The sequence below is a fragment of the Mirounga leonina genome, unplaced genomic scaffold (genome assembly GCF_011800145.1).
Source record: "Mirounga leonina isolate KUSES-001 unplaced genomic scaffold, KU_Mleo_1.0 Mir_174, whole genome shotgun sequence".
NCBI classification, from domain to species: Eukaryota; Metazoa; Chordata; class Mammalia; order Carnivora; family Phocidae; genus Mirounga; species Mirounga leonina.
In genome coordinates this window covers 33,250,429-33,512,960 of record NW_023270451.1, presented here as the reverse complement: position 1 = coordinate 33,512,960, position 262,532 = coordinate 33,250,429, and the positions used below count along the sequence as shown (strand labels likewise).

The window sequence follows — 262,532 nt, the reverse complement described above, 5'->3', positions numbered from 1 at the left end:
AGGTCTTGGTGGATTACTGTTGAGTGTTATTCTAAAGCAGAGATCTGTCACACAAGATGTGATGTAGCTCATAGAACATGAGCTGCAGGGGAGGTGGGACAGTTAAGAATACCACTGGAGTCATCCGCTGACACCAGGGAGCAGGAGATTTCCAATCACTAACATCCTTCAGTGATTCCATCTCCTGGTCCAGCAACACCAACACGTCTCTTCTTGAGGAGCTATACAATCTAGAATCATCCTTACCTTCTACCACATGGACATTTCTAAAGTTCCTCCAGTATTATATTAGCTATTTAACTAGAGTTTCTATTCAGTAAGGATAGTCTAGTCATTTCTGTTTCACAGGCTACTCACAGAAATATAAAATGCTTCTGCCACTTTTATTCTGGCCCAAAGATATTAAAACAATCAAAGAGGAATCTATTCTTTTTTTGGCAATCATCCAATAATCTAATCACCAATGAAAAAACACTGTAGTTTTTTTATGGCAAACAGTAAGTGTAAAAAAAGGGGGGGTAAGCATGTAGTACCCAGAATTATGTAGGAAGATAGCATGGGCATAATTTCTAACCAATCCAGTTTCAGCCACTTGGCACGGGCACCATTAACTAGGCTCTAGAACTCACCAAGGAAACTTCTGGGACTTCTAAAATCATAACCCAGCAGAAGAATGCATAGCCTTCATCCTTCCAGGCATCTGATATCATGAGCTCAGTCATCTGCATGAGGAGCTGTACATTTCAATATATTGAGCACCTCCAGACAGCAAATAATGCACAGGAAGCAATCTTGGGGCAGTCAACCAATAGTCATCCGCAGCTTGGAAACCTATTTTCTAATCTCAGGAGAGCCATGGAGAATGAGACACATCATGAAACACCTGTAGACACCAAGGCCAACAGCCGTCCAGGCCTCCATGAGCAATCTGGGTCTCTCTGCTCTACTTTCTGGGTTATCCCTACTGATACACAGGTAAAAGTACAAAGGTGTACAGGTATAAAGAAAAAGAAAACATTATATATTTTTAAATTTATTGAGCATAGGGCACCTGGGTGGCTCAGTTGGTTAAGCGACTGCCTTCGGCTCAGGTCATGATCCTGGAGTCCTGGGATCGAGTCCCACGTCGGGCTCCCTGCTCACCAGGGAGTCTGCTTCTCTCTCTGACCCTCCCCCCTCTCATGCTCTCTATCTCATTCTCTCTCTCAAATAAATAAATAAAATCTAAAAAAAAATAATAATAATAAATTTATTGAGCATAGGCCAAAGATTTATTTCCCCCCTTTTTTTAACCATTCTTTTAACTATTATCAGTGTGTACATAATAATGACCCATTATTATAACATAAATCTCTTTATCCATTATTCAAAGATCTTGTTGCTATTATTAACAACTAATATGTAGTCAGTGCTTACTCTGTGCCTGACAATGTGCTAGGCATATTATATGCATTTTCTCATCTAATTGTGACTACAAGTTTGTAACAGGCTAAGTAATTTGCATAACTTTGTATATGAGATATTGTACTAGGAGATAACTTTCCTCTCATTCAGTTGCGACCCTGTGAGAAGTTAATAGACTTTTGTAATAGTGACTATAATAACATTAATAAAGGGAGGCTTGGGGGAACATTTGTGGGAAAGCAAAGTCAAGTCAAGGAAAATAAAGTCAGATTTCCATGACTTGTTTTCTGTAAAAATTTGGATAACTTAGCTTTCCTAAGCTGGTTCATCAGCTGTAAAGTCAGATTAATAATAGCTGCTTTGATATTAAAAGAGAACATCATTATTTGGCCTTAGGAAATTAAGTATAATTACTGAAATTAAAATTCTATTTGCCTAGTCACATTTATAGAAACCTTATTTGATTACTATAGGTTTTAATTTAGCAAATGTTTAAATTAGCTCTGGGTGACAGCATTCCCAATATTGAAGAATTTTGGAAAATGGTATGATACTGCGTATTTCATAGTATTTGTTATATTCATCTGTTTCTAAAAGCAATTTCTGACCAATTTTAGGATGCTTGAAAAGTTGACATTTCATAATTCTATCCAATACCTTAAAGGACTTTTTTAGGTAAACTTGGTTCCAGAGAGCCAACAGAGCTGCTGGTGCTTCATCCTCAGAGTTAAGTGTGGATTCCCTAATAGTATTAGTTGGGGTCTTAGTCAGCTCAGGCTTCTGTGACAAACTCCCATGGACTGGGTGGCTGACGTAACAGACACTGATTTCTTACATATCTGAGGAAGTCCACGATTGGGGTGCTAGCATGGTTGGGTTCTGATGAGAGCGCTCTTCTCGGCTTGCAAATGGCCACTTTGTCACTGTGTCTTCACAGGGCAGAGAGAGAGACTGCAAGCTCTCTGATGTCTCTGTTTCTAAGAACACTAATCCAATTATAGGGTCCCCACCCTCATGATCTCATCTAAACCTAATTACCTCCCAAAGGCCCCACTTCTAAATATCATCACACTGGGAGTTAGGACTTCAACAGTATGAATTTTGAGGGACACAAGCATTCAGTCTATAATATTTGGCTAGGGCTGCCATGATAAAGTGCCACAAACTGGGCAACTTCAACAGTAGAAATTTATTGTCTTCCAGGTGTAGAGGCGGAGAGTCTGAAATCAATGTCATAGGGCTGGTTCCTGCTCAGAGCCATGCAGGATAACCTATTCCATGCCTCTCTCTCAGCTGCTGGTAGTTTGTGGGCAGCCTCTGGCATTCTTTGGCTTCTGCTAGATCTTGTTCTCCCTCTCCAAATTTCCCCCATGCCGTAAGGACACCAGTCATTGGACTAGGAGCCTACCCTGCTCCAGAATGACCTCATCCTAACTAATTACATCTGCAGTGATCCTATTTCTGGAGAAGGTCACATTCTAAGGTATTAGGGGTTAGGACACCAACATTTGAATAGGGAGCACAGTTCAATCCCTAACACTTAGTTACCTTTAATATCTATAACACTTAGATAAGGTAATGAAACATCATTTAGGTCCCAGGTATTCATAGGCTATATTATTTTTTCACATTACCATAAAATATTATTTAATATATGATGTGGTCTATGTTTTCTCCCTTCATATCTTCTCTTTTGTGAGAAGTACAAGCAATTGAAAGAAAATTCTGAGCTTTGTGAACGAAAGGCAACACTCATTTACAAAAAGAAATTGAATCCAAAGTGTCATCTGAGAACACTTTGCCAAATCAAATTAGTAATTTGCTGAGTTTCCTGGTATGGTACCTCCAGTGTTTAAAAGTGATTTCTAAATTAGCTATTAAAAAGCATTTAATTTTGCATAAAGCAGCTTTCACTACAGAGCCTTAATTAAAAGTCACTATTCAATTATTTATATACCACTCGGTATTCAAATGATTTAGAAGGAACTAGCAAGTCACATTTTACAGATTTGGGCCCACTGACACACAACAACCCATGGCAAATTCAGAATACTATCATGACTTGCCTTCTTTGTGTTTGTCTTTATTAGCCTTTAGACAAAGCTGTCAGCTAATGCATTCTCTAATGAGATCAAAGCCAAGAAGATGGGGGATGTATTCTGAATACTCAAAAGTCTAGAGCAATTTGGATCTCAAAAGTTTTACCAGCTTGCAGGAGAACAATAACGTTGATAATACAAACAAAATTTTTTTTGAGTAGGCTCCATGCCCAACATGGGGCTCTAACTCAAGACCCCAAGACCAAGAGTTGCATCTTCTACCAACTGAGCTGGCTAGGTGCTCCAATACAAACACATTTTGAAGAGCGAAGTAATCATCACACTGATGAAAAGAAGAAGGCTCTGTTAGCTAATGCAACAAGGCATCTGCAGCTCTTTGGTGACCAGGGAGGCTCTGGGGCCATTGGAGGCCCCAGTCTGGGGGCTTCCAGCCCTGGTCAGTTGCCTTAGGGGCTCCTTAAGGGAGGAGAGTTTAAGCACATGCCATGGTCTCCCAAAACACTAAACAAAATGAATGACATGGGTACTCACCGCTCCTCTCTGATACCTTGATGATGTCTGAGAGGTGTTCTGCCACCTGGACGTCTACTGCAGGGGAGAGCTACCGAGGGTGATGCCGCCCACCATGGACAAGCAGCTCAGGCAGGAGCCATAGATATTATATTCCAGGTAGAACCAAGTCAAGTAGTTCCAGGTGTGGCTGTTTGGGACTGAGAAGCACGGAGATGCAGAGGGGGCTCTCACCAGCTACAGCTTCACATGGTAAGCCTGATTATCTCTTTTTATATACACAGTATCCTGAAAGTCTTAGTTCAGTTTTAAGTTTTACTACCTTCAGTAGTACAGATATTACAAACTTATAAAATGAGTATCATTTGGAAGACTAACTTCTCTACACTTACTTAGTTTTGAAATATTTGGAAAATTAATGGTTAATTTTTTTTAGTGGCAGACACTGACTAAAACAAAAGATTAAATTAAAAATATATTATTGGGGGGGCACCTGGTGGCTCAGTGGGTTAAGCATCTGTCTTCAGCTGGTCGTGATCCTGGGGTCCTGGGATCGAGCCCCGCATCGGGCTCCCTGCTCTCTCCTCTCCCTCTGCCCCTCCCCTGCTGGTGCTCTCTCTCACTCTCTCTCAAATAAGTAAATAATATATATATATATATATATATATATTATTTGGCCCAGACACATATGTAAAGATGCTCAACATCATTAATCATTAGGAAGATGCAAATCAGAACCACAATGGTATGACCCCTCACACCTGTTAGGATGGCTAGTATAAAAACAACCACAGCAAAGAAAAACAAAAAATAGCATGCGTTGACAAGGATGCGGAGAAATTAGAACCCTTGTGCGCTGCTGGTGGAAATGCAAAATGATGCCGCCGCTGTGCAAAGCAGAATGGCAGCTCCTCAAAAAAACTGAAGACGGAATCACACTTCTGGATATGGATCCAAAAGAATTGAAAGCTGGGTCTGGAGGAGATGCTTGCACAGCTACGCTCATGGCAGCACTATTCACGATGGCCAGGCGCAGCAACCCAAACGTCCGTCAGTGAAGGAAGGGACAAACAAAATGTGGAACACATATACAGGGGAATACTGTTCCGCCTTAAAAAGGAAGGAAGTTTTGGGCGCCTGGGTGGCTCGGTCGTTGTCGTTAAGCGTCTGCCTTCGGCTCAGGTCATGGTCCCAGGGTCCTGGGATCGAGCCCTGCATCGGGCTCCCTGCTCCACGGGAAGCCTGCTTCTCCCTCTTCCACTCCCTCTGCTTGTGTTCCCTCTCTCGCTGTGTCTCTCTCTCTCAAATAAATAAAATCTTAAAAAAAAAAAAAAAAGGAAGGAAGTTTTGACTCATGCTACAATGTGGATGAACTTCCAGGACATGATGTTAAGTGAAATAAGCCAGTCACAAAAAGACAAATACCATATGATCCCGCTACTCTGACGTATCTACAGTGGTCAAATTCATAGAAATAGAAAATGGAAGGGTGATTGCCAGGGGCTGGGGCAAGGGAGAAATGGGGAGTTGTTGTCTATTGGATACAGCGTCTGGGTTTTGCAAGATGTAAGAGTTCTGATGATCGGTTGCGCAACAACGTAAATATATTTAATACGACTTAACTGTACATTGACAAACACTGAAGAAGGTACATGTTATGAGCTTTTTACCACAACAAAAAATGTATCATTCAAACTTTCTCGGTGATGCATGAAAGTGTAATAAATGTGAATGATTCCATTTTCAAATGATTTTTTGTTTTTAAGATTTTGAAGCATTCATACTTCTCAGATGATCAAAACGTAAAATGTCACTGACTTTTGAGCTAACCTATGTTTTTGAGCTTCCCTGATTTTGTTTTTTGGCTGAGGGTGTGCACTAGTAAGTAGGTTTAGGTGAGCTGAAATGCCGCTGCTCTAAAATCCATGTGGTAAATAAAAGCTTCAATGTGATTTTGAAATACTCGATATTTTAGAAGTTTGTGTGGATTTGAAATGCACTTGCATTATCCCAGAAATTTCAAAATTATATTTGGCAATACTTCCCAGTAGAGTCTAAAATAAAATTTGAAGTGTATATTTTAGGATAGTTGTAAGAATAGCTTAATTTTTTCTCACTTTGAATTATGAAAAATTTCAAATATCTAAAAAAGGAAAAGACACGCTGGGACAACTGGATATCCATATTTAAGATTCACTTGCACACTATTGAAGTTGTTGATGGGTCAGAAGACTCACAAAAATACTGTGCTACTGAGGAATAAAGAATGTTATGTTTTGAAGACAACTCTTTTTAAAATCAACAAAAGTATTTACTTGCAAAACCAAATTTTACCAATAAGAAGGCTATGGGACACTCTCCTCATTTAAATGACTAAACTTATTTTTCTATTGGCTGAGTTGCTTCTAAAAGGATCAGTTAAGTTACAGTAATCATGAGGGCTGGTGAGTCAATTCAACCTCCGAAAACAAACATTGTTTACAACTTCAAGTGAACAAACACAATTCCCCAAAACACATATTTTCACAAACACTGCTTTCCATAAAACAAAATAGTTCTAAGGTCAACAGTGCTTAGAGCATATTTAATAAAACAATATTAAATATAAATACAAAAAAAATAAAAATCTGAAATGTTAGGGGAAGTTCCCTTCTTTTAGTAAACAGACTAAGATACTTTAGGATAATAAGGAATAGGCTGAATGTTGATTTAACTTACTTTTTATGGCAAATAAGGGCTAAGTATTCTTTATCTTTCTTCCTTATTTCTCTAAACATATAGTAATGACTGACCTGGTGCTTTGAGTTCTTGGAGTTAATTTGTTTCAGTACTGTTCCATTATTCGTCCTCAGGTTTCACTTTCGGAATCATTATCTACAGTAGCTTTTTTCCCTTTAACTTAATCAAGGCTGAATTAAAGTACCCTGGGCTAATCATTTCTTTTTCCTCTTATAACAGTTCATTGTGAGTGAGCATTATAACCAAGCTTCTTTATATCCTATTGGCATTTTGACCATTGCTGTATGTTGAATAATGCTACCCATCCCGCACCCCCACCCCCCAAAGATACCATGTCCTAAACTCCAGAACCTGTGAATATGTTTCTTAATGGGGCCAAGGAGCTTTGCAGATGTGATTAAAGTAAGGATTTTGAGATGGGAGAGCGTCCTGGAATATCCTGGTGTAAGGGAGTCACCAGAGTCCTGTAAGAGGGAGAGCAGGATGCACACAACAGAGGCTATGTTGCTGGCTTTGAAGAGGGAGGAAGGGACCACAAGCCAGGGAAGACAGGCAGCTTCTAGAAGCTGATAAAAGCAAGGACCTGGACTCTTCTCTAGAGCCCACACAAAGAGCACAGTTCTACTCCCTCCGTCTGTGGTGATTTGTTACAGCGCCAGGAGGAAATTAATACAAGAAGGGTCTGCAGGCAGCTTTCATTCTTCTCCTTTGTGGGATCCCCACATGTTGCCTGTGGTGTTGCTTTTAGGTGTGTTTGTGAGGCCAGTGCTGCTCACAAGTGCCTCTTGTTAGTGGCCTAAAACGTGGTTGAAACGTGAGGGCAATGGTGCCACGTAAGCTGCCTTCTAATAAATAGCTGGGTTTCTCCCACGTGTGATGACCTCGGATACAGATTAGAAAGCTGTTCACTATAATAAAAACACTAACAAATTAATTTGAAATAAGACAGACATTCTAGAGGACAATTCAAGGAAATGGCAATACCTAAACCCAATTAGTGACTCTAATCAGTAAGTTTCAACTGCTCTTCATCACCGCTTAATGTCATTTGAGTTTCCCGTAAATTTGAGTAGAATATACTCATCTTGAACCTTTATTGTTTCGAGATAAGTCTGGATCAGACCAAATTGATATGAAAAATGTTTCCCGACTGCAATACTTTTATTCTCCTTAATTAAATATCGATCTTTGATATAATTAAATATTTCTCTTTGATTATCCTCTTTCCTATTTGGTTCAGAGCCCAGATTGTCTATGGCTTACTTCTGCTTCCACGTAGAATTAAGACTATTATTCTGTTTCCTTTTATTCTTCTGGGCTGGATTCTGTGATTGCTTTTTCATCTCATCCCTCATTTGCCTTCCAAGATAATAACCTCAGAGCCGGGGTGTGTGTGTGTGTGTGCGTATGTATATGTGTGTGTGTGTGTCCTTGTCCTCCAGTTTTTTTCTGCTGAAATCCTGCTGAAAGATGGCCTGTAAGAGAAGAGATTTTTAATAAGGCAAGGCATGAAGTTATATTTAGTTCACTCTGGGTTTTACTATTCTAGATGCTAACACCACCTCCAAACATCCCCATCAAGTTTCGAAAATCAGATCTTTAGCACTATGTGTTTTAATTTAAATTTTTTTTCAGTGTGAATAAGGTCAAGAGAAAAAGAATCCAATTTATTCCAAGCAGACACTAGTACGTACAGCTTTGGTATAGTGGTGAGCAGAGCGGCCTTCCAAAACGGACACAAATAGGCTGTATTCCTTAGTTCACTATTGGTTTGAACAACTCAAGTTTATCAGCTGAGTTTTTAAAGTAAAAAATGTACCGTGAGTTACCTAACCTACTCCATATTTCTTAGAAAATGGGCTATGGCTTTTTTTTTTTTTTTTTTTTTTTGAAACAGTGCCTGTCGTGTTCTGAGGCCAACTCCTAACTGAGATGGACGGAAATCAGTGGATCACTAGAACAGGGGCTTCATTCCCTCAGCCCTGATTCTTCCTTTGCCCATCCCTTCAGTTCTCTCTACCCTGAGATCCCTTTGCTCTTCATTTTTCCCTTGTGAGACTATGTCAGAAGGAGGGAAGACTAGCACCCAGGACAAAAATATGTTGCGAATGGGGGCGATGACAATGCACACACATTTCATATGGGAGTTAGCCCGCCCAGCTGTAACTCTGCCAGGAGTTAACTTGCTACCGCTATTTGGCTGTTTTTGAATCTGCATATTCTTGCATGAGTTCTATGTACTTTTCCTGAACGTACACATTTCTAACATATTTTGTAGTCCAACCTTAGAAGCATCTACTGTATTCATTCAGTTATTTGCAAATCTTTCACTACTAGAATCGTTCTTTATTTTCAGCATGATTTCAAGAACCGGAATATTTTCCCCACATCTAAAACAATGCACACATCGTAAAAACCTCTGGGGAATTAATTTGTTTACTTGAAACTTTGTTGGTCATTGTCTATGGAAAATATTTTTTCTTTCAAACACAAGGCCAAGAAACAAACAAATCTTTGGACTCTATCTAAAGCAACTTCAGGAATTAACATTTGACTTAACTATTTTTAACCACAGGATGGTGGAGGAACGGGTCAGTGGCTTTTATGAATTCTATTGAGCATTTTAAAAAATTGTGGTTTGTGGCATTATTGAGTCTTTAAATCTTTCTATTATAACATTCTTTTGTGGTGTTCTGAGGGCATAGGGATGGGGCTCAGAGGGGTCAGAAAGAAGTTCTGGAGAATCTCCAAGTCTCAGGTCTTATGCTTGAAATTATGGAATCATACACACTTAGAAAGATAGGTACTTTTAGAGTTCATCATATCTAACCATCTGATTTTGCAAGAGAAGTAACTCAAGTCAAGAGAAGATAAGAGTGAAGAACAGACAGCACATGGTCTCTTTTTTTTTAATTAAAAAAATTTGGAGGGGGAGACCACAGTCTCTTAAATCACATATGATGCACCTGTCCCAAAAATGATGTTACTTCAGACTTTGAACATAAACAAACATAGTCCTCCAAAGCTATTATAAGAATAAATGAATGATATAGATCAATTGACCAATCTATCTATCAATCATCTATCTCCTAGTGGTTTTATTCTTCTGGTAGAATTCTGACCAACACAGATTTTGGTATCCTTATATCTTGATATCACATTACAATAAAAACAATTGAGTCATTGAATAAGTTCTGTAATGTAATGAAACCCACAGTCTATTTTTAAAGTTATCATCAGTCTATTTTTAGAGTAGATCAGTCTATTTTTAAAGTTACCAGTTTTCCTGGTAAAACTACCAGGAAATAAGGCATTATTTATAATTTTGTGTTTTTCCTATCAACTAGAACATAACAAGGTATAATAGCTTTTAAAGGTGCCTATCAGGATACAAAACAATCAGAGGCCTGATAACTGCCCCCATCTCCCATGGTGCGATACTGATGCTCATTCACTCTGTGATATTAACTCTGTTATATCAATTATGACCTCAAGGAATTCTCTCTTCTCCACAGTAGCATAAATTCCCAGTCCCTGATTCTCTCTCTCTTTTTTTTTTATAGAGTGAGCATAACCGCCTTCCTGGTTAAGTTTTAATAGAGATTTCTGTCCTATGGAACTTAAAAATGATTTTTATAAAACATCTGCTTTTCTTGCTTCTGCTAAGTAACTAATGCCCAATGGAGATGATATTTCAAGTAAAAAAGCGTTTCTAGAACCAGAGCCTTCTCCTTGGAGCTGTGAGCAATCAAGTGAACGTAAGTTAACTGACTTTCATGCATATCTCTGAGTAGGATCTAGGCATGGAATAGAATGTGAATTATTGTTTAAGTTTAGTAAAGTCAGATGCCAAGTTCATAGCAGACATAGGCTCTTCCTTGTTATCTCTTAGGTCTCTTGTGACTTTTGGGGTAAGCTGAACCCCACTTTAAGCCATTAACAATAACATGATAAATTGTTTCTCATATTAGCTCTCCAGATGTGGAAGCTACAGGTTTTTTTTTTTTTCTCCAGGTTTTTTAATGAGACAAATATAACAGAGTCAAAAAAAGTTTACATGTAGTAAATATATACATGAACAAGGATAGGTGTGGGTATTGTTATGTATAGAGCTGTAAGCTGGAATGGTGGGCTGTTCAATAGGATTCCTAAAAGAATTCATTGTTAAAGTTCCTGCTTCTGGTAACAGCCAAGTAGTGTCTATAAGACCAAACTCCCTATAGGTAACAACTCCAAACTCCAAACAAAGTAAGAAAAACAATTATTTGAAGGTACTAGAGAATGACCAAAAAATCAGGCAGATACGGTAGGGGGCAAACAATGGGAGGAGTTGACACTTAGAGGAAGACAAGAGCACTGGGTGTCTCCTCCATCCTTTTAAAAAAGTGTATGTGTGTGTGTGTGTGTAAAAGCTTTGAGTTTGGGGACAGTTGCAAAACATTGATTTGAATCTCCCCCCACCTCTCATCAAAAAAAAATGGAGGCCAGATTGCAGTGAAACAAGCTCTTTAACCAAAACGGTACATAAATGGATAGGTATATGACAAGTTTTTTTTAATTAAAAAAATACGCAAAACTGTTAAAACAAAAGGTAATAATACTTCTGGAGTGTTTACTGTTTGTAGACACAGTATATATGACAACTATTACAAGAAAGGATGCGAGAGAGGGTAAATAGACCTGTACAGTTATAAGGTACTTATATTTTAAGTAAAGTATTACAATATTAACTCTAAATAGACTGAAAATTTGTGTTTGTTCATTGTAATCCCCAGGGCAACCACTAAAAAGATAATATGAAGAGGTATAGCTAGAAGGCAACAAATTAAAATGGAATTCTAAAAAAAAATCAATTATAGAAGTAGGTAGGAAAGAAGGACAGAGGAGTAAAAACCAGAGGGCAGAAATAGGGAAAAAACTGTAAAATTGTACACTTAAATCTAAATATATCAGTAATGGACCAAATATGCCATTTAAAAAGGCACAGATTATCAGGATGGATTTTTTTTTTTCTTTTAAAGCAAGACTCAGTTTTATGCCATGCACAAGAGTCAACCTTTAAATACAAAGACCCAGATAGCATGGATGAAAAAAGATATGCCATACAAACAGTATCCTTAAAAAGGGTGGAGAGTCTATACTATCAGATAAAGTGGACTTCAAGATAAGGATTGTTACTAGAGATAAAGAGGGACATTTCATAATGAAAATTGGCCAATTCACAAGAAAGACATAACAATCATAAATGTGTATGCATCTAATAACAGAGCTTCTAGGTATGTGAAGCAAAATTGGTCAAATTAAACAGAGCCATGGACAATTTACAATCAGGGTTGATTTTAATACCCCTTTCTCAGCAATTAATAGAATTACTGGACAAAGAAATCATTGAAGACAGAATCTCTGAACAACTCCATTGACCACCATGACCTCATATATATTTATAGAACATTCCATCCAACAACTGCAGATTAAATATGATTTCCAAGTGCACATGGTACATTCACCAAGACAGACCTCGTGCTAGGCTATAAAACAAGTCTCAATAAATGTATAAGCTCTGAAATCATAATGTGTATGTTCTCTGACCACAATGAAATTACGGTAGAAAGCAACAACATGTTAAAAAAACAAGTATCTGGAAATTTTTTAAAATTATTTATTTTTAAAGATTTTATTTTTAAGCAATCTCCATACCCAACTTGGGGCTTGAACTCATAACCCTGAGATCAAGACTCACATGCTCCGAGGCAGCCAGGTTCCCCAGTATCTGGAAATTTTAAAATGCACTTGTAAATAGTCCCTGGGCCATTGCCATTGTTCATAATATTTCAGAAGCCACTGAGTATTCACATGCTATGATGTGAAACAGGTTTTGATGTGAACAAAAGACTAGAGGCCATATGGGCAAAGTAAACAAACCGCTTCTCTAAGCTCCATGGAAAACTTTAAGGTTTGGCCAAAAAGAAGATCAATGATCAGCCAGTTCATCTGTTATTTTATCCCCAGCAGTAATGCGGCATCAGAACTTCACAATTTTTTTTTTTTAAGATTTATTTATTTTAGAGAGAGAAGGGGGAGTGAATAAGCAAGCAGGGGGAGGGGCAAAGGAAGTGGGGGAGAGAGAATCCTCAAGCAGACTTCCCGGTGAGCGTGGAGCCCAATGTAGGAACCGATTCCAGGAGCCTGAGATGATGACCAGAGCTGAAACCAAGGGTTGGATGACCAACCGACTGAGCCACCAGGGCACCCCTTACCAATCTTTTGTTACAAGCTACTTTACCTAAATGTAATTCTCCTATCTATGCATGTACACATGGAATTCATCTTTCACTACTCTGTTGCCCTTATGTTCCTCTCCATTATCCAGAAGTCTAGTTTGAGATATGTTTGGGAATACTTATCTTCTAGATTCCATTGCATTTGGAAAAGCTGCTGCTTTTTACTGCAAAACCTGTGCTTGGTGATGAGCATACTGGAAAGAAGAAAAAATGAAATATATTTTCATTTCATTGCTCAATAAGAAGATAAAAAGAAAAAAATCAGTGTTCAGAAGAACTATTACTTTTCAGAAGTCATTCCCACGCACTTGGAAATGAGTTCATATCAGCTGCCAGGTACTTCCATGGCTTGATCTAGATCATATAGCTACAGGGCACTGACATCTTCTATCCTCTCTATAGCACTGAAGGATGCCAGGACATCTTGCCTCCAGAGATATTTTTCAGTCTCTGATCAGCCTCCAAAAAAGTGATGTTTTTCACCTCACTAACCTCTTATTTGTGCCAATGCCTGGTCCCGCCTCTGTTCTAATTGTCCTCCTACCCTATGTCTTTAGGAATGTGTGCCAAGGTGGTCTTCCACTTGAAGTTTAGGTCCAGCCAGTGGCTCTTAAAACTAAGCCTGCATCAGAATCGCCAGAGTGCTTAAAATAGATTGGAGGGTCTACCCCCAGAATTTCTGATTTAGCAGGTCCACAGTGGATTCCGACAATATCCATTTCTAGCTTCCAGGTGATGCTGATGCTGTTGGTTCTGGGGGTCCATGGATAGAAAACCACAGGGTGGGGCGCTTGGGTGGCTCAGTCGTTAAGTGTCTGCCTTCGGTTCAGGTCATGATCCCAAGGTCCTGGGATCGAGCCCCGCATCGGGCTCCCTGCTTGGTGGAGAGCCTGCTTCTCTCTCTCCCACTCCCCCTGCTTGTGTTCCCTCTCTCGCTGTTTCTCTCTCTCTGTCAAATAAATAAATAAAATCTTAAAAAAAAAAAGAAAACCACAGGGTTTTCCTGTTCAAAGAGAAAGAGACTGTGCTAAGAAAGGATCCAGTATTTACCTAACAGATTTTTTTCTCTTGTAAGAAGTGAAGACTGTCTGAATTGAGATGTTTCACATCCTTTCACACCTCTTAAGAATACTTGAGAATTTCAGAGGAGACAGGAGTTTGAGAGAGCTAGGGAAGAAATTATAGAAATTCAAAAGCTTTCAAGCTAGTCCAACTCAAGGTTCCATTCTATGGGACTGGGTTGCTTCAATATCCCAGTTACCAAGGGATTAGAAACTATCTATCCCAGTGGTTCTTTTTTTTTTTTTAAAGAATTTATTTATTTATTTGACAGAGAGAGACAACAGCGAGAGAGGGAACACAAGCAGGGGGAGTGGGAGAGGGAGAAGCAGGCTTCCCGTGGAGCAAGAAGCCTGATGCAGGGCTCGATCCCAGGACTCTGAGATCATGACCTGAGCCAAAGGCAGATGCTTAACGACTGAGCCACCCAGGTGCCCTATCCCAGTGGTTCTAAATGTGTGGTCACTGGACCAGCAGTAGCAGCAGGACCTGGGAACTTGTTCGAAATGCAAATCCCCAGGCCCCACCCCAGGTGTGCTAGCCAGAAGCTCTGGGGCTGTTGTCAGCAATCCGTAATTCACAAGCCCTCCAGGGGATTCGGATGCACACGCAAGTCTGAGAGCTAATGATCTAGCTCAGTGAGACTTTACCTTTCTTAGATCTGTTCTAGCATGGGGACGTGGGCTGAGGGGCTCACAGTTGTTCAACACTGTGTTGTCAACACTCACAATGCACTCTTATGGAGTCTGGCTAGACAGTACTCACAACAAAGTATTTTTGTTTCTTTTGGAAACAGGTAAGGGATGTTTCAGGATCATTTTGTATGTTATGGGCCCACATATTATTGGCTCTGTTTTAGAGAATGACACAATCAATAATGATGCATTTCTGTAGAGTGCAATAATCCAAATTCTTACTAACTAGCAGTCAGGCTGTGGTCCCAATGCCGAACTTTAAAAAAAAAAAAAGTATAGGAAAACATTAGAATGAATTTATGATCAACTCTTTTAAAAGGAAATTCTTAAGGCACATTTGCTCATTCATTCAAACATTTACTGAACACCAACTTCTTGCCAAGCTATGCAGCAAAGATACACAGCTGAGTAGAACACAACCCACCTCCTTTGCTGAAGACATCAGAGACTGCAGAAATCAGCATGGGAATGGGCCTTAGAAACCATCTGCCCGGGTGGTTCTCAGTACCGTCCTGACACCAGGAGGATCAGTGATTACCCGAAACTTGCCTGCAGATCTTGCCCCTTCTGACCAACCGAGTCAGAAACTCCCGGTGCAGGGGTGGGGGGAGGCACAGCCAGCAATCCAGGTTAAGCCCTTTAGGTGATCTGGATGCATGCTGAGGCCTGAGAACCATCAACCTAGCCTAATTATATATATATATTTTTTAAGATTTTATTTATTTATTTGATAGAGAGAGAGACAGCGAGAGAGGGAACACAAGCAGGGGGAGTGGGAGAGGGAGAAGCAGGCTTCCCGCTGAGGGGGCAGCCCGATGCGGGGCTCAATCCCAGGACCCTGGGATCAGACCCGAGCCAAAGACAGACGCTTAACGACTGAGCCACCCAGGCGCCCCTAGCCTAATTATATTTTACCTTTCTTAAGTCACAGACCACTCAGAGAAGCTGCTGAAAACAGTCTTGCATATAATATTGGGTGGTGTGTACTGTGAAGTCCCAGTTTAAGGCATGATCGTGTCCAGGCCCTTATTTTACAATTAAGCAAAGTAAATACCAAGAATTAGGTGACTCACTAATTAAACAGCTAATTAATGCAGAATGCTGCCTCCAAGCTCAAGCCAAACAATCCCAAATTCATCTCTATACTCCTCTGCCTACACAGCAGCAAAAGCAAGATGTGGGAGGCAGAACACATAACTGAAGCCACAGTAATCTATGATCTAATTTTTAAGGAATCGATCTTGCCCACATAAAAATGGGACTACTCCTTCAGAGAAGGCAGGCATGGTTTTCTTTTTTAATGGCTACCGTGAGGAAATGTGTGCATTCCAAAACTCTCTCTGAAAAACAGATAAAATAAAATAGTGCAACATTTTGGCTCATTAAAAAAATAATGTTCTCGGGGCACCTGGGTCTCTCAGTTGGTTAAGGGTCCGACTCTTGATTTCGGCTCAGGTCATGATCTCAGGGTTGTGGGATGGAGCCCCGCATCAGGTTTCACGGTAGGTGTGGAGCCTGCTTAAGATTCTCTCTCTCCTTCCTCTGCCCCTCCCTGCCTCCCTTTAAAAAAAAAAAAGTTCTCATGTTTCCCATGTTCTTGCTGAAAGAGCTGGGTATTACTGTTGGTAGACAGACTGTGTTCACTTAATTACATACCAGAAAGGAACTAAACACAAAGGACAACAACAAAATGGGTAAAGCAAAATTGAATGAAAGAAGAGATAAACAAAATAACCTTGTCTGCATCCACTTCAAAGACAGGCCAAGTGACTCTCTGCTATCAGAACGCAGGAGAATGATTTATGTTGAGGAGGTGAAGGTGGAGATCAGCAAAGGCATAGGGGCCCTTCTGGGACTCTGCTAATGTTCCCTGTCTCATATTCAAGCCATAAACTATGCATTTTTATTTATTTACCAATGAATAATTGAAACACACAAAACTAAGGTGTAGAGATTTTATTTATTTTTTAAAAGATATTATTTATTTATTTGACAGAGAGAGACACAGCGAGAGAGGGAACACAAGCAGGGGGAGTGGGAGAGGGAGAAGCAGGGGGAGTGGGAGAGGGAGAAGCAGGCTTCCCGTGGAGCAGGGAGCCCGATGCGGGGCTCGATCCCAGGACCCTGGGATCATGACCTGAGCCGAAGGCAGAGGCTTAAGGACTGAGCCTCTCAGGCGCCCCTTTGTTTTTGTTTTAGGATTTTATTTATTTATTTGAGAGAGAGAGAAACAGCATGAGAGGGGAGAGGGTCAGAGGGAGAAGCAGGCTTCCCGTGGAGCAGGGAGCCCGATGTGGGGCTCGATCCCAGGACCCTGGGATCATGACCTGAGCCGAAGGCAGACGCTTAACGACTGAGCCACCCAGGCGCCCAGGTGTAGAGATTTTAAATGTGCAAAGATTAGCTCTAAAAATGTGTTTTTCATGGAAGAAATGCTTTACTTACATCTATTTTACAAGAAGAGGGTCACAGCAGTGGAGAAGCATCTATCCGGAGGGACCTTGAAGCCTACCATCTTTCAAAAGTACAGCGTGGAGAGAAGTAATTGCCATTAGCTCAGAGAAGGTAAGGTCAGAGATGTTGAATCAGCTGAGCTGAGGACACCACAGCGGCTCAAATCAGACAATTCTATAGCCAGGCAAGACCTGAGGTGTTTCCAGACTGCTGGTTTTCTTGGCTTAAAAATGAAATATTTTACTTTCCCCTACTCTTACGATTTTATAAATCGGATCTGCTGAATTTCAGAAGCTTAAACTTCCAGATCTTTAGAGGCTAACGGTTTTAAGATTTCTGACTAAAATGATATTGCCTTGAACTATCTCAAGATGGGAGTAAAATGCATTCATATGTATAAATGCAAATTCAGAAAATAAGACCACTTTGTGTTAAAAATAGTCAAATTCTTTGACCCCAATTTTTCTAATAATCATAGATAAACAAAGACTTATGGGAAAATATTTTGAATGGTTATTTTTAAAAGCAAAAAGTTATAAAATATCTTATATTGAAACATAGAGTTATAAATATGTCCCATCCATAGCAAGAACAATTATATGTATTGTGAAATCATGTTTTTGAAGAGTTATTGATGTGGTAAAATGTTACAGAATAATATTTAATAAAGAGCGGGACATAAAATTGATGTAGAAAGGACTTACTGGTTAAAGAATTAAGCAAAACCGTATTTGTAAAAATATAAAAATATTGGAAGTGCTCATCTCTGTGGCAAAAAACTACGTAATAGTTTCTTCCAAAAGCTTTTTTATATTTTTCCAAAATAAACATCCATTAATTTTTTAAATTAACAAGGTATTGCATGTTCTTTCTAAAGAAATTCAAGTATACAGAGTAAAAAGAAAATTCTCCTCCTTCTTCCAGCTCTGCCCAAGACTAATGCAGAAATAACAAATATTAGAAAACATCATTCCCTTTCTATGTATTTGTAAAGGTACATTATATAAACACAGCTTTATATAATTTTCCCCTTAATGGGGAAAATATTCTTTTTAACTTGTATTTTCCTTTAATGATATATTATGGACAACTTTTTGAGTCTACCTCATTCCCTGATATGGATTTATCATAATTTACTCTACTAGTTCCTTTCTCAGACATTTTATTTTTTTAAGATTTATTTGAGAGAGAGAGAGAGAGAGAGAGCATGGGGGAAGGGGGAGAGGGAGATAATATGCAAACGGATTCCTGCTGAGCACGAGCCTAATGCAGGGTGGGTTTGATCCTACCACCCATGAGAGAAAGACCTGAGCTGAAACCAAGAGTCAGATGCTTAACCGACTGAGCCACCCAGGCGCCACCTCTCAGACATTTAGACACAGACATTTTAAGAATGTCTCAGTTCATTCCAGTTTCATTATTTTCTTTTTAAAAGATTTTATTTATTTATTTGACACAGAGAGACACAGCGAGAGAGAGAACACAAGCAGGGGGAGTGAGAGAGGGAGAAGCAAGCTTCCTGCAGAGCGGGGAGCCCGATGCAGGGCTCGATCCCAGGACCCTGGGATCATGACCTGAGCCGAAGGCAGACGCTTAATGACTGAGCCACCCAGGAGCCCCATTCCAGTTTCATTATTAATAGAATGATCACTGCACAAATGTCTGTGGGTACACCTATGGGATGGATTCCAGAGCGGGAGTGCCGAGTCAAAGAATATGCGTTTTTTTAAGTGTTAATATTTATTGCCAAATTTTAACTCTAAAGGCCATGTGCAAAAGGAAAGAACCCATTTTTTTTTTTTTTTCACACAGACCATTGCTGATTATTGGTTTTAGGAATTTTTTCCAACACAGTAAGTAAAATATTTTATCTTATTATTTTGCACATCTCTGATTAACAGTAGGATTGGGCATCTAGACTTTTCATACTTTGCACTTTCTCAATTTTTTATTGATTTATAGATGCTATTTATGCTGTATTGTTGTTAATTCTATTATTTTTATAAAAAAACATTTTCATCTAATCTTTTGAAACTCTACTGATCCCACATACATTTAGTGTTTTTTACTCATGTAACTGTTTCACTATGGAAAAAGTTTTGACATTTTATAATCAGATTTTTTGGGGGGCTTTGTGTTATGCTTTTTCCATGCCTGTTATAAAGGTATTTCCTACATTTTCTTTTAGTGCTTTCATTGTTTTGTTTTAACATTAAATGAAGATTTGTGATCTATCCAGAAACTTTTGTCAGTTTTAAAAATACTTAAGATGCTTTTTTATTTGAGTATAATTGACACATACACAATATTACATTAGTTTCAGGTGTACAGTATGATTCAACTCAATACATTATTATGCTATGCTCACCACAGCGTGCCTACCGTCTCACCATATGCTATTACGATACCACTGACTGTATTCCCTATGTTGTACCCTTTATTACCATGACTTATGCATTCCATAACTGGAAGCCTGTATCTCCCACTTCCCTTCACCCATCCCCCACCCACTGGCAACCATGTTTGTTCTTTGTATTTATGGGTCTGTTTCTTCTTTTTGTTGGTTCATTTGTTTTTTAGATTCCAGATATCAGTGAAATCATATGGTATTTGTCTTTGTTATTTTACTTAGCTTAATACTTTCTAGGTCCATCCATGTTGTCACAAATGGCAGGTGTATATATATATACCGTATCTTCTTTATCGATGCAGGAAATCTTTGCTATTTGAGCATTTCCCCCCTCCCTCCATGCTTGCTTACCTTAAAATCACTATCGCAAATTTTGTTAGTTCTGTTTGGGAAAAATATTCTGTGCTAAAAAGTGTTAGGTATTTAGTATCCTATCATTGTTACATTTTATAATTTAGAAAATTGATCTTCTGATGTCTCCAGATTTTATTCAATAAAAGTGTTAGTTTAAAAAAACACTTGCTTGAACTGTAATTCATTTTCATTAATTGGAAAGAAGAAAATGAAAATAATATTTTCATTAATTTGACAGCAGAACATAGGGGAGAAAGAGTATTGGGGGTGTGGGACTCAGAAGATGGGTCTTTAGTTCCATCTTGGACACTTAACTTCAAGGCTTTGGACAACTCTGTGCCTTTCTAGGTCTCAGTGTGGTTACCTTTGATACAGTGGGAACAAAGTCAAATATTCTCTAACATACTTTTTATTCGAGATCCCCTAAAATGAAAGGGGAAATTGTCTTACACATTGATGTATAAAATTAAACATGACATATATAAAATAAGACATAAAAATTGACAAAATTTTTATTACAAATTCCATTAATTTTCAAAATTTTACCTTTAATAAATCTATTTTGTCAAAATATCAGATACATATTTAACTTAATACACTTCTGAAATATGCCATGTATCCTAATTGGCAATCAGCACTTACCAATTAGATGGCCAAACTTATGTCCCAACTAAAATTTTTCATTTTTTTCCATTCAAATAAACACATTAGCATGAAGTCTAGGATGTGGCTACCACTTCATAATTCTAATTTTTAGCTAGATGAAAGGGTAGCTAGATAATGGAGGCTTGTCATGTATTGATGGCCTGGAAGGTATCAGACTTTTCTCCCTTCAGGTTCCTGCTTTCCCCTCACAGGACTATTCTAGAAGAACGACGCATTCTAGAATTGTCCGCTTTGTTTAGTTCCAGGTGGTTTTCATCCCAGGGTACCATAACAGGATGAGGAGTTAATATTTTCTTTTATAAAATAGCAGGGCAATTGTGAACAGACAGACTGGAAAAGAAATCTAGTCTGGAAGAGGGGCAGTGCTCAGCAGAATTTCAAGAAAGAACAAGACATATGTACATCCAGCGGTATTCTAATCACTTCAAGGTGCTGTAAAGCTCTTTATTCCTGGCTTAGTTATTCTGTCCTTACTATTTCCTCTGTAATGAAAATGACATTCTCACATACAGATGATTTTTCAAAAGGATCTATTCAAATTGATATTTCTCTCTCTGTTGTTGGGAGAGAGAACTTGAATGCTCTAATGGGAAGAAAGGAATTAATCAAAGGCTGATGAGTTTTTAAAGGAGTCCATCATGTTACAGATTTAAGTATGTGGTTAAGTCATAGGGAAAAGATTTCCTTTTCTTCCTGAGGACACCTAGGTAATTAGAAAACTGTCTTTTGATACAGGATGATGACATGACAATGATAAAGTTCTTTATATACTTGACTTGCTGAATGTTGTTTGCCATGCATCTTCCTTGTTTCAACTCTTACTCAGAGAAAATGTTTGTCTTGGAGATAACCATTGCCCTAATAGCAACAGGGGCAGTCCTCAAGTTTTTCAAGAGTTAAGAAAGAAGCATGTAATAAACTATGAGCTTTTGCAAGCAGTAAGATGCTTCACTGTTATTACTGAGAACAAGATAATTTAAAGACTAAACTCACCTAGTGATAAACATAAACAAAGATCTATTTACATATGTACATCAATTAGCTCTCCTCCAAACAGGGAAGAAATAGCGCTGAGGAAAACATGAGAAATGTGGAACTATAAATTTATATACCTAACAATTATCAATACTATCAATTCATGGTATTAGTGCTAATGTGCATGTATTTTGGGTCGATTTCTATTTCAGTATGAAGACAAGTGAAATGTGCTACTTAATGACGGTAAAAGGAACAGGGTTGTTCCTACAGATGACAAGAAACGTAAACATTCACAATGCTGGGTGGAGAAAAAAAGCATAACAATGAAAGGTCAACTGTGTAAGAAGTCATGTGCACTAAAGAAATAAAAGCTCTGAGAATATAAGCCCAGATTTTTAAAAAGCCATTTATTTTAAAAAACTGGTTTGTCAAATCACATACACGAGCAGATACACAACTACCAAAGTGGCCCTGTTATAGACACCAGTGGGGGCGTTCACCACACAGTACCTGAAAAATACAGCTAAAAAAGAGGAGTCTGTTGAGTATTTAATTTCAGATACCTACTTGACTCCTTGTTGAATGGCTTTAAGTTAGCATATAGTGAGTGAGAGGTAGAGTCCCAAGTGTAATAGCTGATGCCTCAGGGCTCCATTTAAAAACAAAACAAAAACAAAAACCATTTCCCCCTCTGCACAAGGGAAGCCTATCCTATTTTTTTTTCTCCTTTGTGAAAACAGAAGTCAAGTTTCTCTTCTCGAATGGTTCAGCATTCCCCGTAAAAGTGTTGTGTGGTAGCCTAGGTATTGTGCTTCTTGAGCCATCTAATTTTCTTCACCTTCCGATTCGGATTCTAGGGAGAGAGAAGAGAGAGAAAAGTCAGGGTTTTTATTCAGAGATTCCTTTAAAAAATTTTTTAAAAGATTTATTTATTTATTTTGAGAGAGAGAGAGAGAGCGCGCATCAATGAGGGGGGTAGGCAGAGGGAGAGAATCATCAAGCAGACTCCCCGCTGAGTGCGGAGCCTGATGTGGGGGCTCGGTCTCACAACCCATGAGATCATGACCTGAACCCAAACCACGAGCCAGAGGCTTAGCTGACTGAGTCACCCAGGCACCTGTCCTTCTAAAAAAATTTTTATTTAGTACATTCTATGCCCAACGTGGGACTCAAACTCATGACTCTGAGTCTCATGCTCTGCCAACTGAGCCAGCCAGGTGCCCCCAGAGATTCCTTTAAATAAAGTCATGAAAGAGTTTCTAATCTGCTACCCTACCCCAACCCCCAGAAGACATTTTTTTGTCATAGGCATGCATTTACTAGGGAAGACAGACATATAATATGTGAGGGCAGTAGCAACCTCTGGCTCCTTTTTGCTTTTCAATGAATTCTGCCTTTCTAAAAATGCAGCATGCTCATAAATATTATTAGAGACTGTAATTACTTTTACTCTTCTGGGTCATCTAAAATAAACTTTTCATGCTTAGTGGGATTCACTCTCATCCATTATTCTTCCACCTAGTGCTCCCATTTAAGTGCCAGTCAACTGGTTAAGGTGCTATAAAAATCTATATAATCCCACAATGTGTAAGCCAATTTTTTTTTCCTTTCACAACAGCTAATGATTTATTCCTTTGTCCCCCATTAGAGTGGATAATTTAACAGGCTTTGTTTTCGTTGTTGTTGTTTTTTGTTTTGTTTTGTTTTGTTTACCATGTAGAACTTTAATTGCTTTAATTTCAGAAAGGAAGGCTAAGTTTGCAGGCAAGATGTTTGATATGGAAAACACCCTAAGAACTTTAGTTTTAGGAAAGCATGAAAAATCTGTGGAAGAAGTAGATACCTTAAATTAGAATGAGAAAGTGTGTGCTAAACGGCCACCAAAGTTGTTAAATGGAATCATACCTTCTTCTGCGTTTTGTAGCCACTCAACAAATTTCTTCATCTGGTCAAGAAAAACACTTTTGCCTTTGGCAACGTGTGCTTCTTTGTACCATTTCAATATTGCTTCTTCACTCAGTACATCAGCTGCAATTTCAAATCAGAGATTTCAAAGTTACTACATAAATGTCATGTTTTAAAGCAACTTTATGTCTTCTAATTTAATAGAAAGCACTCACTTTAAATATCAAAAGCTGTTATCAAAGAAATCCATATCTGAAATTTATCAAGAAGACAGGAACCAAGCTCATTTCCATATAACACAGTGCTGTATTTTGGGAATTTGATCAGCAAATACTTTAGTGATGATGATGATGATGATGATGATGAAGATGATATACATCTCATCAGGCATGATATATTGCAAGCTTATCTGTGAATCACTACCGGGACTTGGAAATCCTTCCCAGTGCTAATGTGCTGGTAGGAAAGTGGGTTATTTTGTATTTGCAAATGAATCAGCAATTCCAGCAATTCAGAACACTCTGTGTTCTGCCAACTTCACACACGTCTTGATTAAGCAGCAACCTCAAATGACTGGTCTTTTAAGGGGATTACTCTCTTAGGAGAAAAAGAAAAGGCAAATAAAACCACATAAGTAGAATGTAATAATGCTATTAATAATTAAATGTGAAGATGAGCTATCTGGGTGTATCATAGAACCAATACACATATTACTCAAAATTCTACATTTATTCTACCACTAAGTCACATGCATTACCTATAACATAATTTCCCAAATCACAAGAGTAATATTTTCCTTGTACTCCATTAAGAGAAAAACAGAGGCATTAGGTAGACTTCTTACAGGTTTCTAGTAAAAAGCATTATCAATTAACTACCCATTACTTTAAATTCTAAATTTCACAGATGTGTTGAAACCCTCAAGTTACCATTAATTTAGACTATTTAATGTTAAGAATAGGAAGGGGAATATGAAAATAATTATCTACATATTTTGCCAATGTTCCAATGGGTTCTCTTTTGGGATTTCAGAGTGAGAAATGAGATGGGAAGCAATTAAAAAGGATTTATTATTGTCCCTAATGCCTGCCCAATCCATTATAAATGCTGATAAATCATGCTAATGATGTTTTTGCAGTTAAAATAGGATTGTAACTTACAAAAATGAGAGAAATAATTTGATAGTGTTTTCACTGTAATCATCACTGATGTTTTCATAACCAAAACCTGAAGTTTTTTCAAAATTAATAACTGGCTTGGATTCAGTGGAAAAGATTGAATTGACTAAAAGTGCCCACGATTGCTTTTAGAAAATATCAAGTTTGTTTTCTTTATTTTCATCATTATATACACTACATTTTGCAAAGGAAGAAAAAAGTCTGGATTTACTCATTCATAAGAACTGGGTGTAAAAATTAAAATCAGGAGCCCTATAGAATTACTCTTAGCTTCTGGTCTTTTAGCTTCCATTTCCAGCTCCCACTCTCCACTCACAGTGATGAAAGAACTTTCCTGCCACTTGCCATCAAAGCCCAGTGTTTGTAGAGGTGAGGAGCAGACACTTCACAGCCCGAGGAAGTGACTTGTTCTTGTGCAAGGCTGGTTTGCACAGATTTCTCAACAACACTTATTGGATCAAACATGGATTTTAAAAGTCCTTTTTATATAATTTGTCTTTATAACATTTTTAAGATGCTTGATTTATTTTAAGATTTATTTTTGATAAGATGTTATTTATTCATTTATTTGAGAGAGGGAGAGCACAAGAGGGAGAGGGAGAAACAGACTCTCCTGCTGAGCAGGGAGCCCGATGCAGGGCTCAACTCCAGGACCCTGGGGTCATGACCTGAGCTGAAGGCAGATGCTTAACCAACTGAGCCACCCAGGCGTCCCAAGATGCTTGTGATTTAGATCACTTAATTTCCAAACTGTTTTGGTCACCCTCCTTATCAGTAAGACAATTTTGAGCATGTACACCCAACATATGTCTTTTGGTTTATAAATTATATGCAAGTACTATAGAACTATTACTATTATAAAATAAATGGAATTTAAAATATAACAAACACGCAGAAAAATGCTATTTTATCTCCTCACTTTAATGAACTGTGTGTGATAAAATGCTCATGCTGGAAAGCTGAATTAGACTGCACGTGAAGGTGACTCTTTGTTTCAGGTTTTCCTTCTGAAGATTGAGAGCTCATTCATGTGCTTTATTGCCCCACAGAGGCTGAAAGAAGCCATGCAACTGCTAAAACGCTTGTCAACCACAGACCCTGAATCATTAGGTAACACTTATCAGATGCACTGTCCACAGAAAATGAGACAAACTGCAAAGATGAGTTCTTAGAAGAGCCCAACTTAGTAATGAATACTTGCTGCGAAACCAAATTTCTAGTACCAGGTAATAAACAATAAAAAAGAGACAAAAGCAACTACACGGGACAACTCTGGAGGCAAAGCACAAATATCAAAAAGTTTAAGAAGAAACTCAACTTTTGTTTAGTGAAAAGTCTAATCTAAAGAGGAGAGAACTTTCTGAGGTATAAAGAGAGAACTTCCCCCCCCCGCCAAGGAAAAGTGCGAGAGGAGTTCATTAACACTGAAAAACAACAGTGTTTGTTGGGATCTCCCAGAAATGCCTGATAGGAATATAGAATATCAGTAAAAATACAGTAAGAAAAACATTCTATAAGCGCATGTAGAATTCCCTCAGATTACAAAATATTTTTCTCCATTCTATCAGGCCGAATACTGTGCGCCCTTCCTCCAACATTCCATCACTTCTCATCACCCTCTGTGTGAATCTTATTTTAGAAATGAAATGGTGACTGTAAACCTTGGTTTTCTTCTACACTCTGAAATTTAGGAAGTCAGGATCTATTCTGTTTATCATCTCATTTCCAGCATTTAATGGAAGCCCTGCCATCTACTATGCATTTCATAGGACAAATTCATCAACTTGATGAGAAAAACTACATTATTTCTCAATTTGCAGAGTTACAATTTAAATGTTGGGTTTTCATGAAGATCAAAGAGAAAATATTGTACAAGTGGTTTAAGAATGGCAAAGCTATAGGGAACATTACTTAGATATTTAAGTTAAAAACCATGTCACTTGTGGGGTGCCTGGGTGGCTCAGTTGGTTAAGTATCCTACTCTTGGTTTGGCTCAGGTCATGATGTCAGGGTTGTGGGACTGAGCCCTGAGTCAGGCTCCTCACTCAGCATGAAGTCGGCCCAAGATTCTCCCTCTCCATCCGCCCCCCCACCAACTCACGCACTTGTACACATACGTGCACCCTCTCTCTCTCTAAAATAAATACATAAATACATAAGATCTTTAAAAAATATATTTAAAAAACCCCCAAAACCATGTCACTTGGAATTTAAGAGACTCATCTTATTAGGGATATCACAAAGGGACACAAGTCAAAAATAGTTTACCTTAAGAATGCTGAGAATATATGGTAAGAGGCTCACTCACTTTTTTTTAGGATGAGAAAAGAAAGTTTCTTTCAGAAAAATATGCATGAGGAACAGAACTTAACCTAAGAAATATCTGCAAATAATACAATCCATGATAGAGGTACTGACAGTACTTAAGAAGAGACTAATATTTTTCAGATCCACATGCTAAGAATATGATACTTAGCTTTAGGAAGAAAGGAAGAAAAATTATTTTAAGAAGTGAATAATGTGATGTCTGAAAATGAGTGATGGACTTAATATTATTCCTATTGCACAGACATATAAAAATCTAGGTTTAATACAGAAAGTGAATCTTTACTAAAGGACCAATCTCTACTTTTTTCTTTCATTTCTGAAAAGCACTATCATACAGTTTATTCACTTTTATTCCCTTGTTATTTACATGTTTAAAAAAATCTTTCAATAATGGCATTCATTTAAAATAGTCAGGTTTGTCAAGGAGACAGGGGGAATCATATCTCCAAGTTTCTGTTATCCTCAAGTTCTAGAAAGACAGGGAAGGTATGCGTGTACATAACAAACAGAGAGAGAGATTAAATGGGAAAGGAGAAATTATTTCTATTACATTTTAAAAAACCTGCTTTAAAGCAAAATGTTCCTTACAATAAATAAAAGGAACCCACATCACTACATAAAAGAAGCAAACAAGATACTGTTTGATATCTATTGAATGTGTATGTGTACATGGAATTAATGAGAAGTATAATCTTGGAATATGTTACTATAGTTCACAGAATTTTTCACTTCTGGCATTCAATAACCCTTTAGACCACTGGTCCTGACCAAGTCTTGGCATCATCTGGAAATTTGTTGAAATGCAAATTTGCGGGCCCAACCCTGGCCCTTCTGAACCAGAATCCCCAGGGAATCTGTGTTTTAACAAGCTCTCAGGTGATTCATATACGCAGCAGCATTGGGACGAGAGTGCATTAATACATACACACTGTTCAGCATGCCTTTTTAGGCAGATCAAATACAGAACAAGAACATCCAAATCTGGGGTGCCTGGATGGTTCAGTTGGTTAAGCGTCTGCCTTCGGCTCAGGTCATGATCCCGGGGTCCTGGGATCGAGCCCCGCGTCAGGCTCCCTGCTCAGAGGGAAGCCTGCTTCTCCCTCTCCCACTCCCCCTGCTTGTGTTCCCTCTCTCGCTGTGTCTCTCTCTGTCGAATAAATAAATCTTAAAAAAAAAAAAAAAGAACGTCCAAGTCCTTGTAAAAACAAAAAACATACATCTCCTGGTGCATAGGTGCTTGTCAGATGAAATTAGGTCAAAGAAAAAACTACTATCCAAAAAAGGTAAGAAGCTAAACACAATAATTATTTTAATAGTAGGATGGAAAAATCGTTCCTCGTGGATTCCATGTTTCCAAGAGAAAAAAATAGTGTAATTACTTCATTCAGAAAAACAGACTATATGTGTAATTTTGTGGGAAATTATGAAATTACCTAGAAAATAACATTTAGTTTTCACTTCTCAGTGATGTATTTTCAGCTGCCATTTTACAGTTCCCTGATTTCATCTGCAAAAATAACTAAGCCAGGATAAAACGGATGTTGTCACCTTCCTGTGTTCCCTTGAGTTTGCTCATACTTCCCACAGACCTGATTTTTGATTATTTTAAAACTGACCACCTAATAAATCAAAGGCCTAAGGAAAAGCTAATGCTTCTTCTTTTTACTTCTTGGTACCCACTTCTTGGTTACTTTATAATGTCAGGTCACTGTTCTTTAGCATTTGGGGCTGAAGAATAGGAAATAACTCAAAGCAACCAGTTCTGTTATCAGTAGTTGTTGTAAGGAGCACAATGGGGAAGATGTTGGCATTAATGGTTAAAATGAGAAATGTGAAAAAGGATCTTAATAGATGCCATTACTGACAAAAAGTTGTGTGTGAGTGAAGTAAATCCAATAATAAAATGAGGTGCTCCTGCAGATGCGTCTTAAACATGTATATCTCAATTACAAAAAGATTTGGTTACAGACACTGTTTAGTTGGGTTAGCTATTAAGTGACAAGAAAGTAAATTGTGTGCTTAGACTACTAGTTTATAAACAGTTTGCTTTTCTGTAGGGGAAAATGGCCACTCACAAAGTGAACGTGAAATCTGTCTCACAGGTCTCTCTACCAGTTTACAATGGAGTCAACTATGGCCAGTGTAGACAGAATGGCCACGGGCTGGCTGGGCTCAGCTTCTCCTTGGCTGCTGGGTACCACAGGTGGGTTGGCAATATGACCTGCAGGTTTTGTTCTGATGGGTCACCTTGGGCGTCCTTTAAGCCCTAGTTTTAGGAGGTTGATATCTCATGACCATGTCCAAGAGGACCTCATTTGGATCTGGCCAGAGAAAAACACCAATTATTGAACTTCAGATGGACTTGGCAGTCAGCACGTTCTCCTATTGACATAAAAACTGTGCTGAGTACCTTAATGCCGAGAGAGTAAAGTACCACCCAAACACCCGTGGGCAAGATCTATGAATCTGAAGAATCTGGACGGCCAATTAAAACTCTGTGAGACGTTCGAACATTGTAAAAATAGCTATTAATCAACAATGTAAAATTTTTTACACTCCACATGCCCAAATTATCATTCAAAAGAGACAAATTTAAGAACACATCAAAAAGAAAAAAAACATTTGGTGATGTTAATTTGTACTTTTTTTTTAAATATTAAGTTGCCATTTAAGATTGCAGTACCTTCTAATAAGCATTTTATAATGTCCAAAATGTATCATTTCTTCAGTGCACGTCCCTCCCCCATCCCCGCCCCCCATAAAACTGCATGAACTCAGACCAAAGAATAGTCCAGGATCATTTTCTATATACTACAGGTGTAGAGATTGAGAGCAGTTAAAATTCTAATAGCGTTCATTTATTAAAGGTAGTGTCAGTTGCCACGACAACCTAATCCTTACAAATACAATGAAAAGACAGTAAAGTGAAAAATCTAAAAATAGTAATTTCATTGAAAAACAGGAGAATGGTCGGGCCAAATAATTAAAATACAAAGTAAAAAGCTAATTATTTCAGTAATTTTAGTCAGCTTTATAGCACCTGAGAAGAATATACTATAGGCAGCCTTTGGTAGTCATTGTTATTAGAGCTAACCCTTACAATTCAAAGGCAGACCTAATTACTTTTTGTTACTACAGTATTTTTCACCATCCCTCCCCACCAAAAATAATAACCGGTTTATCACCAGTCTCCTGGCAATGTGCCCAGGGGCCTCATCACGTATATATGGCATTTGCACTTTCTCTCTTCACATAATATGGCTGCCTCACTCAAACTTGCAAAAATAGCATGGACCCCAATGTCCCCTTCTGCCTCACCCCCTGCGCTGGGCCTCAAAGAGTTTCAATAAAACATGGAAACATAGTGGTAAAGCAACATGGAGAGATACCTTTATAAAAGAGAACCACAATCTTCTGAAAAGCTTTCATGAAATGGATGTTGTCGTAACAATACTCTTGAACCTTCTGGAGAAGAATCAGCTCTGACTGGCCTTGAGAGCTGAACACAGCCAGCAATGGAGCATATTGCTGGAACAGAAGTGGGGAGTAAAATCAACCATTAATTTTCATGGGAGGTACAGGGCCAACAATACTTGAATCACAGCAGAAATCTGGAGATGTGCTTAGAAAGCATTCACTTTTAGGACTATCTTATTATTATTATAACATTGTGTCCAGTCAAAATTAATTTTTTATCCTAGCATCTTACCAGATTTCTCTCACTGTACCCGCTAAAAGAAGAGACCAAATATGAAATTCTGACTTTAAAGGTGGTGTTACTACGTCTGTCTAATGGGCACTATGAAAAGAAGGTAGAGGGGTGCTTGGTTGGCTCAGTTGTTAAGCGTCTTCCTTCAGCTCAGGTCATGATCCCAGGGTCCTGGGATTGAGCCCTGCGTTGGGCTCCTCGTTCAGCAGGAAGCCTACTTCTCCCTCTCCCTCTGCCATTTCCCCCTTGTGCTTTCTGGTTCTATTTCTCTGTCAAATAAATAAATAAAATTAAAAAAAAAAAAAAAAAAAAGAAGGTAGAGTGAGGCCTTGGAGTGGCCAGATTAGTATTGGTGGAGTGTGGGGTTCTCTTTCCCCAGACATCCCAGACCCGCCCCTGCCCCGCCCCAGGTCATCTTTGTGGTTTTGTTCCTATTATTCCCTTTGTCCCAACTGTCCTTTGTTTCTAGTCACTGATGTACAGCCACTGTTTTCTCTTAAGACTTAACACAGTTCAACACGAATCTCCTCCGAGGAGCCTTCCCAGATCAACTTGACCTGCAGATTTTACTCACTGCTGTGTTTCTTTCTTTCTTTTTTTAAAGATTTTCTTTGTCAGAGAGAGAGAGAGAGAGCACAAGCAGGAGGAGTGGCAGGCAGAGGGAGAGGGAGAGGGAGAAGCAGGCTGCTTGCTGAGCAGGGAACCCAATGCGGGACTCAATCCCAGGACCCTGGGATCATGACCTGAGCAGAAGGCAGACGCTTAACTGACTGAGCCACCCAGGCATCCCATCACTGCTCTGTTCTAAATGCTGAGAGTTATCTTTAATTTATATTCTACCTAGTTCCTACTAGGTAGTCTTTGACTTATCAGTTCAAATGTAAACTCTGTAGGAAGGATCTAAGTCTTTCACTCACCTTAATATAGTTTTATAGGGAGACAACAATAAGAGCAAAAAGATGTATCCATGCACAAAAACATGCAATTTACACAATGAATTGATTTCTTCCACCACTCAGATACTTTTCAAATTCTAATACCAATCTGTAGTGTACTTAAAAATATTACCAAGAATTTTTGTCATGTAGAATGAAAAAAAACCAAAAAACAATAGTTAGACCATATTTCTTTTTCACTTTAAATACTGAATATATGATTAGTCTGTGAATTTTTAGACATTGTGTTTATTTTTTTTTAAAGATGTTTTAATTTATTTATTTGAGAGACAGAGAGATACCATGAGCAGGGGAAAGGGCAGAGGGAGAAACAGACTCCCCGCTGAGCAAGGAGCCTGACTCGGGGCTCCATCCCAGGCCCTTGGATCATGACCCGAGCCGAGGGCAGACGCTTAAGCAACTGAGCCACCCAGGTGCCCGACGCTGTATTTAGTAAGAACTTACTCTACAATATATTTCATAGGCTCTTACATCTGAGACATTTTAGGTAGTGGCAAATTTGAAAAAACAAAAACAAAAAAACAAAAAAAAACTAACAACAAAAAAACCAAAACACCAGGAAATCTATCTTTGGCCTAAACCTGGGTGAACTGCAGCTAGAATGCACGTGTCATGCATACAGTTAAGAGCTGCAATTGATCTGCAGCCAAGACTGTTCCCTGTTGACCCTGTACCTTCAGGTGCTTAAGGGCCTGCTCTGCAACCAGTTCTTCCTTCTTGTTCCATTCAACGGCATTCATTATACAGGTCCACAGAAGTCCAATCACTGCTGTCTCCGGAAGATCATTCCTCTTCATTTCTTCTTTAACATAGAGCACCACCTACATTTCATGGAGAAGGGGGTCAGAGAGTAACAGGCAGATGGGAGTTTCCCTCTCACTGTGCCTGGTTAGTAAAAGGCTTTGGGTGGATAAATATTCAGCTCTGTCCCTCCTTTCCTGGTACCTATTCTCATATTACAAGAGGGAGGAAAAACACAATGATTTGTTCTCAAAGCACATTTATATTTAGTCCAAAAATTAATAGGTTCGGCTCTGGCCAGGAGATGCTAGGGAAGAGGAAATAAGAGGGAATCTTTGTTTCTGAGAAGGTAATTCTTTTACTTGCAGCAACCCCTCTGGGTCCCACAGAGCCGATTACTTGAGCCGGTTTGATTCCCTGGGCTTTCAACAAGGCAACGGAGCTGTGAATCTTTACCTCAGACTCTCAACTTTAAACCCCTTGATGAATAATGGCTTGGGTTTGTCCAAGTCCATTCACCACAATTTATTCCTTAATGATTACTTTTGATGACCCTCATGCCCCATGTGAATAAACTGTCAAGTGCAAAGGCAATGTTTTTTATATGATACATATCAATGCAGCAACTCTGGACAGGTTATTTTCCAATTTATCCTCAAATCTGATGGCATGGAATAAAAGGTCTGCCCAGCTTAATATATTTTATATCAAACTTGTTTGGAGAAATTTTTTTTCCTTTTGAAATACAATCACAAAGACAGGTTAGGTCCTCATAAGTGATTAAACACCATAATCTATGTCAAGGATACTATTACTTTGTGAATAGCACAACTCCTCCCCGCTCCTTGCTCGCTTGTGAAAAGACATCGTTTTCGTCCCCCCTGGCCTGGGATACAGAGGTGTCAGGAACGGGTTAAGTGACGTTCGAGAACAGAAGGAACTGGGAAGTCCCAGTGCCTGAGCTGGCTGAAGAAAGCTGCAAAGACAGGTGACACCTTTGTGTCCAGAAGCATCACAGTGTTTTTTGGTTTTGCTTTTTTTTTTCCCTCCATGGAAAATCATGTTCAAGTTCTTGCTTGGAAAATGTTACTCAATATATTGCTGACCTTACTGCCATGAGACTTAGAAATATTTTTTGTCCCAACACCTCCATCTGCTGGATAGCATCGGTCTGGAATTCTCCATTCAAACCACGTAAGGTGCCGTGTGGGGCTTAGAGCATGCAGAGTGCTAAGGGTTTGGGACTTGGAAGCAAATGGCAAAAGGAAAGGACTTGATTTAATTTTGGATTAGCATGTAAAAATGTTAAAGTTCAAATAGGAAGTTTTCTGTAGACAGGAGTTTTTTAAAAAATTAAAAAGATACAGTCATAGCTCTATGAACTACTGTTATAAAAAAATGTAGTATTTATATTTACAGGAATACCCAGCTACAGTGAATGTGATCCAACAAGCCACTGGTCCAACTGGTCTTTTCCCATGATATGAATTCAAAAACCATCAAAATTTGTCTTAAAATTAAAAAAAAAGAAAAAACTCTACATATTCATACACGGTGATCCATGAAATACCCAGTGTTGATTTCAAACACTAACCATATACTTAACCATATTATATTATCTGTGATAAAATGGAAAAACCACCATATAATGGTGTATACTGATAGTGGATGGCAACTCTATCTGGTAGATGAACTATTTTTTTTTTTTTTTAAGATTTTATTTATTTGAGAGAGAGAGAATGAGAGACAGACAGCATGAGAGGGAGGAGGGTCAGAGGGAGAAGCAGACTCCCTGCTGAGCTGGGAGCCCGATGTGGGACTCGATCCCGGGACTCCAGGATCATGACCTGAGCCGAAGGCAGTCATTTAACCAACTGAGCCACCCAGGCGCCCAGATGAACTATTTTTATTTTGCTCATCACAGTCACCAGATAAAATACATCAACTGTGTGGAAATGACCATTCATTTCTGGAACATGCTAGAGGATTCTCAATCAAAACTTTGACACTGAGCTAGTTTAAATGGTATACACAAGTACACAAAGTTCACATTAAGTAGACAAATGGAGGTCTCCTTTAGGAAGGTCAAGCCTGTGCGACACACACTATTCCTCTCATGCATGGGTTTTGTGGTGATGGAAGCTGATGGTTTCCCACCTCCTTGATTGGGCATTCCTGAGAAAGACGCTCCTGCAGCTCCTTCTGCAGTTCCTTCCTGGTGCCCAGGGACTGCTGGACGCGGAGGAAGTCAGAAAGCTCCTTCAGGCCTGCGTCGGTAAAGTATTTAGCAAAATGATCCACGCTCTGCCTATTAACTGGAAAGAGCTCCTGAAAGACAAAAGGAAGAAGACTGTTACACAAAAAAACCATTCAAATTTCAGCACGCCTAAAGGACAACATTTTCGTATTAAAACAGCACTTAGATGGGGCGCCTGGATGGCTCAGTCCTTAAACATCTGCCTTTGTTAAGCGTCTGCTTTCGGCTCAGGTCATGATCCTGCTGTCCTGGGATCAAGGCCCGCATCGGGCTCCCTGCTCCGCGGGAAGCCTGCTTCTCCCTCTCCCACTCCCCCTGCTTGTGTTCCCTCTCTCGCTGTGTCTCTCTCTGTCAAATAAATAAATAAAATCTTAAAAAAAACACAGAAAAACAAAAAGCAGCACTTAGAATATCTCGTATTTGGAACACGAGAACAGAGAATGATTGTCAAAAGAATAAATCTTGGGTATATTTTTTGAGCATTCGCTAAGCACCTTCTAAAATTAGGCAGTTTTACAGAGAAAGCGAAAAAAATGCTAAACAACTTACATAAACTGGCTTCACCCATTTTGAACCATTATTTATTTTTTTTCCACTTTAATCAGAGTGTAGCTGTATGAATACAAAAGTAATCTTGCTAAATTAAATGCAAATAACATGATAACTTATGAGTTAATAGACAAAAGTCAGTTTTAATAATGCTGAGATAACTTGAGATAACATTAGAGAAACAACATTGACTATTACCTCAAGAACCTCTATTCACATTCTGAGAAAATGCTATTATTCTAATACTAGCTTGGAGCTAAAGAGAATTTTTTCTTATCTGTTAATGATGGTGGCTCTAAATGAAGTCACAGTAAGATCTAATCTAAACCCACCTTACCAAACTCTTCAGTTCATTACATAATTCTGTTGGAAATTTTTAAAGAGAGCAATACAGCATGGCTGCTTGCATATTTTTTACCTCATTTCCATTTTACCTTACACAGCTTGGCAGAATCTCAGTAACACTTAGTCATGTTCTAATCCTGTGTAATTTCAACACCCAACTAAGATATTAAGACAGTTTTCAAAGCTCTCACATTTTTCAGACTGCTGCAGTCTAAAAAAATAGATCCAAACTTTTATGGTGGTTAGATTTGCACATGTATGTATGGTCAGTGTCTATATGGCTCCAGTAAAAAATCTCAGTAGAAAAATCTGTAATAGGTTTGCCACCACGTACAGGGACAGAGCCAAAGCCTTCTATGACAGGACTCAAATTTCAATATTCTCTATATCATCATCCCAAAACTTCCCTTGTTGAGTTATAAGTTTTAAAATGTCAGAAGAGTTGGTGGGACCAGCTATTAAACACACATTCATGTTAAAGCAAACATTTCATATCAGACTAAAATTCTGCCACGACATTTGTTCTCCCGTTCAAGAGGTCTTCCAAATTTGGGATGCAGGGAACAAATTTGAGTTTCCTCTGTGAATCAAAATGCAGTGGGCATTCTCCTCATAATTATGTAATGTAAAAATTTTTACAGAGGATGAATTGAGTCTCAACAGGCTAAGTAGCTTGAGCCAAATTATGCAGCCAGATATATTTAAGGACATAGCTGAGTACGCCCATGGCCGATAATTATTCTGTTACCCCATGCTGGCATTCAGTATTCGATTTAGGAAGAATGGGACTGCAAAGTTTGATCTAAAGTTATGTTCAGAGCAATATGGCATCAAATATATTACTGGTGGCTTATTTTATGAACTATATCCAAAGTCCTAATAAATGGCATTGTAGATTATTATTCAGATTAAACTGAAGTCAAGCCAGTCTGAATCCTATCATGACATTTACTGGCTTGGAACATGGTTTGTGTTTGCTAGAAAAACCCTACCCAGGTACAAACATCCATCAGATTAAGGTCTCCCTGCTTCTGCTCTTGCTTCTGAGTCTATTCCCAAAGCAAAGCCAAAGTGATCCCGTTTAGACCCTAAACACATTATGCACAGTTCTGCTGAGAATTTCCCGAAAGCTTTCCATCTGACTCAGAATAAAAGCCAAAGTTACTAGATGATATGGGACCTGCTACATCACTGAGCTGGTCTATACTTTTGCTCTTACCAAACACTCTTCCTCTTTCTGTCCCCAACATGCCATGCCCCAAAGCCTAGAGATATCTAGATAGCTCACTCCTTACCTCCTTCAAGTCTTTACACAAATGTTACCTTGTCAGAGAGATCTTCCCCTACCACTGAAAGCTGCATGCTTCTCTGACGCTCCTTAGAGCTTCCGTAGTTAATTTTTTCCTCATAGCACTTTTCATTTTTTATTAGTTAATGGTTGATTTCGTCTGTTGCCTTCCATCCCCTTTTCAGAGTTGCTATAAATTTTTATTGCCTCTGTATTACAGAAGTGAGTAACTGCTAACCTCTGAGATAACGTTTTTTTCCCTAAAATGTACTAGTACACAGCCAGAGAGAATTTTGTTGTGTTAAGGAAACAAAAATGTTCTCCTTGACGGTGAAACTGACCCTCTAGCTCCTCATTCATTTACTGAGTTAGCAAATATCAGGAAGCAGGGTCCACAGAGGATTACCCTCCCCTCCCCGAGCTTACAGTGTTTCTGGTAGAAACTTCTACCTGTGCTTCTCATACCCCAAATATATGCAGACACAGAAACCTAGTAGGAACAGTTAAATGATATATTTTTCAAAAAAGGAAAGACTTTTTTTTTTAAGGTAAGACATTTAAAAAGAATTTATGAAGTGACCTAATTAAGTTAACCAAGCTCTGCCTATTGGCATCTTTAAGGAAGCACGCATTAATAACAGTCTTCTGTGGCAAGTTGTAATAGACTGTATATTTGTTCCTAATCATTTGCCCCTCTCCTTTAAATAAGTATTGAGAGATGCCCCTCCTTGCTGTGTCTGTCTGCGGAAGTGGAATAGTAGGCTATGATTGAATGAGCTTTCCCACCCACCCCCCTGCCAGGCTTCACTATCACTTCTTGTGGCCAGTAGAAGATGAGCTTTTAATGCACTGGAGTGATTCACTTCTGTTTCCTGTCCTTCGCCATGAGGACAGAACGGCCCACGTGGGAGGTGCTCCTGCAGGCTGGGTCTCAGAATGAAAAGGTGTATGGATCACAGGGGGACCTGGCCCAGATACAGCTAATCTACAGACTCAGGGACAAGAATATGTTGCCTTCACGTAAGCTTCCACCCTGCTGAGCCCACCTAGTCACTTATGATTTCTCCTTCTGTATACAAGGATCTACCCTAAGTCCATGAGAAAGTGGGTTCTTGAAGGCAGGGAACTTTTCTATCCTGTTCTCTCCCGCCTCCTCAGCTTCTAGGGCCATGCCTGGCACAGAACAGACACTCAAACATATGCTGACTAAAAATTATTATCAGCGGCAGAAATTAACTAAATTCTACACTTTTTCATTCTTCTTCTTTATCGCATTCTAAAGACTTTAAAGACCCAAAAGGGCTATTTTAAGGTAAACTTCAAGAGACAAAGGAATTTTAAGTGATTGAAAGTAAAAGCATAAGCATTTACCGTTAAAATTATTCTTGGGTTTCCTGAGGGGAAGAGCCCATTTTTAGAATTACCCTACAGACTGACAGATACCCGTGCACACTAGAACACCTCAGAAGTGAAAAACAAAGGAGAGACCAGGTGAACAGAAGATGGCAAGGGTGTCTTTCAGTTTTAGACTTTGTTCTAGATTGTAAAAGCAATGTCACTTGGAGAAATCTCTGTCATCTGCATAGCTGTTGCTTCTAGCAGAAAGAAATTTCAGGGAGCAGATAGAAATGTAAGAAGAAGATATTTCTTTTGCTTTTTTTTTTGGAAAAACAAAGACAGAGAAATAAAAATATAATCAATCCGTGATCATCAGAGCTTCAAATCAACCATAATAAACTTACCCGCTTTCTTAAATACCTAAGTATTTCCAAGTATTTTGGTATAAACAAGGAATCCTCTTTAAACTCTTATTTAGTTAACAAATCAACAACTACATGAGATCAGTGTCATCCATCTCTAACCTAACACATAAATGTTTAATTAGGTAGGATTGATGGGACTTTTTAATATTACAACTTTAAATCTATATAGTTATAAAAGAAAGTGTTAATTCTGATAAATGTTAACAGTCTCAACAAACGACAAAATTTGAAAGTCTCATTGGTCTCTTTAATTTTATCATTCCATTTTTTTTTTAAATAAAGATGGAGATGGAATTCGTTTCAATCTGCCAAATATACAGAAATAAAAGGAACCATGTTCCAATTTAACACAGACCCAAGCATCTCAGTCATGCATCGTCAAAGCCACGACCGAAGCATGAAGCATACAAACCCTTGTCTAGACAACACTTACAAGCAGCCTCTTGTCTAAGTTGGCTTTTCTCAAAGAAGAGGTAACAGAGTTGGCATCTTTTTCTGCCATCCATGCTTTAAAAAGCTTGACAGCAAATGAGGCTGCAATGCCTGTTTAAAAAAAAAAAGGGGGGGGAAAGAAAAAAGTGAGTTTTCATTCCTTTCCTAAGCAAAACCACTTGTGATGATGGACAAGGCCACCCTGCCCACTCGGTGTCCTGAAGTGAGTTAACTGCTCAAAGACTTGATTTGGTAGAGGTAAAACAGACAGCTCTCTAGGTACAGTTCTATTCTCTTCATTAGGCACAGTTTATTTTCATTACTCAAAAGAGAGCATTTTCATGAGAAGGAAAAAGAGTCAAAATATTTTTCAAAGTGGGTCTCCCTGATTCTAACCTGGTATAATTGTAAATTTATTTATTTATTTTTACCTTGGTTCAAAACACATTTAAAACCCAGTATTTTCTAGTGTCTTTTGCCTCTACTTCACCCTGTGGCTCACCAAAATTTCATGTGTATAACAATGATCCTGAGGCACAACAAACAGATCTTGAGACATAAAATGAAATGGTAACATGTCAACTAATTTGCTGATAAATGATACCAGTTAAGAACCACTAATAGTGATGGATATAAATAAAGCTATACAAGAAAGTACACTATTTACCTTACAATTTTACTTTTGTAAAAAGCATTTGAAAATACTCATGACTTAAGCTATAAAAATATTGATGCTGTATCAAATTGAACTTTTTTCTTGGTATTTTTAAAGAGATGACTAAAAGAGCTATGTTAATCAGAAATCCACTCAATTACATATCCATACTGACATTAGGATTTATTTCCAAATATAAGTGACAATCGCTGGTAGACAGTTCTCCTGTGAACACTTCAAATTTCCAAGTTAATGTTACATTTACTGAATGAAGAGTTAAAATGTAGTTAAAATATTAAACTGATTTTTCTCAACTGAAGGCTTCACTATTATTGGTCTAAGAAGCTCTATTCCCCTTTCCTCTTTCCTAAGAGAATTCCAGTTTTGCTTAGGCCAGGTGGCTTCTAGTCCAAGTCCTGGTACCGCTCCTTCTGCAATGATTAGTTTAGAGACCTCACCAGAAGCCCATCTGCCCAGGGCATCTCCCTGGCAACTGCTACTTGGCCAAAACTAGTCATGCGGCCTACGGCAGCCAATCAGCTGAAGGCAAGATAAACTATCCTATGTTGAGCATTCCTCTCCCACTGAATCTGAACAAGAGAGCATGTGGCATTAACTGCACCAGCAGACATCTTACAGTGACCAGGGAAATCATCCCTGGGGTGAAGTTGATGCTATGAACGGTAGCGAGAAATAACGGGAGAAAATATCCAAGACTTGGATGACATTGTTGTTTCACCCTGAAGTCTACCCGACTTTTATATTTTTTTGTTACATGAGAAATAAATGTTCTTGTATGCCAACAAATGTTCTTATCCAACAATCTGAGTCTTGTCTTCGAGTTAGTTGCAAGTTAAAGCATCCAGTTGATATATCATTTATACAAGCACTAACTTTGTCCAATTTTCTTCATTTGAATAAGCAGAGGAACTAGTCAAAAAAGAAAAAAAAAAAAAAAAAAACCAACCAGAAACTATGGCTAGGACAATAACACAGGGGTTACAAGCTGGAGGATTTTATATTTGTTGACATGAGTTTTTAACACTCTCAGTTGACCAAGTGAGTGTAAAATTTAGTATATATTTATGTCATTAAATCAAAATAAAATTTAAAATGTGGTATGATCTGTATTTCACTAGAAATAAAGTAATGTTTTAAACTAGGAATCCAAATCTTGGCTTAAGCCTATCACTTTGCATTAACAGTGGTTCTTGTTGGAAAATTTGGGAAATTTCTCTCTGTACTCAAGATTTTCCTGAGTGGGATAATCCTATCCTCTGAAGCTATTTGTTGGGTGTGGGGTTGGGAAAAAGTGTAATTTATCAATATGTTCCTATTTAGGAAGCAAAAGCTTAAGCCTCTAGTTTCTAAAGATGGTGGAGTATAAGAAAAAACTATATGACACAGCACTATGTCACCTCCATAGCAAATGTACTTTTCTTCTCCCCCTTTCCTGAAATTTCAATATAAAAAATTTCAAATATGCAGAAAAATGGAATAAACTGAACTGTAAACACTCATATAGCCACTATCTAAATTTTATTTTATTTTTAAGATTTTATTTATTTGAAAGAGAGGAAGAGCACAAGTAGGAGCAGCAGCAGAGGGAGAGGGAGAAGCAGACCTCCAGTGAGCAAGGAGCCTGATGCGGGACGATCCCAGGACCCTGGGATCATGACCTGAGCCGAAGGCAGACGCTTAACCCACTGAGCCACCCAGGCACCCCCCCACTATCTAAGTTTTATACCTGTTAATATTTTATACTTGCTTAATCACTGTCTGTCTGTCTATATAATTATTTTTGATACACTGCAAAGGAACTTGTACATATCATGAAGGATTTTAATACAACCAGAAAGACAATTATTTTCTGTTATAAAGGCTAGGATAATGCAATATAATTAACATTTACTGTTTACATTTTACCTTGTTTTATCTAAGTGTAAAATGGCTCACAACATAAATAAGATGTGAAATATCACCAATTCTCTTCAGGAAAATACTTTAAAATGTCATAATATTAACAACACACTAATAACAATCACAGAATCTGAACTGTCATAAATCTAAACTATGTTAATTCAAAAACTCTAGAAAATCCCTAAATAAATAACATTGCTTGACTTTCAATTTACTAATCTTTTTTCAGCTACAAGAAAACTATAATCCATTTCACTGCAGGCATGAACGAGGCTGGGACTTCAACATTTGTAGGAGAAAAACTAAGTTCTAAGAAGAAACAGATGTTTTCACAAAAGCTCTTTTATTTTTAAGAAAAAAATAACTCTTTGTTTTGTGTTGCATTATAACTCGAATATCATTATCCTCCTCCAAGAGCCCACTTTTGTTGTATTCTATAACCAAGTGATTGTATACATGCCTATGAAACTCTTAATGCCTTAAAATTAAAGCAAGACTTTGATGCAACCATCTGGACTTTCTTTCTAAAACTGAGATAATGAATATCTTAAAATGTGATCAAAATGAACATCTGAACACAAGATTTTGAGAAGTAATGGTTTAGAAGAATGGTCCTAACCAGGGAAATAAACATTCGGGGCGGGGGAGAGGGGCATTTGGGAACATGAAGGGGCCTTTTTACGTTATACTAAATAGAGGTGGGTGCTACATGCTGGCATTTTGTGTCTGAGGGCAAAAAGGTTAAATGTCCCACAAAGCACAATGAAGCATTTTCCCAGCAAAATATGCCAGTACCAACTTAATTGAGAGAAAGAGCTTAGACTGAATCAACTTCAGGGTATTTGAACTAGGCATTAAGTCTTACACCATAAATTTCAGTTTATTATTAGTTTTTGTCTTTGTACAAGTGTATATTCTTTCTTCCAATTCCCTACAAGAAACACGTACAATTTGTATTGTTTAAAGATAAACACAAATTTTCTTACATGGAGGATGAGTGGGTAGCAGAACACAGTAAGAAGAGGTGCTGGTGTTTCTCTAACCATATGTGGCTTTACGTTTTACATCTGCCAGGCAAGAAAACATGAGAGCAATTACCTTCTTTGACTAAGCTGTCGGTGAACAGACTAGTGAGGATGGTGGCGGGAAGGGTGCCATTGCCCAGCAGGATCCCCGACAGCATTGCCAACTTTGTCTGCTCTGTTTCGGAAAAGGCTTTAAGGAAGAGGAGAAGCTGTGGGTCAAACAAAAGAAACCATGTCTATAAAGCAAAGGACTAAAGTAGGAAAATAACAAACAGAATACACATGCATGGCTAGATGGTGAAGAACTAGTCGATCAGATGCAGAGCACAGTTATTATTCATTAGAAACACATACATTTGTTCACTTAGAAACTGGATGCTAAGGAAAGTGACTTTCTCAGGCATGGTTCCTTTCTTCCAAGTTTACCTACACATAGCTATAGATAACATCCACGGGAACAAAAAGAGATATTTGGAGAACAGTGTGAATAGGTTACATAAAAAATTTACATCTGACTTTGTACAGAACAAAGGGTAAGTTTTACATGATGAGCATAACATTTACTGAAATAGATTATTGTCCTTCACATTTTTTATTTTTTTGGGGTCCCCCCACTACATCTACTCATTTTCTTTGGGTTTGTTATAGCACAATGAACAAAAAAACAGGAAAAAGTCAATAAGCTTTGACATCAGCATATGTTTTTCTGAATTCAGAGCATATAATATTCTTTAAAACAAGACTGTTGAGTGAGAAAGGGGTTTCCTAATGAGGAAAGTTCTTGATGCTCTTTTAAAAATAACAAGACTCAAATTGGTATTTCTTGGATCATGCAGCTTTACCAGCCCTGGTGATCAGGTAATGGAGGATCTGACCCAAGTTCTTAATGGAGAAAAGGCCACTGATACGAGCTGGAAAGAGCAATTTTGGAGGGGTAATTGAAAAAGTAGCAACCCCAGAATGGTTAAAGAAAAACCAAAGCAAAGGGGATTATACCCCACTTCCCATTTTTAATTCTAAGAGTATTGAGTCATGTGCAATGCCCTCCTCTTTCCTAAGGCTCCCCCACCTAGTGCTTTGACCCTATTCTATGACTATCTTCTCTGTTTCATAGTCCTTGGGCATGTTACCAAGATCACCAGGGCTCACTATCACTATTGGGGCCTTGCTGACTTTTTCATTACTTTGCACCAACAAAATGCCATTAACTCTGTGCATTGCGTAGGGTGATATTAATTTACTATCCCAGACAGTTAAAGGATTAGTACGTTACAGATAAGTTATGTGACTCTAGATATTTGAGTATGTGGCAGAGCTGGAATCAAACTAGTCCATTTAACTCCCAGGTTATGTCTCAATGAATTAAAGACAAAGTCACCTTCAATGTTCATAAGAAAACACCGAGGGAATGACAGCATCAATGGGTAAAGCTCCAGGGAACATCAGGAATGAGGCAGAGTAAAAGGACTGACAAAATCACAGACACTTCACATCAGTTTGGCCTTTTCCTCGGATTGTAAAGATGATTAAGACTCAAGTGAATAATGAAAAATGGCTTCCAAAATAAACTTTTAAACACTACTTTTTAAGCACATCAATATACCCACATTCATTAAAAATACTCCATTATAACAAAATAGGGCAAAAGTTAGATTTTTTAAATTAATATTCACATTGATCAATTATATTAATCAATGTTAAAATCAGATGCTGCGTATAGTCCAGAACATTCCCTGAAAAATGGATATACTGTGAAAAATAAATAGTTCTTGGAAGCATATTCATCACATGAATATAATAGCTAAGGAAGTTTTCAAGGTGCAAATGAGCTAAGAGAAGTAAAGCATGAATGGTATTATTAGACAAAAGTGGTAAAGTGTTTATTTAAATGCTTTACATATTTCCCCCCATTATTTCCATTCCCTTATTTAATCAAGTGCTTGTTTTTTTTGTAGGCACCCAGCAATGTAATGGATCACATTTTTTTCCCATTTAAATCTTTTCCTATTTAAAAAAGTTTTAATACACAATAGTAAGAGTAAAATCTACCACTACAGAATAATAAAAATGTGATCTCCTCTCTAATCCTGCTTCCTTAGAATTAACATTAGCTGTTTAATGGGTGTCCTTCCAGATTTTTAAATGCACTTATATAGGTCTACATACTATAAATAACTATATATATAAACATGTATTGTTTTAACTGAATTATACATTCCTAACAGCTAAAACTTGTCAAGGGTACCAGCTATTTTTCTGAATACTTTGTGTGTCAATACCTACAAAAGCCTTGATCCTCATTTCACAGAAAAGTAAACTGAGGCATTATAGAAATTTAAGTAATTTGCCTGAGGTTAAACCACCAAATGGCTGCTTTGCACCTTCTCCAATTTATCATGGACATTCTCCCTAATCAATTTAAGTGGCTACCCTTCATTGTTTCAAGATTTTACTATCACAATCTTCCATAATGTATGGATCCACTTTTTTTGGCGGGGGGTGGGGCGGGCGGTTAGGTATTCACTTTGAATAGGGGGAAGCAAGTACTTAAGTAGCAAAGTAGATGTTATGGTTACTTTACTCTCTTGGTTTATAATTTAGGCAGATATCTAAAATTGGAAACAATGAAAAAGCAACGTGCAAATCTGTAACAAGTTAATGCAGTGAGTGCTAAATATATACACACAAGAGTTAGAAATTGGAAGAGGGAACATGTTGCAATTACTGAAAGCAGGGCTTCTTTAATGAGGTGCTACTATTTCTTTCCCTACTTACTAGAGGCCACTTAACTCTATCAACCACCTTATATGTTATCTCATTTATTCCTACAAAACCATGAGGTATGTCATCTTATTGCAGCTATTTTACAGATGACAAACATCACTGAGATTGACATTCACATATTATCTCCCAAGAAATGCTTCTATTCCCTTTGCTAAACTGTATTTTTGGAAATTAAAGAATTTTGCTGGTTATTAGCTGCTGTCCATATATTATTTCACATGCTTGAACTGATTAAATCACATACCTCAACTCTTCGCTTGATATAATCATTTTTCTTGCATATTTGGAATCTCTAGTTTTTATTTTAAGCCCTGCGAGGTCAGGAATCAGATGCTATAAAACCATTCCTATGGAATAAAGCGTGCTGTCTTACATTAAACATGAATGAACAAAGTCTAGGCTAATCATGTATTTTACCCTATAGCTATTAGCTAATGATCTGTCACACTCATTCATTCAAGAAACATTTATTAAAAACTTACTATGTCCATGGTACGTCTGCACTATCATTCTATATGTAAAATTTTTCTCCCTCTCCATTTCATTACTTTATACAGATAAGGCATTACATTTGAATTTTTACCTTTTTCATTTCATCCTCAAATGCTTTTTCCAAATATTTATATCTCCTGATGAGTTTATTGAAGACCTAAATATAAAAGAGAACCATTCAATATTATGTAAACAATTTTAAAAGACAATAGGGGTAGAAAGTCACCATAACCACAACATGGGCCTCTAATAATAATAATAATAATAAATTGTAGTTAAATATGTGCATTCTGTGATACAAGAACTGGAAGCATTTCAAAGAAGTTATTACGACCCCTGTGGGAAAAAAAGGATGACTACATCCATGTAGAATAAAAGAAATTCAGTCAAGAGTAAAACAGGTAAGCAATCAAAACTAACTTTGATGAAAATACCATAATGTTAAAACTGTGAGAGGCAGAGATTAAAAACAACTGAAATGAAGGGGGTTGCATTTATCATCACAAAGACCATGGATATGATGGAGAGGAGAGCAGACTTCAGGGATATTCTACTCTTAGGCCGACACAAACATGTTTTTTGGCAGACAAGCAAAAATTGGTATAACTTAGTAATAAAAGATTACTGGCCCCCACAATCCAGTTAGAACATTCAAGCAGGGTTTGCAACTGTCTCGGTGGAATTCTGGGCTGTTTCTTTAAAGTGGAATGACGTTTGCTATGGACTGAATGTTTGTGTTCCTACTAAGTTCATATGTTGAAGCCCTAACCTCCAACGGGACTGTATTTGCAAGCAGGGACTGTAAGAGGTGGTTAAATAAGGGTGGGGCCCTAATCTGATAGGACTGATGACCTTATTAAGAGCCAGAAGAGAGTCTATACCAGGAACCAAACTGGCTGACACCTCCATCGGGCCTCCCCAGCCTTCCCAGCTGGGAATAATAAAGTTCTCCGTTCTTCATCCACTCTATGGTACTTTATTATGGTAGCCTGAATAAAATAATACAGTGTTCTTATTTAAATAGAGATTTTATAAATGTGGATTATTTTTATAACTGAAAATGATTTCTGAATCTAATTCCTTTCTCTTATATCCCACATGATAAGCTCTCATCTAAAACTTTTAGTATGCTTATCACTTAGTATGATCAAGACGGGGGAGCTCAAGGGTAAAAATGACACTGGTGCCCCATGAGGAAAGAATAATGACCCAGAATGCAATAAAAGAAAAAGAATAAATGGTATTAAAATCCAGCAAACTTGCTTTCCAGTTTGCACAGTCACTCGAGTCCTGGGACTTGCACTCCTAGTCTAGCTGAGAATAACACCCGACTGTTAAAAGCCAGTGACAACACAGGAATACACCAATCCCAAACCAGCTAGTCACGACGCAAGTATGTTCAGCTTTACAAGGTCACATTTACCAGGCTGTTCCATTTTACAGTCCCATCACTTCCTGACCTTCACTAGGGCCTAAAGACTTCTTATTTTTTTACCAATCCAATGAATGCAAAAGGGTATCTCACGATTTTCATTGAAATTTCCCTAATTACTAATAAGTTTGAAGATGTCTTCATCTGTTTCGGGGGAGACCTGTGTTTCCTCTCCTCTGAAATGCCTATACATCCCTTCCTAATAGGCTGCTTGTCCTTTTCTTACTGACTTGAAGTTCTTTATTTAATCTGGATGTGATTCCTTTACAGATTTTACATATTACAAATACCTTTTTGTCTCTTTCTTTTTAATAGCCACACGATAATCTACTAACATGAATTAGAAAACTTTAACAAGTACTCTACTGATAGACTTTTGTGCTGTTTCCACGCTGTGATGTTCTTACAAGTGACACAGATAACTCCCACTGTCTGTGTCATTCTACACACATGCAAGCTTATCTGCAAGATAAGGTCCTATAAGCGGAACTGCTGGGTCAAAGGGAGTGTGTAGTGTTAGTTTTAAAAGATAGTACCAAATTGCTCTCCCTAAGGATTGTACTAGTTTATACTCCCATAAGAATTTATGTTAGCATCTATGGGATGCCTGGGTGGCTCAGTCGGTTACCCATCTGCCTTCAGCTCAGGTCATGATCCCAGGGTCCTGGGATTGAGTCCCGCATCGGGCTCCCTGCTCAGCGTGGAGCCTGCTTCTCCCTCTCCCTCGACCTGACGCTCCCTCTGCTTCTGCTCTTTCTCTCTGATGAATAAATAAAATTAAAAAAAAAAAAAATTTATGTGAGCATCTGATTCTGTTCTGTGTACGTGAAAAGTAAAAAAAGTCTACCTTTGCAAAGTTTTAATACCCACTGCCTTACTATGAATGCAGTTGAGTATCCCTTCATAGGGTTAAGAGCAATCTAACATTCCTATTTAAAAAGTGGCCTGTAGAATTTCTGAACCCACTGTTTCCCTAAATCCTGCTCAAATGTTTCCCTTCTTACACAACAATCTCAGTGAGGGGTTCTACCTGAGCATAATTTCGGATGGTTTCATGATCTTCATTTGCTGAAAACACACAGTGGTTGGTCATCTTGGTCTTGTCACCATCATCTATGCGTGTTCCTCCAGGGGCTGAAAAGAGAAAGGTAATGATTAAGACAATACTGAAATGAGAGGAGCATTTGCAGAACACATCAATTCCTGCACATCGAGAACAGTAAAAGTAGATGTAAAAATCCAGAATCACATAAAAATTCATAGGATGGGGTGCATGTGTAGATGCATATGTTGTTACCTATTTGTGTATGTTTCTAATATAAAGCAAATTGGTTGTTCCATTTTATAGTACTGCCATAGTGTGTGAGATTAATGTTCTACCAGGATCCTATCACTATAAAATCTTATCACTCTAAGTCTGGACTCAATGATTCTCAATGTTGTTCCTGATGTGTGCAACATCAGGACATGGTTCACTTTTTCAGGCTTAATAGTATTTTGCGGGACTCCAGTTCACCAACTGGAGGTTGGCCAGACTTGGTTCTTGTAGCAGACCTTGCTAGTTTCTATGTGAGTAGGTTTTAAAACTGTTCCCTCCTCCACTAACGCCATTATCCATGCAGGGTTGATCAGTCCACATTCCGACTCCTCGCTATTTGTGTTGGAAGACCTGGCAGCTGTGTTGGCTAGGAAAGAGTGTATTTTATTCTCTCTCATCTTTTTTCCCCATGGCCTATACAATATCATGGAATAAATGGACTAGAACAAAAGAATGTCTTTTTTTCTATGACTCAAATTTGCATATTCAAAGGCTCCTCCTGGAAGTTTCAACAAACACCGGGTGATTAGAAGGATAGAATCAACAACAGGATTTTTTGTTTTTTGATTCTATTTCATTTTAATGGGGGGGGGGGGGCATTGAACAAGCCAAGTTAGACCAATGCCTTTCATACACTCTTCAAATATCTGAAGAACATACACTTGCACCAGCCACTTCTTTTATGGATTTATGTAACTGCCTTGATTTAACTTGTGATTTCAGATCTTTGGATGAAAGTGCTATACCTAGTCAACCTTTTTCAGACTCCAGCATACCATTTTATAAGTAAATTACTTTTCAGAAAAGTCAGCTCCTTCAGGAATCTATTTTCATGAAATTAATTTATGCCTAAGATTTAATTAGCTCTCTGTAATGAATACAACCACCTGGAACAAAATTTTATTAAGATGATAATCTTCTAAAAACTCTGGGCTAATGACTCCTATCTGACAGAAGTTACATAACTGAAAAGTCTGATTTTGAAACTATAGTGTTTTCTCTTAAGAGGTAAGTTTTAAAAAACTGCATTCTTTTACAAAAGATTTGTTACACATTGATAATACTGCTACAGCTTGCATTAATTTTTTTTTCCCCTGATACCTGAATCAAGTATTAATTGCCCTTTCTAAAATTTTGGTGAGCCTGCTGTTCTCCTCAAAATATAAGTAAAAGAAAAAATAGTTCTTATATCTACTGTAAAGAATACAACTGAAAAACCAAGATGACTATTGTTTTAAGAACAATGGAAGAAGGTAAATTTTTTTTTTTGGTGCGTATGAAGACAATTCCCATACTTACTAAGTAAACAAAGTGTTTATGTAAAAAGAATGTGCCTGGCTGGCTTTCTTCATTACATCATAGGTCTGGCCCTGGTAGATATCTGGGGGTTGTAACAACTGTGCTCCTAAGTCTTACCATATGCTTTGCCCTACCTTTTTGGACATATGGATGTAGAGTGAAGGAGCAAAATCTGGGTTGCAGATATAAATTTGCTGATCATCATTATACAGATGGTTAATGAAGATTTGAGATTATTAATGCAAAGTGTACAGATAATTTAATATATACATGGGGGCAGTAAGTATGGAGACCCAAGAATCATGTGAGAGGCATCCAGAGAAATACAAGTTGAAACGGTCTCGTGTAAGGGAAGAAAATAAAACATTTCAAGAATGACAGAGGGTCAGCAGTCGCTGCCAGGAGGGCACTAAGAACTGAAAAAGGTCTATAGGATTGACTATTAAAGTCATGAGTGACTTTGGCAAAAACCGAAACTCGCTGAAGACTATTCTTGTGTAGAATTTACCAGTATATCAATAAAAGTATGTCATAATTAATGAAATACAAAAAGCCAATCATCACATCAGAAGATGTTCAACTTCACTATTGATTTAAAAGTTTTTGAATGAAAACATCACTTACCTAATTGGCAAAATTTAAAAAAACTGACAAGCTTGAGAGTACCTAATATTATTGCTAAAGGTGTACATAAACATGTAGGAACACATGATTTTTGGTAAAATGTTAATTAGGATATTCCTTTTGAGGGCCAGTCTTCTCTCTCTGATAGGAAGACAAAGATAGATATAGATATCTCTATTCTTCAATTCATTAATCCCTTGTTAAATATATAAAGATATAATCAGATAAAAGTACAAATCTATGTGTATACAGACACTGATTACTTATAATAAAGGAAATGAGGAACAAGTTAAATATGCTTCAAAATCGGTATGATTTTGGTTCTTTTTGGAATCATCCAAGGTAACACCCCTGGGCATGAAAGGCAACAACCTACTGTTGAATAAGTACAAAACAGCCATGCAGAGTATCATACTTGTAAAATATCATCCCATTCTCACAAATTAGCATATGTAGGTAAAGAGACTGACAGAAGGGAATTAATCAAAATATTAACAAGTTATCTCTGGGTAAAGGGATTTGAACACACTACATATAGCTCTTATACTTGGACTTGAATTATCAGCAGTGAGAATGTGAGATCTTTAGATACAGTAATAGCAACAAAACTAACGTGGTACATAGTGAAAAGCAACAGTACAGATCAAAAGGGGGCCTGGTAGTTAAGTGGAGCATGTTGCCAAACGGAGAGATTTCTCAGAGGGAGGAATTTAAGTGTGGCTCTACCTCAATATGGATGAAAGTATGTACCTTGTCCTTAAGTAGGGTGGCTTAAACTGTGTTTCTCAATGAAAGGCACTGATATATCACACTGGACAGGGCCATTTTTCATTATTTTGAATATCCCCTGTATAGCAAAGTAGGAGGCCTACCGGTCTCCACTACCAAGTCTTTGTAGCAACCCAGACATTTCTACACACTTGCAAATGCCCCCTAGGCAGTTGAAATTCCCTAGCCTAGGGGTCTGACCACTCCTCGTGATTTATGGTTACCAAAGAAACTAATTATAAAAACTAAGTTCTAAGAATAACTATGAAAGAAACAATGGGTCATTATGACATCTCATCAACATTTAGACCAACATACCATGGCACTGAAATAGTATTCTAAAGCCTTCTTCCTAGATGCCTCTGCTCTCCAATTTTTATTTTGCTTTTAACCTATCTTTAATAATTTTAAAACTTCTATTCTTAATCCTTTTAGCTCTATACTCACAACTACGCATTTTTTAAAAACCAGATCTGAACTATATTTTTGACATTTTATTATTTACGGATTAAACAGCATTTAATGAAAAACAGAGAATTACTTTTAAATTTGTTGACACAGTTACATTTCACTGCATGAAAAAAGGCTGGGCGTCAAATGAAAAGGTGCTATGGCATTGGGGGTTGATTAAATATACTGGAAGGAACTAGCGGACACACACGAAGTCGTACTCTACTACATGAATTACTTACTCCTCCTCCTCTGTCTGCTTCAGAAACATTTAAGAATTAGAGACACATGGGAAGCTGGCCTTTAGCTATAAAGCAAAGTGGCCATGGGGTGACATCAACAACAACAACAAAAATCGATATTTTTATGCCCCCCCCCTTTTTTTTAAGATTTTATTTATTTATTTGACAGAGAGAGGCACAGCGAGAGAGGGAACACAAGCAGGAGGAGTGGGAGAGGGAGAAGCAGGCTTCCGGCCGAGCAGGGAGCCCGATGTGGGGCTCGATCCCAGGAGCCTGTGATCATGACCCGAGACGAAGGCAGACGCCCAACGACTGGGCCACCCAGGCGCCCCATTTCTATGCCTTTCTTAACCAGTAACTGTTTCTACAGCCACACTACTACCATCCCAACTTGTAAACGAGGTAAAAACTGTACAGACTGCCATTTGTATTTTTTATCAACTCTCATAAATGTAAATTTATAAAGATTCTACCTCATAAGGAAGTATTTCAATGGAATTTCAAGTACTACAAGAAGACTCTACAATGCGTGGCTTACCGAGCATACTGCCAGCCACCAGGATATCGAAGAGCGTGTCTGCATAGCGACGATAATCTAATCTTGAGCCTGTGGAATCCAGAAACTTGGCTACAGCTTCAAGGTCATCACCAGCTTCATTAAGCCCCTGGACAAGTGTATCCCTGAAGACTGTGGGTTCGAATTTCTCTTTTTCATCTAAAATAAGTAAGTTATAAAATTAATCCTTTTACTAACACATCCTATTCCCAAATGCAACCATACATTTCCTTTGTCCATCATTCTTTACTTGACAGTGTGATTATTTAAAAGTTGGAAGACAACTAAGTTTTTCTGCTAGATTTACATGTTCTGAAACTCCTTGTTTAAACATTTATTCAATCAAATTTTTTATTTCCTATTTAAAGGGGCCACAAAAATACGTTAACTCTATCTAATACATAATAAAATTGATAACTGATCATTTCTGTCATCCACAGGATAGGCCACTGTAATCTATTTACCCTAACGACCTGAGAAAAAATAAAGTATAACAATCAAAACTTAAAATTTTCTTTGATTTAGGATAAAGAAAATGACTCAGGGAGAACTGCCTAAGAATAAAGGAGAATATACAAATCAACAAAATAAAGATTAGGACGGAGGAAATAAAGAGGGACATCTCTTTATTATTTGCTATTATTACTCTTATTATTGACATATATTAGTTTCAATTATCAATGTATCAATTATATAATTGACATATTAGTTTCAGATGTGCAGCAAAATGATTACCAACCAGAGGAAGTATAGTTAACATCTACCACCATAGATAGTTATAATTCTTTTTTCTTGTGACGAGAACTTTTAAGACTTAGCCTCCCAGCAACTTTCTATTATACCACACAGTATCAGTAACTATAGTCACCAAACTGTACATCACATCCCTGGAACTTACTTATTTCATTACTGGAAGTTTGTTCCTTTTGACTACCTTCACCTATTCTGCCCGCCCCTCACTCCCTGCCTCTGGCAACCACCAGTCTGTTCTCTGTATCTATGATTGTGGGGGGTTTGTTTTGTTTTGTTTTGAAAGATTCCGCACATAAGTAAGATCATATGGTATCTGTCTTTCTGTCTGACTTATTTATCATAATGCCCTCAAGGTCTATCCATGTTGTCCCAAATGACAAGATTTCTTTCTCTTTATAGCTCAATAATATTCTGTTGCATATATGTATATACCACATTTTCTTTATCCATTCATCCATCAGTGGATACTTAGGTTGCTTTCATACCTTGGCTATTTGTGTAAATAATGCTGCAATGAACGCAGTGGTGCCTATAACTTTTCAAATTACTGTTCTCATTTTCTTCAGATAAATACCCAGTAGTAGAATTACTAGATCATATGGTAGTTCTATTTTAAAATTTTTTAAAAAGATTTATTTATTTATTTGAGACAGTGTGTGCATGAGGGGGAAGGGGGGAAAGGAGAGGAAGAAAAAATCCTCTAGCAGACTCCCTGCTGAGCGTGAAGTCCAATGCGGGGCTGGATCCTAGGACCCTGAGATCATGACCTGAGCCGAAATCAAGAGTTGGCCACATAACCAACTCAGCCACCCAGACGCCCCTTTAAATTTTTTTTTTTTAAGATTTTATTTATTTATTTGACAGAGAGAGACACAGTGAGAGAGGGAACACAGCAGAGGGAGTGGGAGAGGGAGAAGCAGGCTTCCCGCTGAGCAGGGAGCCCGATGCGGTGCTCGATCCCAGAAACCCGGGATCATGACCTGAGCTGAAGGCAGACGCTTAATGACTGAGCCACCCAGGTGCCCCTAAATTTTTTGAGGAACTTTCATCCCATTTTCCGTAGTGGCTATGCCACTCTATATTCCCACCAACATTTCATGAAGTTCTCCTTTTCTCCACATGTATATCAACATTTATTTCTTTTTACAAGATAAGTTATTCCAGGGCACTTAAATATTTAATATATACCATGAACTATATATGTATATTTATAGCTTCAGAGCAGATGTTCTCAGTCATTTTGGTCTCAAGACCCCCTGTCACCCTTAAAAAGTACTGAGGATTCCAAAGAGCTTTTTTGTGTAAGGAGGTTATATCTATGGATACTTACTTTATAGAAATTAAAACAAAATTTAAAAACTTTTTTTTTTTAAAGATTTTTTATTTATTTATTTGAGACTGAGAATGAGAGAGAGCACATGAGAGGGAGGAGGGTCAGAGGGAGAAGCAGACCCCCTGCCGAGCAGGGAGCCTGATGCAGGACTCGATCCCGGGACTCCAGGAGATCACGACCTGAGCCGAAGGCAGTCGCTTAACCAACTGAGCCAATTTAAAATTTAAAAATATTTATCAAATTAAAAAAATTAGTGTGAAGACAGGCTTTGTTTAATCTCTTTAATGCCTGGCTTAATAGCAGAGAGATGGATTCCCTTAAGCATTGTGTGCAATCTGTTGTGATATCACACATCATGTAGCCTCTGGGAAACCACCATACACCATGAGTGAATGTGTGAAAGAGGCAAATAAAATCTTAGTATTTTAATGGAAACAGTTTTGAATTTGTAGAAGCCCCAAAAGGGCTTCAGAGGATGTAGGGATATGGATATATGGAGTTTCCTACCCTCAGCAGACTCAAGAGAGACTTCTTGTGGAAGGTCAGTTTGGAGTCAGATCTTTTTTTTTTTAATTTTTATTTTTTTTTCATAATCTCTACGCCCAATGTGGGGCTTGAATATGAATGACCCCGAGATCAAGAGTCCCATGCCCCACCAACTAAACCAGCCGGGGGCCCCTGGAGCTAGATCCTAAACAAAGCAAGGATCATACACTGTTGAAAAGAAGTGAAGATGACAAACCAGAGGTCCGAAGAGGCAGGAAAAAAAAATGACTAAATTAAAGGTAAAGGTAGGATTCAATTCACAGGACTTCACCTTCATCTCCCCTTTTAGAGAATGAGTTTGGATGTGGAAAGGGAGGGGTAAAGGATGAACCAGAAACTTCACAAAAATCCCATCATAAATACCTTTAGAGAGATAAGTGGACACTGCAAATTTAAGAAACAAGAAGGAGGAGGAAGAAGAAAGGAAGAATAAAATGCTAAAAAAAGAAACATGTCATGAATAAAAGAGTTCTTGGAAGTGGAAAGTATGATAGAAAAAGTCATAAACTCAATAGAAGAGCTGAGAAAGAAAGCTGAGAATATCTCCTAGAAACTAGAAAAAAAAGTCAAGAAAAAAAGACCTAGAAAATAGGAGCAAAAAAATAAGAAAAAGGGCACACCAGTCAAATGTCCACATAGTAATTTTAATGAGAAATTTTTTTTTAAGATTTTCTATTTTTTTAAAGTAATCTCTACACCCAATGCAGGGCTCGACCTCACAACCAGAGATCAACAGTCACATATTCCACAGACTGAGCCAGCCAGGTGCCCTGAGAATTTTTTTTTTTTTTTTTAAGGAAAGAAATGATTTAAAAATTTCGAGAAAAGTTTTACAGAGTTGAAAGACATGAGTTTCTCAGTAAAGAGTTGTCTGCACACGAGGATTCAAAGTGGGCCCACGATAAGATGCCAACGTTATCGCATAATCTCAATGCTGGGAACAAAGCAGCTGTCAGCAGTTTCAGGGGCAAAAACCCAAATCACATATAAACTATCAAAAACAGAATCACATTACAGATTTTTATTCATTTATTTTTGACAGAGAGAGAGAGAGAGAGAGAACAAGCAATGGGGAGGGGCAGGCAGAGGGAGAAGCAGGCTCCCCGCTGAGCAGGGAGCCCGATGCGGGGCTCGATCCCAGGACCCCGGGATCATGACCTGAGCCGAAGGCAGACGCTTAACCGACTGAGCCACCCAGGCACCCCAGAATGACATTAAATTGCTCAACAGAAATACCAGAAACCAGAAGAAATTTCTTCAAAATTCTGATGGAAAATAGTTTCCAAACTCTAAGTCCGGAGTTCAGTCAAACTGTCAGCCAAGTGTAAAAGCTGAATAAATGCATTTTGAGGCATCTGAGGCCTCAAAAATGATGTTTCTCATACCCTCCTTTCTAAAAAGAAGGCTTGAAGCAGACACTCCACACCAAAATGAGAGAATAACTCATGATCACATGATCTTATTAAGTCATGAGATCCCAGGAAAAGAGAAAAAAATAGGAGGAGACAGGCAATAGGACTCTCCGGGACAGCGGTGAAAAGATATTGCAAACATCTCACATCGTGAGCTGTACTGCTGGCCTAGAGGGCAAGCCGCTGGGGAGGGTTTGTCACTATGCTAGCATTATACGACATATGATAAGAAGTCCTCAAGTTTCTGTATTAAAAGGTTTACATAACGAAGGGAAAGGTTGGTATTGCGTAGTGTTAAGGCACTGACAACAAGAGCAACAAAAAAGGATAAATTATGACATTTAAATTATGAAACATTAACTCCAAAGACCAAATGATGTTCAGAAAAAAGAGTAATCCAGTAACAGCTGAACTGTGAAGAGCTTGCACAAAGTCAAAGTAACAGAAACCCTATACAGCGGTCTAGCTAAACTGGGCTACAGTAAAAAGAAAGAAGAGGTCTGTAGGTGGATAGGGCAGTGAAGAGAGCTAAATCCTCATCTTCCGTAGTATCAAGTGCAGATATAATACCTCCCCCAGAAAAGTCAGGAAATAACCATGTAAGAATGTTACTTGGTTAAGTGAACGTAAAATTAAAAGAAGCATATAAAGAGCAGAAGGCATTCCTCTGGGGAATTTACCTGGTGTTGCTATAACATGTCTTGCAGGATGGTTTGACTATTTAAACCATGGGACCCGCATACATTTAAAAAACTACTTGGAGACCAGAATAGCACCTGTCTGTTTTGTACAGACTGACTGTTTATACTGGTCTAGTAGGAGGGGTGAGTTGTAAGGGGTTAACCCCACAGCATCAGAACCAAAGAACGGCATCCCCAGTACCAGTCAGAGTCACACAGCATAAGATGCCATAAAGACAGACGTAACTTGAACGCCATTTTTCACGAACAAGAGATAAAAGTCCTTGTGATGCCATAAGCAAAACATTACGCAGCCAAGAACATGCAAATGTTGACTGCAGGAAAAATATAGTTAAGGTCTTGTTTTGTGGAGGGGGAGGACGAGAACGGGAACTCCAGGGGAACAGAGGAGAAGCTGGAGGAGGGGGGAGCTGTGACTACGCAGGACGAACTCAATGGCAAGCGAAGGACACTTCACCCCCCACTCCGGGTCCAGCCAAAAGGTAATTCTCCTAACCCCTTTGGCAGTAAAAGATTTCTTTCCTGTTATATGAGAACATGAGAAGCAAAACCACCACAAGTTGTTTATTGTCTCGTAACCAGCTTTCAAAACCAACTGAGGCCATTCCGGCAACGGCACTACGACGCACTTGAACGTTGACTCGGGCGGTAGAACGGGCTTTGATGATTCGAAAATTGTAACTTTGAGGCATTGGAAAATGAAAGTTAGTAAACAGGTAAAAAATCTAGACCGTGCTAAGAATTCACGCAGAGGACTTTGTTTTGAATCGGAGAGACAACTCAAGAACTTGTGTTTGTATAAAGCCCTTCATTTCAGTTCTATCTTCCTAAGAGATCTGCCAAGGAAGAGGGAAGTAAGAGGATGAAGACAGCATGTCATGGCCGAAGATACTTCAACAGTGAGTGATAATGCATTAGGTCAAAATGATCGCTCGTAGCTTGGGCATCTTAAGAAGTTGTGATGGCATGCTAAGATTAATCATTCTTTTGCAGGCTGAAAAGAAGCGCCCATCTGCTAAGATAACATGTTCATCCAGAGGAATACGAAATTCCCCAACAAGAAAATGGCAAGAACACTGATGAAAATTTGGGGAAACATGACATATTTTACCCCAAAGTTCTTTTTTTATCTGAAACTAGACATTATATGTACTTTGTAGTTCACTTGAGGACAGTCTAGCAAAAATACTAACAAAATCTTAATGAAAATACGCTATTACTTCCTTGCGTTTCCATTTGACAGGTCTAACCTCCCTTGAAGCGGGAAGTATATAATTAGGGTCTCAAATTTATACTGTGTTGGTGAATCACAAGTGTGACACTAGAGAGTTAGTCATGCTGGCCCTTATACTGACATAGAGAAACAGGCTTATTTCTGATGCTCAAATATGCCTCTAAGTTATCTAAACACACTGCTTTCTCTGGGAATCATAGTATCTGGTTAATATAACACTTTTCCTACCACTGAGTCAGTGATAAATAACAAAACCTACATCCTTTTTTGACTGTCACTTAAGTATAGTAAATGAGTTTGAACAATCATGGGTTTTCTAACTATACACATACACATATATTTACATATATATATTTACAAACATACATATTTCAGCATTCGAAGGTTTACTAGATTAGTTGCTAACACTTATTATACATCTAAGAGTGATTTAAAACTGCCAAGACAGATGAAAAGTCTCAGGAAGAACCCAGGGTATGTGGGCACTCTGGATGCCTGTAGTCGGTCATTTTTTTTCTCTCCTATTTTCACTAATTTTAATCCAATTTCTCTACAAAATTTATAGGGAGGTGAGTTCAGTTATTAAATATTTCACTTAGCTAAGCATAACAATGGCACAGGGGAGAAATTTCTATTGTTTCAAATTCCCACAAGCCACACTAGAAAACATAATTTCTTTGAAGAAAATATCATAAATAGGATGTGTATATTTCATAAAGGAAAACAGTCTGAGTAGATTTCTAAATGATGTGTCCTATCATAATGTTTAATTTTGATGTTAAGCAATAGAAAATACATTTTTTTTTTACTAACTTGGCATGGAAGAGCATTATTAGCTTTGCTAGCAAACAGTTCCAAACTGAAGACAGATCCTCAGAAGACAGCCTATGAAAATGACCTTGAAATAACCTCACTAGATTTTTTGCCTCAGCTCTACAAAACTGCCAACCATTTATCTGAAGTCAGCCCTATCATAATTGCAAAAGAAAAGCCAAAGCACGATAAATCATCAGGAGGCAATTCACTATTATAAAGTGTAGAAAATGAGGCTGACTCCATTTTTCCCCCCAGCCAGCAGTCTGGCACAAAATAGCTCAAGTGCTGCTGAAATCCCCAACAGACCTGAGTTATATAAATCCCGATCAACTGACAAATAATATATATTTCTGGGTAGCTCTCTCTGAGTATTCCAGGAGCAGAAAGACATAGGCACAATCTTGCTCACTGAATGAATCAAGAGACAAACCAGCTCAGAATTTGAGAAAACCTTTCCAGTTCAAAACTGAAGACTGACTCTAAGAGCCAATTTACTTGTTGAGTCATGTCGGCTGTTGTGCAATCCTTGGGCCCTCTCTTGGCTTTTAAGCTCAGTTACCATGAATCAGCATCACACGGGTAAAGCTGTTCGAGTTGGGGATCCAGGTCTGAGATTAACACGTTCCCCCAGTGGGCAGGGGAAGGAGAACCTTTCTGCACCTCACAGGTGGGCATATATTAGATATTATCACATTACCAGGATCAACAATACCTTAACTACAATTAACTTTCTGAACTGTATCGTTCCTTCCTGATGAAGTCCTTTTAAAATCATCCACATAATTTTTTTCCCCCATGACTGCTTTTAAACCATGAGATAATGAAGGCACATTGACTGTAACGCCTTGTATTGATATCAACATCTGGATTTCAATGAGGAAATGTAGTGGGGACGTAATTTGTAAGACCAAGATAAGGACCCAGACGAGGACCAAGCAGAGGGAGATGGCTCAGGCCATGTGCCTTAGCTTATAGGGATGAGCCAGGGATGAAAAAAAAAAAAAATAGAAAAGGGGAAAGCACAAGACAAAAATACTGTACAAAATAACCACATTTTGCTTACTTTACAGTTTTTTAATTTTCTTTTTTTAGTAGGAATGTGAATTCCCAGCAAGCAGCATTTACAGTTTTAAATTCAGCCTCCACTGCTATCTAGTGACTCTCACGAACTCTTCTACTCCAAATGACTGATTGCATTCAGACTTCCTTTCCTTCTGCAAGGCTAGACTTGTTACTTATGCAGACACAGTACTTATGCAAGACAGCATAAGCTGCAGGGGCTACCTCAACACTGGAAATGCCAAAGCCATATACTATGGGCTATCAATTCAACAATTTAGCACTTGGTGACCATTACCTGCCATCAACCTTTGCAATCAGCAGTGAGGCTTCACAGAGATATCTAATTGTCATTCATGTTTCTGCACGATACTTTCTTAAATATGTTTCAGTTATTGTCCTCAGTGTTAGTCAACATAATTTCATATCATGTTTCCTTTTAAAAAAAGTTTCCTTGTCACGTTATGGCTCAACTATTTTTTTTTTTAAGTCCAAAAGGACTTCTTTATAATTATGCAAAACTGATTAAAAATTTACAACTATTCTTTACACAGAAAGGATGATAAGATGAACATAGTATAAAAAGAAGTCACTCACCCAAATAAATTTGTTACCAGTCATCAAATGGGGTCTATCACTACCTTTCCACAATAAAAGACATGTGAAAATATCCTGAGCTTTAAACATATTTAGGCTGTAAATTTAATTTGACTTATTAAATTTTCAAGTGTAAAAACTCATCAATACCTCCTTCCCTAATTTACTTTTCTCCTAAGTTTTACCACCTTTGCTCTCAACATTTCCTTAAAAACAACAAAGAAAGCAAAACTCAAATACAAATGCTGGATGTCAAAAACAGCAGAGTTTATCTATTGTCTTCATAGCCTCACAGGAGAGTGAGGAAACCTTGACCAGATAGAATCATCCTCCTTTAGTAGATAAAGACACAAAGTTCAGACGAGTTAAATGACTTGTCCAAAATCAAACACGTAAAGAACTATTCAAAGGCTTGAATGCAGAACTTCAGATTCTATATCCAGAGCTTAAAAGAATAGAACGAGGGCGGTTCCGTGGAAACAAGGATAATTCTAATCCTTCTGCAAATCTCCTAACTTGCTTAGAACTTCACCCGCTCTGCCAACGCCCATACGCACGCAAACGCACAGCACAACCTTACCCCTTTTCCGAGTTTTGAACCGCTGGCCTGTTAGCACTGGCTTCTGATGCTTATTCATAAAATTTCTGAAAACAAAGAAAATAAAGATTATTTCAAATAAGCAGTTCACATAAAAATGTATGGCTAATAAGCATACGTTCCACCTCACCTATACTGAATATACTTTTAAAAGCAAGGTGTAATTGTAACTGTTGAACTAGCAAAACTTTTAAAATTTAATAATATCTAGTGTTGACAAAAGACATAGGGAAAACGACCACAGACATAAACTTTGACAGAGGGAATAAACTCCATGCAGTACTTTGGAGAAGCAGTTGGTGAATATAAATATTTACACGTGCATAACCTGTAGTCCACAAATTCTTTTACTAGAAATTTACTTTGCCGTTTTACCCACACAAATATGCATAATTATGCCTGCGTGCACTCGTGTAAGTGCGTGTGTACAAAAGGACTGAGTCGCAGCACTGTTGAATAAAAACTTGCAAAGTTAAATGCCCATAAACAGTAGTCTGGTTAAGTAAGTTCTAAGAAGCCATCAAATGGAAAGTTATGAAGCTTTACAGAAGAATGAGATCTAAATGCAGTGCTACATTTCTTGCCCTGGCTCCCTCTCTGATCACGCTTCGGCCATCTGCATCCCTCCCCCTCGTTCACTGCGCCCCAGCCGTACTGTTCTCTTCTTCCAATGTGCCGGAGAAAGCTGCCTCTCCTCTGGGAAGGATCTTTCCCCACTCATTCACATGGCTCACTCTCTGCCCTCACTCAAGTGCCTCCTTTTCAGAGAAGCCTTCCCTGGTGACCCCCACGAATGGTGTCCCTTGTCCGTCTCTCCTTACCAAGCTTTATTTCTCTTCGCAGCCCTTAGTAGCACCTACCATTTCACCATGATGGGTTTGCCCATGGTTCATTTTCCCCATTAGAATGTAACCCCCACGTGAGTAGGGACTTTGTAGGTTTTACTCAAAGCAGTATCTTTAGTATCTAAAACAACACTAAGTAGAGTTCGCATTTAGTTAATAATTGTCAAATAAGCTATTGCACAGACATGGAAAGATGTTCAAGGCATACTGTTAATGGAAAAAAGCAAGCTGAATAAAAGTGTGAAGTGTAATTTTTTGGTTAAAAAGGGAATATACATAATATTTGCTTTTCTATGCAAAGAAAATTTAAGATTAAATTATCTTAAAAAAAAAAAGTAAAAAAGAACCTGCTCTGTAAGATCTCTTAGAAATTAAGAATAACCTTGTGGCATGAATATTATAATATGAAAATATATCCAGATTACCAAAATTATGAAGACCACACAATTAAGAAAATGTCAAGCAAATTATTTAATTACCTTTCAAAGTTCTTTTTAATTGTGATTTGAGAATGTCTAGATTTTTCCAATTAAGTCACCATTAAACAATCAAGAAAATCTGCTGTATCCGAGTAAACTATTTAATTATGTCTCAAAGTTTAAAAAGATCCTTAAGAACATATAAAAATGATTCTATTTATATACCCAAACTTTCCACACCATGAAAGAAGAAAATCTATTTTCATATGGAAAGTAATGTTTATCACTTAAACCTTTAATCATAATTTAAAAAGTGGAATGGATTAAAAAGAAAAGTAACACAAAAAGGATTTTCTGTTATGGCTTAAGTAGAGATAATTTTCATCAATCCCATAGAGTGAACTTAATGTATCATGCTTTGAGCTATAAAGGTGACTAAGCCAGATTCCACGCCCTCAAGGAGCAGAGGGCCTAGAGGAGATAAAACTCACAAACATTTACAGTACAATAGCAGTACAAATCTAGAACAAAGGGTAGAGAAAGTGATCACTACGTGGGGGGGGGGGGGGGGCAGCAGCTACACACGGAAATAGTTACAAAAGCAATAAACTTAATGAAATCTCATTTGATGGAAGTTGGAAATAGAGCTTCTAATGCATTATTTACAGTCACTACAAGACTCTTTCATTCAGAAATTTTCTTGTTGGCATTTTCAAAAGATTCACTCTGGATTAGCAAACATTTCATTGGGGTACTCATAATGGATGTGTGTGTTTCTTGTTTCTACACCTCCCCAAACACTACAAATATTATATAAAATATTTTCCTGTGCCAGCAAAGAAAAAATACCTGTTAAAGAGTTTAGGTCTCATACTGAGGTATTATAAAAACAAAAAAAGACTCCAAGTAGCCTGAAGCTTTTCTAGCAGGTGAACATGCTGCAGTTACTCTTTGCTAAAGATGTCTCTATTATGGAAATAATAAAAAATATTTTAAAAGTGTAAGCCTTCTCTAAAAGTTTTATTTTACAGTCCGGAATATAAACTCACCGAACTCTCTAACTCTAGCTTAGCATTTTGTTGCTGTTTTTCTGCTAATGAGGAATTGCCACAAAACACAGCCTACCGATCAGAGAATTACTCTATTTTAAAAATCTTTAGCTCCATTTATAATCTCTTCAGTTCTAAACACAAAAGTTTGTTTCTTCATGGTCTCGTTTTGTGACCTTATTTTGCACACCTTCTGTATACCGCAGGTGGAAAACAACATAGTAACATTTAAACAAAAAAAGCATACAAAGATTCTGACATACACAGCAGCAAAAATTAAAACAAACACCAACAGCAACTCACCTACTGCTATTGAAAGACTAAATGAAGACCTCTGTTCACCAAAAGTCTCTATCGCTTAGCTGTTACTATTTAGAGCAGAGGCTTGGCTTGTCTCTAAATTTAGCCCTCGGAGCTACATTATAATCTGCTTCATAAGGTACTCACTGAAGCCCTGGCGGGAGAGAAGCAAGGGCACTTTGAATGAGAAACTGTGCTAGTTTCAACCTGGGAAAGTAACGAAGAATAACAAAGACGGTTCTATTAGGCCAGAAGAATAACAAAGACGGTTCTATTAGGCCAATGTCAAATGCTTATTTTGATTAGATTGCACTACAATTCACAACTTGAAAACAACTAAAAATACATACACATAGGTATGTATAGATGCATATGTTAAATCAGTTTAACAGAATCCTCAGAGACAAAACTTATCTGGGGTACAGCCTATATATGCATTCAAAAAACTATCAGCCAGGGGCGCCTGGGTGGCTCAGTCGTTAAGCGTCTGCCTTCGGCTCAGGTCATGATCCCAGGGTCCTGGGATCGAGTCCCACGTCGGGCTCCCCGCTCCGCGGGAAGCCTGCTTCTCCCTCTCCCACTCCCCCTGCTTGTGTTCCTGCTCTCGCTATCTCTCTCTCTGTCAAATAAATAAATAAAATCTTTAAAAAAAAAAAAAACAATCAGCCAAACACACAGACAAAATAAAAATAAGCTCATGCCATCCCTCCATGGAAAAGCTCCATGGTTTAAAATAGTATTACAAGAAAATTGTATGCAAAATGGTAAAACACAACTGGATTTAAATATTTCCCATGTCACCTCAGAGACTAAATTTCTTGGCTATTCCACAAGAGAAAAGACAATAAAATATTAAAAAGATTCAATCAAAGTTCAAAACTAAGTACCCTATTAATGAAATAAACATTTTTTTGAATAAACTAAACTGAAAGGCCCAACTGAAAGATGTTTCAGTTTAAAATATAAGAAATAAAATTTCACCCACGTCCCTCTGTTACTATTCTTACTGTCCTGGGTCCTTTGTAGATTCTATCCCTTACTCCCAACTGACTCTGGGTCCAAGTGTGACAATGGGCCAGCAGCTCAGATGGGTTGGCCTCTTGGCAACTGTGTACTAATTCTGCCAGTTGCCCAACACACCTTGAGTAGATTGACACATTGTGTGTTGTCTTGCCTGGTATTTTTCTTCTTTAATTCCCTTCATTTTGGAAAGAATCTGATCTAGCAGAGAAGGACTGATTTTCTTGTTGTTCCTATAAGGGGATGACTGTTCTGGTCTGGATAATCTCTAAACTATGAAAATCTGCCTTATATCATATGTTATACTGCTAATATATACATATAACTAGGCTATTCAAACAACCTCAACTTTATGAATATGCATATGCTAAAGTGGGATCAGTCTTCTATAAAGGGATAAAAGAAAATAGTTAGGTGCTGTGAGCCACATGGTATCTGTTCCAACTCCTGAGTTTTGCTGTTAGAACCTGAAAGCAGCCATAGACAATATGTAAACAAGTTATTCCAATAAAACTTTATTTACAGAACAAGTGGTGGATCAGACTGGGCTCTCAGGCTGTGGTCTGCCATCTCCCATTCTAAAGCCATGTATTCAACAGAACTGTCTATGATGGTGGAAATGTTCTGTATCTGTACTGTCTAATATGGAAGCTACTAGACACATGTAGTCCTCGAGCCCTTGAAATGTGGCTAGTGTAACTGAGGAATTTAAATGTATTTAGTTTTCATTAATTAAAATGAAAATAGCCAGTATGGCTAGTGGTTACATTGGGCAACCCAGTTCTAAAGAATTCATTATGGCCCAACACATTTCATTTTGATAAAAGAGGTGAAAATACATCCAAAGAATAGAAAGTTTTTAAATCAATTTTTTAAATAAAGTAGCTCTGAGGAGCATTTTGCCCAAATTTCAAAACCAGGTGGCTATCGTGAGAAAGAAAAGAAATACCAGACTTCAAAGCAAAACTCATAATAAACAAACAAACAAACAAACAAATAAATAAATAAAACAATTGGATAAAAAGGTTGTTAGGAGAAAAGCATATTCACACGGTGCTGAAGAATCACTCCACAATTTACTTAGTAATTGCAAAAGGAAAACTGTACCTTAATGATATCTGGAGGTCACCACCTGAACCTAACAATCAAATGATTAATCATGGGATGATCTGACATTATATGCCTCTGTTATGGACTGAATGTTTGTGTCCCACCCCCAGCCCCCCTAACTCCCAAATTCATATGTTGAAATCCTAACCTCCAATGTGATAGTATTAGGAAGTAGGTAGGGCCTTTGGGAGGGGATTAGGTCATGAGGGTGAAGCTCTCCTGAACGGGATTAGTGCTTTTATAACAGAGACCTCAGAGAGCTCTCTGGCTCCTCCCCCATGTGAGGACACAGCAGGAAGATGGCCATCTATGAACTGGGAAGTGGGTTCTTACCAAACACTCAATCTGTATCATTCTTGATCTTAGACTTCCTAGCCTACAGAATTGTGAGGAATAAATGTTTGTTGTTTAAGCCAAACAAACAAAAAACAAAGCGAAACTCTGTGTGTAATAAATAATCCTGGAGGCAGCAAGAAGAAAAAAAGACTTTCAGCTCTAAGAAAATAAAAGTTATAGGGCACCAATATCATCTCCAAAGTATAAAGTATTTCATAAAGATACAGTAACACTAGCACACAAAACCAGTAATGTAACTGAGCCACTTCATTGCAACATTCTCAGGAAGTACTTTGTGTTTAGGAGTAACTTTCAAGAACTACCTTTTATTCTATGTTCCAAAAGAGCAAAATAATGTACCATAAAAACAACAAACTAGAAATTGCCCATAGCTATAAACTATTCTCCTTTTCATTAAAGCTAAAACTCCAAGAACATACAACATTAAAATCCTTTACAGAAAGTTGTCATGTCCAGGAGTTATTTGGGTTGATTACAATGATCTCAAAAGAAGCAAAAATAATTAAGTTGCACTCTGCAAGTGTAAATTATTAACATTCTAAAGCAATAGACCAGATAAATGCTTACAATAACACTACACTTTGTTGCCCAGAATAGCATAAGCTTGTTTAATGCCCTTATCATGATTTTGTACCAAACAGCCTCTCTATAATCAAAATCATCCAGCCTCTACAAAATGCTTTTGTATCTCCAAGCAAATTCTATGTAGGTTTTAGTTTTTATAATAATTGAAAAAAAAAATGAAATTTAAATAGTAGCCTACCTATATAAGAAAAATGTTTCTAAATGAAATCAGATATTCCCTTCTTTAATACAAAAATATTACTGTTATATTCATATCCCTTTACTCTTTCTTATCCTTACTAGTATAAAAGCACAAAAATAATCTTTCTTAAAGAGTACCAAACTTAATAATAGTTCATTCCTCAAAAATTTACAGCTGTGTATTTCCAGAGGGACATTAATGGTGGAAACTTAAATTGTGCTAAGCAACCACCTGACAAGGAAAGAATGACCAATGCCCAAAAGAATTACATTTTGAAAAAGAGTACTAAGACCTAACTGTTCATCTAAATCTTTTAAGATATAAAGGCATCGTGATAAAATTTCCATTATCACATTTCCCAAACAATTTCATACCTTAAACTTAGTAGTATACCTACCTTGCTTGTGAATGCTGATATTCTGCTTTCCTTTTAGCAAAAATAGAAATATTCTACAAATTACATTTTAAGTATCCCATACAACCTCTTCATAGAAATAAATGAAGATAATGTGTAATGTTATTTATTTCCTCTTAGTGAAGTTAATTTAGAAAACCGTCAAGAATTGAAAATAAAACCTTAAAATGCTTTCATCCTATCAATTCATACCCTCTGCTTATAGTCACTTCTACAAAGTACGCTGGGCATGTACATTCCCTTCTCTGGGCTTCCCTTTTCCCCAGAGGCAATCCTCCCAGAGCATTCCCTTCCCTTAATAACTGACCAGGCATATTCATTCAACTTTACAGATGGTCTAATCTTGCTGATGTGATTCTTAAGTCTCTCAACACTTGGAAAGATGCAAGCACACATACACAACAGACATTGTAGCACACTTCGGCTTTCAGAAAACCGGTCCCTCAAATATAATGTTTCAAAGTATTTTAATAGCAAAATGCCCCCAAACCTCTGTTCTAGGTAAGTTAAGACACTTAGAACTTTTGTCTACCAGACACCAGCAGTGTGATGACTGCATACCCACAATATTTCAAACCATAAATTTTGAGAACTTAGAGGAAATGGTGGTAGAAGACAAGGAAATGCCCAAAGATTAGGCAGCTGTGGTTTAAATATTTATTAATTTGTATTTTGGGGGTGCTTATGTGTTAAGGACAGCGGTCTCATTCTGGGGTCATTATGTCCCCCCCAGGGGACATGTGGCAATGTCTGCAGACCTCTATTTTGTCATGCTGGGGAAGTGGGGACACTACTGATGTCTAGTAGGTAGATGCTATGGATGCCACTAAGTAATGGACAATGCACAGGAGATCCCTCCACAACAAAGGGTTCTCTGGTCCAAGATTTTAATTGTGCCAAGGGTGGAAAATCCTACACCAAAAAGGAAAAAACTGTGACCAAAACCAGAGATGGTCTTTGCTCTCAAGAGTTAAAAATTGTGCACATACAGATCAACCACCAGGCAGATATTTCCTCAAGAGACTTATTTCTGTTTGCCAAACATTGATGTTAATTTTAGAGAAAACATATTTATCACTGAGTAGCTTGTCATAGCTAAAATCAAAAGTGCAATTAGTATACAAAATAAATGCTTCCCACAGTCTTTAATACTAATTGCCGTCTTTCAACATTGATAATTTTACACCCTCTGACAATCGGGGGGAAGATGGAGGGCAGGCAACAATACGGGACTGAAGAGGGAGGCAGAAAAAGAGGAGGATGAGCAAATAAATTTTTCCTACTTTTGGATATCACAGTAGTGAGAACAGAAAGACAACAAAGAAAAGATAAAATATATGACTGAAAACTGCCACTGTTTAATTTTTCAGACTTGGAGAAAATAGTGATATGTTAAGTAGAAACAGCAAAGAAAACAACCCAAAACACAAAACAAAACAAAACCCACTCAACAAGTTCTATATATATATGGTATGATCTAAGCTACATAAAGCACATTAGCACTCAGTGGTCAACATGAGCACTGAGTTCAAAGGGCATTTTATTTCTCTTACACTACTTTTCTATATTTTCTATAAGGATATATAACTTTTTAATTAGAAAAATTGTATGTGTTTAAATGGAAACACTCTAAACTCTTCTGAAGTTTAAACCAATCCCCAAGGGGTCACAAGTAATAACATTATCTGTGCATAAAGAGAAATATGACAAAGGATCTAAATATCATTTCCTACTAAAAGAAACAAAGGTCTCTTGGATAAAATGGCTGATTCCAAGGTTGGAGCACGGAAGATTCCATATGATCCTGACAGTCTTGTGTCAGAAAAGTGAACTGCTTTTAACAACAACAACAACAACAAAATAAAACAACATAGAAACCATCCCGAGGACAATCCACTGGCATCAGCTGAGACAATTTGGCCGTTAAAGTAATTGAAAACAGCATGGATCATAACTCACTCAATAAAGTAAGAATCTACAAGTCCATACTCATTTATTTTAGAGAAAGCAAATATACCAGTGCACAAGGGAAAGGAAAGTAATTGGGAAGAAATGAAAGTTTTCTTTTCAGTAGAATGCCAACTGATAAATAGAGAAGGAAACATGGAGTGGAAAAACATCATTTTGCAATCACTGTACCAAAAATTGATTCTTGCAAGAATCATCAAGCTATACTAACAGTGCCATGACACGTGTGCATGTGGGCAGGCGTGCTTGACGATCAACAGGATATTCAGATCGCCTCACCGCATCTTCGCAAAAATTACAAAAAGAAAAATGGTAACTCCACAGTGGAGAAACAAGGTAACACCTTAAACCCAGAGACAACAGACACCACAGGGCTCTGGATGCTTACAGTTAGAACAGGATATTATTTATGTGGCATTCCGAACAAAAATGCATGATCTCAATCTAATGACGAGGAAACAAAGGCAGATCTAGGGACATTCTCCCAAACAACTGGCCTGTATTTTTCAAAAATGTCACTGTCTTAAAAGTAAAAGTCAAAGAACTGTAGCAAATAAAAGGAGAATCAAAAGGACATTACTAAATGCAGCATGCAATCCTTGACTGGATGCTGTACTGCCCTGTAAAAATATTTTAATATACTTATGACATTAATGGGGTAATTGATGAAACTGGAGTATAGACTATGGAGATAAGTATGGTATCTATGTTAAATTCACTCAATTTTATTATTGTACTGTGGCTCTTTACGAGAAGTATCTTCTTCTAAGGAAATACGCTCTGATGTAATAAGGGACAAAGGGTATGCCACCCACTCTCAGACGGTTCAGAAATAAAGTGGATATATACGTATAGAACCAAGGAGCAAAGGCAAACATTGGAAGTCCTACAGACTTCAGTGAATGAGGCTGAGCAAGGAGAACAATTTGGGGAGCTGAAAAAGCCCAGCACTTAAACAACACAGGGATTCTTTATACTGTAACTTCCCAGATCCTACAGAATTTGGTCAGCTGGGAAGCAGGAAATAACCCTGCTGCATATGGACTGCACACCCCAGTAAAAAAGCAAATAAATAAAGCAAAAAATCAAATCTTGATTTGAAGATGCTTACAATATGTTACTCTGGTTAATACATCTCCTTGTATTTGACTGTCCCATGTGCAAGAAAATAGTCCCCCCAAACACCCTTACTGTAACATCAGAATGGGGATTTACACTGTTGCATACAGAGACTACACAAAATCCTTGGCATGAGCCAGCTATGACCTGCTTAACCATGCCCTGCACTATGGGTATTATTCCTGCCATGGAAATAGTCTTCTATGTTACAGGCTTAATTGAGGAGAGATTGAGAAGTATATAAAATGAAACTGAGTATTATTAAAGATTACCATCATAGAAAGAATAAAGTCAGCAGAAAAAAGAATGTGTATGTATGCATGCAAAATAAGATGTGAGGTTTTTAAAGAGAAGAAGTTCTAACTTTTACTATTTCAAAACAAATACCTAAAGGCAAAGTTATGGTTCCTGAACAGAAAAGGCTTTTAAAATTTTTAAATAAAACAGCCCATTATTTTTTCCTGTATATTTAAAAAAACATTCATCAAAGCAAAAAACATACAAGTATAAAATATTATATAGTAAGTGATTTAGAAAGATATATTCCAGAATTTACCTATCAAGTGACTTTCTTCCTTCAATACAGGGTAACTATACATTAAACTAATTATACTGTCATTAATCAAAATCCCTTTTAATTAATATTTTTATAAATTCCTTCTTTTATATAGTGTTCAAAGGCAATGAATATACTTAAAAAAAAAAAAAAGATTTTATTTATTTATTTATTAGAGAGAGAGAGAGAATCCCAAGCAGACTCCATGCTGAACATGTGGGCCTTGGGGCTGGATCTCACGACCTTGAGATCATGACCTGAGCTGTAACCAAGAGCTCAATGAACTTAATGAACATGAGATCACAAATGAAAGTTGGAAAGTAGTGGTCTTTATTTTTTCACTTTTATGCCCTTTTATGTTGTGCTAGTTTTTTTTTTTTTCCATCAGTGTTTTAGTAGTGCTTTACAGCTTAAAAGAGCTCAATAAAATAAAATGTTTCCAATTTTCCTAAAGTGATGCATTAGAACGCATGGCTTTTAAAATAAAGATCCCAGAGGATCATTGAATCAGATTTCATCACTGTGTGTTCTAATGCAATTTTGTTAAAGTTGTTCTTTGCTGTGATATTAGAAAAGACAATAGAATTGGATTTAAATGTTTTCTGCATGTATGCACTCCCCCAATGGAGAATTAAGCAGTATGTTAAAATGTATACAGTGGTCATTACTTAAAGTTAGAATTATAGATATTTTTTCTCCCTCTTTTTACCCTATTTTCCCTAAATGTGCAATAATGGATTTATGATGAGCTGATTTTATTATCAATTTTTAAGGGTATGCCACCCACTCTCAGACGGTCTGCATACATGCAGTGATGAAATCTAATTCAATGATCCTCTAGGATCTTTATTTTAAAAGCCATGTGTTCTAATGCATCACTTTAGGAAAACTGGAAACATTTTATTTTATTGAGCTCTTTTAAGCTGTAAAGCACTACTAAAACACTGATGGGAAAAAAAAAACAAAACTAGCACAGCATGAAAGGGCATAAAAGTGAAAAAATAAAGACCACTACTTTCCAACTTTCATTTGTGATCTCATGTTCATTAAGTGGAATCCCACTCCATAGAAAAAATAAGTACTTTAAGGTTGTCTTATGTATCCTTTCAGAAAATGCCTATGCATATATGTCAACAAGTACCCACACATGTGTATAGAAAATGGGTTGAGGGGGCCTGGGTGGCAAGCTGGCTGAACGTCAGATGCTTGGTTTCAGCTCACGTCACTTTCTTGGGGTCCGGAGCCTGCTTGAGACTTTTTCTCCCTCCCCCGTGTCCTTCCCCCTCGAACAAATAAATATTAAAAAAGAAAAGAAAATGACTTGAACATTTTCAGTGGGAACCCAAGATATGTCAGACCATGTGCTATCAGATGATCCATAAATTCATCAGCTGTACCGAATGTACTACTCTGGTGGGGCGATGATGATAATGGCAAAAGCTATGTGTGGAGGCAGAAGGTATTCAAGCAATCTCTGCACTTTCCTCTTAATTTTGCTATGAACCTAAAACTGCTCTAAAAAGGTAGTCTTTAAAAAAAAAAAGAATCAGCAGGGAGTGGTGCCAAATGCCAGAGAGTAAGTCAGTTTATTAAAGCCGATCTTGTATCAAAAGCAAAACTGATAAGAGTATATACGACTACTAGTTCAAGTGGAAAGTTAGAAGATGTTATTATGACAAGGAGGATTGAAGTGTATTTCATTTTTCTCAGGATTTTATTTTATTTTTTTTTAAAGATTTTATTTATTTATTCATGAGAGACAGAGGCAGAGGGAGAAGCAGGCTCCCCGTGGAGCAGGGAGCCCGATGCGGGACTCGATCCCAGGACCCTGGGGTCATGACCTGAGCCGAAGGCAGACGCTTAACCGACTGAGCCACCCAGGCGTCCCGTCATTTTTCTCAGGATTTTAATCAAGGAGAGGAAAATCGGATCCTCTAGAAAAAAAAATAACACCCCTGACAAATAACCAGTGGGAGAATTTAGCTTTGGAGCATTTGCTTAAAAAACATAATGGACCTTCAGGAAGCTCAAAGGTGGTGGTGGGCAGGCATCCAACTTTCCACATTTATGAGTTTTCTCAACCAAGCCACTCCTGCTCTCATCCTCCCAGGAGGGGACCTGCCCAAGCCTGTCTAGCAGATGAAGCCGTATTTGAAGGGCTGCACACAAAAAACACTTACCATACACACGAGTATTTCACAATGGGCAGAGCATGAACTGGATAGAAATGCCAAAGCCAAGCCTAGGACTTAATGATACACAGCACACTGATGATACAGGACTGTATTGCCCGACATAATTTTATAGCAGTGGACGACACAAACTCAAATTAAAAAAAAAAAAAAACACCAAAAACTAAACAAACAAAAAGAGAGCTATAAATTCTCAAGTACATTTTTTAAAAGTTTAAACATAAAGCGAATCATGTATTTGTATTTATTTATCAAGCGTATGACTGGTACTAGTCAACAGAAACTCAACAGGGGCCAGTCAAAAAAGTTGCATGGTGCTCACTTTCTAGCAGGTGGAGATTTGACCCCAAGCACTGCACAAAAGCCAGGCAGTGTGAGTTTTAACAAGAAGTAAGGGTCTCTAGCATGTTAAAGTGATCAAACGATCCATTTGAGCTGCAGTTGTGTCTGTTAATGCTTTAATAATTAAATGTTCCTTAATTGATATCCATGAAGAATGGAACACTTTGAAAACCAGGGACCTAACACTAGATCCTCATCTAACAATCCAAGAAGGCTCTGAGGTATCACACCACTTGCTTGAGGTCACGCATTCCATCCTAACATTGGTGATAAGGCAGAGATGAAAGCAAAAAATTCCTTCCATCAGGAGGCTTACATTCAGGGAATAGTCAGGGCCAGAACCTAATCAACCCAATCTCCACTTAGTGCACTTTCCAAAAAGCCAACCAAAATTGTTGCTGTGTCTTGGGCAATTATTTTTATGATACTCGAAGGCAGCTTTTTCATTATTTACCTCATAGATTTTATGGTTTAGAATTAGAAAGAGTAAAGCATAAATGTTAATTTTCAAGTCTAGTTCAGCACTTTTATAAATTGAATTGGCATACGCTACTTCCCAAATGCCAAATCGTTTTCCATGGAGTTCTATTAAGGAAAAAACATTTATCTTTAGTAAGAGGAATTAACAGAAGTCCTGCCCCTCAGGGACATGTAAATAATAGGAAATTTATGGCACCATGGCTTGTAGTATGACAGAAGCTGATTATCATATTGTTTCCTGTAGAGGCTCACCTCTAACAAAAACATAATCTTCACACTCCTGAATACTGATGCCAAGTCCCTTCCCCCTAGCCAGCAGTTTCCTCTGTCCCAGCAATGTGGGGTTCTCCTTCCTGTTTATAATAACCCAATTCTATTACCTTCTGTACTAAGAAAAACACATGTCATTTTTTTTTTCTTAGAAATGATCACATGGGACTTCATGAAGATAAAAAGCTTCTACAGAGCAAAGGAAACAATCAACAAAACTAAAAGGCAACCTACAGAATGGGAGAAGATATTTGCAAATGACATATCGGATAAAGGGCTAGTATCCAAAATCCATGAAGAACTTAGCAACTCAACACCCAAAACCCAAAAAATCCAGTCAAGAAATGGGCAGAAGACATGAACAGATGTCTTTCTCCAAAGAAGACATACAAATGGCAAACACACACGAAAAGATGCTCAAAATCACTCATCATCAGGGAAATACAAATCAAAACCACAATGAGATACCACACCACATGGGTCAGAATGGCTAAAGTTAACAACTCAGGAAATAACAGATGTTGGCAAGGATGAGGGGAAAGGGGAACCCTCCTACACTACTGGTGGGAATGCAAACTGGGGCAACCACTCTGGAAAACAGTATGGAGGGTCCTCAAAAAGTTCAATATAGAGCTACCCTATGACCCAGCAACTGTACTACTAGGTATTTATCCAAAGGATACAAACATAGTGATTCAAGGGTGCACATGCACCCCAATGTTTATAGCAGCAATGTCCACAATAGCCAAACTATGGAAAGAGCCCAGATGTCCATGGACTGATGAATGGATAAAGATGTGGTATATATATAGTGGTATATTGCTCGGCCATCAAAAAGGATGAAATCATGCCATTTGCAATGGTGTGGATGGAACTAGAGTGTATTATGCTAAGCAAAGTCAGTCAATCAGAGGAAGACAAATACCTTAAGATTTCACACATATGTGGAATTTAAGAAACAAACAGATGAACACTGGGGAAAGGAAGGAATAATAAAATAAAATAAAAACAGAGACGGAGGCAAACCATAAGAGACTCTTACCTACAGGGAACAAACTGAGGGTTGCTGGAGGGAAGGTGGGTGGGGGGATGGGATAACTATGTGATGGGCATTAAGAAGGGCCCTTGATGTAATGAGCACTGGGTGTTATATGCAACTGATGAATCACAAAATTCTACCCCTGAAGCTAATGATATACTGTATGTTAACTAACTTGATTTAAAAAAGATCTAAAAAAAAAAAAATCATAAATCCAGGAAGCGGTTGAAGTTAGTTTGAAAAGTAATAAGGTCCTTTGTGGAAATGTACAAGAACAGGATGACAGTAGAATATTCTTTTTTTTTTTTTTTTTATAATTTTTTAAGATTTATTTATTTGACAGAGAGAGAGAGACAGCGAGAGAGGGAACACAAGCAGGAGGAGTGGGAGAGGGAGAAGCAGGCTTCCCGCTGAGCAGGGAGCCCAATGCGGGGCTCGATCCCAGGACCCTGGGATCATGACCCGAGCCGAAGGCAGACGCTTAACGACTGAGCCACCCAGGCACCCCGACAGTAGAATATTCTAAAACTGCTCACCTCACAGTGGCTTATGATATATTCTCTGCAATGTTTAAGAGTTGGTATTCCTTCTTAATTATATACCCCTGCCTGGGGGTTTTATTATGATTTATTTAGAAGTCCTCAAAGATAACAGTACATCTAACAACTGTTTTTTGAAAGTCCTCATTTAACATAAAAATAAATTGAAATATGAATAGACAAAATATAATTCTACATCTTACACAGATTTAAGTTATTGCTTTCCTACTAAAATACTATTTGCATAATTAAGAAAATTAAAGGCAGCCCAAAATGACACTATATTTATGTATATATGTATGTATGTATTAAAGAACCCATTTATTTAAGAGAGAGAAAGAGAGAGCACTAGCACAAGTTGGGGGAGGGGCAGAGGGAGAGGGAGGAGTGGGCTCCCCGCTTAGCGCGGGGCTCAATCCTAGGACCCTGCAATCAGGAGCTGAGCCAAAGTCAGACACCTAACCGACTAAGCACCCAAGTGCCCCAAAACACTATCTTCAATATTAATGTGGGGCATTATGCTTTCTTATATGTTATCATTATATTTTCCTTTTTTGACATAAACAAAAGATACACCTGATATTAAAAATCAAGAAAGAATAACAAAGGCATTGTCTCTTTGGCATTTGCCAAAAGAATAGTTCATTCAGTAAGTTACCTAAACCTTATTTTCAAAATAGATGGTTTACAAATATGACAGAACATTTTTTGGCACTCTTCACTCAACACATGCCAAATTCAGAACAAGTCAAATCATTCCATTTGGCATTTAACTGCCCAAAAAAAACTTACTAAAGAGACCCATGACATCAATAGCAACATTAGAGTGAGCTAAGAATGAAAAGTATTCTTGTGTATATCCTGCTAATATTTGCACATTTTATATTAAAAATCCAAAAATTATTCTAAACCATCAAGTATTTTATTCCCTAATAGATACCAAGGGAAAATGCTGCTGAAACTCCTAATGACAACCACAATCCTGCATTAAAATGATTCACATTAATCTGATTATTAAATCCCTTGTCCTATCTCTTGGGTTTAACTGTTTCAGCATTCCACTGAGTAAAAGTAGGAAAAAAAAAAAATCAGAATAGTCTGATTGGAAAAAAAAGTCAAATCGAAAGAGTAAAAAAGTCCTAAAATTCCTTTAAGGTACAGATTTAAAAAATTCCATGGATCAGATATTCAGATAGATTTTATTTAAAAAATAAACCTCACAATTTCCTACTTATTTTCTAGCTATTTATATTCTAGTTATTTTGAATAATTTCAAATCACTGTGTAATTAAGGGCAAAATATTCTAATAGATGTATGATTTTCTCTTCCATTGTTTGTTTTAATGTCTATTATCAACTTCTTGCTAACACCAATGCTGAAGACAGTGGTTTGTGATTTTGAATTTAGTCTGAAACATGTGATATCACGTTTTATAAAGTACTTGCAAGAACACCATCAAAGTGTGCTTTAAAATATAATCTACTACTTTTATGATCTTAAAAAGTCGACACATTGAGGAAAACATGTTTTTGAGTGAAATCATTGCTAGTTCCAGTATGGTTGGCTGTGAAACTGTAGCCCATATTTATCTTATAAATATTTATAATGTTATAATATTTTTTATAATTGTTTTTCTAGGGGGTTGGTTCTCCCTGGAATGCTGTCCGTTCCCTGGCTTGCCAAATTCACCAGTCCTTCCAGACTCAGTTCAAAATCTCACTTTCTCCAGGAATTAGCCCTCCCACTGAGCTCCACCCATTCTGGAATTCATACTCATGTCTGTACAGCTCTGGTTGGAGACTGAAGGCTGTGTGGAGGAGGGGTCATTTGAGCTGAGGATTTGAGTAAAATTTGATATGCAGAAATGGGTGGAGGAGGGCATTCCAGGATCAGGAAGCCAGTGGGTGGGTAGAGGAGTAACAACATTGTTCCAATTAGAGCTAAAAGATGGCAGGCGCCAGGGAAGGCACTTGAACAAGCAAAGGGTTCTCAAAGGTATCTAACCTGTGGGCTGACATAAGCAGGACAGAGCTTTAGGAGGATTACTTCATTCAGTCCCTACTGGTTCACGGATTGGCCTGTCTCTTGAAGGATAGTATAAGCCTCTTGAAGACAAAGATCATGTCTTATTCTTTGGGATTTATTGATCATAACAGATGCACACCAAGATTTTTCTTATTAACATACCAATTCTGAGATATAATTTTATCTTTTATGACTCTCTCTTTAAAAATAATTTTTATCTTGGGGCGCCTGGGTGGCTCAGTCTGTTACGTGTCTGTCTTCGGCTCAGGTCATGATCTGGGATCATGATCCTGGGATCAAGCCACAGGTCCAGCTCCCTGCTCAGCCTCTGCTTCTCCCTACTGCTTCTGCTTGCTCTCTCTCACTCTCTCTCAAATAAATAGAATCTTTAAAAAAATAATTTTTATCTTCCCAAATCGAGGAAGATAGGTGTATACCAAATACTAATGTCAAGACAATTTTATATTGAAATGTTTTATCAACTGGCCTATAATTGTGTTTTTCCCAACTGTAAACAGACAGAATTGGCCCTAAAAATAACAACTTGCTTTAATATAACATTTTACAGTACAGGGTATCCTCAAGCATCCTCAAAGTCACCCTATAAGCTTGGTGAGCATCTCTGTTGTATATATATGAAGAAACTGAAAGTAAGGGAGATTGCTTTGGAAAATACATCTCATCCCAGAAGCTGGAGCCTTTTCTCCCTCCAATTCCCAGGGCTCTGGTTGTGCTTGGCTGTCTCCCAGAGACCATCCATAATCATTTCCTACCAGATCACAAGAGGCTACTTATTGGGCCTGCTTGACTCCACGATCAACAGACCAGGAAGAGATCCTGCTCAGAGGGTGATCAATGTAGTTTATTTATTTTTTTAAAGATTTTATTTATTTGAGAGATAGAGAATGAGAGAGAGAGAGCATGAGGGGGGGAGGGTCAGAGGGAGAAGCAGACTCCCTGCCGAGCAGGGAGCCCGATGTGGGACTCGATCCCGGGACTCCAGGATCATGACCTGAGCCGAAGGCAGTCGCTTAACCGACTGAGCCACCCAGGCGCCCGATCAATGTAGTTTAAAGGGCTGCTTTGTCTTCTGGGTTTAACACAATTGCACAATAGACAATCAAATGGCAAGAGACAAAACCACCAATTTTCTAGCCTAAATGTATTAATTGGGAATTAAAGGGAATACTTTTTCCTTCTGATGCAGAAATAGCTTTCTATTTTTAATTATTGGGACAGTTCTGCTACACTCAGATAAGAGGCACCAGCCTAGAGTTTTAAATTGCGCAGCAATATAGTTAATATAAATACGAGTTGAAGCTGGAGATATACTAATACGTGCTTCAACAATATCTGGCAGTGATAATGGATTGGCTACAGGGTCCTTAGACTACTTCACTTTGAAGCTTAAGTAAATCTTCAAAAATCCTTCAAAGTCTGGGAAGACATGTCAGAAAATGACACAAAAAAAGTCCATGTTGGCCTTGGGAAACATCAACATTTAAAAAGTCCAAAACGTAAGAAAAGAAACATAAATATCAGGAAACATTAAGTTATAAAGTTGTAAGAATCCAGGAAGTAAGTGTGAAAATAAGCATTTAGTTAAGCAAAACCTGAGTAAGAATCCTGCAGGCACAAGTTCTGAGTCTGGCCCTTCTATTCCTACATTAATATACTTGTCCTAACAATGCTGATACTGCCCACAACAGTTTTGGTACTTCTTTTTTGGGAAATGGCTTAGGAGACATAGAAGAAAACCAGTATCTCCATTCACATCTCGTTTTTTTCAGTTAAGTTAAATATTTCGTACCTTGTTCAGACTGTCTGCAAATTACTTTGTCATTTTTCAAAAAAGATGAAAATTAGCTTCCAGTGAGACATTCATAAGCCTCTGACACAAGCACTGAGCAATGCCACCTACCTTTTAGTTTTGTGGAGAAGCTAAAATGTGATATGAAAAGTTTATGGAAATGCACTGGTCACAATACAGTCCTTTGCAGACTGAGGTGTAACTGTTTTAACATTAAATGAATCATTGCATAAGCTAAACTCCAAGAGTTAGAAAGAACATTTGTATTCATATTATTTCTTCTGCTTTGTTAAACAACAATGACAATTTTTAGAGGCTGTAATACTTCCAAATTCTCCTTTCAAAAACTTCATTATGGAAAATTTCAAACATACCCAAAAGTAGAGAGAACAGTTTAATAAGTCAATCTACTCATCATCCAGCTTCAAGTGTTAACAAGTCAATTTCCTTATTCATACTCTTACTCAGTGTCTGTCCTCCATGGTCACAGAATTATACTGAAGCAAATCTCAGATGTCATATAATTCCCTCCTTAAATAATACCGTACATATCTCTAAAAGACAAGGAATCTTTTAAAAATATATCTACAATAGTTTTTTTCAAACGTAAAAGAAAATTCCATAATAGCATCAAATACTCTCTCAGTCAAAAAATGTACCTAAGAAAAGAAAATCAAATGTCAAGGAAACATTACCCAGAAAGATATAATGCTCAAAAACGAGCTATTGCCCTGCAGAAAAAGGAAAAAGCAATCTCTAAAAGCAGAGAATTGGAGGTCTGGGGGATTTAATGGGGGAAATCCAGGAATGGTATGTGAAATCTGTAACATGTACAAATCGACAATTTTTTTTTCTTGGTTGACAGCATTCATCAATCAGTGTGTCAAGAAGCTTGAGAATGAAACATTTAAAGACCTTCTGCCCTTAGTTATGGCTGTGTGTGCTCGGTGCCACATCATCTCACATGGCCAGGAAGGATTAGTCAAGTAGGGAAACAAATCCACGTAAAATAAGTTAGAGATCAAACTAAATTCAAATCAGCAAGCACGGAGTATACACTAGGTGCCAGACACTGGGATACGATTTTGAGAAACAAGGATAAATTAGTGCTAGCTAATTCAGAGTTGAGAAGGAGACGGGGTCAAACAGATTCATAAGAACTATACCAGAATGTCATGAAAAGGTACCTGCTTCGGGTATTTTCATGGGGAGCCAGAGGAAGAAGCAATGATTGGGGTGGGGAGGCACTAGGGCTCCTAAGAAGGTAGGAGAGGCTTAGAGCATGCCAATAATGCTACCAGCGACTCCTGTGTAAAGATTTTTACTTATCCCCCTCAAACACAAGAAGAAATGTGTTTCCTAGCATCTGTGATGCCCTCACTGGATAAGGTGGGAGAGGTGATCATGAAAAAAAGTGGTATTTTGAAAGTTGAGCAGTCCATCAGATCTGAGGAGGAGGCAAGAGACTTAGTGGTGAAGGAAGGGAGGGCATTCCAGGAAGAGAAAAACAGGAACAAAGGGGTGGAAATTACTGGCATGTGAGGGAACCAGCAGTGAGTGTGGTGACCTTAGAGTGTGTGGGAGGGGCTGGCTGACTGGAAATGCAGGCTGGGACCAGAAGATGGAGCCTTCCAAGCAAGAACTGGACCTCTGTTCTGTAGCCAGTGGAAAGCTATTGACATGTTTTAAGTAACTCAATTCTGTCTTTACAGAGTATGTCTCATTCTTGGGGGGTCATGGGTGCTCAAGGTTTACTGAACTGGTAGCACCTTGAATTAGCTGCATGGGCTTGAGGTGAGAGAGAAGCAGGCTACTTAGGAATCCATGGCAATGGGCCAGAAGAGGTCTAGGGTGGCAGTAATAGAAAAGAGAGGAGACACAAAAATGTCAGACATTTCAGAAAACATTATTTTTAAAAAGGTGACAAAAGAAACAGAAGAGAGACCAAAGCATCATGCAAATATTATTATGCAGTGTGGAAGTGTGTTTCTATGTTCCAATTTCTGTCCTAAAGTGGGAATATACATATAAGCCATAAACACATAAAATATCTCAGGAAGGATATGAGAGAAACAGATACCAATGGTTGCAGGGCATGGAGAAAAGACTGGTAAAGGGGGTAGGAAGGAGGCTTTTGTACCTGTGACATGCTGAACCACATGAATGTATTATCTATTGGTTAGTGGAAAGAATATATAATTTCCCCCTTATTGCCAGCCACATAGGCAGAAAATCGTAGAAAGAGAAAAGGTTTTGGAGACAGATCTGGGTTCCAATTCTGGCTCTGACACTTCCTAACTGGTGGGCAAATTTATTAAGTTCTTTTAGTTTCTGTCCTCTTATTTGCCGAAAGAGAGATTACTATAATTCAGGTCACTCTAACAATGGTTAAATTTAATCCCATAGAAAGCATCTGCTAGAATATCTGGCACAAATTAAATACTCCATAAGTGGGTGGTAGTTTTTTATTACCAATAAAACTTCTAATACATTCTTAGTACAAGAAAAGTTCCTTGATCAAGTTTAAGGTATGCTTATCAGCTAGTCTTAGTCCTACATTAAATATTTACTCTGTACAAAATGATTAATGTAATCCATCTGATGAATGCTATCCATTACACATCTGTTTCTAGGAATTTAAACAACATATTATTTATCTGCATTTCTTTGTAGATGTTAGTTTTTGTCTTTAAATGGCATTGACTAAATTTACTGAAGTCATGTATTCAGAGGACTAAATACCAACCAGATGCCAATAAGCACCAAGAAAATAGGTAACAAGTTGCTATCCTCGAGGAACTAACAACTTCAGTGAGACAAACAGGTGTGACCTTCAAGTAACCATGGCCCCAATTTGGCAAAAGATATGGAAATACTGGCAATGAAGTACCCAAATCTGGACACACATCCACCATAAAATGTTCAGTCACTTGTTAGAGGAGGTTACTCTGCAAGCATTTTCTTAGGTTCCTGGGTTTCTTCTGCATAATACTGTGTTTTAAATCAATTGTAACTGTGGCAGTAACAGCATTTTAAGTGTTACAAAATATTGGTCACTCTCAAAAGCCTTACTACTTGTTGTCTGAACAAGCCACGTCATTATTAAAGCATCATCAAACAACAGTTTCTTTGTTATACATTGAGATGAATAATTACAAAGTATTTTCATGTGAGATGTTCTGGCTCAGATCTGCCCCAGCCTGTAAAGATGAAGCCTTAAAAAGAAAACAGCTGGAGTTTAGAAAAGATTTTGTTAAATGCAGGAAATAATGATGAACATCTTCCAGGATTTCAGAAGTGTTATGAATGCCAAAAAAAAAAAGGAAAGAAAGAAAGAAAAAGAAAGAAAGATCGAAGGCATAAGGCGAGAAGAAAATGCATTTCATTTCATATATGGCACTGTGGGGAGAAAGAGGGTGGTGGGGATGCTTAACAAAAAAGTCTAGATGATTATTCAAGTATTTCTCTTTGAAGTACATGAGTCTAGGAAGAAAAATCAATACTAGTCCATACAGAAACAACAGTGACACATAAACACTTATTTCTAAAGAAGCTTTCATTGAGGCTGTAAATATGTTACGGATGCGCGCCCTGGAGGAATGACTGACTTCGTATTAGCCAGCAAGTCTTGCTTCTGAGCCACAAGAGGGTACACACTTGCATTTACCACCTAGGTACCTATGGTGGAAGCTCAAAGCTCGAGGCAACATATTACAGTTGAATGAAGGTTGGATTAAGAGGCTAATCTAAGGCTATATATAGACAGCAACGCCAATTTAATCTCCGCCCCCTTCCCCTCCCCTCCCTATTTCCATAAATCTCAAGATCGGAGTTACAAAGAGACTAGGAACTCTAGCAGAGCAGAGGCCCTCCTTTCCCCCTTCCCCCCCAAGCCATCTCTCATAAACGAAGTATTAGTTTAAGTGTAAATTGCTTTCAAACATCCTTAACAGGCACCATAGGGCGATCAGATCCGGTTTTCTTCTGTAGCTTCCACAGAGGCCAGAGATGACAAGTAGTGTGTGTGTTTTGGACAGCGCGGGTAGGGGGTAAGGGGGTGGCGGTCGAGGCTTGCCAAAAGAGAACTACCTTCTTCAGAGACTATTCTCATGATGCGTCCACCTCGCTCGCACTGGGGAGCGCTCCTCCCCATCCCACCCCTAGCCCCAAGCCCCAGTCCCGGCCTCTGGGAAGCCGCATCTGGCGATGCCACGCACGAGACGATATGCACCCGCCGCTTCCCACCGCGTGGCCCGCCCCCGCCGGCTCTGTCCCAGGGTCTCCCCGGGCGGCCAATCGTGGCAAGTGGCGAATCTTCAATCTGGGGTACTGATACGCGGTATACGCCATGGTACTGGGGTAGAGGGCAGGCTTCCCCCCCGGGGTACAGGAAGCCGCCCCAGCAGGCACATGCTTCCTGCCCGCCAGCTCCCGCCCGGATGGAAGCCCCCGGCGGGGCGGCGGCCGCGGTTCCCGCAGCCTTCCAGGCTTCCCCTGTCCCACCTGGGTTGCTTCTCACCTGTCGGAGGAGGTAGCGGCGACGCGCGAGGCTGCAGGCTGCGGCGATTCCGGCAGCGGCGGTGGCACCCGCGGCAGTGGCGGCGGCAGACAATGGAGGAGTGAAGGACAGACACATTGACATCGACCCACAGAGCCCGGCGCGGCCCCGCCTCCCGCCCCGCCCCGCCTCCCAGCCCGCCCCCGTCCCGGGCTGCGCCACTCCTGGGAAAACGGTGGGGGCTTGTGGAGACAGCCAGGGACCTCTGCGCGCCCCGAGCAGCCGTGGGCGGACCCGGAACTTCTGAAAAGAGAATTCAAATATTGCGTGTGCCTAAATGTCTGAACAGAGCGCAGGAAGGGGGTGGGGAAGGTGGAAGAGGAATTTGATTCCCCCCTCTGATTTTCTCCATTGGGTTTTTCCTTGCCAGGCTGCGCCAATAGGAGTCTCTCGCTGCCACCTCCTGTAGCTCCTCCTCCCGGCCTGGCCAATGACGCGCGGGCGGGCGGTGACTGTCGCTGGGCTTGCCGCGACAGACCTCCCGGCTCGCTGGAGCTCGCCAGCTGCTCGCCAGCCCGCGGGAGGGAGGAGAGAATTCGAACGCTTCCGCGGTTGGCTACTCAGCGTCTGGTCTCGAGTTGCCCCATTGCGGTTGGCATTCCTAACACACACACACACAGTTTCTTTTTAATACCTCCAAAGAAACAGAATCATCTTCAAGCTGGCGGGAGCAATGGTTCATATAACGAAAGGCGAGCTGACCCAGGAAGAAAAGGAGCTGCTGGAAGTCATCGGGAAAGGTACGGGTGCTGGGCTGCGACGGGCCGCTGCCTGCCTGGTCTGGGGGCGTGGCGGAGCCCCGGGGGCGCCCCTGGCCGGGCTGACCCTCCGCTGCGGTTCTGCGAGGTTCGTGGCCTCGCACCGGGAAATAGCGTTTCTCCCAGTGGCCTGGGACCGGTTGCGGGGGCGGAGAGGAGGGGGACGAGACGCTGGGACAAGAACGGAGGCTGCAGGGGTTCGTCTCCCAAGCCAGCTTTGGAAAGACACACATTTCCAGGTCCCAGCTTAGATTATAATGAGAGACCTCTGTGTGTGGGTCCCATGATGCGCATGCTTTGAAACTCTCCAGGTGATTTTGACCACCGTCTGTCTTGGCGACAGTGGCCTCAGGTTCTTAGAAGGGTGTCTAAAGGGCCGTTTCGACTTCCGGAGGCCGAAAGATCTGGATCCCATAGCTGTCCCCGCCCCCGCCTGGGGGTGGAGGGAACTCCTAAGGAGAAGGGTTCTTTATAAGGGCACAGAACTAGGTCTGTAATTCGCTACATTGAGGGTTCTGCGTCCGGGCCTCCCCGGCTTCCTTCCAGAAGCCCCCGGCCCCCGCAGGAACCCGCAGGGAAGCGAAGAGGCAGGCTAGGCGTCCCCAGCCCTCGGCGCACTTAGCAGAGCTTCGATCTTCTCCCCGCGCTCTTCTGCGCCTTCCCTTACACTCTCCCAACGCCTGTCCCACTTCCGCCGCTTCGGGCGCTGGGGAGGGAGATGTAGGCCGCCGGGACGAGCCAGAAGCCATGTTTCTCCTTCAGTCCCCGAGTGGATGTCCCGGAGGAGTTCCCTGCTGAGTCCCGTTACCTGGCAGGTGCCAAGAGCGTGACTACGTGGCTTCTCCTGCACAGTCACAGCTCGGGGATGGGCATGGGTGGGGCTGCGGACAGAGTTAAGGTGGTTGGTTTAGGCTCAAGAGTGAGATAGCCACATCTGCCCTGGAATGGCAGAGAGGCCAGTTATCGCAGCATAAAGGCTTCCCAGTTTCCAGTCTTCTTTCTCTTAAGCAGCCAGGCTCAAATCTGGACCCCCCAGAGAGTAAGGCAAATTTATTCTTCATACTGACAAGGGAAGTCTAAATGTAAAAGAGAAAAAAAAATCAGATTTGAACCCAGCAGGTGCTGATGAGCTGAGCCCACCTCATCTGATCTCAACAATTTTAAGTCAGTCACATCTACATTCATCACAAGTCTTCTTTGCCTAGAACTATGGGATATGGAGTTGGTGCTTTTATTGTTTGTTCTGCACAGTTCTGGCCGACCTTTTTAGCACTGCAGTCTTTTGTTCCTCCTGTCTCTGGGTAATTTCTCCCTTCCCTCAGTGGCTCTGGGATTCAGTTCAGAAATCATGGGAGCCCCCACTGTGTGCCAGGTACTGTGCTGGGCAAAAGGAAACAGGATCCACTCAAAATCCACCCACATTCTGCTTTTAAACAGTCCAGAGCTATCAGTTTTTCAGAGTATAAACAAGTGAGCAGTTTTATAAAGTGGGTTTCTGGAAGGGATGGGGGGGGGATCCTTGGATATTTTCTTAGGTGTACACCAGTTTTTATTTTAAAGATGGTGTAAAAGAGAATTAATGTCAAGTTTAGTCTGGTTAGTGCTGTGATGTTTCTGGGTCCACACTGTACATCAAGTTGCATTCGAGCAGAGACAACGTGGTTCACCAATTTCATTGGCCCAAGCCATGAGAAAATAACTGAGACGGACTTAGTCTGTGATACATTCTTGTCAAGTGAAGGTCCTTGGGACATCACTGTACTCTCAAAGAAAAATAATGGGAGATATGAGAAAATAACAACTATAGTCAGCCTTTATTGAATGTTGGTATGAGCCAGGCATAATTCTTAGCACTTTACATATGTTGATACATTTGATTTTGATGAGCTAGGAATTATTTTTAAGCAACAGCATGATGAGAGACTATATGGGGTGTTGGTTCACCATGCAGGTCTGATTTGGAATCCTACCACAATCATTTGCTGGTGATGTGGCCTTGGGCAAGTTACTCTTTCTGAGCTTCCGGTTCTCCTTGGTTAACATTGTTGGGAGGATCAAATGAGTTAGTGTCTGTAAAGCATTTAAAGTGCTGTTTGTCTTGTCTGTTATTATGGTAAAGACAGTGATCTCCAATTTATAGACACAGAAACTGAGGAACTGAGAAGTTAGATAACTTGTCCAGTGTCACACAGGAAATAAGTGGCAAAGCAGAGATAGCATTTGGCCTATAGTCCTAGAAATACACTGGACTTGAAAACTAACTAAACAGGGGCACCTGGGTGGCTCAGTCGGTTAAGCATCTGCCTTCGGCTCAGGTCGTGATCCCAGGATCCTGGGATGGAGCCCTACATCGGGTTCCCTGCTCAGTGGGGAGCCTGCTTCTCCCTCTCCCTCTCCCTCTGCCTCCTGCTCTGCCTACTTGTGATCTCTCTCTCTCTCTGTCAAATAAATAAAATTTAAAAAAAAGAAAAGAAAACAAACTAAGCAAAAAAATGAAACCAGAACCATAGCAGTCCATACCATAGTCACTTCTAGAGGCAGTTTAATTTCAGCAACACAGTATCATCTGTCAAGTTAAATTCATTTTAATTCTAAATGTTACTGATTTTGTGGTTTTGTGTGCGTTTAATTTGTAAAATATTTTTTGGTTTACAATGGAATGAAGGTCCTAAGCGAAGTTTATATTTCATAAGAAACATTTTTTTTCAAGTGGGTGGGTAGAGTTCTTAATTCTTTTTTTTCCCCTTTAATATATTTCTCAACTTTGGGAAGTACTAGATTAGTCAGCACTAGTACCTGGAACTGACAATAAATTTTCAGCCAAGTATGACCTGTCATTTTGGCCAATCCAAAATAAACTCAGCAAATTACTGAGTATCTCTCCTCGGTCAGTCAGTGCCCTTCAGAAGTTAAGCGGACTGTGAGTGATACTTAACAATCTAGAGAATGCTATACATTGCTCCTGGACACTTTTAGAATGATTTCTTCTTCAAGTGAATTCATGTGCTAGGTAGTTTATAGATTGTATATTTGTTAGAAATGCCAAGAAGAAGTTCCAGATAAAACTGAGAAGCTCTTTCACATATAGCATTCATATCATAGTTAATGATGGCACCCATTCAATGACATTTAAGAAAAGAAAATTGAAATCACTGAAGCACATCCAGTGGGTTTATATGACATGCAGATTGACCCATTCTTCTAAGTTCTGATATCTCTTTTGTTAAGCACTGAGGAAGCACTATTTCAAAATAAATTAAACTTTCCTTAAGGGTATAAACCAGAAGATCTTCATTACTTGTTTAGTACCTGAAATCTCTGGGATTGTGGACTTAATGAGAAAGTAATGAATTTACTGCTTTTTTTTTCGTTATTTACATAAGAGGAATTATGAAACAGGCTTGGACAATAAGGTTTATTTAGCCAACTATATTGAGGTATAAAGTACGATAAATGGTGCATATTTAAGTGTATTCCAAACCTTCTATAATTTTCTACTGATGTCATTAAATTAGGAAAATAAAATTAGAAGTCATCACAAGTTTTTCTTCTTTGGGTATTTTGCTCATCTATTTTCCAAAATCTGTTTGAGAAAAAAATTTTCATCTTGGTCCCTGCATTTTAAAAGGCTAACTGGTATTCAGGGGTATATGTGTGCATGCCTCATCTTTATTTACTTATTTTAAATTGCTTCCTGACAAGACAGATTTAACTTAGACTGTTGGCCATTGGGCTAAACATTTTATAGAATTATTGACCTATTCTCTCACAGTGAGCCAAATGTTTATTATTATAATCCCCACCCTCTTCCAACATGGAGCATGCTTTGACGGGCTCATAGTCCCTCTAGTATTCTCCCTTTCCTGTGTATCTCCTAATCAGATGGAAAATCACTTCAGTCATTTCTCACTGGATAATGGAAATCAACCAAAGCATCTTCCTGAAGTGAAATTGGGGTGCCGGAGTTTTTGTTCTATTTGAATTCCTTTCTAAAGATGTAGGAGAAAGTCTCTGATGAGAAGGCCAGATATGGGTAAGTTCCACGTAGAACTTGCTTACATGCTTGAGAGCTTTCCCCCATTCATTCCGTAGCCCTTCAGCCCGTGATACTAACTGCCCTCAGATGGAGTACAGGGTCAGAAAAATGTGCTTTTTACAAGATAGCTGCTGTCAGAATCCAGGGACTTGTAGATCATTCACTTGACACATTTCCCCAGCAGAGCTATTTCTCTGTCAATCTAGGAGACATTTCTCTGTCTGTTCCCTGTTGGTGTGAGGCAACCAGATGACTTGCCTAAGGAGCAGGTGAGGGAGAGAGAAGCATGCTAATCTTTATTCTGCATTCCACATTTAACTCTGGAAGACTAGCAGAATTTAGCACGTTCCTAAACTATAATTTTCCGTTGAAAGAAAAAACTCCTAGTTGTGGGATGCTCCTATTCTTTTATGTCCTTGTGGAGAAGAGGCTCATCTCATCCTTTCTTCCTGAGAACGTTCAATTTCATTGTTCCTTTCCTCGTCAAACCAGAATTTTTTTGGCAGAACGAGTAGCTGACTATTATTAACGATGATAATAGCAACATTCTCTCTTGCAACTAGATTGTGTCAGTATGCCTTACAGAAGACTGGAAAAACCTGATGGTTGTGGCCCCATTATAGCTTATTTCCAAATTTACAAAGGACTAACCTTCAGGTTTATGTTTGAGGACGTTAATTATGACAGTCTGAGTACTGACCATAAGGCACTTTTCTATGGAACCAGCCTTCAAAGAAATGTTTACCTAAGCATTTCTAAACCAAGAATTCTATTATAAGTATGCTGCCATCAAGTCACAGGGTCTGGTGATGACAGAGTATAGAAATAGTGACTGTACTTAGAACTCCAATTATTACATTGACTGGAATTTAAGGTTTTAGATGGTGGGTTGGACTAGATGCCCTTCAAGATTTCAGTATTAAGAGTCTTATTTATGCTTTGTGGTTATTGTATCACTGCCAAAAGGAAAATACGGCCAATTTAATATTACCCTAAGGTCAGTGGAAGTAAAAACAAGATGGAGCTATTTTAGTTTCTGTAAATCTGTTCTTCTGGATAATTACTTGGTGGAAAAAATACTATGTGTTGATGCTTTATTTCTTAACAATCTAACCAGACTAGTTTTAGTTTTATATATAACCCTTTAACATTTGTTTCCATGATGCTAGATTTTTTTTTCCTGTTGTAATGATAAATAACCTTATTTTGCTTTTTTTTTTCTTTCCTTCCTTCCTTCCTTTTTTTTTTTTTTTTTCTTTTTTAAAGGTACTGTCCAAGAAGCCGGAACACTATTAGCCAGCAAGAATGTCCATGTCAACTGTTTGGATGAGGTAAAATTTAAAAAGTTGAATAAAGTGCTTTACTTTTTATAAGAATGGATAATATATGAAATGTAATGGTAACAGTTTTCTAGCATTTGTACTTAAGTTATATTAATCTCTAAACCAAATGTAAGTAGACCCTTTACAAAAGATAAATAAGCATGTAAAAACATGTTTAATTGTATTAATCAAATAAGTCCAAATTAAACCAAATCATACCATTTCTTGAGAAACATTGGACTTTTATATAATGATGGATTAGGTGTAAATTGACATCACACACTGGAGAAAATTTTAGAATCTGTGTCATTTTTATTTTTATTTATTTATTTTTTAAAGATTTATTTATTTATTTATTTGAGAGAGAGAGAATGAGAGAGAACACATGAGAGGGAGGAGGGTCAGAGGGAGAAGCAGACTCCCTGCCGAGCAGGGAGCCCGATGCGGGACTCGATCCCGGGACTCCAGGATCATGACCTGAGCCGAAGGCAGTCGCTTAACCAACTGAGCCACCCAGGCGCCCCATAGAATCTGTGTCATTTTTAAATGTGCATACTTTTGATACAGCAATTCTACTTCTAGGGTAGGCTAATCAAACCTAAACTCAACTTCCTAGAATAATTGCTCTTCAAAATAATTTTCTGCAATGATGGTGGTGTCTTTTCTGACCTGTACAATATTAGCCATTAGCCATGTGGGGCTAGTGTCTACCTTATTATACAGGGTGGCTCTAGTGCTAGAAAGTTAGATGAACATCACTTGCTCATGCAAAAGGGGAAGCGGTTTTATTGACTCTTTACCCAGAAATGTGTACCAAAATTAATGTCAGACAAAATAAAATTAAAAGCAAAAAAATTTAAAAATTTTAAAAAGATGACTTTTTCTCCTAGATTACTAATTAACCCACCAAGAATATAGTAGCTTTAAGTCTTCCTTATAAGCCTATAAGCTTTGAGATTCATAAAGAAAAAGATAGAATTCAAAGGAGAAATTTGTAAGGTCACAATAATACCTTTAAGAAACCACCAGATTAAGTAGCAAAAAAGTAATATAGGGAACAGAAAATTTGGATAACTAATTGACAGTCAATGCACTGTGTGTAAAATGGAAAAAAAATAGTACATTTTCTTTATGTGGAACATTGATAAAAAATAGTCTATGTATTATACTATCTTATAAAGGAAATTTTAGCTAATTTCAAAGAAGTTCACCTAATGCAGTAGAATACACTGAAAATAAACAAAAATATGATCCAAATAACAAAACAACCTGAAAAATTTATTTTAATTCTAGGTAATTCTTGGGTTAAAGAAGGAATAGAACTAGAAATTGTCTACTATTTAGAACTAAAAACAACATTTATCAAAAGCTACCATTTATCAAAATCTGGGTTATATGGCCAAAGTGATAGAGGAAATTTTGCAGCATTTATTATTGTACTTTCAATCTGTGGTGTTCTGAGCTTTTAACTTGAAATTTTAAAAAAAGATTAGGCTATACTCAGAGGGTAAAGGAAATGAACCAGTGAAATAAAATAGAAATAAACATTTGAAAAAGCCACCAGGCACAAGCAACAAAAGAAAAAAATAAAAATTTTTATGCTTCAAGTATACCATTAAAAAAGTGAAAAGATAATCCACAGATTGGTTTTACAAATCATATCTGATAAGGGACTTATAATTAGAAGCTGTTATAAACTTCTACAACTCAATAATAAAAAAGACAACCCTATTATAAAATGGGCAAAGGATCTGAATAGATATTGCTCCAAAAAGATATTCAGATGACCAATATGCACATGAAAAAATGCTTGATATTAGTTGCCAGGGAACTGCAGTGAGATACCACTTCCTACCCCTGGGATGGCTATAAAAAAAATGAAAGTGAAATGCAAATGAAAAAATGCTCAATATTAGCTGCCATCAGAACTGTAGTGAGATGGGGCACCTGGGTGGCTCAGTCATTAAGCGTCTGCCTTTGGCTCAGGTTATGATCCCAGGGTCCTGGGATCGAGCCCCACATCGGGCTCCCTGCTCAGCAGGGAGTTTGCTTCTCCCTCTCCCACTCCCCCGCTTGTGCTCGCTCACTCTCTCTCTCTCTCTTGCTGTCTCTCTCTGTTAAATAAATAAATAAAATCTTTAAAAAAAAAAATACAGACTGTAGTGAGATACTACTTCATACCCACTGGGATGGCTATAATAAAAGAAATAATAACAAGTATCGATGAGGATGTGGAGAAATCGGAGCCCTCATTAATTGTTGGTGGGTGAGTGATGCAGCCACTCCGGAAAACAGGTAGTCAGTTCCTCCATTGGTTAAACATAGAGTTTCTATATGACCCAGTAATCCTAGGTATATACCTAGGAAAAGTAAAGCATATATCAACACAAAAGCTTGCTCATGAGTGTTGATAGCAGTATTATTCTTACTAGCCAAAGTTGGAAACAACCCAAATATCCATTAACTGATGAGTGGATAAACAAAATGTAGTATATCCATACAGTGGAATAGTCATTCATAAAAAAGAATTAAGTCCTGGCAAGTGCTATAACATGGATGAATCTTGAAAATATTTGCCAAGTGAAAGAAGCCAGTCACAAAAGACTAAATATTATATGATTTTATTTATAGGAGATGTCCAAAATAGGCAAATCTATAGGGACAGAAGGTAGATTGATTAGTGGTTGCCTAGGGCTGGGTCAGAGAGTAGGGGGCCAGGGAGGAAATAGGAATGACTGATAATAGGTATGTGGTTTCTTGTGAGGGTAACAAAAATATTCTAGTTGATTGTGGTGATACTTGTATAACTTCTGTAAATATACTGAAAACTATTTAATTGTGTGTATTAAATGGGTGAATTATATGGTATGTGAATTATATATCTCAATAATGCTCTTTAAAAATGAAAGAAAAAGCAGTTATCACGACCAAAATATTAGACACAGTTTGAAAAGTCTAAGCAAGAAAATAATGAAATAAACACCAAGAAACTAAGAGAGAGCATGACTGCAGTTATAAAGGAAATTTTCATAAGTTTTTGTTTAAGCCAATACATATGAAAACCTATATAAAAGTAACTTCATAGAAAAATAAAAATGAATATATTTGTCTCATATAGAATATGAGATTCCAGAAAACTGGAATAATTAAGGAAAATTTGTGTAAATATATTTAAATGCCAACCACTTTCTAAAGCTGCAAACCTGAGTAAGCGTTACAAAACCTTCAAGGACTTCTCATTTTACACAGATTATACTGTTAGTTCATAGAAAGACAGGAAGATACCCACTCATTTGATAAGACTAGCATAACACTGATGCCAAAACAGGAAAAAGCCAAAGAAAACCTTGGGCCCAATTCAGTTTATAACTCAGATGCAAAAACACTAAGTAAGATACTAGCAAATTGATCCAGTAGTATATCAAAAGAATAATTAGACATAAATAACCCAGTAAGGTTTCTCTAAAAATGATAGGACGGTTTAGTTTTAGAAAATCTTTCAATTATTATATTACAGAATAGAAGAGAAGCAAATGTGATCATCTCAACAGATGATAAGATTTAGCATCCATGGATGGTAAAAGCTCTTAACAGATTAGGATACAATAGGGTTTGTTTGTTTTTTTCCTTTGATAACTTGATAAAAGATAAAAGGTTTGTGGAAACCTTCCACAAACAATAGCATCCTACTTAATGTTAAAACATTAGACACACTCTCATATTTAATGTTAAAACCTTAGAAGAATGAGGATCAAGACAAGGAGATTCCTGGAGATGCTGGGGACAGATTTGGCTTCCTTGATATTCCTTCAAGGCAATACTCCTCTCCCGGAGAGTTTCCCACTTGCATTCTCTTTACCTGGAGGATTCTTCCACCGGTTATTTAAATCCTTTGTGTCTTCAGTCCCTTCAGGAAAGGATTTGTTAAATGCCACCTGCCTAGAGGGACCTTTCTTAACTGTCCTTTTTCAAATAATAATCTCCTCTTGCTCTCTGGCATTGTTTCCCTGTTATCGATGTTCTTTTCCTAGAACTTGTATTACCACCTGCCTTGTCACCTCAACTAAAATTTAAATGTCAGGGACTTAGACTTGGAGGGGCATGGAATTAGTTCATTGCTACCCACAGCGCACAAACCTGTGTCAGACATATATTAGGCACTCAATAAATATTTGCTGAATGAATGAATGCTTTAGGTAATGATCCAGAATTGTAACATAATAGGCTAATATTGATAAATTCTTTCATTTAAGAATTATGGGACAGAAGCTTCAGTTCTTTTTAGGGTCATTAATATCTAAAGAATTTTAGCTGCTTGTTTTTCACGCAGTTAAGCAGACTTCTTCCAAAGTTGCCTTTGGGAAATGACAAGGAAGTGAGGATTTTTACTCTTGGCGTTTCAGTGATTCTAAGATGCCATGGATTTTAAGACTCATCCAGATTTCAGAGATATTAAAAAAATGAAGGGGGTGGAGATTGGTGATAATTTGTAAGATTCTAGTATTTGTGAAATACAACTCAATTTCAGAGATCTTAAAATATGAAAATAAAGTGATTCTTTTTTTTTTTTTTTTTAAAGATTTTATTTATTTATTTGAGAGAGAGAGAGCATCAGAGCGGGGAGGGTCGGGAGGGTCAGAGGGAGAGGCAGACTCCCTGCCGAGCAGGGAGCCCGACGCGGGATCCCGGGACTCCAGGATCATGACCTGAGCCGAAGGCAGTCGCTTAACCAACTGAGCCACCCAGGCGCCCAATAAAGTGATTCTTATAACTGATGGATTACAGGGGCGCCTGGGTGGCTCAGTCGTTAAGCGTCTGCCTTCGGCTCGGGTCATGGTCCCAGGGTCCTGGGATCAAGCCCCGCATCGGGCTCCCTGCTCAGCAGGAAGTCTGCTTCTCCCTCTCCCACTCCCCCTACTTGTGTTCTCTCTCGCTGTGTCTCTCTCTGTCAAATAAATAAAAATCTAAAAAAAAAAAAATAATAACTGATGGATTACATATAACATTATGATAACATTTTATGAAACCTTATTTCTCTTTTCTAATTTGAGCAGGGATGGACATTAGGTATTTTATTTTTCTAACTGATACTAACTTGTTCCATTTTTATAACTAGAACAAGACATTTTCAGTTTATTTTGAACATGGGATATTCTCTTCTATGTCTAGTAGATTGATAGTATTTTAAATTATTCAATTCCTTTTCTTTTTTTTTTAAAGATTTATTTATTTATTTATTTGACACCCAGGTGCCCCTTAAATTATTCAGTTCCTTTTCTTGCTATTATACTGGAATATATAAAAGTACTAGAAAGACTAGAAAATTTATAGGACGGTAGCTTTATATCTGTTTGGAACATTAAGATTTATTAATGTCACTTCCTTTTTTTCTTTGCACATTGAAATGTTTCCACAAATAACAGGCAGTACTGTAACCATGATAATGCATCGTAAAAATTACATTCAAAATTTGTTATTCTTTTTGTTCTTATAATCCAAAATTGAACTAAGATAAGAAAGTATATGTGATATCCACTTAACTTGGAAAGCTTCTATGCATTTCATAATATATACAAACATCAAATCATTATGTTGTATACCTGAAATTGATACAACATTGTATGTAATTTTTACCTCAGTAAAAAAAAGAAAAGAAAGCTTACCATAAATTATCACTTAACACATGTTTGGCTTCTATTACCCAGAATCAACCAGCCCAGCACTGAGACTTGATATGGGAAAAACATACACTGCATTATAGACATGACAAAGATAACAATTTCAGAGATTGCATAGCAGATGATATGATTGGGTTTGCTCATTGCCTCTTTAAAAAGCTCTCATGGATTGGCTCTGAAAAACCAATCCCTATTTAGACTGCTGGTAAATAAGAAAGAGCAAAGAGAAAGAAAGGAAATTAAAAAAAATAAATAAAAAGAGGAAACAGGATCAGGAAGCAGGGAGGCAGACAGGTAAATGGACAGAAGTGATCAACACAGAGGACAGTTAAAACACAAGCAGACATAAACAGGTGAGGACACTTTGCAATGTAACCTCCTAAAATTTTGCACATCTCCTTCGTTCTTAAGCATCTTTTCTCATTGTATTGAATGCTGCTTTAGACTTATTTACATATAGGACAGTATTATAGTGTCAGGCTTATTCACTCAGAGCTAGATAAGCTTTCCTTGTAGGATGGGACTGCTGTGTGATTGACTGCCCACCTGCTTGTACTGTGTCCTACCCCCACCTCCCCGGCTGCATGCTAGCTTCTTACATCCAGGTTATAGCATCCTTCGGGGGCCATCACCCTAGTCATGCTCTGAATACATTTTTGCCTCATTCAAAAGGTAATAACCATATAGTTCATTCCCACTTCCTCAAAGCTGCGTTTGTGTAGTGAGATCCTGATTGCCATACCCACCCGAGCCACTCCCAACCTTGAAATACCTCATCCTTGTAGAGTGTGGTACTTGCCTCTCCAGTCCTTGGGGAAAACAATGGAAAAGAACATTTGAATCTGGGACACCTGGGTAGCTCAGTCAGTTAAGCATCTGACTTCAGCTCAGGTCATGATCCCAGGGTCCTGGGATCGAGCCCCACATTGAGCTCCCTGCTCGGCGGAGAGCCTGCTTCTCCCTCTGCCTCTGTCATTCTCCTGCTTATGTTCTCTCTTGCTCTCTCTCTCTCTGACAAATAAATAAATAAAATCTTAAAAAAAAAAAAAAGAATATCGATGGCTTTTGTTCATAATAACAGTGTGGAATCATAAAGAACAAGTCAAAGTATGTTAGTATTCAGAGGTTTACCACAGTAAAAGATTTAATGTTTTGGAGAGGTTTTTATCAAAAACAGCTTTGAAATGCTAGCATTTATATAGTTTGTCCTGGTTTACTTTGAAAATTCACTTATCTAGAACAGCTTGTTCATTTATCTACCAAATAGTATCAGATACCCACAACAAATAAGTTTGGATGTTTCACTGGATCTGTACAAAACATATGGAGACTAAACAATGTAGTGTAAATACTACCAACCATTTCTCGATATTTATACAGTCATTTATATGATCAAATCATATATGTAATTAAAATATACATGGGGTTTGGGGATCATTATTTTAAAAATGATATCATGATAATATACATTTCCTGCATCTTATTTTTCTCATCGGCAGTAATGTGTGGACATTTCTCCAGTTCACTAGATATAGATGCATTCAGTCAGTAGCTTCATGGTATTCCATGTTGTGGATATAACATACTTCATTCATACTTTCTCTTTGACAGGCATTCTAATTGTTTTGAGGTTTTTTTTTTTTTTTTTTTTTTTAGTATTTATGCATTTGTATCTGTTGGTTCATTTGTTTTCCCAGGAGCTATGTGTGGTAGAGATGAGAGCCCCCATGATCTAGGTTTGGTGCCTGCCTGGCCATTTTACTGGTTATGTGAGGTTGAGCAAGTCTCCTCTGAATCTGTCTGCTAACCTATAATAAAAAAAAATCAGGTAACAAAACCATCGTTTTTCCTCAGCAGTTTATGGAAGATCCAAGTGAGGAAATAAACATAAAAGTACTTTACGGATTATAAAGATGAATTTAGTAATTCATGTTTCTTTTCTGTTTTTAAATTAATTGCAGGAATTGTTCACAGGGGAAAAGGTAAATAAGTAAAACTAATACTTCTTTCCTTTCTATTAAAGAATGGAATGACTCCTCTAATGCATGCGGCCTATAAAGGAAAACTTGATATGTGCAAATTACTTTTACGACATGGAGCTGATGTAAATTGTCATCAACACGAGCATGGGTACACAGCCCTCATGTTTGCTGCACTTTCTGGTGAAGTTTTAGCATTTATTCTAATATATTAATATTAGTCATCCATACCAATTTGGTATAAGTACATACATACTTTTAAATTAAATGCTTTTTTTATTACAGTAATTTTAAGATCAGTTCTTACAGAAAAAGTAGGAATTGGGTTTTGAAGTTATAATATATGAAATATGTTATATAGTTAATTTGGTGATAATGTTTCTTTACATATTTAAGTCACCTGATTGTATTGACAGTCTTATGTAGCGTTAAGGAGTTAGATCGTTAATCCTTCAGGTTAGTTCTGTTGATGTACTGTATCCTTGTGTTTTGAAGTAATGTGAAAACGTCTTTGTTGTTGTCTTGAGAAAACAGCTGGTATGATAGAGCTGTCTCTGTGCTTCCCTGACATTTATGTACTAAATTATGCTGATCCAATTAGAAACTTACTCTTATTCATGTTGCATATGATTTGTGAATAAAGACAACTGGGAAACATTTAAAATTAAGTGGAGTTATCTATAATTGTAGGTTTTTTTTTTAAGAAAATAAAGATGTAATATAATATTCTCACACTTTAAAAGGAGTAATCTGTATTTTTATAAGCCTGGAACAGGAAAGCATGGGAGGGCGGTGGGGGGCATAGATGGGCTAGATGGATAATGGGTATTAATGAGGGCACTTGAGCAACATTACATAGTAGCGGTGTTGTATATAAGTGATGAATCACCATATTCTGCACCTGAAACTAACATTGTACTATATGTCAACTAGCTGGAATTTAAATAAAAATTTGGGGGATAAAAGGAAAGCATTTCTAAATGTGATATATGAAATATATAATTCAAAAAGGATAACATTGACCAATTTGATTATATATAATTTTAACATTTCCAAATATAGAATATACCATATATGGAGTAAAATACAAATGAAAAACTAAGGAAAATATTTATTATGTGTCTTTAAGGGTCATATCAGTATATATCAGGAGTTCTCATAAATCATTTAGAAACAAGTGCTGCAATAGAAAATTGGACCGAAATTGAACAGAAAACAAAAGAAATACAGCTGGCTCATAAGGATATAAAACACTTTCACCAATAAACAAAGGCAAATTGGAAGAATAAACAATCATTTGTCACTTACCGTATTGGCAGAGGATAAGAAAGAGTGATAATGTCCAGCATTGGCGTAGGGACTTCTCTGTACCATTTTGGGATATGCACATCAGCCCAGCCTTGCTGGAAGTCAGTCTGGCAAACTACATTTAAAATATGCATAACTTTGGGTGCCTGGGTGGCTCAGTCGGTTAAGCGGCTGCCTTCGGCTCAGGTCATGATCTCGGGTCCTGGGATCGAGTCCCACATTGGGCTCCCTGCTCAGCGGGAAGCCTGCTTCTCCCTCTGCTTGCAGCTCCCCCTGCTTGTGCTCTCTCTCTCAAATAAATAAATAAAATCTTAAAAAAAAAATGCATAACTTTGATTTCTGCAGTGTTTTCCAGGAACTGTTCCTAAGGAAATGATAGTTCGAACTTGCTAAAATTAATGGAAAAAGCTGGTCACTGAGTATAGTTTATAATAGAAAAATATCTGTAATGATTACGTTAGTGATAGAATGCAAATAGAATAAAGGCAAATGGATGTTTAGAGAGAAAAGAGTATAGAAAGAGAGACTATCACCTGTTAAATCATTATCCCAAGACCTATAGGTGTGAGGGTTGGGATGGGTTAGTAGATACTAAGTGGAGACTTCTTTTCATTTTCTCTCTCTTTATTGTTGCTATTTTTCGTTTTGACTTTACACTAAGCTTTATCTGTAAGAAAAATATATTTTGTTAAAAAAAAAAGTGATAATTCCATACCATTTGTGTATTGCCTGGAGGGAGGGGTTTTACAAAAAATGAGGTTAATTTCTGTGTGGATTTTTGGTATCATTTTCCTCTTTACTGTGGTTATGATTTACATTTTAGAAAAAAATGAAAATATTCACAAGATAGAAACCTAAAACTAAATGGGGAAAAAGCGTCCAGGTAAATTAGAAGGGGGTATTTGAATTGTGCATTCCTTAGTATTAACTGACATGTTCCTTTTTAACGTCAGGTAACAAAGACATCACATGGGTAATGTTGGAGGCCGGTGCCGAGACAGATGTTGTCAACTCTGTAGGAAGAACAGCAGCTCAGATGGCAGCCTTTGTGGGTGAGTTTTTATGGCTGCTTTAAATTTAAGTTTTATCCAAAATGTCCTTCATGAAAACATACCACTTTGCTTCTCAGAGTACAAATACCGTCGTGTTTATTTTTTAAAAAAAGCAAAATGTTTACAGTTTGCTAGGTTTTGTCTGACTTAGCGAACTATACAGTGACACTTTGGAGAAAATGAGGAGGTTATTTGGAATTTCCACTTTGTGAGATACCAAGATAGTGGGGCCATTTTGGTTGTAGTTAAATGCTTTGAATGAGTATATTTTATTTCTCTAAGGGAAGTAGTTTAACCTAAAGTCAAGAACATGAACTGTGACGTCAGTAATCCTCACTTGAAATTCTGGCTGTGCCACTCAATAGCAGGTTACTTAATCATTCTGACCTTCACTTTCCTCATTGCACCTTGGTTCATGGTTCCTGAAAGGATTAAATGAGATGCTGACCGAAGGAGCTTTACGGGTAGCACTAAATAGATGCCATCAGTTACTGTTGCTAATAAAAAATGTCCACAATGCAATTTTTTCCTAGAAAGGAACATTAATAATAATATAATATATAGCTGCTTCATTATCATCCTCCTCAAGTACAAACATTTATTGTGTATGCCCAGTATTTCTTGGTATATTCATCCTGTTCCTGGACATAATATGAGGGGTTTGGAAGAGAATGGCGTGAATATTTGGTCATTGGTATTTTGGTCCCACTGAGTTGGCAGTTAAGGAGAGTCTAGAGATGGACAAGCAGATATATAAACATCTGATTTATTGGGAATGCAGCAAGTGGCCTTTGTGGGACGAATAAATCATTAAACAAATACTTAATGTTTACAGTGTATATACCAAACTTTGTGCTTTGGTTACAGTGCTGAACGAGACAGAGGCTGTCCATGTATTCATGGCAGTTAGAGACTAACAGCAGTGACAGGCATTGTGGAAATACACTCCAAGGGACAACTTAAGGGTTTCATAGAAATATATCAGAGAGGGATCTTTTATCCTATTCCAAGGGGGTTTCGAGAGAAAGTACATTTAAGTTGAAATATAGTGGGAATTAGTCTGATATAGGAGGCAGTAACCGTATATTTTGTTAAGTCATTGCCCCCTTTTATTGCCCGCAAGTGGAAAGGTTTATATAAATACGTGCACACGTGTGCAAGATTCTTCTCTTTTAAAAAAGATTTTTATCTTTTAAAAAATATTTATCATACAGTTATATTCCTTGTGAGTTGTTTCCTTCCCTGACCAGTGTGCTGTGGAAGTCTGTCTCATCTCAGCAGGTCTAAATTCAGTTGTTCCAACAGCTACCTAATATTCCATGATACAAGCACCTGCAGTTCATTTAGCTCTCCCCTACGGATGAATTTTACAGTGTTTTTTTTTTTTAATGATTTTATTTATTTCTTTATTTCAGAGAGAGAGCACGTATGAGCGGGGGAGGGGGTGGTAGAGGAGCAGAGGGAGAGGGACAGACAGACTCCGTGCGGAACACAGAGCCCAATGCAGGGCTCAGTCCCATGACGGTAACCTGAACCAAAATCAAGAGCTGGATGCCCAACTGACTGAGCCACCCACGTGCCCCAATGGCACAATTTTTAAAAATCACTATAAATAATGTAATAATTATCCTTGAGCTTATATTTTTACATAGTACTGCTTTAATACGTGTAAAACATACTCTCAGAAGTAAAATGGCTGAGACACAGGGTCTGTATTTTTAATTTTAGTGTAAGTCTAGACTGCTTTCCAAAAGAGCATAGCAATTCATACTCCTGTGAGCATCTTCATCAGAACTGGGTGTTTTCACTCTTTCATTTTTGGTAGTTGAAAAGATGCTGTATTGTGAATTTGCTTTCCCCCCATTATCCATGAAATTCAGCTGCTTCTGTTGTTGGTCATCTATGTTTTTCTCTTCTGTGGGTGGCTGCTCATACTCATTATGTATTTTCCCTTTGGGTTGTCTTTTTTCTTATTGCTTTGAGGAGCTTTATTTGTATTATGGATGCTAATCCTTTGTCTATCAAATGTGTTTCAAATAGTTCATTATATATTTTTCTTTTGACTTCATGGGAACTTATTTTTAAATAATCCTAGTTTTCTCTTATAGCTTCCATGGTTCTTGTCTTGTCAAAAGAATTCTTGAGCGGGCGCCTGGGTGGCTCAGTTGGTTAAGCGTCTGCCTTTGGCTCAGGTCATGATCCCGGGGTCCTGGGATCGAGCCCTGCATCGGGCTCCCTGCTCAGCGGGAAGCCTGCTTCTCCCTCTCCCACTCCCCCTGCTTGTGATCCTGCTCTTGCTGTGTCTCTCTCTGTCAAATAAATAAATAAAATCTTTAAAAAAAAAAAAAAAAGAATTCTTGAGCATGAATTAGATAAGTATTCTCCTAAATTTCCTTCAGAATTTTTTTTTTTTTTTGTATTTTCAAGATTTGATTTTTTAGAGTTCATTTTCCCCTGGATATTTAGTTAATTGTGATAGCACCACTTATGAAACCACTCAACATTTTCCTACTGAAAGTGAAATACCATTTTTGTGGTAAGTTAAATTCTCTTAAAAACTGCTATCTATTTCTGAATCTCATATTCTCTTCCATGGGGCTGCTTGTCACTTTGTATATTAATACCACATTGTCTGATCACATTGACTTTAAAGCAAGTGTTCCCTTCACCTATTCCTCTTTTTCTTTTTCTTTTTTTTTTAAAGATTTTATTTATTTATTTGAGACAGAGAGAATGAGAGAGACAGAGAGCACATGAGAGGGGGGAGGGTCAGAGGGAGAAGCAGACTCCCCGCTGAGCAGGGAGCCCGACGCGGGACTCGATCCCGGGACTCCAGGATCATGACCTGAGCCGAAGGCAGTCGCTTAACCAACTGAGCCACCCAGGCGGGACTTATTCCTCTTTTAATGCTTTCCTCCCTCCCTTCTTTTTTTTTTTTTTTTATTGTTTTTTATTTTTTATTTTTGGTTCTCGTTGGACTTTCATTAAATGGTTTTATAATTATTTGCAGTTATTGGCAACTGTATGATATGACATCCTATTCAATTGCATGGTATGCCTAAATATTGTTTTTTTGTTTCTTTTGCTTGTTTTTGGTCCTTTGGTCATATTCATTAGATTCCTTCACTGCAGGTCTTTTTTTTAAATAAAACTACATTCTTTTCAAGTTTATTTCTAAATAGTTGGTAGTTATTACCCATATTGTTAAGGAGAATTCCCACCACCACTTTCACACTCTGTCATTTCTAGCTGGTTATGGGTAATAAGGAGAAAGCTATTGATTTGTTTTTTTCTTTGTCATTTTTATCCTCGGTTTCATAGCTATTCAGTTTCATTTATTTTCTATTTGAATTAGCTCCAGGCTTCAAAGTAAGAAGAAATAATAATGGTGAAAATTGGCATGTCTGTTTTTTTCTATTTTTAATGGAAATATTTTTAGCTCTTCACTTTTTATGATATTGCTTTTGGTTTTACCATTGCTGAATGCCACTCTTTGTCTTGTTTCAGTTTTTAGTTCTACTTTTTTTCTGATAGGCCATTTTTTTTTTTTTTAGATTTTATTTAAATTCAAGTTAGTTAACATATAGCGTATTATTAGCTTCAGGGGTAGAATTTAGTGTTTCATCAGTTGCATATAACACCCAGTGCTCCTCACCTCAAGTGCCCTCCTTAATGCCCGTCACCCAGTTACCCCATCCCCCACCCCCTCCCCTCCAGCAACCCTCAGTTTATTCCCTATAGTTAAGAGTCTCTTACGGTTTGCCTTCCTCTCTCTTTTTATCTTATTTTATTTTTCTTTCCCTTCCCCTGTGTTCATCAGTTTTGTTTCTTCCACATATGAGTGAAATCATATGGTATTTGTCTTTCAGACTGGCTTATTTCGCTTAGCATTAATGCCCTCTACTTCCATCCAGGTCGTTGCAAATGGCAAGATTTCATTCTTTTTGATGGCTGAGTAATATTTCATTGTGTGTGTATACACACACACACACACACACACTTACCACCTCTTCTTTATCCATTCATCAGTCCATGGACATCTGGGCTCTTTCCATAGTTTGGCTATTGTGGACATTGCTGCTATAAACATTGGGGTGCATGTGCCCGTTCGAATCACTATTTTTGTATCCGTTGGATAAATACCCTAGTAGTGTAATTGCTGGATAGTAGGACAGTTCTGTTTTTAACTTTTTGAGAACCCTCCATACTATTTTCCAGAGTGGCTGCACCAGGTTGCATATTATAGCCATTCTTGATTCCTTTTTGGGTTTTTGCATTTGTCAATAATCTCTTTGCCCATCTCTTTGTTTTCAATCTTTATTATTTCATTTTAGTAGGGTAACTACTACTACTACACCTATATGTCTATAAACCCATGTAGGTGTGCTCTGTTCTCTAACCCAAATGATACTCTCTGGCTTTTAACAGGTACTCATCTTGGGCATATGTATGATTACTGATAAACTTGATTGCATTCCTCCTCTTTCACCTCATTTTTTTTACGCTTTGTTTTACTTGGTGGTTGGTGGTTTTTGCTTGTGCTTGGGTATAGTTTGTATGTGTGTGTGTGTGTGTGTGTGTGTTTCCTTAATGTGCCTGGCCTGGTCATGTTAGAGTGCATTTGTTTTATTTCTTTTATTAACTTGAAAGATCGAGAATGTTTTCCCATTCCACTAATGCTTACTCTCCTATTCATAACACTCTCAGTTTAACCCATATTTGTCAGTTAGTTAAAAGCAAGAGCAAAACTATCCCCCATGGTCCACCCCCAAGGCACTGCATTTGCCCATTTAGCAGTTTCAACATGAGGAAATCCTTCCAACTCATTTATTTTTCCACATTCTCTTTTTTTGCCTCGTCAGACAACACGCTTTTCCTTTCCTCCTCCAGCACTGCCACCAGCCGTGGACTTGGCTGAGAGGGTTTAGTATTTTTAGTACCAAAATGTTATTTGAATGTCATCCATCGTGGGTTACTTCTCTTTGACTGATCTTCACAGTCAACAAGACAATTCCTCAGTCAAGTTGCCTCCACCCATTTTTCAGATTAACCATCTCTGCTGCCAGGGGTTGGTCCACGCCCCTCTCCTTCCCCCTTGCCCCACCTTCAGCTGTCTGTTCCCATTTAGGTTTGGGTTACAGGACCTTCTCGCATGGTTTATAGGTTGAATATGGTTTGAAACCCATCGTAACCGAAATTCTGTTTCTCTCTGAAATGTGAGTTGTACCCGGGCTAGTTTCACGGTTCTTGTATCACTGTTCTTTTCCCTCAGTCGTACGTAGAAGTTACTTCACACTTTTCTAAATGCTTGGAAATGAGAATTCATTTTCCTTTATAAACTTTCCATATCTCATTCTGGAAGTGTGTTTCAATTTCAGTTTATCCTAAGAAATAAGAAGTTTTACTAAGATGTGTTTAGTTGTGTATATGCATGTTTTTGGTTATCCTGCCTAGGACTGACTCAGTGAGCCCATTCAGTCAGGAAGACTCAAGTCTAGCGATGGTAATCCTGGCCCCGGATGCACTGCCCACCCACCCTTGCCCAGCATTTATTTTCTGTAATAGTAGTACTATTTTATTTGTATTTATTCAGAATTCATTAATTAAATTAAATATCAGTAAAGCTAAATATTTAATTGTTTCCATTATAAATATTTAAATATAAATTAAGTAAAAGTTTATGAACTTTAAATATATATCACTCTAATGGAAATTATTAGCAGATTAGTTAAAATAAAATATCAAAATAATCTAAGCGCTATCTAAAATATAAAAAATGTAAAAATGTAAAAAAGATTAACCCTGAAATAAAGTAAAAGTAAAGTAATATATTTTTTTTAAAGATTTTATTTATTTATTTGAGAGAGAGAATGAGAGACAGAGAGCATGAGAGGGAGGAGGGTCAGAGGGAGAAGCAGACTCCCTGCCGAGCAGGGAGCCCGATGCGAGACTCGATCCTGGGACTCCAGGATCATGACCTGAGCCGAAGGCAGTCGCTTAACCAACTGAGCCACCCAGGCGCCCAAAAGTAAAGTAATATTATGTTGTCCTTCTTACAAAGGTGTAATCTGAAGAGATCTCTACTCCTGTGATAGTGTCATTGTTATGGAGCTGGTATTTTTATGTACAGATATTGCCAACTGCTCAGAGGGATTTTCCTGACTGTATTAGTGGAGAGATTGATGAGAAAGTAGAGTAACAAGCTAATTCCATACTTCCCCCAACTCCTTTACCTTTAGCTCATTCTCTGTCGATTTTGATTTTTTGTAGGAGCTATTTTATTTTTAATTTTATTTTATTTAAATTCAATTAACTAATGTATAGTGTATTATTAGTTTCAGAGGTAGAGTTCAGTGATTCATCAGTTGCATATAACACCAGTGCTCATTACATCACATGCCCTCCTTAATGCCCATCACCCAGTTACCCCACCCTCCAGCCCCCTTGTAGGAGCTATTTTAGAATATATACATTTTTTTATTAAATAGCATCACACATCTATTTATTGAAGCTGGATGTAGATTGTGTTTTAAGGAAACAGTGTAGTTTGTCTTCATCTCTGGTTCCTTCCTGCACCGTTGTGAATTCCCACACACAGTGACCTGTTAGTTTCCATGCCATCATATTCATGTCCTGCTTGTAGTAGGGGATTTGCTTCATTGTTGTTGCCTTTCCCTTCATGAATGTTATGGAGGTAGAGATGATCTTTTGCTAAACAGAGCACTTCATATCTTTAAATGAATGCTATTATTGTTTGACTTCTCCTCAAGATACCTATAGCAGAGCTTTCTGATTTAAAAAAAAAAAAGGAAAGGCAAAAAGGAAAAAACAAAACAAAACAAAACCCTGGTGTTTCTGTACTTAAGAACAGCATTAAATACTAAAAATGAGATTGTGATCACTACTAAAATTTCCCTTCAAATCAGGGACGTGTTCTTCTTCTATCATTTGTTTAGTTATTCTCCATCCATTTCTCTTTTTCTTTCAGGGATTTCTACTATTTTTCACCTTCACATTTCCTGGATCTGCCCTTCAGCTCTCATCTCTTCCATAATGATTTCCGTTTCCTCATTTTTCTCTTTTTAGATATTTCATCCACTTCGTCTTCTACATTACTATTTTAGTCCTCAGTAGTAACCTGGATTCCCTCTTTCAGTTTATCTGTTAATTTTATTTTAATTTTTACTTTTTTTGTCTATTTTAGAATTTTGAATATTTCTGCAGTCCACGAAACTTTACATTTTGTACTTGGTCTACTTAATTTAAGTGTTCCTGTTTGGTGATTATGGTTATGGTTTGGTTGTGGTTGTGGCCCATGTTGTAAGTATACTTCCCACCAAAGAAGCCATCTGTTGGAGGCAGTGCATAAGTCTTCCATGGTGCTGGATCCCCTTGGGTACTTCACTCCTTATCTCCTAGGCAGCCGGGTTAAGCTGACAGCGGTTATGGAGCAGGGAAGAGAAGGGCCACTGTCTCTATAACTGCGGGTATAGAACTCCAAGAACTGCCAGGCAAGCAGAGCCCTCTGCCAGCCTCAAGTACCAGAGTCCACCCTGCCCACGGTGCAGTCACTTTGTCGGCAGGATCGAGCAGACGCTCCCAGGACCGTGCACAAGTGGACTGGGGCCACATGGGCCAGCCAGGGCAGACCACTCTCCGGGAGCCCCCGTGCCTGGTCTCAGAACTCTCTGCTGCTGGTCCCCCTGCCTTCTGGACAGAGATCCCAAAAGAGCCTGCACCTGCCAATGTGCCCGGCAGGTTCTGCCTGTTTGCCCAGAGCGGCCACTTCCCTGCCCCAGAGAGTTAGTGGCGAGGGAGCTGGGAAGGGGGAAGTGACAGGAACACGTGTTCAGGTCACCAACTTCTCCAGGGACAGTTTTGCTTCCCTAGAACCAGTTTTACCTCTGAAGATGTCTTAGACAAGTGGCATAGGGAGCTGTAAGAAGCCATAATGTGAATTCCGAGTTTATGCCAGCAAAAGCTTTTTCTCTAATTCGTTTCACAAAGAGGCCAAGCTTTTCTCAAATTCAAGGGGAGGGGAGATTAGTGTAATAATAATAATAATAAGCTTTATATAGAATAAATTTATATTCTGTGTAAAGAAAGCCAGCTGTGATTTAGGGAAGAATGACCATCATTTCTGTAGGGGTGGAAGAAGATACATTTAAATTTAATTAAAAACAAGCAATTTCTATCAAATATATATATTTAGGGTCAATTGCAAATTGAACTCCATTTTTTTGTAATCCACATAATCTTCATATGTACTGTGGATTCTGTGTCTTTAAAAGGGGATTATGTTTTGGACTTCACAAAGCATGCTTATAAATGTTCCTCAAAACATTTTACCTCTGCCTGTCCTCTTCTACTCACTTTTCCTGAAAATTAAAGAAGTTGATTCATGTTTACTTCATGAGAACACAGCAACATAATTAATAAAAAATGGGAAAATGTCATATTTTGAATAATAAAATAACAAATTTCCTGTTTTTCTATTAAAAGGTCAACATGATTGTGTGACTATCATCAACAATTTCTTTCCTCGTGAGAGACTGGATTATTACACTAAACCCCAGGGGCTGGATAAAGAGCCAAAACTGCCTCCAAAGTTGGCGGGCCCACTGCACAAAATTATTACCACAACCAATCTTCATCCTGTCAAGGTAGTGTCGTGTTTATGGTCTTTGCTTTTTATTTAAATATTCCTTCAGAGTTTAAACTGCTCTTAATTATATAAGATCGTAGTTGTCTTGGTTGGGTTTCGTGGATACAGCGCTTGAGATATGGGGCTCTGTTGTTCAGTTGGCACAGTGAAGGACTGCTCTCGGTTTAAGCCTGAGAGAGAGTGAGAGACACAGGCTAGGCCAGGAGGAAAAGCTAGGCAAAGAGGTGGGTTCAGCTGAAGCCCGCCTTCCACCTCACCTCACCGGGAGCTCTGGACTGTCCATGACTCCAGAGAAGCAAGGGAGCCAGGCTTTTGGATCACTCAGTTGCCATTGGCTGAAGCCTGTCCCCGGAAGAAAAGGACAGGCTCCCATGTAGTGCCCAGGAAGGTGGCTTCTGATAGATGAAGGCAGTTCCCTAGAGCAGGAGGCAGCTCTGAGCCCCTAGCAGCCAACATTCCCAGAAGCTGGGACCGGGTACCTAGGCTGGTAAGGGGATTTGGGTGGGGAATCAGCAGCATCTACTACAATATTTATCCTTCCAGGAAATGTTCTGAAATGTGATCATGAGCATATACTTTAATGCAAGTAGCTATTTGATGCCTTTAAGTATTATAGTTCTTGCAGTATTAGTCAAATCACACAGATTTTCAAACTTTTTAGACCAACCCAGAAGTTCATTTGGCTTAACGGAGAAACTTCAGGAGCCATTCTGAACTATTTTCATTGCTCTTTTCTTCATAGTTTACATATAGCCTTTTTAGTTTGTTTACAAATTTTTTTTATCTTTATTTTTTATAAATCAATCCAAATGAGTATAATTTCCTCAATGAATCATTACAGAAAACTCTGTGTATGCTACAGTGATGCTGTTCTTTTTCAAATTTCACTCATCTATATCTTCATTCATAATGTGTAGATTTGATAGTAATTCAGGACTGTTTGGTGAGCAAGGTGGTGAACTGGATCTCAAACACTGAGATTTTCCCTTAATACAAAATGTTATTATAAATGCAGTAAAATTATATTTCCCTTAAAGTCTATTACAGTGAGTCTGTGGAACATACCAAACACCATTAAAATAAGTGGACAGTTCTCATAAAGTAACCCTTTGGAGATTGGCACTCATTTGAAGATATGAGTTCCAAATTATATGTGTTGTTCTTACTTTATTGATGCTTCCCTTAGCATACAGACTCTGAAGCTCAAGAAACAAACCAACCAACAAAACATACCTGTCCTGTGGCTTTCCACCCAAATTACTTTTCTGGGCCAGCAAGAGAGATGACAAACTCTCAGAGCCTTTTCCAGAAGATAGACTAATGGAGCCTGTTCTGTTTTTATTTTTCAAAACTCAAATGTCCTTCACATTCTGAAAGAACCCCAGGAGGTAACACCTGTGATCCTAAGAGGGCAAAAAAGAAATTCAGCCATGAACCATGTGTTTGTATTTACGGTGGTGATTATATGGAACTTAGAATTTAACCTTTAAAAAGTACTCAGCCTTCTGTATCAGTGGTGTTTTGTTTTTGTTTTCCTTTCCCGGCATACACAGGCAAAGAGAGAACTTCCATATAGGGGCTATCCCTGTCCATGGCACTCTTTCTCTTAGTGGTGGGGCAGGCTGGGGTGGGAAGACAGGATTTTTCCTAGGGATATAGTATTTCTCAGTGTAGAGAATGTGTGTGGTTTTATAGGTCCTTGCTCTCCCTCTGTCCTGAGCATTATAGGATCTTCGGGTTTAGACAGATTTGAAGAAATTCCCTGTGTTTTTCTGATTTACTGTCTTTTATATCTATGTTTCTACCCTTTGAGGTTGCACTAATCTCAATAATTGTGATAATTGAGTCTGTGGAGTAATTTTTGGTGTTCACAAGGAACCTAGACTCCCAGGGTTAAATGTTCTAAGAATTAGTGTATCTCTAATTATCTTTAAGAGCACCTGTTTGAGTAAATTAGAATAAGGGTATATTTATACAGGCAATAAATGGTAAAGTTATAGACACCGAAATAACCTAAATTCTATTTTTTTAGTACACTTGGTCTTATAAGAGATATTATTCGATGATTATAGTACCTTTCTTCAGACCAGACCTTGTTTTTTGTAGCTATAAATGATCTATTCACTTGAAAACCTTTCCCCCCTCCCCCCACACTTCAGATAAAAGTTGTGCAGTGCTTCTGTGGTGCCTTATTTTCGTTGCTTTACTGCTTTCCAAGCCAGCGACAGTCTTCCCGGGGTGTATTATAAAAAGGTAACAGCCACTCTATAAAGTCAAAGACCTTTTAAAAGCAGCACGGAAATCCTCCTCGATACACAATGCACCTTTTCACTACAGTGCACTTAACACATCTGCATTTGTGGCAAAGGGTAAGCAGCTCCTGTAGCATCACGGATATTTGTTTTCAGCAGGGACTCGGGCAGTTGTGCTGATGCCCAGAATACAGAGGTTTTAAAGGAGAAAAACCAAAATCACAGGAAAAATGATGACAGAAGTGAGCAGAGTCTCTTAAGTGGTCAGGAAACAGATGTACACAAGTGATCCTGTCTTTGATTATTAACTTTCTTAAGCCCAGAATTGTTGGTTTGGTAATTTTTTCTTAGAGGGTATTTGAAAAATAAAAAGAATTCAAAATGCCACTATATAAACATATTCTAACATTCTTCAGGAGATGAGCTGTATCAGGCTTTTCTACTTAATGGAATGTATTTATTCCTCTTCGATAATAATGAGATTTTCTTTATAATGGATGACTTATAATGCTGCAGAAATTAGAGGAAGGAAGCTAGTTCAAGTATTATTCTTTTGTGCGTATCTATGAGATGTTTCAGTAAGCTCGTAGTAGAGCTGTGGTTATGTATCATTTTTCTTTGGGTATAGTGGTGTATACTCTGAAGTAAGTAAAGCCTGATGTCTTAACAAAGAAAAAAAAACCATTAGTCTGGGTTCTGAGATTTTTTTGAAGTTTTTACTTGTAAGTTTAAGATCCTGTGCTTTGATTATAATGCTTTACACAAAAATATTGAACAGTTTCAAATGATTACAGTTGACAGTAGAAATATAAACATGTAATTAATGAGACTTCTCTGCCAAAAGTTAATTTTTGATGCATGTTATTGTAGGGAAAGTCGCCGGCAAATTTACCAACAAAGCTTCTCATTATACATTTCACAAGAACACTTAATCTTTGTTAAATTTCCAGGTAGGAGGCTAGGCATGGGATTCATGGAAGTCAACAAATGATCTTCCTTCCTCTTGGAAGAAAAGGATCTAATTCATGAAATCTGCTGTCTGTGATTCCCTGACATTTACATTCCCCAGGATAGGTGTTTCACCGTAACACATAGGTTAGCAAACACTGACTTTCTGCCCCGTGCATACGGTTGTGCCCTGTTACACATGTGTTTACATTACTGCTATGTCACCATGGATGTTTACAGTTGCCCTGTTCAGACCTACTTCAGGTAGGTAATTTTACCCGATAACAAAGCCAATAAAAAAAAGTACTCCTCATTACACTGATTTTGTGCTTAAATCTGTGCCTATATGAGAAGTGTGGGACTCATAATGCATCAGATTTGATAACTGTCTAATATTCCTCCTTGAAGCCTTTTAATTTGATTTCCTCTTTGACCTTTTCTCATTACCATACATGATTAGAAGCATATCATAAAAATTTCCACAGAGAAATGTAGTTAATTGGAAAGTAAGACACCTTTTATTTTTAGACATCTGTCTGTAAAAATCTCATTTTCTTATAATTAGTAAGAATTAATGAGAATCACAGTACTCCTAGCCATGAAATTCTAGTAATGTTCCAGAAGTAGTGATTGCTTGGTGATTTGATTCTGTATATAAAGGATATGTAAATATGTCATGTTTATCTTTAGTAAAAATGCTTTTTTTTTTTTTTACGATTTTATTTATTTATTTGACAGAGAGAGAGAGAGTACAAGCAGGGGGAGCAGCAGTGGGAGAGGGAGAAGCAGGCTCCCCACTGAGCAGGGAGCCCAATGTGGGGCTCAATCCCAGGACCCTGGGATCATGACCTGAGCCGAAGGCAGATGCTTAACCTACTGAGCCACCCAGGCGCCCCAGTAAAAGTGCTTTTAACAGAGAATCTAAAACCATGACTCTGAGTAGCATACTAACACCCTGGTTTTGCTTGATGGCAGATCATGGGATAACTTAGATATACAGAGTTCAAGAGATTTCACGATGCCGAGGTCCTTCTGTATTAGTTTTATAACTTTGATCACTGGCAATTTGCATTCTAATTTGAATTAACATAGTAAACATATGACCCTGAGAAAGAATTTATTTGGTAATCTGTTGACATCAACCAAAACTAAGTATCTAATATGTACATGGAAAAGTCTCTCATGGAATTTCTAAGCTCACTGGAATTTCTTCTAGATCGTGATGCTTGTAAATGAGAATCCTCTGCTGGCAGAAGAAGCAGCTCTGAATAAATGCTACAAGGTGATGGATTTGATCTGTGAGAAATGTATGAAGCAAAGAGACATGAATGAAGTATTGGCTATGAAAATGCATTACATCAGCTGTATCTTTCAGAAATGCATTAACTTCTTAAAAGATGGAGAGAATAAACTGGACACTCTGGTCAAAAGGTACCGTTTCTACCATGTCATGTGCAAAATATACTCAAATAGATAATGTTTTATTATATGAAGCCTCCTCGTAGATTAAAAAATGAAGCATTTTAGCAGCACTTGTTATTGTTGGGCTCACATTTAGTCTGCAAGAAACAAGAGCAGTGTTATGTTTAGGTTGAGTGATTATTCAGTTCTCTACTTTTTACAACGATGCTTTTGTCATCCCCGGTTTACAGGTGAGGGATCTGAAGTTTGGAGAAGTTTAGGTAGCATGTGTAAGATGTAGAAAGTAGCCCAAGTCCAGCTTTGAGGACTGGTATGCTGTGCCTTCCTTAGGTTGTTGCTCTGAGTTCATCATGGCGCTCCGCCTATCTCCATTACTGAACCTGGGAGAGCTGTGTGTTATCCTTGTCCTCTGACCATCAGGGGTCAAATTCCCACATAGTTTTACTGAGAAGAGTGAACTGTGTCAGAAAGGTGTAACTTAATGAGAGTTTTCACTCTTTGTACAAATAACTGGCATGGTAATAAGTAACTGGCTGCCCTGATAATGGCAGTTAGTGTGTTTTATGGCAGGGGTCCCTTTTATAAATACGTCCCAGGGCCCGTAAACTCGATAAGGGCTAGCCTAACCTGCAGGTAGAACAGCAGTTTGAATTAAGTCTATCATCCTGATTGGGAGAGACAGTGAAAATCTCAGGTAGCACAGAAACTACTAAAAGTTCATGGGTTCAGCTGGGAGGAAATGCTTAGATATTCAACTCCAGTTACTTTTTAAAAAATATCTTTCAGCTTGTTAAAAGGCCGAGCTTCAGATGGCTTTCCGGTATATCAAGAAAAGATCATAAGAGAAAGTATCAGAAAATTTCCTTACTGTGAAGCCACACTCCTCCAGCAGCTGGTGCGAAGCATTGCTCCTGTTGAAATTGTAAGGCCCCTCATAACTAAGTTAACTCTACCAGTAAGACCTAATTAACGTATTTTGTACAATTAGAGGCAAGTTCTCTTTAGCATTAATTTATTAATTATTTATGTAGTAGAGAAATAATTATTTGTTATTTTAGACAGTCTTCAGGAACAGACATGGTGGTAGGTGTACCTGTTAACCCTGTTTTTGTTCATCCATTTCCCCTCTCTTGATCCTCTTCTTTCATTTTTATATAGCTCGTGATTTAATAAATAGTATTCTCCTATGTCAGAATGTAGATGGTTACATGGAAAATTACATTTTAAAGACCTCTGTGAAACCTGTAAAGGTGGGTAATACAGATACACACATATACACTTGCAGCTCGTGAAAAACCAGTACAAAGTCCCGCACTAGATGGAAGTAGGAATTGATTGTCTAGGTTGATGGTTTCTGGTCGGTGGGGATGTGAAGGGATGAGTCGTGGGGAGGCTCAATGTATGTCCTGATAAAGAGTCTCAAAGTATTTCCCAGCTTCTCATATTCCACTTAATGCCTCTGATTATAAATGTTCCATACTTAAAATTCCATTTATACTTCCCAGCTATAGGAAGCAAATTTCAACTTTATTCTCTGTTCTTTAAATTATTTATTGCCCTTTTATCATATATTTACTTAAGTAGTATTTCATAAGATACTCCCTGACTTCCCTGTTTTGAATGCATTTCTGTTCACCATATCGACACCAGTCATGCTTTTCTACATTTCAGTCAAATCCTTTATTGGCCTTTGTCTATTGGGTAAGAAGCTGATCCTGACACTAGTCCTGTCCATGGCTTCCTCCCCGCCCTCCGGCAATGTTGGTTCTTTGCCTTCTCTGGGTGTCCCGTCCCTCTTGGGGTGGGAAATGAGGAGAGGTGGGATCCTGGTGCTCCTTCATACATTAACACTTCATCTATTCAGAGCTACGCAGTAAGAAAGACCTGAAGAGACAAGATGATTTCATGAAGTTCATGCATTGATTTCTCCCTGAGAGTTCTCCATGATTTCATGTAGAGATTTTTTACCCTTTCTTTTTAATATACTTGGCTCTTTGGTATTTGAGCTTTTGGAAGATTAAAGTTAGCAAATTATGAGAGTGGTCTATCAATTATGAATGTGTTTTGGTACACATATCAAACTCCAACTAACCGTGAGTTAAATCAATAGGGTTTATTCATTCCCGTATACTCAGAAGCTCAGAGGTAGGCAGACCAGATCTGTCACAGTGGCTCAAAAATGGATTCCCATTTTTTCCACCCAATATTCTTTAGCCATATAGATTATCATACACGTGCTTACGATGTCAGGGCTACAATGCCGAGCTCACATTTTTATCCCAGGCAGGCAAGTAAAGGAAGGGGGTTTATAGCTGGCCAATACGAGCTGTCCCAGAAACCCACGGCCTGAGTGGTGTGACCACTCTTAGCTTCATAGGTTGTCTGGGGAAATGAGCAGTTTCGGCTGGTCTAGACCCTGCTACTCTGAATGAAGTTGCGCTTCTCTCAGTGCAGAAGTTGGGGGAATGGACATCAAAGAAACAATGAGGACTGCCGGCTGTGGGCTGTTTCCAACATTAACAAGTGGTAGCTGACATTCCACCCTCAAAGGGGAAAACAGCAAAACTGAAAATAGCCCAGAGTACTTACAAAAAAGTCAAAGCAGACCAATGTGGGGTTGAACAATTCACTGTAGCCCTGCATCATAGAATAATTGTCGTTCGAGATGATGCAGTATAATCGTTAGTGTTTATCCTAGTGATCCGAGTCATGGAGAAAAGGTTTATCAATAGAGAGAAGAGAGGATATAATGCATCTTTGAAAACTTTTCTCTCTTTAAAAATTGTTCTTTAAGAGTTATATGTTCTCTCTGGAAAACTTCATTTATCTGGAGTGCCTGTGGTTGTGAATGTCCCAGGAAGCCGCCTTTTACTTCCGGATGGGTTTTGTTACACTCACAAGTTCACAAGCCACTGGAGCAATACTCACCATTTCCTGTTGCAGGGTAATTCTCAGGGATGGCTGCCATGAGGAGGATCATTCGTGGCACTTAATGATAGTGCTGATGCCTGGGCCCTCCTGCAGAGGTTCGGGTCCCCTCCGGCTTCTCCCTATCACAAAGCTCCGCAGGAAGTGTGAGGCATGGCTGCCTTTAAGAAGTGTTGCATCCGCATTGTAACAGAGTATACTCTTACAGATGTTTTGCTTTATCACTTGCCAGCGTATAATTTGACTTCTGGAAGACTAGCTAAATGTCCCTGATTTTACAGACTATGTTGAGTAAAGCATCCTGTTTGTCTTTAAGTTGACTATCTTTGCATGGGAGGAGCTCTGGTGCCTAAACAAATTCTTATTTAACAAAATAGGTGACAAGATTTTGTATGACAAGAAAGAGCTCTTGCCACCTGGCAATGACAAGAAAGATTCCATGTCATTCTTCAGCTGTACAGTCAATTCTTTTCTGAAGCCATTGTTGACGCTAACAGCCATGCTCTTAGATAAAGTCTGTGTCACCGCCAGCCTTCAGGACTTTGGCTCTTGTGTGCCTGCTTCTGGACAACATTGTTCATGGAGTGTCATCTCTGTAGTCTTTCCACAGTGATTTTAAAGTGTGTTTTCCTCTCCTTCATACCTACTCTAGGGTTCTGATCCCACTGCATTCTCTGTCCTTACCCAAGCCATCACGGGTCAGGTGGGTTTTGTGGATGTGGAATTTTGCACTACCTGTGGAGAAAAGGGAGCAAGTAAAAGATGTTCCGTCTGCAAGATGGTAAGAATGAAGTTCTTTGAAGTTCATTGATCTGGTTTAGATTTCATATCCAACTTGATAACTGACTTTTAATATTCTCTAAGTATAATGGTTGACATTAGTTTTCTAATACATCCTAATATAAATTCTAATTCTGTGCATCTAATACTTAAAAGTAATTTTGAAAGAGCAGTATGGGATAAATGTAGTTCTGTGTAGTTCTGTGCCCTACCTTCTGTCAAACTTCCAGGCTGCTCCAGGTTCTGTGCAGACCACCTTCAAGAAAGAAAGAATCTGAGTGAATGAATGAGAGAAAGATTATCCATAAGGGATTGAGGCTGGTGAGGATATGAGAGCCTAGAACAGGACAGTTCATAAATATGCCATCTTAAATCTTCTGATGGTAACTTGAACTACAAACTCTTCATCATCTCTTCCTTGTAAAACTCCAACTCCCTTGTTACTGCCACCAATCTTTATGCTCTTCCGGCCCCACTTCTGCCAGCATGATCTTTGTAAAGGGCATATCTTCTCCTCACAGATATTACCCACAAGCATTCATCTGTACATTCACGTTACCCTATAAGTTATATTAATTAATTTACTTAATTATATTAATCTCCTATTTTCAAGGTTGGAATTCTTCAGCATATTAATAATAACCATCACATTTTGCTTTAACCTACTTCTCCAGCTCCATCTCCTTTAATTACTTACTTCTTTGAACCTCAATTTCTTTGTATGTAAAATGGGGTTAGCATTGTGAGAATTCATTGAGACCATCTACATGGGTTAACTGTTGCTCCACGTAAAACACTTAAAACGACAATCATTTGCTAATTTCCCATGTTGGCGGTTGGCTGGGATTAGCCAGGGCGCTTTTTCTCCATGTGTCTCTTATCCTCCTTGGACCAACAGGCCAGGCTGAGCTGTTCTAATAATGGTGGCAGAGGTAAAAGGGGAGAAGTAGAAACACATGAGGTCCCTAGAAGTCTAGTCTTGAAATTCCCGTGCTCTCAAATTCCTTTGGCCCAAACAAGTCACACGGCCAAACTTAAGGTGAATTCTCCTTCCCTTCGGTGAAAAGAACTTTGAAATCTCATGAGAAAGTGTACACATGAAGGGAAAAATAAAGAATCGGGACCAATGAAACAATCTACAATACGTGTCCTCTGTATATACGGGCTTAGCACAGTGCTTGGCATATAATCTTGCAAAAAACCTAAGCTCCATTTACAGAAACTCCTTGCTGTCCTTGAACATATAATTCACTTCCCTTCTTGCATTTTTGTACGAGATAATCTCTCTGCTTGGAATGCTTCTTTCCCATTTCTCTGTCGACTGACTCCCTTTATAAAGAGTGAGTCACGTTTCCTCTCTGCCCCTGTTGCTGTTACAACCTGTACTAGGATGTGAATCATGTTGTTGGGTATCTGCCTCTCTCCATGCTGCTCCATCCAGCTCTTTCTCAACCCTAGTTTCCTCCGAGACAGCTATGTCTTCCTTGTCATTGTATAATCCTGGCACATAGTGGGTTCTCCATAAATCATTTGTTAGAGTCTTTGGTAGACCACTTATTATATATCCATTGTTATAAAGCGTAAGCTAAAAATTACAAATATAAATTAGTGCCCATCACGGTTTTAAAAGAAAGCATAGGGGTGCCTGGGTGGCGCAGTCGGTTGGCATCTGACTCTTGGTTTCGGCTCAGGTCATGATCTCAGGATCGTGGAATCAAGCGCTGTGTTGGGCTCCACACTCAGTGTGGAGTCTCCTTGGGATTCTCTCTTCCTCTGCCCACCCCCACTGCCGATCTCGCTTGCTCACTCTCTCTCAAAACAAATAAATCTTAAAAATAAAAATAAAGGAAAGCATAAGAAACAACATTTTTTACAGCATAGTTCTTGGTGTAATGTCATGGTTGGGATATCATGCAATCACAGCTCTTGAAATGAAGTAAACTTACGACTGTTTTCAGGTTATATATTGTGATCAAACCTGCCAGAAAACACACTGGTTTGCACATAAGAAAATCTGTAAGGATCTAAAGGACGTTTATGAAAAACAACAGTCGGAAGCTGCCAAAGAAAAGAGTGAAGAGGAAAACAGTATGTATATAAAAAGCGAGCTCATACTGCTTCTCATTGGGAATAGGATTGATATTATTAATGATACTAACACAGGCCCCAAGGAACTGAGTCTTCTCTGGGGACCGAGGAAACTTGGAGTTAACCAATATAAGAATCACATTTAAGTGTGTCCCTCTTTGGGGTTGTTGGGATAATGTATAGAATATGGTTAGCCTAGAAGTCGCTGGAAAACAGAGAGGCATAGAATTCTAAAGAATATGGTTTATTCCGTATTCTACCTCCTGACTCATGAGAATGCCCTGCAATGGTGGGACTCATAATGAGTGTTCACTTACACCCGACTAACGAGGGATGTTAAGGAAATAGTTAAATTTCCCCTAATGGCTACTCTAATAGATCTTAAGGTAGGGAACCTTTAATTTTTTTAATTAAAGTCCAAAGCTGTAGGTGAAATTACAGAGTAAATTTATAAATTACAGATTAGTTTGCAGCTCTAATGTACAGATAAGGTTTCTCCAAGTATCTGGGCATTGAATTCCACATTACTTTTTCTCTCCCTCCCTCATGAGGTATATGACTCATTTTCATCAGAAACAGTGAGTTGCTTCAGCAGTGATTCACAGACTGTAGTGGAAACCACCTCCACGCCTGTGCCCCACCCCGGAGAACGTATCGTGCGTTCTGCGGAACGCATCTATTGTGGAAAAGTTGCCCAGTTGACTGATACAAAGCACTTCCACCCTCCCCCTCAGCAGACTGAATTGCCTTCACCACCTGCTTGAGAAACACTAGGAGTAGGATTGAACGAGTTGTACAAAATTTAATTCATATAAATAAATTTATAAGAGAATCATCAGGCTTTCTGACTGCCATGCTTCTCCTGTGTTCTGGGCCAAACTTCTGTAGCCTGCGTGTGGAGGACAGAGGCTGACCTCCGGTACTGTTACCAAGTGAGGGAAAGAGTAAGATGGTCAGGAGATTTGGGAATTCCTGGTTGGTAAGCGTCAGCAGGTGCTGCACACTCTTCTAAATGTCACAGGCACACCTTTATTCTCTACCGGTGTAGGTGAGGCTTTATTAACCGCACCCCCCAACTTTACAGGTGGGGAAAGCACCCTGCGTGGGCAGTTACCTACCCAAAGGCCTCAAGCTCATTCACGGCAAAGCCGTCTTTAAGGCAGCTCCCAGACGAGCATGTCCATCTCAAGGCCTGGCTGCGGAGCCAGAGGCCTGAGTCCAGACCCTGGTTCTGCTGCTCCGCTGGCCGTGAAGCTCTGAGGAAGTCGCCAAACCCTTCTCTTCTCCGTTTCCGCACTTGTAAAAATCGTGATAATAATGATAATAGGGATCATTTTCCTCACGTGGCTGTTGTGAGGATTCGATAATTTCATACTCGGAAAGCATCCAGAAGAGAGACCGACAACGTGGTAGGAACAACAAAATGACCTTTTTTTTTTTTTTTTCCCCTCCTTTTTCCTTTTTATCAGATGGCGGACTTGATGTCAGTTCTAACTGTGTTCGTGCAGAGCAGCTCGAGGCTGAAGCGGGGGTCTCCCAAGAGGATTGTCAGCCGAAGGAGTCTGTGGAGGTGGAGAAAGACTGTCCTCAGAGTGGAGGCGGGTTGGAAGGTTTACCGGATGCTCCTGCAGGTCCGCAGGAATCTGAGGAGTGAAAGGCAGAGTCGGTGCCGGTGTGGAAGGTTCGTGCCCTGGCAGGTAGCCAGAGAGCTCACGTGACTGTGTCCTCATGCCTTGTGACCCCTGCATGGCACCGTGGCAGGATTCCATGTCTCCTAGAATAGAGGCCTTCAGGCAAAGCTCTGTCTACCATGCCCTGAGTTCCCAGTGATTTCTGTACTGTAGTCGGACAGATAGTCCAAGGGAGAAATTTGTATTTCAAAGTATTGCAGAAACATTTTTATTCCCTTTCTGAGGCCAGCTTCCCAGCAGTTGTTCTCAAAGCAAAAAGAGATCCCCTTCAAGAAGAAATATAGGCTCTGGGGAACAGAGGGGCAAGCAAAACAGGTGTAGGAGAGAGATTTTCAGGAAAGAAGAATTTTCTAGCCACTGAGATGGGTAGTTAAACGAATCGTAGCTTATATGTGAATAAGATGCATATAAATAGCATTTAGAATAGTGAAGTCCTACTTACTTAGATGCAGTGAAATGAAGAAAAGTTGTATGTTACAGGCTCTGTCACAGTTCAGCTCATTGTAGTTTTTATATAGAAATGATCCTGAGCAGTCTGAACTTCATATAGTTCCTGTGGTGACATTTTATCTACAGTATTTGTACCTTCATAACTGTCGGAACTAAGGCACAGCCACGATTATCTCAGCATGTGCATTAAAAAGGATGTTTCATGAAATCTCTCATTAAATAATGGCTAACCATAGTGTGTCCCCAGGTATAAAGCCAATTCATGTGCCATATTCCACCTGAAAGGCTTTTTTCTTCCTGTGAGCTTTTCGTGGGGCTCTTCTTGCCCAGCAACTGATTTATAACTGTCACTTTTAGAACGTGCTCACACCCGTTTTTAGCGTATGCAGTATGGAAGCAGAGCTAGGGCCTGATCGCCGAAGACAGCGCTTGTTTCAGAGTTTCTTGTGATGATTGTAAAATAAATCATGCCTACTGATATAACCACCTCCACATCTTGTTTCCTGGCTTATTGCTGTTGAGGGATGGCCAATATTAGAGAAATATTAGAGAACTTACATTTTAGGAAATTCAGCAAATACTAGAGAAGAAAGAAGTATTTTCATGTGTACAATTGCAAATCAAAATGACTACCCACCTTGCTTCGCTGATCATATTCTTCTGTTATGCTGGTTCTCCTCTTCCCTACACTCACTGACTTTTCCGCACCTCTGCACGCCCTCTGGCGTGCTGTTACATGAAGACTTCCTGTGAGTGAATTCAGTGTGAAGGGTTAGCTGGGGAGGAATTCAGCAGGCGGATTGCACCTAAACTTGTCACTCACGACAAGCCTCTCTTCACCGGTCAAGGTACCGCATCTACACACTGAGAAACATTCCTCTTTGACGAGTAAAATCATCCTGCTAGGCTGCCCTCTCCCACCAGTGTTTTCATGTGCATTATCTGGTTTTTAATTGTTGTTGTTGTTGTTGTTTTGTATTCACGTTACCACCATTTTGTGTTATCATTATGATGCCTGTCTTCGGATACCATAGAGGGTTATGAAAAAGCAGGAGGAAATAGGAAAGCTGAGACATGTGGCAGTGGAGAGGAACTTCTTCCCTTTGTTGAAGTGAATGCTGACAGGAATCAGAATCTAATACCGCTATAACTGCCAGGGGATGAAGAGGACTTCAGGTATAAGCCATGTCAACATTACAATTTTCCACCCTTGTATTTCAGGGAAGAGGTGGTCTGAAAATGGAGTTTAAGAGACAATGGGGTTGGTTCTGATTATAATCCCTTCCTTCGTCATACATAATCTCAAATAGGTGTTTCCATTATTATACCAACAAAATAGGTGGTCATCCCATTCATTCTGGTTTTAGCCATGTTGAATTATTTTCAATATGCTATCAAGAAACTTTTCTTGGGGTGCCTGGGTGGCTCCAGTTGGTTAACCATCTGCCTTAGGCTCAGGTCATGATCCCAGGGTCCTGGGATCGAGCCCCATGTCAGGCACCTTGCTCAATGGGGAGCCTGCTTCTTCCTCTCCCTCTGCCCCTCCCCCCTGCTTGTACGCTCTCTCTCTCTCAAATAAGTAAAATCTTTAAAAAAATAATATGAACACTTCTGCTTCTCGGAAGCAGAATAGACATACTTTTCTCTATTCCTTCTGCTAAGTAAAACTAAAATCCCTGGACATTATATATCAAACAAACATAAAAAGATTCTCTGTAAGATGGAGAAAGAAGGCAGACTGGCTGGGGATCTCGGGATCCAGGCAATGACATTTCATTTGTTCTCTGAGGGTTGGTTTTTTTGTTGTTGTTTTTATTTTTGTTTTGCCTCATGTAGCCCAGTCACAATGCCAAAGAAACTGACAACATGGAAACACCAACATTACAGACCAAAATAAATCCCAACAAAGGTCTGCCAGCCTGCTGCCTGCCTTGCAGAGCCCTGCAGAGCCCTGCAGATTTCAGACTCAGGACTGCAACATCAACTCATTCTTAAATTTCTAGTCTGCCTTGGCCTGCCCTACAAATTTTGTATTTGCCAGCCCCCAATTCCTTAAAATAAGTCACTCTCAAGTCACTCTCTTTCTATGCATATGCCCTATTAGATCGGTTTCTCTGGAGAACCCTGACTAATACACCAGGTGTCTTACTTTGGGCCACTATGTAACAAATTACCATAGACTAGCATGGCTTAAATAATAAACATGTATTTCTCATAATTCTGGAGGCTAGATGAGATCATAGTCAAGTTTTTGGTGAAGACCCTCTTCCTGTCTACAGAGGGCCGTCTTCTTGCTCTGTCCTCACATGGTGGAAAAAAGGTAGCCAGCTCTCTGGCCCCTTAAAAAGACACTAATCCCCTTTGTGAGGACTCTACTCTCATGACCTAACTAGGTCCCAAAGTCCCCCCCTCCAGATACCATCATGTTGAGGGTTAGATTAAAATACACCGATTTTTTGGGTGGGGACACAAACTTCCATCTATGATATCAGGCATAGTTCCTAAAGGGCACAACTCCTCTAGGGATAAGAATCACAGTATTAGCTGACATCTATCAGGTGCTAACTTTGAGAAAGCCGCTCTGACACTTTACATCCATTATCTAACTTAAATCTTTGAAATTTTATGAATTATGATTACCATTTTAAATAAGAGGAAATGAAAGCTTAGAGAACTTAGCGAACTTGTCCAAGTAACAACTAGTAAGTGAAGAGCTAAGCTAGGTGTGATTCCAGAGCACCAGCTTTTAGCTGCTACCCTGTATAGATCTATAAAATAGTATTTTTGGTTTCTTGGTCATGAGAGCTCCTGATAGATCCTGAAATCGACTTTCACTTGAATCAGCTTGAATGATTCTCTGTTGCTTAAAGAATTTAAAACACCCTCTCAGTTGTGTGTTGCATTTTGGTAGAGTTTAGGTTACTTAAATAAGGATCCCTGTCTTCTATTTTGTGTTTCTCCCCAAATGGTATTCATTACAGTATTTTCAAGTCACAGCCATTCAGTAGCCCTTCATTACTGAATATAAAATACTGAGGAGTGCATTTTAAAGCAAATCTTTTTCTTCATACAAAGGAGACATATTTCCATTAGTTCTTTAAAAAGGAGAGTAAGTAAAATTTGCTAGCTATATTTTTGTAATTGGAATACTTTTTCATCCTTTTCAGTGATTGTAGGATTAAAAATAGAATATCAGGCTACACATTCTTTTACAATTCTTTTAGTTGTTAACCTGGGGATTATAATATCCAATTTACTGCAATCTAATTCAAAATTAATATTGCTTATGCAACTTACAGGCCAGCTTAAGTCTGATCCCAAATGCACCTTTTCCATCATGAAATAGGTTACTGCTCTGCCCACCCAACATTATTGCCTCATGGGGCTGATAGTACTCAGCTCATGGTGAATAACTTTGGTCAAAGTTACTTGATGTTTGTTGGTCAGGCTCTTAGTACTGGGGTGGATGAAGTAGCATGCCTGAAACTGCTCTTCGAACAATGACCAGTTCTCTGCTGAAGGTAGAATGGCCTTATTCAAGAACCTTTTGAGACTGCACCATGACTTCCTAGACTTTGCAAGACTCCACAAAGCCTCCTTACCTACCACAAATACTTCTAGCACCATGGATTATACTGAGTTATCCTAACAGTTATCTATTGCTGTGTAAGAAATTACCCCAAAATGTATCAGCTTGAACCTTCAATAAGCATTATCTCATATAATTTCTGCAGGCCAGAAATAAAGGAACAGCTTAACTGGGTGATTCTGGCTTGGGGTTTCTCAGGAGGATGTGGAGCAGCTTTTGGCCAGAAGTTCAGTCATCTGAAGGTTTGGTGAGATCTGGAGGATCTGCTGGCAAGGACAGCTCCCTCAGATATTTGTGGAAACAGGCCTTAGTCCCTCATTGGCTTTTTGGAAAGTAGCCTCAGTTCCTCCCCGCTGAGCCTCTCCAGAGGAGTGCCTAAATGTCCTCACAACATGGTAGCTGGCTTCTTGCAGAATAAGTGATCCAGAAGAGAGAACAAGAGAACATGCCGATCCTTTCTGTGACCAAATCTTGGAAGCCAAGCACTATCACTTTTGTCTCCAGCCACTCATCCACATCGATGCCCAAATCTCTGCCTGTTCTTAACCTCTGCCAGGGATCATACCTGAATTTTCAGACCCTGGCTTTGTATAGAATCGGAAGTGCCCACGGGTGAAAGGAGGTTAGAGATTCTCAGGGACAGTTCACTGTTCCCTCTAGGGCTTCTGTCCCTTGTCTGATTTCAGCCCCACTTGTCCAGTGTGTCTCTATCCTGTCTGTGTTACACCGTGGTGGTGGTCTGAGCAGAAGGAGATGTCACTCTGCTTTTTGTAAGCTTTTGATCTAGCTCTTTAGCTCAGCCAGGGAAAACCAGCAAGGCATTTTGTCTCTCAGCACCAGGCAACTGCTAAAAGCTTTTCTGGTTTCTCTTTCCCCTGAGCTTCTGGCTTCCGGCGAGGCCAAGCTCACATCATTAGTCCACACCCGCAACTGGCAAATGCCTTCAAAGGCGACGTGGAAAGGCAAGAGGCTGGATAAATAAATTTTGGTATCGTCGTACAGTGGAATGCCATGCAGCCGTGAGAATGATAGAGCTATCACCTCTAGCAACAACACGGGTGAATTTTACAGTATTGAGTAAGAGAAGCCAGACACAAAATAATTCAACTTCTCTGAGTCCACTTATATGCCTTTCAAAGACAGACACAATTAATTTATGGTTTAGAATTCATAACAGTGATTCTTCTTCAAGGGTGGCTACTAATAGGGAATAGGACTGGTAACAGGAATGAAGAGGCCGTTCACATGCTGGTAATAGTCTCTCTCCCAGTCCAAGACTGCTGTTACATGAACATGGTCATTTTTGGAAAATTTGTTGAGCTGAACACTTAATGATTTGTGTACATTCCTGTATACATGTTTTACTTTAACAAAAACAAAATGTGTAGGGATTATATTATTGGTGTTTCTGCTTGCGTTTACGTGGTTCAAATAATATAAGAAATGTATAACATGCTTAATCACAGAGAAGTTTAATAAACAACAGAAATTCACTAGGATTTCTAGAAATACTAGAGTTTATCTTAGTGTAACTGTGAGCATTTGAGCTGGTTCTCTGCCTTTCTCGTCAAGGTATTTTTCCTCTCGTGTTGGAACTGTGTCCCAGTTCAGGGAGGTAATAGCCATAGCAGACCTCTTCATGGACCTTACCAACACAGCATCTTCTGGGTCATCGAACACAGTTCTGCAAAAATGACAATTAACGTCAGAAAAAAAAATCCATTAAGCCACAGTGAAATTTTCATTCAAAGAAACAAATGCCATATTTTTCTATGCTATTTTTAACCTCGTACCGCTAACAAATAACTTTGGGCCTCTACTGACAAATGACTTGTAGAATAAGGAATGCTAGTTTTACCATATATATTGTTTATTTTTTAAAATTCAGTTTTTGAACATATTTGGGATCGGCTATTCCAGTTTAGGTCTCACACGTGAATGTGTTTATGATTTGAAACCAGTGTTGAATGAGATGATTAAAATATTTGTAGATGTCATATGCATATTAGTATCTTAAGAACATTTTGTTAGAAAGTTATGATTACATTATGCCATTATTTTATAAATGTGCTTGGGGATAATATTTTTCAACCTGAATCCAAAGAAAAAATACCGAAGTGCAAAATCGAAAAAGAATGATGATTTTTAAAGTTTATCAATATTCATGAATTTGAAATGTTTTCCATAGTTTAATGAAGTATTTGCTATTGAAAACGTAAATTCCAGAGAATATAAAATGTTAATCTACATAACTGCTCTCACTGAACATATTTGGAGGAATATTAAACATTTGTAATTTGCTAGTAAGTCTTAGGTTTCATTTTTTATGCATTGAATCAGCCTTTCATTTTTTTCTGGTTATAATAATAATATTAAAAACATATCAAATATGAATAAATAGCTTGAGCTTATTTATCACAGAAAGATGGCAATTTTTTCCCCCATCTATTGAAGTTAGTCATTTTTTAACTCATTAAAATCTATTTTGGAAATTGAAGATAATTTAAAGTCAACACAATCATGATAATAAAGTTAAAAAATCACTTACTTGTCTACATTATTCGCAAATGCAAAATCTAAAAAAAAATACATTTCTAAATTAGTATTTTTCAAATGTTTATTCAGCATTTAAAAACAATGGAACAATGCTATCAAGGAAAAGTCTAGAGCACAACTCTCTGCTTTTTGAATGGTTATTTAGATGAATAGTTCAATCCTTCAAAAATGCCTTGATACCTAAACTCAAACTGAACTTTTCTATTATAGTGCCTTGGGTTTGCCTTAGGTTTTGAGGCAAATTCTTTAATTCAATACAGATCTCAAAACTGAGAACAGAACGCTTAATCAATTAAGTTACCAGTGGAATCCAAGTGGGGATTTTTGTAATTAAGATATTGAGTCTCATGCAGAAACCAATTCTTTTTTTTTTTTTTTTTTTTCAGATAGACACATACATCTATAAATGGACTAACAGACCAAATGAGGAGAAATACTTAGGGCAGTTTAAACCATTTGGATTCTTGGCATTAACTTCAAAGAAATCGAATAAACAAATCCTAGATCACAAGAATCTCCATCTTCCCTAGCTTTGGGAGCTCAAAGGCTAGTCCTCAAAGCCGGGATTTCTTATGGTATCTTCCAAAGGCTGTCATTGCTTTGTTCATTCCTCTCCAAAGGCTAGTGCCAGGCTAGACATGGAATGTACCAGCACCTGTTGGGCCACCAAAGCCCACAGTATGAGTCCTGCCAATCCACAAGCAGCAGGGAGCACACAGCCTCTGCCTTAGGAGAGGAGTTCATGGCATTGTTCCCTTCACGAATGGGTAACCCAAGGCTCCCGTTCCCTTTCTGATCTCCCCAGACTCTTTTCCTACACTTTTTTTTTTTTTTTTTTAGAATTTCTATTTATTTATTTTTAAGTAATCTCTACACCCATTGTGGGGCTTGAACTCACAACCCCAAATCAAGGGTCCCATGCTCTTTCAACTGAGCCAGCCAGGTGCCCCTCCTACATTTTAAGTTACAAAGTGCACCTTTTGCTTATAATGAATATAAACAGGAAAATAGAAAGTGAAACTTCTCTTGACCTTTCTCATTCCTCTTATCAGAGGTATCACTATTGAGAGTTGTGTATGTATGTTTCCAGCCTCCTATGTGCATACACATGTGTACTCACACACATACATATACCCAGTTCCAATTTTGTTAGTACTCTGCATTACATTACTCCATGATGTATTTTTTATACTCCATTTATCATACAATAATTCTCAAATACAACAGTTCATATTGTATGAATGTACCATAACTTAATATTCTATGAAGGACCAGAGTACTTTCACTATTTTTTCTATTACACAAAATGTTTCAATGAACAGCTTTACATGTAAATCTTTGTTCTTAGGTGCAAATGCTTCTGTAAAAGAGACTTCATATTTAATTGCTATGTTGAATGCTTTGCACATTTTGTATGTTGATGGATGCTGCCCTATTGCCATATGGTCTTCCAAGAAAGTTGAACTAGTTTATACTCTTATCAATAATGTATAAGTTGTGCTTTTTCTCTCTTAATTATTAACTTTTATTAATCTTTTCAACTTTTATGTATCTGCCGGATGAAAATAATATCTCATTGTATTATTTTGCATTTACTCGCTCACTAGTAAGGCTGATCATTAGATGACACATTTATTTCCTTCTCTAAATGTCCTGTCCATAGCTTTTGTCACTTTTTTAATTTGGAGTTTACAAATTGATTTATAGAAACACTTTAATATAATGGGAGCCTATTGTATATATTGCAAAGATTTATTTCTATTATGTCTTTTAATTTTGTTCCTACATCATATAATGCTTTTCATTTATATGTAGTTTAAATCTGTCAACATTTCATTTTTATGGCCCTGGGTTTTATGTAAAGCTTTGACTGGCCTTCTCAGAATTATAAAAGTTTTTTTTTTTTTCCAGCACTTTTCAATTCATTTACATTTAAATTCTTAATCTCTCTGGAATGTATTTTTACTTATGATGTCTCCCTAAGAAAGTGGTTTTAGTTTCTTCCTTTCTTTTTTTTTAAATAGGCTCCACACCCAGCATGGAGCCCAACACAGGGCTTGCACTCAACGACCCTGAGATCAAGACCTGAGCTGAGATCAAGAGTTGGACTGCTAACTGACTGAGCCACCCAGGTGCCCCAGTTTTAGTTTATGTCTTTAGCCCAGGACGCTCCATGGCACAACGCCAGTGGCCCCCAGTTATTATTTTCTATGTAAATGGTGCCTACCTGGCTTCCACAGCATGCTCTGCTGACTGCTGATTTTTGCCTTCACAAATTCTTCTGACTCTGCAGTTTTTACTCAATTCCCAACCAATCTCCAGATCTTACACTGGCCTCTGGTACCTCTCTGAGGCTTCATGCTCAAAGAACACTTGGCGTTTGCTTTCCAGGGTATGCCTGGTGTCACTCCTACCCAGAATCAGAGATGTCTTTAAAGGCTGGCTTCCCGAGCCTTCGATCCCCCAGCTCAAAACTATTAATTTGGGGGGCGCCTGGGTGGCGGAATCAGTTAAGCATCTAACTCTTGGTTTTAGCTCAGGTCATGATCTCAGGGTTGTGAGATTGAGCCCTGCGTTAGACTCCGTGCTCCGCACAAAATCTGCTTGAGATTTTCTCTCTCTCCCTCTGCCCTTCCCACTCCTGCTCTCTCTCTCTGATACATAAATAAATCTTTAGAAAAAAAAAACTTTTAGTTTTTACTTTTCTCTGGAATCTGTCCTTTTGCCTTATATCTGGATTCACCCACTGTAATGAACTACCATTTTTTAAACAGTCTACCTGACTTTCTTTTTGGTTTTCTTCTTCACTCTTCCTAACACATGCCTCAGCTGCTAGGCCCAGGCTCTGGGACATCATCCCCCAGCCTGGTCTCAGCACCTTGAGTTCTGTCTTGTTTAGGGGAGAAGAGCAAATATCACAGAAACCCAGCAGTTTGACTTGGACCACTAGTAGACATTTAAAAATTTTATTGATATTTTCATTTCTTTTATTTTAAGATTTTATTTATTTATTTGAGAAAGAGAGAGAGGGAGAGTGAGCATGAGAGAGAGAAAGAGAGAGAACCAGCAGAAGGAGAAGCAGAGGGAGAGGGAGAAGCAGGCTCCCCACTGAGCAGGGAGCCCATCGCGGGACTCGATCCCAGGACCCTGAGATCATGACCTGAGCCGAAGTCAGCTGCTTAAACGACAGAGCCATTGAGGTGCCCCTATTTTCATTTCTTTTAATCGCCCTTAATGTCTTTCCCCATTTAGGTAGCTGGTGGGAAACCTGCAAATATCTACCTCTTTAAAGCCATAGAGAGCCCACAACATTTTGATTCTGAGGTTATTGGTTTTCAATCAATAAGCACCAAAGACATTAATGGAAACAGGTGCCTGTGTTTTACTCATATCTATTTGACAAGTATGGATAGCTGGGATTTGAAGAAACTCCAAGCTGACCTTTGCTTCTCAAGCTATTTGAATATAATTGGTTTCTTTCCCAATTTAAGATTAAAGATAATGAAATCAAAATGTGGTGTTAAAATTGCCTTATGGACAGTTTTAGGTATGGTTTCTTTCCAGTAAAAGAATTCAGAATCCTAAATGTTCATGTCACAGCAAGATGAGATTTATATCAAAGCAAATACTGAAACTATAAAACTCTAAGCCATATTTTAAAAACCTACATAGCGGGTTTTATTAGTTTCATTATACATGGTCAGCTATTAAGATAAGCTAAAGTAAGCCAAGCTAAAGTATTGGAATAAAAATACTATTTAGTTGCTATGATATACTGGCATTTTGTAGGAAATGAGAAGATTAGAGTCATGCCAATTTTTAAGAGGGCTATAGTCAACATAGCTATGAATTAAGAACAACTCTCAAATGCAATAAAACATTCTCCTATTCTTTCTTCCTCTGATTTTGTTTTTGGAGGCTTAATATGGGAAAGTAGTAAAGAGAATAAAATGCTAATAGTTTTTTCAGCAATCTGCACCAAAGAAAAGTGCTAAACATGGTGATCAGCGGTTCTCCTCACACCTGTAACAACTGTAGCACTGAGTAACACAGGGGGTGGTCTTACATTGCTTGTTATTGTGTAAGCTATTTTTAGGAGTGGAGATTTTCTATCCAGAGAGTCATTGCCTAGCACAGGCATGGCTCACTTGCACTAATCCAGTAACATTCAGTTTGCGCATCTTAACGTGAAGTGAAAGGAAAACCAAGGTTGAGACTAAGAGCAGCTCAATTTATCATGAACTTGATAGGTGGCTGATCAGGTGTGGTAATGTTTCCATACTAAGTGTCATCCCAGCCAGAGGAAGATATGGTCCCCATTTTTAAAAATCAGAAAGCTGAAGCAAATTAATGTCCAGATTAATAAAACTTCTAATTACTAACACAGTTGGTGTTCCTAGGGTAATCTGATCCCAAAGCTTGTGCTCTCACCTCTACACTGCTGGTTCTTTAACTAGCATGTGTATCAGGATCCCCTGAAAGTCTTGTTGAAACATAGCTTTCTGGGTCCCATCCTTGAGCTTCTAATTTTTTTTAAAATTTTTTTAAATTTTTTTAATTCTTATGTTAATCCCCATACATTACATCATTAGTTTTAGATGTAGTGTTCCATGATTCATTGTTTGTGCATAACACCCAGTGCTCCATGCAGAATGTGCCCTCCTCAATACCCATCACCAGGCTAACCCATACTCCCACCCCCTCCCCTCTAGAACCCTCAGTTTGTTTTTCAGAGTCCATCGTCTCTCATGGTTCGTCTACCCCTCAGATTTCCCCCGCTTCATTCTTCCCCTCCTGCTACCTTCTTCTTCTTCTTTTTTTCTTTCCTTAACATATATTGCATTATTTGTTTCAGAGGTACAGATCTGAGATTCAACAGTCTTGCACAATTCACAGCGCTTACCAGAGAACATACCCTCCCCAGTGTCTATTACCCAGTCACCCTCTCCCTCCCACCCCAACCCCCACTCCAGCAACCCTGTTTGTTTCCTGTGATTAAGAATTCCTCATATCAGTGAGGTCATATGATACATGTCTTTCTCTGTTTGACTTATTTCGCTCAACATAATACCCTCCAGTTCCATCCACATCGTTGCAAATGGCAAGATCTCATTCCTTTTGATGGCTGCATAATATTCCATTGTATATATATACCACTTCTTCTTTATCCATTCATCTGTCAATGGACATCTTGGCTCTTTCCACAGTTTGGCTATTGTGGACATTGCTGCTATAAACATTGGGTTGCACGTACCCTTTTGGATCCCTACTTTTGTATCTTTGGGGTAAATACCCAGTAGTGCAATTGCTGGATCATATGGTAGCTCTATTTTCAACTTTTTGAGGAACGTCCTTACTGTTTTCCAGAGTGGCTGCACCAGCTTGCATTCCCACCAACAGTGTAGGAGGGTTCCCCTTTCTCCACATCCCCGCCAACATCTGTCTTTTCCTGACTTGTTAATTTTAGCCATTCTGACTGGTGTGAGGTGGTATCTCATTGAGGTTTTGATTTGGATTTCCCTGATGCCGAGCGATATTGAGCACTTTTTCATGTGTCTGTTGGCCATTTGGATGTCTTCTTTGGAAAAATGTCTGTTCGTGTCTTCTGCCCATTTCTTGATTGAATTCTTTGTTCTTTGGGTGTTGAGTTTGATGAGTTCTTTATAGATTTTGGATACTAGCCCTTTATCTGATAGGTCATTTGCAAATATCTTCTCCCATTCTGTCGGTTGTCTTTTGGTTTTGTTGACTGTTTCCTTTGCTTTGTAAAAGCTTTTTATCTTTTTTTTTTTTTTAAGATTTATTTATCTATTTATTTGAAAGAGAGAATGAGAGAGAGAGAGAGCACACATGAGAGGGGAGAGGGTCAGAGGGAGAAGCAGACTCCCCACTGAGCAGGGAGCCCGATGCGGGGCTCGATCCCGGGACTCCAGGATCACGACCTGAGCCAAAGGCAGTCGCTTAACCAACTGAGCCACCCAGGCATCCCTAAAAGCTTTTTATCTTGATGAAGTCCCAATAGTTCATTTTTGCCTTTGCTTCCCTTGCCTTTGGCGATGTTTCTAGGAAGACGTTGCTTCGGCTGAGGTCGAAGAGGTTGCTGCCTGTGTCCTCCTTTAGGATTTTGATGGACTCCTGTCTCACATTGAGGTCTTTCAACCATTTTGAGTCTATTTTTTTGTGTGGTGTAAGGAAATGGTCCAGTTTCATTCTTCTGCATGTGGCTATCCAATTTTCCCAACACCATTTGTTGAAGAGACTTGTCTTTTTTCCATTGGACATTCTTTCCTGCTTTGTCAAAGATGAGTTGACCATAAAGTTGAGGGTCCATTTCTGGGCTCTCTATTCTGTCCCATTGATCTATGTGCCTGTTTTTGTGCCAGTACCATACTGTCTTGATGATGACAGCTTTGTAATAGAGCTGGAAGTCCAGAATTGAGATGCCACCAGCTTTGATTTTCTTTTTCAACATTCCTCTGGCTATGCGGGGTCTTTTCTGGTTCCATGTGAATTTTAGGGTTATTTGTTCCATTTCTTTGAAAAAAGTGGATGGTATTTTGATGGGGATTGCATTGAATGTGTAGATTGCTCTAGTTAGCATTGACATCTTCACAATATTTGTTCTTCCAATCCATGAGCATGGAATGTTTTTCCATTTCTTTGTGTCTTCCTCAATTTCTTTCATGAGTATTTTATAGTTTTCTGAGTACAGATCCTTTGCCTCTTTGGTTAGATTTATTCCTAGGTATCTTATGGTTTTGGGTGCAATTGTAAATGGGATCGACTCTGTAATTTCTCTTTCTTCTGTCTTGTTGTTGGTGTATAGAAATGCCACTGACTTTTGTGCATTGATTTTATATCCTGCCACTTTACTGAATTCCTGTATGAGTTCTAGCAGTTTTGGGGTGGAGTCTTTGCGGTTTTCCACATAAAGTGTCATATCATCTGCAAAGAGTGAGAGTTTGACTTCTTCTTTGCCAATTCGGATGCCTTTTATTTCTTTTTGTTGTCTGATTGCTGTGGCTAGGACTTCTAGTACTATGTTGAATAGCAGTGGTGATAGTGGACATCCCTGCCGTGTTCCTGACCTTAGGGGGAAAGCTCTCAGTTTTTCCCCATTGAGAATGATATTTGCTGTAGGTTTTCATAGATGGCTTTTATGATATTGAGGTATGTACCCTCTATGCCTATACTCCGAAGAGTTTTGATCAAGAAAGGATGCTGTACTTTGTCAAATGCTTTTTCTGCATCTATTGAGAGGATCATATGATTCTTGTTCTTTCTTTTGTTAATGTATAGTATCACGTTGATTGATTTGCGGTTGTTGAACCAACCTTGCAGCCCAGGGATAAATCCCACTTGGTCGTGGTGAATAATCCTTTTAATGTACTGTTGGATCCTATTGGCTAGTATTTTGGTGAGAATTTTTGCATCCATGTTCATCAGGGATATTGGTCTGTAATTCTCCTTTTTGATGGGGTCTTTGTCTGGTTTTGGGATCAAGGTAATGCTGGCCTCATAAAATGAGTTTGGAAGTTTTCCTTCCATTTCTATTTTATGGAACAGTTTCAGAAGAATAGGTATTAATTCTTCTTGAAATGTTTGGTAGAATTCCCCTGGGAAGCCATCTGGCCCTGGGCTTTTGTTTGTTGGGAGATTTTTGATGACTGCTTCAATTTCCTTACTGGTTATAGGTCTGTTCAGGTTTTCTATTTCTTCCTGGTTCAGTTTCAGTAGTTGATACATCTCTAGGAATGCATCCATTTCTTCCAGGTTATCTAATTTGCTGGCATAGAGTTGCTCCTAATATGTTTTTATAATTGTATTTCTTTGGTGTTGGTTGTGATCTCTCCTCTTTCATTCATGATTTTGTTGATTTGGGTCATTTCTCTTTTCTTTTTGATAAGTCTGGCCAGGGGTTTATCAATCTTGTTAATTCTTTCAAAGAACCAGCTCCTAGTTTCGTTGATCTCTTCTACTGTTCTTTTGGTTTCTATTTCATTGATTTCTGCTCTGATCTTTATTATTTCTCTTCTCCTGCTGGGTTTAGGCTTTATTTGCTGTTCTTTCTCCAGCTCCTTTAGGTGTAGGGTTAGGTTGTGTACTTGAGACCTTTCTTGTTTCTTGAGAAAGGCTTGTATTGCTATATACTTTCCTCTTAGGACTGCCTTTGCTGCATCCCAATGAATAGTTGAATAGTTGTGTTTTCATTTTCATTGGTTTCCATGTATTTTTTTAATTCTTCTTTAATTTCCTGGTTGACCCATTCATTCTTCAGTAGGATGCTCTTTAGCCTCCATGTATTTGAGTTCTTTCCGACTTTCCTCTTGTGATTGAGTTCTAGTTTCAAAGCATTGTGGTCTGAAAATAGGCAGGGAATGATCCCAATCTTTTGGTACCAGTTGAGACCTGATTTATGACCTAGGATGTGATCTATTCTGGAGAATGTTCCATGGGCACTAGAGAAGAATGTGTATTCCGTTGCTTTGGGATGGAATGTTCTGAATATGTCTGTGAAGTCCATTTGGTCCAGTGTGTCATTTAAATTCTTTATTTACTTGTTGATCTTTTGCTTAGACGATCTGTCCATTTCAGTGAGGGGGGTTTTAAAGTCCCCCACTATTATTGTATTGTTGTCGATGTGTTTCTTTGCTTTTGTTATTAATTGGCTTATATAATTGGCTGCTCCTATGTTAGGGGCATAGATATTTATAATTGTTAGATCTTGTTGGATAGACCCTTTAAGTAGGATATAATGTCCTTCCTCATCTCTTATTACAGTCTTTGGTTTAAAATCTAATTTGTCTGATATAAGGATTGACACCCCAGCTTTCTTTTGGTGTTCATTAGCATGGGAAATGGTTTTCCACCCCCTCACTTTCAATCTGGGCGTGTCTTTGGTTCTAAAATGAGTCTCTTGCAGACAGCATATCAATGGGTCTTGTTTTTTAATCCAATCTGATAGCCTGTGTCTTTTGATTGGGGCATTGAGCCCATTTACATTCAGGGTAACTGTTGAAAGATAGGAATTTAGTGCCATTGTATTGTCTGTAAGGTGACTGTTACTGTATACTGTCTGTGTTCCTTTCTGGTCTATGTTGCTTTTAGGCTCTCTCTTTGCTTAGAGGACCCCTTTCAATATTTCTTGTAGGGCTGGTTTTGTGTTTGCAAATTCCTTTAGTTTTTGTTTGTCCTGGAAGCTTTTTATCTCTCCTTCAATTTTCAATGACAGCCTAGCTGGATATGGTATTCTTGGCTGCATATTTTTCTCATTTAGTGCTCTGAATATATCCTGTCAGTCCTTTCTGGCCTGCCAGGTCTCTGTGGATAGGTCTGTTGCCAATCTAATGTTTCTACCATTGTAGGTTACAGACCTCTTCTCCCGAGCTGCTTTCAGGATTTTCTCTTTGTCTATGAGACTCATAAGTTTTACTATTAGATGTTGGGGTGTTGACCTATTTTTATTGATTTTGAGAGGGGTTCTCTGTGCTTCCTGGATTTTGATGCCTGTTTCCTTCCCCAAATTAGGGAAGTTCTCTGCTATAATTTGCTCCATTATACCTTCTGCCCCTCTCTCTCTTTCTTCTTCTTCTGGGATCCCAATTATTCTAATGTTGTTTCGTCTTATGGTATCGCTTATCTCTTGAATTCTGCCCTTGTGATCCAGTAGTTGTTTATCTCTCTTTTTCTCAGCTTCTTTATTTTCCATCATTTGGTCCTCTATATCACTGATTCTCTCTTCAGCCTCATTTATCCTAGCAGTTAGTGCCCCCATATTTGATTGCACCTCATTAATAGCCTTTTTGATTTCGACTTGGTTAGATTTTAGTTCTTTTACTTCTCCAGAAAGGGTTTCTCTAATAACTACCATGCTTTTCTCAAGCCCAGCTAGTATCTTTAAAGTGATGATTCTGAACTCTAGATCTGACATCGTACTAGTGTCCGTATTGAGTAGGTCCCTGGCATTCGGTACTACCTCTTGTTCTTTTTGTTGAGGTGATTTTTTCCGTCTTGTCATTCTGTGCAGAGGAGAATAGATTAATGAGAGAACAAAATGCTAGCAGAGTAACAATGTCCCCAGAAAATATACTCTAAACAAATCAGAAAAGACCTGAAACAGTGGGAAAAGAAAGGGAAAGAGAGAAAAAAGAAAAAGATAAAGATAAAAACAAACAAAAACAGAACAAAACAAAACAACAACAGCAACAACAAAAAACAGAATGTGATCAAATATGATCAGGCTGGTATATAGATCAGTGCCACACACTAGATTTTGGGTGTATTTTGGTCTTTTAGAAGAAAGTGCCTCCCAAAATTTTAAAGAAAGAAAAACTTATATATGTACAAAAATAAGGGTTGATATGATGAAGGGATGGAATATGACTGTAAATATGGAAATTATAAAAAATTTTATAAAAGGAATTGATAAGAAGTTGTTTGAAAAAAGAAAGAAGAGGATTTAAAAAAAAGAAAAAAGGAAAAAAAAAGGGAGAGAATGTGATCAGGCAGGGGAGTAGAAAAAATACATATACTAGAGATTTAGGGTATATTTTGATCTGTTAGAAGAAACTATCTCAAAATTTTAAAGAGAAAACAACTTAAATATATATGCCAAAAATACGGGTAACTACTATGAAGGGATAGAATATGACTCTAAAAATGAAAAATAAAAATGTTTTTTTAAAAAAGGGATTGATAAGATGTTGGTTGAAAAAGGGAAAAAGAAAAATTCAAAAAAAAAAAAAAGAAAGAAAAAAATACAGTTAAAAAAAATTAACTTTGAAAGACTAAAGAATCATGGTAAAAAAGCCATGAATTCTATGTATAGTATTCCCCTAGTGCTGGAGTTCTGCCGTTCTCATTGATCAGTAAACTTGGTCTTGGCTGGCTGTTCTCGCTGATCTTCTGGGGAGGGGCCTGTTGCCGTGGTTCCCAAATGTCTCTGCCGGAGGCGGAATTGCCCCGCCCTTGCCCCCTCCCGGCTAAGTAATCTGCTCGGGTTTGCTCTCCGGGGCTTTTGTTCCCTGCGAGCTTTCCGTACAGCTTTGGAGGCGGAGAGTGAAAATGGCGGCGTCCCACTCTCCGCCCCGGAGGAGCCGAGAACTCGGGGCCCCGCTCCTCAGTGAGCCCCCAGAGAAAAGCCGCCAGTCACTCCCGTCTCCCCGGTCTGCAGCTGCACTCCGTGCTCACCCGGCCTGTGACTGCGCGTTTCTATCTCTGGCACCTGACTCGGTGTGGAGTCTCCAAACCCAGCAGATCCCTGCGGTGCACTCCCACGCCGCTCCTCCCGGGGGAGGAAGGTGAGTCTCCCAGATCTGCCGCTTGTTGGGTCCCTGCTGGAGGAGCAGGGGCCCGACGGTGCCTCGGATCCCGGTTTATGGCCACCCGGAGCTGAGAGCCCGCGCCTCGGCTCCGCCTCTGCAGCCGGCTTCCCGGCTCCGTTACCTGGGAGCTCTGACGCACTTAGGCACCCCCGGTCTTTCTGTGACCCTGAGGGTCCTGAGACCACACTGTCCTGTGAGGGTTCCACCCCCCGCTTAGCCACCAGAGTGACGTCCCTCGGCGGAGCAGACTTTTAAAAGTTCCGATTTTGTGCTCCGCGGCTCTATCACTTGCCAGAAGCGGCCGACGGAGGCCCCTCCCCCGCCGCCTATCCTCCCAAATATCGCCTCAGATTCACTTCTCCTCACGTCCTACCTTCCAGAAAGTGGTCGCTTTTCTGTTCAGAGAGCTGTTGCTATTCTTTTCTTCAATCTCCTGCTGAGTTCGTAGGTGTTCAGAATGGTTTGATCCCTATCCAGCTGAATTCCTGAGAGGAGACGAAATGCAGGTCTCCTACTCCTCCGCCTTCTTGCTCCGCCCCCCTTGAGCTTCTAATTTAGTAGATCTCTTTGGGGGCAAGAATTTGCATTTGTAATGAGGTCTTAAGTGATGCCGCTGTTACTGGTCTGGGGACCACCCTTTGAGAACCACCGTGCTACACTACACTTCTGCATCCAGAACATGTCCTGCAGACATTTCTTCCATTCTCTGGGACATGGAGTCGCTAAAGGAACAAGTTCAATGACACCTTGTAGAAACAATCATACAAATTGATGCATTCTACAGTGTAACTGGCCGAGTCCCTAAAAAAGGCATGGCAACAAATTTAGAAATCTACTTTAAATTTAAAAAGAATAAAGGCCCATAACAACCAAATGTAATTATGAACCTTGACTGATTTCTGGTTTGAAAAAGCAGATAGCAACCATCTTGGAACAACTGGGAAGCTTTGAATATTATTATATATTAAATAATACGAGTACAGAAAGTATTTTTTTAGGTATGATGGCGGCATTGTGGGCATGTAGGAGACTATCCTTATTTTTAAACTTGTAGGCTAAATTATTTAGGCGTGACGAGTCATGATGTCTACCAGTGAAACGTTCAAATGGTTCAGTGATGTTTTGATTTTTCCAGTTTACATTGAGTTTGGTGATGTCCAGTCAGATGTAACGAGAATCTTCTGAGGGGGTCCTTCATGAATAAAAAGGCAAAGCCTCATATATGAAGGGTGAAAATAGCAGAATGTTAATAATTAAATTATATATGGGTATATGTAGGTATTTAACATTCTTTCAAGTTTTCCTGTATTAGGAAAATTTCACATTAAAAAGTTGAGGGGAAAGTCTTGATTTTGACATTTTTTTTTTATCTCTTGCTCATTTTTGACTAACTTAGCTAGTTGCAGAATTTTTGGTTGACAATTACTTTTCCTCAGCATTTTAAAGGTCTTGGATCGCTGTTTGTGACTTCCATAATTGTAGTTGGGGAGCTTGTTGTGAATCTATAAATTATTATTTTATAGGTAATGTCCATTTGCATTCTATTTTTAGATCATTTTGCCTTTGGTGTGGATTTTTGTCATCATTGTACAGTATTTATGTCTTTGGATATGTAAGGATTCATAGCTTATCAAATTTGGAAAATCCTCAGTCATTATCAGTTCAAACATCACCCTCTGCCCAATTTCTCTATTTTTTCCTTGCAGGAAAAATAAGCTGATACTGGACCTTCTGTTTCCAGTGTCTCCTTGTGTCAACAGCTAATTAATATTTTCTATTTCTTGCTTTCTCTATTCTGCATTCTGGGTAATTTCTTCAAAATTATTTCCCCATTCACATTTTTTTCCTTCATTTCTAGAAAATCTTTTTTGGCTTATTTTTTGCAAACCTATGTTTGTCTCTTGGGCAAAGTGTTGCGAGGAAAGGTTTTTGTCTTTGCACCTTTTTTTTTGTACATCCTGTGATGCCTGGTGGTGTAACAGCCACCTTGTAACCGAAAAGCACACTTAGAGTAGAACAAAAGATAGATATATTCTTGAACACTGATGATATCATTGAACTTTGCACTAGCACTGAATACCCTACCTTTGTACTCTTTGCTGTGTGAGAAAAATCTCTGCTTCCTTAAGTCATTGAACTTGGATTTCTGTTACATAGAAGAAATTCAATTCCAACAAACGAAACATCACTGAAGATATTCAAGTTATACTTGTATATGATGACTGTGTATATGAATCCAACCAAAACATTAACAGTGATTATTTCTGGTGAAGGAATTGCAGATGATCTTTATTTCTTCTTAATATTTTTTTCCATGTTATCAACAACTTATAGATTTAATCGGTGAAATTGTCCAGTGATAGTGGTAATAGTAACAACCACAGCTTATTAACTGAGACATCTAGATACTGAAGAACTTCAAGATAATATCTCATTGTTATCACATTACTTAATTTAATAATTTAAACACATGAAGATAAAATTGCATATTGCTTTAATTAGACTAATAAAATTGGAAAATATTCATTTCACTATGTAGGTGCTTCGCTTATTATAAATTGCAGTTACTATTATAATCAAATTAGCCAAAGTCTGAGGAATTTTAATTTCATTTTTCTTCTTTTTTCAAAATACCTGGAGGTACTCTCCGGGCTGGTTTTTGCTTAAATGGTGCTCTAGGATCCCACGAGGCATCTACTCTTCCTCTGAATGCTATTGATTGAATAATACGAGTTCTTTCATGGTGAAAAATAGTAATCATTGCTCTTCTTTCATCTTCTGTAACTTCTGACAAATGCAAATAGTAATGTTATTGCATAGCATTATAGAGATGCAGAGGCTTTCAGAATACAATTGAACACTTTCAATAATGTGTTTATCTGGGCTATGCTATATGTGAACACCCTGTCAAAACTGTGAAGGGCAATCACAATTATTTCCATGATCTTACTGATGCTCAATATATGCCATCATGTCACAAGGCACAGATACTCCTAATGCACCCCAAACACTTTCTAACACATCACCATGGATGACTGAAATCACAACCTATGATACATTCCTTCATTTCCTCAGGGATGTGAGGAGTAACAGGAATAAGTGTAGGTTTTATATATCCTCATTAGGAAGTTAGTAGTTAATTATTAAGAATGTTCAAACCTATAGGGGCGCCTGGGTGGCTCAGTCGTTAAGTGTCTGCCTTTGGCTCAGGTCATGATCCCAGGGTCCTGGGATCGAGCCCCACATCTGGCTCTGCTCAGCAGGAAGCCTGCTTCTCCCTCCTCCACTCCCCTGCTTATATTCCCTCTCTCGCTATGTCTCTCTGTCAAAATAAATAAATAAAATCTTAAAAAAAAAAAAAAAAAAGAGGGGCGCCTGGGTGGCTCAGTCATTAAGCGTCTGCCTTCGGCTTGGGTCATGGTCCCGGGGTCCTAGGTTTGAGCCCCACATCGGGCTCTCTGCTCGGTGGGAGGCCTGCTTCTCCCTCTCCCACTCCCCCTGCTTGTGTTCCCTCTCTCGCTGTGTCTCTCTCTGTCAAATAAATAAAATCTTAAAAAAAAAAAAAGACTGTTCAAACCTATAGAGATAGAAAGGTAGGTAGAGAGATGGGTAATATACTTGGAGGTAAAAAAGGCTCCCCCAAAATGTAAAGTGTAATGAGGTGAGGTTGATTATCTTTGCGGCTTGTATAAATCAGACATACTAGTTGATCTACAATGTTTAAGATGTATTCATAAAGAAGTTATCATTGAATATATAAGTTTTAATATATATATTTAGAGAATTGCAAAGAATACAATTTTTAGAACTTAAATAAGCCTTAAGAGATTTAGTCCAATTCTCTAATTTTTGAAATAAAACACTAAAATGCCAGGAATAGATGATTTGGCATTCAACACATTCATGTCAAAATCAGGATGAGGAGACCTATTCTCACACTCAGTTAGATGGCCTTTTCAATACAGAGATCAAGAGAAATGAATTCCTAACCTAGGGCAAATTTCACAGAACAAAAATTTCAAAAATAAATCATTGAAAAACTTTCACTTACAAAGAGAATTATTTTCAAAGACTTTCAGAATTTTTAAACTAGTGAGTTATAAGACTGCCTTTCAAATATTTCTCTGCAAGAGGTATCCTTACGTTTTCGGTCAAGAAATTCTACTTCTGGAAGGTGGCAGATTATATATAGACGGTACAGGTTGTATTGGCACAAAGGGTTTTGGTGGAGAGCTGCAAAGAAAGAATCCAAATTAAGATGTCAGGTTTCAAAACTGGTTTCATTTATCACTTGATGAAATATAGGAAATTGCAGAATTAATACAAAACGTCTGAACATATAAAACTCTGCTTCACAGACCAAACCAGTGGCCCCACTGATTTCACTTATTCAGAGCAGCACTTATATTTCCCATTTGTGAAATTCATTCATTCAACAAATATTTTGTGAGTGCCTACTATATATATATATATATATACTAAGAACTGTGCCAGGTGCTGGGGACATACATAGTGTTGACCCAAATCTACCACCAACGAGGAAAATTTTAACATGTCCATAAGTTAATTAGTAAAGAAGAGCAAGAAAACACCTCCGGGGAAGTCTTTTTAAATTTTATTTTACTTATTTGACACAGAGAGAGAGAGAGAGCATAAGCAGAGGGAGCTGCAGGCAGAGGGCGAGGGAGAAGCAGGCTCCCGGCTGAGCAGGGAGCCCGATGCGGGGCTCGATCCCAGGACTCTGGGATCATGACCTGAGCAGAAGGCAGACGCTTAACGACTGAGCCACCCAGGCGATCCCTCTGTGGAGGTCTTGATGCTGGTCTTTCATTTGTTCTCTTGGTTCTCTTCTTCCAGTCTCAAAGATCGCACAGGTGCCGCCTGAGATGGGCAGAGACGCAGGACACTGACCTAATATAGTTTTTTTTCTCCACTTAAAACTATTGCACAGAGTTCCGAGTACGTAAAGGTCAGTAGCTGCTTCGATCTCAGCAGGAGCTGAGGTGAGCAGGTGCTGATCTTGCATCGTGTCTCCCTTTGGCCAGACGCACGTGCCTCTGACTTCCTTTGCTCAGGTGCCGGGATCGCTAATGAATCATGCTGTCTCTGCCGGTGGCTGCAGGTGGGAGGCAAACACAGGTGGAAGAGCTCCTGGCGTGGCTGACGTCACACGCCCTACGCGTCCACGTGTAGGTACATTTCTAAAAACCCTCACCTAGAAATCGTGAGAGTTTCATTTTTAGGGAAAGAGTAAAGTCTCTTCTCTATTCTTCCCTGAATATATTAAAAAGGGTTACTTTAGTGTAATGTGAAATAACACTATTATGATTGCCACTAGGGCATCTTTAGCTCTTGGATTCTGCCTACATTGGAATTTCCAGACACTTCTGGAAAATACATGTGGGGAGGAGAACCACTAGGTGGCAGTAGTAGAAAGAGTTCCAGCCATTGTATGACCACATCTCGGAATGGGGCTCATTTATGGCACATATTAAATTTAGGAGTAGTGCTGTGACGTTTGACTGTAAAATAGAGAGAGGCTTGATAAAAGCACGAAAATATCAATCATTAGAAGCCCAGGAAAGAACAATTGGCAACGTAAAGAAGACGGGGGCGTGCTTAGAGCACGAGAATTTTTGCTAAAAACTGAAAAAGTTAATCATGTAAATGTTTTCCCTGTAGATTATAAAACATTTTGATATTTATCATATAAACACAAACTTTTCTGGCTAATGAAATCATTACATATCGCTCTTCCCTGTGGAAAACCTGAACTTTAGAAGGACTTAAAGCAGGCAATGGAAGACACCTGGTAGCTCATAAACAAAAGCTCTCAGAATGAGGAAGGCATAAAAGAAACTGGAGAGCCAGGAGCAACCAAGAATTTAAAAAGAGAGGGAATGTGTATGCAGTGGTGGAAAGGAGAGGGACAATGAAATGGATGATTCGCAAGATTTCTCAAGCGACAAAAAGGGTTTACATTTTAATCTTAAAGGGAATGAATTTAAAGTGGTAACCAATAATTATAACTACTGGACAGAGAGTAGAACGGATGTATATTAAACCAGTAATAAGGACAGATTTTAAAAGATCCACAGGGATCATGCATTGTAGTTTGAGCCAGAAAGAGAAAAGAACCTCCTTCAGTGATGGAAAAGCAAAACACAATCGTTGTTAATGAGAGTTTAGGAGGAAGAAAAAGTCACAAAGGCTTTATTGCGGAAGTCTGCTCTGCGGTTGCTGTGTTGGAGAATCACATCTGACAACTCATTACCCTATTGTGCGTTCAAGCAGCCGGGAGTCGAGTCTGCCTATGATGCTCATAGGACATGTACCAATGACATTTACTCTGCCTCCCCTTCATACTCGTTTCCCTCTGAGAACATTCCAAGTTCATTTCTTTTCATGGCTTCTTCTCCTAGTCTTCAGTTAAGTCACTTCTTTATGTAAATTGAAAACCTTCTAGCTTTAGCGAAACAAAACATCAAATTTAGATTTACTGCTGTTACATGACTTATTAAGAACGTGTCCCCAATACTGAAAACTTGATGAGCTTATTGTGGCCCTCCGTTTATCTCATCCTAATGTAAAATCTACGGGACAGCAGGTCAGAACACTGGGCTGTTAGCCCGGCCTCTGCTTAAATTAACTTAAAAAAATAGAATTAAATAATTTGAGAGGCATCTCACCTTTAAGATTTTTCACTTTTTTCTTTGCTCTTAAGTTTTAGAAAGAAGTAATCTTATTTTCAACTCTTTCTCCCCCCCTTCATACTATTAAACATTTAACATTTTGGATTTATGAGTTTTGGATTGATGCTGTAAAATTACCATAAATTAAGTTTCTCAGATATGAAATCCGTTTCCTGTGTCTGAAAGTTCTGAAAGCTTTCCATGATGTATGGGCACATTCCTTTAGAAACTATGAAGCGAAATTGCTTACACTTTCACTTTCAATAGGTTAATACTATTTAATCCACTTTCCCTCTAGGCTACTTACAGAGTACACCTCGGTGGCGCCAGCACTGTCTTGCTTATCTTAATTTGGGATTCTGAGTCTAAGCAATTTACATCTATCCAATAATATATCAAAATGTCTGTACTACCTTCCTGCACAAGCTTGAATTACATGAGTCACATGTATGAAGCTACTTATTATTGAAACAGAGGAGAAAAAAGTAATCTAAATAGTTGACTTCAGTCAATTTTTTAAAACTTTAAAAGCTAAATTAAGAACCATCATTTAAATGATGGTTTAAGACCACCTTTGAAGAAAATTGATGTGATTGATAATGTACCAAAACATCCACTGTTTAAAAAGATTTATTTATTTACTTGAGAGAGAGAGAGAGTGCATGGGGAGGAGCAGAGGGAAAGAGAGAGGGAGAGAAGCAGACTCTGCTAAGCACGGAGCCTGACACGGGGTTTGATCCCACGACCCTGAGATTATGACCTGAGCTGAAATCAAGAGTCAGACGCCTAACCGATTGAGCCACCCAGGTGCCCCCAAACATCCATTTTAATAGATGGGGAAAATGATACAGAGAAGTTAAAAGCAGTTGTGTTCTATGTCTATGCAGAACAGCCTGTAGGAGTGAGTTCAGCTGTCAATGGTCAGACACTACGATTCTGAGGTTCTCGCTCAAGGTTACTTAATAAGGTCAGCATCTCCATTGTTACCACCATCTTGCTTTAAAATCTGTGGGCCACTGCACACCATATGCTTGTACTGAATATGGAAATCATCCCTGATTTTTGAAAGGCGAGCTTGGACTAAAGCAGGGGATGAAGAGGGTTGGAGGGGTCAGAATATTCTCTTCTTCAACACAAACAGCAAAGACCCAGTTGGGTCTTTTTATTTGGTGATTGTTCTGTTTTGTTGTTTGGGAGGAGTTGTCCCATCTTGAAGGGCATTTAAGGTAGAGGCTTAAATGAAGAGACCACTGAGATCATAGTCCCACCCTGATCTCAGTGTCCCTCTTCAGCCCCTGGCTATTTGCCATCAGCAGTGGACTGGGGCCAAGTGAAGAAGGAAAGAAAACGTTTAAGAGCAGAACCTGAAGAAAATGGAGACCCTCTCCTGAAAGGGGCACCCTGTCTCTTATGGTGAATCCTTAAAGCATTGCTAGGAAGCAACTCTTAAAAATTAAGGAACGCAGGTGTCTAAGTGTACTTTCCAACAGTGGAGCTTAATGAAACAAAGAAAGCTTGAGAGAAATGAGGAGAGTAAAACTTTAGGAACAGGAGAAAGTATTTTGTGGCTGCTGGTGGTGGTGTTTTCCCCATGTGCTGGGAAAGGCAGAGACCGGAGGTCAGGGAAAGTCATCAGCCAGGAAGTAGATCCTGACTTAGAAAGACTTTGCAGAAAGGGAGGGAAGAGGAAAACAGAGCTGGAGAGGAAGGGTGTGGAAAGGTAGACCGCCTGGAGAGAAGAGGTGGGGCCCTCCTGACTCAGCCTGGAAGTCGGGAATTCAGGTTCCAGGACCTCACACTCGGCAGCTGCGTTAGGCCTCCCTGAAGCTCCCAGCCCTGTGTCTCCTGGGCCATCTCTTGGCAATCCTCCTCATAAATGCCAGTGGAGGGGAAAATGCTGAAATGGATTGAAGGTTTCCCCTCCAGGCTATTTTCTCACCCTCTGAAGACCTTGTAATTGGAGTGGAATAATAACAACACTTTAGCATTTTATACGGTTTTAGGGCTTGAAAAGGCAAAAATTTTAACACTTGAAAGTGCATGGATCTCTCATGTTAATTAATGAGCTGAATCTAATCTGTGATTGCAAATGAGGCTCACAGAAACTGAATCTGGGCACATTACTGCCCAAATACAATTAGTAGTCTAGTACTTGGGAACATTTTTCCCATATAATATCTTTAACTAAAATGGGTCAAGTGCATTATTTGCTACCAAAACTTTTCTAAAAATGCTTTTTTTGGGAAATTGGACAGAGCATTCGCTCCATTTCAAAAAAAAAGATCTCACTACAAAGATTCTCAGTTGGAACCACTGTAGTTATGTAACTTGAATTACAATTACTATGATTTTATTTTATTTATTATTATTTTTTTTTTTGCTGAGAAATGTATATTTATTCTGATACAGTTGTACAACTAATCTAGGACAAATTACCAAATCAATTTTACATTCTTTCTTCAGGACTGGGTTTTTCCATGATTTCAAATTTAGGATCTTCAAATTTGAAGTCCGGGAACATATTCATGTCTGCCTTACCATATATTTGCTTAAGCTTCAAAAGCTCCCTCTCTAGGTCTTGCTGGTACTCTGGGCCAGTATCAGCGGGTCCTCCAGATGCCTGTCGCTTAGTTCTGTATTCTCTAATCTTGTCCACGAAGAGTTTCTGTACAGGATCAAGTTCCTTATTAAATGCCACCGCTGTAACAACAATGTTCCTCCTCAAATGAACTGAGACTGCAGACCGAATGAGAGAAGAGAACGTGAAGAGCCTCTGGAGAATCATGGTGATTCTGTTACGGACAGGAAACGTCTCAGAGGCAGTCTGCCACAATCACTATGATTTTAAGTAGAGGTCGCTTGAACTGTTGTGACAAGTAATGATAGGGACATTATACTACCAGGCTGGCAGAACAGCCTTTCAGAGAACTAGAAAAGGCACTACCTCAGGGCTGACACAATTCTGTGTTCACGCACACACGCTTAACAAGGGAGGCATGGACTGGATTTCAGACTCTGCTCACTCCCGGGCCAGGCACCTTCGTTCAGGGCATAATCCTGTTGACTATGATAGGACAACCTTGATTGCTAACTTCCAAATCTTGTATTGTAAAATAAATTTGCTTAAATTATTGAGTTCTTACATTTAGCACATCTTCCAATTAGTTTCATATCAAGCTCCTTCAGCTCTCTAAAAATATTTAGGCTGAATGTTATAAAACCATAAACCATGGGACTTCTGTGTCCCCATGTATTACAGTGTGACATAGTGAATGCATGATAAATATTTACTGAATGAATGAATAAATGATAAATATTTATTAAACAAGTGAATGAATAAATGTGAAACAAAGAAACAAGGCGTGCGTTTAAGTTTCAACATTTCTTAGTCATTTGGTTAAAGCTCAGAGACTAGCATTCCCACCACTCAAGAGGAAATCATTCTAATCACGTCATAGGATTGCTGTGAAGATTTAAATGAGACTATAATAAGAAAGCATTTTCTCAACAGGAAAGACAATCAGATATGTTGTTGTTTTAACGATTATTATTTCAAATGTCAGTTATGTTGTTAAAATCTGCTTACTACTTAGCAGACTTTCTAGTTTGCGAGCATCTTAATTCATCATCTAATTTACATAATCCACAGTAAAACTATTTTTGTTTTTGTCACTGCTTCAAAATAACATTAATGTCAAGAAATGCTCTTTAAAAACATGTCTTACAGAGTTAGCTTAATAATTGAGGTGATCCTGAGAGCTAGCTAGTAGCCCATTTTATGGAAAAATGAAGATACGTGAGAGTTCCAGATCTAGCATAGTCAGTCTTTTCATCACAGAAGTGTTTGCTCAGCACCCAAGGGCCAGGTAATTCCAGTACACGGGCCAGTCCTGAGTCTTTCATAGACCTTATCACGTTTCAAAAATAAGCATGGGATTATTTGCATGTTAAAAGATGTCTAAGGTGGCAAGGCGGCCATGTTGCCAGCTCCAGGGGACATCATCCTGTGTGTAGTCAATAGAAATGCGCCCCTTGGACCTGTGCTCTGAGAAGAACAAGATGGGAAGTAACCAGAGATAATGAAAACCCATTTAAATGGGGGGGAGCAGAGAAGAAAGGCTGGTGATAGGTACATAGTTTAACTAGTGAGTGAGTAAGGACGGTGAGGGAGGGTGGATGGTCTTGACCAATTGCCCAGTTTCTGGTCTGAGTGGATATGCTGAGGGGAGATGTGGGATGTGGGAATCAACTCAGATTATTGTATGTTTATGAATATCTGTCTCCAACTTCTTTCCAAAGGGAAAATCAACACGATTTTAGATTAACAAAAAACAAAAACAAAAACAAAAACATGGAATCCCATGAACTTGGTATAATTTTAATATTTGGGTTTGAACAATCTACGTATAAGCACATGAGTCATTTCTCCTCAGTACAGTAGATGTTCCTGATTAGCACTGAAAGCATATGAAAACTATAATTACTCTATATATCGATCTGATCAGAACCTTCACCATCAACGCCAGTTTGCCCATATTCAAAACATTGTTTCAGGCAATTCTGAGAAATGAATAGAAAATGAATAGGAAAAAAAAACCCACATCTATTTCATGACATTATATGAACAAGTCTCCTAACTCTCAAATTTGGAAACCCACTCATCGGTCTGAGTGTCTTTTCCCTTGGTACACCCAGAAACATTTATCCTCTGTTGCAATCGTGCATGGGTTATTTACACTTCAAGATTATAAGCTTATTGAGCAAGAACTTTGTATTATTTATTTTTCCAACCCATTTCACACTTTTTTCCACTATGTAGGTCACCTCCTTGCTGGGTGTGATTCAATATACATGAATAAAATTTGCTGTTTACCCACTGGAAAACTTAAAAAAAACTTAATTTTTTTCTTTTGGTGTCAGCTTTATTAATATAATTCATATACCACACGATTCACCCATTGTAAGTATATAATTCATGTTTTTTGTATATTCGAAGACATGTGCAACCATCACAGCAGTCAATTGTAAAACATTCTCATCACCCCTAGAAGAACCCCAACCCCTTATTCGTTAGCTATGGCTCCCCAGTCCCCTCTGTCCCCCAGTCCTGGACAAACAAGAATGTATTTAAAAATAGTTAGTGCTCAGTGTGGTTATCTCCATAGGTGTGTCTATTCTGGACATGTCATGTAAATGGAATCACAGAATGCGTGCTAAAACTTACTTCTGAGATAAAACCAAACACACAGATTTAAACAGGTAAAACTTTGTTGCTTTCGTCACTTCCCTTTGGCATGCCATGTCATCTCTCAAAACATTTTTTCCACCTGTTATTCTTGCAACAACATGTTTTAAAAGAGAGTAAGATTAAATCTTATTTTCAAGAATATTTAAGTATTTTGCTATAAACACTGATCGATTTTAAACTTAAAAAAATGACACCTGTCCTCTGTGTTATTACTGTTTTAACTTATGGCCATAGAAACAAACAAACTAATACTTAGGATCTTCAGATTTGGCATCCCCTTTAGTTCCCTCACTGTGGCGTCAATGTTTGTTAGCTCATTGTGGTGTAGCAGAAGTAAGTACAATGAAGGCAGAGAGTGCAGGCCTGAAAGACATTTTTTTACAAGATTTTAAACATTTTTAATGCTAATTAAACATGCTAACTAAACAAAAGCAAAGAATACATTTCAGCTGGTACAAGGAGTCATTATTAATAATAATGTGATTTATCATTAAGAATACAACAAAGCACAAGAATTCGAATAATTGAGTGTGATGTGGACATGGAGAGCCAACTTCTTTCCACTATTATTGTTTTCTGTTTTTTTCTCTGTAGCAATAATTTTTTTTTGTTTGATTTCAGAGGGGTTATTTTCCATACTCTTCTTTTTGTTGTGTTTTGTCTGGTCAGTGTTAGATTCAGAAGGCCAATCAAGGGAAACATTGCTCACTTAACTCAATACCTTCCCCCAAATTGCTCAACTTAATATTTTCTTTACACAACAGGAAGCCACATATTCATATCACTTTTGTTGATTCTAAATTTCACATATTCCCACATTTTTAACAGAAATGAAAGTGGGTTGTGTCTTTACAAAGCCACATCATAGTTCAATTGGCAAGATTTTCTTTCTCCATGGTACATAGAATCATTGTGGATCTTAAAATTTATGACATTTTGACTCTATGATACATGATATTTAAAACAAATGTTTTGTGCTGTATCTCTTTGTATTTCATGATCCTAGTGCATCATGTACTTCTGTACCTGACTTAAATTGTCAACTTAGAGATAGTTACACATGTAAAATTAACTCAGAGTGAAAAGAGAAAGAATTTGGCTGGTAAAAATTATAGCCATTGAAAACATTAAGACCATTTATAAAGTTATGTTTATTAATGCTCCCAAATATTGTTAAAATTCGCTTCCCTAATACCCACTTTGTGTCCAACTGTGCAGGAGGATGGCAAAACTTCTATTTAAAAAAAAGATTCTTCTACATTTTGAATGAGGCACATGACAATATTACATTAACACTGTAATCCGAAGCACATTTTTCAAAATGAAATGTAAATAAGAACATTTTAAAAAATGGATTTCATCACATATTTTCAACAGAAATGTTCAAATAGATTTTTGCATACCATTAGCAGTACGATAATTACCAGTTATTACTCAATTGAAAATCTATTCAATCAGCAAACATTTAAGACATACCTCCTATGTCAAATATGGCATTGTTGTTCAGATACAGCTCTACCAGACAATAGTTTCTAGTTAAAAACGTTATTCCCTGGAGCTGAAAATGAAAGAGAATAATATACTTTCTATAGTAATTATATGTGTATATATATCTATATATCTATAAATAAATGTGAGTATATATATTTATAAAATTATAATAAGATCATAGAAGTTTGATGTTTGCTCTTATGATGATTTCTGACCATTTGGTCTGGGCTATGAATTTCCATCTGGATTGTCTTTGAGGGCATTGCAATGAAAAGGCTGTTTTCAGCTAATTGAAGACAAACCTCTCATCCTGTCTCTCCCAAACTTCTTGCATAGTTTTAGATGCCTCTGTAATCTGGCCTGACCCCTTTGCTCTAACCTTGCTTCTCACAGTTCTGCCCCTGGCAGTGGATCTGGCCCCCCATACCCACTAACTCACCATCGCACATTATTTAGGGACTGGTATGTGCCAGGGGCTTTCTCCTCAATGCTGAAGCCATTTCTGCATCTGTGTAGGAGTCATGCCTTCTCTTGCCTGAGTGACTTTCTCCCTGGTGCAATTCTGATCTTTTTTTTTAAATTAAGATTTTATTTATTTATTTGACAGAGACAGCGAGGGAGGGAACACAAGCAGGGGGAGTGGGAGAGGGAGAAGCAGGCTTCCCGCTGAGCAGGGAGCCCGATGTGGGGCTCGATCCCAGGACTCTGGGATCATGACCTGAGCTGAAGGCAGACGCTTAATGCCTGAGCCACCCAGGCTCATCCCTCCCCCCCTTTTTTAAGATTTTATTTATTTGTCAGAGAGAGAGAGAGAGAGTGAGAGAGAGCAAGCACAAGCAGGGGGAGTGGCAGGCAGAGGGAGAAGCAGGCTCCTTGTTGAGCAGGGAGCCCGATGTGGGACTCCATCCCAGGACTCTGGGATCATGACCTGAGCTGAAGGCCAACGTTTAATCGACTGAGCCACCCAGCCGTCCCACGTTTCCAATCATTCTTAAGCATCAGCCCTTGTCCAACAGGGCATACCAAACCATGCTTGAGGGACGCCTGGGTGGCTCCGTTGGCTAAGCGCCTGGCTTAGGTCATGATTTCAGGGTCATAAGACCAAGCTCGGGGCTCACACTCAGAGGGGAGTCTGCTTGAGATTCTCGCTCTCCTTCTACCCCTCCCCCTGCTCATGTGCACGTGCTCTCTCTCAAATAAATAAATAAACAAAATTTTAAAAACATCCCCAAAGTGATGCTTGGGTGGCTCAGTCGTTGAGGGTCTGCCTTTGGCTGGGGTCATGATCCCAGGATCCTGGGATGGAGCCCTTCCTCTGGGATATAGTATGAGCAGGGAGCTCGATGCAGGGCTTGATCCCAGGACCCCAGGATCATGACCTGAGCCGAAGGCAGATGCTTAATTGACCGAGCCACCCAGGTGCCCCTCATATCTTACTTTTAAGATTAGATTCGAAATTTAGTTCTATGAACTGCAAATAGTCAAAAGCAGTCTTGAAAATTCCCCAAATGAAGTACTGTATACAAGAAACGGGGTCTTCAACTCTAGACTGAGGGTCAGAAGTGACTGTTACTTTGCAAGGAGAACTCTGTTTTAAAAAAAATATATTGACTCTATGACCTCTATACAATTTAACAATTTGTTTGAGTTATAAGGATGGTAGAGCCATGGAGGTGAGGCCAGGTATCTTCTAAAAGCAGCAGGTAAGTTAAATACAAGGCGATCTTTCTACCTAATACAGGATCTATCAGGGAGAACATTCCCATTAAGTAGTTACTGACCACGTGCTTAGTACTTTCTATACAGAAGTATATGCTCATGATTATAAACTAGTTTTAGGAGTTTATTAAAACTTATCATAGCGATTATCGTTATCAGTTAAGTAGAACTGTTTTGGCCTTCCATGGATTGACTCAGAGAGATGCCGATGCATCTGATTTAGAGGATTTATTGCAAATTTTAGTCCTGAGACATAGCTCAGAAAAGCTATTTTAGGTTTGTATGCAAAGTCTCAAAACTGATTTCTTTTAATGCGTTTTTCTTTAATGTGCGTTTGCAGCATTCACAAATTATGAGGCTATAAAAGGCACGTGTGCTGCTCATCTCATCATTTCACAGATTCATCTGCACCCAATTATGTCAGCCCTCATGCAGGAGGACCACCAGCAATTTCCCACAGCTTTTCTTACATCACGAGAGTGACTACGTTCCTCCCAGGTAGGAGACCATGCAACGCAAAGAGGGTGTGGGGGTCCCAACTGGCTGCCTCTGCCTTTCTCCTCTTCCTACTGGCCTCCTGACGGCAACTCATTGCCTTCCATCCTTCCTTCCGCTCACCACTCCCTGATCGAATGGTAGCCACACCTGACACAAGTATAGACAACAAACCCGAGCTGGAACCATGACTCCTTCCCTTCTCTTCCAGTTGCCTGCCCGAACACACATCAACAGAACGTTTCTAATGACTCAAGACTTTAATTCCTCTTGCATTACTTATTAACACATGAAGAATACCAATAAACTCCATAGTTTCATCTTGATTATAGAATCATGGTTTTCCCAAGAGCATTAATAATCTTTGGGCCATGACTACTGGGACTTCAAGACTGCATGGTTTGTTGTGTGGGATGGGTAGGAGAATGGAGTGGAAAGAGATAAAGCTAGCTCATGAGGACCCTGGAAGCTATTACAAGATTTTGTGCAGAGGACTGTGACTGTCTAATTTTATTTTAGAAAGAAATTGGCAGGGAAGAACATGGTTTAGAAGGGAGAGTAAGTATAATGGCAGGCGTTGAATGAGAAGGGGGTTACACTAATTCAGAAGACTATGTGGCGTCCCAGAGGAGAGTAATTGCAATGGGAGAAGAAAAGTAGAGGGAATTGAGAGACAGGTCCAAGGTAGAATTCACAGGACTGAATAGATACTGCAATGTAGCAAGCTGTTGAAGTCAACATCTAGGAATGAGAACTGGAAGACATGCTGATGGTTCTGACACTCAAGCCATTGTTAAAGTAAATGGTATATATAAAATATATATAGTGTTATAATTATCCATTTAGAAAAATCTACACTATTAATTTGAAGGATCACCATAGGATTTATATTGAATGTGACATTTCACAAAACATTTATTTTAATTCAGGGCTCGGACATAAGTGCTCAATAAACAAGAGCAATTATTACTTAACCATTATTTTTTAGAGAGAGAGAGAGAGAGCTGAGAGTACTTCCATTTAATGTAAAGCACTTACAGGTAGCCCCTGAGGTACTAGTGGAGAAAAAAATATGCCAGCATGAATTTAAAATTAAGGAGGCATTCTTTTAGAACAGGGCTTCTCAACCTCTCTAACTATTGACATGTAGGGCCAGATTATTCTTTGTTGGGGTTGGGAGGGCAGTCCTGTTCATTGTAGTATGTTTAACAGCAAATCTAGTCTCTACCCACTAGATGCCAGTAGAACACACACACTCCACTTGGGACAATCAAAAGTGTCTCCAGAGATTGCCATATGTCCGCTGTAAGGGAAAGATTGTGTGTGTGTGTGTGTGTGTGTGTGCGTGCAAAGTCACTTCTTGTTGGGAACTGCTGATTTAGAGTCAAGGGAAGAGGGGAGAGTCATCCTGATTAATTGCTAGTTATCAGTTGGCCCCTAGCTAGATGGCTTCACAGACATTATCCAATATGATGCTTACAATAGCCCTGTGTTACTTGTTTTATCCCTATTTACCTAGGAGGAAACTGGGCTCAGCGAAGTTAAACAACTTTCTCAAGGTAACAGAGCAAGGATGCAAATCCAAGTCTGTCTGATTCTCAGATCAAAAACTGTCATATAGTACATCATAATTGGGTTCATTAAAATAGAGGAACCTCTATATAAAGTAACCAGAAGACATTCATTTTGAACATACTTTGAAGTAATGGAAAATATTGTTAGTTTGAGTAATGGAAAATACTCTATAAATTATTTTTTTCTACTATTTCAGCAATGTCTTTCACCAAAAATCATGCTTAAAATACATCCAAAAATATTTGGCATAAAATGGGAAAAAATAGAAAACTCATCTCTCAACATATATGTCCGGCAAAGTGCTATACATATACTAAACCAACTAAAATTCCATAATGTATGTTGTAAAGCTACTGGAAAAAAAGTAGCAATTCAAAAAATTCTTTACAAATATTTAAAATAGCACCTTAAAAATCATTTGATTTTTCAAATGCTCTAAGCTGTTTTTAGAACAAGGTATATTTGGTATTAAATGAATAAATAAATATATACGTACCCAAACCTTATTGAAGGAACAAACTAAAATTGTATATATTGGCATATGGAATATTTTCCAATACTCAATCTAAAATTTTCCATTGCTCAAACTACTAATATTTTCTATTCAAAATATTTTCAAATTAACATCTTCTCGATGGTATATATATATATATATATATATTAAATATATACTTATTTAATCTTCACAACAAACTCATGAGGTATGAGTACTATTATTACCTTATTTTAAGGTTAAATCATTTTAAATCATAACTAGATATATAGTGTAGATATCTATGAATTTCACAAGCATGCAGTGAAGCCTTATTTAGGTTATTTATGTTGATTTACTTTTTTTGAAGAGGTTTTAAATATTTGGCAAAATATAATTCTTTCAACAAAGTTGACATAAAGGATAGAATTAAGGTTGCCCTGAGGCAACAGAAACATGTAAGAGCCCAAATTATGTGGAATGCATGCTAGTTCATTTTATTCTTTAATAGCTCTTGTGCTCTACTATGGGATTTGTGTGGCTCTAACTCGTTTTTTAGAACAAAGTATGTTATGTATAAATGAATAAATAAATATGTAGATACCTAAACCTTATTGAAGGAATCAACTAAAATTCCATGATGTATGTTGTAAAGGTACTTGGAAAAAAGTAGTAATTCGAAGAATTCTTTACAACTATTTAACATAGCACATTAAAAATGATTATTTCATTTTTTAAATTGTGATTTGCTAATTTTGTACATTAGTGTTCCTTTCTAATATATACAAATTTGTGCTATTTACCAAATTCTCAATATGTGCTGACTGCTTAGGAGATAGGAAACAGTAACATATATATATTTTTTAATTATTAACATATAATGTATTATTTGTTTCAGGGGTACAGGTCTGTGATTCATCAGTCTTACACGATTCACAGTGCTCACCCCAACACATACCTTCCCCAATGTCCATCACCCAGCCACCCCATCCCTCCCACCCCTCTCCACTCCAGCAACCCTCAGTTTGTTTCCTGAGATTAAGAGTCTCTTACGGTTTGTTTCTCTCTCTGGCTTCATCTTGGGAAACAGTAACATATCTTAATGGCATAGAAGAATGAGTCCAGGATCTCTCTTAAAGTGATTTTTTAAATTTTAATCAGAGCATTCTCTGGTCAGTTAGTATGGAACACGGTATTATAAATAAGCATTTCAATGATTTTTTAGATGATGAAGTTTAAAAACAATGATTTTGCCAGAAGAGGTATTTTTATTTGAACTTGGTTTGTAAAATTTGTCACCTCTTTGGTCTTTGCTACATGGCAGAAACTCAGATTCCATTTTGGACTGTTGCTTGGTCTAATCACATGCTTATTCTAATCTGAGCCAAATGCAATATACCAAAGGACTGCTAGTTCTTCCAGAAATGGAAGAATACCACCATTGTGGCGCCAGCATTATGAGTTCATTATTGAACATGTGTAAAAGAAAATTTTTGAGGTGATGAGCCCAAACACAAATGGATCAAATGAATAGACCATCTGAAATTGTAGTGTTAAAGGCAAGTCACTCTACTTCTCATGGAAGGTTGGAAAGGATGGACGGTGACCTAAAATTCCCTCGGTCAGGCTTACTGGAAGACGAGACAAGGAAGGGAGCCTTTAGAAGGCCTCAGTCAATATGCATCTAAGAGCAGCTGCCTCCCACTGATTCTGTGAGGGGAGCTGAGCAAAAGGTGACCCGGAAATGGAGGTGATTCAGAACTAGCGACTGACGATGCCGTACAAGGAGCAAGTAAGCCCTCAGAGAGCATCCTGAAGGAACCAGAGTTGCCTGAGCAAATCTAGCAAGGATGGGACATGGGAAACAACTTGTACTTACTTCATCTACTAGTCCAGGGTCAGACCAGAAGCTCCAGTTTGATCACCCACTAGGTAATAATGGGGAGAAGTGCCTTCTCTCCTAGCGTGCTAGGTTCCAAATACATCAAACTGTGTTCATTGCCTCCCAAGTCTATTACTTTCTGGCATTCCATTCCAGGCAGTTCGCAAATGCTGTGCCCTCACCAAAGCACAGCCATTCCCTCTGCCCTTAATTTTCTTATCAGAACAGGTACCGTCACATTTATTGTTACATATTCTATCAATGGCCTAACGCAAGTACAGAACAGGCCACATCAGGTAGGAGGCTTTTGGCGCCAGGTCATCTCTGAGCTCAACTCAAACTGGCCCGTTAATAAATGGAACCTTTATGATCTCACATACCAAGAAGTTCAGTGGTTGTGAGAGCCTCACTCTTAGTATTGCAATGATTCTCTGGGCTGTGCTTTTCTCTGAATGTCACATACATTCTCAGGGTGATGGGATGGTTCCTGCTTCACATCCAGGCAAGAAAACATCAGGGAAATGAGGGACCTCTCTTCTAGTGCTCTCTTTTAGGAATGAGGAAGCCCCTCACAAAACCTCCCTGCAGATTCTATGTCTCCGTTACCATAATTGGGATATGTTCCCATTCATTGACTAGCTACTCACAAGGATGATGGGACTATACTGAATGGCTTAGACAGTTCAGGATCCACTCCCTGGAACTGGGGATGGGGTCACCTACCTGAGTAAAAAGGAGACATATATACCAAAACCTAAGTCCAGATTCTGCTGGATAGGTAAAAGGAGAAAATAGATACTGAATGGACAACCAATAATATCCAGTACATACACCTCAACAGAATAACTGGTTGAATAAATGAATAAACAACAAAGACGGGTTCATTTTACTACTTTGTGCCTTCATTTTTCCCAAATAGAGGGTAATTTTAAGATATTCACTAGTTTAAGAACAATGCTGATCACAAATTCAGACCATTGTTAACAAAACGTTGCAATTCTAAATATTTACATTCTTATGTCAATGTTAATGTTTTTCACCATATTTCTCCACACCATTTCTGTGTTGGTATAATGACTTCTTAGTGGTGATCCTAGTGCTGTCTCGATTTTAAAGAAAAGTAATAATCAAATTTTTACATATGAATTTTGGTGAAGTACTCTCATAGCTAATATGCTCACCAGAGTTTGGGATTCTGAATAAGACTTTAATATTTCTTTTTTTTTAAAGATTTTATTTATTTATTTGAGAGAGAGAGACAGATAGTGACAGAGATAGCGAGAGAGAGCACAAGCGGGGAGGAGAGGGAGAAGCAGGCTTCCCGCTGAGCAGGGACCCCGATGCGGGGCTCGATCCCAGGACCCCAGGATCACAACCTGAGCCAAAGGCAGATGCTTAACTGACTGAGCCACCCAGGCGCACCAAGACTTTAATTTTTCATGAAATGTGAGTACTCAGGCAGCTTAGCAACCAGTCAATTACTGACCAATAGGAAAACTCACATGAGCTTTTTTACTTACCCAAGTAACACTTAAAACTTATTTTGGATAGCTTGTCCTTTCAGTGTTCTATGAACTAAATAAGTCTGTTATTGTAAAGAACAAAGTTAAATGATGATGATTTTGGAAATAATATAGTTAGTTTGTTGAACAGAAAGAGCCAAGCACAAGAAGAGAATTCAGCCTCTTGTTGCATTCCTTCCCCACCCACTGCCCTTTAGAAACAGAAGAAAGTGAAATAGTTGGCAGCATATACAATCCCTTCCTATGGACCTAATGTATCTGTGTCAATTGTATGAAAATTCAATGGCTGGAGATGGGGTGGTGTTCACTACCAAAAGCCAAAAAATAGTTTTAAAAATCCTAATTATATCTCCCCCATGTTCTTCCCTTAAGAACTGAACCCTCACAAGAGGCACACGTGGAAAACAAAGATTAGTCATTTGTGCCATGCTTTTGATGATTTCCATCTTTTTCTAATCAGAGGTCACACACTGTGACCCAGGATAATTTCTGGCAGGGTGTTTAAAAGAGTTTTAAACTCCTGTGCCCTTAAGTGGTGCGTGCACTTTCCATTTCAGTAGCTAGTCGCCTGGGTCTTGAAGGTAATTGCGTTTATTCTCCTAGAAATGATTTCAAGCTTATGAGATTTATGCTTACACTTAATACGAAAAGCACTTTCATTTTCCATTTCCCACTTAGTTGGTTAAAAAAAAAAAAAAAGAAGACTGAAAATGCCATGTAATATTGCAATGCTTTTATAAACACGGCTGCTCAGGGATTCAGGGCTGTGAGTCTGGGCTACTGTTGACAAGCAGACGACTGCTGAAAAGTGAAATTCTTTCTAATCAACTAGTGTTTGAAAGTCTAAATTCAAAATGTTCAGACTGGATCATCAATTTATAACGAACAAAAATACAAGCTGTTGGAACGTCAAATTTTTGAAAGTTGAGAATAACCAACTGACTAGTTAACTCTAATGATTGTTTGGATTTGCATTTTAGTTCAGCCCTGCTCTTTGCCGTGGAGGGAACTTGGAGCCCCAGTCAGACACCCGCAGTGGGAGGGCATCGCCTCCTGTACCTTAGCCTCTAAGAGAAGCTTTAAGGGCCATACTCAGTGACCTTGACGAGAGCTCCTTGCAGTTGGGGACATGTTGGCTTAATGTCTGGCAGTTCCTGAGAAAACTAGATCAGCTTGGGTAGCAGCTGGGAGGTAACCACCTCCCTTGGCTTCTGACAGCCGGACAAAGGTGTGTGAGTGCTGGAAAGTGCATGCCAGGCCACGGAAGGCATATTGATCTGGGGTACTTTACAAGGAATCCCGCCCAAGAGAGTAGTCTGCCACAGCCCAGGGACTGTCACTTGTAGGTACGACTGGGATAAAAGGGGAGGGGAAGTCAGGAGTGGCCAGCGAAGAGGAATTAGAGTTGAAGAAACCTACTTCTGAATAATCCATTGAGAGAAAAGAAGTTGACTTTGAAGATCTGTTAGTACCAGATGGTACAGATCAGATAAGAACTTTGTTTCTCTCCAGCCCTTCCTCCACACCTCCTAATTCCATATCAACCTTGGGTAAGGCTGGGGAGAGGGAAAGGAGAGGAAAACAACCAGGTACACCTTCCTAGCTAATGAAAAAGGCACCTGCAGTCAACCCCAGCTGGATAAGCAAGGGGATGTAGGGAGATGTCTCATTTACAAATGAAGATTGAAAGTGAATTAATATACTCTTCTAAACATTCTCATTGCCTTTTTTAAAGACTTACTTATTTATTTATTTATTTATTTATTTATTTATTTATTTATTTATTTATTTTAAGACCTATTTTATTTTTTTAGACTTTTATTATTTATTTTAGCACTCATGCTAGCTAGCAAGTGTGGGGAGGGGCAGAGAGAAAATCTTCAAGCAGACTCCCCGCTGAGCACAGAGCCCTACTCAGGGCTCAATCTCACGATCCATGAGATCCTGACTGGAGCTGAAACCAAGAGTCTGACGCTTAACCAACTGAGCTACCCAGGCGCCCTGACAGTCTCATTTCTGAACTGGAACCATGACTAGGAGTCCAGTGGACTATAAGATTTTGAATTACATAAGAGAGATGAGAAAAGTCACTAAGACTGTCGAGGTTTTCTTCCAGGAGTCCAGGAAGAAATAACCTCCACTGGGCAGTTTTGACAGGACATGAGAGACGAAAGTAAAGTTGCAATCTGATAACATCTCACAAATTGTGCTAGTCGATATAGCAGTATATGCATGTGTGTGTGTGTATAAAGTTTCTTACCTAAAGTTAGGAGTATAAAATATTAATACTTTTAAAGACTAATTCCATTATAAACATGAGAATAGATAGTGATTTAGTTACAGAGCTATTTAAAGATAAAATATAACACTACCTTGTTGTGCTGTAGCCATAAGTATTTTAATTTTTTAAACCTAGATAGATCGATGACCTCTGTCAGATCCCTGGAAAGGAAAGAAAAAGTAAGCATTAGCAATAATTAATTTATTCATGGGTAAGGTGGGTTATATAGTAGGACTTTGGAATAACTGGAAAGGCCTCTCTCTTTGTTCTTTCATAATTGTTGGCACATCTACCTACTAATTTCCAAAATACCATCATTAAAACTTCATTCATTTGGATTAAGATTTTTGTCAACCAGTTTAAAGGAAATACTGAAGGAAACACTTTATCACATTACTAGAAATTTACACCTCATTATGATTACATTTATTGGGACCTTAATTGGAAAAAAAAAAAAAAGATTTTACTGGGGACAGGGCAGAGGGGGAAAAGTAAGTGTGGAAGACATTGGATTTGCGCCTAAATGTCGAAACACTATTGGTTCCTACTTGGACAACGTCTGCAAGGTTGTTACTTTGGGCTTGTCCAGATCTTGGCCACGTTGTATTTTTTTTTTTTATTGTTAAAATTGATTTATTAAACGTGGAGTAGGACATTTTGTCCCTCAATTTTCAGAGTCAATTTCAGTGAGCTATATGACAGAAACAACTTTTATTTATTTATTTTTTAGTTTGTCCTGAGCATTGTCTCATTGGTTAATATACTAAGAGTTAATATCTTTTCATTCTAAAATTAGGAAATAGAGCATTTTGTAGTCATAACATTACTGGGGACATTTGGCAGGACATGTTAATAACAGGGTAAGAGTTTTGACATGTAGACTGTCAGTACTAATTTTTTAATAGATTTGGCCACGTTGTATTTAAGATGTGGAAATGACCGTGTGCCAAGAGACAGAGACCAGGTGAAGTGTTTTATTCTTCCTTTGTTGTTTATTAAATATGGGGTCAAAATATTACCATCCCTCTTGAACTGTGCAGGTGATCCTGAACCTTGTCGCTGATGCTGCTCTCTTAGCAAAGGGACAGGCATGGGGTGGGGAGGAGGAGTGATCAGCAAATCGGGCAAAGCCCTGAGGATAGTTGGTCCTTGATTGCTGTGGGCTCGAATATTCAGATCTCTTTTATTTCTCAGGACAGAAACTGTGCCCAGGTCGGGTATGTATACAGGTATGTCTCTATGCATCAAACACTTATGGAGCACATCCTCTGTGCCAGGCAGTTTTCCAAGCCTTTCACCAATACTAAGGTTCATTAATGTTACATATATTAACTCATTTGTGGCAACATCCTTTCACAAGTGTTTTTTTTTTTTTTTTAACTTTGAGATACTGAGGGGCTAATATTTTTTTTTGAAATACTTTAATGAAAATTTATGAAATTTTTAAGGAAAATTTTTAGGAAAACATACTTTTTCAGTCATGCAAACAATATTTCTAAACGAAAGAAACCCCTTTCAACAACGTTTTTATATTGAAGGATTTCAAAACTAAGAAAAGTTGAAGGAATAATACAATGAAAGGTTGTATAGCCCTCATAATGTTTAATATTTTGCCACACTTAAGGTCACTCTCTCTTATTTATGTAATATATGTACTTATTGGTTGATAATTTTCTTGCTGAATCATTTGAAAATAAATTGCAGACTTATCATCGTTAGGGCTCTCACTCCTAAATGCTTCAGCAAGCATATTCCTCAAAGAGGGACATCCTCCTGCATAGCCACAATACTGTTATCACACCTAAAAATTAAGTTGAATTCAAAAATATCATCTAACGTTCTTTTCCATATTCAAGTTGTCCCTGTTGCTCCTATTTTTTTTTTTAATAGTTTGTGTTTTTTCAATCCAGAATCCCATTGACATTCATGCATTGCATTTCAGTTGATATAATCCCTTAGTCTCCTTTTATTACCTTGACATTGACTTTTTGAAGAGTCCAGACAGTTGTCTGATAGAATGTCTCACGTTCCCAGTTTGTCTGCTTCCTTCCTCATGATTAACTTCAAGGTGGACCATTTTTCAGGAACAAAGGTGGTGATTACTGCATCACAGGAGGAGGCAGGTAATGTCACTTTGTCCCACCCTCTTGGTGAAGGAAGGTCAGCCCCTTGGTTTGGACTGCATCTGCCAAGTCTCTCCATTGTAAGGGTACAAATGCTGTCACTGAGAAGTAATATGTGGGTCAAACCTCCAACGACCATGTGTGTCTCATGCCCCAACCACTTACCCACATATTACTTGGACCCACATATTACTTGGACGTTGTCCAAGTAGGAACCAATAGTGTTTCGAATGTCAATGGGATTCTGGATTGAAAAAACACAACACAGCTTTCGCTTCAGCTGATGGTCCTTGCTCAGTCAGAAGATTTGGGGTGATACAATGCTGATTTTTCCTATGCTCTTATTCTTTTTCCACTTATTAGCTGTTATTATGTTAAATAGGTGATTGGTATTAAGGAAGGCACTTGTAATGAGCACCGGGTGTTTTATGTAAGTGAGGAATCCCTAAATTCTGCACGTGAAACTAATATTACATTGTATGTTAACTACCTGCGATTTCAATAAAAACTTGGAAAGAACATCCACCCCTCCCCTTCCTCTCTTTCGGTCTTTCTCTTTCCCACCATACTTGTATTTGAAGTTTTTTCTTAATCCTTTTCCATTTTTTTTAATTCTCAAATTAGCCCAAACAAAAGACTTCAAGCAGACTACACGTCCTTTAGACATGTGCTGTTACTCTTTGAGTGCTTCTCTGGCACAATGAAATATTCCAGACTCTCCAAAAGCAACTTCTAATAGGAGACTTATACACATAATGCATGCTCCTCTCTCACTGTAGATATGTAGCCTATTTCTGGGAAGAAGCATTTAGATCCTGGTATACCTAAATTATTGCATTGGGCAAAAAAGATAATACATTGGCTTCATCCGTTCCCGTGAAAAATAAAACAATTATGTGGTAGCAGAGAAACTCAAGCCCCACTTAGAGGATTTCCCCAAGGATTTCCCAGAAAAGATATTTTAACACATTAATACTTTGAAATATCACCTGTGTCAAATTAATGTCATAAATTTTCCTGTAAATTTTCCTGTGAGATTGATGCTGGATTTCCAGCTATTTACATAATGTAATAAAGTGATTCCCTTTTAAAGGGATTTTAACTCAAGTTAGAAGGGTTAGTCCTGTAATTAACCTGTTCGAAATCAATAATGGGCTGTTGCATTTCAAGGTGACACCGATGGAAGACAAAGAGGAAATTCTACTAATGATGGCAATGACTCGTGCTGACAACAGTATGTCAGCACTGTTGTATGTGTTCTCCGTGATTACTCAAGGAGATGTTGGATAAGATCTCTCCCTCCACACACACACACACACACACACACACACACACACACACACACCCAGGGCAACAGAGACTCAGGCAAATAACCTAGTTTACCCAGTGTATTGGTGTCTGGACTGAGAAACTTTTTTTTTTTTTTTTTTGTATCCGGATGGATTAAATGGTAACTTAGTATTCTTGGGATATAAAATGTATTGTCTTTCACTGGAGAAGACCATTAATTTCCCACTGTCAGTGGATCAATATTTCTATTTTCTTTCTAGTATTTTAAAGCTTTTCTTATTGTTCCCTACTTACCCTTGCAGTGTACTGTTGTTAAAATCATGAAAGGCTTAGAGTTGCAATCTTTTGACCACATAAAATACGTATTGTTATTGTAAAACTATAGAAAGATTCAAAGAGTGACTTTAAGTGTGTCAGAATTATCTACCATACCTGTTCCATTCTAAAATATATATTTTTAAAAATCTTAAATTGGCCAGCTATTTTTCCCCTTACTACCAAGAGATTCGGGACTGTTACCATGATAAATATTTTTCTCTGCACTTATAATCTGAAAATGTGTATATATATACATAACAAAAGAAATATGTTTATTAATAAAGGATTTCCTCATATCACCAGAGATAAAGTGATTAACCTCAATGATAAAGTAGGACATCTTCTTGAGAAAGTAGCTGAGTTCAAAAAAAAGAAAAAGAGTAGCTGAGTTCCAAAGTTTACATATGAGTAGAAATATGTCAAACCTATTTTAAAATCATACATGGAGTTCATAGAGATTAAAAAGCATGAAGGGGGAGGGTGCCTGGGTGGCTCAGATGGTTGAGCGTCTGCCTTCGGCTCAGGTCATGATCCCGGGGTCCTGGGATAGAGTCCCGCATCGGGCTCCCTGCTCCTTGGGAGCCTGCTTCTCCCTCTGCTTCTCTCTCTCTCTCTCTCTGTCTCTCATGAATAAATAAATAAAATCTTAAAAAAAAAAAAGCATGAAGGGGGAAAGAAGAGTAGGAATAGGATCATTGTTATTAAATGCAAAGTCTAGCTGCACAGATGTCACTTTTAGGCAAGTAAAAACTGTGTCGGAGTCCCACCCAACCCATAACTTCCTCTTCCTCTTACCCCTGGGTTCTTTCTCAGGCCCTGTGACTGCTCTGCAGAAGAAGAACCCACTTTGCTGGCTGCCAGCTTGGGGAGTTGGAGGGCATAAGCAGAAGGTTTCCTACTTACTAGTAAAATAGAACAGGGGTTGTTGGCTACGGGTATAGTATCATAGGACTATTATTATAATGTAGGGGTATAATGAGCCATTATTCTCTAATAATAGTAATATTATTAACTGTATTAATGCTCACTGAGTGCTTACTGTGTACCAGGCCCTCTTCTATCTTCTACTAACTCACCTAATCTTCACCTAGCAACCCTGTGACGAAGATAGCATGATTATACTCAGGCAGGAGTCTTGCCAGATGAAATACGAGACCCTTTTACATGTGAATTTCAGAGAAACCCAAGGAAGTGTGGGACAAACTTAATACTGAAGAAGAATTACATTCATTTGTTTCTTTGAAATTCACACGTGACTTACTGTATTTTTATTACTAAACCTGACAACCCTAACAGGGAGGTTGATGACATGCCCCAGATTACCCAGCTGGAAGAGACAGAGCTGGGCTTCAAACTCAGCCTGGCTCCATACTCTTTGTTTTTATCCATTTCCATCTTGCCTCTCTAGTAGAGACTGTGGACACCAATGAATGGTAAAGTAATTAGAGTGTGGTACTTGCCTCTCCAGTCCTTGGGGAAAACAATGGAAAAGAACATTTGAATCTGGGACACCTGGGCGTCTGTCAGTGAAGCGTCTGCCTTCAGCTCAGGTCATGATCCCGGGTCCTGGGATCGAGTCCTGCATCGGGCTCCCTGCTCAGGGGGGAGCCTGCTTCTCCCTCTGCCTGCCGCTCCCCCTTCTTGGGCTTGCTCTCTATTTCTATTTCTCTCTCTCTCTCTGACAAATAAATAAATAAAATCTTTTTTTTCAAAAAAAAAAACATTTGAATCTGTGAAACATAATATGATGATCTTCTACTTCTTATATAAAGTACACTTACTTTTTTTTTTTTTTTAAAGATTTTATTTATTTATTTGAAAGAGAGAATGAGAGACAGAGAGCATGAGAGGGAGGAGGGTCAGAGGGAGAAGCAGACTCCCTGCCGAGCAGGGAGCCCGATGCGGGACTCGATCCCGGGACTCCAGGACCATGACCTGAGCCGAAGGCAGTCGCTTAACCAACTGAGCCACCCAGGCGCCCCATCATTAATTGTTAAAGTGATAATTTGGCATCTGTCGGGTAGCCATGAACTCCTAGCGGAGGTAGTTTGCGTTTTTTTTTTTTTTTTAAGATTTTATTTATTTATTTGACAGAGAGAATGAGAGAGAGAGCACATGAGAGGGAGGAGGATCAGAGGGAGAAGCAGACTCCCCGCTGAGCAGGGAGCCCGATGCGGGACTCGATCCCGGGACTCCAGGATCATGACCTGAGCCGAAGGCAGTCGCTTAACCGACTGAGCCACCCAGGCGCCCTATTTTATTTTATTTTAGATTTTATTTATTTATTTGACAGAGACACAAGGAGAGAGGGTAACACAAGCAGGGGAAGTGGGAGAGGCTTCCCGCGGAGCAGGAGCCCGATGCGGGACTCGATCCCGGGACTCCAGGATCACGACCCGAGCCAAAGGCAGTCGCTCAACCGACTGAGCCACCCAGGCGCCCTAAAGTACACTTACTTTTGAGAAAGGAACAGCTCAAAGACATCAGCATCCCTCTTGAAGTCACAAATCTTTAGTTGATCTTCAACTGCCTGATAACATATAATTAACCTGTCAAGCCACATTCCACTGAGCAAAAATACGGAGACATTTGCAGTCAATAACAATAACGTCTACAGGAAGATCAAAAGAAAGGTGAATAGGGAGGCAACCACTCTAAACTGATAAATTCCAACACTACAATTATATACTATTTAATCATTTTTGTGGTTGAATTTCATTATCCTTAATCCTGGGCACCGATGTGTAAATAATTTTTAATCAAAGAGAAAAAAATGTGTATGTGTCCATATGCACCAAAAACAAGTTTTCGATTCTCTATGAGGCAAAGTGATTTGGTCTTTAAATATTCTTAAATGTTCTTTCAAACATGAAGAATTCATATTTACGGAAGATATTTGGTATCATGATGGCAGGTGGAGTATAAGATACAATGCACATTATCACATAGGTGCTTGACACTGAGTTCTCAATAAATGTCAGACGAATGCATCAGTGAATAAATGTCATTTCCCTTTCTTTGCAAAGGAACCGTGTCTTCATTTTTCACCAGTTACTAACATACTTGCACCGTGGGAATTTTTGCTGGAGAGTAATTTTTATTCCCATAGGCTTTGTTTTGAAAATACAAATCCAACAACAGCAATTTAAGCGCTTTGCTTTTTCTTAAGAGCCTTTGCTAGATTACAAAATAACATTTACAAGCCACATGGCCTAAGATGATATGGAAAAATTAAATCCCATCTATAATTTGCCATGAAGGAGTAAAGCTAACAAGACACAACAAAAGTGGAAAGTATAATTGTTGCACTACTGGAATCTGACAAACATTGTAATTATCAGAGTCAAAACAGTGACCAAATTTCAGTTGGGATTTGTTGTGGGCGGTGAGGTTGTGATGTCAGCAAGTGATTGATGAAATTTTGACAAGAGTTTTGTTATTTAGTAGAAGACTTTTAATAAAAGTTAGATTTAATGGGATGAACACATATCAAAAGAAGTGAGGAAGATAGATATATCAGGGATTGAGTGTCACTGCTAATTTATATCCCAAACTTCCTTTGTTATCTTGTCACACAAGCTGAATCTTGGGGCTCAGAGAATTCATTGGCTCAGGTGGAGGCATTTCCATCAGGGTATTTTGTGACTCAATAAAGAGCAAGATGAATTTAGGGCTTGGAAAAAGCCCATTGGAGGAGGCTTCCGCATCTGGGTCTGGATGGTTTAACTTAAACATCTAAACTATCGGCTTCTACTATACACAGTCACTCTCAGCTGTGTCAAAGTGTTTGGGATATCAAAGACCAAAGTAGAATTAAAACTTTGCAAATCACTATGAAAGTTATAAACGTGCCTTTAACTCGATCCTGCCATTCTGCATCCAGCACTCAAAAATATAGCAGGGTGTGCGTGAGCACACATACACGATTTGATTTTCACTGTTTATCTCAGCATACATTATCTACATTTGTGAAATATGTCTCACATTAATGGGAATAGAGGTTAGATTAACATGTAACTCCATAATAGAATCCTGTGTAGTAGCTTAAAAATATATAGAGATAGATATCTACACATCCAAAAGTAAAAATGCCATTGGCAGTACATGTCTAACACTATTTTTGTTACCAATGACACTTATTTTTTATTTATTTATGTATTTTAGAGGGAGAGAGAGAGAGAGAGCACAAGTGGGAAGGGCAGACGGAGAGGGAGAGAGAAACTCAAGCAGACTCCGTGCTGACTGTGGAGCCCCATGCAGGGCTGGATCTCATGACCCTGAGATCACGACCTGAGCCCGTAGCTTAACCAATTGTGCCACCAAAGACATTTATATGCATACAAATGCACACACTCCAAATTGTTAATAAAATTATCACTTGAAATCATGCGGGATTTTCATGTTCTCAGCAATACATTTAAAAATAATTATTTGACAAAAATAAAAATAATATTTGAATATTTTAAAATAAACACCTATTAGGTTAGTCTTCAGAAATTAATACAAATTTTGAAAATTTTAGCCATGGGATGAATATTTAAGGATTTAAGTCAAACTTTGAAAATTCAGAGATGAAAAAGGAAATTGAAACTTTCAGCAGAATATGTAAATCCCAGGTATAATTAATTATTTATTTACGCAGCTTTTTATCATGGTATGTTTCTTTCCAACCGAAAACTTCATATGAATCTAGTAACAAGTATTAATGTCAAAGTACCAAAGAACCCAAAAATGTGCCAAGAAGTTTCGAATTTCAGTGAATCTGCGGTGGAACAGTTGCAGTTCCCAATCAACACACAACTTCACGAGCAGCGTAGTCCTTTCATTTAAATGAGCACAACAAGCATTCTTTCCCTGAACTATTTCTTTTATTGTGGTAAAATATATAGAATGCGGAATTTACTATTTTAACTGTACAGTTCTGTGGAACTATGGCCACTATCCATTTCCAGAAGTTTTTCATCTTCCCCAAATGAAACTGTATGCATTCAACACTCACTGCCCATTTTCCCCTTCCCCTTCCCCCCCACCCCGGCCCCTGGCAACCACCCTGCTATTTTCTGTCTCTATGAATTTGACTACTCCAGGTGCCCCATCTAAGTGGAATCAGACCGTATTTGTCCTTGTGGGACTGGCTTATCTAGCTCAGCATAAGGTCTTCAGGGTTCATCCAAACTGTAGTGTGTGTCAGCCTTTCCTTCTTTTTTAAGGCTGAATCATGTTTTATTGTAGGTATATACTACCATTTTGCTTTTCTGTTTATCTGTCTATGCATACTTGGGTCGCATGGATCTGTCAACGCAGCAAGGCCTCAGCTTTGCAAGAGCAACGTGTACGATGGGCCGAGGTGCTGAGAGAACTGCAGACAGGAAGCAAGGCTGCCTCTGCCCAATCAAGGCAAGGCGCCAGGAGAGTGGCAAGTGGGAAGGAGCAGTGAGCAGATGTGACAGAGGGTGTGCAGAGAGAATTGATAGAAACTGGCAAATAATGGGGCAGAGAATAAGGGCGAGCAAAGTCACAAGTGGTGATGCTAATGTGATGATGTGATGATGAGAAGTGACTTGGAAGGGAAGATGAATTCAGCTGGAAATGCTGAAATTGTGGTGCTGGTGAGACAGAGGGGTCAAGGCGTCTACCAGAAAGCTGCCTGTGGAAGAGAGAAGCTCAGCAGAGGCATCAGGTTGGGGATGGACAGCCTGGCCAGTCCGGTCGGTGCACAGAAGAGAGTGGGACCCCGGCTCGATCGCTGGGAAGTGTACACATTTAGAGAGAGTAGGGAGTCAAGCTGCGAAAGCAGAAGGAAGGGGGTTTGGAGGGATGGTTACAAAGTTAGAAGGAGAAACAAGGACACAGTGGGAGCCCAGAAAGCAAATTTCAAGAAGGTAGAATTTGAATCCGCAGTGTTGTGTAGGGGAGTAGAGGATATTACTCACAAAAGGTATTGAATGCGGACAATTACAGTTGTCTGATGGGGGGAGGGTGCGAGAGGGGGGCAGTCAGATTTCAAATTAACTCATTAACCAAACAGGGAACCAAACACAATCCAACATGGAAGTGGGGTGTGGATGATTCTGGCACAGGGAGGACAACAGAGGTTTCCTCCCCTGCCCGTTGCCTGAGGATCTAGGTAAAACAGGAAAAAATGGGGCGCCTGGGTGGCTCAGTTGGTTAAGCGACTGCCGTCGGCTCAGGTCATGATCCTGGAGTCCTTGGATCGAGTCCCGCATTGGGCTCCCTGCTCCGCGGGGAGTCTGCTCCTCCCTCTGACCCTCCCCCCTCTCATGTGCTTGCTCTCTCTCATTCTCTCTCTCTCAAATAAATAAAATCTTAAAAAAAAAAAAAACAGGAAAAAATGTATTTGAAAATTGTGGGATTATTAAATCCCAGAAGAGTGAAATCTGTATGAAAATCTATAGAAGAAAACATTCCCTTTGCTGACTCAGGCACTGCAATGATAGATTCCTACAGCTGCATGCAACCCACACGCACCGCAGCTTCGTTAGGACTCAGTGCGAGCAGCTTTCAAATCCTTACGGAAGCCCCAGCCCTGAGTTACAGGGCAGCCCAAGCCTCCCCAGACACGTCCCCGGACTCTTCAGCCCTTGGCTAGCTCCTGTGGCCAACAATTCTGACCGCTTTTCCCGCTCAAGCGTTCTCGAAGCCTCGATCTTAACCGCCCTCAACGCTGTTGTACGGCTCATCAAAGAAACCTTCCTCCTCCGTGTGTCCATTTGCACTTTAGGGGAACGGCATTTCTGGGTTACTTATATTTGTGGGAGAGTCAAGACTCCAAATTTAGGGCTTTATTATCTGATCTCTAAACGGCCATTGTTACATATGGGGCAGATGGCAAGCCAGAAAAGGTTGACGTTAAGTCCACCAGCGGGGATCAGAGGCATCCCCAAACCCGACCCTGGAGATGACAAAGCTCTCGCCCCAGTGGAGGGCCCAGGGTCTGCCATTGTTCCACCCCCTCAGGCCGACCCCAGGGGCAGCCTCGCGCTGGCTGGGGCTTTGGCGCAGGGACGCGGGGGTGGGGGGGCTCATGGCCTGGAGAACGGGGTGCCGCTTACCCTGCGGCTGATCTCGAGGGCAGCTTCCGGAGCCCTGACTAAGCTCGTAGGGTGCAGGGAGATGCGGGGCAGACGGTTCAGGTCCCAGGCCATCGGGGCACCAGGGAGGCGAGCAGCACCTACCATCCACCCAACCCAGCCCCACAGCTCATTGTTCCGTTACCAACAGTTACCGCCATCTCGGCGACTTAAAAGCCAATCCAAACCAGGGAAGATTTAAAGCCAGTCCTTCTATGACGTTTTCACGTGTGGCCCTGCAGTGCCCACCGTGTCGTACCTCGGACACCGTCACGTTTCTTCAGTGTTCGGTGAAGCTTGCTGGGGGTGCCAGAGGTCGGGTGATCAGCTATGCCAGAGCACCCCCAATGGCAATCACCCACTAACAATCATTTCATTGATCTGAACTCTAAATATCAGAAAACTTAGCTTTCCCAAGATGAGATGTACCACTGGCCGCATATGGAGTGTGGGGGTGAAGGAATGCCCTGCAGAATCCTAGCGGAGCCTGAAGCAAAAAAAGAAAAAAGAAATCAGGACTGCTCATCCCGCCTTCATTTAAAATTTTGACATTCTGCTCATCATGAATGCTGTTGTATTAATTTTGAATTTCTAAAAAAAAATATTGCATAAGACATTTGTTTTGATTGCTGAGTTTGGATGCTTTACATTTTTGTACTAAGGCCAGTGTCTTACTTGGCTCATCCTAGCCCCAGTCCCAGGATGCAGGTGGAGGTAGCAGTTATCAAGGAGCCCCAGGTCCCAGGCGCACAGAAAACTGCAACTCTTGGCTGATCGTATAGTGAAGGGTAAGTGCATTTTGGTTTAGCAGCTGAAAAGTCCTCCCTCTGGCAGAAAATGGGTAAGTTGAGCCACTGTTTGGCAAGTTTTTTCCAATGTTCAAGTTGTTGTTGTTGTTGTTGAATTTAGAACCTCTTGTGTAGGCTATGTTATGATCTTATTTATGTGAGTTTTGTTCCCCACTAGCTTGGGACACTTTGGAGGCAGGATTCTCTCCGTGTCATCACTATTTTCTGCCCGGGGCCTAGTACACTGCATTCAGTAAATGTTTATTCAATTGAATGAGTTGGTTTCTTGGGTCCAAATTTGAACTTGCAATCGAGAATTAAATGTAGCTGTTAGAAATGGGTCAGGCTACTTGCATTAAAAAAAATGCTGGTGTTGGAATAGAGCGTTTAAAAATGTCTCGGGGAAATCAAACACACACTCTTTTAGTACTTCTGAAATGTGTTTGGGTCTGGTAGAGGTGGGTGGGTAGAAGTCTTCCAAGTTATCACAGAAGGAGGGATCATTTGAGAGCGATTGTTGAAGTGGTTTTATATCCCAGAAATAAAAATCAGCTGAGAGGAATGATCCACTGAGAAAATGCATAAAATAATTTTCTGCTCTCTTGTCTCCCATTTTTGCTGTTAAATATGGGTTATAGAATTTCAAATATCATTCATGTGTCTGCTACATGAAAAAATGGAAATATATTTTGTTCAACTTCGTACATTACACAAATGTGAGTTTTAGAATCATATGCAAAATACTTTTACAGAGCGTCTTACATAAGTAAACTACTAGTCAGTTAATGTCTACTAAAATCACATTTAAAAATTGTAACCTTTATTTTTTAAATCTTTTTACTCAATATTAAGAAGAGAAAAAGAATTTTTAAAAAAGCCCTATTCTTAGTAAAGGAACTCAGAAACTCATTTATTATAAGGTCTTAATGTATTCTCTCTTTGAGAAAAATTCACAATTTATTTTATTATTTTTTTAAGATTTTATTTATTTATTTGACAGAGAGAGACACAGCGAGAGAGGGAACACAAGCAGGGCGAGTGGGAGAGGGAGAAGCAGACACCCCGCTGGGCAGGGAGCCCGATGTGGGGCTCGATCCTGGGACTCCAGGATCATGACCTGAGCTGAAGGCAGACGCTTAATGACTGAGCCACCAAGGCACCCCAAAATTCACAATTTAACTGATCACAAGGACTAAAGTAATGCAAATTTAATTACAGAATGTCAAAGATGGAGGTTAGCGAAGCACTTTTTTGGTAAAAAGGAACTTCCTAGAAATCCTCACATTGGCGGCACAAAATTTTTACGAAAGAAGTATCCCTAGCAGAGTGAGCAGAGAGATTTTTTTTTTTTACCTCATGTGAGATGGGATTAGAGCCTGAAGAATTCAGCTTGAAATTTTAAAAATCCATGTAAAATGTACATTCTGCTTTACAATCAATCTTTTTTTAATATAAAAATAAAGTTGCTTTCCTACCTCCCCTCAAATCTTTGAGTAATATTTACACTGAAGCAAGACACCCTGTGTTTATCCTGTGGCTTTACCTCCCTGGCATATTGCCAGTGCCTGCAGGGGTGTGCATACCCCAGTTTGAAAGCTCTATCATATCATGTATGTGGCTTTGGATAAGAAGAAAGAGCCTTTGCTCCAAGTCAGGGCATGTGGGGTTTGGTCTCAGCTCTGACATTAACTAGTTGTTGGCCATTTTGAAGTCACTTAATGTCTCTGGGCTTCAGTGTCTTCAGTAGCAAAATGAACAAGTTGGGAGTTTAGCTCAAAAATCTACTATTTAACACTCCTCTAGACAAATAGTATGTACTGTTCACAGAGTAAAAGTTCATGTTGAGATGTTGACATGCGGTTGTTTTTTAAGAAGAATTTTCCAGTGGAAAATGTGTGAGAAAAAAAATTATGGGTGTGATGGTTATCATGAAAGCTAAATAATTTTTAAAAAATATTCTTAATTTTGCCTTGAGTCTTCCAATAATCAGCCTGGATGCTATTTTTCCAAGTGAGTGAAAAAATATTTATTGTATGAAATAATCATTATCAGCCATTTTCTACTGTGGAGAATCTGCATTGAATGAGCAACATATCAGCCACAATCAAAACATATTCTTATATGTATAAAAATATATCTTTTTTATGATATTTGATAAGCACAGTGTCAACATTTTCATTGTTATAAGTTTAGGTAAAATATCATTTTAGTTGACAGTTACAATTTTTTTTGCTTACACAAAATGAGAATGAAATGGAATATTGAGAATTCCTGGAATTCTCCATGAGTCTTTCATGTTACTCTAAGTCTTATAGGAAGAAACACTGACTGCCTTTGTTCAGCACTATATTTTAAATTTTTATAATGAACACCCTTGGAAGATATAGTGTCTACCTCCTGAACAAATAGTTGGTGTGTTTTTGTTTTTTGTTTTTTTTACTAAGCAGTATAGTAAAGGCAATGTCTCCTTCCCTTATAATAAAGATAAGATCAGGCAGGCTTTTACTGCCCAGTGTAAAAGATTAAGATTCCTAAGTTTAGTGTTCCTCTCCTCTAACACAACCCACGCATGTGACCACATCACCTGGCCTGCTTCTCATTGCCCTTTGGAATTTGTGGCTGGAGGAATTGGTGCAAATACTGATACTTGGGCTGTGCTGTTACTGTGAGTAGTAAACTGTCCTTAGTCTCTGACCCAGAAGTCTCCTATCATCTGCCAGCACATATGAAACTGTGGCTTGCTAACTTGCTTCTGCCTGTGTAGGTTTTTTTTGTTGTGGTTGTTGTTTAATGGAATACGTCCTTCTAATTTGTTCTTCAGCTTTCATGTTTCTCTTTACCATCTCATGAACTTCCATCTTTCAACCCAAACTACTGAGTTGAATTGTTGCATAATGTTCCCTTGTAATGTTTCTTATGGTTTATTTAAGCATTACTCTATTGATGGACATTTATGTTGTCCAGTTTTCTTTTCTTTTTGCTATGGTAATCAACGCCGTAAGAAGCGTCTTTGTGCTCCTGGGTATTACATCAGGTGAAATTCTTTGATGGTATTAATGAGGTATATATGTGTGTCTCTTTCTCTATAGGATGACATTTTGTTGAATTTTGCCAATCTAACTGAAGAAAAATTTTATCTCGATGTTTTAATTTGTACTTATTTAGTGAAGTTGAGTGTCATTCAAATGCTTATTGGTCCTTTGTATTTTTTTCTGTGAGTTGTCATTTCATGTTAATTGCTTAACTTTGAACACGCAGATCGAAATGACTGAAGCCCTACAAGCCAGGTCTATAGAGTTTCCCAGTTATTCTTTGAAGTCACCCAATGACTCAAGTCATCTTTTAGCATCCTGCACAACTGTCTTCCCTTGCTCTCTCTCCCTGGCTAATGCCTGCTGCACTTCAGACTTCAGAACTCTCTTAGTTCTCTGTCCCCAAAGTACTCTTTCACTGATCTCTGGGATCCATGCTCAGGATGCTATCACCTGATGTTCTCAGTGTTGCCATTGTTTAAATTATGGGAAGGATGGTGGGTTCTAAGCTAATAGGGAAGCATCAATCTCTCCCCAACCCCATGACATGTTTTATCATCATGGTTCTGAAGGAACTTTGCCCATATATATTAGTTCTTGAACTCTCGCAGAAAGATAGCCATTTCCAATTCTTCCTTACATACCTTATTTCCTCTCAAAATTCACACACAATCCTCCAAATAGCTACCTGAATAGGAACAGGAAGTGGTTCAAGTTTGGAAACATTTCTATACTCTCTGGAAAAGCTAAAAACCTCTAGACAGAACTACAGCTTCACCAAATAGTATAATTTTCAATTCCAAACCTGTGCTGGTTTTGGTGTGATTTCACATTTTCTCCCAAGATCAATGGGTCCCACGTCTAAGCTCTATCCATGACCTCACATAGCCACCCTTTGACTATTCCTTGTGCCTAGAGGAGCACATGCCCATCAGGGTTCTAGATATAGACTATGAAAAAGATGAGGGGGAAAGAGCTCCAGGTGGGTTTGTCCAGTTGCCCCTTGGGGTGGGCAGGATTGGGGGTGGTGAGTTCAGAGGAAGACCTGAGCAGGGCTTTTGAATCATGGGGCCTAGGACAGAAGACCTCTTGCCTGAAATTAGAAATGGCAACTGGGTGGAAATGTCTGTCATACAATTCTTTAAAATCAATTTCCATCATAGGAGTTCATAGTGTGGTATCATTAAAATTACCAACCCTTCCCTCCCTGGGTTCAATTTAGACTTCTTGAGTTATTGATAGAGAGAAATTTATCCTAAACTGGCAGAGAAGTCTTGATAATACTAGCAGGAGGGCTGTGTTTTGTCATACATATGATGTCACAATCAGGCATTTGAAGCATAAATTCTCTATATAAATGTGTGGGGATTGTGTGTATATATACCCATATATACTCACACACATGTGTGAGTGCATGCATGCACGTGTGTGTGTACATACATGTTCACACACATATGCACATGCACACACACACACACAGTAGACAACCTCTAAAATATCCCCAGTGATCCCTACCTCCTGGTTTTCACATCCTTGTGTTACTCCCTTCCCTTGCATGTGGGCCAGATTTATGGGCTTCTGATAAACAGAATATGGCAGGAGGATGGGATATCACTTCTGAGATTAGATTACAAAAGGACTGTGGTTTCTGTCTTGGGCCCCCTCTCTCTTGTTCTCTGGCCTGCTGAGATAAACTTGCTATCATGTTGTGAGCTGACATAGAGAAAGGTCCACGTGAGAAGGTATTGTTGTCACTAGCCAAAAGCTGGAGAGGACCTGAAGCCTGCCAATAGCCATGTGAGTCAGCTTGGGAGTAGATCCCCCCCACTGAAGACTTCAGATAACTATAGCCCTCGTCTGGCTTGTATCCTTGTGGGAGACTCTGACCCAGGGCACCCAGTTGAGCCACACCCAGATTCCTGATGCTCAAAATGGAGATAATAAATGTTTGTTGTTTTAAGCTTTTAAATTTTGGAGTAATTTGTTATGCAGCAATAGATAACTATACATTTATATGTCTATTTTTGTATTACATGTATATTAAATATGTATATATGAATTTAAATTACAAGTACAAAGAGGTCTGAAAAGCTATATTTCTATGGTCAACTCAGTTCTTCTCAAAAAAATTCTTGTCCCCTGTTACCATATGTATTAAAAATTTGACAAAATTTCTCATCCTAACAATTTCCAGATTAATATTTAAATCTGGAAAGCCAAATTTACTGTTGGAATGTTAGCTACATGCAACCATATGTTTAGATGTAAACATAAACCTAACTCTTTCACCATAATAGATGGTAAATTAGTTTGAAAGATAATGTTTAAGATATTTATTATTAAACTACAACTTAATCTAAGTTGTGTTGACTTAAAAAAACCATTACTGAATGAATACTATTAGCAAGTCAATAAGTTTTTTTCCATCTCTTTACGAAAACTTTTTCAAACGTGATACATACTTTAAAATGTTGGGGTTCCGTTTCACCTCTTAACATAACAGGTTTCTCTTAGACTCTAACTCAAGCATCTGAAACTGCTGAGATTTTCTTCTCCATACTCCCATAACTTTTAAAGTACATTTGAGAATGAAGACTCAGCTTGGAAGTCATTTTCCTTTACGGCCTGGATTAGTTTTGCATAATAAGATCGCTGTTAGCAGTGGCATCCAAAATTCTTGGGGACAGATTTTTTGTTGCTCTTATTTACATACTCTAGTGACAGGAAGAGACTCCCAAACTAGCTCCAGGAAGCCTGGGTTACCATGTGTGGCCAGACTTGGGCCATCAAGCCATTTAAAGAGCTCTTCTTTCTGCATGAGGAAGCTACTTTACATGACCCTACATCCTTCATTTATGCATTCATTCATTCAGTCAGGCATTGAAATTGACTGAATCCCTCCCATAAATCATACTCTCTGCCAAGGAATGGAGAATGTGAATAAGACACTCTAAAGAAAGGAAGTTACAAAGCAAATAGTATTAGCACCCATAGCTGTAAATATACTTTAATTGTGCTTGGTTCGGCTTGATACTGACTGGCATTCAAAAGGATCATTAAAGATGTTATTATTATTTGCTTAGAACCCAAAGTGTTTCAATTACCCTGGTACAGAATTCCAAACTGTCTTATTGACTAATAACTGTGTGCCCTTTGTTGCCTTTATTCAGTTGTAAGGTTCTTACTAATGATGCTTTCTTTACCAACTTTTCACACAAAGCAAATAGGAGACAAAAGTTCAATAATCATTTTAATTATAGGCACTACATTTTGGAAATAGTTCAGAAGAAATCTTTTTCAGAAGAAGTACAAAGACATGAAGAGGCTTTTTGCATTGCAAGTTTAATGCTTCTAAAGTTTTGAAAATAATTTTTGGTTTCATGAATTCATTTTACATTATAACAAAGAAAGAAAATGTGTTTCCACAATTAGGGTACAGTTTCCAAGAAGTTTGGCAATTTTCCTTAAATTTGGATAGAAAAGATAAACAGCTTATTTAGGTTTTGCCCAATTCTTTACCCTTTACCTAGTGATCTGGCTTATGAAGTAAGAAGCAGAAATCAAGCTCAAGGCCACCAGATTCCTACTATTTGTATAGGTGATGGCTGTGAGTGGCTTTTGCAAGCAGGGACTATTAAAAACGGTGGGGGAATCAGGGAGAGGGAGTGAGAGAATAGAACAAAGGAGAAGGAGGAGAGAGCAAAAGGGAAGAAAAACAGAAGGGAAGGGGGTGGAGAGAAAAGAGAAGACAGAGGGTGAAGACAAGAAAAAAGAGAAGAAAACAAATGTAGAGAAGCCGATGAGAGAGAAAGGGAAGAGAGTAGCAAAGGAAGGGACATAATTGTGATTAGGTATTATATTATTGTCTTTTGATCGCCCTCATCTTCTCATCTTTTGAAAAGAGATGTCCTTCTTTAGGGGCACTGCTTTATCCCTGATTATATGGCCCAGGGAGGCTGATAATTATAGCTCTCAAAGCTCCTAGCATCAAGGGTGGGAATATAATCCAAGATAGGCTAAGCAGAATAATTACTCCTAGATTTTTCAAGTTGGAATTAAGGGGAAAGGAAGCTATGTGGTGTAAGACCTAAAGTTAACATTACATGTTGCCTTAATATCTAAAACTGGGAGGGCCTAAAATGACTGAACTGCATGTTCCCCTTCTTACTCTCTTCCTACAGATACAGTCTCTTAGCCAAGCAACCATCCTTATCCAACAGAACAAATACAATTGCCGCTTACCCCTCAGTAGCAGGTTTCAGTTCCCTGCAAGCTCAAAGAATTATTCCAACAATCCAGTCACCTTCTTGTGTAGGAACCAAGGCATCTCACCCTCTTGTTACTACAAAGTCTGCCTCCCAAAGGCCCTGGCTGTTCACTCTCTTCCAGAGCACAATCCCCATGTAGTGCTGCATGGCCAACAGTGTCCTCTTCCCCTGGGCTGTGAGGACAGGGGACTGATAAACTGCTGTCAGTCACATCTCTCCAGAGTCAGGTGTCATGCATTTGGTCACCCCCAGAAGCCCGGGTTGGGGTTCCCTCTCTTCCCAATGAGTTGAAGAGAAGGCAATGGACTGGGAGCCGCCAGGTATGTTTCCAGCCATGTAAAGGGCTGGGAATGAAAAGCCAGCACACGAAGAGTGGTAGAATTGGGAGAAAATGGGTGAGGGACGCATGCAGATTTAGTTTCTGTCTCCATCACTACTGAGGTTCTGCCTTTCCAACAGTTTTTCCTTTTTTTTTTTTTTTTGCTTCTCCTTGCTTGATTAGGGTTTCTTTCAAGGGCATCCAAGAGTTCAGATGGATGCAAGCAGGAAGGGAAAAGAGGGGGAAGAAGGAAAAGAAAAAAAAGAAAAGTTGTGCATGGTCAGTTGGAATAGAGAACCAGTAACAGTCACCTCAGTGCTAATCAGTGAAATCAATATTTGGTTGCCTTTATTTGAATACAAATCAATGGCCTTTATTTACTTAATGTGTGTGACTTATATATTCCTTTTAGAATGAGAAGGTACATAACAGGTATTGAAGGCTAGTGATAATCCAATACCATGAACAAGGAAAAAAAGGTCTCTAGATACATAAGGTATATTCTATAGTGGGATAGGAAGGTATCACCTTCCTAACAATCACCCATGTGGAAAGTCAAGTATTAAGAAATTAGAATATAACCTATCAAGTAGTAGTTATATTTAAAAGCACTGAAATTCTTTTTGGAAGGCCCATGGTTTTTCTGTCTAGAAAATGAAGGGGTCTTAAAGTTTATATGCTGATGATCATTAGAAAAAAAATTTTATTGAGGCGAAATTCTCATAAACATCATTTAAAAATGAGCATTTTAGGTGTGCCTTGGTGGCTCAGTCAGTTAAGCGTCTGCCTTCGGCTCAGGTCATGATCCCAGGGTCCTGGGATCAAGCCCCACATCAGGCTCCCTGCTCAGTGGGGGGCCTGCTTCTCCCTCTGCTTGCTGATCCCCCTGCTTGTGCTCTCTCTATCAAATAAATAAATAAATAAATAAATAAATAAATAAATAAAAATCTTTTAAAAATGAATAATTCATTGGTATTTAGTACTTTTACAATGTTGTGAAACCATCACCTCTCTCTGGTTCTAAAACAGTTTCATCATGCCCAGAGGAAACCACATTCCCATTAGGTAGTAATTCTCCATTTCTCCCTTCCCGCTACCTCACCCCCACCCCAGTAACCACTAATCTGCTCTCTTTATGGATTTACTTGTTGTGGATATTTCATATAAATGGAATAATATAGGTCTATCTTTTCTCCTTCAGAAGAATGTTTTGGAAGTTCATACATGTTTTACAATGTATCAAAAATTCATTCTTTTTAAAGCTAAATAATATTCCTTTGTATTGATATACCACAGTTTGTTTATTCATTTACTGTTGATGGACACCTGGGTTGTTTCTATCTTTTGGCTATTGTGAATAACACTGTTATGTAAATTTATTTGTAAATCTTTGTTTGAACACTTGTTTTCAATTTTTTTGGCGTATGCCTAAGAGTGGAATTACTGGGTCATAGGGTAATTCTGTTTAACTTTTCGAGGAGCCATCAAACTAGTCTCTACAGTGGCTGCACCATTTTACTTCCACCAGCAATGTATGAGGGTTTGAATTTCCCTGTTCCTTGTCAGCACTCAATATGGTTTGCATTTCCCTAAGGACTAAAGATGTTGGGAGTCTCTTCATGTGCTTGTTGGCCATTTGTGTATCTTCCTTAGAGAAATGTCTATTCAAGATTTTTGCCCATTTTTAAATTGTTTTGTTTGTTTGGTTGGTTTTGGTTTTTGAGCTCTAAGAGTTCTTTGTATATTCCTAAGACTAGACCCTTGTCATATACATAACTGGCAAATATCTTCTCCCATTCTCCAGGTTATCATTATAACTTGATGATTTTCTACATACTGTTTCTTCCCCTTCTCTAATTAATACTAATTAGAACTTATCCTATGTGTATTATTATTGAGTATTCTTTTTTATACTTTATCCTTATAATGAGAAGTTTGGTTAAAGCATAAATGAGTTAGAATAGGCAGGACATGACCCTACCTCCGTGGGCAGTTTTTGGTCCAAATGTGGGGACCTAAATGTAACTGTATTTCACAACCTAGCCATAAGTACTGGTCCCCCACAGAAGCCAGTACAATCAGAGTTTTTGCCTAAAATCTTTTTATTGTCTTATCATTAAGTTACTAGTGTATGAGCCTAGAAGCTGCTGTTCGCCATGTTTCTATGTAGAGAGTGGATTTGCAGTAGAAGAGAATACAGCTAACATACAGAACAAGAGAAGGTCAAGTCTAATGGTAGTCCCCCCTTTTGCCAGTAGCTCCACACCTGTGTTTGGTTGACTGCAGTTTGGTTATACGCAAGTCAGTATACTTTCCTTTTGATTTAAGCTAGTTTGCATTCGATTTCCCTACTTTAAATCAAAAGTCCAACCAAGTTCGTTGATGTGGTAACATTATCGTGAGGGTGAACCTCACAATGTCATGGCATTTTCACATATACATGTTATTTCTTGGGTCTACATTTGGCCCACACTGACCCTAATTTTTACTGTAACACTTGCCTAGAGCTTGTGTCTACTGACCTCTCTGCCCCTCCCCTCTACTAAATTAATAACTAAAAGGAAAATGTGAAATTATTTCTGGTAGCATTGTATCTTTCTCTTTCTCTCTAAAAATCTACATTACAGTAATTGGATAACTGCCAAGAGCTTGAAGTACAGCTGCATTTTTGAATTAATTAAATATCATAATCCTGTTTGCAGCTTCTATCAGTAACTGGAACGAATGTTATAGAAAGAGCATTTACTAAAAGGAATGTGTTGTGTAATTTAATGTGTGCTAAATGTAGGTGGTCTAAAAGCTATTTCACTGCATTCCTACTTTTGCTCATAAACTTTAAAAATTCTGTCACTAAAGTGTGAATACCATTCAACAAAAGGAAGTCAACTAAGCCCTTTATATAACATTATTTTAAATAATCTTCTCTATATTTTCAAAGTCAGATTGTATAGTTAGTTAATCCATCTACCTATTATAATATTAGGTGGTGAAAAATGTCCTGCATCCTGTCTCTGTACGTTCTTTTTCAATTTCCTTTTGTTGACTTTTGTTATATTTTGTATCATAGCTTTAGTAAGTAGGATGTCTTTGGGTGAAGAAAATCCCTTATTTCCGATCTTTGTCATTTACAAATTAGTGACTCAAGGTATTACATGTGCACTCCCATAATTGTTTATCTTGGTGTGGCCCATGCTGAATATTATTGCTACTATCAAAATTATTTTCTTCTTTGACATGCTCTCTTCCTTTTTTTTTTTGGTTATGTTTTCTCTAAAAGTTCAGGAATTGCTTGTCGGAAATCCCTTGACAAGGAAATTTACCAAGGACGTTACTGCACTGGTAAACTTGACAGTTTCTTTGCTAGGAAATTCTAGCTTCCAGAGCTTAACTTCTTCTTACCCTACAGCTATTTTTTTCCTCCTGCATCATTGTCTTCATATACTATTCTTGTTTGAATAAACTGTTTTTTATTAACTTCATTTTATTACTTTGATATGGATCATACCTAAACTGTACAGCTATGGTAACATAACAAGTTCATACTTTGTATGAATTAAGATAATTTAAGAAGCTTTATTTAACTGATAGAACGACCCTGAGGCTGTCATCTCGAACTCCATCTAGGAGAGACCCATTGGAAAATCACAGTCTAGTTATAGTTTTTTCCTATGGCAGCTTCCATACCCTGGATTGTATACTGTTTATCTGTAAATGCTCTTGATGGTTCCTTCCAGTAACCCTGAGTGTAAGTCCCTCTGATTCATCATGCGCACGACCACTAGCAGACTCATTGTCAGGGACAGGTGTCAGCTTTGGAGTAAAGGGATTATCATCAGCTCTGATGTTTTTTATTATAGTATCAGGACCCTAAGCTTTACGTGTTTAAACAGCATGGAAATATCTTGCGTCTCTTAACAAAAAGTCCAGGGGGAGATCAGTTCTAGGCTCTAAATAGTTAGGACCAGAGCTCTAGATCTCTGCTTGTTTTAAATCCTACACTCCGGAGGGGGGAAAGATGGCTAGGAGTAGGGGACCCTATTTCAACTGGTCCCCGGAATTGAGCTGGATATCTACCAGACCACTCTGAGCACCCACGGAACCAGCCTGAGATGTAAGAAGATCTGGATCTCACAAACAGAATATTGCAGGTGGTTGGTTTTGAGGTATGAAGCAGAGAGCCGTGATTCTGCGGGCAGATATCGGAGGATAAACGGCAACGTGAGGGTGCCTGGCCATGGGGATCCCACACCACCGGTGAGCGACAGCCTCGCGCGCTGGGGAAGGGCACAGACTCGCAGACTGGTAACGGCAGGGAAAGGACTTTAGGGCAGCCCCTGGGGCAGAAACCCGGAATGACAGGGTTGCGCCTGCGAACTGAAGCCCCCTGGGGTGGAAACCGGGCGCGAACTGGGAGCAGATGGCGGTTTTAGAAGCACAAAGGGCAGAGACGTGCCCCGACCTGGAGGCAGGACTGGGAGCGCTGCGGAGGGGCGCACAACCCAGGATGCTGCAGTTTATAGCAGCACGGACAGAAACGGAGACAGTGTGGCCTGGAGAGCTCACTGAAGAACAGACTGAGGTCTCTCTGGCAGAGGGTTGGAAACGGTCTCTTCTGCTCTGACGCGTGGAAGAGACACAGGAAGCCACCAGGGAAAGGCGCCAGAGAACAAAAGCCCCCAAAACTGATTCCCGCTGAGCCCATCCCCCACCACAGTGGGGCAGGGCAACCTTGCCCAAAAAGGGTTGCCTGAGTAACAGCGCAGCAGGCCCCTCCCCCAGAAGACAGGCTGGGAAAACAAGAGGCCAGCAACCCTAAGGTCCCAAGAAGACAGGTGCATCTTGCTTGGGTTCTGGTCAATAAGTTGGACTCTATACATTCCCTCAAACACCCATCAACAGACTGACTAGGAGGAGGAGCCCCCGAAATAGGAAAGACTCAGAGATTATGACTTATGCTGCAGATTTACAAATGGATGCAGATATAACCAAGATGTTGGAGATGGAATTCAGGCTAGCAATTGTGAAGACAATGGCTAGAATGGAGAAATCAATTAATGGCAACATAGAGTCTCTAAGGGCAGAAATGAAAGGTGAATTGGGAGATCTTAAATGCTATCAATGGCAGAAATGAAAGGTGAATTGGCAGATCTTAAATGCTATCAATGAGATCCAATCCAATCTAGATAATCTAACAGCTAGGGTAACTGAGGCAGAAGAACGAATAAGCGACCTGGAAGACAATATAATAGATAAAAAGGGAAAAGAGGAGGCCAGGGAAAAACAACTCAGAATCCATGAAAATAGAATCAGAGAAATAAGTGACACCATGAAGCGTTCCAATGTCAGAATAATTGGAATCCCAGAGGGAGTGGAGAGAGAGAGAGGACTAGAAGATGTATTTGAGCAAATCATAGCTGAGAACTTCCCTAATCTGGGGAATGAAACAAACATTCACATCCTAGAGGCAAAGAGGACTCCTCCCAAGATCAAGGAAAACAGGCCAACACCCCGGCATGTAATAGTAAAACTTGCAAATCTTAGAACCAAGGAAACCATCTTAAGGGCAGTTAGGGGGAAGAGATTCCTTACGTACAGAGGAAGGAACATCAGAATAACGTCCGACCTATCCACAGAGACCTGGCAAGCCAGAAAGGCCTGGCAAGACATATTCAGGGTACTAAATGAGAAGAACATGCAGCCAAGAATATTTTATCTGGCAAGGGGCTTTCATTTAGAATGGATGGAGAGATGCAGAGCTTGCACGACCAGCAGAAGTTGAAAGAATATGTGACCACTAAGCCGGCCCTGCAAGAAATATTAAGGGGGGTTCTATAAAAGGAGAAAGACCCCAAGAGGGATATGCAACAGAAATTTACAAGGACAATCTATAAAAACAACGTCTTCACAGGCAACATGATGACAATTAATTCATATCTTTCAATAATCACTCTCAACGTGAATGGCCTAAACGCTCCCATAAAACGGCACAGGGTTGCAGATTGGATAAAAAGACAGGACCCATCCATATGCTGCCTACAAGAGACTCATTTTGAACCTAAAGATACATCCAGACTGAAAGTGAAGGGATGGAGATCCATCTTCCATGCCAGCAGACTTCAAAAGAAAGCTGGGGTAGCAATTCTTATATCAGACAAATTAGATTTTAAACTAAAGTCTGTAATTAGAGACACAGAAGGACACTATATCATTCTTAAAGGGTCTATCCAACAAGAAGATCTAACAATTGTAAATATCTATGCCCCCAACATGGGAGCAGCCATCTACATAAGCCAACTGTTAACCAAAATAAAGAGTCATATTGATAAGAATACGTTAATTGTAGGAGACCTCAATACTCCACTCTCAGCAATGGACAGATCATCTATGCAGAAAATCAACAAGGAAATAAGAGCTTTGAATGATACATTGGACCAGATGGACCTCATAGCTATTTACAGAACATTCCACCCTAGAACAACAGAATACTCATTTTTCTCGAGCACACATGGAACTTTCTCCAGAATAGACCACATACTGGGTCACAAATCAGGTCTGAACTGATACCAAAAGATTGAGATTATTCCCTGCATATTCTCAGACCACAGTGCTTTAAAACTGGAACTCAATCGCAAGAAAAAATTTGGCAGAAATTGAAACACTTGGAAGCTAAAGACCACTCTGCTCAAGAATGTTTGAGTCAACCAGGAAATCAAAGAAGAACTTAAACAATTCATGGAAATCAATGAGAACAAAAACACATCGGTCCAAAACCTATGGGATACTGCAAAGGCAGTCCTAAGGGGGAAATACATAGCCATCCAAGCCTCACTCAAAAAAATAGAAAAATCCCCAATTCACCAATTAACTCTACACCTTAAAGAACTAGAGAAAAAGCAACAAATGATGCCTCAGCCACGCATTAGAAGATAAATAATTAAAATTAGAGCAGAAATCAATGAATTAGAAACCAGAAACACAGTAGATCAGATCAACGAAACTAGAAGTTGGTTCTTTGAAAGAATTAATAAGATCGATAAACCACTGGCCAGACTTATCCAAAAGAAAAGAGAAAGGACCCAAATTAATAAAATTATGGATGAAAGGGGAGAGATCACGACTAACACCAAGGAAATAGAAACAATTATTAGAAATTATTATCAACAACTATACGCCAATAAACTGAGCAATCTGGATGAAATGGAGGCCTTCCTGGAAACCTATAAGCTGCCAAGACTGAAACAGGAAGAAATTGACAACCTGAATAGGCCAATAACCAGTAACGAGATTGAAGCAGTGATCAAAAACCTCCCCAAAAACAAGAGTCCAGGGCCTGATGGATTCCCTGGGGAATTCTACCAAACATTCAAAGAAGAAATAATACCTATTCTACTGAAGCTCTTTCAAAAAATAGAAACAGAAGGAAAACTTCCAAACTCATTCTATGAGGCCAGCATTACCTTAATCCCCAAACCAGGCAAAGACCCCATCAAAAAGGAGAATTTCAGACCGATATCCCTGATGAATATGGATTCCGAAATCCTCAACAAAATCCTAGCTAATAGGATCCAACAATACATTAAAAGGATCATCCACCGCGACCAAGTGGGATTTATCCCCGGGATGCAAGGGTGGTTCAACATTTGCAAATCAATCAGTGTGATAGAACACATTAATAAGAGGAGGGAGAAGAACCATATGGTCCTCTCAATTGATGCAGAAAAAGCATTTGACAAAATACAACATCCTTTCCTGATTAAAACTCTTCAGAGTATAGGGATAGAGGGAACATTCCTCAAGTTCATAAAATCCATCTATGAAAAATCCACAGCGAATATCATCCTCAATGGGGAAAAGCTGAGAGCCTTTCCCTTAAGATCAGGAACACATCAAGGATGCCCACTCTCGCCACTATTGTTCAACATAGTACTAGAAGTCCTAGCAACAGCAATCAGACAACAAAAAGAAAGAAAAGGTATTCAAATTGGCAAAGAAGAAGTCAAACTCTCTCTTTTCGCAGATGACATGATACTTTATGTGGAAAACCCAAAAGACTCCACCCCCAAATTACTAGAACTCATCCAGCAATTCAGTAATGTGGCAGGATACAAAATCAATGCACAGAAATCAGTTGCTTTCTTATACACTAACAACGCAACTGTAGAAAGAGAAATTAAAGAAACGATTCCATTTACAATAGCACCAAAAACCATAAGATACCTCAGAATAAACCTAACCAAAGAGGTAAAAGATCTATACTCTAGGAACTACAAAACACTCATGAAAGAAATTGAAGAAGACACAAAAAGATGGAAAAATATTCCATGCTCATGGATTGGAAGAATAAACATTGTTAAAATGTCTATGCTACCCAGAGCAATCTATACCTTCAATGCCATCCCAATCAAAATTCCAATGACATTTTTCAAAGTGCTGGAACAAACAATCCTAAAATTTGTATGGAATCAGAAAAGACTCCGAATCGCCAAGGAAATGTTGAAAAAGAAAATCAAAGCTGGGGGCATCACATTGCCCGATTTCAAGCTATATTACAAAGCAGTAATCACCAAGACAGCATGGTACTAGCACAAAAACAGACATATAGACCAATGGAACAGAATAGAGAGCCCAGATATGGATCCTCAACTCTATGGTCAAATAATCTTTGACAAAGCAGGAAAAAACATGCAATGGAAAAAAGACAGTCTCTTCAATAAATGGTGCTGGGAAAACTGGACAGCCACATGCAGAAGAATGAAACTCGACCATTCTCTAACACCATTCACAAAGATAAACTCAAAGTGGATGAAAGACCTCAATGTGAGACAGGAATCCATCAAAATCCTAGAGGAGAACATAGGCAGTAACCTCTTTGACATCGCCCACAGCAACTTCTTTCAAGATACATCTCCAAAAGCTAGTGAAACAAAAGCAAAAATGAACTTTTGGGACTTCATCAAGATAAAAAGCTTCTGCACAGCAAAGGAAACAGTCAACAAAACAAAGAGGCAACCCACAGAATGGGACAAGATATTTGCAAATGACACTACAGATAAAGGACTGGTATCCAAAATCTATAAAGAACTTCTCAAACTCAACACCCAAAAAACAAATAATCAAGTCAAAAAGTGGGCAGAAGAGATGAACAGACACTTCTCCGAAGAAGACATACAAATGGCTAACAGACACATGAAAAAATGTTCATCATCATTAGCCATCAGGGAAATGCAAATCAAAACCACATTGAGATACCACCTTACACCAGTTAGAATGGCAAAAATGGACAGGGAAAGAAACAACAAATGTTGGAGAGGTTGTGGAGAAAGGAGAACCCTCTTACACTGTTGGTGGGAATGCAAGTTGGTACAGCCACTTTGGAAAACAGTGTGGAGGTGCCTCAAAAATTTAAAAATAGGGCTACCCTATGACCCAGCAATTGCACTCCTGGGTATTTACCCCAAAGACACAGATGGAGTGAAAAGAAGGGCCACATGCACCCCAATGTTCATAGCAGCAATGTCCGCAATAGCCAAACTGTGGAAAGAGCCGAGATGCCCTTCAACAGATGAATGGATAAAGAAGATGTGGTCCATATATACAATGGGATATTACTCAGCCATCAGAAAGGATGAATACCCAACTTTTACATCAACATGGATGGGACTGGAGGAGATTATGCTAAGTGAAATAAGTCAAGCAGAGAAAGTCAATTATATGGCTTCACTTATTTGTGGAACATAAGGAATAGCATGGAGGAGACTAGGAGAAGGAAGGGAAAAATGAGGGGGGGGGGAATTGGAGGGAGAGATGAACCATGAGAGACTGTGGACTCTGAGAAACAAACAGGGTTTTAGAGGGGAGGGGGTGAAAGGGGATTGGTTAGCCCGGTGATGGGTAATAAGGAGGGCACGTACTGCATGGAGCACAGGGTGTTATACGAAAACAATGGATCGTGGATCACCACATCAAAAACTAATGATGTATTGTATGGTAACTAACATAACATGATAAAATTAAAAAAAAAAAGATTAAAAAAAAATCCTACACTCCTCGGGGTGCCTGGGTGGCTCAGTAGGTTAAGCGTCTGCCTTTGGCTCAGGTCATGGTCCCAGGGTCCTGGGATTGAGCCCCGCATCGGGCTCCCTGCTCAGCCGGGAGCCTGCTTCTCCCTCTCACTCTGCCTGCCGCTCCCCCTGCTCATGCTCTCTTGCTATCTATCACATAAATAAATAAAATAAATCCTACACTCCTCTAAGTTGGCTTTCTTTTCAGGTTTTCAGTTAGCCTTTCCCCTCACGAGACAGTAGTAGCAGCTCCAGGTTTTACATTCTGATATGCCACTATTGAGAGGAAGAAGAGGGCTTCCTTTATGTTCACCTTAAGAGAGGGGCAACATTTCCCTGAATGCTTCCCTTCCACGTGTCCTTGGCCAGAATGGGGTCACATGCCTGCCTAAAATCAGTCACTGACAGGGGGAGTGGTATCGCTATGATTGGTAGATAATCAAGATCCACTCTGATGTGTTCTCAAGTTGCCCTGCCAGGTGGATTCATCCCTCACTTCGCTTGGAAGTGGATAGTTCACAGCCATCTGCCTGGACTCCCACATAGATGCACAAAGATGCCCTCCTCCCCCTGCTAGAGCTTCTACACCACCCATTGGCTGCCCTTCTTCCACAAGGACATGATCCTCATGTGGCTCGAACTCTCACACTGTACACACTTGTCTTCCCATCTACCCTCTCCCAACCCCTGGGGCTGCTCCAGCAATGGGCCGAGGCTCTGAATCCCCCATATGGGCCCGCTGTATGTGTGGACACCTTCTTTACCCCCTTGGGCTCCGACACCTGTGCCCTCCTTCATCCTGCGGAGACTGACTGCTGGCCCAACAGTGTTCTGTTCCAGAAAGAGTTAAACTTTGCTCAATGCAATTTTTATAGCAGTCTATTTAAAGAATAACAAATAGCTATCTATTTAAAGAACAGCAAATAGCTATGTACAAAGTAAAAAAAAAAAGCAATGAGATTTTTCCACTCACAGGAAAAAAAAAAGGTGTCAGAACAGAAAGCTGCGATAGTTCGTGCACCCTGTCACTAGAGTACAGACAGCTAATAAGTGTGGTTTTCATACATTAAGACAAATATATAACTATTTCCCCACCCATCAGCAGTATCTCAAGTTATAGAAATGGAGAATAGCAATTTCAAAGGACATTTTAACTTTTAAAACTGGGTAGTGATCCCTGTAAGTTGGAAATAGAATAAGAATGTGGTCTCACTGGCCCCCACACTGAATTTAAAAGAAAATAGTTGCTTTTTTTTACGAGTTAATGTCATGGTACCTCTGATCAGTCCCCAGCATAAGTGCGTTGCAAGAAGGCAACTCTGAGCGGCAATTAACCTTTGAGGTTGCTACCTTACCTGCAAGATTTCCCCAACAGGCTCATTTTACAGATGAGCGCCTACAGATGAGGCGCAGAGGGTTAAGTACCTGGTGCAGGGTCACACATCAGGGAAACAGAACAGGCAGGACCCACCCCCGAGCAGCCTGGCTCCTTTGCCCTTCTTCTCTAGAGTGTGTGCTGATCTGTGGGAAAAATATCTGACTGCGGTGTTATCTTTAATAGGAGAAAACTGGGAAGTAACTGTAGAAGAGAAAGGATTAATGAATATTCCGTTCTGTGGAAATGAAACAGCTATTGAGGAATGATGCAATCGAGTTGCATTTATTGACGGGGAAAGATGTTTAGTTTATCTCACAATGTTTGCTGTAAAAACTGAGTAAGGACCATCTACAGATTATAAAGAGAGCCATTTGGATAAACCCATAAATGCCCAAAGCAGGGTAGAAAGATTCCAGCCAAATGTCCACAGTCTGGTGGACAGTCTGGTGAGGAGAGCAGAATTTGGGATATGAAAAGAGGAATGTCAGGGGATGGAGGTGTATCAACAGAAAGGAAAGGTTGAACAGGTCAGCTGAAGAAGAATAATGTTCAGGAGGTCTATGCTATTCGGATGATGGGGGTGGATCCCACAGGTTGGAGGTGAGGACTCTCATATCTCAGTTTCATGCATGGAGATCAGCTGCCCAGACCAGATCCAAGGTGATATCAGGCATATCTAGGCCAGGTGTGCTCAGCTGGGTCCCTCATCTTTTCAGGGTTAGCAGGAACCCTGTGCCTACCAGCCCATCTCAGATAAATGCTGCACAGAGCTTGGATCTGTGGAGGGTCCCTCACCAGATGGAAAAGCTCAAATGGATCCCAGAGACTCAGCTGTCCCTTGTGGAGCTTCTATTGGGGATTGGCCAGCCCTCACTCATGAAAGGTCTACTCAGAATCTTCTCACCTGGCTTCAGGAGAATTCAGGAACCTCCGTCATGTTCTGGGAAGGTGGCTGGTGTGGGGGGCCTCACACAGCATTGAGACTCAGTTCTTGGCATGGGAGTGAGTGGCTAGGGTTAATTTGACAGTCTCTTGCCTTTGAACCTTGTGCCATTCCATTCGAGAGGTCATGTTTTCTTTCTGACGATGAGGACCAACTTCCAGAATGCCGGGTCAAATAGGTAAGTCTTAGAGCCCTTCTGTCATAGTAGCTTCTTCTGTTTTCATATCAGTTATCATACGATATTACTTGTCAACATATGAGTAACACTGGGCCTCCCTACTGGAGTTAAACTGCACAAGGGCAGATCCTATCCCCATGCAGCCAAGAACCTGAGCCTAGGATCAAAGGGAAGACTCAGCCTGGCCCCTCTGAGGCCCCTCTAACTGGTCACAAGGTCCACAACATAGTCGGGAGAGTCCTGGGGACTGGTAAAGGGGGAAGGTCCCCATGCTTGAAGTCTCCAATTGCTACCCTCTGATGGTGGCCCCAGGGTGGGAGAGGTTAGAGCTCCAAGGCTTCTCCCAAGATGGTAGTGTGGTTATCCTCATATGGTTTCATCTCTTAGCAAATTCACTACTCAGTTTCAGCATTTTCCTAAATCATTCTGTCTGTTTAGCAAATACCATTTTGGGTAAAATTTGATAACCTATGGAATTTAGAAACTTGATGAAATTGAAACAGAAATAATTTTATGGAGAAAAAAGTCCAACTGGGGTTGTGTTAAATTTATAGGTTAATTTAGGAAAAATTCAGATCAATATAAATTACTGTGATTTCCCAGCCAGGTGCAGGAGCATGAAATCTTACTTGATTTGAGATCGATATCTCAGAGGTCAAGATCATCTTCTTTGCTTCCCCCCCACACCCTTTTTAAAATTTTAAGGCTGACTTGGCTATTTGTGGTTAAACATGGGATATTGGGCATAGTCCATGACAGAATTTGTACTTGATCTTAATTGGGGTAAGCCTTCTGGAGCAATTTGAGGAAGTGGTGATAGCATTATTCCAATTATCTTTGGTGAATCCTTTGACTCTGGAAGTTTCTTATGTGGTGATTTTTGAAATAATGAATAGCAAGTTAGCCATAGTGATTTTATTAAATAGCATTACTATTAGCTCTCTTCTTTCTGTCCAGTCTTACTTCTCACAAGAATTTTATTTACCCAAAAATATCTGCTTAAACTCTCCTATCTTAGAAGCACTGTTTTAAGCCCTGGGGACTTAAATAAAAAATAAAAATCTCCTTAAGATTACATTTTAGTGAATACAATTCAGTGATACAGCATGATGTATCTTTGTCCATAGATGGGTCTGCGAAAAACAGGAAGAAGTTGACTCTTTCCCAGTGAAGGTGTAGTACTTGAGCCGTGTGTCTTATTTCTGCCCGCCCTGCCCTGCTCTTTGCAGCACGTGGTTAAATTCTTTGCTCTCTTCTGATTGAATGGGGCCAGGTGACTAATAATTGCGGATGAGTTGTAAATAGAAATAATCTGGGTCACTTCTGGGTGGGAGCATTTAAATGGCAGTATTAGATCATCCAGGACGCTTATTTTGTCGACATGAGGGTGGGCGGCATTTGAGACGGTGGCTGCTTCATCAGTCTGGGCTCCCGAAGGACAACTACACAAAAAGACAGCTTTCCCCTTAGCTACTCCCAACCGACGAGAGTATGGCTGAGACATTTTGCGATACCGATACTGATCTTCTGAGATTTTGTGGGGGAGGCATTGTTTGTTACTGCAGGATAGCTCAGCCTACACCCACTGATAGAACCCGTTTGAAGGAAAATGAAGTGAAACAGTTTATATGAGGACCTGCAAGCCGTCAGGTGTGGAATTATACTTGTACAGCACAAGTAGGCAGATACTGATCAGGCTTTGTACAATATTCCTTCCACTAGAATTCACTGGAATCATCTAGTAACTGTCTCTTGTCTTTCCCATTTTCCTGTTCCTGATCACTGGCCCCACATTCTGTGCTCACAGCTCTGGGTCCTTCCCTGTTTAGTGCCTGAGACTGTCTCTTCATATACTTTGTAACACTTGAATTGGATCTGGCTTTGACCTTTTATTGTGAATAGGTGTCTATTTCTGGTTTCAGTCTTTCTATATGCTACACTGTGCCACGTACAACATGAACATCTTTTTTTGCAGCCAAAAAGGACAGTCTAGATGACATGTTAATTTATCTGAGTGGGCTAAGGTGATGCTATTTTGTTCCAATGCATGTTGATACACTTAGGCTGACTATCATTTCCAGCATTATTACTTTATTAGTAAATGATATTTTAGTTATCTATGTCCTGTCCACTTTCCTCCATAATTTAAATGAATGGGGATTGGTAATAGTGGAGGACCACTTAGGCAACTAGAACTCTGGGGTATGTTTTGAGGGCAGTATTTTTCAACATTGGCTGTATGATAAAAATCATGAGATCTAAAAGATCCAGAGCCCAGGCAGCACCCCAACTGATTGCAATGGAATTACTGAGGCCAGGACTTTGGCATCAGTGTTCGTTAAAGCCGCCCCCACCCCTTGACTCCGATGGGCAGTCGAGGTTGAGAATCACTCTTTCAAACGTTAGTGCTGGGTCAGATGAAGACAGGTAACCTCCGTAACTAGCAGCAGGAGGACCGAGAGGAGAACAAGGCCTAGGAGATAAAGTTTTGCAGGGCCTCCCAGCAAAGACTGACCTGCCATAAGTGTTGCTCCTGACATGCAACGAAGTTGGGCTTAGACCCATCTGAAGACTGCCAGGATTCTATCATTTGTGCGGGCTTCTTCTCCTCTCTCTTGCTGCAGCCAGAGCATGAAAAGCTACTAGCAAATATTTAAAAGTCACATCTAGGTGAACAGAATCATACTGCAAAGTCCAATGAGAGAGGCAAAGCCTGAAGTATGAAAAATCAGGAAGACACTGGAATGGAGTCGGGGAGTTGAGCAAAGGTGAGAGGGAAGGATGGAATTCCCACACCAGGCTACAGCTAGGCTGGAGAGACCCAGCTCCGTTGTTGGGACAGCCACCGTCAGAAAGTATGCTGAGCCCGGGCTGGGAGGAAAGAGCAGATGGCATGGGGCAGATTTTGAAATAGAAACCAATCCTTAACAAGTGATAAGAACAGCCTTCTAGCAAAATTGCTTCTGTATTTATTCTCCTTGAATAATACAATAGGGCTATATTACAGGGTTTTTTTAAGGCAAAGAATATTGTTCATTTATGAGGAAAAAAACCTCAAGCAGTTGAATATCTCATTAAAATGACACATCTTAGGGAGAAAGTAACCTGAGTCCACCTAGATATTGTACCTCAACGTAATTCTACTAGGGTATGTTGGGGGATAAGTGTTTTATACTTCAAAGATGTATAAAGATACTCTATAGTATCCACTTCCATGCTTATGTGCTTTTTCTTTCTCCCTCCTAACATCCTTTTTACCCCCCGACATTTTCTCTCCTTTTTTTCTCATCTTTCTCTAGCCTTCTGCATTTTTTTGGTCCCCTGCCTGCTACGGAGACTCCACCCACCAGATCAGCACATTGGGCAGCACTTGCCCTAACTTCTGCTCATTTATTCCATTCATCATCACTACCACCCTTTCTGGCCACTTGTGTCTCTTCTCTAATCTCAAATTCTTGCCTCTGTCAGGAGGCTTTGCCTAATCCGTGAGACCTCATTTCTCTGCGGCTTCCACAAGACCCCTGAGAAGCCTGAAGCTGCAGCTAAATCTCCCCAGGACTCCTTGCAGTGATTTACCCAATGAAGCTTTGTTTAGCATTCCCAAGAAATGAGTCACTTGAGCCCTCCATGTTTAGGGAAAGCTCCTGCTTGTCTAAGGAGGCTGATGGAGGGGCTGCATGCTCCCTGAACCTGATATCTACAATCCCCACTTGAGAGTGTCATTATTTCCTCTCCTTGATCTGCTTGCTTTGGATCTAGTAGATCATCTCCTTCTTCTGTCTGTTCCAGCCACAGGCAGACCCTGCCAGAAATCTGTCTGGGCATGATTCCCTTGATGCTTTGTCTCTATATCCTGTAGTGAAAAAAAAATGGCGATGTTTCAGGTAAAGGAGGTTGGGGGTAGCTCCCACATTCATTCTGCCTCTGTATCTCACTCTTTGATGTCCTGGGACCTCTTGCTTCTCGGCTCTCTGTCTGCTGTCTCCCTGACCCCTGCCATTAAATGAGGATTCTTAAGTTGGTGATGAGGGGAAGTTGGGGTAGGAGGGAGAGAATACAGAACCTCTCAGAATCCCTGGAATTGGGAAATCATTTAAAAACTTTTCACTATTATAAGATTACTGTATATTTTTAAAATAAACAAAAAGTCTTGCTTTTTTTTTAAAAAAAAGTTATGCTCTAGTAATTTTATATTGGCTAACTGCAAAAATTTTTAAAGGAATCTTATTTTTCTCAAAATAGAGTCAATTTTGTTACTGGTCAGTGTAAAATTCCTTACTTGGTTCACATTTGTTACAAAATAGATCATTAAATTCTTAACATCCTATTAAAGAAATACTTTAAAGATGGCATTTTGTACGTCTTGTTACATCATTCAGGGGACCTCCAATGTCTTCTGACCTGTTCTTGGTGATCCTTTTTTTTTTTTTTTAGATTTTATTTATTTATTTGTCAGAAAGAGAAAGAGAGAGAGAGCACAAGCAGGGGGAGCTGTAGGCAGAAGGAGAAGCAGGCTCCCTGATAAGCAAGGAGCCCAATGTGGCACTCAATCCTAGAACTCTGGGATCATGACTTGCGCCAAAGGCAGATGCTCAACTGACTGAGCCACCCAGGTGTCCCTGTTTTTGGTGATCCTAAGAAGGATCTGCAGATTCAGGAGTCGCCAGCCAGATGATCCCGTTGTAACATTCTTACCCACCTTTTCCCTAAAGGTTTAGCGCCTTTGATATTGCCTAATTTCTTTATTCCATCAAGGGTTGCAAAATGGTGACTTTTCTTGCAGTCTCTCTGTACTTACTAGCTCTATAAATAACTTTCTCTTGTCAACGATGTGTTACCCAGAAATACCATTAATACCGGCACAACAGAAAAAGTGCTTTATGTTTTTCAATTTATTGATTCATTTTCAGAACAGTGGATTGGTAGTAGAAACCTCCAAGGATGATCAATGAATTTTTGTTAAAGTTTCAGTATGAATTCATGGATTTTCATGTTTTTCAATCCACTGTAGTCATTCTTATTTTTTATTCTACTGTCATTATAGTTCAAATAACAGTATATTAAGTTTTTCCAAATTTTCTTATCTGGTGGGCATACACAGGTAACACACCAGAAAATCTTAAGGTCACCTGTGTGTCAGACTATGATGAGTAGGGGTTGGTAGTTGTTTTATGTTTATGAAAATGGGCCTGGGTATGGTAAAAAACTAATGATAAGATTATGGTAAAAGGTAATGGACATATGTGTATTCACCATAAAATTCTTTCAGCTTTGCTATAAGTTTGAAATTTTTCACAATTAAGAAAATAAATGACTTGGATACTAAGTTAATACTCTGAAATAAATAAGTGGGACTACATCAAACTAAAAAGCTTCTACACAGCAATGGAAATCATCAACAAAATGAAAAGGCCACCTACAGAATGGGAGAAAATGTTTGCAACTCCTATATCTGATAAGGGGTCAATATGAAAAAAATTAAAGAACTCACACAATTCAATAGCAAAAAAGCCAAATAATCCTATTTAAAAACGGGCAGAGGACCTGAATAGACACGTTTCCAAAGAAGACGTAAGATGGCCAACAGGTACATGAAAAGGTGCTCAACAGCAGTAATCGCCAGGGAAATGCAAATCAAAATCACAGTGAGATTTCACCTCATACCTAATAGAATGGCTATCATCAAAAAGATAAGAGATCTCAAGTGTTGGTGAGGATATGGAAAAAAAGGTAACTCTTGTACACTGTTGGTAGGAACATAAATTGGTGCAGCCACCATGGAAAACAGTACGGAAGTTCTTCAGATTAAAAATAGAACTACCATATGATCCAGCAATCCCACTTCTGGGTATGTATCCAAAGGAAATAAAAACAAGATTTCGAAGGGATACCTGAACTCCCATGTTTACTGCAGCATTATTCGTAATAGCCAAGATATATAAACAACCTGAGGTCTGTCAACAGATAAATGGATAAAGAAGATGTGGCATATATATGCAATGGAATATTATCCAGCCACAAGGAAGAAGGAAATCCTGCCATTTGGGACAACATGGATAGACCTTGAGGGCATTATGCTAAGTGAAATAAGCCAGACAGAGAAAGACAAATGCCTCATGGTGTTGTTTCTGTGTGGAACCTCATAGAAACAGAGAGTAGAAAAGTAGTTATCAGGGGCTGGGAGGTGATGGAGAAGTTGGTAAAAGGATACAAACTTTCAGCTATACGATGAATAAGGTTCGAGAATCTAACGTTACAGCATAGTGTCTATAGTCAATAACACTGTATTGTATAATTGAAATTTGCTAAAAGAGTAGAACTTAGATGTTCTCTGCCCTTCCACCACTGCAAAAAAGGTAAATGTGTGAGGTGATGGCTCTGTTAATTAACTTGATGGGGAGAATCCTTTCAAAATACACATGTATGTCAAATCATTACGATGTGTATTTTAAATATCTTACAATGGTATTTATCAATTATACCTCAATAAATCTGGAAGAAAAAGCCTCATTTAGTGAATGCATTGAAAGTTGTAGCATCACACAAGAGAAAAGGAATTAAGGAGTTTTTAGATTTTGAGTATAGAAGGAGATGTATAGTCTATCTTTCCCTTAGTGCATTGACGTTTTTCATAGTGGCACTCACACATCTATAAGGTCTGTTGACCTCTGATATGGGAAATTTTTCTCAAATTAAATCAAGACTATTTAGCTATGCAGGGATAAAAGAATCTTGATTTGTTTGAGAAACACATTTTGAAAAATTATGATGAAGTTTAATGGGAAACATACTTGTATAGAAGCCTAGGCATAAGGTTGAAATTGATCATCACATTGTTTGTTTAGAAAAGAAAACATAACATTTGAAGAATATGTTAGAAGCGTTGGATTTCTTCACATGAGAACACACACATTGAAAATGATGAGGCTTGGATAAAGCATAAATTACAGCTCTTTTTTCCTTACTTAGAAGTGTTGAGCTTAAAAAATACGCATATATTATTGGGTATTCTAAAAATCAGAATATTTTTGCATAGGGAATACTTTTGGGGAGAAAAGATATAAAATAATAGAAACATTTTGTGAATAATACTAATGATCAGATTCTGACAATTATTCTACAAATGGGAGAATAAGACGACAATTTACAGCAAGCCAGATACGTAGATTTTAGGTAGTAGCCTATCATTGCTTGCCTGGGTGGTCTCCCATTTCCCAGAATAGAGAATTGTTGAACTTCATGATAGTCATGATGTACTCTGCACCTAAGGGGCCTCTGTGTGTGGGGAGGGCGAGGGGAGGGGGTGATAACTTTTTAAAATGTCATAGAAAGAGGTAAAAAAAATCAGAGAAGAAACTTTGTGAGTTATATAAACCAACCCATTTACCCCTAAGAAAAACCACACCTAAATTCTTCCAGACAGATTAGAATCTTTCTTATTTCTAAAGACCTCCTGAGAAGGAGTTTCCATTTCCTTACTTTAGTATTTAACAGGCTTCACTCTCAAGAACACTGCTCTCTTGCCTATGTTAAATCTTTCATGATACTGCCAAGATTTTATTTGTTCTTATAATTTCCTCTACACGTCCTCCGACTCATCTTGCTTCAGGAACTCTTTGTCCCTCTCTTCCCCTTGCGGCCCCCCCCACCCCAGCCTTTTCTATGCTTATAATTTTCACTTTCTAAGGCAGGGAGTGCAATGCCTTTAGGGATCAGATGGATAATATCTAACTTAAAGGATTTAAGATTGTAAGGAGTGGTGTCAGAGTGGAGAACCAGTGCTCCTTTGAAGGCATTTAATTGCATAGTCATTATATGCACATTATATGACTTTGGGGTGAATTCTGCTTATGAGCTACCCACTTAACATCCTTGCTTTAGACCTTCCTAGAAGGGTAGAACATGGAAGTAAGATTGCATTTGGCTGTGTATACAAGTGGAAAACCGAGTCTTAGTTTAACTCTGATGAAAGATGTCGTCTGTTTTCTTCAGTCCTCTGAGCACTCTTATTATAATATAATTTCTTCTGGATGCAAATATTCTGCAGGAGATTTTAATGTACACATTAGCTCCAAGATGGCCCGCGGTGATCCTTGTCTCCTGGTGTTCATACCCTTGTGTGTTCCTGTGTATGAGCAGCAGGATATGGTGGAAATGAGGATGTGTGCCTTCCGATGCTAAGTTGTGTAAGTCACGTGCAGCTTTCCCTTCATCTCTTAAAGAACTTGCTCTGGAGGTCCCTAGAGCTGCACTGTGAAGAAGCTTCAACTGCCCTATGCAGAGAACCGAGGCCCTCCGCCAACCGCCGAGACGAATTTGCCAGTCTCATGAAATGTATCCGCCGGGGCGCCTGGGTGGCTCAGTTGGTTAAGCAACTGCCTTCGGCTCAGGTCATGGTCCTGGAGTCCCAGGATCGAGTCCCACATCGGGCTCCCTGCTCGGCAGGGGATCTGCTTCTCCCTCTGACCCTCCCCCCTCTCATGTGCTCTCTCTCTCTCGTTCTGTCTCAAATAAATAAATAAAATCTTTAAAAAAAAAAAAAAAGTCTATGGTGTGGGGCGCCTGGGTGGCTCAGTCGGTTAAGCGACTGCCTTCGGCTCGGGTCGTGATCCTGGAGTCCCAGGATCGAGTCCCACATCGGGCTCCCTGCTCAGCAGGGAGTCTGCTTCTCCCTCTGATCCTCCCCACTCTCATGCTCTGTCTCTGTCTCATTCTCTCTCTCAAATAAATAAATAAAATCTTTAAAAAAAAAAAAAAAAGAAAATGTATCTGCCAGTCCCAACCCCGCCTTCAGATGCCTGCAGGACCAGGCGACAGCTAACTACAACTGAAGGAAAGACTCCGAGTGAAAACTGCCCACAAAAGCCCTGAGTTCATGACCAACAGAAACTTGAGATGTAATAAACGCTTATTATTGTTTCAAACCACTAAGTTTTAGAGAGACTGGTCGGGCAGCCAGAGATGACATGGCAGGGAGAGTGGGTGGATTTAGAGCCATCACTCCACAACTGCAGAATCTATTACTTAAAAGGAGTAGACACCTTGAAGGAGCGGATGAAAGAAGCCGATGTCTAAGTAGCTGTGATTTTTTAAAAAAATGCTACATAATTTCTCTACCCCAAAACATGCCTACAAATCAGATAGCATGGTTACTTCAGTTTCATACGTATGAGCCTTAAGTGTTTTTCAAAATTATCTCTACACAGGGTAGTCAGTCAGTTAATGAGTATATGTTCAGCAGGTGTGTGCTTTGTACCCCTTCCGGTGAAAGCTGGGGTGTCGCCCTGGCCTGTGAAAGAGAGCCTGCTGTGTTTGCAGTTGCAGGGAGCCCAGCTGAGCCAGGGCACCAGCTCCGTGCCCCTCTGTCCGTCCCTGTCTGCGCCGAGGCCATGTTTCCCAGGAGCCATTCCTGGGCAGTGAGTGAGTTGGCTGGGTCACAAATGGGAAGCTTTGTTCTGTGGGCTGCAGGACCCCTCCGAAGGATGACTCCATGAGGCCCTGCCAAAATCTCTTACTACTACACTGCAGTCCAAGCCTCTCCCTCCCATTCTTTTTCTTTGCCTCTCTCATTCACCTGAGGTGGGACAAGCATTAGGGTCTAACGGGCACCCCCTTCGCCTGTCCCTCTCCAGATTCCCCTCACAGGTGTTGTTGCCTCAAATTTATCTCTTGCGTATTTAGCTCTGTCCTGGCATCTTCTCCTTAGAAGGCATGGACTAGCATGTATGGTAGCACACGGGGCATCTGGGATGACAGCGTGACAAGATGTCATGAGCAAACCTAAAAGGACTTGGGGAGGATTCAGAAGATAAGTAACAGGTTGTATAATTTTGGTTAGGCAACACTGGTGCTGTGCTTAGAAACAAATCAAAGATTATTTATGAGAACTGTAAGAGGAGTCCTATTGGCAATGGAAGTGTGATCTGAAAAATGAAGATACATAAGGATGGGATATGTGGTGTTCTGTCTGATAAAGTGAGGTAGATTTAGGCATCTAAAATAAAGAATACTTACATGTAGCAGATGCTTGGGTGCCCTGCTTCATCTTGCCCTTGGCCCACCTCTGATTTTAACTGTGGCAGGGGTGGACGATTCTGGACGATCTGACTTGTGACGACAGCATCCTACCTCAGGCATGTGCCAGGAGAAGAGTTACCGGATTTAGAAAATCAAGAAGAAGGAGAAGGAGGAGAACGAGGAGAAGAAGGAGAAGGAGAAGGAGGAGGAAGAGGAGAAAAGAAGAAGAAAAGAAAAAGAACAGAAAAAGAAGAAGAAAAGAAGAAGAAAGACCGTTTACCCAGATAAATAATGAATAATTTTTTAGTGTAAATATGTCTCATGTAATACATATAATGAAAAAGTATTTACTATTTATCTGAAGTTCTAATTTAACTGGGCATCTTGTACTTTACTGGCACCCCTAGCCAGGAAGGTCTCTACTTTTCTGTCTTGGAGCTTTTTTTGAAGCTATGGGAGCTTTCTCAACTTGTACCTCTGCAGCCCAGCAGTGAAAAGGTTTTAATGTCCCAGCAGGAACCCTCAACTTAATGGAGAACTGTAGCTAAGGGATCAACACTCAGCACCTGTCCTTCCAAAGGAAAAGGGGGCCTTCTGTCTGTCTCTGAGGTCCCGGGATTATGGAGTCTCTGTTTCCTACAGCAGCAGTCTCAGATACACAAGCCTGGACTGGCCTCTCCTTGTCTTCTCTCTCTTCCTGTGTCTTCTGCTTCCTGTGATTGCCCTTCAAATAAATCTAATTCCATGTCTTAGGATCTGCATTTGGGGGAATCTAAATTAAGACAATGTAATTATTGATAAAGGCGAGTATATGCAATCCCTTTTCCCAAAAATAATTTCAAGAACCCATAAATTTGAAAAATGAGTTTGCAGAAATAGATGGTTACCTAATTATACGAAGATATAATTTTAGGTTCTAGCAAATAAAAAATTAGGCAATTTACATTTCAGGAAGGGACATTTTCCTTATTCAACTGTAAATAAAATAAACCACATACTAACTTATGGTTAAAAAAAAATTCTCATGAAAACACGAACCTACCCGTATGTAAAAAGTCAGCAACTAAACCTAAACAAGTCTATTTTCTAGCATATGCACTTTCAAGGCAGTACGAGTTTTGTTTAAAGAAGTGATAGAAACAGTTGGTATGGGTATCTGTAGTGAGTTTGGGAAGTCTGCGATTATGAGCTCTCAAATACTTTTGGTCATCAGTATAAATATTGTGATACTATTGAAGAGTTACGTTCATTTTTGGCACTGCTTTGCCTTTCATCACAGTTTTCCAGTACCTTCAGAGTGTGCATAAAACAATCAATCATCCCCTTTTGGCTGTTTGGCAGAGACAGCCAATGACTTGTTCTGTCATGAACTGAATTCATATATATTCATGAGGCCCAGAGAAACACTTCATTGTTTCGAATTGTTTTGTTATTTTAGAATAAATCATAAAGACACCATCCCATCCATCGCTGGTAAAGAAATATTTGTCCTATGATCCTCACCTTTGTGGTTTGTAGTGTTTTAACTTGCACAGCTTAGCCCACATTACATGTTGTTGTTTTTTTTTTTACAGTAAGTTGCATACCTTTTTTAAGAACACCATGCTTGTGTTCCCTTGTATCAGCAAAAATGAGAAGCATCCAAAGACTAAAATGACATGTGTCCGAAGTTAGAGTGATTTCATTTTCCCCGAATGAGGGATTCATGGAATAGGAAACTTCCTACAGGTAGATATTGTGTAAGCTTCCAAATTCCAGCAATCTCAACATTTTTTGCCCCTCATTTATTGGTGCACAACCTTCCGAGAATTGGTCGTGATGACATGATTTTGTACTCTGCCAGGACGTCTGCGTAAACGTCAGTAAGAGCCACGGCAGCACCAGCAGCATGAAAACAACTTGCTGAGAAAGCTATTTTAACACCTCTGATTAACAGCAGAGGAGGGGGATAGTTACATTTAAAGCCATCCAAATTCCTCCCACTGTCTGTCTTTCCTAATCAGTAATCATATGGTCCAATCTTGTAAAATCAAGGGAAATAGAATCCAGAGACAGTGAATCCCAGGGACATAAAAGCCATTGAACACTCTTTTTTTTTTTTTTTGATTTTGTTTATTTGACAGAGAGACACAGCGAGAAAGGGAACACAAGCAGGGGGAGCAGGAGAGGGAGAAGCAGGCTTCCCGCCGAGCAGGGAGCCCGATGCGGGGCTCGATCCCAGGACGCTGGGATCATGACCTGAGCCGAAGGCAGACGCTTAACAACTGAGCCACACAGGCGCCCCCATTGAACACCCTTAATCACCACCAACGTGGTTCTCAGAAAAGACAGTTTATTGGATCGTCCCTTTGAATTATGAGTTCAGCAATAAGACTTGATTCAAACATTTACTGTCTTGGCTCCTAACAATGGCTATTTGTTTAGGTGACACAGTGCCTATTTAAGACTTAGTCAAATTCTTGCCATGGGGATCAACAATGTTTAAGAGGACAAATGGTAATATAAATGTGGCTCCACGCAGGGCTGGAATCAGACAACTTGAGTTGAAATCCTGGCCTTGGGTGTATTAGCTGGTGAAACTCAGACAACTTATTTGATTTTTAACCCTGGATTTTCTCATCTGTATAATATAGACGATAGTGTTTATCTTATTATTATGTGACTATGTGCTGGCCGTAAAGTAAGAATCTATGCATTTTAGCTATTGTTTCTATTCTTATCCGCAAAAATATTGAACCCAATCCAGCTTGATTAAACAGAAAAAGAATTTATTAAAGGAGACCCAGTGGCTCAAACATTTTGGAAGTACAGAGAATCAGACTTGGAAGTGACATAAAAAGAGCAACAGTCTATGTCATATTGTAGAGCTGCTGAGGGGCACACATACTGGGGCTCACACAAGAATGACATAAATTGTGGAGCACAAAGCAAAGTGAAAATACAAGGTATGAGGCCACTTGTTCAAAAAGTGGGAAATTTTCCATTAAAGTCACTAAAATATAAAGCGCTCTCTCCCTTTTTTCTGCAGTCTCTCTCACAACCCGTCATGGTGGGGTTTTTTTGTTGTTGTTGTTGTTTTTTGGTTTTTATTGTTGTTATTTTTATTATTTCATGTGTTCTGAGCAAAGAAAAATTAAATTAAAAAAATTTTTAATATGAATTTTATTCATCCTCATGTCATACCTTGTCAGTCTTAAATGCAGACACAGGAGCATTTGGCTCATATGCAGAATGAATGAAATCACTGCAATTCATATATCATAACCTGTGCGTGCTTATGTATTTCGTTCTTACCAGCAGAGTAGAAACACTGCGCAATATTAACTCAACTTTTTATTTCACTTCTTGGTATGTGGGCATTCTACCAAAGCTCTCTACCTGTGGCATTCTGACAAGCAGGAAGAACTGATAAGAAAAGGAGACATGGGTTGCCCCATTTGTCCCTTTTCTTCTGTATCAGCCTTTTTAGTGTCATAGAATTGGCGACCACAGAGGAATAACATGAGTCAGAACAGCCATGAGAAGGTAACTTGGTCTTTTGTGTTTCTTGGAACGACATTGCCTTTTTTCTGTTTTGGAAGTAAGATCTGGTTCAAATGGGGAAGTGTGGCCTCTCAGGGCTGTCAGCGCTCCTCACCCCCATACCTATCACTCTGTAGTAGATGTGAACACGTTTACTTTGTCCTTGCTTTGAATCTTGCTGGACTCCTACACATCATGGGTCTATGGAATGCTGTGCTTACCGGGTAGGTAAATGCAATATGCAGATGGGGCGGTAGGGAATTGAGGCAGACGTGCATATTGTGCAAATTATTACATGTAGCATAATCTGGTTGGGGTATGCCTTAGAAAGTTTTATTTTTAACCCAGAAAGGCATAGGCTTTACTGTCTGAATGTTCTTTTCCAAGAAAGTAAATGCTAGTGTCAGAAAATGCATCTACTTGAAGAAACTCACATCACGCTGCATGGGGCTAAGTGAGAGAAACATGTATATCAATTCGTCAGTGTCCTCTTAGGTACAAAGAGCCTAAGGACAAATGTCATCTGACAGAGTATGTTGCTTATGATCCAGAACTAAAAAAACCCAACAATTCCCTATTGGAAAAATTTGCAGGAGCTTAAGCCATCTTTGTTATTCCATACAGTGAGTTCCCAAGGATCTTCTCTTGTGACCTGTCATCAATATATACCCTCAATACACACTGATGAGCTGAACTCATATATATATATATAAAAATGCCTCCCCTCTAATAAGTGGGCTTGAATGTGTAAAGTCATCATGATAGGCTGTCCGGAATTCTTGAAATTCATTTTCAAATTCATTTTTCATTCTATTTTAGTCTCATATTATTCTTTCAAGCCAAATTTGTTCTTTAACTTTTAAAGCACATTAATTTTGGTGTGTAACATATTTCAATCTATCTGATGTATTATTCAAATAAATTATGTGAACAATTTCTTGGCTATAAGATTGTTGGAATATTTATCTTCCTGTTTTATTTCACTCTTGTAAAGACCTTACATTTTGCATGCTATAACAAAATGTTAAATTAAGTCAGAAATACACAATTCTTTTTTTCAGGATAGAAATACTGTAGATAACCTGGCTTCTATTTCTTCACTAATATTTATCAATTCAGATGATTCGGATGAAATTATATAATACAGATACATGCATGGCACACTGGGAGCCTATTTGTTACTTTATTTCTCGTGTGTTTTTAGAACTGACAGAACCTATTGCTCAATAAATATTTGTTAGGACAGATGATTCTATGAGTAACTTTTGAGCATTCTAATGAAGATGTTGATCCACCTCATAATAGATAAAGGTAAAGAAACTTGACAAAACTAGGTTTCTCATTTTGGGTTACTAGCATTTTCAGTTACATATTAAGAAATTTTTAAAAAGGGATTAGATCAAGAATTTAGAGAAAAAAGTAAGAAACTTCTCTGTAAAAGTGGTCACATGGGTGTTTTTCGAAGCTGAATCTTGAAGTTATTGAGCACAGCCTTGATAGTCTACTAGTTCTGCCCTTACTCCTCAGGAAAACAAAATGTAGCTGGGCTCATGATGGCCCATATTAAATTTCCCAGACCCTCTTGAAGCTAGATGTGGCCATGTGACTGGATTTTGAGACCAATGAAATATGAGCAGAAGGGATGTGTGCAATTCAGATTGTGTTATTAAGGGTAGAAGAATAAAAATTAATCTTATACAAGTGCTTGTGATTTTGGATTTATAGTACATATGGCCGCATTTTTGTTCTAAATAATGCATTACCCAAGATAGAATGTTTTGGGGGACAAAAATATGTTAAGAATTCATTAATTTTCCAGTGAACCAAATTAATGTAAGATGGAAATAGTTGGCATATATATATATGCAGATATGTGTGTATGTACATGTTAATTATAATAATTACAGATTTATCTTCCAAGTAATTTGCCTCAATTCTCTACTTGGTTTTGGAGCTCTGGTTTTCATCAAACACTTGCCTAGGCTGTCTCTGGCCTTTCAGGAGGCTTGAGTGCCAGTCAGGTGGTCCTGAAAAGCTTAGAAAATAAAGTTGATTTCCTGTAGGACATGGAAAGTCTTAAAGACATTGTTAAGAAAGGCAAGTTACAAAATAATGTATAAAGTATAAATTCAGTTGAATAACAAGTACAATGAATAAACTTATATATAGCTTAGTATGTATATATGCAAATTCGTGTGTGTGTGTGTGTCCATGTGAATATATAAATTAATAAAAAAGGCTTTTGAGGATATATGGAGAATTGTTTATAGGAGTTACCTCTGGAGAAGGGCAGGCATTTGGTTGGGAGGAAGGTGAAGGTGAAAAATTTTTCAGTCCCTATGCTTTTTTTTTGAATGCTGTATAAAGAATATGCATTCAGAAATTACTCATGAAGTTTATATATGTGTATGTGTAGTGAAATTGAAATATATTATCAAAATTAAATATATATAGTATATACTTATTAAATATTTATATATGGCAAAGTAAAAGCAAACTCAGGAAGGCTTAGTTTAGTTATGTTGCCTGGGGAAAGAGACTTTAGATTTTTTTATTTTATGATAAAATCATCCCTGGTTTGACTCCTGGTTCAATAACTTGCTGGCAACAGCTAATGTGTGAGTTACATGCATTATTGAAAAGCATAGGTTATAATGTAACCTTGGAGGGTGGCTGTTAGTATGTAATATCACCAGACCATTAATGAATCATTTCCTGATGCATTAGAGGCACTCAATGGATGCTACTATTATTGAGATGATTCTTAAATGTGGAAAACTGGAATGAAATCTTTTTGATATATCATAGTTACAATTTCATTAAGCCAGGTAAAAATTATGATGAAGGAAAAGAGGAAGCTTGATAGGAAAAATGTAGGCAATGTTTGATTTTATTTTTTTAAACATTTTATTTATTTATTTGAGAGAGATCACGAATGGGGGGGAGGGGCAGAAGCCAACTCCCCACTGAGCAGGGAGCCTGATGTGGGGCTCAATCCCAGGATCCCGGGATCATGACCTGAGCCGAAGGCAGATGCTTGACTGACTGAGCCACCCAGGCACCCCGTAGGCAATGTTTTAAATGAGTATACTTTGTAAGTGAATTCAGTAAAGTTACAATTAAAAATGTTTTATAACATATATAATGTTATTTATAAATTAATTTATAACATTAGGGATCAAATAAAAAATAAAATGAAAAAGTCTTATTCATAATAAAGAAACCAATAATAGCAACAGACACAAGAAAACCAGGAAAGACTTTAAAAAGAAATCTGCCAATCCTATACAAAGAAGATAAAAAAAAGTAATGTTGAATCTTCTTAGATTATATATATGGGATATATATCATTAAAGTAAGTAATTCAGGGGCACCTGGGTGGCTCAGTTGGTTAAGCAACTGCCTTCAGCTCAGGTCATGATCCTGGAGTCCCGGGATCCAGTCCTGCATCGGGCTCCCTGCTCGGCAGGGAGTCTGCTTCTCCCTCTGACCCTCCCCGCCTCATGTGCTTTCTTTCTCTCTCATTCTCTCTGTCTCTCAAATAAATAAATAAAATCTTTAAAAAAAATAAAGTATTTCAAAAATTATATAAAATTCCTAAAAACCTTATGTGTTCTAGTTATAATGTTATCAATCATAATTTTAAAATGTCTCATAAAAATATTGGTCAATTGCACTCTCGTGTGTGTGTGTGTGTGTGTGTGTGTAAATTCTCACAAGATCCTTAACCGTGGCTATGTGTCTTTTGCCATTTACGGTTATTGTTTTACTCTGATGCTTTTGCAAACATGCTCCAGATAAAATGCTTCATCTTCGAACAGATTCATGGAAGAGAGCCTGACAAGTACTGTAAAATTGTAACAATGAACTGGGTAAGAATTTCTAAAACTCTAATGGAAAACTGATGGATTTATAAAGCTGTTAACCGAAGATGAAGCAAAACAAGAATTAACTACATAAGATGAATGAACTGATGAAAATATTACAATTTTTATGACTTCATTTAAAATATTGCTGGTTCTTCAGTGCTTTTCTTTCCAGCTTTAAAGTACAGCCTTTTGATTCTCTTTTAAATTATCTGTAACTTCCTGTAATTCTGTAAAGTATCTTTGTAACCAAAGTTAAAGTATTTCTCTTTTTCTTCCTACCTGATCCTTCCAGAATTCAGAAACCCTTATTAAATATTCTTATTTTTCATGACAATATATATATATTTGCATAAATTTGATAAGAATCTGTTTTCCTTGTAACAAGACACAATTGGACAAGTCCTTGGCTTGGATTCTTAGCCTCAAGAGGCTTTTGAAAGTCCCATCTGAGAGTCCTTATGAAAAGTTCCAGCAAAGCAGATTTAAAAGTACCTACATGATCAATCACTATTCTTGTTGTATTTATGTAAGTACTCAGGCCAAGTTTATTGAAACTAGACTTAATTTGCAAACAAATCAGTGTTACTATGGTTATCTTTGGTAGAAATGGGGATGATTATAAAGAGAAGAAAAATCATGTTTCAGCAATACTCCTTTGTGGATGTCAGATTCTAGGGTTGTTAATTGTCTGTGAGGTTTTGTTTCCTACCTGTAAACTGGACTGAATCCTAAATTCTTAGGATTTCCTCTAATGTTTGCCTAGAACTCTCCAAACTAACATTTGCAATTTTCTCCCAGTCTTTTGACTTGGAATTACTATAAAACTAAAACTGTCATTTTCCTGAAGTCAGGCAAGGTAGAGCTAGACAGCCTGATAAAAAAAAACTTTAGAGAAATTAGCAAACCAGCTTATGTGTGGACAATCTTCATGCCTGTTGCTATGTGGCCACTTAGTAAGATCACCAGAGACATTTATACCGCAAACTAGGGAAATCTGTCCGATGGTCACTGTCTGCCCTCACTCCATCTGAAGATGCTTTGAAATTTTCTGACATCTAGAAGTTTTCTCAACCGGTTGCTGTCCAAACTCAAACAGAACTTTTAATTTGTTCAAACTATTTTTTGTTTTTCTTTTGTTTCCATAGAAATGCATCTCATTAAAGTACCTGATTGCTCACATTGTATAGAAGCCTAATCTAGGTGAAAGTGCATCCACAACACCAGCCTTTGAAATAAAATATCCTCATATTCATTCTGTCCCAAGTAATCATGGGGATATATGATTGCTAATATATCATGTTGTGCCAGTGTAAAGAACATTTAAAAATCATAATTCATTTGAGTTATTTGATTGTTTAAATCTCGGTTCCTGGGAATCTCTGCTCTGGGGAATTTTTCAATCCTTGGCTGTTGATCTTACAGTCATCAGATTGACCTCTCTGGTGTGTTGTATACTCTCGGGGGTTTAAATGCCTGTAGGCAGCCACTCACCCAACAAATGGTATCCATCAGGATTGAACAACTGGATGAAATCAACAATAACCACATAAATGATGAAGACGGTAACTACATGGCCCTCCGGCCTGATGACTCAATGAATGGAAACAGCAAATATGTGACTCTTCAGCCTGGCTACATCCATGGTGCTAACCGAGAATAACGATTCATGCTGTTCTGGTTGGTCATATTCTCAGCCTGCCAAAAGGGGAGAATCGTTAAAATAAAAACAAATAGAGACAACATTGAAAATTCCCTGAGCAGAAAAACCAGTGTGGTCTCACAAACAAAGCTTAATTTAGCATATTTTCCAAGACTAACGTGACCTGGGCCATTTCTTGCTGATGCCTCTGAAAATCAAAAGCGAAACTTAAACTGCTTCTCAAGGCTGATATGAGGTAACCTCTGACCGATTCCTATCATTTAAGAAAATTCTAATTATTATAACCAATCGCTGTGAAGAATAAACAGTCACTGATTCCTCACTATGCAGGCTGCTTTATACCAAAATAGCCCCAAGCCTCATTCCACGTTTTGGCTTGAATGCTCCTCCTTTGCAAACTGTCTTTTCGGTGTGTGCACGATAAAATTTCACTAATTGCCACTTCGGTGCTTCATGGGTTTCACTTTGGCTGTTTCTGAACTTTTGACAAGTAGCACTTCTCCCAGTTACCCAATGGAAGTGGCCTCTGGAAGGGTGAGACCCCAGAGGAATTGCCAGTTGGAAGGTGTCTATGCAGTCCTCACAGATGAGCGACAAGCCCGACCTTGAAAGGCAGCTGGCGGGGGGGATGCACCTCTGTGTCTGCCACATTTTGGGGAGAACTTGACAAAGTAATTTTAAAGCTCAACTGGAAGACTATGCAAACACGAAGAGCCAATGAATTTTGGAAAAAGGAGAATAATGTGAAGGGATTTGCTCTGTCAGGTATTAAAACATATTTTAAAAGCCTCAGTGATCCCTGGTAGTATTGTCATAGGGATAGATTGAAAGCTCAGTGACATAGATCTGAAGGCCAAAACAACGTCCTGCTCACCTAAATATTTAGTGCACGATTGTGGGACAGCAGTTTTGTTTTTTGAGATACTCGGAAGGTGAAGGCAATGATATAATTCGTGAATATCAGGGTATTGTCCTGTAGACTTGCTGATAATCGGGTTTCTAAAAAAAAAAAAAAAAAAACTTGGATAATTTCATGCTGATAAAAATGTCCATAAATGGAAGCAATTAGGTTGTTGATGTAAGATCTTCTGGGATGAGGACATAAACCCCAAATATGTAAGATCTAAACCCCAAAACTTTAAGACTCATAACAAAGCTGGAGGTGGACTGTTCACTCTGCTATGACAAGCCTCTGTGTGGAGGGTCACCAGCAGCTTTGAGTCCGGTGTGAAAACCAAGCAAAAGCACCTAAATCTAGTGCACCTGCTCCTGTTCTGTGGATCTTTGCATTTATGGATATTTTGCTAATTAAATCATAATTATGGTACGTGTGAAGTTGAGTAAAAATGTGAGGCTTACTCTCTTCTGATTAATCTGTAATTCTCCTGAAACTCTGAAATGTTAAGGGACAAAATCAGTGGGAAAGGTTTAGATGTTCAGTAGATTTTTTTTTTTTAATTTACTTAAAAATCATTATTTTTTTTCTGAGGGGTGCTTGGGTGGCTCAGTTGGTTGAGCATTCAACTCTTGGTTTTGGTTCAGGTCATGATCTCAAGGTGGTGGGATTGAGCCCTGACTCGGGCTCTGCCCTCAGTAGGGAATCTGCTTGAGATTCTCTCTCTCTCTCTCTGCCCCTCCCCCTGCTTGCATGGTCTCTCTCTCTGTCTCTGAAGTAAATAAATAAATCTTTAAAAAAATTTTTTTGAAGGGGGGAACATAACAAAAAAGATCACTACCTGCATCCTATCCCAAATAAACTTTTTATAATAAAGTCTGTGAATCACAAAGAATAAAATGTACATATATGTTTATCTGACCCTGGTGATAAGGAAAGCCTTTATAAGCTTTAAGATATAGACAGAAACCATAAAATAAATGAATTATATATGTGATCATGCCCCCACACACATAGATTAAATCTTATATGCAAAAATCATACATGATTGCCCAATGGAAGTGGCCTCTCAGCAGAGTCTAAGACAGAGATCCACATGTGGGTAGTTTATTGGGAAATGTGATCACAGATAGCTTGAGTGAGGGACAGAAGGAGGAATATAAGTCAGCAGAAACAGGCAATGCAGGGATACATAATCCAGTTTGCTACCCTCTGTGTGTTGGATTACTCAATCCCTAGAGATGTTCTGAGAAGACTCCAAATAGCCACTTGAAGGGAAAAGGAAAAAGTTCCACTGCCCTCAAACCTCGTTCATCAAAGGTGGCAGTAACCAGAGAATATTGATTCCTCCACATTTTCAGTTTGCAAAAATGAGTACCAGAACATTCCTGGGGGTATGCTACTATGAGGTCAGAGAGAGCCCAGAGCAGGAAGCAAGAGGTTTGGGGCAAGGGGTTTCAGGTGAATGCTCTCAGGCTACACCCAAGGGAAGCTGGGTGTAGCCAGCAGGGAACTGGACTCTGCCACAGCGGCTGGAACAAGGGATGAGGCTGGAGCCCGAGGAGGCGCACAGGAATGCCCAGGACAACGAGCAAGGAAAACCATCAGCACGATTAAATGGCAAACAAAATCTGAAAAAAATACTTTTTATTCATGATAAAGCATTAATAACTTCACAGGTGAAGACCTCTTACAACTAAATAGAAAGAATAAAGTAAATACAATTTAAAGATGAAGAGGCAAGGTATAAAGGAAGAAAAAATCTGATGCCAAACATGAAAAATGGTCCCGTTCATTGACAGTTTTAGAGATGAAAATGTGATATTTAAGACAGATAATTTTCACCTATTAAATTGGTAATTCAGTAAAAAATTATTCTTCTCAGGTTTAGATTGGATCGAAAGAAATGGGCATTTTCACATATGGTTGATGATTATCCAATAGAATATTTTTGAAAAGCGACTTGGCATTATTCACCAAAGTGCTAAAATGAGCACATACAATAATCAAGGAATCATTCTTTTTATTATACTTTCAGAACTTAAGCTAAATAAAAACATGGAATAATTTGCAGAATAATTAAAAATGGCCAATTAATAAATGAAAAGAGCACCAAATGCAGTAATGAGCAAAGAAATGAAAACACATAGTATTTCTTCCCCCATTAAATTTTAAAATACTCTTTATCAATTAAATATCTGGGATTTTAAAAATTGGCAATGCTAAAGGCTTTTAAAGGTGGAACTTCTGCACTGCAGGTAAGTTTGTACATGAAACTCTGAAAATAATTGGGCATCAGGTCCCGAACATCATGTAACCCATTTTAAGGAAACAATAAGAAATACAAATATTTATGCACAGAGATGTTTGCCTCAGTGTATTGAAATTATCAAAGGATTAGAGACAACTAAAAATTGTCTGTTTAAAATACAACTACACGCATGAACGTTAAGGATGAAATACTAGAGTTTCCCGGTTAAGTCAGGAACAGTGTAAGATTGCTCATTGTTGCTGCTTTAAGCACTGGTGGAAAGTTTTAATCAGAAGGATAAATACCGATATATGATGGGAAGAAATATAAAATATCGCAAAGACAGGAACAAAGTTATCATGATTGTCAGACGATGTGATTACCAGGAAATACTGAGTCAATGAAAAAAGTATTACACAGTATTAGTACTGTGGTCAGTTACAGGATCAATGATCAAATTCTGCAGCTTTTCAATGAACATTTAGAAAATATGATGGAAGAAACTCATTTCAACTGCGGTCTAAAACATAAAATAGGATTATGACAACACTTACAAAACACACAGAAGAAAACCCCAAAACCTGACACGAGGACAGAAATAAAGAGAATACATGGGCAAAAACTTAAAAAATAAAGGAGGTAGGAGGAAACTTTAGGAGGTGATGGAGAAGTTTACGGCCTTGACTGTAATGATAGTTTCACGGGGGTCAAGTTGTATACGTTACCTATGTACAGCTTTTTTTTTTTTTATGTCAATCATACCTCAATAAAGTGGTTTTTTTTAAAGAAAATAATTTGTCTTTTTGAAGAAAAAGTACGCTGTTGGAATACCCTGACTCTGCCCTCCCTGCCCCTCTTCTGTCCCCAAGAGGAGAGCTATGATTTATACAGCAAATGTTTCTTCCAAATCGCTTCCACCTTGCCCCCCTCTTGGTCTCCTCTTCTCTCTCCAGTTCTCCGGTCCCCTTATTTCCCCCATTTCCCTGTCCTTTTCCATTTTTCCTCTTTAGTTTTTCTTTCTTTATGGGAGTCTGACCCACAGAGGTGATGGTTGAACCCTCAGTTTTGGCCCAGCCCTGTTTCCAAACCTGGCTTCTCTCCTCAGTCCTCCATTTGATTTGAGATGTGTTCACCCTATGCTAAATACTTCTGAATTTAAAATTCTTCTACAATCCCTCAGAGTTATCTATCTAGAACCCCAAGCCAGTCGGTGTCACTTCGCTCAAAATTTTTCTAGGGGTCCACACTGACTTTATTTTTTTTTTTTTTTAAAGATTTTATTTATTTCACAGAGAGAGAGAGATCACAGAGGCAGAGGAAGAAGCAGATTCCCCAGTGAGCAGGGAGCCCCATGCAGGGCTCGACCCCAGGACCCTGAGATCGTGAAGGCAGAGGTTTAACCAACTAAGCCACCCAGGTGCCCCCACACTGACTTTAGAATAAGATTCAAACTCCCTAGGCTGACAAAATGTGGTTATTCATACTCTTGCAGTGCTTATTTCTCCTGCCTCTCTTCTAACTTGTCCGTGGGAGGCATTTCAAGCCAAGCAAGACAGTTTTCGTTTCTAAAGCATGCTGTGCTTTCTCTCACTGCCTGACCTTAGTGCACACATGATTTCTTCTGTCTAGAATACTGCATTTCACTTGCTTTTTCATTTGCCTGCTTCTATTTATCCTCAATACTTCACTCAGAATTCTATGTCCCCTGGGAATCTTCGTGGTCCTCACCACTGGCTTTGAGCTCTACTTCTCGTCTTTGATTCTCTCCTCCTCTGACCTAGCTCCATACTGTAATTATCCGTTTGACTGTCTTTATCTTGTGCGGTGAGTTTAGGGGAGGTAGCTTCGTTCTATCACTGCAGGGCGAGCCACAGTCTCTCGTACATAATAAGCACTCGGTATGTGTTAGCTACGGTGGTAAATGAAGGGGAACAAAGAAAGCATATTAATCCCATGGAAGGGACAAAAACCTCATGCTTTTGGCATTGATAAGGAAAAATCAGTTTTTGGGTCGAACATGGGGAGGTTGGGCAATGAAGATGAGGATTTAAGATGTGAATTCTTGAAAGGCTGTAGGCCTTGTTTTGAATCATATGATGATTTCACTGGATCCAAGAGTGGTTTGGCAAGCAGTTGTTAAGGAACGCTGAAGCTGTGCCAACATTTCTGAGCTGATCTACTCCAGAGAGAATAAATTTTAAGGAACTGTAATTATCGTGTGCATTAGCCACCTTTAGAATTGGAAAGGTAAAATAGCACTGAAACAGCGCTGTAAATGACAACATTTACGTGCTTAAGGGTTGTCTTTAAAGGCTCTGTCTTATGAAGATTTGATCTGCAGGGATGCAAGCCTTTCAAGTGCCTCAGCCTCCGACTTGCATGGTATTCGGAGACAGTCACCCTAGGGCGTGGCCGCGCACAGTTGTATTTTGTTTTGCTCAACTCCTGAGGCTAGCCAGACTCCTGGGACTACCAAGTATGGCAACAAACCCAGCAGGACATTTAGATGGTCACTGAACAGCCTCCGATGTCCTGGCAGGAGTGGACTTTCCCCGGTCTGTTTCAAGTTCTTCTTTGGCTGTTTGACAGAGGAGCCTTGTCTCCCCAAGCACTGTCAGGCCAACAGCCCCCAACTGCTATATAAACAGGCTGCAGAATGAGGCCTGAAGGCAATATAAACTGTTAGTTTACATAATAAAATTCTAAGCCATAGACATTTTAAGGATCCTCTCTGTCTTTCCTTGTTGAAAGCAATTTTAATCAATGCTTCTTAATCAGAGAATAATGGTTAAATTGTTTCCATGAGCTTTTTAATTGACTTAATCTTTTGCCAACCTTAAACCCAGGCTAAAGCCTTCAAAAAAGATTGCAAAAGTACCAATTAAAGGTAAAAAGCAATGGCAAACAAAAAATTAATGGTCATAATGCAGGCATGGCTTTTCCATAAAGAAATTGCTTTTTCTCTTCAAAATAAACTATTAAATCTTTTCTTTTCATATTATGTGTTCCAAACTATGCTTGATGTCAATGTGAAATCAGAGTGATATAATAGATCCTTAAAGTACTAAAGGCATGGCTTATTTTTGTTGGAATTATATTTTAAGAGAGCAAACAGATAACACAAAATTCCACATGTAACTAAGTCAAGATAAAAGAACACTATCTCAAATGGGAATTTTCTCTTTGACCAATGAAAAGGAACTATCCTCTTATGGATAAAAAGCCTCCAGAATTAAAATGCAACTTGAAAAATATCAAAATATATAAAATAGCTTGGTATTTTGGAAATTGCCAGTGTTTATGAAGATGGTATGAATTTCAGGGTAGGAGGTTAGATGTGGGAAAATATACATTAAATACATAAAAATATACATGCATTTCTTTATATTTTTAAATTGATTTAATTTAGAATCCTGGCCCTCATGTTCCTTTCTCTCCTTCCCTTGTGCCTCATCAAGGGCTTTGTAGAATTTCCTCCATAAGGCCAAGGCACTTGGGAAGTTCCTCTAGGCACTGATCATCCGCAGTCATTCCTCACTGGCTACTACCAAGGTATCCATGTCCAGGCTAATGCTCCCTTCAGGTCCAGAGGCTCTGGAATTACATACCCTCCTGGAAACTCTAAAGAAGGTGGTTCTCATGCCTTTCTGAAGACTAACCACCTGTCTGGTACACTGTCAGAGAGTAGAGCTTGTCTTCTGGTCTTTCGTGAAGCATACATACCCAACTCCACTCCTTCACTCCCAATTCTACCCCCTCCTCAACTGCCTGGATGAAGGAAAAGGGGAAAACAGGGACTAAATAATTGTTCAGAGCAAATATCCTGCCCATGTATAAAGGAGATCATCTAAAAACAATCTAAATATTTCATCAATAGAGAATTAATGTATAGTTTATGTCATATCCATTTAGCCCATCCAATGTTAGGGTTAAAAAGAAGGGGGCAAATCTGTATGCTCTGATATATGAAGATGTCCAACATAGGTCATTAGATATACAATGTAATTTGAGAAATGTATAGCATGGTTCAGTCCTTACGACAAAAGTTAAAAATATAGATTGCAAAAGTACATACATATGCATATACCTAAATGTGCTTGTAAATGCAAACAATGTTGGAAAACATCACAAGAAACTTTTGACTGTGATTATTTCTGGGCAGTGGGGTTGGAGGAGAAATGGAAAGAGGTGGATTTTATCCTACCTGATGAACTACTGACATTTTTTACAACATGCATGTGTCTTTTCAGAATTTTCTAACCCGTTTTTAAAAAGGTAGAAATCTGATGATGTGACTCTTTTCCATAATAGAATAATTTTTGTATTTGTTCAATACATCTTTCAATAAGGCTAAATATTACGAAGTAATCAGGTTAATTTTCTTGTTAATGGCATAAAAGCATTAGGAAGGTTACTTGTTCAGAAAATTTAAAAATGTAAAGCAGTATTCTCTTTCAAGTTTCATAAATTAAATAATATTCTGTGCTGAAATCTGCATATATTCTTTTCTCTACTTTAACACTTTATTATACTTTAAATAATTTTACTGATCTTAAACGCATTGCACTGTATATTAGCGTTGGAAATGTAAATCCCATGATTTTACTGTGATTAAAATCAATGTCTTTATATTATTTTAAATTGTAATACATAATTGTCAGTGACCCATCTCCCTCATGTTCAGAAAAGCTTCCTTTTCCCCCAATTGTCCTTTCCTTTGTTTCTTGTTATTTGTTAATTTAGTCTATATATTCAATAAAGGCTTCCAAGAACAGAATTTTGAATAATGGAAAGAAAATTTGCAGGAATGATTGGCATAAAGGCATTAAATCAAATGGTGAGCATGAAAAACTATGATAGAAGCATAAAATATGGGGCGCCTGGGTGGCTCAGTTGGTTAAGTGTCTGCCTTCAGCTCAGGTCATGATCCCAGGGTCCTGGGATCCAGCCCCACGTCGGGCTCCCTGCTCAGCGGGGAGCCTGCTTCTCCCTCTCCCTCTGCCCATCTGCTCCGCTTGTGCTCTCTCTCTCTTGCTCTATTTCCAATAAATAAATAAAATCTTTAAAAAAAAAAACGTAAGTAAGGAATGGCAAGAAAGGAGAGTAGCTGGCTCATGAAAGTGTTTGTTCTGAAAGTAAAAGGATCAACTAACATTTTAATTTATTAATGGATTGATTTATTTGAGAGCAATCGAGAGAGAACATGAGCATGATGGGGGGTAAGGGGCAGAGGGAGAGGGAGAAGCAGACTCCCCGCTGAGCAGGGGGCCCAGACACAGGGGTCAATCCCAGGACCCCAGAATCATGACCCAAGCCAAAAACGGACACCTAACCGACTGAGTCATCCAGGCACCCTATCGACTAACATTTTTATTTATTTTTTATTTATTTATTTTTTATTATGTTATGTTAATCACCATACATTACATCATTAGTTTTTGATATACTGTTCCATGATTCATTGTTTGCATATAACACCCAGTGCTCCATGCAGTCGTGTCTTCTTTAATACCCATCACCAGGCTAACCCATCCCCCTACCCCCTCCCCTCTAGAACCCTCACTTTGTTTCTCAGAATCCATAGTCTCTCATGGTTCGTCTCCCCCTCCAATTTCCCCCTGTCATTCTTCCTTTCCTGCTATCTTCTTCTTCTTCTTTTTTTTTTTTTTAACATATAATATATTATTTGTTTCAGAGGTACAGGTCTGTGATTCAACAGTCTTACACAATTACAGTGCTCACCATAATACATACCCCCCCAGTGTCTATCACCCAGCTACCCCATCCCTCCCATCCCCCAGCACTCCAGTAACCCTCAGTTTGTTTCCTGAGATTAAGAATTCCTCATATCAGTGAGGTCATATGATACATGTCTTTCTCTGATTGACTTATTTCGCTCAGCATAATACCCTCCAGTTCCATCCATGTCGTTGCAAATGGCAAGATTTCATTTTTTTTAAAGATTTTATTTATTTATTTGAGAGAGAGAATGAGAGAGAGCAAGCACATGAGAGGGGGGAGGGTCAGAGGGAGAAGCAGACTCCCTGCCGAGCAGGGAGCCCGATGCGGGACTCGATCCAGGGACTCCAGGATCATGACCTGAGCCGAAGGCAGTCGCTTAACCAACTGAGCCACCCAGGCGCCCAAGATTTCATTTCTTTTGATGGCTGCATAATATTTCATTGTATATATATACCACTTCTTCTTTATCTTGGCTCTTTCCACAGTTTGGCTATTGTGGACATTGCTACTATAAACATCGGGGTGCACGTACCCCTTCGGATCCTTACATTTGTATCTTTGGGGTAAATACCCAGTAGTTCAGTTGCTGGGTCGTATGGTAGCTCTGTTTTCAACTTTTTGAGGAACCTCCCTACTGTTTTCAAGAGTGGCTGCACCAGTTTGCATTCCCACCAACAGTGTAGGAGGGTTCCCCTTTCTCCGCATCCCCGCCAACATCTGTTGTTTCCTGACTTAATTTTAGTCATTCTGACTGGTGTGAGGTGGTTATCTCATTGAGGTTTTGATTTGGATTTCCCTGATGCCGAGTGATGTTGAGCACTTTTTCGTGTGTCTGTTGTCCATTTGGATGTCTTCTTTGGAAAAATGTCTGTTCATGCCTTCTGCCCATTTCTTGATTGGATTCTTTGTTCTTTGGGTGTTGAGTTTGATGAGTTCTTTATAGATTTTGGATAGTAGCCCTTTATCTGATATGTCATTTGCAAATATCTTCTCCCATTCTGTCGGTTGTCTTTGGTTTTGTTGACTCTTTTGCTGTGCAAAAGCTTTTTATCTTGATGAAGTCCCAATAGTTCATTTTTGCCCTTGCTTCCCTTGCCTAAATGAGATGTTCAGATATGCATTTTAAAAATATCCTGCTGGATCTTTTTGTGGAGAGTACATTTTAATGTGATAAGAATGGAAGACGAGAGATCAGTGAAGAAGTAGCCCAGACAAATAACGATGAAAGCTTGAACTAAGCCCAATGACTATCTAGGCAATAAAAAAGGGATATTGAGAGATGTTTATTATTTATGGTTTCACATAAAACATAAGGCTTATGTTTTATAAATTTGTAGAAATATATCTACACAGTAGTTCATACTACTTGGGAATTACTAAAATTAGGGTATTAGATTTAAAAAAAAACCTAGGGGCAGGATTAGATGACAGTGGATATGTAAATGAAAGTCTTAGTGTTACCTGATAAAGGGTTTCTAAACCAAGTTCTATCATTATACTCTAAGAAAGCATCCTACTGAATTTGCTGTCAGTCCCCAGACAGATTTCTTGAGCTCTGATTCTAGTTGTCTTTTAGACGATTTCTCTCGGCTTCCCACCAGCACCCTAATGTCATCTTAACCCAGTCTAAACTCATTATTAAACTCTGAATTTTTCAATCCTGGTTCCCCTGACACCTCAGTCTTCCTGGTCACCCAGCTTTAAGACTTTGTTTTCACCTTTGTCTTCATTTCCAACCACTTGCAAACCTACCTCCTCAGTGTCTCTAACCTCTGTCCTAGCCTTTCCTCTTTCCTTCAAGTTTAGGATTTTATTATTTTTCACCTGAGTTCTTGAAATAATGTGCCCCCTTCCTGTGGGCCAGTGTAACTCCACCTAACCCATTTCCTATATTGCAGCTAGATTCAGTGTCCTGAAACGGTGTTGGTCTTGGCCTTCCCCTGCTTAAAATCTGTCAGGGCTAGTGGACATTTCAGTTAATGAGATCACTTGGGAAAACTCTTTGTTATTATTTACTAAAGTTGAATATACAACATCCTCAATCTCATCCATTTCACGACCAGATTTATATCTAACAAAATGTATATCTATAGATGCATCAAAAGACAGGTACAAGAATGTTTATAGCAGCTTTATTCTTAATAGTCACAAGCTAGAATCAATCCAGTCTAGACTGGATAAATAAATTGTGGATCTCTATGTGATGCAATAGTATACAACAATGACAAAAGTCATTTTTATATCAAATTCTAAAACAGACAAAATTTATAACTGGTGTCAGAAATCAGAACAGTCATTTATTTTAGTAAGGAGGAAGGACGTGGTTACTAGGAAAGGGGACAGGAGGGGGACTTCTGGGTACTGGAAATTTTTTGTCACTTTACCTGGGTAAGTGTTACATGGTGTTTTTATTTTATGAAAATAAATATAAACACACACATACACATACACATCCTTCAATGGCTCTCCATTGTCTACCAAATTATATCCAAACCTCCAAACCTGCAAAGCAGGATTGTAGTCAATGACATGCTCCAATCTCCCTTTCTAATCAACGTAGTCACGCTCGTTTCCCATGTAGTCACACTTGTTTTCCATGTTCCCTACCACATACCCTTGGTTCCAGCTACATGGTAGTGGCACGGACCCTACACCACAGCTTCCATCTGTACGTAACTTAGAAGCAGATTACCTCATTAAAAATATCAGAATTGGAAAAAAATTAAAAATTAAATTAAAAAATATATCAGAATTGAAATCAGAAATTTCTGCAGCACCTTAATTTCCCAGAAAAGCCTGTAGTGGTGTTTGGCCAATTTCTCTACTACATTCTTTTTGTTCTCCAGTTTTCTGACATATCAGGGAGCTACAAACTATTAAGTCTCTGCTAGTGATGGAAGGACCTAACATATTTAGGCTTGGCCAGGAGGCCCGTTGGTACCTGAATAAGAGATTCCCCAGGAAAGAGTGAAGCCAGACTGTGTGTTGCCAGGGCTAGGAGCCTGACGTGGCTGTGGAATGCTCCTGAGGTTGGTGGACAACAATCAAAAGCACAGTGATTAAAGTATTTTGCCTAAATCTGGGTCAACACTGATATCTGTGAGAATCAGATATGGCTGCCAAAATTTCTAGTGAGCAATGATTTCATTATAGGTAGTAATTGTCATGTCCATCTCTGTGGAACAAAGCATTAATCAGTCACTGGAAGACACCAAGAATATCCAGGCCCTAGGGAGAAATAAATACAGGAAAAGAAAATGGGTTCAGGTTTTGGCCAACTGAGCTAAGGTTTACGGCCCGGCTGCCATCAGACTGTGCAGACTGGAAGAATCTGGAGCAGAGTCCTAGTTAAACAGATTAGGCAACTGTAACGGAGACTATGGGGACAGGGCACAGGTATATTCTAGAGCACTGCATCTCAAACGTTGGCGTGTACAACAGTGACTAGGAGAGTTTGTTAGAACACAGGTTCCTGGGTTCTACGCCAGAAGATTCTGACTCAGGGTCTGAGGTCAGGCCCAGAATTTGCATATCTAACAAGCTGCCAGGTAAAATATGGTTTTAGAACAACTATCAAGCTAGTGGAACAAAACTAATTCTAGCTCCCACTACTGGGGGCAGCTTATTTAATAGGCTACCAACTTTGGTCACACTGAGTTTAGGGACTTGCGTGAGCAGAACGCGCAGTTCTGACCGTGGGAGGTAGCAAAGGCCGGTGGAAAGGACAACTTACTACTCGCCCTAGTTTGTACAATCATATGGAAGCCCTGACTGTCTTCACCTGCTCCCTAGAGCTTGCATGGGAGGTTTTCCTTAATAGTAGCTTGCTGGCATTTTTAGGAGGTTTACTGGAGAATTTGCCTAGACCAGTAGTTTATAACCCAGGCCTGTTTTGCACACCAGGGGTACATTTGGCAATGTCTGAAGCTACTTCTGTTGTTCACAATTAGGTGAGGGAGGTGCAATTGGTGTCTGATGGATAGAGCCCAGGGATGCTGCTGAACACGCTACAATGTACAGGATAATTCCCATAACAAACAATTATCTGGCCCAATATGTCCATAGTGCCAGGATTGAGAACTCCATCTAGAAATACATCCACTGGAGTTGGAATTTCCACTTGGGTTTTATTTCAGGTGACACTGGGCATTATATCAATAGATGTTGTCTATGTTGGGGCAGCTTATAACAGCAACAAAAACACATTTATTTTACAAATAAAACCAAAAAGCATTTAAGCAAAATAAAAATAAAGAGACAACTAATAAAGGTGATGAGGGAGGAAGAAAATTGTACAGAAGGATCAGGTTAAGGGGAATTCCTTTAGTGGACTTCTAAACAGGAACTTTTGGGGAAAGGAAGACAGCAAGCTCCATTCAGCTTTGCAGACCCTGGCGTACCCTGTCGTTGACAAATACTGGGCTCAACACATAATGCTATGAAATGAATAAAAGATGTTAATCCATCCTCTTTTTAAAGACTTTTATGCTTGAGGATTCTATAGTAGTTTTCTTTTTCTTCTGAACTAATGATGGTCAATTACTTTGCGAGTTAACAAGCTCTATCTTATTAACTGGAACTCTCTGAACATAGTTTAAATCCACAGAGGACCAGATATAGGTCATTGTTGCATTCAATAAATAAAAATTTATTCTGGTTCTTCCCCTGTCAGAGATTAAAAAAACAGTTGGTCAGGCTAATTATTTTTAAGCAAAAAACATTTACACATTTTTTATTATTTATTTAATCAAGCTAAACAATCTCCTTCCTTTTAACTTTTGTTCTCCACCTTAAATTGAGTTAATTGTATTTGTTGGGGACTTCTCTAATCTTTCCAAACTCTTTTAAATTCAAAGACTCTCATGAGAAACAGTACTCTTAAACCATATTCAGTGACTATTTTTTCCACATTTCTTTTTTTTTTTTTAAAGATTTTTAAATTTTATTTATTTGACAGAGAGAGAGAGAGAGAGACAGCTAGAGAGGGAACACAAGCAGGGGGAGTGGGAGAGGGAGAAGCAGGTTCCTGGCCGAGCAGGGAGCCCGATGCGGGACTTGATCCCAGGACCCTGGGATCATGACCCGAGCTGAAGGCAGACGCTTAACGACTGAGCCACCCAGGTGCCCCTTTTTTCCACATTTCTTCTGGGCCAGGTTTTGTGCTAGACATTTTCATGTTTTTTATTCCTGAGTGAGGTAGGTAAGTTTGGTCATGTTTCACACATGAAGCAACCAACTTAGACAGTTTCATGAACTATAACCAAGTTCAAAGAGATTATAAAGAGCAGAAATAATATTCAAATTTAGATTTTCTGATTCTAATGCTAGGGCTCACATGATCAACAATACTATGTAGAACATCAAAATTACTTTCCAGCTTTTGCCCATCAGACCAATAGTAGTAATTCTATATTGTTATTTGATAGTTAATAACAGACTATATTGATGACTCAGCTGAGGACTGGAAAATAGGTTTCAAAACCCCAAGAACGGAAGTTGCCCAGTCACCACATTGAATGGTTTCACATCTAAAGCTTCCAAGGCTCTAACATTATTCACAAAATTAATAGTTTAATTACTATAGCTTCATTTTATTTATTTATTTTTAAAGATTTTATTTATTTATTTATTTGAGAGAGAGAGAGAGAAACAGCATGAGAGGGGATAGGGTCAGAGGGAGAAGCAGGCTCCCCGCTGAGCCGGGAGCCCGATGTGGGACTCGATCCCAGGACTCCGGGATCATGACCTGAGCTGAAGGCAGTCGCTTAACCAACTGAGCCACCCAGGCGCCCCTATAGCTTCATTTTAAACAGATAATATTGTATCATCTATGGATGTGTAACAAATTACCCCCAAACTTAGTTTAAACAACATTTATTATCTCATAGTTTCTGTGAATGCCTCTGGCTTAAAGACTTTCGTAACATCACAGGGCCTAAGCCAGGGCTGCAGCTTCACCCGAAAGACTGACTGTGAGATTTGCTTTCAAACTCACCCATGCGGTTGTTGATAGAATTCAGGTCCTCACAGTTTCTTTGGCTGAAAGCTTCATTCCCTTGTTGGTAAGAGACATACATTCCTTGCCCCCTGTGCCAACTCTCCACAGGAAAGCTTACATCATGGTAGTTGGGTCCTAGCAGAGCAAGTGAGAGAGCTAGAGCCGGTAAGGAAGCCTGAAGTCACAGTCCTTTGGTAACCTAATCATAGAATTCACATCTCATTACTATATTATATTCATTAGCGGTTAGTCACTAGGTGCAATGCACACTCAGAGAGCAGGTTGCTTCAGGGATGTAAATACCATAAATAGAAGATTATTAGGGGCCATCTTTATGATTGCCTAGCACAAATATTAACCAGTGTCTGAGTACGTGAAAGGATAGTTTTTTCTATTTTTCTTGAACAACTAATTTATCCACTTATTCAACACTATTCATAAGATAAGAATCATTCTTGTATCACCAGGCTTTCAAAGCCATCAGACAACTAGCCACTCTGACACAATGGATGGGCTGATGACTCTAGACTTGAGGAGGTAGACGGCAAGGGAGTTTCCTTGGTTCTAGTTCTATCGAAAGTGAGATTTGAAGGAAAGACATATATTAGCCAATGAAGAAGGGAATGAGGAAAGTGTTAGAGAAAGATTTTCCAAGCAGAAGGAAAAACATGTACATACAGAGTTTTTGAGATGAAAAAGAACATAGTTTGTTCAGGGGAATACTTTCTTAATCGATTATATCAAATATTTCTACCCATAATCTTAGAGTTTGTGGTTATTCCTAATGAAATAGTTCTAAACTGGACAGAAGAACTGTTAGATATCAAATTTATGATTATTTCTATTTTATCAAAGTAGTTTTTTAATTTGGTCCCCAGGGATGTATTGGACCTAAGAGCTCAGAATGTTTCCTATCCACATGCACCAACTATATTACCCTCATCCCTAATTTGCTTCCACCTGAGGTATTATCAGGCAGAATACTAGGCTCAGATTTAACAATTATAAATAAATTCAGTCAAACTGATTAACCCACCACAATAAACTGCAAATCAAAGTATCTTCTCCTTCACACACACACACACACACACACACACACACACACACACTAGTAATGGGGAAGAGATTAGATTACTTTGACCCCCTTACTTCCTCTAGGCATTAGGTCTACTGGTCAACAGTTAATATTACCATACTTCATGTAGTTAATATCAAGTACCCTGATAAGTAGTATAAAAACTTCTTCTGTTAATATTTTAGAAGGCTGCCTGTTGTATAATCTCCATGTGTATGCAATAAACTGATATATTATTTTTCAGAAAGGATGTTAGAATAAATGACTACATATAACGTTAGGATAGGGATCTGACTGTTATTAAGCCATACACATTAAATTGAATTGTTTTACTTTGGTTTTTAAAATTTTGATTATGTAGAATTTTGAGTATACACAGGAGTAATCAATAGAATATCCACCATCCAGTCCTAACAACCATTAACCCTAACAACCACTGTTTTTTTTAATCTACTGGGAAAATGTGGAAAGTATTTAAATATTGTGTACAATGCATATGCTCTCTACAGTATTTTGTTTCAATTAAAAATTCAGCTGCAGAGACTCATACGTATGTGTGCAAAGTCTGGCATTTTGCATATCAAACTTAATAACTACATTTTAAACCAGTCTTGCCTCACCCACACTTCTAACTAATCCCCTCCCAAATTATTTTTGAAGTTTATTCCAGACATCATATCATTTCATCGAGGAATATTTCAGTATCTACCTCTAAAAGACAAGTAGTTGACTTTAAATAACAAAACCATAATAATACTTTTCTTCTAAAAAACCCTCGTAATTTCTTAGTGTTATTAAATAGTCTTTTATTCTTAATTTTACTTTCTTTTTATAGTGAGATAGATGGATAGATAATCGGTAGTTCTCCACTAGGGTGATTTTGGCCTGCGGGGGGATAGTTGGCAAAGGCTGGAGACATTTTTTTGTTACAATGGAGGGGGTGGGGCTATGCTAATGGCATCCAGAGGGTAGAAGCCAGGTGTGCGGCTAAACTCACAGAGCAGCACCCCACAACAAAGAATTATCTATTCCTCATTGTCAATAGTGCCACTTGGCAACATGGATAGGCAAGTAATAGGTCGATAGAGAGAGAGATAAGTAGAGAGATAAGATAGCTGTTAAAAGTTTATAAAGGATAGAGATACAAAATATCCATCTATGAGGTCATTTTTGTAACCACACAAAGGGCAAAAATAGATCTAAAACTGCAAAGAGGGTTCAGAGTGTGTAATTATTCCAGTCAAAATGTCCCATAAATCAGATGAAATTTCATGGTTTTTTTTTTTTTTTTTTAAGGAATGGAGAATCGCAGTGTAAATGGCACATCTGTTGCAGGTGTGGATAAAGAAGTTCAGGAAAGTATTCATTTCTTCTGTGGGCAGCGGAGTCAAAGGAAGCAATGAACAAAATGCTTAGTAAATACAGGTAGAACGTGTGTTATGCAGCACGTGCAAAACCTAGCAAAAATTATTTTGAATTTGCTAAGCCATAATCTGTCAGAAATGGCTTTTCTCATGCAAAATCATGCTATGAATGTTCATGATTGTGACATATTTTTCCAGATGAAAATTGATGGTAGCTACTTTAATGCAGAAAGAGCTATGCTCATTATTCTCCACATAGAACCCCTGGCAATAATTTACCTAGCAGAGCCGCAGCTCATGCAGATCAAAGCTGCATTATTTAAGTGTGTCCAGGGGGCAGATTTGAGCTCCGTGTGCCTTATACTTTAAAGGGAAAGAAATATATATTGGTTTGCTTCTTGAGAAACAAAATATGTTTAATAGGTGCTTCGTGCAAGTCCCACAAAACTCAAACGAATTCCTCCTATTATGTGGGACGAAACCGCTCCTACCCTCAATACTGTAAAATCTGAGGGGAGTACAGAACAACTGTGGGAATGTAAATCTCTTCAAATGAACAGCAGTGCATTCTCATTTAGATTAAACCCGAATGTGAACTAGATTCAGGAGAGGAAATGGCAGAGAGGGAGATACTCTGGAGTTGCTATAGAATGTGCCTGGCTGCTTTCGCTCCCAGAAACTGATGAAGCCCAACTCTGAAATTTCAGGCAATTTGTATACCAAGCTCCTCCTTTTCTGTAGTCTTCTCTTCCATTGGTAAAATTCTTTTGCAGGGTCATGTAGGGATCCCACCCCTTCTCTGTGTTTTCACTCTGAAGCTCTATACAACTTTACACCTGAATGAACGCCAAACCTCACTGGATATATAAAGGGGACCTTGAGGAGGAATTTCACAGTTACAGTGCAGAAGAAGCAGAAGGAAAGGAATTAACCAGCTCTCCAGCCAAGCAAATCCTCTCCTCACCATGCTTCCTCCTGCCATTCATTTCTATCTCATTCCCCTTGCATGCATCCTAATGAAAAGCTGTTTGGCTTTTAAAAATGATGCCACAGAAATCCTTTATTCACATGTGGTTAAACCTGTTCCAGCTGGTTCCAACACCAGCAGCAACAGCACGATGAATCAAGCCAGAAATGGAGGCAGGCATTTCAGTAACACTGGACTGGATCGGAACAGTAAGTGCATTTTACTTGCCTGGATTTGGGGTTTTTTTTTCTTTTTATGGTAGCATTAGCTCACATTCCTATAGAATTGTTTCATTGCTAACTAACCTGAACCATGTATATTTTGCTAAACAATCTGGGAGTAATCTACTGCATGTGTGGATTGGCATTCTTCTCTACAAAGTTAATATAACTGAAACAGTGGTTTGATAATGCAGGCGTGGACTTAAGTTCTATCAAGCATCCAAAAAAGAAAATGTTTCTAGGAATTAAACTGTCGCTTTTTAAAAATCGTGCAAAATGAGAATTTTTTTGAAAAAGTGTTGTTCTGGATAGTTGAAACTCAGGTTGGTTTCTGTGTATTTCAGGACATGTGCAATTGTGGTAAAGTGTATAAACATAACTAAGCAAAGTATGTATAGGAAATCACAGGCTTTCTGGAAAAAAAATGGTTCACACAGATTTCTAAAATATGTCCACTGAAATAGTTGAGAGTTTTGATGATGATCAGTGTAAAAGAGAGATGTATCTAAAAATACTGGAGAATCATATTTTTCCACGATAATTTCTTACTAACCAGTTCAAGATTTGGGTAATTGTGTATTTCTGTGAAAGACTGGGGAAACTTCTGTGACTTTAGTTTTAAAATAATAACAGGACAATACTATTTTGTACAGCAAGTATTTGTTTTCTCTTCTGTTTGCTTAACTGACACACTAATGAACCACTAGTTGGAGGGATTCAAATTTCTTCTCCTAACTTTTGCTTCACTTCTTTCCTTCAAGAAAAGTTCCCATGCTAGCAATCAGGTTTTAAGAGAGGCACAGAGAAACAGTGCGCAGGAAATCTGACCCACGTCTTTTGCTCCATCTCAACTCCATTCAACTGCTAAAAGTAGTTTTGACCTTGAAAAAGGCAAAGCAAATATGACTATTAATGTCTTCCTGAGAAAACCAAGGTGTTTTGACTTTCGTGAAGAGAGTTGCTTTTAGGTACACAGGAAGGATCTGCTTATTATTAGATTACCGAGCAATGGAGTGGGTATTCATTGTCAATGAGCTGTCACTGCAAAAAAGCCGAGTCCCTGTGTACACGGGGAACAAAAAGCTAGGCAAGTCAAAATCATCTCTGGCTGTTTCCAGGTGCATTCCTAAGGCAGATGTAGGAAGGGAAGCTGGAATCAGTCACACAGGCAGAGCACACTGACCAGCCAACCAGTTTGCTCTTTCATTTTACTCCCGCACTGTGTACGGATGTGTGTGTAGCTACATAAATTGTCTTACAACTACTGCATCCCTTTAGGCTACATCTCTCACCTCCGAAGTACTGAGGCAGAGAGACAAAGTACAACTCCTAAGTCAGTATCTCCTTCAAATTAGCTTTCAGTTTTCCACTTCAGGGCAAGGCCATTTCAATGATCCTTAGAGTTTTTATCTTTCGAATTTGGGCAGTCTGTACTTATAAACATTCTTTCTGGTTAACAAGCTTTGATTTCTTTTCAAGTTTGTTATGGACCATTCTCCTCGAGTTTAGATAACAAAGCAATGGAGAGGAAAACTCAAATATCTCAAGATTAATTTTTGCTTTAATTACATAAGGCACGTAACCAGAAACAGCTAATTAGAGAACATACTTACCAAATTCAAATAACTAAACAAAAAGTTTGCCATGACCAATGTTCAGGAAACGAACACACCATGGTTCCTTTTGCAGTTGTAAATCAGACATGTTAGGCATTTTTCTGCCATAAAATTCATGGAAATGTAGCCAAGTTGTTATGGCAACCATACGTTCCTGATTTGGGAGCTTTTATATTCTTCAAATTTTGAGTTGTAGTGACATTTTGCATTTCAAACATTTTAATATTTGTTTTTAAAAGATAGCTTGGGAATTTATGTTTAAAATGTAGTTATTAAGTTTGATATGCAAAATGTCAGACTTTGTACACATACGTATGTATGAGTCTCTGCAGCTGAATTTTTAATTGAAACAAAATATTGTAGAGAGCATATGCATTGTACACAATATTTAAATACTTTCCACATTTTCCCAGTAGATTAAAAAAAACTAATTAAAAGCACTTGCAAATATTAACTGATACGACCTGTGAGAAAAAGAACATTATGCTCTTTTTTAGTTTACTGAAGAATGAATATTTTACACAAGCGTAAGAACTGCTTAACCCCTGCTGGGGAGTAAGTCTAAAAAAAATGGGATTTTCGAAAACTTTAGCAAGCAGTTAGCTAATGTTATCCATGAAAACAGAAATCAGGCCTCGTTCATTTTGTTTCAAAAGATGTATAGCCATGTAAACTGATAATTTTCATGAAAGTATCTCTATAATCTATCCAGGCAGACTTTTGCGTTGTGAAAATAAAATAGGGGTTTGCTTTCTATTTAACAGTTTGCTATCATTTGGATACAATTTTTGTCATTGCAGATTACTTTTTTTTTTTTTTTTAAGTGTTCATTTGCTTCTTGTCTTCAATGCACATTCTTTTCTGTTTCCTGCAGCTCGAGTTCAAGTGGGTTGCCGGGAACTGCGTTCCACCAAATACATCTCTGATGGCCAGTGCACCAGCATCAGCCCTCTGAAAGAGCTGGTGTGTGCTGGCGAGTGCTTGCCCCTGCCCGTGCTCCCCAACTGGATTGGAGGAGGCTATGGAACAAAGTACTGGAGCAGGAGGAGCTCCCAGGAATGGAGGTGTGTCAATGACAAAACGCGTACCCAGAGAATCCAGCTGCAGTGCCAAGATGGCAGCACGCGCACCTACAAAATCACAGTGGTCACCGCCTGCAAATGCAAGAGGTACACTCGGCAGCACAACGAGTCCAGTCACAACTTTGAGAGTATGTCGCCTGCCAAGCCAGCCCAGCACCACAGAGAGCGGAAAAGAGCCAGCAAATCCAGCAAGCACAGCCTGAGTTAGGACTCAGACTCTCCAAACCAGACTGACTCGTAACCATCTGCTTTACAGATTCGATTGCTTGGAAGACTCGAGCCTGCCATTGCTATTCTGTTACTTGAAAATATATGCTTTCTGCTTTGATCAAACCCACCAAGCTGTCCTAAGTATCAGGACCTTCTTTGGGAATAGCTTTTCCTTTTCCAGTTTTTCAAGATGTATGCATATCCAAGAGGGCGATTTGCATTTAAATCCCAGACAACCTGTAGTTTTAATTCCCCATGGTTCTCGAAAGACTGGTGGTACTGTATACATCACTGAATCATTACTTTTTAAAACAGAAAAGGGCTTCTTGTTTACCCTCCACTCCCCAACCCATCCCCACTCCCATCCCCCCAAAACCCCTTCAAAATTAAAAAGTTAAAAAAAAAATAGTTGCCACGAATCTTCACAGTAACACTTCAGAAAGGTGCTTTTTTTTTTTTTTTTTTTTTTTGGTAATCTTCATGGGAACAGTTTAGCAGCCATGAGTGATCTCCTTTGAAAGAGGGCAAGATATTGTGACATTTCACTTTAAAAATCAGCCCTGTAGCTTTTGACAGTCTCATAGTATGAAATTATACCCTGCATGCTGACCCTTGCTTAGAATGGAATGCCAGAAATGCATGGCAGCAGCTAATAAGTAAAACTGATGAACTATTTATTTGTCAATGTTATTATTTAATGAGCTTTCACATGTGATTTTTTTCAAAATGTTAATTTTTTATGTTTTGAAGCTTTTCCATGTACCTAAATATTTTCCTGTATGATTTGTGGTTGATCTAGAAATATGAGAATACATGTTGTAAATATGTAAAATAAATATTTTAGTCTCCTTATTACATATATGTGACATCATGAACTTTATCAATAGTATGGATCTTTTTAAATCAATAAGATGCTTTGTAAAGCTGAAATATGTAATACTTTTTTTGTTTAATCCGTGCAATCAGAAGGTGATTTAACCTTCAATTCCATCAGTTTCTTTTAACAAAAATAAACACCGCTAAAAGCTATTGTCCTTGCCTTTAACATGTATGGAAAAGGTACATGTTTACAAAAATTAGAATATATGTAGCAGGGTAACTGATTTTTTTGATAAGTCACATTTCAGTTTTTTTTTTTTTAAAGATTTTATTTATTTATTTGAGAGAGAGAGAATGAGAGACAGAGAGCATGAGAGGGAGGAGGGTCAGAGGGAGAAGCAGACTCCCTGCCGAGCAGGGAGCCCGATGCGGGACTCAATCCCGGGACTCCAGGATCATGACCTGAGCCGAAGGCAGTCACTTAACCAACTGAGCCACCCAGGTGCCCCACATTTCAGTTTTGACAGAAAGTTCTGCAGTAAGAGGGGAGAGAGAGGAAGAGAGACAATCTTTTCAGCAAAGGGATGATTTAAAAAGTTAAGTGGCAATCCAGCAGTGAGTTGTAATGAGAATATCATATTTATATACACCCATGATGCCAGGTCTGCTGCCCATTACAATCACCTGGAGGAGATAGTTTAAGACCCAATGTCCAGGCTGTCATCCAAATTACGTCATAATTTCTGGTGGTAGAAATCAGATATCAGCAGTTTTTAAGGTTTTCCAGGTGATCCCAACATGCAGCTAAGTTTGAGAAAAGAATTGAACTATTGATTTATCTTCCAGCCTTACTAGCTAGATCTTAAACTATATCATATTATATCATCATATTAATATTTGAGACATTCATGATAATATATCATAGGTTGAATATACCAAAAATATATTGTCCCATATGTCTATTTCTGTTGCTTATCATTGCTCCATATAGGATATTTAACATAATAGAAATTTAAGACACTTTAGTCATTTCTTCCATCTCAACTAGATAGCACCTTTAGTGGATGGCCTTAGAGTTAATCTTAAAAAATTGTGTTCCAAAATCTGAGGCATAAAAAGGACTTGACCTGACAATAGCTTTTCACAATCAAGACTATGTTGCTGCCCTTTCATAAGAAAACATCCAAACAAAAGTTTTGGTGATAATATGCTAAAATCATCACTGATTTAATTGCTAATCATGAATTGGTAAATGAAAGTACTAGAAAAAATAAAATGGAATAAAAGAAGATTATAAGTAAGACTTCTGTAGTCTCTGCTAAGTCAAGAATTGGATCTATTTCTCATGGTCACATTCAATTTACTAATCTGTTTTGGGCCTTGTTACATTGATGATGCATTCATTGCATGGCATTTGACATCAAATGAGAGGAAAAGGTCAGCAATCAATAAGAAAGGCCTAGGATACAATCAGGCTTCCAGAGAAGTGCAAATTAAAAGTCAACAGAAAGAGTAGCTTTATAGTTATTATTTTAAAATGCTAAAAAGCACTTGCATCTGAATTGCTGATTATATTTCAGGGTTTTTTTTTCCCTCTGGTTAACTCACATATTCCCATCTAATTAAACTCTGCATAATTGTCTTCTCACCTTAGTAACTATCATTTCAAAATGGTGAATTGTGATAATTTTAGCAGAGTCTGACCTCCAGTTCACATTCATAATATCTATTCATAAAGGATTTGTTACCAAATTTATTTTTGCCACTATGAATAAAGTACTTTTTCAAGAGGCTCAATAAATAGAAGATAGATATTAATATTGATATCTATACGTGCATTAGAGGTGTAGATAGATGTCAATAACAAGAATGAAAGGAAAATTAATAGCACATATGCAAATAAATAATACATGTAGTGTGCTATACCCAAGTTAAACATGGACATACATAGAGCCTTTGGAAATATCTAGTTGCAAAAAAAAAATATTTTAACTACAAATCCTTTATATTTATTCATTTATGTTAATTACAAATAACTGCTAATTGACAATACTCTATCAGCCATGTTTTATTGTGTATTTTTTGAAAAGCAATGAAAATTAAGTCACTTTCTTTTAAATTAAAAAAAAGACTGAATCCTAATCTACTCCAGCTCAACATCAAATTAGTAAGGTTTTACTAGGAGATCTTGTTGTATCATTCACTCTATCTCCTATTAGAATTATTATTTTCTAATCATGTAACCTGATATGTCTATTTAGCATGACATTTACTTTACTTTTTAAGATATTTTTATTGGATATAGAAATCTGAGTTCATCAATTTCCCCCCCCAGCACTTTATTTATTTATTTATTTGTTTATTTATTTATTTTTAAGTAGGGTCCACGCCCAGCACGGGACCCAATGTGGGGCTTGAACTCACAACTGTGTGATGGAGACGTGAGCTGAGTTCAGGAATCAGTCTGTCACCTAACCAACTGAGCCACCCAGGTGCCCCAATATTTACTTTAATAGGTACTGAACAGAATGGTTGTAATAGGCAGTTATGGTGGAAAGAATAATATTTAGTCAAGGCAAAACAAGGAAACTTCAAAACAGCTGAATAAAATTAATGTCTTCAAAAGTTTAGATTTAGTGTGTGAAATATCCTTTTTTTGCAATCACTGTGAAATTTAGGTATCAAAATCAAATTCATTATAGTTGGAATTAAAGCATTTGGAGTTGATGTAACTCTTGAAAATGTTTTTTAGCACTGAAGTGGCAACTCACTGCATACCTTAAATTCAGCATTTGTATGCTTCCTCTAGTCATATAAAATGTTCTAATAAAAATATGTTCTAATAAAAAATGAAATGCATAGGAAATCTTTGATAAAATCCTGTAGACACCCAGAAGGAATTCAGTGGGAAAATGATTTAGGGCCCTCAGTGCTAGAGTGTGTTCTCTTGTTAGAATGTTTCCTTCCCTCAAGGGCAGACAGAGGTGACTTCCATCTTGGTCTTATTGGAACCTATTAGAATATAGCTCTGTGTTGAATTAAATGAGTCTAGATTTGTGAACTAAGTAGATGTTTGGCCAATATTGTTATATCCACAAAGAGAGACCTTTTAAAATAGATATCCCAAAAGACGTTCTCCTTGTCAGTGTCATTTTCAATTCCGTTGGTTTATCCATTACTCCTGACTCATTAGCTAACATTGCATTTGGTGCCTTAGCTTGCATATTTTGCAAATTGTCTAGAAGAGCTACAGGGTAGCAACTACTACAGAAATCCCAATGGAAAGATGTTTTAGCTTCCAGGTTCAAGAACTGATTAAAATGAATGCCAAACTGACGGCATAATTATATCCAGTGCAAATTAGACTGGGTGATAGTTTATCATCTGCATGGCAGACTTGCTGAAGGATTTGTTTTCTTACAAATGAAGAATGAAACAGTTTGGGGAGGTTTATGCAGGAAACTAAATGTTTTCCTTTGAATTTTACTAACTGCACACTAAAGATTACCTTGTATTATTGATTTCATTTTATAGTGGTGGGATTAGGCCCTTGAATCTGAGACAGGGTGTCTAAACTGAATGGAATTGTCAGTGACACCAGTATGTTCCACCAAAATTCATTGTTACTAAAACTGGTCATGGGTTTGACAGGCTCAAAGACATTTTACTATTAAAATATAAATATCAGGGTTTTTTTCAGTAGGAATAAAGGCCTTTTGGGGGGGGTATTTGTTACTAAATTCACACAAATTTAAAAATCTTTTACATTACAATCTTGGTGAATTTTCACACAAAGTCATTTGAGTCCTTTTATTCATTGAGGTGTTAGCCTAAAGTTGGTATTGAAAGACAGACTAACACACAGAACCCAGTAGTTTAGTAACCAGGACTTTTTGGCAATCCATTACAATCTTTAATTAGCACTATATGTTAATACAGTTAACCCTTGAACAACATGGGTTGGAACTGTGCCGGTCCAGTAATACATGGATTTTTTTGGTATAGTATTGTAGATGTATTTTCTCTTATGATTTTCTTAATATTTTCTTTTCTCTATCTTGCTTTATTGTAAAAATACAGTATATAATACGTATAACAAACACAATGTTAATAAACTTTATTTTATCAGTAAGGCTTCTCATCAACAGCAGAGTATTAGTAGTTAAGTTTTTGGGAGACAAAAGCTATACATGAATTTTTTACTGCAAGATGTTGACACCCTTAACCCCCACATTATTCAAGGGTCAAATGTGGTTGACAATTTTTACTAACTAGAGGTTTCTATATATTTTTTTGCCTTGTTTCCTCTCTTACTTCTCATTTGTGTGTGTTTTTTATTAATTCCTCAAACTTAGAGAGTTAAAAAAATAACCAACTCTTTCTTGCTACATATTTCTTTATTGTAAACCAAAGATAAAAGTCACCAGATGCATTAATAATCTAATGAAAGGTTACCATTTTGCCTGTATGATACTATCTTTCCTAAGAATTGATTAATTTTGTCCAGTTTGTGTACTAATTAAGAAGAGTTTTACATTTAATCTGTGACAGTTTGACATTTTAAAAAAAGTAATAAACAATAAAGTTTTCAATTTAACTTATTTGTAATTCTTTAGTCATTTTATAGAAGGCATGCGAACTTGTTTTTTTTTTTTTTAAGTTTTTACTTAAATTCCAGTTAGTTAACATACAGTGTAATATTAGTTTCATGTATACAATATAGTGATTCAATACTTCCATATGACACTGGGTGCTCATCACAACCAGTGCATACCTTAATCCCCATCATATATTTAACCCATCCCTCCACCCACCACCATTCTAGTAACCATCAGTTTGTTCTCTACCTGGGATACAGTTTAGACTATCTGCTGCTAATCGGTTGGGTGAAATTATACTTGTGTCTTAATGGTCCTCTGGCTCAACTACTTGATCAGTAAAATAAGGGAGGTGAACTAGATAATATTGAAAGTGCCTTCCAGCCCAAAACACTCATATTCTGTTAGCCCAAACAATTTGTCCATATTTTCAATCACACTGATGCCCACAAAGGCAGATTTGACTGGTTCTGATGCTATTCTCTGGTTCTGATGATATTTCCAGTTCACTCAATTGTGAAATTTCAGAATAAGATTTTGGTCAGACTTGTGATGGAATTGATATATTCCATCATAATCAATACCTTGTTAATGCAAGCAGTGTAAGATGAAACTGGAGACCCAGCTCCAGGAAGGCTGAGACTATAATCTGTTACTGGGCATTTCCTCCATTTTTGTCGAAACTTGAGTGAACCCCAGGGACATATTAAGGACCAGGGAAAAGATGAGGCAATTTTGCACAAAAGGTATTAACAATTTGCTCTTCAGAAAACACTACTGCTACTCTATTGCCTACTCATTTCTAGAGAAAATAATAAGAGGAAGTGGCTATAGCCTATACAGAGAATTGGGTTTTATTGTAGAATAATGACATTATGCTCTTGTTGACAGTTTCCATTTTGAAAACCTCAAATATGAATACGTACTGTGATGTAAGTGGGATAGTGATATTTCTGGCCAAAATATTTTTGATATTTGGAATTCATTCATTGATCTATTCATTCGTTTAGTATTTGTTGAAAATCTAGTCATGTCTATTAGGTTCTCAGAACACATTGGGGGACAAATGGCAATTTAATTAAGAAAATAACAAATGCCCTACTGCAAAATGCAAAAGTAATTACATATAATCTCATTTTGAGCAAGATTCATAGGGCAACATTGCTATGATCTTTTACCTAAATTGCACTATCTGGACTTAAAACAGGAAGAATATATTTAAGAAGAGAATGCTAACATTGTCATAAAAATTTGAGATAGACTATAGCAAACAGTGAAAGTATACTGGAAAACATTTTTTTTTTCCTTATAATTGTTAGGTCTGTCAAATAGAGCTGAAGCTCTTATTTTTAAGCAGACATGATCTTAGCAGTAACTTTCTGAAAAGAACCTATCTTCTTCTATAAAGTTATTATAAATTTTATAGAGATTTTTCTCTTTAATTATTTAGATATTCTTATAAGTTGCTTTTTGTAGACCATCTTTTCTCTCAACACTGATATTAAATATAAAAATTCCTGTTTCCTAATAGTTTCCATACATTAAGTGGAGCCATTTTATTGCTAATCATAGCATGAGTAAAGGCAATAGCTACAGACAATTCTAGCAAACAAAATATTTAGATATTTGTTCATCTAGGGCACCAAATATTGCTTGTATCCAACATTTACATAGAAATTTTAAAATAATTGTAAACTTTAGAAATAATGTCATTGCAATCAGTTTGCTCAGGAGAGGAGTAGCATGATGATTGGTCTGGCCAAGTATGGTAAGCTCTCAGCAAAGCAATCTCCAAAAATATGGAGACTTTTTTGGATTACAGCAGATTGCAGTGATATCATGCAACCCATACTCATACTGCATAACTTAAGCTGGTTTTCAGTCATTAACATATGTTCAAGGGTAATAATATTTTAAGGACTTGAATTACATTTGTATAAATGTATGTTATATCCCCATTCCTCAATCCATATAATGGGGGGAAAAATCCAAGAGAATGCCTCTGGTAGATGTTGGAACTGGAACAAGGCTCTTTTTTGATCACTGTGTTCTGAGTTAAGACATTTATGATTCAGTAATATTATTAAGCTGAAACAGGTGTGCTTTCTGGACATTTTGGGTTAAGAATTTTTTATTGTGTTTTGTTGTCCCTTTTATTACCAGTGGTCATGATAAGTACGTTCAATGGGAAGATGACCACAACGCCAGAACAGCTGTATGTGGAGCTGAAATGAAGAGCTGGAAAATGCTGATGATAGGGGAAAAAGGCTTGTTAAGGACATACAATCACCACCACAGCATAGCTTTGGAATGAGTTCTGAAAAGCCACAGTCTCTCAGGACTGCTGCCCAGAATAGGAACCTTCAGACCCTGTTCAATTTCAAGGCCATAAGAAGACCTGCTTCTCTCCTTCCCTGGTAAAAACAACAAACAAAGCAAATACAAACAAACAAAAATCCTCTCTCCAGCTCTTTTGTAACTACTGATACCCAATATTCTACATAGAAGATCATTTCCATTTTTTAACAGTTTTGGGTTTTTTTATACTTTTTAAAAATTTCAATTCAATTAGCCAACATATAGTACATCATTAGTTTTTGATATAATGTTCAATGATTCATTAGTTGCGTATAACACCCAGTTGCTCATCACAGCACTCCATTTTTTAACATTTTTGATCCCTCTTGAATAAAAACATCTCTGGAAGAGAAAATATATTAAGGGAAGGTTTGCAAAGTCAATGCCTAGTAGGACCAGTAGGTTGGGAGTAAGACAAAGGGAAATGATGAGGATGTTAGAAAAAAGGCTCGCATAACAGAGTACTCTGAGATACAGTAGCAAAATACTACCAAAAGTACAAATGCTATATATGAACTTTCTTAATTTTTAAATACTAGAAGTAGACTTCAAAAAGAAAAAAAATCTCATACCTGCCAAACTATGCATACCAGTCTACCTGTTAGGTTTAAGTTTTTAACGCTGTTTAAGATCAGTTTAAGCTGGTCTGTGGGCCATATGGGGCTACTTAAAGGATCTCTCAGGAGTTAGGAGACTTGAATTCCAATCTCAAGTCTACTATTTCTGAACGGCTAAATTATATACTTCTTGAGATCTGAGTTGACATCTCTGTATTAGTTAGCGTCTCCAAAGAAAACAGCCCACTCAGGGTAAGTTAAGGAGGATTTATTTATAAGGGGACTAATGATAAAAGTCTGGGTGGGATGTAAGGAAGGCACAAGGTATAGTGGAGGAGCTCAGAGCCAGCCACAGCAAAGCTGTCACAACCCCAGAGACCAAGAAGAGAGGGAAGGATGAGATTATTGGACTCTGGCAGGGGAGGGCACACATCGAGAGGAATAGGGGACTCTGGTCAATCTGAGGAGGTAGGCAAAGGATCCGGCAAATCTAGGGAGCCAGGGGAATAATGCCTTTGTCACTCTCCTTTCTCCTGCCTCTTTCTTTCTTTTTTTAAAAAACTTTATTTGACAGAGAGAGCGAGAGAGCACAAGCAGGGGGGACAGTAGAGGGAGAGGGAGAAGGAGGCTCCCCGCTGAGGAGGGAGCCCGAGGACCCTGGGATCATGACCTGAGCTGAAGGCAGATGCTTAACCAACTGAGCCACTCAGGCACCCCTCTCCTTCCTCTTTCTAAGTGATCCTCTGCCAAGGCTCTCCACTGGCAGTCCTCACTGGAGGCCATGGGTTTGGGAATGGTGAATATAATTTGTATAGGTTAACCTTGGGGCAGAGGGCAGGGTGAGGGGCAGAGGGCAGGGTGCAGGGTAGAGGGGGGCTATGCAGAGCAAAACTTAAGCTGCCTGGGACAGTCACCTCAGGCATACTTTTTTTTTTTTTTTTAACAACGTCTGTAACAGCGTAGTACATTAAGCAGACACTGAATGTTACAGTGTTACAGAATCTTTCTTTGTTGGGACACCTGGGTGGCTCATTCTAAGCATTGGACTCTTTTTTTTTTTTAAAGATTTTATTTATTTATTTGACAGAGACAGAGACAGAGATAGCGAGAGCAGGAACACAAGCAGCGGGAGTGGGAGAGGGAGAAGCAGGCTTCCCCCCGAGGAGGGAGCCCGATGTGGGACTCGATCCCAGGACCCTGGGATCATGACCTGAGCCGAAGGCAGACGCTTAACGACTGAGCCACCCAGGCGCCCTAAGCATTGGACTCTTGATTTCAGCTCAGGCCATGATCTCAGGGCTGTGAGATCGAGCCCTACATAAGACTCTCTCTCTCTCTCCTTCTGCCCCTCCCCACCATCTCTTTCTCTCTCAAAAAAAAAAAAAAAAAGAAGAAGAAGAATCTTTCTTTGTTTTTCATTTCCAGAATGTAGATACTAAGATGCTCTCCAAGGTCCCTTCCACCATTAATCTTCCCATTTCATTATTTTATACTTGAGGTGAGAATCTGAAAGAGACATTTGGGAGAAATTCTGAGATTTTAGATGCCCTAGCTTAAGGTTAGATATCATATAATTCAAGAAGCCAATCAACCTAGTAAAGCCAAAAAGATACGAAATCTGAGATAGTTTTTTGAGCAATATCTCATGTAGCACATGAAAAATTGGGGCATATTTACTGTAGACTCCTATAGCTTCTGAGACATTTTCATTTATTTACATTCTATGGATAGAGTTGGGGGGGTAGGAGTTAGGTGTTTGTTTTTGCTATTATCATTGTTACATATTTTAATAACAACCAAGTCATTAGGACATGCAGTCATAGGTGAATGATTAACTATAAATCAATTTCTATTTGAGTTTACTTCATGAAAGTCATTCAAGCTCTGAAATAGTATTAGTTGGAAAAAGAAGAAACCATCAATTCCAAAAATCCCTTACGAATTAACTGAGAATGACCCACCAAATATGATAATGCTCACCAAACGGCATTATCTAGAATACAGATATATACTATGTTAAGTCTGTTCCACAACCTTAGAAAATAAAGCTTTTGAATCTGGCAGTGTTTAAGCTAGGCAGCCGTTGTGATCTATGATGAGAAGGAAACTTCAGAACTAAAACCATAAGATTGAAGGTCGATGGATTAAAAGGAGGTTGGCTACATTACTTCTGCATGATTTCAAAACGTGTAACTCTTATCCATTCGCATTGTACTCTCCAGCACTCATCCGTGTAACCCATGAACTACACAAAGTCATAGAAGGATATCATCATGGTCCCAAATGCAGCTAGTCTCTTCCTTTGGGACAGAGATGATCATATCACAGTTTCACAGAGTGGGACGGATCCAGGGAATGATGGCAGCAGAATGCCAAGACACTTTAAGTACACATCAAAGCCAATTTTGAAGCTTGGCTTAGGTGTGGAATGATGGGAAATGAAGCACTTGGCTTTCAGAATTTCAAAGACTCACTTTAAGAGGAAGCACTACATAGATAAAAGATGATGAGAAAGAATGAACAGCTGTGCCAGGCTTTGCTTAGTGGTTACACTGCCGGGCACAGCCTTCAGATGTACAAAGGATAAGAAGCAGTGCCAACTTTGAAATTGCTTCTTCACCTACATCTGAATGCATAGCAATAACATCTGTAACTGGAACGGTTCCCTGTTCTTCTTATTCCATTCCTTTACACTTGAAAGGCCATATGTTGGGTTTAATCCACTAATGATAATATTACTTGATCAAACAAAGGTTCTAGAATGTTAGGATCCTAGGAATGGGAATGCAAAGAAAAGATTCAATGGGGAATCCATTTAAACCACTTTTATTTTATGTGGTGTATTGTTAGATAGTATTGCATTGTAGTTAAGAGTAGAGGGACTGGAGCCATCATACCTGGGTATGAATCCAGGCCTTGCCCTTAATAGTTGACTATTTAAGCAATAGGTACTTTAATTTCCTCCTCTATAAAATGGGGTAATTAAATCTGCCTTAAACAAGTTCCTGAATTTAAGGGCTCACAGTGATAGTTGTTACTGCTAATATTATTATATTATTATTATTATGTTTCTTAGTTGACACCAGCTTGCTGAGTGGGGGAGAATGCAGACTTGGGTAAGGATTTCTTCTCTAAGCCCTTGATCCAGAAAGTAGACTAAGAGTAAGACAGGGGGAAACACGGGGAAAAAAGGAAGAGTTGGTAAGGTAGGAGAATGCAAGGTTGAGGACAGAAACATTTTTGGAAGATATTCTGGATTGATCTTATTTAATTTTACGTGAAAATGAAAAGCTCTGTCATTTTGATAGCTTTTAAAGAAGGAGTGTGTGTGCTCTCTGTCTCTTTTATTGTCAATGCCTTTATCCATTGCCTTTTTGAATCATCCTAAGTTTGCTTTTCTAGGCTATGTTGTCATTTCCCATTTATTTCATGTATTTTGTGACAGGAAAATTGGTGTAGGAAACATTTTCATGCATTTATGCTCCTTTTGCCCCTATACTTAATTCTGAAAATTATTGGATTTGCTTACTTTACCAATATGTCATCCAAGGCTCACACTTTCTCATTCATTTCCTCAACAACAGAGACAGTAGTTTTCCACTTCATTTCTGGTTTTTTGCATTTCCAATGCAATATGTCAATCCAATTTTAAATGTTCAGACTATTGCTTTATTCTAACTTTTCTTTTTATAATTTATGTTAACTGATGACTTATAACTCTCTAATGTCATTCTCTAAATGTTTTGAGCATGGCTCCACAAGAAAAAAAAAACACTTTGAGTACCTTAATCCAATACACATTCACTTACTTACAAGTTATATAACCATATTAATGCATTATGTACATTATAAAACACAAATTTAAAAACAGTAATAGAATTAAATGAGTTAAAATGAATACAAATTATTTTTCCTGTGGCCCAACGGATGATTAAAACTTAATAATAATAATGACAAGAACGATAACATGTGAACTTGAAAGTAGTAAATGTCATATAATTTTGGGAAAACTTGTGCAAGATTTTATACTATTTAATTAAACTATACTTTTAAGTATTTCTTGCACATTTCTCAGTCCTCTTTTATAACCTCCTTAAAATGCTCTATGCTCTCAGTAACTGTGTTTTATGAATTATCATCTTCTTTGAGACCTGATTAACCTTTCCCTTATTTACTAATTTCTTTGTCAAACGTATTTTCTTCTAGATGCCAGGATAACTTTATGAGGAGAAACCCAGAAGATAATGACATAAATGGAAGTAAAACATTTAGCACCATTCTGAAAAGCAATGGCAAAATTCCAGGTTAATGTGCCTGCTGTATCTGGAAGTATATCTTATCCTTGGCCTCACAAGAAGATATTTAGAAGGTATCAATAGAGGCTTTGTTACTAAGCATTCTTTCAACATAGTTTACTGGCATTAAAAAAGTGATGAAATTTTTTTTATACCAGTATATCCTTAATGTGCTTGGCAAATTTGTTTTATCTTTCAGAAACATTACATTCCTAATTAATGTCTGTATTTAATATGGATATTAACTCTCCATTTGCGTATTTTTTATATTAGAAAAGGAAGAAACACCAGAAACATTAGAATTTCCATTTCTATAGGTGAAACAATTAATTTTTTGAACTATTCTATACTAGAAATAAAGTATGACTTGGTCATTTTTTTTAAAGACTGTATTTATTTATTTGTCAGAGAGAGCACAAGCAGGGGGAGTGGCAGGCAGAGGGAGAAGCAGGCTCCCTGCCGAGCAAGGAGCCCAATGCGGGGCTCCATCCCAGGACCCTGGGATCATGACCCCAGCCGAAGGCAGACGCTTAACTGACTGAGCCAGCCAGGTGCCCTGACTTGGTCATTTTTAAATAGTGGTTAGCTATTTATCACTTTTTTCTCTCCTGTTTGTATTTGCTTCCCATAGGTGAAACTACAAGTTACACACAAGTCATACCAGCTCTGATTAGTAAGCTATTTCAATTATCATTCAGCACATAAGCCTTGGATTAACAATCCAACTCTTTCGAAATGGGAAGAGAAATCATACTATTGAATGCCTATCTCATCTATTACAACCACATACTCAACCATCTAATTACACTAGGTTTTGTGTACATCATTTTTCCCCCTTCAATTAGATTGAAATTTCTTGGAGAGGTAAACCATGTTTTGTACCATCTGCTTAGCTCTTATGTAATAAGTTGGTAGGCTCCTGGTGAGGAAGAATTCCTCTTGTTTTTCCAAACCAGGGAATTCCTTAGTGGATGAGGGAGTTGGTGTTGACTGTTGCTGTGAGACAGGCAGAGCTGTCAAGACCCTGTTGACATAGCGAGATGGCCAGAAGTGCCACCTCTTCTTCTTCCCACCATGGGAAATATCTCCTAAACCGTCGCAAGGAGGCATAGCTGCAATTCCACCCTCCTGCTGATGGTAGGTCTTGTACAATCCCTGATTCCTGGCTGGTTGGGATCCCACTGCAGCAGATGAATGCTACACAGATAGCTGTAGATTAATTCACAGAAAAACAAAAAGTGCTGGTGAGATTTGATGGAAGAGGTAGTTCAACACAAAGGTTGGATCCAGCCTCTGTCAAGGATTTATGGAAAGTCTATTTCATGTAGATGGTGTTTTCCCCAATGTTTCTTATTTCTTCCCAACTTTTTCCAGGCTCGTTATTTCAACTTGCAAATTCCCTTCTATATTTCTTTTTTTTTTTTTTAAGATTTTATTTATTTATTTGACAGAGACAGAGATAGCGAGAGCAGGAACACAAGCAGAGGGAGTAGGAGAGGGAGAAGCAGGCTTCTCGCAGAGCGGGGAACCCGATGCAGGGCTCGATCCCAGGACCCTGGGATCATGACCTGAGCCGAAGGCAGATGCTTAATGACTGAGCCACTCAGGTGCCCCTCCCTTCTATATTTCTTGATTCTAGAGTTCAGTCCTTTTGAGAGGTGAAAGCAGAATCTCAAGCAGATTTTTGAAGCCCAGACAGATGACTAATTACAGTGTATACACTGCTCTTAACACAAAGATTCATTGTCTAATAAAACAGAAAAATCTTAGCAATGTGCATGAAACAAAGTAGGTTTTTGTGCAAGTCTAATAGATGCATGCTCTCTTTGATATGGTTTTCTATATCAACATAGGGTTAGTTGAGTCAGGCAGTAGTATTTTGATTTGTTCCTTCTTTCTTAGTCCTAAGCTTCTTTTAAGGATGTTTATACAAAAATCTGTTTTCAAACCATATCCAAAAAGGTGTCAATATTGCCATATTCTTTTAACTCGATGAAACCTGGGAGAGCTTAGACAGCTCTTCACTTTAGCCCTTACTTTCTTAAATTTGTTATTTCTTGAAACAGTTGTCTTTTTCTACTATAGATGAGACCTGAGATTTAATAGGCCTTAGCAATGGCCTACCGTGAGTAAGTGGTTTACTCTTACACAGGAGCTAGTCTGTTTCTGGAAAGACAAACATGACGCAGAAAATGTGTTAGTAATAAGATTAAATGGGTGGAAAAGATTCCAATCTGTAAGACATTATAAAAGTCATTTTTGGGCTGGTGCTATTCCCCGTGACCTCATTTCTCTGGTAGATCTAAGAAGAGTTGTTGATTTTTCAGGGTTTTATTTTTTTGTTTTTATTTTTTTTACTTGTTGTTAGAACAGAATGTGATCTCTAAGCTCTTTATATGCTGAACTGTAGTCCTGTTTTTAAGACTCTCTCTAGTTATAACTTGGATAAGCCTCCAATTCGTCAGTAGGTTATACTGACGAACCGCCCTGGGTATGGCACCCTCCCCTTTTACCATCTTCTGGGAAACACAGTCATAATCAGTCTGTGCATACTTAATGGTCCTGTGTCATTTAACCTGTGTCCTGTGTCTTCAATGCCACTCCATTACAACAATCACAGAATTCCAGTGGCATAAATAATAAGCATTTATTTAGATCATTGTCTAAGGATTTTCTGGAGGTCAGTTGATCTAGATGGGGTTTGGATTAGCATGGTTAATATCAGCTGGACTCATGTCTGCATCTGGAGGACAACTGGAGTTCAGCTGATACAAACTAGACTCAGCTGGGGCAGTTGGGCTCTGTTCTTCATGTCTCTCAGCTTCCTGCAATGACTTGACCTGCTAGCTGGGTATCTCATGGAGAGACTTTTGGAGAGGCTCCAGAAAGCCTACTAGCACACGAGCTTTTTTTTTTTTTTTAAAGATTTTATTTATTTATTTGATAGAGACACAGCGAGAGAGGGAACACAAGCAGGGGGAGCGGGAGAGGGAGAAGCAGTCGTCCCACTGAGCAGGGAGCCCGATGCAGGGCTCGATCCCAGGACCCTGGGATCATGATGAGCCGAAGGCAGACACTTAACGTCTGAGCCACCCAGGCGCCCCGCACAGGCGCTTTTTAAGCCTTTCATCACTCATGTCCTCTGACATTCTATTTTCTAAAGAAAGTCACATCACTAAATTTAAAGTCAAAGGGTGGGGAATTATACTGTTTCTTTACTGGAAGAAACTGCAGGTAACATGCCCAAGGGTTTGATACTTTAGAAGGGGTAAAGATTTAATGCAATTAGTAGAATATTCTACACATACCTTTATCCAAATCCAGTCTATGTCTCAGACCTTGGAACTCTTAGACTCAACCTTTCTCAGTGTATTTATAGTTGTTAAGGAAGAGCATAGTAAATTTTGAACTGAATTTCTCTCAATTTTCATTGTATGTACTATAAAGTACCTATTCTTTAGATGAAAGACTGAAAACTTTATTACTCTTCAATATGATTTTGTTAGCTACATTTGATAAAAAGAAGTGAACAAATAAACAGTTCATCCAAAAAATCCACTAATCCTTAGAACTGATTTTGATCAGACTGTATAAAAAAGAGAGCAAATCTCATCCCAAAGAGAAAATTTTAACAATTTTATACACTGACAAAAATGATTTGTTTTATTTAAGTAATGAAAAGGATGAAAGTGTTTTGGAGGGCAGTCACAATAAAAATATGAATTTTATACTAATGAAATAAAATCTCTAATCTGTTCTTGGTCAAACACATTTTATACAAATCAAATAATCATTTAACCTAAAGTTTTAAAGAAACAAAGCATATGTCCACTTATGAATCCCAAGAATACTATCTTAATCTTAGGGCACCTAATTTGATTAATTTAGTTCTCTGTGTCTTCAGCTACATAAAGAGAAGCTGGAAAAGATGAGACTAAAATGCCCTCTCAAGTTAACATATCCATATTCTGTTATGTTGTCCAAGTGCTATCATTTATTCCATTGTATCTGCTATTTGTGCTTGAAAACAGCATTCAGTGAGGAGATCTTTTTGCAGGGGTGCCTTTTGGCAAAATTATGGAGCGGGCTGGAAAATAGTTTGGCTTCTTACAAACCTGAAACATGAATGAAAAGTTAATAGTCATTTGGATACTTCTAGCACCTATTAATTGAATTTATTCAGCCAAAACTTCTTGAGTGCCTACTAGGTGCTCAGCACTATAACAGGTACAGGAGATACATTGAGGAACGCACCAGATAAGATTCCTCATTTGCATACTACTGGTAAAAGTGGAAATTGGCTTAACCATTTTGGAAAACTATGTGGCGTATCTACTGAAATTGAACATATGCATACCCGATGGCTCAACAATTACAGTGCTTGGTATATATACCACAGAGATATGTACATGTGTTCGCCAAAAGATGTGTTTTTCCTGAACATATATTTATAGCAGTATTATTTGGAATAGTTCCAAATAGGAATTACCCAAATGCAAATCAGCAGTAGAATGGATAAATTGTGGTGTCTTCATACAAGTAATAACATAGAGCAATAAGGGTGGTTTACAACTACACAAAACAATATGATTCTCATAAAAGTTATGTTGAACAAAAGAAGCCTGACACAAAATAGTACACACCATATAATTTTATTGTTATTAAGTCCAAGAAGAGGCAAAAGAAATCTTAGCTTTTAGAAGTCAGGAAATGCTTACCTTTGGAGTGTAACAGTTTAGAACATAGTACCAAGAGTCTGCTGGCATGTTGCTCGTCTTCTGTTTTTTAATTTGGGTACTTGTTATACAGTTGTGTTCAATTTATGAAAGTTTCTTGACCGCTACACTAAGGATATGTGTACTTTCCTTCATGAATATTATAATTTGATTAAAAAATTTTTCCCTCCCTAAGAAAAATGATCATGGGTAGTTTATAGTTTAGAGTGGCAATTAAGAAATAAAAAATAGATAAATGGCAGTAAGTGCAGGGAAGGAAGTGAAGAGAGTGTAGCAAATCTTAATCAGGTATCTACAACAGGAAAAGCACACAAAACAAAACAAAACAAAGCAGCTGATCCTTTGTTTTGTTGATACCCCTTTGTTTGACAATGGAAGTCAATATAAACAGAACATCTGGATATTCAAAACTGCCATTTGCCTTCCAGTACTGAGAGTACTCATTAAAAGGGAGGTGTCCCATCTCTAGTGGAAGATGTTGTAGACTGGTCAGTTGATTGTTGTGATTGTTCGGTAATGTGTGATTACGCAATGCTCCTTGCATATTCTTGCTTTAAGATCTCTAATTATTTTGTCCAACATGCCTATGGCTGCACTTCCCCATTCTGCTAGCATCTGTTCTCTTTTATATCTCCCCTGTCCCAGAGGGGGTGCTGTCAGCATTTGAGGACTTATAATGGGATGGGTGACATTAAGAACATATGGGAAGCTCGTACTTTGGCTTCATTGTAAACAAATGTAATTTAGACCTATTAATTAATTAATTTTTGCTAGCTGAGATCTAGATATTGCACAAATCTTTTTTTTTTTCCAATCTTCAAAAGAATTTTTTTTCTTGGTTATATTCTTTGGCATCTGCAAAATCTATTGCATATATTTAATAATGAGAGTAGCATCTGTCACTTAAAAAAATAGCTCCACTGTATTGTAGTAAATGAACATTTATAGATTAAACTCTAAATTAAGTTCTATTTGAGCCCAATTTAGTCATCTGCCCAAAAGAAGTTTAATTATGCCAACTGACCTGCGAAAATCCCTGGCATCCTAGGATAGGAACATGAGTCAATAACTAAGCCTTCATCATCGCTTTTTCTCATAATTAATGTGTGAGCAGAAAAATCTCTTTTTAATAATTATAACAATTTTAAAAACACAAAATCTGTTTAAAACATGCTGTTAATATGTAACAGGCTAAGCAATGTCTAAGAAATGTAATCCTGATTAGAAAAAGATTCATTTCCACTTACTCTATGCTACCAAATTTCTTGGCTTGGTCACCAGACCCCTACATGTTGCTTGGTGTCAGTTTACATTATCTGCATGAGAATCAACTGATCTTGACAAATTGAATTCTCCAGACTGGTAAGGAGACAGCAGTTTAAAGTCCTCTTTGAAAAGAGCTATTTCAAGTCAACTTTTGGATATAACTACAGGATCTAATTGTCTAGTTCTTTTTATCCAGGACTTTGCCTCTCCTCTCACTCCTTGCCTTTTGGTCAATCCATTCCTTATTAATGGACTCACCAAGTGGTGGGCAGGCTGAGAAAAGAGAAAGGAATTTAATTGGTTGATTGAGTAACTGTACACAACTCTGAGCCTCTTAGAATTCTCATAGAGAATATTTGTAGAGATGATGTTCAACAGTTTCAAAAGAGTGTCATTTAGCAAAGTGAAAAATATATCTGAATTTTGAGTCTTAAAGCACATTTAAACAGTACTGAAATGAGATATTTTCTAATCTTCAAGTTCATGATTCCATTTTCAAAGTAAAATAATGATATCTTGAATGGTTGAACCTTAAAATTCGTTTTATAACCTCTTTGGTTTGTGTGTAAAATAATGTCTTGGGTTATATATTTGGAAAAAGGTGTAATTGGTCCAAAGAAAGGTATAGCCTTAAGAATGGATGTTCAAACAGTGATTGTTTTTTTTTTTTTCTTCTTTTCCTCAAACATGAAATTATGGACCTTAAAAAAACAGAAGCTTAGATAGAACTGGGTATTAACTGAAAGGATGCCCATGATTTATGTACATTTAAAACAAATATGCATTCACATAAATGCAGGAGAGTAATTGAAATGTAATTTCAATATGGAGAGGGAGTTTAAAACACTGGAAAAGAATTCAGCACAAACTAGTTGTTGTTGTTTTTTGTTTTTTTTTTCCCCAATCTTTTCTATAAAGACAGAAATTGGGGGAAACTTTTACTGAACTAAATCAAATTAATGGTTTGGTAAATACTTCAAATTTTAATTGAGTACACATATTCTTCATTTCCCCGAGGTGTTTAATTCATCATCCAACAAGTGTATTTATTGAGCACCTGGATATATCAGGCATTTCTCTGGCCCTGGAATTGCTGTGGAGATACAGATATATTCTCTATCCACAGAGATTTCATTATGGGACAAGATGACAAAGGAGCACCATTATGGAACAAACTCAAAGGATCATGAACAGAGAATAGAGCACAAAAATTGCCTTGCTGATTAACTGCCAAACTACCAACACTTCTGTGGGTGGCAGGTTGATTGCCTAGGCAGGTATAAATCAAGCATTCTCTTCATTACATGCTTTGCCTTTTTACTGATAAAAAGTGCTTGGGGGGGACACAAGTTGGTACTGGTTGGAACCCCTCAAACACCACAACCTTTTTGTTCAAAAGCACAGGCAGGCTTGAAAACAGAAGGCCACCATTCTTTAACCTCACCACCCCCCAGCCCCCCCCCCCCGGCCTTTTTTTTTTTTTTTTTTTTTAAGAATTCATTATGGGGAAAACATTGTGTTAGATCCTGAAGGGAATGTGACAAAAGCACAAGGCAGGGAGGAACCTTTCCTTCCTGTTAAGTAGAAGTCAGCAGAAGATGATAGAACCACAAAAATAATCACCAATGTTAGCATAGAGTTTTCTTTAGAGCTGATGACAAAATTTCATTTGACTCACATAGATTTTGTTCTGAAAACTACCCTATGAGGTAAGGCAGGAAAATGATATTATTATGGCTCATTTATGAAGGAAGAAACTGAGCTCAGCAAAAATGATGACTTTTTCAAAAATCAAAGAGCCAGGGTTGGAGCAAGACTTAACTTGTTTCTTCTTATTTACGACCATTTATGTTTCAAACCACATCTAGCTCTTTCCCATAAGAATGTTAATGATGTATAGATCCTCATTCATTCATTTATTCGTCTATTTATTGAACATATTCTATTTGCGAGCCCCCGTAAGAAGTCTCGGGGATACAAAAATGAGCTATTGTCTGCTCTCAAGGTGTTCCCACACATTTGAATAGCACTTTATCTCTTACAAAACTCTTCATAAAAAGGATACAGTCATCACTTCATCCTCTGTAGTATATCATTATTAGTTATATTTTGCACAGAGAGGAATTTAGTAACTCACCTAAAGTCATAAAGAAGGTAGGGGCCCAGGAAGATCCAGTCATTACTTAAGTGCTAAAATGAGTACAGAACTATCGAACACTGGCTCTAAATTTTGTTGGACATTTATCTCTATCACTAAAAAAATTTTGAGCATGACTAGCAAGATACACGTAACACATTTTTAGCTAGTATACATCTGCTGCTATACTAATGTTAACACATTGCAAAACTCACAAAAAAATAAAATTTCAAAAAGATGAAAATGAAAGCAAATGCAAATAGAAGCTTTAATATTTACTTTCTGTTCCCTAATGGATGATCTTGCACACCTTTGAGGGTATACATACCTTCCTTTAGAGATCACTATTATAATAAACAAGTATTAAAAGGAGGCAGTCAACATGGGTGAGTGGTACAGTGGGGGTGGTATTGCATTGAGTCCTGGGCATCTTTTAAATTATGAGTGAATAATCAGCAATCTAAAAAAACCTTGATCTTCAGACTCTGGTCATAAATGCTTCCATCAAACACTAGAGAGATGCAAGTTTTTTATGTTCACTTCTCCTAGTTTTTGTCTCAGTTGTGCTTTTCAGCTTTTTGACAACATGACAACAAAAGACTTCGAATGCTAATGATTATAAGCAAGAAAATTTTGAATAAATGGATGTCTGTCCCAGAAGCACAAAAAGGAGAAATACTTAGATTTTATTCCATTCATGTGACAAAACTTAATTAAAAGGGGAATCTTTGAACCAGCAACATTTTATTTTAATGCCCAAATAGCTATTAATATAATTTGTGCTGTTGTAATAACTACACCACTTTATGGAAACATTTAGCTATCATTCATGAAGAAGAGATCACTTTCTCTCCCACAACAAACTCCTTAGTGGAGCTCCATTTTAATTACTTTTTAATAATTTGAACAAACTCTTCCTTCACAGAAAACAATTTTCCACTTCAAACTGAGGGTAAAGTTCAATTTTTTAAATGTTATCTCAATGAATAGTTTTTACCAGGGAAAAATAAGCAAATTTTAATTCATCTTTTCTTTGAGGGATCTAAAACATGCAATTGAGGCGTATAAAATCAATTTTGTAAAATCCCAAACCTAATATACACACACAAAACACCTCACAGTCTTCTAAAATTAGTTAACAACAAGCAATGGAATAATAAATGAAAGTTTTTGTCTGTACCGTTGCATTACCCAACTTGAGGAGTCAAAGTTTGCAGCATTTTTTCTAGGCCTGGTGTCTCCTGGAATTTTGCAACACGATGGCTTTGGTCCCTGGGTATTATGCTAGGACAAGCTAGGAAATGAAAGTATTGTTTTTGTAAAGGGTAGTGATGTCTCTGTGTTATACCAGGGATCTTTGAAAAAAATTGAACATGTTTAAAACTTTTAAAAAACTTTTTTTCAAAATCAACAACAAAGGCCATTAAAAATTGAGTCACTGTGAAATTTGGGGGAATATTTCATCATGAACGTGGAGTTCAATTTCAATTTACTCATATTATACTTCTATTCAAAATGAGTTGTGGTGGCTTATGTCAGACAATTTTTGAAATGAAAATTTAGAAATAATAGAAAATGTTGAAGTCAGGTAAGAAAGTGGGGAAGTAATAATGTTTGGAGAAAAAAAAATTTAATTCGTGTTCTAGAATGATGATGTAAGAGCCATCATTCATGATGAAAAGAAATCTTGATTTCTAAGGCATCTTATAGTTTTCAATGCCTTCTTCGCTTCTAGGCTTAAAAACTTAGCTCATCTCATTTTATGAGTGTGTGCTGTAGGTCCCGGTGAGCAATATCTGAAGAATAGTTTATTGTAAAATTTGGTCAAGATTGGCAGTGAAGAACTGAACGTCATTATGAAGAGTACTGAGAACAAACTGAAAACCTTGACCTCTCCTTTGGAGGTCAGCATAGTTTATATAGCCCTGGCATCCCAGGGCTTTTGTCAAGTCACTAATTTCAGGCTCCCCATCAGCAAAAAGTAACAACGATCAACCTCCATTTCACACACACAGTTGTGAGACCTGAAAGAATTATTGATATAAACACATAAGCCTGTTCTTTGCATGCAATACACATAATTAACTATAATTACTCAACAAGTTCATGGAACCACAGAGAAAAAGTGAACCTGTCCCTTGATTCAGTGCTCAATCCATCATACAAACCAGTTAGATTTTCCACCTTTGTGTATAATCTAGTAGAGTGATTTCCAATAGAGGTGCTCATCAGAATTAGAACTTCCAAGCTGTCCCCTCAGAATCTGATTCAGCATTTGCACCTGTAAAAGCCCTACAGATGATTTTGATGTGTAGCCTGTCTGAGAACTACTCATCTATATTATGTGCCAAGAAGGACGTGGACCTTCTTTTAACCTCCCAAGTTTCTAGCTCATCATTTGCCTTTGCCTTAGCTGCTGTTATTACTATGGGGGTCTCTGTTTCCACCTGCATTCTCTGTCACCACCACTGTTTTGCCATCTAATAAAGGGCTAGCTAACACAGTATGGCTCTGAGGAGAGCTTCTCTTATGAGAGAGACCAAAAGTTGTCAGATCTTGGAAATCAGTTTTTGGACTATCCACTTGGTATGTGTAACAATAGGGCTTTCATTCAGTAGCAGGAAAATTTCTTTGGTACATACTCACTTAGCTAATATTTTAGCCCTAGTTTTGGCTTTTACAATGGTAAAGAGGATGGTTTCAGACAGTTATTGATAGCTTATAGTACAATCTGTAGAAACAAATTCCAAAGAGTGGATAGGGCCGTTCAGGTCACCATGCATTTCTTTGACCTCTTTCTCTCTTAGAAATTACCCTTTGAATCCTCTGCCCTACTGTGGTCAGGAATCTATGGAGTCTATAAATTTGAGTAGACGTTGCCCTGATCTGAAGACATGAATCCCCAGAATGGGTGACTGCCGCCTGTAGAAGTTTGTTTGCAAAGATGGTCATTACTAATTTCTCCATTCCCCGTGTGTGCTATTCTTTGCTTCAAGGTGTGGAGCCATTTCCCCTCTTATTGAATTTAGGCTGGTCTTGTGACTTCCTTTGACCAATAGAATGAGAAAGAAGTATTGTTCTGCCAGTCCTGGGCATAGAATCTACGAGGCCTAGTGCAATCTACCTTTGATTTCATAGAACCCATCTGCTATGTAAAGAAGGCCAGGGCATCCTGTTGGAGAAAGATCATGTGAAGAGAACTGAGATGCCCCAGCCAATAGCCCAGCACCAAGGCCCCAAACCTATGAATGAGTCCATCTTGGATCCTTCTCCAGCCTCGGGTGAACTTCCCCAGTCAACCCCAAAGGAAAGAGAGATGAGCTGTCTTCATTCAATCCAAGCCAAATTCCTGACCCGAAGAATTGAGAACAATAGAATAGTATTACTTTAAGACACTAAGTTTTGGAATGGTTTGTTGTAAAGCAATAGACAACTGGAAAAAAAGTTCTAAAATAATATGCTTCTTGTTCTTCAGAACTTAATCTGATTTAGCAGTTACATAGCACACTTTTTATTGACCATCCATTCAAGATAAAAACTAGTAAGTGGATCATTTTTAAGATTAGACTGTTACTGGCCTCATGTATAAGGTATCTTTCTTGAGTTCTTGCTATTATTTCCAGGCCTTGGAAGTTTCCTGATTTAAAATATCATGTTTTTATTTTTTTCTATTTTATTATATTTGTTTTAAGATTTATTTTTCTATGAGAGGGAGACAGAGAGAGCACACACATGCACATGAGCAGAAGAGGGGCAGAGGGATAGAATCTTTAAGCAGACTCCCTGTTGAGCATGGTACCCAACATGGGGCTCCATCCCCCGACCCATGAGATCATGACTTTAGCTGAAACCAAGGGCTGGATGCTTCACGGACTGAGCCATCCCAGTACCCCAAAATATCATGTTTTTATATTATATTCTGATGTTTACTAAAATGGAAATGTCTCAACTTTTATTAGTTGTCATTTCCTAAAATGAATAAGATGGTTAGATGGTTTCATCACTTTGAGATCCAGGTTTACTTGGGTAGAAGGGCCTTAGTTCATAATTCAATCAATCTTGGATCTTAGCAGCAACAGCCAGTGGGTATAGGAAGTAAATTAAGGCTAGGTTATAGAACATCCCAAGGAAACCCAGGCATCAGAATTCATAGACCTGACACTGTGGTGGCAACTGATTTTATGTGATTGATTTTTTTTTAAAGATTTTATTTATTTATTTGAGAGAGAGAATGAGAGAGAGCACATGAGAAGGGGGAGGGTCAGAGGGAGAAGCAGACTCCCTGCCGAGCAGGGACTCCGATGCGGGACTCGATCCTGGGACTCCAGGATCATGACCTGAGCCGAAGGCAGTCGCCCAACCAACTGAGCCACCCAGGCGCCCCTATGTGATTGATTTTTTCAGAGAAGTTATCCAGCCAGTTAATTGGAAATCAGCCTTCTGGTGACTCAAGACTTTCCAGTCAAACCGGGGTCCTGTTCCACCTTATGCCAAAGAGATGGGGAATTCTAAGGAGGAGGAAGGTTGCCAGAAGGTGGGTACTCCCCATGAACAGTAAGGCAGTTCTTCTAGACAATGAAACAAATTCAAAATGGAACCCTTCCACAGGATGGGGCTGCTTGTCCTGGTCAGGACTGGCAGGGTTGAGTACCCAGGTGAAAGTACAGATGAACTACTGGTCAGTGAGATACCTAGTTCAGGAGATAGTGGGGAGAAGGGGAAAAGGACCAGGAAGGCAAGATGCCAGCTGGGCCAAAGACAAACATACAGAAACATGAACATGTGCCCGGGACCAGTGTTGGTTAGTTTTGTGCATATTTTTGTTATTGTACTGTAGCACTTAATAATAATCATGGATTTTTATAAAGTTAGGAGAGACTAATTGCTAAGGCAAGATTTGGCAAAAGGGAAATGTTTTTCTTTTTAATCTTTTGTCAAGGTTTTGAGGTCTTTTAAGGAACAAATGATAGGAGAGGTAGAAGAAATATGAAATTGGGGTGAGGAGGGTGAGTGTAAACTTAAAATTGAAAAAATTTTTTCCATTTGGGAATAGTTTTAAGCTTTCAAATATTTCTGAAGACTAAGTGAAAATTGGTCTTCATGCATTTAGGTTTATATCCACTGGTACATTTAACATTCTTTCATTTATTCATTCATTCTTTCACTTCTGTCTTAAACCAATTAGCGGTAGCCATGGTCACAAATAGAAATATTTAATTTTTCTATTTAAATTATTTCTATTCACATACAGCATAAACAACAGAGTGACCTAATTTCTCCCTCTTTGCGATCTGCCACAAGTTACTTCTACATGAAACATTCTCTCTGTCACCGCTTAGTGCTTCTTGTCTAAGCCTGTCTAGTTTATTGTTCTAACTAGAATTTCCAACATCCATCCAAACTCTGTGTCCTTCTTGTCCTTCTTCCCCCACTCTGCTTCTTCTTCCCTTCTTCTTTTTCTTCTTTTTCCTCTTTTATCCTTCTTCTCCTCCTCCACCTCCTCCTCTTCCTCTCTGTCACTAGCCCAGTAAGTACCCCATGCTAGAGAACAATGAAACAGCACTTTTTAATTTTATTTTTTTACAAAAATTAGAAGCTTGTTTATATCCTCATATCCTTTGGATGACACTGAAGAGACTGTATTACCAATGTCTCAGTCTTCAGTCTCTCCCTTAACCCTGCTATCCCACTGGCCTCTCTGTACCTTTACCTGACCATAGTCTCTTTTGACCTGCTTAAGATCAAGATTTGGTATCCTCATGGTTAAGGGATTATTAGGCAATGATGTCTCACATTCAGACTCTATAAACAGCTCACCTCCTATTCTTATTCTTTGCTTTTGCAGGGTGGTGGTGGTTGTGGTCATAATGCCATGTCCAAATGTCCACATTCTTCTTTTCTTATTTCTCAGAAGACAGTAATGAGTGAATTTTCTGGCAGCATTAAGGCCTGTTTTTAAAAATTATTTTAGGGAAGCCTGGGTGGCTCAGTCAGTTAAGCGTCTGCCTTCGACTCAGGTAATGATCTCAGGGTCCTGGGATCGAGTCCCATGGCTCCTTGCTCGGTGGGGAGCCTGCTTCTCCCTCTGCCTGCCACTCCCCCTGCTTGTGCTCTCTCTCTGACAAATAAATAAAATCCTAAAACAAAACAAAACGAAAACTATTTTAGTAATGAGTTGCAGTTAAAATGTATAGGAATAGCTGCTATCAGTATCTTCCCTTGCACAAAAGCAAATCTTCCTTTTCTAGCTTTTGCTCTTCTTTGATCATTCTGATTATTCTTCCTTTCCACAGATGATGAAAAATAGTCACCACCAATACTAGACTAGTCATTTATTTTCTAAACAAACTTTTCAAAGATATCACCCCTCCCACATTCCTTATGCACAGAGATCATTCCCCTCTTTTAGTTTCTGGAGTTATGTGGCAT

General features: G+C 38.7%; 5 protein-coding genes across 9 annotated transcripts; 2 read left to right on the top strand and 3 right to left on the bottom strand.

The window, feature by feature from the left end:
* Positions 1–20,733: 20,733 nt before the first annotated feature.
* Positions 20,734–84,954, bottom strand: BZW2 (basic leucine zipper and W2 domains 2). 3 transcript variants are annotated; one of them, XM_035020676.1, is made up of 12 exons: positions 84,817–84,954; positions 61,658–61,722; positions 52,609–52,785; positions 48,400–48,503; positions 46,029–46,094; positions 42,735–42,870; positions 39,063–39,172; positions 34,585–34,755; positions 32,361–32,507; positions 30,411–30,549; positions 23,516–23,638; positions 20,734–22,463 (listed from the first exon to the last, which is right to left on the bottom strand). In XM_035020676.1, exons 2-12 carry the CDS (start codon positions 61,713–61,715, stop codon positions 22,435–22,437), a joined length of 1,260 nt encoding a protein of 419 aa, XP_034876567.1. In that variant the 5' UTR covers positions 61,716–61,722; positions 84,817–84,954; the 3' UTR covers positions 20,734–22,434. The 3 variants fall into 3 exon arrangements, with proteins under 3 accessions (XP_034876567.1, XP_034876565.1, XP_034876568.1); XM_035020674.1 differs by lacking the exon at positions 84,817–84,954 and adding an exon at positions 64,292–64,737; XM_035020677.1 differs by lacking the exons at positions 46,029–46,094; positions 48,400–48,503; positions 52,609–52,785; positions 61,658–61,722; positions 84,817–84,954 and adding an exon at positions 45,690–45,707.
* A 361-nt stretch (positions 84,955–85,315) lies between these two features.
* Positions 85,316–122,706, top strand: ANKMY2 (ankyrin repeat and MYND domain containing 2). Of its 3 annotated transcripts, none has more exons than XM_035020671.1 (10): positions 85,316–85,595; positions 90,916–90,980; positions 98,673–98,811; positions 100,890–100,988; positions 109,491–109,651; positions 114,070–114,284; positions 115,062–115,197; positions 117,856–117,984; positions 119,942–120,071; positions 121,541–122,706. In XM_035020671.1, the coding sequence occupies exons 1-10, from the start codon at positions 85,529–85,531 to the stop codon at positions 121,723–121,725; spliced, it is 1,326 nt and encodes a 441-aa protein (XP_034876562.1). In that variant the 5' UTR covers positions 85,316–85,528; the 3' UTR covers positions 121,726–122,706. The 3 variants fall into 3 exon arrangements, with proteins under 3 accessions (XP_034876562.1, XP_034876563.1, XP_034876564.1); XM_035020672.1 differs by lacking the exon at positions 85,316–85,595 and adding an exon at positions 86,072–86,200; XM_035020673.1 differs by lacking the exon at positions 85,316–85,595 and adding an exon at positions 89,896–89,918.
* A 4,613-nt stretch (positions 122,707–127,319) lies between these two features.
* On the bottom strand, positions 127,320–173,956 carry LRRC72 (leucine rich repeat containing 72). Its single transcript, XM_035020669.1, has 9 exons — positions 173,864–173,956; positions 169,247–169,320; positions 163,151–163,220; positions 153,098–153,179; positions 151,874–151,984; positions 143,825–143,914; positions 142,316–142,468; positions 128,350–128,377; positions 127,320–127,485 (listed from the first exon to the last, which is right to left on the bottom strand). The coding sequence occupies exons 1-9, from the start codon at positions 173,954–173,956 to the stop codon at positions 127,320–127,322; spliced, it is 867 nt and encodes a 288-aa protein (XP_034876560.1).
* On the bottom strand, positions 148,671–149,158 carry LOC118020828 (ATP synthase-coupling factor 6, mitochondrial-like). Its single transcript, XM_035020670.1, has one exon. It carries the CDS (start codon positions 149,156–149,158, stop codon positions 148,820–148,822), a length of 339 nt encoding a protein of 112 aa, XP_034876561.1. The 3' UTR covers positions 148,671–148,819.
* Positions 173,957–231,983: 58,027 nt separating the features above from the next.
* SOSTDC1 (sclerostin domain containing 1) lies at positions 231,984–235,792 on the top strand. The gene is made up of 2 exons (XM_035021425.1): positions 231,984–232,417; positions 234,920–235,792. Exons 1-2 carry the CDS (start codon positions 232,207–232,209, stop codon positions 235,333–235,335), a joined length of 627 nt encoding a protein of 208 aa, XP_034877316.1. The 5' UTR covers positions 231,984–232,206; the 3' UTR covers positions 235,336–235,792.
* Positions 235,793–262,532: the final 26,740 nt, after the last annotated feature.

Bases quoted from the DNA above. Each gene is read 5' to 3' on its own strand.
- LRRC72 (XM_035020669.1), bottom strand. From the start codon at position 173,956: ATGGCCTGGGACCTGAACCGTCTGCCCCGCATCTCCCTGCACCCTACG. The intron at 143,915-151,873 runs GTATTAGTTTGT...CTTTCTTTGCAG, and splicing joins GCCAAATCTGAAGATCCTAA to CTCTCCACCAAAACCCTTTG. The intron at 127,486-128,349 runs GTAAGTGATTTT...TCATTTTTGCAG, and splicing joins TTTGCGAATAATGTAGACAA to AACTGTGTTCGATGACCCAG.
- LOC118020828 (XM_035020670.1), bottom strand. From the start codon at position 149,158: ATGATTCTCCAGAGGCTCTTCACGTTCTCTTCTCTCATTCGGTCTGCA.
- SOSTDC1 (XM_035021425.1), top strand. From the start codon at position 232,207: ATGCTTCCTCCTGCCATTCATTTCTATCTCATTCCCCTTGCATGCATC. The intron at 232,418-234,919 runs GTAAGTGCATTT...TGTTTCCTGCAG, and splicing joins CACTGGACTGGATCGGAACA to CTCGAGTTCAAGTGGGTTGC.
- ANKMY2 (XM_035020671.1), top strand. From the start codon at position 85,529: ATGGTTCATATAACGAAAGGCGAGCTGACCCAGGAAGAAAAGGAGCTG. The intron at 85,596-90,915 runs GTACGGGTGCTG...TCTTTTTTAAAG, and splicing joins GCTGGAAGTCATCGGGAAAG to GTACTGTCCAAGAAGCCGGA. The intron at 114,285-115,061 runs GTACCGTTTCTA...AATATCTTTCAG, and splicing joins CTGGACACTCTGGTCAAAAG to CTTGTTAAAAGGCCGAGCTT.
- BZW2 (XM_035020676.1), bottom strand. From the start codon at position 61,715: ATGAATAAGCATCAGAAGCCAGTGCTAACAGGCCAGCGGTTCAAAACT. The intron at 42,871-46,028 runs GTAAAAATTCAA...TTTGACCCACAG, and splicing joins TTGAGGATGAAATGAAAAAG to CTTCTCCTCTTCCTTAAAGC. The intron at 32,508-34,584 runs GTGGGAAACCAT...CATGAAATGTAG, and splicing joins AGGAATGCCCAATCAAGGAG to GTGGTGCTCTATGTTAAAGA.